Source organism: Salmo trutta, chromosome 13, assembly GCF_901001165.1.
Source record: "Salmo trutta chromosome 13, fSalTru1.1, whole genome shotgun sequence".
Lineage (NCBI taxonomy): Eukaryota > Metazoa > Chordata > Actinopteri > Salmoniformes > Salmonidae > Salmo > Salmo trutta.
The window spans coordinates 48,620,675-48,909,032 of NC_042969.1; the positions used below are offsets into that span (position 1 = coordinate 48,620,675).

General features: G+C 43.5%; 9 protein-coding genes across 19 annotated transcripts in view; 2 read left to right on the forward strand and 7 right to left on the reverse strand.

Moving 5' to 3' along the window:
* Positions 1-24,071: 24,071 nt before the first annotated feature.
* LOC115205894 (E3 ubiquitin-protein ligase CBL) lies at positions 24,072-55,942 on the forward strand. 2 transcript variants are annotated; one of them, XM_029772315.1, is made up of 16 exons: positions 24,072-24,935; positions 32,945-33,192; positions 42,166-42,312; positions 42,875-43,031; positions 46,454-46,575; positions 47,907-48,044; positions 49,281-49,368; positions 49,718-49,849; positions 50,008-50,229; positions 50,906-51,037; positions 51,371-51,748; positions 52,092-52,186; positions 52,384-52,554; positions 52,800-52,906; positions 53,228-53,437; positions 53,956-55,942. In XM_029772315.1, the coding sequence occupies exons 1-16, from the start codon at positions 24,792-24,794 to the stop codon at positions 54,264-54,266; spliced, it is 2,802 nt and encodes a 933-aa protein (XP_029628175.1). In that variant the 5' UTR covers positions 24,072-24,791; the 3' UTR covers positions 54,267-55,942. The 2 variants fall into 2 exon arrangements, with proteins under 2 accessions (XP_029628175.1, XP_029628176.1); XM_029772316.1 differs by having other exon boundaries at positions 24,792-24,935; positions 51,371-51,733; positions 53,956-54,266.
* Positions 55,943-64,646: 8,704 nt separating this feature from the next.
* Positions 64,647-147,432, reverse strand: LOC115205895 (cell surface glycoprotein MUC18). Of its 4 annotated transcripts, none has more exons than XM_029772318.1 (17): positions 147,215-147,431; positions 79,183-79,307; positions 78,592-78,823; positions 78,412-78,482; positions 78,081-78,168; positions 77,375-77,554; positions 76,902-77,029; positions 76,574-76,709; positions 76,076-76,191; positions 70,693-70,834; positions 70,419-70,549; positions 69,866-70,007; positions 69,507-69,542; positions 68,292-68,336; positions 67,134-67,260; positions 66,572-66,669; positions 64,647-66,352 (listed from the first exon to the last, which is right to left on the reverse strand). In XM_029772318.1, the coding sequence occupies exons 1-17, from the start codon at positions 147,276-147,278 to the stop codon at positions 66,318-66,320; spliced, it is 1,896 nt and encodes a 631-aa protein (XP_029628178.1). In that variant the 5' UTR covers positions 147,279-147,431; the 3' UTR covers positions 64,647-66,317. The 4 variants fall into 4 exon arrangements, with proteins under 4 accessions (XP_029628178.1, XP_029628177.1, XP_029628180.1 ...); XM_029772317.1 differs by having other exon boundaries at positions 79,183-79,310; positions 147,215-147,430; XM_029772320.1 differs by having other exon boundaries at positions 64,647-66,347; positions 79,183-79,310; positions 147,215-147,429.
* A 15,371-nt stretch (positions 147,433-162,803) lies between these two features.
* Positions 162,804-166,643, forward strand: LOC115205896 (E3 ubiquitin-protein ligase RNF26). The gene has a single exon (XM_029772322.1). The coding sequence runs from the start codon at positions 163,360-163,362 to the stop codon at positions 164,713-164,715; it is 1,356 nt and encodes a 451-aa protein (XP_029628182.1). The 5' UTR covers positions 162,804-163,359; the 3' UTR covers positions 164,716-166,643.
* A 15,867-nt stretch (positions 166,644-182,510) lies between these two features.
* Positions 182,511-188,117, reverse strand: LOC115205897 (complement C1q tumor necrosis factor-related protein 5). Of its 2 annotated transcripts, none has more exons than XM_029772324.1 (3): positions 187,801-188,117; positions 183,846-184,090; positions 182,511-183,710 (listed from the first exon to the last, which is right to left on the reverse strand). In XM_029772324.1, exons 2-3 carry the CDS (start codon positions 184,078-184,080, stop codon positions 183,175-183,177), a joined length of 771 nt encoding a protein of 256 aa, XP_029628184.1. In that variant the 5' UTR covers positions 184,081-184,090; positions 187,801-188,117; the 3' UTR covers positions 182,511-183,174. The 2 variants fall into 2 exon arrangements, with proteins under 2 accessions (XP_029628184.1, XP_029628183.1); XM_029772323.1 differs by having other exon boundaries at positions 183,846-184,087; positions 187,801-188,116.
* A 7,986-nt stretch (positions 188,118-196,103) lies between these two features.
* Positions 196,104-239,324, reverse strand: LOC115205898 (histone-lysine N-methyltransferase 2A-like). Its single transcript, XM_029772325.1, is given in 35 exon segments — positions 196,104-200,769; positions 201,107-201,236; positions 202,728-202,811; positions 203,029-203,133; positions 203,698-203,872; positions 204,050-204,124; positions 204,340-204,560; positions 204,651-204,719; positions 204,851-209,384; positions 209,487-209,654; positions 209,860-210,020; positions 210,103-210,181; positions 210,609-210,726; positions 211,037-211,195; positions 213,032-213,169; positions 213,297-213,397; positions 213,609-213,820; positions 215,836-215,909; positions 216,819-216,929; positions 217,287-217,457; positions 217,764-217,948; positions 218,297-218,410; positions 218,652-218,772; positions 219,016-219,111; positions 219,315-219,461; positions 220,120-220,359; positions 220,523-220,602; positions 220,812-221,345; positions 221,438-221,502; positions 221,604-221,838; positions 222,093-222,270; positions 223,004-224,600; positions 224,602-226,348; positions 226,714-226,786; positions 239,053-239,324. Coding segments are annotated over 35 exon segments (12,819 nt in total). The 5' UTR covers positions 239,299-239,324; the 3' UTR covers positions 196,104-200,493.
* Positions 239,325-243,449: 4,125 nt separating this feature from the next.
* On the reverse strand, positions 243,450-270,185 carry LOC115205899 (ubiquitin conjugation factor E4 A). Its single transcript, XM_029772326.1, has 20 exons — positions 270,081-270,185; positions 268,198-268,369; positions 267,696-267,866; positions 266,748-266,860; positions 266,264-266,416; positions 265,453-265,612; positions 263,197-263,399; positions 262,809-263,000; positions 249,871-250,204; positions 249,661-249,787; positions 249,095-249,402; positions 248,376-248,508; positions 247,935-248,125; positions 247,634-247,734; positions 247,379-247,492; positions 246,623-246,797; positions 245,651-245,831; positions 245,185-245,332; positions 244,934-245,091; positions 243,450-244,681 (listed from the first exon to the last, which is right to left on the reverse strand). Exons 2-20 carry the CDS (start codon positions 268,325-268,327, stop codon positions 244,546-244,548), a joined length of 3,228 nt encoding a protein of 1,075 aa, XP_029628186.1. The 5' UTR covers positions 268,328-268,369; positions 270,081-270,185; the 3' UTR covers positions 243,450-244,545.
* A 6,443-nt stretch (positions 270,186-276,628) lies between these two features.
* Positions 276,629-278,672, reverse strand: LOC115205910 (Na(+)/H(+) exchange regulatory cofactor NHE-RF3-like). The gene is made up of 4 exons (XM_029772348.1): positions 277,813-278,672; positions 277,449-277,667; positions 276,940-277,164; positions 276,629-276,830 (listed from the first exon to the last, which is right to left on the reverse strand). The coding sequence occupies exons 1-4, from the start codon at positions 277,957-277,959 to the stop codon at positions 276,798-276,800; spliced, it is 624 nt and encodes a 207-aa protein (XP_029628208.1). The 5' UTR covers positions 277,960-278,672; the 3' UTR covers positions 276,629-276,797.
* Positions 278,673-279,552: 880 nt separating this feature from the next.
* LOC115205913 (Na(+)/H(+) exchange regulatory cofactor NHE-RF3-like) lies at positions 279,553-286,483 on the reverse strand. The gene is made up of 5 exons (XM_029772351.1): positions 286,436-286,483; positions 280,861-280,888; positions 280,629-280,690; positions 280,244-280,455; positions 279,553-279,835 (listed from the first exon to the last, which is right to left on the reverse strand). The coding sequence occupies exons 1-5, from the start codon at positions 286,449-286,451 to the stop codon at positions 279,653-279,655; spliced, it is 501 nt and encodes a 166-aa protein (XP_029628211.1). The 5' UTR covers positions 286,452-286,483; the 3' UTR covers positions 279,553-279,652.
* A 484-nt stretch (positions 286,484-286,967) lies between these two features.
* The window catches only part of nlrx1 (NLR family member X1), a 13,165-nt gene continuing 11,774 nt past the window's right edge, over positions 286,968-288,358 (reverse strand). For all 6 annotated transcript variants that reach the window (XM_029772330.1, XM_029772332.1, XM_029772327.1 and 3 more), the window contains exon 10: positions 286,968-288,221. In XM_029772330.1, coding sequence (XP_029628190.1) covers positions 287,861-288,221 — 361 coding nt within the window. In that variant the 3' untranslated portion in view covers positions 286,968-287,860. The remainder of the gene's footprint in view (positions 288,222-288,358) is intronic.

Genomic DNA, 288,358 nt, shown 5'->3' on the forward strand with positions numbered 1-288,358 from the left:
AAAATATTTGAAATTGTTGCATGTTACGTATATATTTTTTGTTCAGTATCCATTAATTAAATGAACGATTAAAAATAATAGAGCCTGCATATTACTTATAAGTGCATGCATTTACTTAACAATTCTCAGTATAACATCTGACCACATACCTATACTGCAGTCAATTTAACATAATGAACCTTTGGTTTTCAGATGTAAGAACAAATGTTAAACCTCCCCACCTTAGGTTCATTGACATTTTTTGGTTGTAGTTCCTTTCACCTTTCTAAATCCATCTGAACCACCCGTCCAGTGGGATCAAGATTATACTGATTTCCAGCATCAAAATAATCCTTGTCACTACCTTTGAGTTTTGAAAAACGCAACTACAACCTTTAATCTTGATAAGGTCAGATTAGATCACAGTTTTTTTTTTTAAATACCCAATTCTAAGATTTAAAAATGTTTTGAAAAATCATGAAACTAAACTAAATAAAATTAAACTATACTATGAAAGAAAGATAAATTCTACAAATAGTGATAGTAAAAAGCTTTGGGGCACCTTAAATGAAATGTTGCGGAAAAAGCCAACACGGCTCCTTCATTCATTGAATCAGATGGCTCATTCATCACAAAGCCCACTGATATTGCCAACTACTTTAATTACTTTTTCATTGGCAAGATAAGCAAACTTAGGGATGACATGCCAGCAACAAACGCTGACACTACACATCCAAGTATCGGAGCAAATAATGGAAGACAAGAATTGTACTTTTGAATTCCGTTAAGTCAGTGTGGAAAAGGTGAAAAAAATATTGTTGTCTATCAACAATGACAAGCCACCAGGGTCTGACAATCGGGATGGAAAATTACTGAGGATAATAGTAGACGATATTGCCACATCTTCAATTTAAGCGTACTAGAAATTGTGTGCCCTCAGGCCTGGAGGGAAGCTAGTCATTCCACTACCCAAGAATAGTAAAGACCCCTTTACTCGCTCAAATAGCCGACCAATCACGCTGTTACCAACCCTTAGTAAACTTCTGGAAAAAATGGTGTTTGACCAGATACAATGCTATTTCACAGTAAAGAAATTGACAACAGATTTTCAGCACGCTTATAGGGAAGGACACTCAACAAGCACAGCACTTACACAAATGACTGATGATTGGCTGAGAGAAATTTATGATAAAATTATTGTGGGGGCTGTCTTGTTAGACTTCAGTGCAGCTTTAGACATTATCGATCATAGTCCGCTGCTGGAAAAACATATGTGTTATGGCTTTACACCCCCTGCTATAATGTGGATAAAGAGTTACTTGCCTAACAGAACACAGAGGGTGTTCTCTAATGGAAGCCTCTCAAACATACAGGAGAGAGAGAGAGACACAGCTGCATGTGAGCTCTCACATTTTTCGACATGCTTTTTACAAAAGGATAGTTAGATAAAGTTAGATAACCTTGGATTTTTCGGCACGGACATATGCAGGATGCTACCCTCTTCAGCATGGCCTTCGCTCCAGATCAAAACTCCAAACCTACAACCTAATTTTGGCCATACGGAGGGTGCTCTAGCAAACAAACAGCAGAGACCTGTGAACACCATCCAACCTGGAACTGAGTGAGTAGTGTTTGGTCTGATGCTATTTAGAAAGCCAAGAAGAAAAAGAAAAATGGGAAAAAAGTACATTACAATGATATATACTGCTCAAAAAAATAAAGGGAACACTTAAACAACACAATGTAACTCCAAGTCAATCACACTTCTGTGAAATCAAACTGTCCACTTAGGAAGCAACACTGATTGACAATAAATTTCACATGCTGTTGTGCAAATGGAATAGACAACAGGTGGAAATTATAGGCAATTAGCAAGACACCCCCAATAAAGGAGTGGTTCTGCAGGTGGTGACCACAGACCACTTCTCAGTTCCTATGCTTCCTGGCTGATGTTTTGGTCACTTTTGAATGCTGGCGGTGCTTTCACTCTAGTGGTAGCATGAGACGGAGTCTACAACCCACACAAGTGGCTCAGGTAGTGCAGCTCATCCAGGATGGCACATCAATGCGAGCTGTGGCAAGAAGGTTTGCTGTGTCTGTCAGCGTAGTGTCCAGAGCATGGAGGCGCTACCAGGAGACAGGCCAGTACATCAGGAGACGTGGAGGAAGCCGTAGGAGGGCAACAACCCAGCAGCAGGACCGCTACCTCCGCCTTTGTACAAGGAGGAGCAGGAGGAGCACTGCCAGAGCCCTGCAAAATGACCTCCAGCAAGCCACAAATGCCAGAAACGGTCAGAAACAGACTCCATGAGGGTGGTATGAGGGCCCGACATCCCTAGTGGGGGGTGTGCTTACAGCCCAACACCGTGCAGGACGTTTGGCATTTGCCAGAGAACACCAAGATTGGCAAATTCGCCACTGGCGCCCGGTGCTCTTCACAGATGAAAGCAGGTTCATACTGAGCACATGTGACAGACGTGACAGAGTCTGGAGACGCCGTGGAGAACGTTCTGCTGCCTGCAACATCCTCCAGCATGACCGGTTTGGCGGTGGGTCAGTCATGGTGTGGGGTGGCATTTCTTTGGGGGGCCGCACAGCCCTCCATGTGCTCGCCAGAGGTAGCCTGACTGCCATTAGGTACCGAGATGAGATCCTCAGACCCCTTGTGAGACCATATGCTGGTGCGGTTGGCCCTGGGTTCCTCCTAATGCAAGACAATGCTAGACCTCATGTGGCTGGAGTGTGTCAGCAGTTCCTGCAAGAGGAAGGCATTGATGCTATGGACTGGCCCGCCCATTCCCCAGACGTGAATCCAATTGAGCACATCTGGGACATCATGTCTCGCTCCATCCACCAACGCCACGTTGCACCACAGACTGTCCAGGAGTTGGCGGATGCTTTAGTCCAAGTCTGGGAAGAGATCCCTCAGGAGACCATCCGCCACCTCATCAGGAGCATGCCCAGGCGTTGTAGGGAGGTCATACAGGCACGTGGAGGCCACACACACTACTGAGCCTCATTTTGACTTGTTTTAAGGACATTACATCAAAGTTGGATCAGCCTGTAGAGTGGTTTTCCACTTTAATTATGAGTGTGACTCCAAATCCAGACCTCCATGGGGTGATAAATTGGATTTCCATTGATTCTTTTTGTGTGATTTTGTTGTCAGCACATTCAACTATGTAAAGAAAAAAGTGTTTAATAAGATTATTTCATTCATTCAGATCTAGGATGTGTTATTTTAGTGTTCCCTTAATTTTTTTGAGCAGTGTATTTTACTTTATGGGGACTGAATGCTGAGTTAAGGCTGCCAGGCTTGCTATAACAGACCAGGTACAACTTCAATTAGCACTGAGGTGTGAAGTGAGAGGTGTCAAGGCCTTTGGCCCCAACAAGTAGCAGGAGTCTTTGAAGCCCCCTTTGAAGCCTCTTCCTGCTGTTCAAAGACCATCCTCTGGCATTTTCTACAAGAAATCTGCATCCAGAATTTTTTTTATTTTTTATTTCACCTTTATTTAACCAGGTAGGCTAGTTGAGAACAAGTTCTCATTTGCAACTGCGACCTGGCCAAGATAAAGCATAGCAATTCGACACATACAACAACACAGAGTTACACATGGAATAAACAAAACATACAGTCAATAATACAGTAGAGCAAAAGAAAACAAAAAGTCTATATATAGTGAGTACAAATGAGGTAAGTTAAGGCAATAAATAGGCCATGGTGGCGAAATAATTACAATATAGCAATTAAACACTGGAATGGTAGATGTGCAGAACATGAATGTGCAAGTAGAGATACTGGTTTGCAAAGGACCAAGATAAATAAATAAATACAGTATGGGGATGAGGTAGGTAGATAGATGGGCTGTTTACAGATGGGCTATGTACAGGTGCAGTGATCTGTGAGCTGCTCTGACAGCTGGTGCTTAAAGCTAGTGAGGGAGATATGAGTCTCCAGCTTCAGAGATTTTTGCAGTTGGTTCCAATCATTGGCAGCAGAGAACTGGAAGGCAAGACAACCAAAGGAGGAATTGGCTTTGGGGGTGACCAGTGAGATATACCTGCTGGAGCGCGTGCTACGAGTGGGTGCTGCTATGGTGACCAGTGAGCTGAGATAAGGCGGGGCTTTAACTAGCAGAGACTTGTTGTCACGTCCTGACCAGCAGAGGGCGTAATTGTATTCGTTTTGGTCAGGACGTGGCAGAGTATTGTGTTATGTGTTAGTTAATTGGGGTTGGACTCCCAATTGAAGGCAGGTGTGTTGGGTTGCCTTTGATTGGGAGTTCTATATAGTAGTGTGTGTTTTTCCTTGGGGTTGTGGGTAATTGTTCTTGTTTAGTGTGTTTGCACCTGACAGGACTGTTGGCTGTCGGTTTTCTCAGTTTGTTTTGTATAGTGTTCTCTTTTGCTTTATTAAATATGACGAACACTAACTCCGCTGCATTTTGGTCCATTCCTGAAGACAGCCCTTACAGAATTACCCACCACCAAGGGACCAAGCAGCAGAGGAGGAAGGAGCAGCAACAGGAGTACAGCGTTATGGACTCGTGGACATGGGAGGATACCCTGAATGGCAAGGGATCCTACACATGGGCGGAGATCCTGGCTGGAAGGGATCGCCTCCAATGGGAACAGGTGGAGGCACTCAGAAGAGCGGAGGCAGGAGGACAGAAGAACCAACGGCAGCGGTATGAGGGAACACGGCTGGGTAGGAAGCCCGAGAGGCACCCCCAAGACATTTTTTGGGGGGGCACATGGGTAGTTTGGCTAGGCCAAGGAAGAGCCGTAAGCCAGCTACCCGTGATTACATGGAGGAGCGTATGAGGTGGAGGGCGCCATGTTTCGCTGAGGTGCGCCCTATCTCGTCGATACGCACGCACAGCCCAGTCCGCCCTGTACCAGCGCCCCGCAGGTGCCAGGGCGAAGTGAGCATCGAGCCTGAAGGGGTGATGCCAACCCTGCGCTCAAGACCGCCAGTGCGCCTCTACGGTCCGGTGTTTCCCGCTATACGCACTAGCACTGAGGTGCTTGTCTCCAGGCTGGCACGTCCAGTACCAGCCCCACGCATCAGGCGTCTAGTGCGTCAGCCCAGCCTCGCCAGTCAGGAGCCGCCAGAGCTGCCCGCCAGTCAAGAGTCACCAGAGCTGCCCGCTAGTCAAGAGTCGCCAGAGCTGCCCGCCAGTCAGGAGTCGCCAGAGCTGCCCGCCAGTCAGGAGTCGCCAGAGCGGCCCGCCAGTCAGGAGTCACCAGAGCAGCCCGCCAGTCAGGAGTCGCCAGAGCCGCCCGCCAGTCAGGAGTCGCCAGAGCCGCCCGCCAGTCAGGAGTCGCCAGAGCCGCCCGCCAGTCAGGAGCTGCCAGAGCGGCCCGTCTGCCCGGATCAGCCAGAGTGGCCCGCCTGCCCGGATCTGCCAGGGTGCCCCGTCTGTCCTCCGGCCCAGCCCGAGTGGCCCGCCTGTCCTCCGGCCCAGCCCGAGTGGCCCGCCTGTCCTCCGGCCCAGCCCGAGTGGCCCGCCTGTCCTCCGGCCCAGCCCGAGTGGCCCGCCTGTCCTCCGGCCCAGCCCGAGGGGCCGCCTGTCCTCCGGCCCAGCCCGAGGGGCCCGCCTGTCCTCCGGCCCAGCCCGAGTGGCCCGCCTGTCCTCCGGCCCAGCCCGAGTGGCCCGCCTGTCCTCCGGCCCAGCCAGAGTGGTCCGTCTGCCAGGGTCAGCCCGAGTGGCCCGTCTGCCCGGCGCAGCTATCGGCGCCACCGAAGTGGGCGACACCGAAGGTGGAGCAAGGTTCACATCCCGCACCTGAGCCACCTCCAGGATAGGTGGGTTGGGGAGGGAGGGTGTAGCACAGTGCCGTCGTTGACGGCAGCCACCCTCCATTCCCTCCCTTATTGTTTAGGCGGTATTGTTTATTGGTTTTGTTGGGATATTGGGGATTTTTTGTGTTTTCTTTTTTAAGGTGCATTCCGGGGTCTGCACTTGAGGGGGGGTACTGTCATGTCCTGATCAGCAGAGGGCGTAATTGTATTAGTTTTGGTCAGGATGTGGCAGAGTATTGTGTTATGTGTTAGTTAATTGGGGTTGGAATCCCAATTGAAGGCAGGTGTGTTGAGTTGCCTTTGATTGGGAGTCCTATATAGTAGTGTGTGTTTTTCCTTGGGGTTGTGGGTAATTGTTCTTGTTTAGTGTGTTTGCACCTGACAGGACTGTTGGCTGTCGGTTTTCTCAGTTTGTTTTGTATAGTGTTCTCTTTTGCTTTATTAAATATGACGAACACTAACTCCGCTGCATTTTGGTCCATTCCTGAAGACAGCCCTTACACTTGTAGATAACGTGTAGCCAGTGGGTTTGGCGACGATTATGAAGCGAGGGTCAACCAACGAGAGCGTACAGGTTGCAATGGTGGGTAGTGTATGGGGCTTTGGTGACAAAACGGATGGCACTGTGATAGACTGCATCCAGTTTGTTGAGTAGAGTGTTGGAGGCTATTTTATAGATGACATCACCGAAGTCGAGGATTGACTTGGCAGCATGAGTGAAGGATGCTTTGTTGCGGCAGCATGAGTGAAGGATGCTTTGTTGCGATATAGGAAGCCGATTATAGACTTAATTTTGGATTGGAGATGCTTAATGTGAGTCTGGAAGGAGAGTTTACAGTCTAACCAGACACCCAGGTATTTGTAGTTGTTCACGTATTCTAAGTCAGAGCCGTCCAGAGTAGTGATGCTGGACGGGCGAGCAGGTGCGGGCAGTGATCGATTGAATAGCATGCATTTAGTTTTACTTGCGTTTAAGAGCAGTTGGAGGCCACGGAAGGAGAGTTGTATGGCATTGAAGCTCGTCTGGAGGTTAGTTAACACAGTGTCCAAAGAGGGGCCAGAAGTATACAGAATGGTGTTGTCTGCGTAGAGGTCGATCAGAGAATCACCAGCAGCGAGAGCAACATCATTGATGTATTCAGAGAAGAGAGTCAGCCCGAGAATTGAACCCTGTGGCACACCCATAGAGACTGCCAGAGGTCCGGACAACAGGCCCTCCGATTTGACACACTGAACTCTATGAGAGAAGTAGTTGGTAAACCAGGCGAGGCAATCATTTGAGGAACCAAGGCTGTCCAGTCTGCCAATAAGAATGTGGTGATTGACAGAGTTGAAAGCCTTGGCCAGGTCGATGAATACGGCTGCACAGTAATGTCTCTTATCGATGGTGGTTATGATGTCGTTTAGAACCTTGAGCGTGGCTGAGGTGCACCCATGACCAGCTCTGAAACCAGATTGCATAGCGGAGAAGGTACGGTGGGATTCGGAATGATCGGTAATCTGTTTGCTAACTTGGCTTTCGAAGACCTTAGAAAGACAGGGTAGGATAGCTTTCTGGATTTGGGTGAAGGAGAAATGGTGGGGGCTTTGGCGGGGTGCTGTGGAGGGTGCCGGGCAGTTGACTGGGGTATGCTTAAGGAAATAAAAGCTTCTCCCAAGTGGGTGTGACACCTACTCCCGTTGCCTGCTGCACTGCTGCTTGGATTCCACCTGGCGATCTTTTCACCGTCTGCCCTGGCCTGTCTCCCCCTGTCTGGTACAGGTACCCCCACCACACTCCCCCCTCTCTCCCGAGCTTTCGCCAGCCTCCAGCACACACACACACTGTTGGGGCGAGTGACTCTGAATTTACAATTGCTTGCCCCAAGTCATTATATATTTAATTATTTTCTTGTGCATTTTGCTATTTTGCTATTTGCCTCATGACTCCTGCATGCTTTGTTGACTACAAACTTTCTTTACCCAACCGTGGGACAGACTATGCTCCCACACTCGGGACTCTGACTCTCTATTGGTTACATAGACTTTTGGCCTCCCATCCTATTCTAACCTTGTTCTGAACACCTTCTAAACAAAGGTCATGTGGTTTGGTAAGAAGAATGCCCCTCTCCCCACGGGTGTGATTACTACCTCTGAGGGTTTAGAGCTTGAGGTAGTCACCTCATACAAGTACTTGGGAGTATGGGTAGATGGTTCTCTCAGCACATATCAAAGCTGCAGGCTAAAGTTAAATTTAGACTTGGTTTCCTCTATAGTAATCGCTCCTCTTTCACCCCAGCTGCCAAACGAATCCTGATTCAGATGACCATTCTACCCATGCTAGATTACGGGGACATAATTTATAGATTGGCAGGTAAGGGTGCTATCGAGCGGCTAGGTGTTCTTTACCATTCGGCCATCCGATTTGCCACCAATGCTCCTTAAAGGACACATCACTGCACTCTATACTCCTCTGTAAACTGGCCATTCTGTATACCCGTCGCAAGATCTACTGGTTGATGCTTATTTATAAAACCCTCTTAGGCCTCACTCCCCCCTTTCTGAGATATCTACTGCAGCCCTCATCCTCCACATACAACACCCGTTCTGCCAGTCACATTCTGTGAAAGGTCCCCAAAGCACACACATCCTTGGGTCGCTCCTCTTTCAGTTCGATGTAGCTAGTGACTAGAGTGAGCTGCAACTGGACAGTTTTATCTCAATCTCTTCATTCAAAGACTCAATCATGGACACTCTTACTAACAGTTGTGGCTGCTTTGCGTGATGTATTGTTGTCTCTACCTTCTTTCCCTTTGTGCTGTTGTCTGTGCCCAATAAACCATGTTTTTTGCTGCTCCCATGTTGTGTTACTACCATGTTGTTGTCATGTTGTGTTGCTACCATATTGTGTTGTCATGTGTCGCTGCCTTGCTATGTTGTATTCTTAGGTCTCGCTTTATGTAGTGTTTTGTTGTCTCTCTTGTCGTGATTAATCACAGCTCCTGTCCCTGCAGGAGGCCGTCATTGTCAATAAGAATTTGTTCTTAAGTGACTTTCCTAGTTAAATGAAAAATGAAAAAAAACATAATCCAGGTAGAATCAGGAACTCCCCAGGGTAGCTGTTTATGCCCCTTGCTTTTTCAATTTTTACTAACGACATGCCACTGACTTTGAGTAAAGCCAGAGTCTCTATGTATGCTGATGGCTCAACACTATACACGTCAGCTACTATAGCGACTGAAATGACTGCAACACTTAACCAAGAGTTGCAGTTAGTTTCAGAGTGAGTGGCAAGGAATAAGTTTGCCCTAAATATTTCTAAAACTAAAAGCATTGTATTTGGGTCAAAACATTCACTAAACCCTAAACTTCAACTAAATCTTGTAAAAAATAATGTGGAAATTGAGCAAGTTGAGATGACTAAACTTCTTGGAGTAACCCTGGATTTTAAACTGTCATGGTCAAAACATATTGATAGAATAGTAGCTAAGATGGGGAGAAGTATGTCCATAATAAAGTGCTGTGCTGCCTTCTTAACAACACTATCAATGAGGCAGGTCCTACAGCCCCTAGTTTTGTCGCACCTTGACTACTGTTCAGTCGTGTGGTCAAGTGCCACAAAAAAGGACTTAGGAAAATTACAATTGGCTCAGAACAGGGCAGCACGGCTGGCTCTTGGATGTACACAGAGAGCTAATATTAATAATATGCATGTCAATCTCTCCTCACTCAAAGTGGAGGAGAGATTGACTTCATCCTGACTTGTATTTATGCGAGGTATTGACATGTTGACTTTTTTATTTATTTATTTTACCGTTATTTTACCAGGTAAGTTGACTGAGAACACATTCTCATTTACAGCAACGACCTGGGGAATAGGTTCAGGGGATAGGAGGGGGATGAATGAGCCAATTTGTCTGTTTAAACTATTGGCACACAGCTCGGACACCCATGCATACCCCACAAGACACACCACAAGTCCAAAACACACTATGGGAGGCGCACAGTACTACATAGAGCCATGACTACATGGAACTCTATTCCACATCAAGTAACTGATGAAAGCAGTACAATAAGATTTAAAAAACAGAAAAAAAACACCTTATGGATCAGCGGGGACTGTGAAGCAACACAAACATAGGCACAGACACATGCATACACACACACACACACACACACACACACACACACACACACACACACGATAACAAACGCACTATACACACACATACACCACATGGATTTTGTAATGTAGATATGTGGTAGTGGTGGAGTAGGGGCCTGAGGGCACACAATGTGTTGTGAAATATGTGAATGTATTGTAATGTTTTAAAAATTCTATAAAGTGCCTTAATTTTGCTGGACCCCAGGAAGTGTAGCTGCTGCCTTGGCAGCAGCTAATGGGGAGCCATAATAAATACAAATACTTATGTCTCCCAGTCAGATACAGTTGAAGTCGGAAGTTTACATACACCTTAGCCAAATACATTTCAACTCAGTTTTTCACAGTTCCTGACATTTATTCCTAGTATAACTTCCCTGTCTTAGGTCAGTTAGGATCACCACTTTATTTTAAGAATGTAAAATGTCAGAATAATAGTAGAGAGAATGATTTATTTCAGCTTCTATTTCTTTCATCACATTCCCAGTGGGTTAGAAGTTTACATACACTCAATTGGTATTTGGTAGCATTGCCTTTAAATTGTTTAACTTGGGTCAAACATTTCTGGTAGCCTTCACCCAATAAGTTGGGTGAATTTTGGCCCACTCCTATTGACAGAGCTGGTGTAACTGAGTCAGGTTTGTAGGCCTCCTTGCTCGCACACGTTTTCTCAGTTCTGCCCACAAATTGTCTATAGGATTGAGGTCAGGGCTTTGTGATGGCCACTCCAATACCTTGACTTTGTTGTCCTTAAGCCATTTTGCCATAACTTTGGAAGTATGCTTGGGGTCATTGTCCATTTAGAAGACCCATTTGCGACCAAGCTTTAACTTCCTGACTGATATCTTGAGATGTTGCTTCAATATATCCACATCATTTTCTTCACCTCATGATGCCATCTATTTTGTGAAGTGCACTAGTCCCTCCTGCAGCAAAGCACCCCCACAACATGATGCTGCCACCCCCGTGCTTCACGGTTGGGATGGTGTTCTTCGGCTTTCAAGCGTCTCCCTTTTTCCTCCAAACATAACGATGGTCATTATGGCCAAACAGTTTTATTTTTGTTTCATCAGACCAAAGGTGTCACGATTCCTACCGACGGTGGCGCCCCCTCCTGCTCGGGTGGCGCTCGGCGGTCGTCGTCACCGGCCTATTAGTTACCACCGATTCCCTTTTTGTTTTTCCCTTTTTTTTATGTTTTCTCACCTGCCCTGAGTTAGTCATTAGGAGGGCTATTTAGTTCAGCTGGCCCGCTTCCTATTGTGCGGGATTGTCTTTCTGTGTGTCGACTGCAGTTTGTGCGACTGTGCTTGTTAGTTGTATTTTTCCCTGTTGTTGGGAGCCCTTTATTTTGTACGTTGTGGTTTGATTAAAATTACCACACCGTGTTCGCTGCTTCCTGCGCTTCTTTCCGCCACACCACAGACAAGCCGTTACAGAATCCCGCAACACAAAGAGCATGGAATCAGCGGGAGCAGCGGGCACTTCACTACCCTCGATGGAGGAACGTGTCCTACAAAATACATCGGTCCTGCATCGCATCGGATCCGCCATGGACCAGGTGATGGAGAGGATGGACCGATGGGAGAGGAGTGGTATCCTCTCTCCACCTATACCCCCCCCGATACAACCATCTCCTCCTCCTACGACGTCTGGCTCTGGCGCGCTTCGCCTGGCACTCCCGAGGGAGTACGATGGGACGGCGGCTGGGTGCAAGGGGTTTCTTCTCCAGTTAGAGTTGTACCTGGCCACCGTCAGGCCTGCTCCTACAGGAGAGGAGAGCGTGAGTGCCCTCGTTTCCTGCCTGACGGGCCGAGCTCTGGAGTGGGCTAATGCGGTCTGGAACGCTCCGGACTCGGCGAGGGACCACTACCCAGAGTTCACCCGCCGCTTTCGGGCTGTTTTCGACCACCCCCCGAAGGTAGAGCGGCGGGTGAACGGCTGTTCCACCTCAGGCAGGAGACGAGGAGCGCTCAAGACTTCGCGCTGGAGTTTAGGACCTTGGCTGCTGGAGCGGGGTGGAATGACAGGGCCCTCATAGACCACTACAGGTGTAGTCTCCGGGCGGACGTCCGCAGGGAGCTGGCCTGTAGGGACACCAATCTATCCCTGGACGAACTTATTGATATGTCCATATGGTTGGACAATATGCTGGCTGCCCGCGGCGTTCGGAGAGGGTCCTGCCCGTTCCACCCCCGGGCACCCCCGCCCCTACCCCTATGGAGGTAGGGGGGGCCGTGTCAAGGGGCACCGGAGGAGGTGGCTTCTCCTGCACCAGCTGTGGTCGGAGAGGACACACGGTCGACCGGTGCTGGAGGAGCCAGTCTGGGAGTCGAGAAGGCAGGCAGAACACTTCTCGGTCACCTCAGGTGAGTCAGCACCAGACTCGCCCAGAACCCCCTGTTGGTCATGTGTTTTTGCCTGTTTCATTTTCTAACTTTTTTCCCTCTTCCCAGCATAGGGCGCTAGTCGATTCAGGCGCAGCTGGGAACTTTATGGACCGTGGACTTGCCATTAAGCTGGGCATTCCACGGGTGCCGATAGATTCCCCCTTCCCCGTGCACTCCTTAGATAGCCGACCATTAGGGTCAGGGCTAGTCAGGGAGTCTACGGTGCCGCTGGACATGGTAACGCTGGGGAGTCATAAGGAAAGCATTAACTTTTTCCTTATTGATTCACCTGCATTTCCGGTGGTGCTGGGGGTCCCCTGGCTGGCTGGTCACAATCCCCTCATTTCATGGAAACAGGGGGTTCTCCAGGGGTGGTCGGAGGAGTGTTCAGGGAGGTGTCTAGGAGTTTCCATAGGTGCCACGTCGGTGGAGAGTCCAGACCAGGTGTCCACCGTGCGCATTCCCCCTGAATACGCCGATTTGGCGATCGCTTTTTGTAAAAAGAGAGCGACTAAATTACCACCTCATCGACAAGGGGATTGTGCGATAGATCTCCAGGTTAACGCTGCGCTTCCCAGGAGTCACGTGTACCCCTTGTCACAAGAGGAGACGGTGGCTATGGAGACATACGTCACGGAATCCTTGGGACAGGGGTACATTCGGCCCTCCATCTCACCCGCTTCCTCGAGTTTCTTTTTTGTGAAGAAAAAGGAGGGAGGTCTGCGTCCGTGCATTGATTATAGAGGTCTAAACGCGATCACGGTGGGGTTTAGTTACCCACTACCTCTTATCGCTATGGCGGTGGAATCATTTCACGGAGCACAGCTAGCTCTTCACAAAATTGGATCTCAGGAGCGCGTATAACCTGGTGCGTATCAAGAAGGGAGATGAGTGGAAAACCGCCTTTAGTACCACATCAGGCCATTATGAGTACCTCGTCATGCCGTATGGGTTGAAAAATGCTCCAGCCGTCTTTCAATCCTTTGTTGACGAGATTCTCAGGGACCTGCACGGGCAGGGCGTGATTGTTTATATCGATGACATTCCTTTTTTGTTTTTCCCTTTTTTTAATGTTTTCTCACCTGCCCTGAGTTAGTCATTAGGAGGGCTATTTAGTTCAGCTGGCCCGCTTCCTATTGTGCGGGATTGTCTTTCTGTGTGTCGACTGCAGTTTGTGCGACTGTGCTTGTTAGTTGTATTTTTCCCTGTTGTTGGGAGCACTTTATTTTGTACGTTGTGGTTTGATTAAAATTACCACACCGTGTTCGCTGCTTCCTGCGCTTCTTTCCGCCACACCACAGACAAGCCGTTACAAAAGGACATTTCTACAAAAAGTACAATCTTTGTCCCCATGTGCAGTTGCAAACCATAGACTGGCTTTTTTATGGCGGTTTTGGAGCAGTGGATTCTTCCTTGCTGAGTGGCCTTTCCGGTTATGTCGATATAGGACTCGTTTTACTGTGTATATAGATACTTTTGTACCTGTTTCCTCCAGCATCTTCACAAGGTCCTTTGCTGTTGTTCTGGGATTGATTTGCACTTTTCGCACCAAAGTACCTTAATCTCTAGGAGACAAAACGCGTCTCCTTCCTGTGCGGTATGACGGCTGCGTGGTCCCATGGTGTTTATACTTGCGTACTATTGTTTGTACAGATGAACATGGTACCTTCAGGCATTTGGAAATTGCTCCCAAGGATGAACCAGACTTGTGGAGGTCTACAATTTTTTTTCTGAGGTCTTGGCTGATTTCTTTTGATTGTCCCATGATGTCAAGCAAAGAGGCATTGAGTTTGAAGGTAGGCCTTGAAATACATCTACAGGTACACCTCCAATTGACTCAAATTATGTCAATTAGCCTAACAGAAGCTTCTAAAGCATGACATAATTTACTGGAATTTTCCAAGCTGTTTAAAGGCACAGTCAACTTAATGTATGTAAACTTCTGACCCACTTGAATTGTGATACAGTGAATTATAAGTGAAATAATCTGTCTGTAAACAGTTGTTGGAAAAATTACTAGTGTCATGCACAAAGTAGATGTCCTAACCGACTTGCCAAAACTCTAGTTTGTTAACAAGACTTCAACTGTATACAGAAATTAATGAAGTTGCTGGAGCTTCATCCAGGAATGAACTGGATGTTCAAAAGGGCTGCTCACTTAGTTCTTTATAATGAGAGGCATCATCACATGACAACACTGTGAGACAAGGCATAAACGCTTTGTGCGCTTTGTGCACAGGGGCATTGTCAAGCTGAAACAGGAAAGCACCGTCCCCGAAATGTTGCCACAAAGTTGGAAACACAGTATCTTCTAGTAAGTCATTGTATGCTGTAGCGTTAAGATTCCCCTTCACTGGAACTAAGGGGCCTAGCCCGAAACCATGAAAAACAGCACCAGACCATTATTCCTCCTCACCAAACTTTATATTTGTCACTATGCATTGGGGCATGTAGCGATCTCCTGGCATCCGCCAAACCCAGATTTGTCCGTCGGAGGGAGGGGGGGGTACAGTATATATCCCAGAGACCCTCCAGCCCATTGTTATAGTCCTGGATGGCCGATGCCGCTCGCTCCATAGTAAATAAGTCCATGAAGTCCCTTAACCAAAGGTCCATGCTGAAACAGTGAGGTTTGACTTGTTGTTTGTTTGACATAGGAAGGCAAATGCAATGATACTTTTTGTGGTTCTACTTCTATGACTTCAAAGTCTGTGACAGTGGGCCTCCCTTCCGAGAACATTAACAAAACTGCCCCACCATTAATTTGCATATATCATTTATAGTACATTATGTTAAGTTCACTCCATGGGCAGAGACATACCTTTGGTTGAATAACTGGGTGAAGCTTGGTGATCATTTTCCAGAGAAGAGGTATGGCACACACTCAACAATGCAAATTAGTTAGTTTGTGTCATTGAATAATGTCACCTATCTCAATCATGGTGCCTTGGGCACATTTAAAAATGTATACAGTACAGTCAAAGGTTTGGACAAACCTACTCATTCAAGGATTGTCTTTATTTTTGCTATTTTTCACATTGTAGAATTATAAAGAAGACATCAAACCCATGAAATAACACATATGGAATCATGTAGTAACCAAAAAAGTGTTAAACAAAGTAGCCAACTTTTGCCTTCATGACAGCTTTGCACACTATTGGCATTCTCTCTACCAGCATGTTGAGGCAATCACTTGGAATGCATTTCAATTAACAGATGGGCCTTCTTAGTGGAAATTCTTTCCTTCTTAATGTGTTTAAGCCAATCAGTTGTGTTGTGACAAGCTAGGGTTGGTATACAGAAGATAGCCCTATTTGGTGAAAGACCAAGTCCATATTATGGCAAGAACAGCTCAAATAAGAAAAGAGAAACGACAGTCCATCATTACTTTCACACATGAAGGTCAGTCAATCCGGAAAATGTCAAGAACTTTGACATTTCTTCAAGTGCAGTTGCAAAAACCATCAAGCACTATGATGAAAGTGGCTCTCATGAGGACAGCCACAGGAAAGGAAGACCCTGAGTTACCTCTGCTGCAGAGGATAAGTTCATTAGAATAACTGCACCTCAGATTGCAGCCCAAATAAATGCTTCACAGAGTTCAAGTAACAGACACATCTCAACATCAACTGTTCAGAGGAGACTGCATGAATCAGGCCTTAATGGTCGAATTGCTCCAAAGAAACTACTACTAAAGGACTCCAATAATAAGAAGAGACTTGATTGGGCCAAGAAACACGAGCAACAGACATTAGACTGGTGGAAATGTGTCATTTGGTCTGATGAGTCAAAATTTGAGATTTTTGGTTCCAACCACCGTGTCTTTGTGAGATGCAGAGTAGGTGAACAGATGATCTCCACATGTGTGGTTCCCACCGTGAAGCATGGAGGAGGAGGTGTGATGGTGTGGGGGTGCTTTACTGGTGGCACTGTCAGTGATTTATTTAGAATTCAAGGCACAATTAACCAGCATGGCTACCACAGCATTCTGCAGCAATACGCCATCCCAACTGGTTTGTGCTTAGTGGGACTATCATTTGTTTTTCAACAGGACAATGACCCAAAACACACCTCCAGGTTGTGTAAGGGCTATTTGACCAAGAAGGAGAGTGATGGAGTGCTACATCAGATGACCTGGCCTCCACAATAACCCAACCTCAACCCAATTGAGATGGTTTGGGATGAGTTGGACCACAGAGTGAAGGAAAAGCAGCCAACAAGTGCTCAGCATATGTGGGAACTCGTTCAAGACTGTTGGAAAAGCATTCCAGGTGAAGCTGGTTGAGAGAATGCTAAGAGCGTGCAAAGCTGTCATTTTTTATTTTATTTAACTTGGCAAGCCAGTCTAGAACAAATTCTTATTTACAAAGATGACCTACCCCGGCCAAACCCTAACCCGGATGACACTGGGCAAATTGTGCGCCACCCTATAGGACTCCCCATCACGGCCGGTTATGATACGGCCTGGAATCAAACCAGGGTCTGTAGTGACGCCTCTAGCAGTGCCTTAGACCGCTGCGCAACCCGGGAGTCATCAAGACAAAGGGTGGCTACTTCGAAGAATCTAAAATATATTTTGTTTTGTTTAACATTCTTTTGGTTACTACATGATTCCATATGTGTTATTTCATAGTTTTGATGTCTTCACTATTATTATACAATGTAGAAAATAGTAAAAATAAAGAAAAACCCTTGAATGAGTCGGTGTGTCCAAACTTTTGTCTGGTACTGTATATACATATGTTTTGCATATAGAAGGCGTTTTCAAGGTCTGGGACAGTGGGCCTCCCTTCAGAGAACATGGAAGTATATTTATCATCCTGTTAGCAATGGAGAAAAAAAATCCTATTGAGTATTGTTTACTCATTAACTTGCAAGATGATGAATCTCTTTAACATGCTAAATGAAAAGTTTACTTTTTGAATCAAATCTCTATTTGTGATGTAAATGGTGTCATGACTGTCCTGATCAGGTCAGGGTACAGGAGACCACCACCCTACAGATTATCTCCCAAACCCCCAACAGAGGAGGAGAGATCTAGGGGTCTGAAGATGTGGGGGTTTTATGACACCTCATGCCCATAATACAGAGAAATTCCTTTGTCCTAACAATGGAGAACTGGCCTCAGAACCTTAAACATGCAATAAAGGGACTTTGGAACAATGGTTTCCGTCAGCCACAATGGTGGTTATGACGAAAAGTGGAATATTAAAATGTATGTAACTTTTGTATTTGTTTTTAAAGGTTAAGAGATGACGTTATTATGAAAACATTGTACCTTTAAGAGTTTTCCCAGTATATGCCTGATGTTTATACATTGTACGCTGTTTGGAAAATATCCAAATCAAACAGAATGTTTTGATAAAGATGAAATGTGAAGTTAGTGTCTAAAATCGGATTTTTAGCCAAATCTAAGCCTTGCCCCCTTTACTTGGTCCGCCCAGAGAATCGCCCTAAAGGCTGTTACACCCACTTCTGACCCGAGGGTATAAGACAGGAGAGTGAAGAATTAACATGGAAGACTATTGACCCCAAGCTGCAGCTAAGGTCTAACAAAGTCGACGAACCGTGGTAAAGCCCGGGTCCGTGCAGATTCCCGGATTATACGACTTTCAGATTATGAGACTGTAGAGGAAATTGATTAATTTAGCGACTGTTGTAATCGATATTCTGATATCCTTTGAGTTAATTTGGGAAATAGAAACTCAATCAAAACAATGTTCCCATGGTGCCCCAGGTTAATGAGTTAATAATTGCTTGATTCATTGCTTAATTCATTTAATCACGTAATTATAAACCGTTAATCATTCGATGAGCAACAGTCGTCACATTAACTAATACATACGTCACGACAATGGCATGTTATAGAATTGCCCTGACACTTTTTTTGCGATTTCAATTGGTTTTGAGAAACTTAGCCCATCAGCAATATACTTCCTCATTGCTTGTTCTGCAGTATGGGGCCACGGATATACATGAACAAAGGCTCAAAAAACGGCAAAGCTCTCAATATAGTGAAGCAAGTCTTTAGTATTAGTATTTATTGGGAATTCTATTAGCGGACAAAAATGTTGACAGCTGAGGCATACAGGTTGCAAAATAGCTGGAAAGAGATTTTCGATGTACTGATTCCATCATGGTACATGGTGTATGAACTTATACATAAAACAACGCTTGATTCAACAGTTTTTTTCAATTAAAATTATTATACAAAATTCTTGCCACCAACAGAATGTTATATACAGTATATACTGTATATCAGGACTACAACAAGCTCAGCTCTGCAGAGTTTGCTGCAAAGAGACAGAATCATAAAATCATTTATTTTGGTATTGCCCTCAGATTGTTTCTTGTCACAGATTCAGGAATGTCTGAAAGAATCACAATTATTTAAATAAACCTTACAAATAGCAATGTTGGGCAATTTGGAAAGCCATAGTCAATCAATCAACAATATAATAATACTCTTAAGAAAAATATGCATCTTTAACTTAATATCTGTGGATACTATGCGATTAAACAGGTTCAAAATTCATATAAGACTTCACAGCAATCAGATAGGTGGTATGGGTTGAGAGTAGCTGAGGGGTGGGATTAAAAAGATATTGATCGGTAATAGTTATTACTGACAACACTATATACTGGATAATCTATACCAGAGATGTCTGAGTACTATCTATCCAACATGTAAATAAAATTACGATATCTTTGTTATGTGTAAATTATGTGTAAAAAGTACCATGTATGAAAAATGTGTATAAAATGTATGTGTAACAAAAAATGTGCTAAACTAAAATGTAAAACAAAGTTACCTTTGTTTTACAAGGGGGGGGTGGGCCAATAAAAAAAATAAAGGATTCCCATTAGCAGCTGCCAAGGCAGCCGGTACTCTTCACAACAAAACAATAGTCTACATCAAGTATTCCCAAACTGGAGTACGGGTACCCCCAATGGGTACTCGCAATGCTGTCGGGGGTACGCCAAATAAAAATGTGATTCAGCAAGGCTCTTGCTGCCAAGGGAATGCCTGACAACTTGAAAGATGTTTTGGACACTACAGTGAAAATGGTTAACTTTGTTAAAGCAAGGCCCCTGAACTCTCGTGTATTTTCTGCACTATGCAACGATATGGGCAGCGACCATGTAACGCTTGTACAACATACAGAAGTGTGCTGGTTATCAAGGAGCAAAGTATTGACACATTTTTTTTAATTGAGAGACTAGCTTAAAGTTTTCTATACTGACCATCATTTTCACTTGTCTGACCGCTTGCATGATGACGAGTTTCTCACACGACTGGCCTATCTGGGGGATGTTTTTTCTCGCCTGAATGTTCTGAATCTAGGATTACAGGGACTCTCCGCAACTATATTCAATGTGCGGGACAAAATTAAGGCTAAATATGTGTATGTCTATGTGACCAATAAAAGTTGATTTGATAATGTTTGGGTCTGTGCAGAGTGTGTGAGTGTGTGCACAGCCAACTCGCTCATTAGGCAGGATTGGGTGGCCGCCTATGGCGGCAGATTGACAAGGGTGGCATTTTCTGAGCTAAACTGACCAAGACGCAGCTCCAACAACAACACATAAAACCTCACATAATTCTGCCCAAAAACAATGACAATTTCTCTCAACCAGTGGCATACATTTCCCTACAAAGGGAAACCCAGCCACGAGCTACCCAGTGATGCGAGCCTACAGTGGCTTGCGAAAGTATTCACCCCCTTGGCATTTTTCCTATTTTGTTGCCTTACAACCTGGAAAAAATTTGCTTTTTGGGGGTGTTGTATCATTTGATTTACACAACATGCCTACCACTTTGAAGATGCTAAATATTTTTTTTGTGAAACAAACAACAAATAAGACAAAAAAACAGAAAACTTGAGCATGCATAACTATTCACCCCCCCCCATACCAAAGTCAATACTTTGTAGAGCCACCTTTTTTGCAGCAATTACAGCTGCAAGTCTCTTGGGGTATGTCTCTATAAGCTTGGTACATCTAGCCACTGGGATTTTTGCCCATTCTTCAAGGCAAAACTGCTCCAGCTCCTTCAAGTTGGATGGGTTCCGCTGGTGTACAGCAATATTTAAGTCATACAACAGATTCTCAATTAGATTGAGGTCTGGGCTTTGACTAGGCCATTCCAAGACATTTAAATGTTTCCCCTTAAACCACTCGAGTGTTGCTTTAGCAGTATGCTTCGGGGCATTGTCGTGCTGGAAGGTGAACCTCCGTTACAGTCTTAAATCTCTGGAAGACTGAAACAGGTTTCCCTCAAGAATTTCCCTGTCTTTAGCGCCATCCATCATTCGTTCAATTCTGACCAGTTTCCCAGTCCCTGCCGATGAAAAACATCCCCACAGCATGGTGCTGCCATCCCCATGCTTCACTGTGGGGATGGTGTTCTCGAGGTGATGAGAGGTGTTGGGTTTCACCAGACATAGTGTTTACCTTGATGGCGAACACCAGACATGTTTGCTTATTTTCTTTTGCAAGGCACTGTACTAGACGGCCTAAATTCCTTTTATGCCCGCTTCGAGGCAAGCAACACTGAAGCATGCATGAGAGCACCAGCTGTTCCGGATGACTGTGTGATCACGCTCTCTTCACTGAGATTTTCAACCTCTCCCTGACCGAGTCTATAATACCTACAGTGCATGTTTCAAGCAAACCAGCATAGACCCTGTCCCCAAGAGAGTGAAGGTAACCTGCATAAATGACTACCGCCCCGTAGCACTCACGTCGGTAGCCATGAAGTGCTTTGAAAGGCTGGTCATGGCTCACATCAACACCATCATCCCGGAAACCCTAGACACACTCACGTAAGGCGTTACAAAGGGTAGTGCATACAGCCCAGTACATCACTGTGGTCAAGCTTCCTGCCATCCAGGACCTATATACTAGGAGATGTCAGAGGAATGCCCAAAAAATTGTCAAAGACTCCAGTCACCCAAGTCATAGACTGTTCTCAATGCTCCCGCACGGCAAGCTGTACCGGAGTGCTAAGTCTAGGTCCAAAATACTCCTTAACAGTTTCTACCCCCAAGCCATAAGACTGCTGAACAATTAATCAAATGGCACGTGACAAATAGAACTGTATTTGATATGGGCTTTTTAAGTGAGAGCTGATGCCTCCCCGTGATAAACAGTGCCCACTTTGTCAAAGGCAGGGGCGCAAAATATTTGGCTTGTCCATTCCCAGCGCTCCTTTCCAGGGTGCTGTTGGAGAGACCCATCGCTGCGGACTCCACCAAGATTCTGTCCAAAAAAGTATTTAACAAAAATCATGTAGCAGATATGGGATATGGTAGAAAGAGTATGTGGCCTTTTCTGTAGTCTACAGGCTGGAGATAAAATGTATGACAATGTCATGAGACAGACATCATGCAGGTTTGGCGCCCAATCAAATAAGAAATTGCCTGTCATGTTGGACAAGCAGGCTACTCACAACTGTTGTCCAGGAATTTCACCCCATTGTGGTGTCAAGTTTGTATCCATCAATTTTTGACAAGCTGATCAGAGTTAAAAAGAAAATACTCCTGCATTTCCTGCTGTATAAACACATTGCAAACAGGCTCATGGTAACTCCTGATAAAGTTGGGTATATCCAGAGTTTAAATAGCCAAATTGATTAGTCATAGGAATCAGGACTAATAAAGCCAATGCAATGGCCTGTTTTACAAATGGGCCTACCACATGGATGGGCATTCATAAAATTCACTTGGACTGACATGCTAGGCTACATCCCAGTAAGCACAATCTGACTTCTTTTTTTGTTGATTTACAAATGGTAGGCTTACCACATAGATGGGCTTAAAAAAATTTTAAATTTTAGGCAACACTGTAGGCTACACCTCAGTAAGCACGAACCGATGCCAATGCCTTTTGGACATCTTTTTTTTGGTGCAGTCCGGACCGGCCTTGATTTCCACATTCACAGACATTGGTTTTTGGTTCGGTCTGGACAAAATCTGAACCAATTATAGACATCCATGTTTGGTTCAGATTTGGTGCGGTCTGGACAAGAATTGGTCCAAACATATACTTCTATTAATTACATCTTTTCAACTTTGATTCAGAACCAAAAATTTGCCTGATTTAAAAATCAGGAAAATACATATTTTCAACATTTGGAAAAAAAGTATTTTCAACTTTCATTCAGAACCGAAAATTAAACTGATTTCAAAGTCTGGAAAAAAAATATTTTTCAACATCCGGAAAAGAGTCGTTTTCAAGTCCTGGAAAATATTGTAAATGTACGGAAAATATGTCTTTTCACCTTTCATTCAGAACCTGAATTTAACCTAACTTCAACGTCTGGAAAATACGTATTTTACACATCTTTTCAACGTCATATTGCTTACTGGGACTATTGTAGTTTTGGGGGCAGCATTTTTTACTCTCGCCTAGGGCGGCAGAAAAGCAAGACCGGACCTGAGTGTGTGTGTGTGCGTGTGTGTCTTCACAGTCAGTGTTGTGCTGTGAGGTGTTGTTTTATCTGTTTTTTTAAATCAGATTTTACTCCTAGCTTGAGTTACCTGATGTGAAAGAGAGTTCCATGTGGTTATGGCTCTATGGAGTACTGTGCATTTCCCAGCCTCTGTTCTGGACTTAGGGACAGCGAAGAGACCCCTGGTTGAATGTCTTGTGGGGTATGTATGTGTGTCTGAGCTGCTTGTCAGCTGTTTGAACAGACAGTTATCATTAGCGTTAGCATTTTTATTATTAGCATTTTCGAATATGAGAGTAAATAGAGACAAATATATTAATAAAAGTCACCTTGCCGAGAGACATTTACATGGTTATCAGAATGTCACACCAGGGTAAGCCTACACAATACACTGCCCTTATTTTAAGTGTTTCTAAAATCCCCCATGGCAAAAATGAATGGTGGAAAAATTATTGAAACCATTTCCCTAGGATTTATGGGTATTATGTCACCTCCACTGTGGGCCTCTATAGGCAAAATATGTGCATTGATTGAAACAAAACACAGATAGCCCTATGCTAGTTTCTTAACACCATCTGCTCTAAACCTTGCTCACTGTACATAATTCTAAACAACACTGTAGGCTACTTTGAAACAACACTGTACATAACTCAAGAAGATCTAAATGCATATTCCCATATGGGAATAAAATCTGATATCAAATGCTTTGCATGCAAATACTGTATGAACGTTTCACCGGTAAAACTTGAAGAATTATCATTCCCGATTGACGGTGAGAAATGTGAAGGGACGGTTACGACAAAAATGTGTGCATAATGTAGAGGACACACATGCACGGGTGATATCTATTATTAGCTCTGGGGAAGAGGCTTCCAGGGGGGTGGGATGGGCGGTTACCTTCGGCGGAACTGAAGCCTCTGCCTGTATATAACACCTGAATTATCATCTGAGAGAGCTGAGGAAACGACAACGGTACAAACAGAACCTTACGCGTGTTAGTGCCAATTGCACACTTATCATGGAGTACCCATCTATGTAGGCTGCAACATTAAGTATAATGTTCATGCCACAGGAGCTGGCACAGGTGAATGGCGCCTCAGTTGTTGTTAGGAATTTACCACAAAAAAAACGTGCTAAAATAATGTGTCTGAATTTACACAGCCAAATGAAAATAATTTCCGACCATAATTGATGATGCTCTTGAACATGCAGTCCACTGTTAAAACAGACGCGCGTGCCTGTATTTTCATCTCGAGGTTGCGCATGAAGAGGGCGTAGTTGGAGGAGGTGTTGGGGGGCAACATTTGTGCAAGGCGGGGGACGAGGGCAGGGAGAGGTTCTGCAAACGGAAGGGGATGAACAGGAAGAGCAAGGGCTGCGCACACAGAGGGGGAAACTGCTGGCAGTGTTGGTTTTCTAAATGTATTAATTCACCCCGTCTCCGTTCCTATTGTGTTAATGATTTTCGTTATCTATGTAAATGTCCTTTTAAGTTCGTTTATTGGCGCCACGGTCAGTTTTTCCTCTACAGTAAGCGTATTATCAAGCTAGCGACTCTTGACTGTCTCCAGGCTGCAACTTCCCGTCACTGAGAAGAACGAAGACGGAAAGAGCGAGCAGCTGAAAAGGAAACAGGGTCTGTCAATAAGAATACAGCTAAATCTACACGGATATCAGACGGATAGACAAGTCGATAGCATTGTCTTCTTTTAGTCGACTAGACGGATCTGCGTTCTTCTCATTGGCTTGCTTACCAACCTTTGTTGTTTTCCTTGTTGAGCACCCAGCTGCGGCTTGCCCCACTGTCGCCGAGGCTCGAGCCAACCACTGGTGGGGGGTTTAATGGGAGCCTTGTTTCGATAGAACTCCCTTCTCCCCCCCCCCGACGGACCCTCGCTCGAATCCAATTCGGGCGCTGTCTTCCCCGGGGGGTGCCCAGTTTTTGCTTAGTCTGACTGGGGAAGGAGGGCGGTCCCCCAGCCTTGACTGTCGCTCTGGCCGACCTCAGTGGACCCTAATATGGCAGGAAATCTGAAGAAAGGCGGAGGACTGATCGGAATGATGAAGGACGCGTTTCAGCCCCATCACCACCTCCATTCCAATCACCAGCCAGGGGCCGTGGACAAAAAGACAGTAGAGAAATGCTGGAAACTAATGGACAAGGTGGGTGACTAGCAGTCATAACTACCCGGCTGATGATCTGTGGCTCAGGAAGCTAGCATAGATAGCTAATTAGCTAGCTCGCTAACTAGACAGCTACAGTACTAGCTAGCTAGTTAGCTAGGGGTAGCTACACCGACTGGAAGAGAACGTGGTAAATTAGCTAGTTAATGATATGTAATGTATTGTATTCATCTGCAGAAGATGTAGGTAGTTGAAGTTAGTTAGAACTACCTATATGGTTGTAGCTAGTTAGCTTGATGCTGGTGGTGGCTGGATTGCTAACTATGTTAGCCAGCTACCTAGGCAGCTAGCTAGCCAATTAACGTTAGTTAGCAACATTGACCAAGAAAGTCTCGACTGCATGGTGGTGGTGACTCAATCATCATACCAGAGTAGGGTCTTGAAAATAGCAGCTAGCTAAGTGAGCAAAGTTAGGCTTGGGCTTTGACCATAGCCACCGAGCTATATTTTACTGTTCACAACAGAAGATCCATTCCATTGACAAAGGTGTGCAATAAGGTTGTAAAATGTTATTCATCATTTGGGATTTAGCTAGCTGGCTAAATGTAATTTTAATGATCAGTGATTGTATGATCAGATGTTAAACACAATCATTTTCAAACAATGTGACAACAATCTAACTGCTGGTATCCAACACTTACTCTAGCAGTGACTCATGAATTCCAGAGTATTGTGCAGCATGGAAATTAATACGTGTCATCATAAAGAATTAGCTACATTTTACTTCACAAGAGGCACAATTCACAACAGCATTTCTTTGAAAATGTAGCTGGCTGACCCCAAGTTTCCTGTGCGATTCACACACAATTATCACAGTGATTCAGAGGACAAGACAGCCTTTTTTGTGTTTGTTTCTCAAGGAGTAGTCTACACATATGTCACTCTTTTCTCTTATCTGTAAGAACCCAAGCCCCTGAAGATTGTCATAATGACACATGTTGGCCAGTTTGCATTGCTTTCCACCAGACAAGCACATCTGCATTGACTCCGTTAAATAAAGGTTAAAAATGATGTATGGAGAAGAGGTCACTTCACACAAACAGGAAAAACTGAAGTGACACTGCAATGTCAGTTCTCCTTTTCTGTTTCAGAAAGTGACCTTGGCTTCCCAATCAATGGCACACACAAAGTCTAGTCTGTCTGAGGCGTAGTTGGTGTGTGTGTGTGTGTGTGTGTGTGTGTGTGTGTGTGTGTGTGTGTGTGTCTCCACAATACCTTTTGAAATAGAAGACTTTGTCCACGATGGAGGGTTGTTGAAAGGAAAACCACTGTAGAACCTGCGATTATGTGATCTATGGCATGCTGATTTTAGCAGAATGTTACCCAGTATCGATGTTTCTGTCAAATAGTGTGAGTGCTTGAAGGCAGGATACAACTTTACAAATTACACTTGTAGACTTTGTTTGCTACTGCTGCAGCTGGTATCCTATCAAGTATTGTTCATAGCATTTGTACAGTATGGTTGTCCTTCCCCTCTTTCAAAACGGTTTAATAATCATTACTGACCCTTCTGCATCAGGTTTAACCATTTAATACATGTTTTTCTTCATACGGTTAGGCTAACCTGTGCATGGGGCATATCTGCTCATTCAAATATCATGAGGACAACCCAAACAACAGTGCATGTTTTGTAATAGAACTGCCTAAGTTAAGCAGTAAAAGTGTATGAATAGAATTGGCGTATAGGGTTATTACAGGCTTACTGCTTTTCCCGTGTTGTTGATTGGGTCCCTAGTCAATGTTTTAGTGGTTTTATCGTAACAGGAACCTGCAGTCATGGGTTACGTCCCGAATTGCACCCTATTCCATATATATTGCACTACTTTTGACCGGGGCCCGTAGGGGGACGCACCTATGATCTAGAGCACAGTGGTATGGAGGGGGGTTGGTTCTGTCCCAGTCTCCGATCCTGAGGTTAGCGAGAGAGCGGAGGAGGGGAATGCAGAACAGAGAGGCAATCTTTTGGTTCAGTCCAGGCCACCACGACTGTGTGTGTGTGTGTGTGTGTGTGTGTGTGTGTGTGTGTGTGTGTGTGTGTGCACATTTAGCCAACTGATAACTCTAGGACTTCCCTTCCTTGGCTACAGGCTTATCTGCTCTCTGACAGGACTCATGCACTTGGGTTGGGAGCACATCTGGGTTTATTGTGACCCCCCTTTGACTGACCTGTCAGCCCCCCCCCCCCCAAATCTCAGTTGGCTACACTGAACACATGTAGATGGCATGTAGTACTACGCGCCTCCCATAGTCTGTTCTGTTGTGAGGACACCGTGTGGTATTTCACCCACTAGATATGGGAGTTTTATGAAAATCAGATTTTTGTTTTCTAATTCTTTGTAGGTCTGTGTAATCTGAGGGGAAATGTGTGTCTAATATGGTCATTCATTTGGCAGGAGGTTAGGAAGTGCAGCTCAGTTTCCACCTCATTTTGTGGGCAGTGTGCACATAGCCTGTCTTCTCTTGAGAGCCAGGTCTGCCTACGGCGGCCTCTCAATAGCACGGCTATGCTCACTGAGTCTGTACATAGTCAAAGCTTTCCTTCGTTTTGGGTCAGTCACAGTGGTTAGGTATTCTGCCACTGTGTACTCTCTGTTTAGGTCCAAATAGCGTTCTAGTTTGCTCTGTTTTTTGTTAATTCTTTCCAATGTGTCAAGTAATTCTCTTTTTTGTTTTCTCATGATTTGGTTGGGTCTATTTGAGTTGCTGTCCTGGGACTCTCTGGGGTCTGTTTGTGTTTGAACAGAGCCCCAGGACCAACTTGCCTAGGGGACTCTTCTCCTGGTTAATCTCTCTCTAGGTGATGGCTTTGTTATTGAATCACTTCTTTTTAGGTGGTTGTAGAATTTAATGGCTCTTTTCTGGATTTTGATTAGCGGGTATCGGCCTAATTCTGCTCTGCATGCATTATTTGGTGTTTTACATTGTACACAGAGGATATTTTTTGCAGAGTCTCAATTTGGTATTGGTGAGAGGACCCCAGACATCACAACCATAGTTCTATAACTGAGTCAAGAATTTTGACAGATCGGTGGTTTGTTGAATTTTATGTTCCTTTTGATGGCGTACTGAGATTTAATGTCAGGGCCCAGGCATCTGTCTCTCTGTGTCTCTCTGTTTCTGTCTGTCTCTCTGTGTGTTTGTCTCTCTCTCAATTTTAATTTGAGGGGGTTTATTGGCATGGGAAACATGTTTGCCAAAGCAAGTCTCTGTTTCTTTCGCTTTCTGTCTCTATTTTGCTCTGTTTCTCTCTCTTGCTCTGTATCTCTCACCCCCTCCTGCTCTCTCTCCTCCTCACTCTCGCTCCTCTTCTCTCTGTGTGTTTTCTTTGAGCCCCATGTTATTCCGCTGATATGATCAGCCTGGAGCTCACTAAGCAGATGCAACCAGCCCTGCTCTGTGACTAGGTGGGTTCATTTGAAGGTTGGCCAATTCAGCATCAAATTGTGAATTTGGGTGGTTTTTATGATGACTGAGTTCAATAGACGTAATAGGTTCAAGTACAGAATTGAGACGATAATCACGTTCTCCATTTTATTACATGACAGTTTGCTCCTGTATCTCTTTATAATGCACTAGGAGAGTGACCTATCTGAGTGCAAGTTGAACATGAATGTAGCCAGTAAGTCTAAGGTCGACAATAGATAACTCTGTTTTAGATGGGGCTTTTATACTGGACACAAAGAAGAAGCTGACAAAGTAGATGATTGATTATTTTCGGGAAAATAGGCCCTCTTCCCTGTTTCACTTTGGTCAAGTTACTCATTCATCACAGAATGCTGTGGCACGCATGTTTATTGTGTTCATTGATTATGTGTTTATGTTTGTGACTCAGCTAGGGCTGTGGAGGCCACGACATTTCGTCAGACGGTGATTGTTAAGCAAATAACGGTCGGTCTCACGGTAATTGACCGTTAATTAACGTAAACACATTTAGCATCTCCTTGCTTCTACCACAGCCTACAAGTCATTTAAAAAAAGTCTAATAAATCCATGTAATATAGCCTACACTGTCACAATAAATCCATTATTTATTTTAAACAGGTCTAAAGAACCATGATATAAAGAAAATGTAGTCTATTTCAGAAGAACAGGATAGCATACTCTGAGTTGTCCTTATGTTAGGTCCTGATCTGGCTATGCCAAATGGCTGTGTGCTACACTAGTTCATTTAGCAGACAAGATTTGCTTACAATTCCATGCCATTATTTTCTAGTATGAAGAATACAATTGAACAAAGCTGAATAAAATATAAATATTTTCTCAACGATTTGAGGGAGTGCGCACATGCAGCTGTTCTGTGTTGAGCGGTTAACAAAGAAATAGGTATTCCTATATGCTTAATTTAGAGTTGTTAATGTAACTTTAGTTGTTCTACAAACATTGGGCTATATGTTTTGATGTTTAATACATTGTAAGGCTGCATGATGAGACTCTAATGATGATTTGAAAACAGTTGCTTGAAAGGCATGAGCTCTGCTTAGTTTTTTTCCACAGGCTGTACACACTTCATCAGTCTCTCATTCACAATTTGACAAGCACTTGATAATGCCTCGAATTTCACGGCGGCATCCCCTTTGTGGCCGTAGTGCACCCCCAAAAAATCCATGCCTTCTACGGCCCGGAGTGCTGCGTCGTGCCCTTCTCCCTGAGTGTGCTGCGCTATCCAAAGCGTCTCTCACTCACACACCTCTCCGTCACGTGATCGGGGTCTTTCTCACAGGCTATAAGTGAAGGCCGACACATCGGGGACGCAATTGCGCACGTCCTTATCCAATTCCGAGGTGCATATTTAAGATATTAGAAGAACTGTCCACATTTACTTTTCGTCAGCCAACAAGATGAGTAGGCCTAACGAACAGCAAAAGCACTAGCCTATGTCAATCTACTATCCCCCATACTACAAAAGTCGACCTATTCTGTGCGAGGAATTAAATATTCCAAACATAGTCCGGGACAGTTGTGGGATACGATGGATCGCAAATTAATACAACCACTAGCGTCAAACTTTGTTATGCATTGTGGCTGACGCAACAACGTTTAGCTTAAAATGTTGATAAACTATTAGACTATTTCCTTCACATTATAAGCGCAGCAATGCACACATGGTAGTAGGCTATAAGCGCAAATGTTCCGTTAGCGGGGAAACACCATTATCAAAAGTGACCGCAATTATGCATGCATTGCTTTTATTATAATTTATAAAGGTGAATTTTTATGGTGAAAAAGGAGCTTCCCCAAACTTGAAACTCACTCGCTGCTTATATATGCAGTTTAGGCTCTACACCCCAGATTAATGTTCTTAATTTTAAGAAGTTATTTGCCCTCTTTAGTTGTGATGCAAACCTTAGTAAGACATATAGGCCTATGGGCTAGTCTACATGAGGTGTGCGACTATGATTCGAAAAAAGTCAACAACAAAAAAGGCATTGTTTCTTGCCTTAAGCTGGGCATCATTCACAAGTGATAATATATAATTCACAAGTGATGGGCTAATATTGTCACCCATCAGACTATTCTTAATTTAATCGTAACTACATAAACAAAATAATATATGTGACATTTTGTTTTGATTTAAAATGGACCATTATCATACACCTGCATCGAAACAGAATGCGGGGAAAAAATGCATATCAAATCAAACTTTTATTTGTCACATTCGCCAAATACAAGTAAATACATTACCGTGAAATGCTTTCTTAAAACCAACAGTGCAGTTCAAGAAGAGTTAAGAAAGTATTTACCAAATAAACTAAAGTAAAAATAAATGAATAATAATAAAAAGTAACATAACAATACAGGCTATATACAAGGTGTGCTGGTCAGTGTGCGGGGGTACAAGTTAAGGTAATTTGTACATGTAGGTAGGGGTGAAGTAACTATGCATAGAAAATACATGGTGAGTAGCAGCAGTGTACAAAACAAATGGAGTGGGGGGGGGTGTCCAATTAAAATAGTCCGGTGGCCATTTGATTAATTGTTCAGCAGTCTTATGGCATGGGGGTAGAAGCTGTTAAGGAGCCTTTTGGTCCTAGACTTGGCGCTCTGGTACTGCTTGCCGTGCGATAGCAGAGAAAACAGTCTATGACTTGGGTGACTGGAATCTCTGACAATTTAATGGGCTTTCCTCTGACACCGCTTATTATATAGGTCCTGGATGGCAGGAAGCTTGGCCCCAGTGATGTACTGGGCCGTACGCACTACCCTGTGTAGCGCCTTACGGTTAGATGCCGAGCAGTTGCCATACCAGGCGGTGATGCAACCGGTCAGGATGCTCTCGATGGTGCAGCTGTAGAACTTTTTGAGGATCTGGGGACCCATGCCAAATCTTTTGTCTCCTGAAGGGGAAAAGGTGTTGTCGTTCCCTCTTCACGACTGTCTTGGTGTGTTTGGACCATGATAGTTCGTTGGTGACGTGGAGACCAAGGAACTTGAAACTCTTGACCCGCTCCATTACAGCTCCGTCGATGTTAATGGGGGCCTGTAGTCCAGGATCAGCTCCTTTGTCTTGCTCACATTGAGGGAGAGGTTGTCATCTATACACTTAAATAGCGAATGGAGGACGCTTTTCACCATGGTTTATTTTCATGCCAGCCAGGTAGGCTATAATCCTGTTGTAAATAAGCAATGTGCTTAATATTAGGAAAGTTGAGAAATAAATATAGTAGGTCTATCCTATAGAAAGCTGATGGGCGCCTCCACTTTTTATTAGCAGCCAACACTCTTTTTCCTGCAGTTGCATAGCCTATAGAAATATTGCGGCCTTCCCTGTGGCTCAGTTGATAGAGCATGGTGTTTGCAACGCCAGCATGGTGTGTGTGCAGCGCCAGGGTTGTGGGTTCGATTCCCACGGGGGGCCAGTACAAAAAAAATAAATGCATGAAATGTATGTATTCACTACTGTAAGTCGCTCTGGATAAGAGCGTCTGCTAAATGATTAAAATGTAATGTAAATGTAAATTGCGGTAATACGGTTACGGTCACCGCAGCAGCCCTAGTCTCAGCTGCATGTCATGCTTTGCTATATTATTTCCCACCAGATGTGTTTGTAGCTTGAGGGGATTGACATTGAGGAAGTGCAAACCAACGCACAGGCAAGATGCCACAGTCTGACAAATAATTGTAAAAACATCAAAAGCATCATCTCATGTACAATCCGTGACATGATGATTCATAAGAAAACAAAGCCCTTCCCTTTGTGTATTGGAGAGGGACAGACGTGTGTGTGTGTGTGTCGTCTATTACCAGACCAACAGGAAGCTTTAATCCTGAGATGACTATTTCATTCTCTTCACTGTTTTGAAGGCCTTAAAATAGACTCACTTAGTGACTCTCAGGGTTTGCTATCTCAGCACTGCTCTCTCACTCGCTCTCCCAGGCACTTTCACTCGCTCTGCCACTTCTCCTCCGAGAGGATTTTCTCACTCTCTCACTTCCCTGTAGTCCCTAGTCCTTACTGGACTTGATGCTCTGGCGACACTCTGGTGCACAAGTGATTACTTGTCAGAGAGAGTTTGAGTATTTTACGTTTAGGCGAAAAGTGGTATGATAAATATAATCCACGTCATCACACTATCATACCGATGTATTTGTCAAATGGTGTTCAGCGGTAGTTTCGTTTAGTGATATCGATTGTCCCCTTTTCACTGACCGTGTTATGTTTTGTGCAGGAGTGCTGCTTGTGTATGTAGGCTAAACACTCAAGTGTGCACAGAAGTTAATTTGTTCAGTTAATGTTTGGGTACTTGTCAGGGTTGTGGTCAGTTCACTTCCTGAATTGAAAAGATCTTCATAGAATACAATGTGCAACTTTTCAATTCAAGAAATAGCATTTTTATTCACTTCCTGAATTGTATTAAAAAGGAATGGATCCCAACCCTGGTATGTATTAGCATACTACTAAGTCTCTTCCAGCACGGTTGCTGGCTTCTCATTTGTTTCAGTAAGCTGATTCATCTCCCCTATGTGTCCTATCCTCTCCCTCCATCCAGGTGGTGCGACTGTGCCAGAACCCCAAGCTGGCACTGAAGAACAGCCCACCTTACATCCTGGACCTGCTGCCAGACACCTACCAGCACCTCCGCACCATCCTGTCCCGCTACGAGGGCAAGATGGAGACGCTAGGCGACAACGAGTATTTCCGCGTCTTCATGGAGAACCTGACCAAGAAGACCAAGCAGACCATCAGCCTGTTCAAGGAGGGCAAGGAGCGCATGTATGAGGAGAACTCGCAGCCCAGGTGAGAGGATGACGTTTTTGGAGATTGAGGTGGAAATCGAACTCGTTGTTGATGAAATGTAGGTACTTTTCCTAAAATACTTCTTGGTCTCACAATTTGCCATTTCCTGATATTTTTGGTTCCGAGACATCAAGATAAGTGCCTTTTTGTTTTTGTACAACGAGTGCGAGAATTGGGCCGTCTCATCCTCCTCCTGAAATGTTCCTGTGAGGTTGCACTCTGACCTGTGTTAGATGACGCTCAGTTCATTCACTACCAGAATATTAACCCTTTCGTTAGCCCAGAGCTAAGCCGAGCTTTACGGTGCTGGCCTTGGTTACACATCCACCATAAGTCCAGGAACTGTGATTTGAAGGAACATGTCGAAAAGCAACTATCTGAGCCAGTACGGTTTGGGACGGCACAATAGTGTGAAAAGGCTCTGAATTTGTTTGTTTGTTTTTGTGTGCTGAACCCCTCCCTGTCATAGCAGGCAGGTGTAGGGTTAGATCTCATCGGTGGGTACGTTTCTGCACCTTCTTAAAGTGGAGCAATTTAGGCTTCTACTGAGTAACAGCCAAAGAGAAGGGTGCTGTGGTTGGTACAAGTGAACATTTGTGGTCAGGATGACGCTGATCTATTTGCCTGTGTTCTGTCTGTCTCTGTGTTCACAGGCTTTGCCGTTAGTATCCCACAGACTTGAGGGTTATAAGGAGCTAAAGAAATTGCAAAAATACAAAATGTAGTCTTAACACCTTTTTTAGTTTTTGAATAACATCAACAACAAAAAATCACTCCATATACAGTACAAACCTACACATACGATCAACTTACAGACAAACAATGACTACATCTTATCTGAACAGACCTGCATGTTCACACACCCATCCCTAGTGCCTGCAATTTTGTTTGCCACTTGGCCTTAAATTGTATCAATTTAACAAACACTGCTAATCAAAATGTAGTCTAGCATCTTTTTACATGACCAATATCATATTTTCCCTTTTATGATTTGTAGCTCAGGGGCCAAATTATTCAAGCATCTCAGAGAAGGGAATTGTATGCAGTGCCTTTAGCAAAGTTGAACAAGCATGTTCATTTTGATGACATTTTATAAATCCTGTCAGAAATGCAGGATTTGGTATATCTGGTTGGGGAAATAGCCTGTAAAAATGGTCTATTCTACTTTGCCAACGGCACCCCATATAATTCCTAATCCGATGCTTGATAACTATGGCCCCAGGTTATACAGTTAAAAATGACAATGAAGCTTGATTTGCACATTTCTAACTTATTGCTGGACACACTCCAAGCCTCTCCCAGCTCAACAGATTACACGCAGTGGGAGCATGAATCTGATGGCTTGAGTTAAGTATCAAGTATCAATGGCAGGATGTGGCCAAATATTTTCTCCGTTAACTGACACAAGTTGGACCCCTGAGCTCATCTCCAATCTACTCAAAACACAACCCTTTTTTAAAACTTTTATGAAAACGGTGGTTACGTTCCTCCTTTTAATGCAATGAATCAGAGTAGCGATGACTCTCTGCCTGTAGTTTTGCATGGCTTCTGTTTTTTTGGACAATGAGTCTCCTTGTGCTGAAACTACGGGAGAGGAGGAGGCTCAGCTCACATTCCTCTTGTCTTCCCCCTAATTGAATTAGCATTAAGTAATGGGCCCATTTGAACAGTCTTAACCACTCCTTTGTGAAATACATTTTCATCATCACTTTATTACAGAGCGAGTGGGTTCTAGAGCCGGAGCTGGTAGTAACCGATGAAGCTCCCCCCCACATACAGGGACCAGAGACAAAGAGCGCTATTGTGCCTAGAGAAGGGCTTCAGTGAGTAAGCTCTAGCCCAGTAGCGTGGTTAGTGTGTTAGACAGCCGCAAACGGCCTTAGCTGTGTGACACTCCTCCCATACCAGGGCTCTTAGCACGGTGTGCCTTACCTGCTGACTAAACCGGGCACGCGCATGTTGATTTTTGGTCCACCCACACCAGACGCGATCAGGACACAGAGGTTGAAATATCAAAACGAACTCTGAATCAACTATATTCATTTGGGGACCGGTCGAAACACATGAAACAATCATGGCCATTTAGCTAGCTAGCTTGCTGTTGCTAGCTAATTTGTCCTGGGATATAAACAGTGGGTTTTTATTTTTACCTGAAATACGTAAGGTCCTCTACTTTGACAATTAATCCACAGATAAAAGGGTAAACTGTTGTTTCTAGTAATGTCTCTTCCTTAAGGCTTCTTCTTTGGGCTTTTTATGGCAGTTGGCAACCAACTTTTTAAGGTGCATTACCACCACCAACTGGACTGGAGTGTGGACCTCGTCTTTCAATCACCCACGTGGGTATATGCTCCTAAAAACCAATGAGGAGATGGGAGAGGCGGGGCTTGCAGGGATGTAGGTGGACACACAGAAATTTAGGAGCACAATGAAAAATGTTTGACGTATTAAAGCTAGTGCTCCTAAATTAACATTCCAGGTCGCACAGCTAAATATTTAGGAGCATATGCAAGTAAAATGGTCGCACTGTAGAGCCCTACGTACCACTCTCTTTCCTCCTGGATAGGATGGAGATGGTTAGAACAGTTTGATACAGTGTTAGCTTCAGCCTCGACTTAAATAGTTTCCTGTAGCGACAAAATGTTAGCTATTCCCTTTCCTCTGGTTGTTGATAAAGATTGAGCACCATTTAGTGAAAAATGACGGATGCTAGCTATGAATGATATGATGATCACATGGTCGTCCCACATGGTTGTTTCTTCTCAGACCGTTGCAGTACACAGAGCGACACTGGGTGGATGTGGTGCTGAGATGCCCTGCAGACTTCTCCACAATATTACCGCCGCAAAATTTGCTCTTCTATTTATGATGATTTTTTGGCGTCCGGCCCTCCATATTTAGATTTGAGCAGTACAAATATTTTTTGCTCATCTTGCACACAGACATACTGACACACAGCCCTCGTAGTTTGTCATATTTGCATTCAGCGTTCTGACTATTGCTGGTTGATTACCACAACCACGGTAGACTGAAAGCCTTTTGTTAATTTGAGTTGTGCTTTTTGTGCGGCGGTGGCCTGACATGGGAGTCTAGCTGCGACGCTGCTGTGTGTGAGGGGGTGAAGTGTTGGCTGTGAGCTGCTAGAAGGGAACTAATGATTAACAGTGACACTGTCACGCACTGTGCGCACCACACAGTTTCTTCCCGGTAGACTGCGAGCTTCCTTTTCCTCTTTCTCACAGGCCACCTAGTGCCATTTCTACCCTGCTCAGAGAGAGGGGGGGGTGCGCGCAACAGGGAGAAGGAGCACAGCAAACGCTAGCCTGTTTATAACCGCAAAGTCCACACTGAGTATGGAGTTGATCAATGTGTGCAGAAATAGGCCCTTCCAACCTCCCCTATATCCGGATATTGTTCAGACCTCCCTGAGCTTTGCCGTTTGATCTTGCTTCCTTGGCTAAGCCCCTGACCAGCACTCCATCCTGACTGCTGGTAGTTAATATATCCTGGGGGGAGAGGAGGGCTGGTTCCCAAATGGAACTCTATTCCCAATATAGTGCACTACTTTTAACCAGGTCCTATGTAGGGAATGGGGTGTCATTTGGGCAACAGGAGAATCGTCCTGGGGCGGAAGGGGTAATCCATCTGCAGTCCGAAGCGTGAGACAAGGCTGTTCTTTAACTCCAAACCCCGTTTTCACGGGGCAGGAAACCAGAACAGGAGTGTGACTTTCCTTTTTAGCGTGGCTGCTCTCTCCTCCTCTCACCCCACCACATGCCCATGATCCTGGCCCTGTTGGATTTATGTTTTCAGATCAACATTAAAAGGAAGGACTCCATCTACATTCATGCAGCCCCTTTACAGCCTCCTGCTGCCTGTTGCAGCCTCCGCTGGCTACAGCCGAGGGTATTGCAGATGGTGGGACCCCAGTGATGTTGGGAGAAGGATCTGCATGATTGGCCATGGGCCTCCTACTTCATCTTCCTCACTACTGCAGACACTCACTGTCTCTGTGCTCTCCTTTCTCTCTGCAGACAGAGGAAGCCTCCCATATCTTCTTGCACCTGGCAGACTCAAGCTAGTCTGCACGTCCCTGATAGTGGCTCACACAACCCCTTTTGTTGTGTCCATCGCTTCTAATGCCACCTTACTATGACATATTCAGTCTCTTCTCTAAATAAGCAGACAAAACTATTGCAAATGGTTTTATTTGATAGCTTTGCGAATGTTGACAAAACAGTTGTCGTATGTAGCTGCTATGAAAAGGGGCTCCTCTGCCTCCTGTCTGTGCTGCCGGAACTCTGTGGTATCATGCCAAGTTCATGTCCCTGCCTGCATTAGTACCACAACATCCCTCTGTTTGCAGAGGGCATGTGCCAGTTGCTAAATTTGTCCCTCAAAGCCCTGACCCAAGATAAAGTATGACTTTCCCATTTTCTATGCCAGCCTGCTGGTAAAACAATAGTTCCTCACTCAGGAGCAGGCTATTGGCTTTGACTATCTCTCCCATCTTATCTGCTGGCAAAGGTCTGTGCAAACGGATCAATTCCAGCAATAGGGAAATGCACTGCCGGATAACTATCATTCCAAAGGATGTGTACATTTTTAGGGCACATGCAGAGAATGTGAGAGAGCCTACGTTTTGCATACTGTAGCATCACTCTGGGTCTGCTTATTTCTCCTTTATTTAACTAGGCAAGTCAGTTAAGAACAAATTCTTATTTACAATGACGGCCTAGGAACAGTGGGTTAACTGCCTTGTTCACGGGCAGAACAGCAGATTTTTACCGTGTTAGCTCAGGGATTTGATCTTGTAACCTTTCGGTTACTGGCCCAACTCTCTAACCAGTAGGTTAACTGCCGCCCCTGTGTTTTAGGCTGCTGAATTTGACATTCTTTGCCACTTCATGTACCAGCAGTTACTAATATATAACTCCAATACTGTTATGTCTGAGGATTTTGGGCTATTTCTTGATGAGTTCTGTCAGATCAGACAGACAATTTGTGGTTGGTCGTGATGTGAGAAATGGAAAACTTTTCTTAATGTTTAAACAGCATCTAAATTATTATTATTTATTTTTTAACATTTGTCCATAAGAACAATAAGAAAAAATCCTAGTATTCCATGTGAATTTACAATACAGCTGCCAGCAATGGTTTTGGTCTCGGTCCCTTTCAGATGGTTAAGCATTGCACCTGTAGTCTGCTACCCTTACTGTACCTCAATTCCACCTCGCGAAGTTCGCATATCCTTTATATTTAACTTCTCAACGTATTGCCATACAGGTAGGGCTGACCCAGTTTAGTCGACTGGTTTATTGTTTGGTCGATAGGCTGACGGTCGGCCGAGATTTTTTCTTTTGTCGAGCAGTCTAAAATGTATTCATGTTGCGTTGCGCCCGAAATGGCACTCTATTCCCTATTTAGTGCACTGCTTTTGACCAGAGCCCTATGGGCCCTGGTCAAAAGAAGTGTGCTATGCAGTGAACAGGGTGCCATTTTGGACACACATTTTTTTATTGCACATTAGGCCATTAGGGACCATGCCAGTTGTCTGCTCTGAGTCTGACTTAATTTGGCTTTGTGAAATGCCCTCGACTGACGGGCCTTTTACCCATCATGCAGGCCAAACTGTTAGCGCCGCTGTGAATGGAAATGCACTTAACGCTTCCTGGGCTCCGTTTCAGCTTGAGTTACACTGGCCTGCACATCACCCCTAGCCCGATCTCTCGCTCTCTCTCTCTCTCACACACACACACGCACGCACGTATGCACACACTGAGGCAACACTGCATCGTTTATTTATGGCATACTGCTGCCAGTTTCAAAATAATATAGACCGTATAGTTCTCCTATTGGGTTATGAGGAACATTAGGCTTTAAACAGTTCCTTATTTGACCTGGGGACACAGCAAATAGGCGATGTAAGGCTATTTAGACAGGAAATGGTAAGATTACGCATCGGTTGCTTTCGCTAACACTGTTAGCACTTTTCCAGTGGAACTTTTTCAGGGGTCAGGGGTCAGGCGGCGACTCGTGTCTTTCAGTCTTTATCAGGGTGGATGATATTATTAAACAGTTAATAAAAAAAGTGAGCCTCTATGTTTTGCGTTGGTGCATCAGGATGTGTCAGTCAAAGTATGTCTCTGTGTGTGCGTGTGTGCACTCAAGCGCACTTGTTTGTGTGCGTAAGTCTGCTGTCACTGCTGTTTCCTGACAGAGATCCGGTGAGCAGCCAGTTCCGGAGAGTTAAATGTATAATGTGATGACTGTGATGAAAGGGGAACCCAGTGTGGTTGTGATGTTTTTCTCTGTAGAAGTGTCTATGACTATTGTGTTGCTGCTGCACGGTGGGTGCTGAGGGTCCTAGTTCACAGACAGCCCGACTGCTACATTGTATTGCATTGAGAGTGTGGCCTACCACCAGGCTTACAACATGTCAATCCCCCTCTCCCCGATTTGTCAGGTAGGCCTAATGTGTAGTGCCACCAGCCACTGTGATTTAGTCCCCCAGACCGTCCGTTCGCCAGTAATTGGCTTCAAGTGGACCGCCGCTTTAAATTTCTCGCCTTCTATCGCAGAAAACAGGAAATGGGAAGGGAGCAGCCAGCTGCTGGTCAAAGGTCAGGCCCTTATAGGAGGAGGGCGTCACCACGAGCGCCGTATCCAGGGATAGCTTGGCCCATTGCCACGGAAACAGCGGAGATCTATGCTCTGTTGTCGCGGTGGATTGAGGGGGCATATGTGTCTGCGGGTAAACTACTGTAGCTCATGCAGAATAAGAAAATGTATCTGTCCCAAACCGCACCCTATTCCCTATATAGTGCACTACTTTTGGCCAGAGCCCCATTGGCGCTGGTCAAAAGTAGTGCAATATATAGGGAATAGGGTACCATTTGGGACGCAGAAAAAGAAATGCCTCGCCGGGGTTAGCAAAACACCCAGCCGCCCACGCACTGAGGTTGCATTTACTCAAACATTATCTCTCTTTCTCTCCTTTTCTGTCTCTCCTCTCCTTTTCTGTCTCTCCTCTCCTTTTCTGTCTCTCCTCTCCTTTTTCTCTTTCTCTCCCTTTTCTCTTTCTCTCCTCCCTTTTCTCTTCTCTTCGCTCTGGCTAACGATGTCCTTGGGTTTTTCAGACGAAAAGGAATGTCCTTAAATAATGAATGGGGTTGTGTGTTTTTTATTTTTTTATTTTTTTTAAGTTGTTGGCGTAGTCTTTTGGACTTTCTAACTAACTTTCGTTCGGTGCTATTGTTGTATCTGTGAACACTGGTTTTGAGTTAAAGCAGATGACGCATACAGACAGAGGAGTAGAGGACTAGTCTATATGCGCTTGTGGGGATCTGAGAGGATATGATAAGCCTAAACAATGTGTTAATAGCGCCACCTTGCCCTCTGATAGGATAGGAATAGGGAAGCAGTGTGTCGTCTCCACTGTCCACTAGGCTAGTCTCTGTATCAAACAACATACAGGAGATGCGTTTTAAAGGTTAGGGCTCCCTGCCTCTCTTGGCCTAGCCTTGTAGCATTGGAGCCATGCCCAGCCGCGCACAGAAATACAGAGCAAGCGTTGTAGCACCAAGTTCTACCCTAGTCAGAGATACGAGGACACACGTACAACAGACACACTGGCAGGCGCACTGTAAACTCATAAGCTACATCACTCTCGGGATTGGCATTTTAACTCATTGTTTTGTAGAATGTGACCCTTAATGGTGACTAGACACATGCACACTAGTCTCTCTCACACACAAGGCATACCCTATGCCAGTGACGGGACACAGTTGTGCTTCACCGAGGGCACTTTGCCACCTACAGAGCAATGCCCTCACACTAGCCTTGTCAAGAACCAGGCTTTCTTAAAACTGGAAGCCAGGGGAAGTTCATGGCAGAAAAATTGTAAAATGAGGTGGACACTCGGTGTGCTTGGGCGGAACTCCAATTGTGCAAACTAGCATACGGAGCAACTCTGCAAAATGTGTCCTTCCTGGTCTGAAAACGGTGATGAACATAACACAGAGCACCAACAGCATGTGGAGGGAGGGGTCTTGAAATGTGGCAACCAATCATAAATCTTCCCGCTGGGAGCCAGCAGACCATTCAGATAATTTTAGCAAGACTTCGAAGGGAGGCGTGACAGTGGCGTGATTTTAGCGGTATGGCATCGCAAGACTACCCTCACACAAACTGTTTGTGTGTGTGAAGGTGAATCCAATGTACGATTTCTGTTTGCCATCACTGCCCACTCGGTTAGCTAGGGTCAGTAATGTCAACCTCACCAACAGGACGGCCCCTTCTCGAAATGTGGGCACTCATAATTGGCATAATTTTCCAGTGGAAAATAAATTGTTGTGATTTAAATTAAGCCCATTGGTTGAATTTGAAATTTAAACTGGAAAGTGTGAAGGAGGGATTAGAGAATTGAATTGGAAGACGGACTTAGTTTTGCATGGGTTGTGACGAGGGGGACGGCGCAGGGCAGATGGGCTTCTTCTGCTGCAGAAGGCCTCGCCTCACTCAAAGGCTTAGCTGGAAAGCCATTCACAAAGAAAAAGAGGCTACATTTCTTTTTCTTCTCATTTTGGCAGTTGAGTGTCAAAAAATGCCCCCACAGGCGCGCGCACACGCTCACACAATTTGGCAGGGTGTCTGTATCCTCACTCTGTCTTTTTCGAGCTCATCATAAGGCTCTGTCCTCTCCTCTATCCCCGTACACTCCCTTCCCCATCCTTCATCTGTGCTGGCATTGGAGAGAGGGTGAGACGCTGCCGCCACAGTCTCGCGCTCTCTTGTGCATGTCAATTTTCCCAGCCCCCACCCCCCCCAAGAGCCTCGCACAATCCCTCACTGTGCTATCACGTGCTTTCTTAAGTTTGTCTTGGCCCATAAGACTACTTTCAGGGTGAGGAAACATCCAACGTCAAGTTGGATAATACTCTCTCTCTCTCTCTCTCTGTTCCTCTTCTGTAGACGGAACCTGACTAAGTTGTCGCTGATCTTCAGTCACATGCTGGCTGAGCTCAAAGCCATCTTCCCCAACGGCCTGTTCCAGGGGGATAACTTCAGAATCACCAAGGCTGACGCCGCCGAGTTCTGGAGAAGATCATTTGGGGACAAGTGAGTCCACCTCTGCTCTCTACAAAAGTTGACATTTACAGCTCGCTAGCCAGTCATAGTGAAAGTATTTAACATTTAAGTGGTAAGATTGGATATATTTATGCACCACATGATGGAAACTGGAGGTAAGAAATTGCTTTGATGTTTCAAGCTACGTGAGGTAGCCTAGGTAAACAGATAGAAAGTAGTTAATAAGTCTCTTTTTTTTTTTTTTTTCTAAACCAAACTCTTTTTGTCAGTCACCATAAACACTCAGAACCAGGAAAAGCAGCTGGCCAAATTTAGCCCACAAGATTTCATATGGCCTGACCAAAAATGTCTTCAGAAACAATTACAAAATCGGCCCGTGGCTTAATGTCGCAGCTGACCCCTGCTCTAAACACTATTGTTTTACTCTAGCGAATAACATGTTTGGAACGTCCATATTCAGGGTAGAATCAGAAGTGGGATCGGACACCGTAAGTGCAACAACGGGGAAGGTTTAATACAATGCAGCGACGTTGCTTGTTCAACTCAATGGGTATAGTATAGTAAACATGTTGTCCCGATGATGTGTTTTAAGGACGATAGTGCCTTGGAAGGTGTTCCGGCAGGCACTGCACGAGTTCCACCCCATCAGCTCCGGCTTGGAAGCCATGGCCCTCAAGTCCACCATCGACCTTGCCTGCAACGACTACATCTCCGTCTTCGAGTTTGACATCTTCACCAGGCTCTTCCAGGTTGGGCCTATACTCACATGCACGTGCAAACACACACATACAGTACATGTGCATGGACACACAAAAACACAAGCACAAGTGCATGGATCTACACACTCGCATGCCTAGATGCGCACACACACACTCAAACACTCACACACAGCCCCCCTTGTACTACACTCCACTGCGCCAATGTACACAATTTCTCTTGAGAGAGGAGTTGAGAAAATAGTCTGACAATGTATTTGTGTTGTTTATATCAAATTTTATTGGTCACAGACACATGGTTAGCCGATGTTAATGCGAGTGTAGCGAAATGCTTGTGCTTCTAGTTCCGACAGTGCAGAAATCTTGTTAGATATTACTGTAGCTCCCATGGAATAGTCCTCCATAGTTCCACCACACACCGTTGTACCATCACTAACTCCTATCTACGGTTTAAAAGCTGAGGGTAATGGACCAAACAATGGCCATTACTGTCGCCAATAGTCTCTTACCATAGCCGCACTTTGTAACTACACATGAGTTTGGCAAAGCAATACTTGAGGCCATGTGTGTTTCTCTGCTATGAGGTATCGGGTGGCTGTTGCCTGCATCCCTGCCTGCTGAGAGAGAGGGCCAGTGTTTTGAGTTGAGTGGCTGCGTTGCATGTCTCCAGGCTGAATAGAGGCCTCTTGCTGGCCCTTGTTGGCATAATGCAGGCTCCAACTCTTAAAGAACCCACTTTACAGCAGTGGATCTCAGCTGGTTTTGCTTCAGGACCCAAATTGAACCAGGTTGTCTTAGTTGCGATCCAATATTCACATCGTGATTTAATTTATTTTTGTCAAAATGCGGTCTGGGAAACTGTTTAATTCTATATTGACAGTAAATGTGCTAATTATATGGCAAGGGAACAACAGTCCCACCTTTTTTTATTGTCAATAATTCAATTTTGCCCATATTCTGGTTTGAGACTCCAAAATCAACCAAATCTGCTAAATAAATAACTCTATATTGAAAATACTATGATTGAAGTAGTTCAGAGGTTAAATAAAAAAAAAAAATATATATATATATATAGGGTCATTATTTCTACACATTTTTAATACCTGGTTTTAGTCATTTAAATTCAGACTGCTGTATAATAAAAAATCAATAAAAGTGAAACCACTCACGACCCATTCAAAACCTTGGACCTACCAGTTGAGAATCGCTGCTTTACAGGGAGGCGGGACTGGATGAAATAGTTAAGTGGCCACCGTACAGAGAACAAAGAGAGCTTACTGGGACATTCTTTCACTGCTAGTCAGCTGTGAGGAACAAACTGTACTAAAACATACCCATCCTGTCACAAAGGACCTTGGGATCTGACTAGTCCTTAGGAAATATGACTGCGTTATTGACATCTTTGCAATTTTGATCCACTAGTGACACATTGCTAATCTAGTTGCATTGGAACAAGTTCTAGTGGCTGTTTCCCGGACAGAGATTAAGCCTAGTCTTGGACTAATGTACTTTCACTGGAGATTAATTTGTGTCCAGGAAACCCCCTGCTGCTCTTCTTCACACACGTCATGTTTAGTGCTGCTGTACCTGTGTGCAGTGGCCGAAATGCTAAAAGACCAACAACCAATGTCCCCCATAAGTAATTGTCCCAATTGGACAGGTGCAAGTAGTTGCCCCTTGTTTCAATCCATTTTCTTCCGTTTGGGGCCTAATGAATATGACGCACGCCACTTACATGCCAATTTCAATACCTAAAAGCGAAGGCTCAAATAAATGTTCCCCTTTTTAGTAATCTGTTTCTTTTGTTTCTAAGGGACGACTAGTATTTGTTTCCTGAGGGGAAGTGTTCTTCCATCTTTTTTTAAAAACATTTTATTTTGTATTTTCTTTAGGCCCTAGCTAGTTCCCTGGCTTGTGTGATAGTGAGTGGATTGGATACTGTGTAACCTAGGTGGCTGGCTGTCTGCGAGTCGTGCTGAACAGCTGAATACATGCTCTTTATTTGGGTTTTGGACGCGCCCTCGAAATAGCCGCGGCGTGTTTGCCGAGAGCGCTCGTGTTCTTTTGAAGCCCCCTGCACATCAAGGTCATGCTTCTCATCAGCATGTGAATGAACCTGTATGATAGAGCCATAGTGGATAAACTGCAGTAGGGCAGAATTGGATGGAAGCATTATTTCCAGTTGGTAACACAAGACGTAGGGTGGTCTGGTTAAAAGTAGTGCACTATATGGAATGGGGTGCCATTTTGTGACGTATCCATTTGCTAGTTGCTAGCTTCCTTTGCCTGTAGTAGTAAATGTATAATTATGACTGCTGTCTGCCTGGTATTTCTTATCTATGACTATGGTTCCTGTGCAATCTGACGGTTAGGTGTAGTGCATTAGCAGGTTTGCTAGCGGCTCTCATTGGTGATGCTGCATGCATGACAGTCAGCAGGTAAAGAGAAACGCATTTTACAATAGGTGTGGGGTAGCTTTCTTTCTGTTCGTATTGTGGCCTGAAGTAAAAGCTGACTGATGTAGCCTAGCCGACTCAAGGGCCGCGTTCTAGGGTTGTGTACATTGGGCGTAGGCTAAGAAAAGTGTCTCAATTTAAATACTTTCACATTTTACAGTTAAAAATGACATCTGAGAATGCGTCTTTTAGAAGAGGATGTGACAGGATGGCATTTTTTTGCGGTCTGTTGGGTCACCATACATGCATAACCCATTGGTTAACTGTATTGTACAAGGTTTCCACTTCATTTTGCCACCCAACCATCAGCACGAGTTCACTTCACGCTTTCTTTGACAGTTTTTGACGTGTCAAGAGGCCTCACAAACTCACTGGTGTGGATCCCACATCGTACCGCTACGTATGCTAGTCTAATTGCTAAGTCAATTTGAAATGAGCTTCCATTTTATTTAATGAGAACTTTTTTTTTTACCTTTATTTAACTAGGCAAGTCAGTTAAAAACAAATTCTTATTTTCAATGACAGCCTAGGAACAGTGGGTTAACTGCCTTGTTCAGGGGCAGAACGGCAGATTTTGTACCTTGTCAGCTCAGGGATTTGATCATTCAACCTTTCGGTTACTAGTCCAACGCTCTAACCACTAGGCTATGCTGCCGCCCCAAATTAGCTTCCATTTGCTAGCAGTAGAACTTGCATGAACACTGGCCTAACTCTATTTCCTCTTTTTCTGTTGTCACCAAGCATACATTTTAAGACCAGACGCTGAAAATAGTTCCTGATGGTGTGTCAGGGTACTCTGAACACTCTAATTTGAGTCAAACAGGCGCAGGGGGTTTGACTCTTAGTACAGTACCTTCGTAGCTTCTCACTATTGTTAACACATTACCATACAACTGTGTCGTACCACTGTGTCGTACCACTGTGTCGTACCACTGTGTCGTACCACTCTGAGACGACGTGACTCACCCTCTGCTCTGTGCTGCGTGGGTGTATATACAGCCTTGGTCGTCTCTGCTGAGGAACTGGAACAGCCTAGCGGTGACTCACCCGGGCTACATGGCCTTCCTCACCTACGATGAGGTCAAGGCCCGGCTGCAGAAGTTCATCCACAAGCCTGGCAGGTCAGTGAGAGAGTCTACATACACACACAACAGACACACCGTCTGCACACTGACGCGTGTGTGCGCACACACCTCAGCCAGATACACTTTCTCCTCTATTGTCAAAGCACAAACACAATGAGAGAGGATGATGATGTTTTATTATAAACTGGGTGGTTCAAGCCCTGAATGCAGGTTTGACTGACAGCTGTGGTATATCAGACCGTACACCACGGGTATGACAAAACATTTATTTCTACTCTAATTATGTTGGTGACCAGTTTATAATAGCAGTAAAGGCGCCTCGGGGGGGGTTGTGGTATATTGCCAATATACCACAGCTAAGGGCTCCGCGTTTCGTTGTGCATAAGAACAGCCCGTAGCCGTGGTATATTGGCCATTTACCACATCCCCTCGTGCCTTATTGCTTAATTATACAGTTTCATTCAAGTTACTATCTCATTATAACCATGACTTTACATATTCACCTTTATTTTTCTCCCTACAACATATGTGAGGGTCACTGACTTGAGTCTTGCCCGTGCTGTCACGTCCTCTCACACTTCAAAAACAGCTACTTAGACTACTGTTAAAGCACACTGCTTTCTTACAGTCTGCCTGTCATGAGCTTACACACACACACACACTAACAAACTCGACCTAACACACACTGGCGAGCACCGCCAGCTTGGCTGTCGAATGCACACTTGCACAATGACACCAGAAGGCGCCAGTCCACCCTCGCCCCTAGTCTCACGTGCCCCCCCTGTGGCACATGGAACAGCATGGTACCTAGCATCAATAGGTCTATTGTAGAGACTGGGCGGATGTCAATACTCGCTCCAACAGAGGGCAAGTGTGTGACACAACGCGGCAAGTATTGAGCCTTCGTTCACCTCTTATTCCTAGATGACAAAATTGGTGACTCCTTTAAAATGATTTGAATGAATAAGCGTTAGCTATTTGTGGATAGAGTATTCATACTAATAACGCTTGAGGATTCTGTAACGTGTAAACATTTCCAAGCGTTGTGAGCGTGTACTACATTGTAAGCCGTGCCTGTGCGTGCGTATGCTGTACACGCTTCTAAATTGTATTGATTATAGTGTGCACACTCACACTTACACTATAAGCAATACAATTTAGAAGCATGTACAGTATATTGTTTACAAAAGTTTAATGCCTGCAATTGCTTTATAAAAGACTTGTTCATGGAAATATATCCTTTAGTATTGAACTCAGGACAGAGAAGCTCACCTGGAGTTTGCTTAGGGTGGGGATGAGCTGGAATTGGGCATTTTTTGGGGGGTGTTTTCCCTATTTTCATTAGTCCGTGTGTGTGTGTTCCACAGCTACATCTTCAGGCTGAGCTGCACGCGGCTGGGCCAGTGGGCCATCGGCTACGTCACTGCAGATGGGAACATCCTGCAGACCATCCCCCACAACAAGCCCCTCTTCCAAGCCCTCATTGACGGCTTCCGGGAAGGATTGTGAGTTCACCAACCTCTCTCTCTCCCTTTCTCTGTGTGTCTGCCTTTCTGTCTCGGTCTCTCTAACTGTATCTGTCTCTCGCCTGTCCGTTTCTCTCTCGTCTGTCTATTTCTCGCTCTCTCTCCAGTCTCAACTCAAGAACTGATCTTTCTATAAAGAATGTGGATCATTTTACTTCTCAAAGTCCTTGTGCCACTGAACTCAAACCAACATGTCTCATGTTGCATCGGCCACGACTCCATGTGTCCCCTTCTGTTTTCATAAGCAGCAGGAGAGTTTGATTTGCAATGTGCAGTCAGTGGTTTGGGCGGATAGTGGCTATAATGGCGTCTCCTACAGCATTGGTTCCAAACTCTGGTCCTCGAGTGCCCCCAACAGTACACCTTTCTGTTGTGGCCCCGAACAAGCACCCCTGATTCTACTTGTCAACTAATAATCAACTCCTTGACAAGTTGAATGAGGTGTGTTTGTCCGGGGGTTTAAACAAAAATGTGTACTGTTGGCGGTACTCGAAGACCAGAGTTGGGAGCCACTGTCCTAGAGTATGCCCAGTGTTCAAACTTCTGTTTTTTATTATAAACGCTGTGGTAAGAATCTTCCAGCCTGTAATCAAATGCTGAATTAGTCTGTGAAAGGTTGTAGGCGACATGTGATTTGCTTTGCAAAGAGCCTCACACGTGTTCTATAAAGCCACTCTGTAAAGTATCGCTTAGGCCTCAAGGTTACCCGAAAGACGTAGTCAGAAACATACAGCTGCGACTCAAATTACACCTTATTCCCCATATGGTGCCGTGTTTTTAAACCCTTGTGGCAGCCCTGTGTGGCTTTAGTCAATAGTAGTGTAATTTATATCGGGAATAGGGTGTCATTTGAGACAACCTATAGTACCAGTCTAAAGTTTGGACACACCTACCTCTGAGGGAATGCCAAGAGGTTTGCCTGTTATCAAGGCAAAGTGTGGCTACTTTGAAGAATCTAAAATGTTTGTTTAACCCTTTTTTTTTTTTTGGTTGCTACATTATTCCATACGTGTTATTTCATAGTTTTGATGTCGTCACTATTATTCTACAATGTAGAAAAATGGTACTATTTAAACTGGTACTATTTAAATTATTCTACAATGTAGAAAATGGTAAAAATGAAGAAAAACCCTTGAATGAGTAGGTGTCCAAACTTTTGACTGGTACTGTATGCGTGTTGGTTTACCCTTGTGAGTGACCATCTCCTCTGCCCAGCTACCTGTTCCCTGACGGGCGCGCACAGAACCCAGACCTCACAGGACTGTGTGAGCCCTCGCCACAAGACCATATCAAAGTCACACAGGTGGGTCTCTCTCTCGCTCTCTCTTGTATTCATAACCTTACATACTGCACTTCCTGAATCTCTGGTCCTGCTCTGTAGAGAAAACGTTTTGAAACTGAGTGAAAAATGGTACTATTTAAACTTGTCCAGTAGGAATTTGTAATGTATTTTCTGTTTTTAAATGTTTTTGCTATGGTGTGCCCTACTGAACATGACCCTGGCTCCTTTTTAGTTGCAATATAAGAACCAAACAAAACTAAGGGTGCTTTTAATCTGCTCTATTTGTGTTTACTATACATGTTATCCTATGCTCTGGAAGGTCTGCTGAAATCCCATGGCTGACTATGTATCTCTGTGTGTATGTCCTCAGGAGCAATATGAGCTGTACTGTGAGATGGGCTCCACCTTCCAGCTGTGTAAGATCTGTGCGGAGAACGACAAGGACGTGAAGATCGAGCCCTGCGGTCACCTCATGTGTACCTCCTGTCTCACCGCCTGGCAGGTAATGTACCCCTAGTCTCTTTCACACTGCTGGGTAAGGGGGGTGTAGGGCGGGTTGGTGGGTGTGTGGGTCAGTGGGTGCATGCATGTGCATTCTCATATAGACATGAATGTTCCTAATCCCTCTCTTTCCCTCTCAATTATTTTCTTCTCCTTCAGGAGTCGGAGGGTCAGGGCTGCCCGTTCTGCCGGTGTGAGATCAAGGGCACGGAGCCCATCGTGGTTGACCCCTTTGACCCCAAGGACCCCATAGGGGGCTCCTACGGGAGCTGCAGGGGTATTTTCGGGGCGGAGGGTGCCCCGTCGCCCAGCTACGACGATGACGACGACGACCGGCTGGAAGACCCCCACCTCATGATGAGCAAGCTGGCCTGTTCCAAGGTGAGCGTGGTCTAGCTGGGGCCTAAATCTGATATGGAGCCCTCTTCCTCCTTACTGTAGCTCCTGGGTGAAGTTTCCCCTAGGTACAGGTCTAGGATCAGCTTCCCCTCCCCCAATCTTAACATTTTAATGGGGAAAATGCAAAAACTGACCCAAGATAAGTGTCTAGGGACAACTTTACATTACTCTTCCTCTCCCTGGGCCACGTTCAGCAAGGCACAACATAGTGGAACGTTCGGATAGAAAGTAATTATTTGTGACAGAATTTTTCTCAAAGTTTACCTACTGGCATATAGCCTACTGTAATCCTTGTGGACTATAGATCTGCACCCCTGCTCTAAACTGAACTCTTCTGAGGAACTCTCTTTCTCGCACCTTCAGAGTGTAAGATCACATCGCTTTCATCTTTGACTTCTAAGGTTCCGGGTTAGCTTTGCTTCTTCCAGGTATTTGATGTGCAGGGCCTTTATTTTTCTCCTCTTGTGAGACAGCATCTTTCAGCTGTCTCTTTGTAACACGTCAGAACTCAGCCAGTGGAGGAAGCTTGAATAGACGAATACTTTGAGAGTGAGATTAGCTTTGATGTGATGGGAATTGTTTTCTTTGGTATTGAAGAGTAAGTGTGCAGTGACAAGTTTCCAGAACTCTCTCCCTGAGCTGTAGTGTGACGTTGCAGGTGGAGCGGCCCCCTTCGCCCATGTCCCTGGCGCCCCAGTCCTCCCTGCCCCCCGTGCCCCCCCGCCTTGACCTCCTGCAGCACCGACCGCCCAACCCCCCAGGAGCATCCAGCCCAGGGACCACATCCAAGGCAAGCTCTCTGCGCATTCATAGTCGAACAAATGGGAATGTCGCAAGTTGAAATGTGTGTGAGAGACTGGCCTATTTAGCCACTGTTGGACCGCAGTGGAGGTTGAATAGAAATTAAAATAAGTAGTAATCATTTATATTTTGTATAGCACAGACCAAAATCCTCAAAAACATTTGTTAAAAAAAAAAAGTGTTTTTGGCATGACAGCTGTTAATTAATGTGCTTCTGTGATAAGTTGACAAATGCTCCTATGAAGTAGGCTACTGCTTCCTATGAAAACAGATGAAATTGATTTGTCCTCATGGTCTGTAATTGTGCTCTCCTTTCCTGTAGGCGTCCTCCCACCACAAGGACAAGCCTCTCCCCCTTCCCCCAGCCCTGAGGAACCTGCCGCCCCCTCCTCCACCAGACAGACCTCTCTCTGCCGGGCCTGACGGGTGGCTCGGCAGACGGCCACTACCCTGCACCCCCCTGGGGGAGCCCAAGCTTCCCCCGGCCCCGCCCAACCGCAACCTGGCTGACTGGAACCCCAGGCCGGTGCCCAAGGCCCCCGGACAGCCACCCGGTGTGGGAGACAGGAGGGGGGTCCGGGAGCTCTCCAACAGACACTCCCTCCCCCTGGCCCTACCGTCAGCCCTAGACGGATGCACAGACGGACAGCGGAACAACAGCTCGCTCAGTTTGGACCATCAGCTGGTGAAGGGAGCCCAGGTCTAATACTAGCTTCTGTTAAATGTGGTTTCACAGACATGGATTTCATCTATACCAAGAGTGTGTACAGTTGCATGTGACTGTGTGAGGATAATTTTTTTACATTTACATTTTAGTCATTTAGCAGACGCTCTTATCCAGAGTGACTTACAGTAGTGAATGCATACATTTCACACATTTCATTAAAAAAAATTCTCCGTACTGGTCCCCCGTGGGAATCGAACCCACAACCCTGGCGTTGCAAGCACCATGCTCTACCAACTGAGCCACACGGGACCGTGAGATCACAAATTAGTATTTACAGAAATAGGACTTTAGCGGTGTCTTCTCTGTTCCTCCCCAGAGTTTTGGAGGCACGGCGTCTGGCAGTCACGAGTATGACAACCCCAAAGTGAAGCCTTCAGTCTCGGCCAATGCCATCTATGCTCTGGCAACAAGGTGCAGTACGCACACACCTCTCCCTGCTGTGTGAATCTTTTATATGATGTATAAGGCCAGGAGTTTTTCCTGGCTGAGTGACTTTACCTGAGTTATAGGTATAGCCTATACTCAGAACCTAGAGTTTTCCCTGATCAGGTCCCAAAATCCCAATCTGTTTATATTACGTGTAACCCTCTCACTCCCTGCGTTGTCAGACCCCATCCAGATCTGAAGCCTGTGGCTGGGGAGGAGACCTACGAGAGTGACGAGGAGTCCGACTACATGATCCCCACCTCTCGGCCCGTCCTGGCCCCCATGGCAGCCCCCCTTGTGGTGACAGAGATCCCAGCCCCCAAACCCCCCCAGCCCAGCTCTCTTAACTCATGGTAAGCACCCTCTGCCATTAAGACCCACTCATTGAGAAACGCTTAATTGAAAAGTTTCACTGTAATTTCGTTGATAACATTGATGATATTGTAGGTGTACTGTGTACATCAGTAATGTATTTTCTTATTCTGACAATTGATTGCACGTCAATAGAGAAAAACACAAGTAAAACAATATATAGAATAAAATCTGGCCATATGATGACATGTCCTCTTAGCCTCCTTCCCCTTCCTGTGTTTGATAGGCCCATGCTGAAGGACCTGGATGAAGGACCTCAAATGTATGAAGCCATGTATAATGTCCAGGCCCAGGCCCTCACAGCCTCCCTGCTTCACCTGGCCAGAGACTCGGGTACTGCCCTATCACAACACTATGGCTGTGTGCCAAATAGCACCCTATTCACTGCATAGTGAATTATTTTTGACTAGTACTTTATGGCCACTCGGTTCTAAACACCATCTGCTTCTGCTTATTATAAACACACATGTAGTATACCCCATCTTTGCTAGTTCAGCACTCCAGCTCTTTTCTCATTTTACCCCACCGTTCTAGCCCCCTCTATTCTATTCTATCCCACACTATTCTATGAAATTCCATTCTATTTGAGGAGATTAAAATGCCATTGTTTCATTTCACCCTTCTGACCTGACTGTGAATCCCTCCCTTCTCCAGATTGCTCTGAGGTGCCCCCCCTGGCCAGTACCAATGGCCCTATCTGGGAGATCACCTGCCCGGTCCGGGAGCTTCCCGAGGAGGTAGAGGAGGAGAACGGCTATGACATCCCCAAACCAGCGTTGCCCATGGCCCGACGCACCCTCTCCGAGCTGGGGGCCGCTGCCTTCAGCCGCCTCGTCATGGACAGCGAGCCCGGAGTGTCTGCCTGTAAGGCCCCCAACAACAGCCAGTGATATAGTTCATTTTTATGGTCAGAGTTTCAAAAGGGGGTAGTTAGAGCTGCATGTGGCTTCAGAGCCATGTGTTTCAGACCCTTATAGTTAATTTGTAGGGCGAGGAGTTTTTTCTGACCTCATCTGACCAGGGAACACGGGGCCCTAGGTAGTTTATTTGATAGGGACTATGTACAACAAACGGTGCACCAGATTTGAGCTAAATAAATAGCCAATTCTCATCTGCAATTGTAAGATATAGGCTGTTGCTAGAGCCCAGAGTTTTCCCATCCCAGTCATGGGTTGAGGAAAAACTCCTGGCCCAGTGCATCTCGAATGGTTGACCACCCCTGGGTATTTAACAAGGCTGTCCCTCGTGTATTCCAATATTTAAGTCTTCAAGACTTACGATTGCGAATCGAGATTTGGGCAGGAGTACTGAATTGTAGTGTGGATGCTGCTTGTTGTTCTGTGGTTTGTGATGCTGTTCTATTCTCCTCCCTGTTCTTGTAGCCTTCTCAGAGTCCAGCGACGCCCCAGAGCGGCCGCCCAAGCCCCTCCCCCGCCGCTTCAACTCAGTGTGCCGGCGCAGCCCTATACCTCCTGTATTAGGCACTGGAGGAGGCGGAGGAGGGTCGGGAGAAGGAGGCGGAGGAGTAGCCAACCCCCAGATCACCAGCGAGATTGAGCATCTCATGAGCCAAGGCTACACCTACCAGGACATCCAGAAAGCCCTGATGATTGCACAGAACAATATGGAGATGGCCAAGAATATCCTGCGCGAGTTTGTCTCCATTCCCTCCACAGCGCACATTCTTACATAGTACCTCCTCTGCTCCAGCCCTGCCCAGCTCAGCCCAAAGCCCATCGCCTGCAGTACTAGCGCTTCAGTGCTAACTGGAGCCCCTGCAGTCTCCTGTCCGGAGCCCTCTCAAAGCTAGCTCAATGCTAACTGTGTGTGACTCCGAGCTCTGCACTCCATGTGATTTCTCAAGAGTGTCTAGATGCCTTTTGTAATGTGCTGCAGGGCCACTCTCCATATCCCATGTGGTGATGCTGATGGCTCATCCTGCAACCGAAGCTTCGGCGGTCTTTCTCAGTCGTTTTCGCGTCCTCCCGAGGCCTCTACCGAAATGTAATCGACACCTCGCAAAAAAGAAACATGTACGTGTGTCTATATAAGAATTTAATATATAACAAAATACATATTAAATGTGTATAATGTATACATATATATTTCCAATGAGTTCCGCTTCGAAGGTCTTTTTTTTTTCATGTCGTTCATGTTAAGGATAGATTGCAGAGGACAAAGATGGTGGTTCTTTGAAACCGCTCTGAGGGAGAGAGCACCCTTCTATAGTCCACAGCCCTCACTTTGAGGAGAAAGACAGACTTGGTTTAGCATGTAGAAGCAGGCGTTTCCTAAACATTTGGCAACATGTCCAATGTGGCCTTTAATGTTATTGCTTCGGTACTTTCTGGGGAAATTAATGTTTGTGTGTTGCCTCAAAGTAGCATAATGTTAGTGTTAGAGGTCTGGACTGTCATCTCCAGCTAAGGTTGTAGCCCAGTGTGTGTTTGTGTGTGTGCTTTCAAGTGATCTACAGCTAAACCCACAGGGGATGTGGGGTTAAACCCACAGGGGATGTGTCTTTGTCTGGGGTGTGTGTTAGGTGTGTCTGGCCATTGACTTGGCTAGTAGGGTAGGGACGCGTGATGGCTGACCGACTTCACGATTGACAATTTGACTTAACCCCGGTGTTATTAGCTATATGCATCATTTTCTACTGTGGGTAGCATTATTTCCTACATCTAATCACCTCATCAGGGATTTTGATGACCAAACTGGGACTGGGAAGCCTGTGTTTAGTTTTTTTCAGTAAGACGGTTTTTAGAGGCAGTCCTGGCTCTGCTGTTAAGCCACACAAATGTGTGATGCTAACTTCGGATGACTTGGATGTCTATGTTAGTGCAGTGGAGGAGGGGGTTCTCACTCCCACTCCCAATCTGTCAGATCTAATCAATCGAAGCCATCTGGGAGGTCCCGATTGGCCCATGTCCCAATCCCTCTTCTATTCCTGTGCAAAATGAATGTGGGTTAATCGTTCTTCCTTAAATGTAGTGCTCTTTCTAAACATACTTCTCTCTACCAATCGTCTGAATGGGAGGGGCAAAGTGTACTGAAATCTAATGGTGGGCAAAAAAGTATTGACGGATTCTATTAGAGGCCCAGTACCGGGCCAAGATTTGATGATGCATTGAACACAGCTCAGACATGAGGAGAGCTTTGTCCGAGACGTACACCGAAGCTGTTCAGCGTTGTGAGAAAAAAAAAAAGTCATCGATTTACTTTAATAATATATTATTATTATGATCATTATTGTTATTAATTCAGAAGTGCTTTACTGCTGCTACTATTGTTATTGCTATACTATTAAGCCTTAAATGTACATTTGTGAATATTGTTGTTTAACCTCCTCTTTTTTTTTTAAAGTGACAGTATCTAATTTGTGTTCTTTATTTGGTGATGTAGCATACTTGAAAATGCAAGCAGCTTGGGTTGTGCAATTCAAGCTGAATTCAGTTGTTTTCTTATCTTTAGTGTTGGACTGGATAGCCTTCAGGGGAATTATGGTGACATCATAAATCGCACTGTCAGCATATTGACCTAAGTGGTAGCACCGGCAAAACAAACGATGTGATTGACGGAAAGGAACAGTGCCATAACTCAGTCAGATGTTTGTATTGTAAATGCCTCCACCTTAAAGGGGAGTACATCTAATCTAGATGGAATTGGGTGTTGTGCAAGCTTTGTTATTAAGGATCGTCTTAATTGCACAGCTGCAAAAAGCCCAGTAGCTTAGTGAACAAGGACATGTTGAGTCGCACACCCAAAATGTTGACGAGTCCCCCCCAAAAGGGAAAGAAAGTTGCACATTCTATATAACTCTTATTTATTTTTGTAAACCTTTCTGGTCACACATTGACAGGGTTATAAAGAGTGTTTTTACTTTTATTTTTCCTATAGAGATATTACAACCATTGTTTGTGGGTCAACGAAACAGCAGGGTTTGTGGACCAGTTGGGAATGTGGAAATTTTGTTCTCTGTTTTCACAAGAGAGGTTTCCCAGGTTTCCCCAAAATCCCGGTTGGAGAATTGCTAAGTTTTAGGATTCCCCTCCCTGTTATTACCTCCTGATTCCAGGAAAACCTGGGAATTGTGGGAACATTTCTGGAATTTTGCAATCTGATCTGTAACTCAGGAATACCATATGTACATTAACCAGACAAGTGATTTTTCACATGGACTGTTCCGACTAGTCTTGACTCAATGAGTTGACAACACATTGTTAAACTAACGAATGCACTCATTTAATACAGTAGGTGCACCATGTTCCTGTATGACTGCATGATAGGTCTTCATTCACTGAGTGTTTTCCGATTCAGTGGTTATAAGGGCCTTCAGAGTTTGAACGGAATCCACAAACTTCTATTTTTAGGGAGGCCATACTGATGAATATGCGAATGTCCACACGTATTGAATTGACAAAAGTAGCCTATAACTAATTGTCATCATAACTTGCACATCATCTTGTGCAGACTTCTCTTACATTGTTGGTTAAAATGTAAAAATTGCACTGGCTCAAATTCCCATATTTCTATCTCCAAGACAGGTACTATTGAGGTACATTGACTTCACCCCTAAAGGTGGAGAAGCTCTGTTAATGGGATTGCCGCAATGGGCTGTAGAATTATCGTATAGGCTAGCTTCTCAACTGTATCTCAGTCTCCAGACTGGAAGAGGCTTATGGTGTCATTTGTTTATTTTTCTTCTGTTCCTAGTTGCCTTGAGCGAAACGTTAACGTAACTTTTGAGTGCACCGTGTTAAATAGGGATTGTGAGGTTCACCTCCCGAGTGGCACAGCAGTCTAAGTCACTGCATTGCAGTGTTGCGGCATCACTACAGCCTCTGGTTTGATCCCAGGCTGTGTCATTACCGAGTCCCATAGGGTGGTGCACAATTGGCCCAGCTCCATCCGGGTTAGGGAAGGGGTTTGGCCGGTGAGGCTTTACTTGGCTCATCGCGCTCTAGTGACTCCTTGAGGTGGGCTGTGCGCCTGCAGGCTGGCGATGATCGTCAGTTGAACTGCGTTTCCTCCGACACATTGGTGCAGCTGGCTTCTGAGTTAAGCGAGTGGGTGTTAAGAAGCGTGGTTTGGGGCGTCATGTTTCGGAGGACGCATTACTCGACTTTCGCCTGTCCCGAGCCCGTTGAGGAGTTGCAGCGATGAGACAAGATCTTAATCACAAAATTGGGGAGAAAAAGAGGGGTAAAATTACAAAAATAAATAAAGGGATTGTGAGGTTTCAGAACGGAATCGCTTTTCCTTTAAGATTGATTACTGAACTGATTCTTGTCTATGTATGAACATGTACAGAGCATTCGGAAAGTATTCAAACCCCTTGACTTTTCCACTTTTTATTTACAGCCTTATTCTAAAATGGTTTAAATAGTTTTTTCCCCCCTCATCAATCTATACGCAATACCCCATAATGACAAAGTAAAACCTGGTTTTTATACATTTTTGCAAATGTATAAAAAATAAAAAACATTACATTTACATAGGTATTCAGAACCTTTACTCAGTACTTTGTTGAAGCACCTTTGGTAGCGATTACAGCCTTGTGTCTTTGGTATGAAGCTACAAGCTTGGCAAACCTGTATTTGGGGAGTTTCTCACATTTTTCTCTGCAGACCTTCTCAAGCTCTGTCAGGTTGGATGGGGAGCGTCGCTGCACAGCTATTTTCAGGTCTCTCCAGAGATGTTCTATCGGGTTCTTGTCTGGGCTCTGGCTGGGCAACGCAAGAACATTCAGAGACTTGTCCCGAAGCCACTCCTGTGTTGTCTTGGCTGTGTACTTAGGGTCGTTGTCTGGTTGGAAGGTGAACCTTGGCCCCAGTCCGAGGTCCTGAGCGCTCTGGATTCGGTTTTCATCAAGGATCTCTCTCTGTACTTTCCTCCGTTTTTCTTTTCCTCAATTCTGACTAGTCTCCCGGTCCCTTCCGCTGAAAAACATTCCCACAGCATGATGCTGCCACCACCATACTTCACCGTAGGGATGGCGCCATGTTTCTTCCGTACGTGACGCTTGACATTCAGGCCAAAGAGTTCAATCTTGGTTTCATCAGACCAGAAAATCTTATTTCTAATGGTCTGAGAGTCCTTTAGATGTTTTTTGCAAACTCCAAGCCGGGTGTCATGTGCCTTTTTGCTCAGGAGTGGCTTCCGTCTGGCCACGCTACCATAAATTCCTGCTTTTTGGAGTGCTGCAGAGATGGTTGTCCTTCTGGATGGTTCTCCCATCTCCACAGAGGAACTCTAGAGCTCTGTCAGAGTGACCATCAGATTCTTGGTCACCTCCCTGACCAAGGCCCTTCTCCCCCGGTTGCTCAGTTTGGCCGGGTGGCCAACTCTAGGAAGAGTCTTGGTGGTTCCAAACTTCTTTCATTTAAGAATGATGGAGGCCACTGTGTTCTTCGGGATCTTCAATGCTGCAGACATTTTTTGGAACCCTTCCCCAGATCTGTGCCTTAACACAATCCTGTCTCGGAGCTCTACGGACAATTCATTTGACCTCATGGCTTGGTTTTTGCTCTGACATGCACTGTCAACTGTGGGACCTTTTATATAGATGTGTGTGCCTTTCCAAATCATGTCCAATCAATTTTATTTACCGCAGGTGGAGTCCAATCAAGTTGTAGAAACTTCTCAAGGATGATCAATGGAACAGGATGCACCTGAGCTCAGTTTCGAGTCTCATAGCAAAGGGTCTGAATACTTATGTAAATAAGGTGTTTCTGTTTTTTATTTTTAATACATTAGCAAACATTTCTAAAAACCTGTTTTTGCTGTGTCATTATGGTGTGTTGAGTGAGGAATTTAATTTATTAATTTTAAAATAAGGCTGAAATGTAACAAAATGTGGGAAAAGTCAAGGGGTCTGAACACTTTCCGTATGTGCCTTCAGAAAGTATTTATACCCTTAGACTTATTCCACATTTTGTTGTTACAGCCTGAATACAAAATGGATTACATAAACATTTCTAACCCATCTACACACACTACCACAAAATGACAAATTGAAAACATGTTTACAAATTTATTAAAAGTGAAATGCAGAAATCTCATTTACATAAGTTCACACCCCTGAGTCAATTTATGTTAAAATCACCTTTGGCAGCGATTACAGCTGTGAGTCTTTCTGGGTAAGCGTTGCACTCCTGGATTGTACAATATTTGCACATTCTTTAAAAAAAATATTCTTCAAGCTCTATCAAATTGGTTGTTGATCATTGCTAGACAACCATTTTCCACTCTTTGCCATAGATTTTCAAGGAGATTTAAGTCAAAACTAACTCAGCCACTTGTGAACATTCACTGTCTTCTTGGTAAGCAACTTCAGTGTAGGTTTGGCATTGTCCTGCTGAAAGGTGAATTCATCTCATATTGTCCGGTGGAAAGCAGACCGAACCAGGTTTTCCTGTTTTGCCTGTAGTTAGCTCCATTCCGTTTTTATTTATTTTTTTATCCTGGAAAGCTCCCCAGTCCTTAACGATTACAAGCATACCCATAACATGATCCAGCCACCACTATGCTGAAAATATTGGGATTGGTTTGCTCCAAATATAACCCTTTGTATTCAGGATAAAAAGTGAATTTCTTTGCCACATATTTTGCGGTATTACAACAAGATGCATGTTTTGAAATATTTTTATTCTACACAGGCGTCCTTCTTTTCATTCTGTCAATTGGGTTAATATTGTGGAGTAACAACAATGTTGTTGAATCATCCTCAGTTTTCTCCCATCACAACCGTTAAACTCTGGAACTGTTTTAAAGTCACCATTGGTCTCATGTTGAAATCCCTGAGCAATTTCCTTCCTCTCCAGAAACTGAGTTAGGAGGACGCCTGTATCTTTGTAATGACTGGGTGTGTTCATACACCATCCAAAGTGTAATTAATAACTTCACCAAGCTCAAACGGATATTTAATGTCTGCTTTTTATATACCAATAGGTGCCCTTCTTTGCGAGGCATTGGATAACTTTCCTGGTCTTGTTGTTCAGTCTGTTTGAAACTCACTGCTCAACTGAGGGACCTTACAGATAATTGTATGTGTGGGGTACAGAGATGAGGTAGTTATCCAGAAATCATGTTAAACACTATTATTGCACACAGAATCAGTCCATGCAACTTATGTGACTTGCTAAGCACATTTTTACTTCTTTATGCTTGCTGTAACAAAGGGGTTGAATACTTATTTACTCAAGACATTTTCAGCTTCTCATTTTTAATACATTTGTAAACATTTTGAAAAATATTTTCCACTTTGAGGTTATGGGGTATTATGTGTAGGTCCGTGACATAACATCTAAATTGTATCCATTTTAACTTCAAGCTGTAGCACAACAACAAAATGTGGAAAAAGTCAAGGGGTGTGAATACTTTCTGAAAGCACTGTAAGTGTATATTGACCGTTTTTCTACATACTATACCAATTTGTGCTACGATACTGTCACTTTTTAAAAATGAAGTGTATAGTTACTGATTTAAAATATGTGAAAATTGCTATGTTTTATTTCATTTTGCATTCCTGTACATGTCAGATTTTATATTCCCCCCCCCCCCAAAGGTTTTTGTTTACTTTTGTGAATAATTTTGTGCGCAGTGCCATATGTTTAGAAGTGTCAGTAATGTTCTCCTGATGGCTAGAATAAGGCATTGTCTGACGAGAGAACATGGTTTCAGCCCGTTGGTCTAACAATCTAAGATAGTCCAGTATTGGTTCTTACCTATACGCCTTCTCTGCCTATTGGACGACGTCACCACATCAAAACTCCTTTCCACAATTGGAATTGTTCAATTTTTTTTTACCAGAAGAGGGAGCTGTCTGTCCTCGATGCCGTTTTTCTCTTCAACAGTCAAGGCGTTTATTGAACTTTTTGATGGTTTTTAATGCTCATCACTTTGGAAGTATGCACAGTGCTATACTGTTTATTAAAATAGTAGGTAAAGACGTCATGTCTCAGTTTAACGGTACTTATCCATAGCTGAACACAGTCCTTGAGCAATCTCTCTACTCTGGTTCACACTGTTGCAGAAAAATGCATTTTCTTCAGCTATACAGTTTTATACATAACATGTTATTGGCTGCTGATTGTGCCCCAGGCTTGCTGTTGGCTTGGGCTTTTGGAGGAAATTTGGCCAATCCCAAATCAAACCCTAGCCCCCTATGCACCTTTAGGAGTAATATGGTAATTGCTCCCTCTTGCCTTCTGATAGGAAAAGAGGCATTTTCTGCATATTGTAGTTACCGAATTGCCGATGTGCGTAGGGGCTATGGGTCGGTTTGGGATTGGGCAAGTGTCCACCACTCTCTCGCTGCCTTACTGCTTCAGCTTTTCTCACTACCAAGGTCTAAACTGCCAACAGTGCCCCGACGTCCGCTTTGGTTTAAAACATCTGTCTGTCCATGCATGTGGATGGTCCGATTTGTGGACCTTTTCAGAGTCCATTGTTTTTTTATTATGCATTTTCCATTCTAAACGTATTTATTAATTTACTGCTGTACTCCTCCCCCAAAACTTCACGAAATCATGTTTTTATTTTCTGGAATTTGAAGCATTTTTCTTTTCTTAAAAAAAAATTAAATATGCATTGCTATGCTGCATTTATTCTGTCCATAATCATTTATCTTTATCATAATCTTTATTTCCACTGTATCCATTATCATAGACATCCCTCAATTTGATGCAATCATGTCTTGTCACTTGAATCACAAAGAAAGGACAAAGATAACCTCAGTTGGGCAAATGCCCTAATTCTCCACCCTTCTCCCGAGTCCCGAAGCATGCAGTCATGGATTTAACAATATTGGAAACTATCTCAAATGCTTACCCTTAATGCTTTTAAATCCATGAAGTGTGCACTGTGCAAATGCACACTTTGGGAGAAGGGTGGAAATCGGAACGAAACCTTGGACTTCAGGTTGTACGGTGAACTTGAACATGTTTTAATTGTCCACGTTGGTGTGCGCTTTCCCTCCATTTCATCTTCCAGTGATAAGCGGACAATCTGCCAGTCAACCTCCAACAGTCATCCCTGCGTGAACACACCTTGGTAAGAATCGTTAGCACCGTTGTAGTGTTCTTAAGAAAGGTCTAAGATCCGTTCTGCATATTGGCCCGGTACAACCAATTCTTGTTCCCCTCATCTTGGTATCGATTAAAAAAAGAATACAATTCCCAAATCCATCACTTATCTGAATATGTTTTAGTACTCTTGGGAAGAAATGTGGGAAACATGGGAGATGACCAGCTACTGTAGTACAGCATACATTCCTGACTTCACAAGCCGAAAGTGATCTTCTCTTTTAGCTATGTTTATATTTGGAGTATATACAGTATTCTTTCTATCAATCGCTTGCTAGTCCTGTTAAAAAAAAAAACGGAAAGTTGCAGGTTGTCAAGATGATGTACAATCTTTTCAGGCTTGAAGAGAGACACGTTTTTCATTGAAACATGCATTTTTATTTGACATTTACTTAAAAAAAAAGATTTTACAAACAAAAGGTATCTGTTCACCTGTCCTGAAGTTAATCGGTCTTTGCAAGTCATAGACCATTACAAATCATTTAAAAAAATAATCAAAATGAACACTGATAGTTCTGGTCAAAAACATCAACAACAACCAAAAAATTGTGAAAAGGGGAGATATTGAAGCCCGTAATTAGACAGATCAGAACTTACATTTTACTGTCATACTTTTCTCCTCAGATTGTACCGTAACACATTTGATTGGGAGAACCATGAGTAAACTGGTGGCCCTAATGATTTGATGCAGACTTAAGCAAGCCAGCTTTTAACCTGTAGTGTCTTTAGTTATTAATAAGAGTAACTCCTGGGTTGTGTTTTAACATGGCCATGAGCGAGCTCTGGAATCTTACCTGTTGTGATTTAAGAAAGCTCAAACTGAGTGTTGTTATCGAGCCATTCTCTGGTGTAGAAATGTTAGTCGTCTGACCAACTGATAAAACTAATTCTTGCAATTTTGTTTGTAGAATGAAAACTACTAGGTATCAACATGCATATAAGCAGAGCATTTCAGAGGGGTTTTGTGTAAAACACTATGAGTTTAACATTTAGTCCCTGTTCAGATGAAAGTCATGTAGTTTATATTGGAGAGAAAAACAAGAAACCCATGCACTACTCTTGCTAGTATCACTGCTCTTTACGTATCTGCCTCAAGGCCTTCGTCAGGTTTTTAGTATTTTTATTTTTTACTCTGACGAAGGCCTTGAGGCCAATATGTGAAGCTTAGTAAAGAGCGGTGATGCTAGCAAGAGCAGTATGCGGATTTCTTATTTTTTCTCATGTTATTCAACTGTTACCATGCACCTGCAACAAAGTTGGCGCAGATGTTCGAGTGCCTGTTTGAATTTTAAATTGGGGTAAGTTGAGCCATTTTATACGTTTAGCATCACTCAAGGAAAATATAGTGTTCTTTTCTAACAAAGTTATCTACATGTATGTCAGAATGTTGTGTATCCCCTGGAAATAATAATAATGTAAATATTAGTTTTGAAAACAGCTTGTCCAAAGAAAGTGGTCTCTCGGCACAACATACGTATGGGGTAAGTTAAGCCGCCTACAAATGTATGTACTGAATGAAATATTACTACTACTCTTAAAACCATGTCTGACTTTATTTCCCAAACACAATTCAACACGATCACAATTGTTTTTTCTTTTCAATAATTTGAAGCATCTTTTAACACCACTTAATTTTTTTTAAACTTAACATAGGTCAGTTCCTGTTAACCCATATCCCAGTGATAAGGTCTTGCATTACGGCTTGGAAGAAACACTTACATTGGCTCAACTTACCCCAAGGCAAACATTTTGACCATATTAGCCCTCATGCTAGGTTTAGGACCTCATATTGAAGCTTATAGAGACCCCAACTGGTGTGTGTGTGTGTGTTATATATATATATATATATACACACACACACACACACACACACACACACACACACACACACACACACACACAATCTTAAAATGATCTACTGTGGTTTAGATACAAGCATCATGAACCCGCTAACACAAATGCATTTGACTTGGTGAAAATACTTTTTCTTTTTTTTTTGAGCTAACTTGCTTACCACTTTTTACATGTGGTTTCTTCCTTCACAGACTCCCTGAAATGATGACTTCTTCCCATTTTGGTCAAATGATTTGTTTTATGTATGGTTTCCTATAAACAAGGGTGGCTAAACGTACCCCTTTGGCTCAATTTACCCCACTCTCCCCTAGGTCAAAGAGCCATTTTACCTTCACTTTCATCAAAAACTAGCTAACATTTCACTCGCATTACACACGCAAACACTCTTTCACCCAACTTAAAACCAGAGATTCGCAGACAAAACATGACAAAAATGATCATAACAAACTAAATAAAATCAGTGCACTGGATATTTTCACAAAGAATGATAAAACAAGTGTGAAAGATTAAGTTATTCTTCTTGCTGTGACTTGTAGAATGAGGCTGAATGTACAAGGCAGACAGATGTTTACGAACTGGAAACATATCAGCATGATTCTAATCTCTTATTTACAAACAGTACAAGAACTAGACAGCAGTTTAGGGAAGGAAAAAGTAACCAATAACACTTTGGCTTCATCGGAGCTCTGCTATTGGCTCTTGTAGTACAAAAGAACCCAATCCTGGATATTTCACTACATATCGTTTCTTCCATGAATAAATCACTGTTTTGACCTGATTTGGATAGGCCTTCACCTATCCAAGTCACGTCAGCTCAGCGATCACTCCAATGAAGGATATATTCAAACCGGGCCCATCTCTCATAAGATAAGAGGAGGATACAAGGCTTTACATGTTCATTCACAAAGCCAAAAACAAGTCTAAGGTTAGTTTCAGGGGGTAAGTAAAAATGAAAAAGACTAAACTAAAATGGAATTCGCTAAATGATATGTGATGTCACAACCAATACTGAAGTCCACTTTGAGAACATAGCTCTAAAGGTTGGTTGTTGGTTTACATGGGTAGATGAAGCAGGCTATATACATGTAGACATGGTAGGTAAGCCTGTCATTAGGCACCCATGGTGGCCCCATGGTTTCAGTGTACAGACTTTAGCAAAGTAGGAAGTGAAGGCAGCCAATCACGCGCAGAACAACAACAGGTGGACCTCTAGAGTAAAGCTAGCTCTGGTCCAGGGCGTTAGCTCACGTTCCTCCACTATGCTGCAGAGGAATGCGCCATAACGCCCTAGACCAAAAAAGAAGCACCAAACCCAAAACTAGCCATGTCTTTTTAAAAGGTTTTTCTCTAGTTATTTTAAATAAAGAAATATATACAGGATATAATATATATATATATATATATACACTTCATAAAGAGCAGTTCCAGGCTGATCTTCAGTGATTGGTTGCCTGAGTTGGCATTTGGATTAAGATATATCTACCATCCTTATTTTGTGCTCTAACTGGGTCTTATGGGTGCATAGAAGAAGCCCATTCATGAAAATTGCTAGGCTGAGCCTAGATCTGCATGTTCTATGTTATGCAAATGATAAATGTGACTGAACATAACGTAGCTACCTCCTTTGTTAGCCACTGCCATGCTAAAGAACTAAAAATCTGGGATCAGGTTAGAGAACTGCAGCACATATCAGATGAGTTGTCCAGGGAGTTGTAGGCTACAAGGCATCAAAGGATCCATCCCACCCTGAGAGAGTGAACTGGACTGGGAGCAGCTGCAGGAGTCGCCCCTTCACACAGCCACACTCACTTCTGCACGTCCATGTACTTATCACCCTTTACTCCAGAGGACGGACACACAGAAGTGAAACAATGTGTAAATGTGAAGGTTGTATCATAGGACAGCGGGTAAGGATCATTCAACATCTTCAATGCAACATTGCATTGTATTAACCACTAAAGTTCAGATACTAAAAGGTACAATTTTAACTAGCATTTGGATGAGGGGTTGTACAATTTATAAGGAAGGTAAAAAAAAAATAGCCAGTGTCCATAGTTACCTGTGGGCTTCTTGTCTCCGTTGACACCTAAAAGCACGGCCTCCTCCGTGTTGTCGTTATTAATCTCCACCATTATGCTGTCCTTATTCGGTTTGGTACTAGAGAGAGAGAGCTCAGAGTCACCAGCATGACCAATGTAATACCCTTTTCACACTACTAAGCCAAGACAACCCGAGCTGGCCTGTTTATGCCTCCAACATAGTTGCGATACTAAAAAGGACAAGAAACTCTCTGAGCCAGCACAGTATGGTTCGGGTCAGCACAATAGTGTGAAACGGGTATCTGATAGAAACGATAATGATACATCAGGTAAAATCATGAAAAAAAAAACTATGACAAGGAGCTATTTTAGAGGTATCCTCTGAGCTTAAATAGTTGGATATGCCTATGTGATAAGGGGTCATGATTCCAAAATATGGTTGCAAAATTACAAAAAACCTTCCCTAAAAATGCACAGCTCTTCTAGCAATTCTGGTTGGAGGATTCCTGGAAAACCTGGGAATTTTGAGAATACTTCTGGAGTTTCGCAAACCTAAAATAAAATTGTGGAAAACACACTTACAGATCCTGCTTGCCCGAACGCCCACATGGGATCTTGCCCTTCTTGTACAGGAAGTACAACACACTGCCAAGGATAGCCAGCAGGAGAATACAGATGATGATGACAGCGATGATCACACCGCTGCCCTCTGGTGGGCCAAAGAAGAAGAGGCAGAACCACAGGTCATTTCCTGTCCGGTAATTGCTTCGTGACAACATCGTCCTCTTAAGGAGTTTCAGATTTTGTGTGTGTGTGTGTGTGTGCACGCACATGTGCGTGTCCATGTCATTCAGGAATGCTGCTTGTATCATTCAGAGACAACAGCATGCACAGGTGGTGGTAGTGATGAACAGGCGTGCAGTCTCTGAACAGGTTGTTCATCATGGAAGAAGTTATTTTATTGAGGACTAAAGATCAGTCAGAAGAAACACTTTCCAGAGTTGTGCTGCTTGGTTTCTCTGTCAGAGAATACCAACCAGAACTACAGTAGGAGGCAGCAGGACAAAGGGACAGAGAAAGAGTGAGGGAAGGTAAAGAGGTGGATGGGTGCACTTGGGGATGGACCTCCCCTGGAGGAAGGATGCAGATTTAGATGGATGGATCCATTTCCATCAAGGTACAGAATGGGTGATACCACTCCATTCTCTCAGGAGGGGGTTTGTACTCAAAATGCTCCAGATGCAAATGGTACTTTTCAGCCTGGTTTAACAAAAACATTTTGGGGGTTATGTTTCTGGTGATTCATGAAGCATCATTCAGAGAACATATTAAAATGATAACATTGTAAAATGATAACAAAGTATGAATATAAAAAAATATTTAATTCCAGATTTCATCTAATTATATTTTTCCACTTGATCATTTATAAGTATCTCTCCACATAGATAAAGTTGTGTAATACTGTACTTTTTTAGACAGTATTACAAATTCACAAACAGAGATATCCTATTTAATTATAAATTATTCTATGTCACAAGTGTTGCCTCCTGAGTAGAGAGTACAAAGCCCTCCCCTGCATAGAGAATGAGGGTGCTGTGGAGAGAGTGTGGAGGGTGATGGTGGTGGCTGGGGGTTCAGTCTAGGCAGTGTGAGCTGGGTGGAGCGAGGTGTGGGCAGGGCAGCCTTCTAAGCGTGCTAGGTGGGTGGCAGCATCAAGACCCAGGACCAGAAGTCACAAACCTTTCTTGACTCTCTTCGGAGGAGTTGCTGGGGTTACTGTTGTTACTGGACAAACCACACGGACACAGTTATCACGATAATACAGCAGCTCTATGGCAACCTAACACTGTTAACAACCGCCTTGTCTACTTAGCATGGCCCTAATCACGTATCGCCTTGTTACAAACACAGATAGGCAGGAGACAGGAACCAGGAACGGCTCTGCAGTCTGCACCCTCCAAAAAATGCCCTAATGATTTCCAGGAGCGGCAGCGCTGGCTATTTAATCATATTTTGTCATCAATAAAACAACAACAAACAGGATTTTCCCTCAGAGGGACGGAGGCAATGATTTCCTGGTGTGACGTGAGCGGTCCACTGAGGTAATGGGAGTCAGAAGACTATGTTGAGTGCACTTTAACCATCAACACACAGCTACAGTTTCAGCCTTGCTCCTGATCTGTGTGCAAACAAGACAGATCTTTATGCAATAGGGCGATATGCAACCATTTAGTGAACATAGTCCGAAATAGGATGACCGTGTAGTAAGAGTTCTATGGCCGGTTTCCTGGACCCAAATTGAGCCTAATACTGGACGAAAAAGCGTGCTCAATGACAGCCCAGAATCTCCATTGAAATTGCTTTTTAGTCCAGGTCAGGACTAGTCAATCTATCTGTGTCCGGAAAGCCGGCCCATAAAGATTTAATTTAATCTAACATCTAATTATGACAGTTATCAAAGAACACATCAGGATGTGTTCGTATTATATGACTGATCAACACATGGAAAATAAGCAGCTCTCGCCCACCAGTTAGTCAATAAAAGGTTTCTCAACCATGACCGTCCTCATCAGTATAAACTTTAATACACCCATAGAGACCTTTCTGAATTCTGATTTTGGTCATTGCTAAAAGCACCCGTCAAATTTTTCCTTTTCTTTCCTTTTTTTCCCTGCCTGACTCACACAGAAACAGCTAAACTAGACCTTCAACCGCTCAACAGCAAAATTGTGAAAAAAAGGTGCGCGCATGACTGATGAATGAAGTTCCTTGTTGCAATACCATGGTCGTTTTTATTGCAGTCACGCTGCACAGGTGATCAGATCTCCCAACGCTTGCCAAATTCTAAACATCCCATTGATATGATATAGCGATCTTCTGGAATGTGCAGCATGACCACAATAAAGACGACGCGATGACAGTGAGTGTTATATACTAAAAGAGTGGTACGCTTACCTGTAGTACTGGGATCTGACCAGGTCGTTTGGACAACTGAAAACAGGCAAAGGGAGAGTGACACTCTCCTGTTAGCACACTGACAGTTAAAGGAAAACTAGGAAAGGGCGATACCTAGTCAGTTGTACAACTGAATGCATTCAACTGAAATATGGCTTCAACATTAAACCCAACCCCTCTAGCAGCTTTACTAAAGATGATTTGAAGCTCAGGTTCAAGTTTTCTGTCATGTTTCCATTAATTAAATAATTCGGTTGTTAGTATATTCTGCCTGTTAATTTTCTCTTAACAGTCAAACCGGACATGTTGACATAAAATATACAAGACATGACAAATAAGACAGTGGACAGACAACTTACTGGCTTTGATGCTGAAGGGGAAGGAGTCTGTGCCATGGACGTTGGAGGCGTTACAGTTGGCTGTGATGTCAGAGGTCACCTTGATGCTCACCACACTGAGAACCCCGTCCTCTGTCTGTCTGTGGGACACCTCCTTCAGGATCTAGCACACACAGTGAAATAAAGCACAGATTAGACCAGAAACCAAAACATTGTCAATGTCACAAATGGCATCCTATTACCGATAAAGTGCACTACTTCACACCACTACAGAGCCCTATGGGCCCGGGTCAAAAGTAGTGCTCTGCAATGGGAAAAGGTGGCCATTTGGGAGAAACAAGTGCAGATATATCGGTTCAGAAAGGAATGTTGAACATGAGTTGCTTTGTCTATTATTGTTGTTACAGGAAATGACCCAGGTATCCGGGATCGGAACAGATCTGTGTGTAAATAGATCAAAAGAAGAAAAAAAAACACACCATTGTCCCTCTTTCCTTCCCAGCCAGCCTAAACATTGTCTGTATGAGCTGACTCAGAGAAGCCTGTCTGACTGTCTGTCGGTTGGTCTGCTTACCTGTGATTTGTCAGAGGAGCTCCAGGTGATAACAGGGGTTGGGTATCCTCTAGCATGGCAGCTCAGGTTTAGGAACTTCTCTGTGACCTCCTCCAGGACTGTGTCTGCTGACTCCTTGATCTCTGGGGGTCCTGCATGGAAGAGGGGGACGGAGGGTTAGTTGTGTGTGTGTGTGTGTGTGTGTGTGTGTGTGTGTGTGTGTGTGTGTGTGTGTGTGTGTGTGTGTGTGTGTGTGTGTGTGTGTGTGCGCGTGCTTGCAGGCGGGCGGGCTCACCCTGTACGTGAACATGTAAAGAGCCACTGGTCTCCAGTCGTTCCAGTGAAGGAACATTCACCACACACACGTACGTCCCCGCCATGTCAAACACAGCGTCCTTCAGGGTCAGTGTGTGGCCCTCTGCAACTTTTTCTCCTTTCTACACACACACACACACACACACACACACACACACACACACACACACACACACACACACACACACACACGTCTATGAGGGAAACAATATAAATCAAGCAGCCACACCTCTTAACCTCTCTGGCGCATGTGGGACGAACTCGTCCCACCTACGTAACAGCCACTGAAATCCAGTGGCGCGATTTTTGAATCGTTAGAAATACTATTACTTCAATTTCTCAAACATATGACTATTTTACAGCTATTTAAAGACAAGAATCTCGTTAATCTAACCCCACTGTCCGATTTCAAAAAGGCTTTAGAACGAAAGCAAAACATTAGATTATGTCAGCAGAGTGCCCAGCCAGAAATAATCAGACACCCATTTTTCAAGCTAGCATATCATGTCACATAAACCCAAACCACAGCTAAATGCAGCACTAACCTTTTATGATCTTCATCAGATGACACACCTAGGACATTGTGTTATACAATACATGCATGTCTGTTCAATCAAGTTCATATTTATATCAAAAAACAGCTTTTTACATTAGCATGTGACGTTCAGAAAAAGCATAACCCCGCAAACTTCCGGGGAATTTACTAACAGTTTGCTAAATTACTCACGATAAACGTTCACAAAAAGCATAACAATTATTTTAAGAATTATAGATACATTACTCCTCTATGCACTCGATATGTCCGATTTTAAAATAGCTTTTCGGATGAAGCACATTTTGCAATAATCTAAGTACATTGCCCGGCATCACAGGGCTAGCTATTTAGATACCCACCCAGGTCAGCCTCCACCAAAATCACATTTCCTATAAGAAAAATGTTCTTACCTTGCTTCTTCTTCGTCAGAATACACTGCCAGGACTTCTACTTCAATAACAAATGTTGGTTTGGTCCCAAATAATCCATCGTTATATCCAAACAGCGACGTTTTGTTCGTGAGTTCTAGACACTATCAGAATGCTTCATCACGGTCTCGAGCATGGCGCATTGGCGTGACAAAAATGTCTAAATATTCCATTACCGTACTTCGAAGCATGTCAACCGCTGTTTAAAACCAATTTTATGCCATTTATCTCGTAGATAAGTGATAATATTCCGACCGGGAATATGCATTGAGCCTAAACAGCCGAATTAAATTTCTCCTCAGGAGCGAATCGTGCACGCGCCTCATTCAAAGGTCCTCTGAGCCGCCACTTGCCAAAGCCGATAATGTGTTTCAGCCTGAGGCTCCCTCGTCAACCTTCAGTTATTTCCCGGGTTCTGAGAGCCTATCGGAGCCCTGGGAATTGTCACGTTACAGCTAAGATCCTTACTTTTCAATAAACAGATGCAAGACGCACGACTCCTTGTCAGACAGGGTACTTCCTGCTTGAAACCTTGTCAGGTTTTTGCCTGCCATAGGAGTTCTGTTATACTCACAGACACCATTCAAACAGTTTTAGAAAATTCTGAGTGTTTTCTATCCAAACCTGAACAATAATATGCATATTCTAGCTTCTGAGTTGGTGTAGGAGGCAGTTAAAAATGGGCACATATTTTTTCAAAAATTCTCATACTGCCCCCTATCCCAAACAGGCTCTTAAAGAACATTTCTGAGATTCGAAAGACATAGTCGAGACAGATAGGGGACTGTGGGAGCTGTTTTGTTAGACATTATCGATCATAGTCTGCTGCTGAAAAAAACATGTGTTATGGATTTACATCCTCTGACTTATTGTGGATCGAGAGTTACTTATCTAACAGAACACAGCGGGAGTTATTTAATGGAAGCCTCTCTAACTTAAACCAGGTAGAGTTTGGCATATGTCAAGGTAGCTGTCTTGGCCTCTTACCTTTAATTTTTTTTACTAATGTCCTACCACTGGTATTGAGTAAAGCTTGTGTGTCTATGTATGCTAATGACTTAACATTATACACTACAGCTACCACAGTACCGTAATTTCCAGACTATTAAGCGCATCTGAATATAAGCCGCACCCACTGAATTTAAAAAAATAATTATTTTGAACATAAATAAGCCGCACATGTCTATAAGCCGCAGGTGACTACCGGTACATTGAAACAAATTAACTTTACACAGGCTTTAACGAAACACGGCTTGTAACAAAAATAAATAGGCTTTAACGAAACACGGCTTGTAACAAAAAGAAATAGGCTTTAACGAAACACGACTTGTAACAAAAAATAAAAAATTAGCAGTAAGCTTTAGTTGTCTTTTTGCACTGAGTCAATTCCTCACGCTGCTGTTTCCAACGTCTTATCATCGACTCATTAAGACCAAGCTCCCGTGCAGCAGCTCTATTTCCTTTTCCAACAGCCAGATCAATCGCCTTCAACTTGAAAGCTGCATCATATGCATTTCTCCGTGTCTTTGCCATGATGAGGGTGACAAAATGACTACCGTAATCAGAATGATGGGAAGTTTGAGAGCGCTCGATTTAATCTAAACAGTAAGCTAAAAACTTGTTTGACCTTAACCCGTTCGGCAATTTCATTGGTCTAACGAAAGCTTCATGCCGCCAAAAAACTGAGCACGTCACAGAATGTGTTTTAAAAAAAATTAAAAAATTGAAAGCGGGAAAAATCCATATATTAGCCGCGTCATTGTTTAAGCCGCGAGGTTCAAAGCCTGGGAAAAAAGTTGCGGCTTTTAGTCCGGAATTTACGGTAAGTAAAATCACTGCAACACTGAACAAAGAGCTGAAGTCAGTTCTAAAATAGGTGGCAAGTAATAGGCTAGTCCTAAATATATCAAAAACTAAAAGAATTGTATTTGCGACCAAACACTAGCTAAACTCTTAACCTAATCTAAATTGTGTAATGAATAATGTGGTAATTGAGCAAGTTGAGGAAACTAAACTGCTTGGTGTAACCCTAGATTGTAAACTGGGAGGTTCAAAACATATTGATGCAACGGTAGCTAGATGGGGAGAGGTCTGTCCATGATAAAGCGCTGCTCTGCTCTTATATGGTCAAGTGCCACAAAGAAAAACAGGCAAATGAACCGCATCACTACTTGTCTTTGTGAAAGATATTGCCATGTTGAAGGCAGCCAATAAACAACTCAGACATCCATACATACCCCACAAGACATGCCACCAGGGGTCTCTTCACAGTCCCTAAGTCCAGAACAGACTCTGAGAAACGCGCACCACTACAGTACATATTAGAGGTCGACCGATTAATCGGAATGGCCGATTAATTAGGGCCGATTTCAAGTTTTCATAACAATAGGTAATCGGTATTTTTGGCCATCGATTTGCCGTTTTTTTGGGGGGGTTTTTACATCTTTAATTAACTCGGCAAGTCAGATTAAGAACACATTCTTATTTTCAATGATGGCCTAGGAACGGGGGTTAACTGCCTTGTTCAGGGGGGATTTGTTTTTGCAACCTTCCGGTTACTAGTCCAACGCTCTAACCACCTGCCTTACATTGCACTCCACGAGGAGCCTGCATGGCAGGCTGACTACCTGTAATGCGAGGGAAGCAAGAAGCCAAGGTAAGTTGCTAGCTAGCATTAAATTTATCTTATAAAAAACGATCAATCTTAACATAATCACTAGTTAACTACACATGGTTGATGATATTACTAGTTTATCTAACTTGTCCTGCGTTGCATATAATCGATGCGGTGCCTGTTAATTTCTCATCGAATCACAGCCTACTTCGACAAACGGGTGATGATTTAACAAGCGCATTTGCAAAAAAAGCACTGTCGTTGCACCAATGTACCTAACCATAAACATCAATGCCTTTCTTTAAAATCAATACACAAGTATATATTTTTAAACCTGCATATTTAGTTAATATTGCCTGCTAACATGAATTTGTGTCACTTCTCTAGCGTTCCGTGCAAGCAGTCAGGATATATACAGCAGTTTGGGCCACCTGGCTCATTGTGGACTGTGAAGTCCATTTATTCCTAACAAATGCCGTAATTAATTTGCCAGAGTTGTACATAATTATGACATAACATTGAAGGTTGTGCAATGTAACAGGAATATTTAGACTTAGGGATGCCACCCGTTAGATAAAATACGGAACGGTTCCATATTTCACTGAAATAATAAACGTTTCGTTTTTGAAATGATAGTTTCCGGATTCGACCATATTAATGACCAAAGGCTCGTATTTCTGTGTGTTATGTTATAATTAAGTCTATGATTTGATATTTGATAGAGCAGTCTGACTGAGCGATGGTAGGCAGCAGCAGGCTCGTAAGCATTCATTCAAACAGCACCTTCGTGTGTTTTGCCATCAGCTCTTCACAATTATTCAAGCATTGCGCTGTTTATGACTTCAAGCCTATCAACTCCCAAGATTAGGCTGGTGTAACCGATGTGAAATGGCTAGCTAGTTAGCGGGTGCGCGCTAATCGTGTTTCAAACGTCACTCGCTCTGAGACTTGGAGTAGTTGTTCCCCTTGGGTAACGCTGCTTCGAGGGTGGCTGTTGTCAATGCATCCCTGGTTCGAGCCCAGGTAGGAGCGAGGAGAGGGACGGAAGCTATACTGTTACACTGGCAATACTAAAGTGCCTATAAGAACATCCAATAGTCAAAGGTATATGAAATACAAATCGTATAGAGAGAAATAGTCCTATAATTCCTATAATAACTACAACCTAAAACTTCTTACCTGGGAATATTGAAGACTCATGTTAAAAGGAACCACCAGCTTTCATATGTTCTCATGTTCTGAGCAAGGAACTTAAACGTTAGCTTTTTTTACATGGCACATATTGCACTTTTACTTTCTCCAACACTTTGTTTTTGCATTATTTAAACCAAATTGAACAATGTTTCATTATTTATTTGAGGCTAAATAGTAGTATTTATGTATTATATTAAGTTAAAATAAGTGTTCATTCAGTATTGTTGTAATTGTCATTATTACAAATCATTTATTTTTTTAATTGGCCGATTAATCGGTATCGCCGTTTTTGATCCTCCAATAATCGCTATCGGTATCGGCATTGAAAAAAATCATAATCGGGCGACCTCTAGTACATATTGCCACGACCACACGGAACTCTCTTCCACACCAAGTACCTCAAGCGAGCAGTAAAATCAAACTTAAAAAAATGATAAAACAACACCTCATGGCAGAACACAGAAAGTGAAGAGATACACGCAAACACGCATGCACGCACACACACACACACATGCACACTCTAAAACACACATTCTACACACACACACATTGTAATGTTGAGGTATTGGCTCAGTGGCCTACTGTATTTTACCTTGAACCATTCAGTGTGTGTGGGCAGGGAGGACAGGGCATTGCAGGTGGCCATCAGCTCCTCTCCCTGGGCCATGACATGGGTGTCTTTGGGAATCAACACAGCCAGGTCCAGATCTATGGACACACAACATGCATTGTTAAGAACACTGCTACACTACTCTACATACAGTAGGCTAATGTTAGTAACCAGATCGAAGGGGCAATGGTATACATTGTCCCCATTCAGTTTCACATTCGCGAGCCCACAAAACCTTCTCACGACCCCCCAGGGGTTTTTGGGACCACCAGTTTGAGAACCACTGCACTACATTACACTACATTTCACAAGTACTGCAATGACTAAGCCAGGAGTTTTTCCGGAGCCAGGGAATAACTCTAGGCCCTAGTCATAGACCATAACGAGGGTCCTAAGTTTATCCTGGACATGTCACAACTTTTGGGGCTACTAATAATGACTAATGTCCCAGAAATTGTACCAGAGGAACGTTTCACTCACAGTCGACGAAGAGCTCTGTGTGCCCTACGGTTTCTTCATACGTGTCCAGGTCCAGTGCTGTACACGTGATATTGCCGTTGCTTAGACGCGTCACGTCTTTCAGGACCAATACATTCAGCTCCGATTTCAGCTCTTGCTACAGAGAAGGAGTGACATTTATAACACACATCAACAGTGTTGTGTATGAACACAGAAATTCATGCATGCGTACACACACACACACACACACACACACACACACAATCACTAACACATGCATATAGTTCTGTTTATGGTTGGAGACACATAATTGTTTTATTTTTACATGGAGTAGGCATGGGTTTCTTACCATATTGTGCAAGAATGTAAAGGGTGGTTGAGGATTCCCGTTGGCACGGCAATGAACCTCAACTGTGTCCCCTTCTTTGACACGCCCCTTTGGTGACTCCACCCACACATCAAGAGAAGTGGTTGGATCTGAAGAGATTTTTATTTTATTTAACCTTTATTTATCCAGGTAAGTCAGCAAGATGTAAGACCTAATTCTTGTTAACAAAGATGACCTGGAAAGTGGTGATATCAAGTTCGGTACAAAACAAGAGAGACTTCACAACTTGACAGAAACACGTGGCGACAGCACAAACAGTCAGAAAAGAAAAACGTTCCACTGTAGCATAGTTGCTTGCATTTATGATTCATACTTCTCGTTGAGACTGAACACCATTTGAGATGGCAATGTACTTGTGTAAGTCTGCATGTGTATAGTTTTCTACTGTCTCCATATGAGGGGGGACACATTAAGAGGGTGCACAGTAGACTCACAGTGGACAGTGATGTTGATCTTGTTGGTCTCAGTCATCTTGGTTCCACCAGGGACAAGGTAGCTGACTTCGCAGTAGAAGAACGAATCCTTGTCTTCCTTGACCACATTCAGGTGAAGGTCACTCTGGACAGTGTACAGACCACTGGACTCCTTAGTGACCAGGGTCACCACACTGACCTCTGTGAGACATGCAGCACATTTGGAAAACAGACAAACTGAGTTACTGTAGATGTGTAGATGTTATTGTATGCCCAATGGCCAGGTTGAATACATGGGGTGGTTTACTATCACTTCCTTTTATTTTCTATTTTTAAATACAGTTTTTTTATTCATATTTTCAGCTCAAATCCACAGCCACATCTCATATTCAGGCACAAGAAACAGACATCTATTTTTCCAACAGGCATGATCTGTGTCATAGTAATCACGGATCTTTGTTCTTTAAGTTCACTGTCAAATTCTTGACAGAAGTCAATCTGATTTTTGTATTTGATAACAGAAAAAAATATGTTTGTTCCTTGTGAGATCCGATGCATGTTTACAACATTCTAAATGTGTTTATCATTGTCCCGTTGCCAAAGCAGGAAGAGCATGAAGCAAATGTGGAATTGCTAGCTGTTATTATCAACTCTGTTTCACCTAGCGTAGATACTAATGTCAGAGGGTGTCTATGGACTCTGTGGTCAAAGCCTCGGTAGTACTCACCGCCTGGTGTGTTCTGCATTGGGCTCTGGTCACGGTACCAAGTGATGTTGGGCCTGGGGTAGCCATTCTTAGCCTCACAGCTCCCTATCTATGGTGAATGATGACATTACACGGTCAGTGTGTAAACCCCTTTCTCCTCAATTTTGGGGATAAAAAGCTCAATTTTAAATATTTTATACAATAAAACCATCATAATTTTCATTTCTCTAAATGGTTAGTGTTACAAGTCCTCAAACGTTACAAGCCCTTCTCTTAACCACATGCTATACCCTGAAGTCCTCACTGACCGTAGCTATCGCTAACAATGTGTTGTTTGTTTGTTTGTTTTTACCTTCGATGGGTTCTTATTGCTGACAGAGATCCCAGAGTGCACCCCCTCAATGTTTGGACGATCAGGTGACGCTAGAGAGGGACAATGGATGACATCACATAGGGAGCGATAGCTAGAATAGTCCAGGACTAGGCTAAATCTGGGTCCAGGAAACTGGCCATAGGTGCATCACACTCTTACCGAACACCTTGAGCATGGTGCGTCCCTCCATGTTACCCGCTGACAGGCCGTTGACTTGGCAGATGAACTCTAGCTCATCCTCCAGCGCCACGTCCCTGATGGTCAGCACCACCTCGCTGCTCTTCCCCATCCCGTTCACACTGATCTTGTCTGTGAACTGCCCGTCCCGGTCGACTGCCTGTATGTTTCCGTCTCCATAGTAGATCCTCGAGCGGACATTGGTCTTCGTGATCTACGATCGAAGGTTGAATTTAATTGTCAATTGGAAAACAGGGCAGAGACAGAGGGACGGATCTTTGAGATCCATGGGCGTAAAGTAAATCTTTGTGCCCATGTAAATCTCCCATTTACATCAATGTTAGCTGATGCATAAATGTACAGTTGGATCTCAAGTTAGGAGTCAGCCCAGAGAGATAAGAGAGCATGTGTTCATTTGTGAAACAGGGATCTGAGATGGAAGGGATGTGTTAGCCTGGTTGTCAGATCTGTTGGTCCTTTAGCCAACTGCTAACAGAGTTAGATTTGGCAACCAGGCTAACGTGTGTGAGCACGTCTGTCCATGTGCATGCATTTGTGTGTGGGACTACTCACCATGTACCACTGGATAATGACGTCATCGTGGCTGTCTGAGACCGTGAACATGCAGGTGATCTGAGCCGTGTCCCCAAGGAACACCTCCACTCTGTCCTCCATGTTCACCTCCACCTTGGCCCAGGCTGCTGTAGAGACAGAGTTTGAGATCAATTACATTGCAGGCAGACTGTGCAGAATCAGTCACGTTTAAAGCCACTTTGCACAATGACGTGAAAGTTTGTAGCTTTGATCATACTTTAGTAATCATTTCTGTGCCAACATTAAAGATGGAATCCACAGTAGGGGGAAACTGTGCCGATGGGCACCCCGCCACTGTCTTCTAGCACACGTGCAATGATGTCAGACGGGAAAAAACAGTGTTAGTTGTTTGCAGTAACTTCTTTGTTTTTGTAATATCACAACTTTAAAGCATGCATGCACACACACACACAAACATACACACACACACATCTGCCTGGCCTGACGTGGTGTGAGCTGAAAAGAAGCAACAAAAAGCTCATAATGGTCAAAGAAAAAATAGGCTATGACAGGAATTCTGGGAGCCCACCCATGTCCATATTAATGTGCTGCATTCCAGTGTGTCACTGTTCAGGAGGGAAGAAAGACTCAATTTACAGACAGCATAGTGAGCCAGTGTTCGGCTCTCTCACAGAGGAATGAGTGTTTTTTCCCTCCAAGCGTCTCACAGAGTGAGGCATCGTATGAGGACACACAGGCCAGAAGGGCCATTATGCACTTTACACACAATATGAAAGCAAACTCCTTCCTATAGCGTAATCTAGTACACTTCACTTCCGGTTGAACGCAAAAGGAGGGAGAGCTCTGTTTTGTTGTTTTGGAAAGTTTTGAAAGTTTATTAGAAAGTTTCTTCGTAAGAAAGGAAATGCCAACAACGAACAGTGAGCCATCGTGCTCATGCATAAAAATAACTAATAATGAAAGAAAAGCATTGCCAGTTTGAATTTAGAATTGTTCTTCTCTGTTTTATAAGAAACATTAATGTTGAAAATTCCAAATTGTTTGCATAGTTAACTTACATACACAGCTCTGACACACACACTTACCCCACCAGACATGCCATCAGGGGTCTTTTCACAGTCGCCAAATCCAGAACAAATTCAAAAAAGTGTACAGTATTATATAGAGCCATTATTGCATGGAACTCCCATCTCACACTGCTCAAATGAACAGCAAACCTGGTTTTATAAAACAGATATAGCAACACCTCACGGCACAACGCCTCTCCCCTAGTTGACCTAGATAGTTTGTGTGTATGTATTGATATGTAGGCTACGTGTGCCTTTTTTAAATTGATGTAGTTCTGTCCTTGAGCTATTATTGTCTGTTAATGTTCTGTATTAAGTTTCATATTTTGTGTGGCCCCCAGGAAGAGTACATGTTGCTTTCACAACAGCTAATGGGGATCCTAATAAAATAACACAGAATACAAAAAAATCAAGATTGGTAATGACCCGTTGCTCTGCCTTTAGACTTTTCTGCCAAGATATAGCGTTAATTAGTCACTTAATTAGTCATGCTGTGAGTTAAGAGAAAGAAATGTGGCAAGCCAATCATGTGTGATTTTTTTGATGTGGACAGAGTGTGTGGGTGTGTATGTGTGTGTGAGGGGGGGGGGCCTTATTGGATGCATGGTCTACGTACATGCACTGTATGTATGTGTACATATCTTCATTTTCACTTTAATAGGTGAGAGTTCACATTGAGGGCATATTAACACACACTGAGCACTTTTGATCTCAACACCACAGTGACAGCCAGGTTATTATCTCTCCGTCCTGTCCCACACACACACACACACACACACACACACACACACACACACACACACACACTTCTCTGGACCCACCAGAGGCTAATGGAGGAAGAAGGATGTAGTCTTAATACAGTGATCCAATTAGGTATCCCCACAAAAATATTTCCTGTGCATTAGCAACGGAACAACAGGCCAATGCTGACTCACTCTGAAGGGGTCATGTTTACAGTCATCATGCTCCAATTCTAAAGCTATCCTCTCTACATACAGTACCAGTCAAAGGTTTGGACACACCAACTCATTCCAGGGTTTTTCTTTATTTTTACTATTTTCAACATTGTAGAATAATAGTGAAGACATCAAAACTATGAAATAACACATGAAATCATGTATTAACAAAAAAAAAGTGTTAAACAAATCAAAATATATTTTATATTGGAGATTCTTCAAAGTATTTAAAAAATAAAACTAAATATGAACATTATATTTCAATTTTCTAGATGTAACGTTAGCTAGCTAGCACAGAAAACAATTGCTGAGGACATCGTCAAAGAATCAATCCTACTATTGACATTTTTCAGTTTTCCTTTTTTATTGATTTTTTTTTATTGAATGTCCGAAACATACAATATACACTGCTCAAGAAAATAAAGGGAACACTTAAACAACACATCCTAGATCTGAATGAAAGAAATAATCTTATTAAATACTTTTTTCTTTACATAGTTGAATGTGCTGACAACAAAATCACACAAAAAGAATCAATGGAAATCCAATTTATCAACCCATGGAGGTCTGGATTTGGAGTCACACTCAAAATTAAAGTGGAAAACCACACTACAGGCTGATCCAACTTTGATGTAATGTCCTTAAAACAAGTCAAAATGAGGCTCAGTAGTGTGTGTGGCCTCCACGTGCCTGTATGACCTCCCTACAACGCCTGGGCATGCTCCTGATGAGGTGGCGGATGGTCTCCTGAGGGATCCCCTCCCAGACCTGGACTAAAGCATCTGCCAACTCCTGGACAGTCTGTGGTGCAACATGGCATTGGTGGAAGGAGCGAGACATGATGTCCCAGATGTGCTCAATTGGATTCAGGTCTGGGGAACGGGCGGGCCAGTCCATAGCATCAATGCCTTCCTCTTGCAGGAACTGCTGACACACTCCAGCCACATGAGGTCTAGCATTGTCTTGCATTAGGAGGAACCCAGGGCCAACCGCACCAGCATATGGTCTCACCCTTGTGAGGTCTGAGGATCTCATCTCGGTACCTAATGGCAGTCAGGCTACCTCTGGCGAGCACATGGAGGGCTGTGTGGCCCCCCAAAGAAATGCCACCCCACACCATGACTGACCCACCGGCAAACCGGTCATGCTGGAGGATGTTGCAGGCAGCAGAACGTTCTCCACGGCGTCTCCAGACTCTGTCACGTCTGTCATGTGCTCAGTGTGAACCTGCTTTCATCTGTAAAGAGCACAGGGCGCCAGTGGTGAATTTGCCAATCTTGGTGTTCTCTGGCAAATGCCAAACGTCCTGCACGGTGTTGGGCTGTAAGCACAACCCCCACCTGTGGACGTCGGGCCCTCATACCACCCTCATGGAGTCTGTTTTTGACCGTTTGAGCAGACACATGCACATTTGTGGCCTGCTGGAGGTCATTTTGCAGGGCTCTGGCAGTGCTCCTCCTGCTCCACCTTGCACAAAGGCGGAGGTAGCGGTCCTGCTGCTGGGTTGTTGCCCTCCTACGGCCTCCTCCACATCTCCTGATGTACTGGCCTGTCTCCTGGTAGCGCCTCCATGCTCTGGACACTACGCTGACAGACACAGCAAACCTTCTTGCCACAGCTCGCATTGATGTGCCATCCTGGATGAGCTGCACTACCTGAGCCACTTGTGTGGGTTGTAGACTCCGTCTCATGCTACCACTAGAGTGAAAGCACCGCCAGCATTCAAAAGTGACCAAAATATCAGCCAGGAAGCATAGGAACTGAGAAGTGGTCTGTGGTCCTCACCTGCTGAACCACTCCTTTATTGGGGGTGTCTTGCTAATTGCCTATAATTTCCACCTGTTGTCTATTCCATTTGCACAACAGCATGTGGAATTTATTGTCAATCAGTGTTGCTTCCTAAGTGGAAAGTTTGATTTCACAGAAGTGTGATTGACTTGGAGTTACATTGTGTTGTTTAAGTGTTCCCTTTATTTTTTTGAGCAGTGTACATTTACATTTACATTTTACATTTTAGTCATTTAGCAGACGCTCTTATCCAGAGCGACTTACAGTAGTGAATGCATACATTTCAATTCATTTCATACATTTTTTTCCCCCCGTACATACTTGCAGTGAAGCCGCTCAACAACTACATCATACCAGTCATCCAACAGACTCCTAGTCAGAGCGACACACAGAAGCATCCAGGGTCAATGCCCTGCTCAAGGGCACATTGACAGATCTCCCACCAGGCCAAAAAACGTGAACCCGAACCCTCCAAGATCTCCCCACAGTTCCCCAATAGCTGTCCCTCAACCATTCGACACCCCTCCCACAGCCCCCCCAAGAAGAAACATTTAAAATACAATTAATTCCATTCCCCACCCCCAAGAACCCCCCCATGCACCAATAAGAAAAAAGAAAAAGACAGAAGAAGAAAACAGCAAACAACAATGCAAAATAATACAACATTTAAATAATAATACATTTAAAACAAAGGACATCAAGGAAAACTAAAGTCATAACAGCAATGCCAACTATATGTTTGTGTGCATGTCTGGCACTATTACATGTATGTGTGTGTTCTTGTATGTGTTTATTTGAATGAGAGTGTGTGTATATGCATGTGTACAAACACCTGCACGGCATCAGCCTCAGCCTCAGGCAAACAGGCATTAGTTGTTAAAACACTGCCCCTTCAGTGTCATTCAAATGTACTTTTATTATGTTTTATTTTTTTTAACTTTTATCTTTGACCATCGTTCTATCTCCCGCACAGCAACTCCACTCCCACTTGTCTCCAATTCCACATCCCAACCCTCAGCTTCCCTCAGCCCATCCCATCTATCTCTGCTGGCCACCCACTTCGGGGTTTCTACGCAACACATATCTTTCAACTATACTGTGATGTTTAACGTACAATTTCAATCTATCTAATCGAATAGAATCCGCAGATTGCGAGTTGAAGATAAATACTTTTACTAAGAGTATTAGTATATTAGTAACTGACTGACCCGGTCTCTCCAGATCTCCTAATACTATTTCTAAGGTCAATTTTAGATCAATGCAATTTTAGATCAATGCATTTTCAACCATTCCTGAACCTAAAACGAGAAACAGGCTACCAGAGGGCAATACCAAAATAAATGGTCAATTGATTCTGTATCCTCACAACAAAATCTGCAGAGCTTTGATGATTTTATGCCCCAAATATTCAACATTTTGTTGGTGGCAAGAATTCTATATAATAATTTTAGCTGAAATGCACGAAGTCTTGAATCTTGCGTTGTTTAAAATATCAACTCATACACCCTGTACCATGGAATCGGTACATCAAAAATCTCTTCCCAACTATTTTGCTATCTGTACGGCACAGTTGTCAACATCCTGGTCCTCAAATGAAACTGGTATACGTTCCTATTTGTGCTATTTATATTCCTCTGCCAGTTTTGATCCTTTAAATTGGGCAGACAGACCAGTTCCCTACCTCCTCCCGCTGCCACCTGCCTCCTCCATTTTTGGGGTAACGCTGTATTCAATTGATTGTACTCTTGGATTGAGCAGATCTTCCTGTACAATTCTGATAACTCCATGAAGAACATAACTCTACCATTCCAATTTACAATATCATTTAAGAACAAAATACCCTTTTCAAACATCTTTCCCACAAATACAGGTATTTTATCAACCAGCACATTTGAGTTCAGCCATAATATTTGTTCTATCTTTTCAAGAGGATGAAATTGAAATTGTAGCCAGCTCTTCAATGCTTGTTTGAAAAAGAGAGATACTTTTTTAAAAGTATCATTTTCAATTAATCGAAAATGAGACATGGCAATCTGCACAAAGGCAAAAATAATTTGTAAACACTGGATGAGCTTTACTTAGTAATCTACTTGAGAACCATTTAGGTTTCAAGTAAAACTTTTGAATAAGTGAAGCTTTTAGAGAGAGGTTTAGTGCTTTTGTATGTAATAATCTCAACCCACCCAATTCAAATACGGGCCTCTGGCAGTCTCTATGGGGGTGGCACCTGGTTCAATTCTTGGGCCGACTCTTTTCTCTGTATACATCAATGATGTCGCTCTTGCTGTTGGTGAGTCTCTGATCCACCTCTACGCAGACGACACCATTCTGTATACTTCTGGCCCTTCTTTGGACACTGTGTTAACTACCCTCCAGACGAGCTTCAATGCCATACAACTCTCCTTCCGTGGCCTCCAACTGCTCTCCCTGTAGCTCAGTTGGTAGAGCATGGTGTTTGCAATGCATGGTGTTTGCAACGCCAGTGTTGTGGGTTCGATTCCCACGGGGGGCCAGCACAGGAAAACAAATGTATGCATTCACTACTGTAAGTCGCTCTGGATAAGAGTGTCTGCTAAATGACTAAAATGTAAATGTAAAAATGTTAAATACAAGTAAAACTAAATGCATGCTCTTCAACCGATCGCTGCCTGCACCTGCCCGCCTGTCCAGCATCACTACTCTGGTCGATTCTTACTTAGAATATGTGGACAACTACAAATACCTAGGTGTCTGGTTAGACTGTAAACTCTCCTTCCAGACTCACATCAAACATCTCCAATCCAAAGTTAAATCTATAATTGGCTTCCTATTTTGCAACAAAGCATCTTTCACTCATGCTGCCAAACATACCCTCGTAAAACTGACCATCCTACCAATCCTCGACTTCGGCGATGTCATTTACAAAATAGCCTGGCTCCAGGTCATCTACAAGACCCTGCTAGGTAAAGTTCCCCCTTATCTCAGCTCGCTGGTCACCATAGTCGCACCCACCTGTCGCACGCGCTCCAGCAGGTATATCTCTCTGGTCACCCCCAAAGCCAATTCCTCCTTCGGCCGCCTCTCCTTCCAGTTCCCTGCTGCCAATGACTGGAACGAACTACAAAAATCTCTAAAACTGGAAACACTTATCTCCCTCACTAGCTTTAAGCACCAGCTGTCAGAGCAGCTCACAGATTACTGCACCTGTACATAGCCCATCTATAATTTAGCCCATACAACGACCTCTTCCCCTACTATATTTACTTATTTATTTATTTTGCTCCTGTAACTGTGTAGGTTCCGTCCCTCTCTTCGCCCCAACCTGGGTTCGAACCAGGGACCCTTGCACACATCAACAACTGACACCCCACGAAGCATCGTTACCCATCGCGCCACAAAAGCCACGGCCCTTGCAACGCAAGTGGAAACCCTACTTCAAGTCTCAGAGCGAGTGACGTCACTGATTGAAACGCTATTAGCGCGCACCACCGCTAACTAACTAGCCATTTCACATCGGTTACACTCACCCCCCTTTTGACCTCCTCCTTTTCCGCAGCAACCAATGATCCGGGTCAACAGCATCAATGTAACAGTGTAGGTTCCGTCCCTCTCTTCGCCCCAACCTGGGCTCGAACCAGGGACCCTTGCACACATCAACAACTGACACCCACAAAGCATCGTTACCCATCGCGCCACAAAAGCCACGGCCCTTGCAATGCAAGGGGAAACCCTACTTCAAGTCTCAGAGCGAGTGACGTCACTGATTGAAACGCTATTAGCGCGCACCACCGCTAACTAACTAGCCATTTCACATCGGTTACACTCCTTTGCACCCCATTATTTCTATTTCTACTTTGCACCTTCTTCCACTGCAAATCTACCATTCCAGCGTTTTACTTGCTATATTGTATTTACTTCGCCACCATGGCATTTTTTGCCTTTACCTCCCTTATCTCACCTCATTTGCTCACTTTGTATATAGACTTATTTTTCTACTATATTATTGACTGTATGTTTGTTTTACTCCATGTGTAACTCTGTGTTGTTGCATGTGTCAAACTGCTTGCTTTATCTTGGCCAGGTCGCAATTGTAAATGAGAACATGTTCTCAACTTGCCTACCTGGTTAAATAAAGGTGAAATAAATAATTAAATTAAATATAGATAGGCACGTTATATTTTGTCTGGTTTAGCATCCCAGATAAAGCTAAATCTTTTTTGCTCATATGATTTGAAAAACAAATCATCCGGAGTAGACAGTGCCATAAGTAAGTGAGTAAACTGAGATATGTATGACAAAAGGTGTTAATCAGGGCAATTTTTCCACAAATAGACAGGTATTTACCTCTCCATGGTTGCAGGATCTTGTCTATTTTACAAGTTTTATATTGAAATTCAATGTGGAGAGCTTATTTATATATTTTGTGATATGAATACCAAGTATGTCTACTTCACCATCAGCCCATTTTATAGGTACACTGCAGAGTAATAAAAGTTGTATTTTTTAAAGATCCAATACTTAATATTGTACACTAGGTTTTAGCCCAGATAGTACAGAAAGGTTCTTCAATGAGACATTGCAGGGATATAGCTTGTGGACTTAATATAAAACTTGAGTCATCGGCATACTGATAAGAGAATTATCTATTAAAGGTAAATGAATCAATAGACCATGATGAATTATTAGTCACACAGAATGGTTAATGAATAATCAATGTAATGATCAATGTAGGGATAGATAAGTTTGATTAGTTCTGGAAAGTTCAGGAACCATGTGATAGGGAAAGGAATGTGTATATGCAATTACGAGGGACACCAGGAGACACATGTTCCTGGGAGTGAAAGCTTCAAAGCATTTCTTATCTTGAGGGAAAGAAACAGGCGAGCTCGGGAGAGTGATAAAGAGGGTGAGAAGGTTGTGGGGGAGACAGGTCACCAACAGTTTGTGTGTAAATGCATGTGCGTAAGAAAGCAAGAACTATATAATGACTGTTTTGTTATCCTGACCTCAGAACGTTCTCTGAATAAAAGCTACAGATACCTTTTGCAGAAAGCTGAGTCCTTGCCTAATTATTTTAACCCATTGTCTTACAAACCTTGGGCATTAGTCAAGGCGTATTGATTCTTGATTATTATCATCAAAGATATAAAATTCCTTTAACACATACATGGACACCTTTGTTTTTAAACCTTGGATTTCTAATCCTCTAATGTTGTTATTGGATCTTATTTTAATAGCTAGCATTTCGATGGACATAACGAATAGATATGGTGACAGTGGACACCCTTGTTTAACTCCTCTTGACAATTCAAAACTCTCTTAGAAGTAGCCGTTATTTACTATTTTACACCTGGGGTTGCTATACATTATTTTTTACCCATTTTTAAGAGAATTACCAAAATTGAAAAAAGCCTGGCATTTATAAATAAAATCCAGTCTTACTTTATCAAATGCCTTTTCAAAATCCGCTATAAATACCAGGTCTGGCTTCTTAGATGTTTCATGATGTTCTATTATTTCTAGTAGTTGTCATATATTATCTCCAATGTATCGTCCATGTGAAAAACCTGTCTGATCAGGATGAACAATACCTGATAAAAAAAACATTTAATTCTGAGTGCTATGCATTTCACTATTATTTTTGCATCACAACATTGAAGTGTAAGGGGCCTCCAGATTTTTAGATAGACTGGGTCTTTATATTTGCCACCTGGGTCTTGTTTTAATAATAGAGAAATCATACCTTCCTGCTGAGTACCTGACAGACTACCATTTCTATAGGAGTAGTTAAAACAATCTAACAATGGAGCTTTTAGTATATCAAAAAAAGGCTTGATATACCTCTACCGGTATGCCATCAAGCCCTGGGATTTTTCCAGACTGAAAGGATTTAATAGCCTCCAAAAGTTATTCCTCTGTAATTTGGCCTTCGCACTGACCTTTCTGTACATTTGTTAATTATCCATTTTTTATATTATTTGGAAATAATTCCTTACCGTAATCTTCATTCAGTGGGAGAGGATGAAACGGAAAAGAGAACATCTGCCTAAAATAATTTGCTTCCTCTTTTAAAATATAATTCGGAGGTATCCCAAACAATAAGGGGATTTGCTGAACCTATATTATACTGGAAAAACTCAGTTATAAATGATTTTGTCTTAGTTAAAAATAAGTTGTCCTCCAGTAAACTTTGATTAAATTTCCAATATCCCCGTCCACGTAGAAAAATGATAAGAGCTATGTGAATGCCAATTAGATGATGATCCGATCGCATTCTGTCTCCTATTAAAACGTTTTAACCTGTGACGCAAGAGAGGAGACAAGAAAGTAGTCAAGACGACTAGCTTGATTAAGTCTCCTCCATGTAAGAGAGAAAGAGACAAGAAAGTAATCAAGACGACTAGCTTGATTAAGTCTCCTCCATGTAAAGAGAAGAAAGTAGTCAAGACTTTCTAGGTCGGGGTTTTTTAGTCTCCAAATATCCACTATTTCTAATGTGTCCATAATATTTGTGATTTCCTTAAGGGCACGGTGATGATAGTTTGTAGAGTGATTACCTTTATGGTCCATTGAGGTACATAACACTGTGTTATAGTCTCCTACCATAATGATTTGATCATTTTGTTGCCTGTAAGTTCAATAAATTGGTATAAATGTTTCCGAAGAAGTATGGATCATCCGGATTTGGACCATATAGGTTAATGAGCCAAATCTCTTTTTCGTCTACTTTCATATTCAAAAGGATCCACCTTCCTTGCGAATCATTCCTGACTATTTGCACATTCAGATCGAAATTTATGTTAATTAATATCATCATACCTTTTGAGTTCCTTTGTTCATCACAGAAAATTATTTCACCACCCCATTCCTATTTCCACGCAACTTCATCTAAGGATGTAGAGTGAGTTTCCTGTAAACAGTATACGTTATATTCCTTTTCTTTTAGCCATTAAAATACTTTTTTATAATCTGCTAAATCGTTACAATTATAACTGGCTATACTTATTTCACCCCTTATCATAACTAGATACTATTCTCAGTCTAAATTGACCATAATTAGTGCTTGTAAATTTACTGCCATCAGGGGTATTATGATGGTCAAAATAGAGCTTTCAAATTGCTGATATTTAGAATTCAAGAAATAGGTTCTAGCAATATTTGTTTTATTCCCTTGTCTGTTTGCCTGTGAGCCAATGCCACAGATGTTAGAACATTGAGACAAGATATTATGTGTGTAGTAAATCTGAGCTCCAAACTCCCCCTCAGGCCTGCTACCTCCTCACACAACTTTTCCAGTGTTGCATGGATTCCAGCCACAGCACTAGCCTCTACTTCAACGGTAAGTAAATCGTCCATGTCTGTAGATGAATCTGTTTTTCTTTTTTTGTTGTGTTGAAGTTATTTTGTGAGGTAGTCGGATCTTTCCGTGATGTAGTATGTTGTTCCTCCATAGCGTAATGCTGTTGGTACTCGTCGATTTCCCTCAGGATCTCCAGGTTGGCTCTTTACTGTAACCAGTTGTTTTACGAAAAGATAACAATGAGTCGTCCCCACGACGACGACAGGTGTCTGTAGTACAGCCAGCTAGCACTCAATCCTTAACTACAAAACTTTTGTTCTGATTAAAATTGATATCATGATTTTTTTTTTATATAAACAACAAACCGAGTGTAGACAGTACAATGTTCTGTTGTGCGCTCTGATGACTTATCCACCCTTTGCCTTGATGACAGCTTTGCACACTCTTGGCATTCTCTCAATCAGCTTCATGAGGTAGTCACCTGGAATGCATTTCAATTAACAGGTGTGCCTTGTTAAAAGTTAATTTGTGGAATTTCTTTCCTTCTTAATGCATTTGAGCCAATCAGTTGTTTTGTGACAAGCTAGGGGTGGTATACCAAAGATATCACTATTTGGTGAAAGACCAAGTCCATATTATGGCAAGAACAGCTCAAATAAGAAAAGAGAAACGACCGTCCATCATTACTTTAACACATAAAAATCAGTCAATCCGGAAAATGTCAAGAACTTTGAAAGTTTCTTCAAGTGCAGTCGCAAAAAAACATCAAGAGCTGTGATGAAACTAGGTCTCTAGTGAGGACCGCCACAGGAATGGAAGACCCAGAGTTACCTCTGCTGCAGAGGATAAGTTCATTAGAGTTAACTGCACCTCAGATTCAAGTAATGGACACATCTCAACGTCAACTGTTCAGAGGAGACTGCGTGAATTATGCCTTCATGGTTGAATTGCTGCAAAGAAACCACTACTAAAGGACACCAATAAGAAGAGACTTGCTTGGGCCAAGAAACACGAGCAATAGACATTAGACCGGTGGAAATCTGTTCTTTGGTCTGATGAGTCCAAATTTGAGATTTTTGGTTCCAACCGCCGTGTCTTTGTGAGACGCAGAATAGGTGAACGGATGATCTCTGCATGTGTGGTTCCCAACATGAAGCATGGAGGAGGAGGTGTGAGGGTGTGGGGGTGCTTTGCTGGTGGTACTGTTGGCAATTTATTTAGAATTCAAGATATGCCATCCCATCTGGTTTGCCATTTGTGGGATTATCATGTGTTTTTCAACCTGACAATCACCCAACATACTTCCAGGTTGTGTAAGGGTTATTTGACCAAGAAGGAGAGTGATGGAGTGCTGCATCAGATGACCTGGCCTCCACAATCACCCGACCTCAACCCAATTGAGATGGTTTGGGATGAGTTGGACCGAAGAGTGAAGGAAAAGCAGCCAACAAGTGCTCAGCAACTCCTTCAAGACTGTTGGAAAAGCATTCCTCATGAAGCTAGTTGAAAGAATGCCAAGAGCGTGCAAAGCTGTCATCAAGGAAAAGGGTGGCTACTTTGAAGAATCTAAAATATTAAATATATTTTGATTTCTTTAACACTTTGTGTGTGTGTGTGTGTGTGTGTGTATGTGTGTGCATGTGTGCGTGCGTGCGTACGTGTGTCCAGTGCTTGACTTGGACTGAAATAGGTGCTGGTACTCAGTGTTGGTGCCGGTACTGTTTATATTAAGGTGCAGGAGCTAATATTCTATAAGAGGAACAAGAACTCAAGCAGTAGAACATTTTAAGTGCCGGTACTCAGCTCCGGTGAGCTCCTGCCCAAGACAAGCACTGTGTGTGTCTATGTGCATGCATTTGTGTGTGCGTAAACAGGAGGAGGGTGGGGGATTGACATTGGTCTCTGTACTGAGATTTATAACAAGTTACTGATGTTCGGGAGGCCAGAATGTGAGAGGAGCCGTGCCCCTTGTCCCACATTGTGCACATGTGATGTGAGTACCTTCATGTGCAGAAGAGATACTTTAAAACCTTATGTTGCCCTTATAAAGGCTTTATGAATGCAGCCTACTGTAAGATGTTACCAAGACCTTTCTCCCATGGTTTTAGGCATTATCTTACCTAACATGGTAGATAATAATCACATGGTATAGCATTATCTTGCAAATAAACAAAATGCTTGATATCAGGTGTTGAAAACATACTTTCATCATTGTGACATAACGCTTTGAAGGTTTTTAGAATGTGATTACCTAGTAGATTAGACTGGACACATGAAGAATGTCTTAAAAAATGTTTCATGAATGTTTTTGAAGAAAAAAACGTGGTTTCAAACACAGCATTGTTAGCTGCAGTCAGACTTTGGCTCGAGACAGTTGCCAGCATACCTAAGAATCAACCACCTTGAACATCATAATTGAGTCTAATTAGCACAAACGAGTCTGAGACATGTCTGGAACGGGCTGACAACAACTCTGATTATGTCTAGCTGTTGACATGCTCTCTGACAGAAGACGAGATATTTAAAGGAGTTTCCTTATAGTTCACTAACAAGGAAGTCACTGTTGATAGTTCAAGTGAGGACCGAAGGTGTCCCCACCTTGCACAAAAGCATGGAAGTGTTCCAGCTGTCCATGCTCAATCATGTGAGATCCGTGGGCTTGCCAACAAAGCATGGCGTAATTACACCAGACAACACAAACAAGCATTTTCAGGTTAATTCTTCGTTATTGTTTCTCCTTTCAAAGAAGTAAAAGGGAGAGCTCTGTTTTTCAGACCATATTATATCAAACATTTTGTATACCTGCACACCAGACTTTGATGTCTTTGTAGACATAACTCCTGCCTGAAAACACCTAGTGCTGAGCAATTAACCAGAAATGTAGGTTATTTTTCGGTTTTTAAACAACTAATTGAGGACATATGTTAAATTATTTAAATCCCAATTGGTTCGTTTTTTCTGCGCACATCGCACAGTTCTCTAGAGATAAATCAGATCCAACCTGAATTGTGCGATATAGTAGGGAGTTGTAGTTTCCAACAGGCCAATATTCTACATAGTTTAGCGCATAAAACGTGGTATTTAACTACAATGACCATAATCCATTGCGCATCACTTGTCCGGTCTGTGTTTATTTTACACCTGCTACGGAAGAGAGAAGAGTGCGCAATCGTGAGGTGATATAGAGAGCAGCTGTTGCTTCATGAGGTACTGTAACTCTACCTGAAAATACATGATCAAGGTCTGGGTTTCCCAAACTGGGTTCTGCCCCCCCCCCCACCCCCGGGTGCATGTTTTGGTTTTTGCCCTAGTACTACACAGCTGATTTAAATAATCAAAGCTTGATGATGAGTTGGTTATTTGAATCAGCTGTGTAGTGCTACGGGAAAAAACGAATCGTGCCCAGGACAGAGTTTGCAGAGTTTATAATTGGTATTCAGTAGTCATAAAAGTATACCTTATTTACTTTGAAGAACTACAAAATAGTGATTTTGTCAGACAGCATAAGCAGCAGCTCTATAGAGATGAGATGATGACTTTGAAGTCATCAAATAAAACAAATATACACAACAACATATTTTATTAAAGTAAAGTAATGTGAATAAATGAGGGTTAATAAGTGATAAGCAGTAATCTGACTGTTTCAAGGGCAGCTTTTTTCCATCTACTTAACATTGCAAAAATCAGAAACTTTCTGTCCACAAATGATGCAGAAAAATTAATCCATGCTTTTGTTACTTCTAGGTTGGACTACTGCAATGCTCTACTTTCCGGCTACCCGGATAAAGCACGAAATAAACTTCAGTTAGTGCTAAATACGGCTGCTAGAATCCTGACTAGAACCAAAAAATGTTATCATATTACTCCAGTGTTAGCCTCCCTACACTGGCTTCCTGTTAAGGCAAGGGCTGATTTCAAGGTTTTACTGCTAACCTACAAAGCATTACATGGGCTTGCTCCTACCTATCTTTCCGATTTGGTCCTGCCGTACATACCTACACGTACGCTACGGTCACAAGACGCAGGCCTCCTAATTGTCCCTAGAATTTCTAAGCAAACAGCTGGAGGCAGGGCTTTCTCCTATACAGCTCCATTTTTATGGAATGGTCTGCCTACCCATGTGAGAGACGCAGACTCGGTCTCAACCTTTACTGAAGACTTATCTCTTCAGTGGGGGGCTATGATTGAGTGTAGTCTGGCCCAGGAGTGTGAAGGTTAACGGAAAGGCTCTGGAGCAACAAACCGCCCTTGCTATCTCTGCATGGCCGGTTCCCCTCTTTCCACAGCGATTCTCTGCCTCTAACCCTATTACAGGGGCTGAGTCATTGGCTTATTGGTGTTCTTCCATGCTGTCCCTAGGAGGGGTGCGTCACTTGAGTGGGTTGAGTCACTGACGTGGTCTTCCTGTCTGGGTTGGCGCCCCCCCTTGGGTTGTGCTGTGGCGGAGATCTTTGTGGGCTATACTCAGCCTTGTCTCAGGATGGTAAGTTGGTGGTTGAAGATATCCCTCTAGTGGTGTGGGGGCTGTGCTTTGGCAAAGTGGGTGGGGTTATATCCTTCCTGTTTGGCCCTGTCCGGGGGTATCGTCGGATGGGGCCACAGTGTCTCCTGACCCCTCCTGTCTCAGCCTCCAGTATTTATGCTGCAGTAGTTTGTGTCGGGGGGCTAGGGTCAGTCTGTTACATCTGGAGTATTTCTCTTGTCTTATCCGGTGTCCTGTGTGAATTTAAATATGCTCTCTCTAATTCTCTTTCTCTCTTTCTCTCTCTCTCTCGGAGGACCTGAGCCCTAGGACCATGCCTCAGGACTACCTGGCATGATGACTCCTTGCTGTCCCCAGTCCACCTGGCCGTGCTGCTGCTCCAGTTTCAACTGTTCTGCCTGCGGCTATGGAACCCTGACCTGTTCACCGGACGTGCTACCTGTCCCAGACCTGCTGTTTTCAACTCTCTCGAGACAACAGGAGCGGTAGAGATACTCTCAATGATCGGCTATGAAAAGCCAACTGACATTTACTCTTGAGGTGCTGACTTGTTACACCCTCGACAACTGTGATTATTATTATTTGACCATGCTGGTCATTTATGAACATTTGAACATCTTGGCCATGTTCTGTTATAATCTCCACCCGGCACAGCCAATAGAGGACTGGCCACCCCTCATAGCCTGGTTCCTCTCTAGCTTTCTTCCTAGGTTTTGGCCTTTCTAGGGAGTTTATCCTAGCCACCGTGCTTCTACACCTGCATTGCTTGCTGTTTGGGGTTTTAGGCTGGGTTTCTGTACAGCACTTTGAGATATCAGCTGATGTAAGAAGGGCTATATAAATACATTTGATTTGATTTAATGGGCAGTCACTACCATCATGGGACTTTGATTAATTGTTTTATTCTGTGTTGTTACAGCATTCAACCCACATAATGCATTGTGCATTTAATGTAAAAACCAACCTCAAAAATCTCTCTCTCTCTGTCTGTCTCTCGCCCAGCTGAACCCAATCAGCCCACCAGCTGCTACGCAAACACGTGCACAAGCAACCACACAAACACGCACGCTCGTGCACACTCACTGACCTTGTCCGAATACATACTTAAACTGCATACTCATTTCGCCATTTGATCTAGTAGAATTTTTCGACAGCGGCTGACAATCAGATTAATTGCACAATCACGCATTAGATGATGCATTCTGAGTACTATTTTAGAGATTTCACATACTATAAAGCTTTCCTCTTTTTCCGCCTAACCTGCAGCCCAGAAAAACAGAAGCCTCCAGACAGGTAGATGAGATACGGCACTGGCTTTTGAAAGCCTGGAATGTGTTTTGACTCAAAGCGATGGATGGAGGGACACTTGGCACACTGTGCCCTGCGTGCCTCCCTCCCTCTGTCTGTCGGTCTAGCTAGCCTGGCTTTAGGCCAAGCCAGCAGCTGCTGGAGAGAAGAGAAGCAGGTGTGGGGCACTCACACACACACACACACACACACACACACACACCACTTCTTATCTTTTCATATACTTTATCTCCCCACCTCATCCGCTTCAACCACTGGACCTCGACAGGATATCTGGGTTTCAACCACATTAGCCGACGACCTGCATTGTTAATTACATACTATCAGAGTCTCAGCAGTCATCTTTGGGATTCAATTAATGTTGCTACTGATGATTTTAAAGAAATCATTAAGGAGTCTGTCCATGTGCTTTCCTAACTGAGAGACCTGAGATCAAAGCACTGTCTGGTTCTTTGACATCTCCACCCCTCTGGGTGACGGTGAATGGAGCGCTCCTGACAAGACTGCTCATCCCTGTCGTCTGGCTTGGGGGGCTATGGAGGAGCACAAATCCCTGTGAGGGGGAGGGTGGGGCAGTGGATTCACATCTGTGCTCAGACCCCCCAGACCCCCAACCAACAACCACCCTCCACCCCTAAATGAAGCATGTCCTCACCAGTCAACCCTGAAACAAAGTTTGTTTACATAACGTACATAATGTTCATATATAATGCCTACAATGTATTTAATCTACTCTTGATCTCACAGTCAGGCGAGTGTGTCTCTGAATAGTTTGTAGCTGTAAAGTCTGACACGCTAGATTAATCTGTTCTAAACAAGATTAGGGCCAAATCTAAATATTCTTTATAATATTTCGATATCAGCTATGGATTCTTCCCACTAAAAATAAATCATTTTTTTTATTTATAGTGGGCTCTACCGTGGTTTTCTGTAAGCTAAAATGATTAGCTAGGATGAACAGTACAGTTCAGTACAGTACAGTTTCTACCCAGGAGGGTAGAAAGCACCTATTCAATGCGTACTTATCATTTTCCCCATGCATGTTTGTTATAGAATCTGCTCACTGCACGATATATGTTTCCATACATACTTATAAACACCACTCATTGTTCATAATGACAGTTCAATGACATCTCTGTCACCTCTAAGAATAACAACCCTCCTCCTCACAGCTGCCCATGTCCCTCAATGTTGATGATGTGGTTGTTACTGATAAGAAGCACATGGCTGAGGTCTTTAATCACCACTTCATTAAGTCAGGATTCCTATTTGACTCAGCCATGCCTTCTTGGCCGTCCAACATCTCCTACCCCTTCTAATGCAACTAGCCCCGATGATACTCCCTTTTTTTCCCCCTGCCCCGCTACAAAGTTTCTCACTGCAGGCGGTCAATGAGTCCGAGGTGCTAAAGGAGCTCCTTTAACTCGACACCAAAACAACATCTGGGTCAGCTGGTTTAGACCCTTTCTTCTTTAAGGCTGCAGCCCCTATCATCGCCAAGCCTATCTCTGACCTTTTTAACCTGTCTCTCCTCTCTGGGGGAGGTTCCCATTGATTGGAAGGCAGCCACGATTCGTCCTTTATTTAAAGGGGGAGATCAAGCTGATCCTAACTGTTATTAGGCCTATGTCTATTTTTCCCTGTTTATCAAAAGTGTTGGAAAACCTTTATAATAAGTCAATAATCAACTGACTGGCTTTTTTGATGTCTATAGTATTCTCTCTGGTATGCAATCTGGTTTCCGCTCAGGTTATGGATGTGTCACTGCAACCTTAAAGGTCCTCAATGATGTCACCATTGCCCTTGACTCTAAGCAATGTTGTGCTCTTTTTTTATTGACTTGGCCAAAGCTTTTGATACGGTAGACCATTCCATTCTTGTGGGCCGGCTAAGGAGTATTGGTGTCTCTGAGGGGTCTTTGGCCTGGTTTGCTAACTACCTCTCTCAAAAAGTGCAGGGTATAAAGTCAGAACATCTGCTGTCTCAGCCATTGCCTGTCACCAAGGGAGTACCCCAAGGCTCGAATCTAGGCCCCATGCTCTTCTCAATTTACATCAACAACATACCTCAGGCAGTAGGAAGCTCTCTCATCCATTGATACGCAGATGATACAGTCTTATACTCAGCTGGCCCCTCCCCGGATTTTGTGTTAAACGCTCTACAACAAAGCTTTCTTAGTGTCCAACATGCTTTCTCTGCCCTTAACCTTGTTTTGAACACTTCCAAAACAAAGGTAATGTGGTTTGGTAAGAAGAATGCTCCTTTCCCCACAGGTGTGATTACTACCTCTGAGGGTTTAGAGCTTGAGGTAGTCACCTCATACAAGTACTTGGGAGTATGGCTAGACGGTACACTGTCCCTCTCTCAGCACATATCAAAGCTGCAGGCTAAAGTTAAAACTAGATTTGGTTTCCTCTATCGTAATCGCTCCTCTTTCACCTCAGCTGCCAAACTAACAGTGATTCAGATGACCAGCCTACCAATGCTAGATTACGGAGACGTAATTTATAGATCAGCAGGTAAGGGTGCTCTCGAGCAGGCTAAATGTTCTTTAAAATTCGGACATCCGATTTGCCACCAATGCTCCTTATAGGACACATCACTGCACTATATACTCCTCTGCAAACTGGTCATCTCGGTATACCTGTCGCAAGACCCACTGGTTGATGCTTATTTATAAAACCCTCTTAGGCCTCACTCCCCCATATCTGAGATATCTACTGCAGCCCTCATCCTCCACATACAACACCCGCTCTGCCAGTCACATTCTGTTAAAGGTCCCCAAAACACACACATCCCTGAGTCGTTCGTCTTTTCAGTTCACTGCAGCTAGCGACTGGAACGAGCTGCAACCAACACTCAAATTGGACAGTTTTATCTCAATCTCTTCATTCAAAGACTCAATCATGGACACTCTTACTGACAGCCGATGTATTGTTGTCTCTACCTTCCTGCCCTTTGTGCTGTTGTCTGTGCCCAATAATGTTTTGTGCTGCTGCCATGTTGTGTGGCTACCATGTTGTGTTGTCATGTGTTGCTGCCTTGCTATGTTGTTGTCTTAGGTATCTCTTTATGTAGTGCTGTCTCTCTCGTCGTGATGTGTGTTTTTTGTCCTATATTTTTATTTTATATATTTTATTTTTAATCCCAGCCCCCGTACCCGCAAGAGGCCTTTTGCCTTTTGGTAGGCCGTCATTGTAAATAAGAATTTGTTCTTAACTGACTTACCTGGTTAAATAAAGGTTACAAATAAATAAAAAATTAAATATAATATAATGTGTGTTTGCTTACACGATACGGTAGACACTGTACAATGCGTTGGCACTGGACTTGGAATTGAGAGTTGGCATAGTGCTGCTGTAGCCTCAATTCTGACAATTCTGGGTAATCTTTCAAAAGGGTAAAAATTTGGCAAGCAGTGGAGTAACCTACTGAGAGGGTAACAAAGTTCAAGACCATGTCAACCCAAGACAGAACTGCCTTCTTGTACCACTAGTTCCCCCTGTTGCCTTACTAGAGGCCTTAAAACCCTTAAGAGAGGAATCTCTCTCTGAGGCATTCCCAAAGATGTAAATATGAGGGCCTTGTCAAGAGCTCATCAATCAAATGAGTTCTGCTGCTTTACCCTCTGTCTGTTCTAATAGGCACCAAAGAAAGAGTTCCCCTTTTATCATCAGATCCATCAAATGCCCTTTTATCTGTCAAAAACACTACTCCTCAGAGGTTACGCTACACAGGCATACAATTTGCAGTCAAGCACGTCTGCACACACAGAACATGTTAAAAGGCTTATCATCAAATATGCTTTGTGACTAGACCTTCAAAGAGAATTGCAACGTGATCACAGGTGTACGTGCTTCAGAGCGAATGAGAAGAAGCCCACTATGAAGCATCGGACACTAGGACACCAGGACTAGGCCGTCCCCTAATTATTGCCTGGCTCATTAACTTTCAATATCCTCTTTTGGGAGTCTGTTTTATTAAGAGCAGAGTCTAGTTGCCCCCTAGACACTGATGTTAAATCAATTTTGGATTTTTCCCACTAATGGGTAAATGTAGGATTGGGGAGGGGAAGCTGATCCTTGATCTGTACCTAGTGTAAACTTCTCCCCAGAGCATTTTATTTACAACTTCCTGCTAGGTTTTGAATAGCAACAGCAGGGTGACAACACTTCTTATCAGAAGAGCAACTGAAAAACATGTCTCACAACTAGCTATAGACTAGTGTTTTTCAAACTCGGTCCTAGGCCCCCCTGGGTGCACGTTTTGGTTTTTGCCCTAACCCTACACAGCTGATTCAAATAACCAACTCATCAAGCTTGGATTATTTGAATTACTAGGAGAAGTGGCTAGGGTGAGAAATGGAACCGAGCCTGTGTCCCATACCAACACAGTGACTGCCTACGCCACTCCCTTGGACCGCCATGTAGTCTATGATTTTGTTTTGGTTCTCATTTTCCTAGTTGACACACAGTACCTTTTCATCAAGGTCTATGTATTGTAATTCAAATAACCAACTCATCAAGCTTGGATTATTTGAATCAGCTGTGTAGTGCTAGGGCAAAAAAACAAACATACACCCAGGGGGGACCCCAGGACAGAGTTTGGGAAACCCTGCTATAGATAACCAAGAACTTAAAAACACAAATACTGTATATCATTAGCACTGTTGTGAAGAATAACAACCCAAATTTCACCAGTGGGACGACTGGGTTCCCTTCAATACATATGCAGTACCGTATAACATGCTACTTTTAATGTCAAAAACTGAAATACCATGTTGAACAATTATTGTAATGGCAGTAGTTCTGTAAATGTCTGTACTTTGCATTAAATTCCAACAAGTTAGAACAAATGTGTTAAATGATGTGTTCAACAATAATGTGGGCCCTGCCTGAATAAGGCATGGCTAATAGGCAAAGCCCTTGGCCTTGGACCATGAGTAAACCAATACACAGTGGCTACAGAATACATTTCGACAAGAAACTCTAAAAAATCCAAACAAAACAGGGAGACACAGTAACATTGGGCCATTTCTGAAATATCTTGAGACCTAATTACAATGTGTACGGGTCCCAAATACTGGCATCATTTAAAGACGTGGTGCTAGCTACAGTAGTGGCGTAACGTTGGGACAATGCTAGCATTATGGCTGAGCTCCAACTCATCAGATCTGCTGTGGCTCCTGCTGAGTTAGCTGTTAGCCTTTCTAATGCTAGCTGGCTAATTCCAACTTCACTGTGCTGAGTTAGCTACAGTAGCTAGCTAGTTCTGGAAGAGGCTGTGATTCAGGTGAAACTTTACATGCTGAGAGATAGTACTGACATGGGCAGCTGCAATAGGCACATTCCCATGCCAAAAGCAAACGGCGGCTGCCTGGTCACCATGACCCAAATCCTTTCCCCTGGGCCGTCGTCTAATGCCTCCTCTGGGGGCCAGTCAACATACCATTACAGTCCAATGATTTATAAGTTAGAGGAGTAGGAGGATGAGCAGAAAGTAAACATAAGATGGAGAAATGGGACCACACACACACAACAGAACATTTTTTCTCAGTGAATCTGATCCCTTCTTACTCTTTCAGCAGCACACCTGTTCCTAAAATCCCCTCAGGGTGGATTTTTTACCTCAACCCTCCTCTTTTATTGGTCCATCTGGATGTTGTCTAGAATTACATGTTCCATGGGGAGAAAGGTTGTGAAACAGGGAGGTACTACCTGAACCTGTCCAATAAGGTTATAGTTACTAAGGTGTACCCTACTGAACACGACCCAGTCTAGAACATTCTCTGGCTCCCACTGTGAAGAGACGGAAGACTACTACTGCAGATTCATCAGAATCACTGGCCTAATCACTCTTTAAATATTTGTTCTTTCTTTGGCATTGCCTCAAAAGATGAACACCAAAGAGAGTTCGCTGTGTTCTCCTCCTTTGATGACTTGGAAACCTATTGCTCTCCTCCACGCACACACTCCAACACTCAGTTTGCATACCCTATGCATAAAAGTTTGAGCTATACATGACTTCTGACATTTATGTGGGATGATATAAGTGAAATCATAAAAAATGGACGCCATCTCACAGCTGCATTTTAACTGCAAACTCAGTGGGTTCCCGCCTTATGCCTTGTCACATTGTGGCACAAATTTCCCCTTCCATCCTCCTTCCCACATTTCGAAAATGTGGCCTCCAAAAGGATTTGTGTACTCAAGAAAAGGCAAAAATAACACAGAAGTATGGGAAAGGCCAGTAGGGACAATATTATTTTCGTGCCGCCTTCATTGTGACGACAGAGCAAATCCCATGACATGCCTTCTGAAGTATGAAATGTATGCTGGAACTCTCTCTCTCTCTCTCTCAGTGGCAGATCTAAAGATAGCCACCTCTGGAAGCAATTGGCCCATGCAGGCCGAGCCAACATGATGAAGTATTCGAGAGCGGCTCTCTCCTTTTTTGGTGTACCTTGAAAGTGGCGTGACTCAATGCCAGGTAGTACACAGTACTATACAAGGGGTTGAGTGTGCCAGAGAAGCAACCGTTCACCCTGTGGGACACAGAAGGCCACCATGAGTAATATTTTAAAGCAGGGTTCCCCAAGAGGTGGTCCGAATTTTTATTTCTTCCTAAAAAAATGTACAATAAAATACATGTTAACAGTGACACACCTCTAGAAACCAGGCCTGAGAGGAAAACTGGATGAGCCCCAGCCAAGTTCTTCTCAATAAGCCTGTCTGTGTAATGTCTGCCAGTCGGTGCCCTTGGCTGGTCTGGGCAGAGGCTCAATGGAGCTCTGGAACACCCTGCCTGCGTCCCAAGGCACCCTATGGGCCCCTGTCAAATGTAGTGCACTATATAGGGAAAAGGGTTGCCATTTGGGACACAACCCATAACAATGGAAGAAGAGAAGAAACTTCAAATGATTTACATGCAGGCTGACAAGAGAACGCAGTAGCTTTTCCAATGTGCTTCAGGTTATCTGTAGCAATTCTGAACTAACAAAACAATTTCTTGTCATTGTCAATTTCACAGTTTGAAGGTACTCTAAATCTAAAAGTCTAAGGGGGGGACTAAGTTAACATATATCATTATTTTAAGATGCTCATACCATGGATCATTTAGCTATTTAACTGTGAATTTTAGGACTCCTTTAGGTATAACATTTGATTTTATTTTTTTTAAATTTTTTTTATATAGATTATTGAGCCTTACTAGTATAGCCCGTAGAAACGCATTGAATAACACATTCATAAATGACCCAAAAAAATAAAAAATAAGAAGGAATAAGACTTTGAAGTGTCTGTCCTATATCTAAGAGATATAAAAAAGCTCAGGAAAGATTGTAGTTTTTTTACACATATTTAACCCCTTACCTCCACACTTCTATTCGTTTTTGTATGGGTTACATTTAGACGAGTCCCTTGACACTTGTGGGGGACGTAGAGCAATACATGCTTTAAAGCATAAAATGTTCAAACCTTATAAGTTTATTGACAAACCCATGCATCACTCTAAGTAACAGTTTAAGCTAGAGATATCAGGCTGCATCTCAATCCACCGCATCCGCCTATATCTCTATCTTAAACTGACAGATTTTGTTGGGGATTTTTTTATTATTGTTACTTAGAGTGATGCATGGGTTTGTCAATTTTATGCTTTAAAGCATCTTAGATTAGCTAAATGTTGTCCCATCCTCCAAATTGTGTATATATTTTTTTATTTAACAACAAATTCTTATTTACAATGACGGCCTACCCCGGCCAAACCCGGACGATGATGGGCCAATTGTGCACCACCCTATGGGACTCCCAATCACAGCCGGATGTGATGCAGCCTGAATCTCCAAAGCATACAGTAGCAATAATGAAGAGCTACTGCAAAGATAGTTTTAATCTAAGGTACTGTCCACTGTGTATTTATTTAATGTGCTTCTTTATGAAAGATGCTAAGATTTAAATTACCTCACCCAATAATACAGCTCTATAAGGAGGCCCCATACAACATATAATCGTGATATGATGTTGTAAATTTGCACACTGTCCGAACAGTTACAGTAGGCTAATAGCAACTGTACAGTAAGGCCAGAGAGAAGAACACTGTCTGGAATGTAAACAGACGCTGACACTACCAGAGTGCTCTAATGTATGTTCCATGAAACAGCAAAAACACACACACACACACGCGCACATGCACTTGCACACACGCACACAAACACAAACACTCAGGTGGAGCCATCCAGGGAGTCAGTAATGCGGTCTGCACTAAAAGGCTCCTAATGTGCCTTAGATCAGCAGGGAGACGTTTGGTGTTTCAGAAAACAACATCCATTATTAAGCAGTGGTGTGTACTGATGGCATTGGACGACACACTGCTTCTGTCAGGGGCTGAGCGATCTCCCCTGCTCCCCCATTTCAACCAATCAAATGAGCTCCCAAGGGTCACTCCAGTACTCTCCAAATACCTATTCAGGCCTTCAGCTAAAAGCAGGGCTCTTTGAGGCTCTGCAAGAGGGACTCCGGTGTTCCCTCACTTTTGATCCGAGATCCGAAATGCAAATGTGCGTGGCTGAGGCCATAGACAATATTCAATGTGTGTCATGTTCACCAGCAACTACAGAAATGGAACTTCTCTTCTTCTCTGGCTAGTCTGGCTCATCTATAACGGCATTCAATCACATCTGCTGTATCAAATATACAGAACAAAAATATAAACGCAACAGTTAAGTGTTGGTCCCATGTTTCATGGACTGAAATAAAAGATCCCCAAAATGTTCCATATGCACAAAAAGCTTATTTCTCTCAAATGTTGTGCAGACATGTGTCTACATCCCTATTAATAAGCATTTCCCTATATCAAGAAGCTGATTAAACAGCATGATCATTACACAGGTGCACCTTGTGCTGGGGACAATAAAAGGCCGCTCTTAAATATGCAGTTTTGTCAGTGATTGAGCGCGCAATTGGCATGCTGACTGAAGGAACGGCCACCAGTGCTGTTGCCAAAAAAAATGATGTTCCTTTCTCTACCATAAGCCGCATCCAACGTCGTTTTAGATCATTTGGCAGTATGTCCAACCGGCCTCATGTAACCATGCCTGCCCAGGACCTACATAGCCGTCTTCTTCACTTGCGGGATCGTCTGAGATCAGCCTCCTGGACAGCTGATGAAACTGAGGAGTATTTCTGTCTGTAATAAAGCCCTTTTGTGGGGACAAACTCATTTTGATTGGCTGGGTCTGGCTCCCCAGTGGGTGGGCCTGGCTTCTAAGTGGGGCCTATGCCCTCCCAGGCCCGCCCATGGCTGCACCCCTGCCAGGTAATGTGAAATCTATAGACTAGGGCCTAATGAATTTATTTCAATTGACTGATTCTCTTATATGAACTGTAACTCAGTAAAATCATTGAAATTGTCGCATGTTGCGTTTATATTTTTGTTTAGTATAGTTATAGGCTAATAAGACACTAGGGTTTCTATGGATGAGAGATAAGTGGATGACGCCTTGGGTGGTAAAGAGCTATTTAGTAGGATTCCAACCACGATTCAACACTGGGGCTGAATTGAGAACTGTGGCAGGAATCTAGGGCTGGTCTGAGGGGTCGGAGGCCCTATGCCCCTGAATCTGGTGGGGGCACAGCTGAGAAGAGAGAAGAGAAGCAGGCAGGCAGGGGGAGAAATATATGAGGAATGTTCAGCATCTCAGTCCATCATGGCTGCCTCTGTCATAAGGTGGCCATTATGGAAAGGCCCAACCACACGCGCACACACACATGAATGCACACGCACATAAACACACACACACCCTCTCAGAAGACTCACAGTACTGAACCCAGTTCCCTGTCCACTGTCCAGAAGTGTCTATCTATTTCACTTGACAGTGAGACAGGAGTGAGCACTCCACAGTGATTGGCCACGGTGTCTATAGGAGTCAAGGCGAGAACATAAGGAGTGGTAGTACCAGGAAGGGCCTCTTCTTCCTTATCCTCCTCCTCCTCTACTGCTCGATAGTGACTGGCTGGTGTTGAGTGTTTTCTCTCAGGTCATTAAACCTCACCATAGGAACAGAGTGCAGTGTGTGACCCCAGAGCAAAAGTCAAGGGGTTGAGAACCACAATCACATAGGTTTAGCTTGAGCGTGAGAGATAGCTTTAGAAATGACCAATGCACCCTGCAGTCATGACATGAAATACCACAGTTAAGTAAGAGTCATGTAAGCTTTCTGTAGTTCACAGTAAGTTCATGAAATACTTTGTATTGCTGATCTACAATATTTTCCACACAGAATATTTAACAGATTCTCCACACAATGATGAAAATCCACACAAATAGTATATATTAGCTTCTTCCTGGAAAATACAATTTTCGCTGGAACATTCTAAACTCACATGGTCTAAAAATACTTTCTGCCTTCACATTGAGATGCTGTAGTTTGTTTCACCTTGCAAATCAGAAGCACATGCCTTTTTTCTGCTTCAATACATCAGCTGTGCTCATGTCCACATAACTGCTGTGCTGTGCTGTGCTGTGCTGTGCTGTGCTGTGCTGTGCTGTGCTGTGCTGTGCTGTGCTGTGCTGTGCTGTGCTGTGCTGTGCTGTGCTGTGCTGTGTGAGTGATGGCCTGTGTGTCAGACAAGGAGAGCTTCAGAAGCTACTTTTCTAATGCATTCCACCATCTGAGAATCTGGTCGTCACAAGAGTCTCCCACAAGCCTCTCCAGCTGATAGATTTGGAAATTGGAAGACATTTGACATATGCTGCTATTCAAGTAATTCAATTAGAGTATGTTTAATGTTTTTGTGCAGTATAAAGTACATTTAGTGAAGAAAAGGAATCTCTATCCCTGGTTTCACCTTGCATTAGCATGGTGTTTTCGTGTTCCGAGATGATCTAATCAAATCAAATTTTTATTGGTCACATACACATGGTTAGCAGATGCTAATGCGAGTGTAGCGAAATGCTTGTGCTTCTTGTTCTGACCGTGCAGTAATATCTAACAAGTAATTAACAATTTCACAACAACTACCTTGTACACATAAGTGTAAAGGAATGAATAAGAATATGTACATATAAATATATGGATGAGCGATGGCCGTGAGGCATAGGCAGTAGATGGTATAGAATACAGAATATACATATGAGATGAGTAATGTAGGGTATGTAAACATATAAAGTGGAATTGTTTAAAGTGACTAGTGATACATTTATTACATCCAATATTTAATTATTAAAGTGGCTAGAGATTTGAGTTAGTATGTTGGCAGCAGCCACTCAATGTTAGTGATGGCTGTTTAACAGTCTGATGGCCTTGAGATAGAAGCTGTTTTTCAGTCTCTCGGTCCCAGCTTTGATGCACCTGTACTAGAGGTCGACCGATTAATCGGAATGGCCGATTAATTGGGGCCGATTTCAAGTTTTCATAACAATCAGAAATCGGTATTTTTGGACACCGATTTGGCCGATTTGTAAAAATATATATTTTTTTAGACCTTTATTTAACTAGGAAAGTCAGTTAAGAACACATTCTTATTTTCAATGACGGCCTAGGAACGGTGGGTTAACTGCTTTGTTCAGGGGCAGAACGACAGATTTTTACCTTGTCAGCTCAGGGATTCAATCTTGCAACCTTACATTAACTAGTCCAACGCTCTAACCACCTGCTTTACATTGCACTCCACGAGGAGGCTGCCTGTTACGCGAATGCAGTAAGAAGCCAAGGTAAGTTGCTAGCTAGCATTAAACTTATCTTATAAAAAACAATCAATCAATCATAGTCACTAGTTAACTACTTATGGTTGATGATATTACTAGTTTATCTAGCCTGTCCTGCGTTGCATATAATCACTTAGGTACACGTTGCTCCAACCATTAACATCAATGCCTTTCTTAAAATCAGTACAGAAGTATATATTTTTAAACCTGCATATTTAGTTAATATTGCCTGCTAACATGAATTTCTTTTAACTAGGGAAAATGTGTTCACTTCTCTTGCAAACAAAAGACTATTTCTTCCTAACAAAGACAGCCGACTTCGCCAAACGGGGGATGATTTAACAAAAGCGCATTTGCGAAAAAAGCACAATCGTTGCACGACTGTACCTAACCATAAACATCAATGCCTTTCTTAAAATCAATACACAGAAGTATATATTTTTAAACCTGCATATTTAGCTAAAAGAAATCCAGGTTAGCAGGCAATATTAACCAGGTGAAATTGTGTCATTTTGCGTTCATTGCACGCAGTCAGGGTATATGCAACATTTTGGGCCGCCTGGCTCGTTGCGAACTAATTTGCCAGAATTTTACGTAATTATGACATAACATTGAAGGTTGTGCAATGTAACAGGAATAACGTTTTGTTTTCGAGATTATAGTTTCCGGATTCGACCATATTAATGACCTAAGGCTCGTATTTCTGTGTGTTATTATGTTACAATTAAGTCATTGATTTGATAGAGCAGTCTGACTGAGCAATGGTAGGCAGCAGAAGGCTCGTAAGCATTCATTCAAACAGCACTTCGCAATGCATTGCGCTGTTTATGACTTCAAGCCTGTCAACTCCCAAGATTAGGCTGGTGTAACCGATGTGAAATGGCTAGCGAGCTAGCCGGGTGCGCGCTAATAGCGTTTCAAATGTCACTCGCTCTGAGACTTGGAGTAGTTGTTCCCCTTGCTCTACATGGGTAACGCTGCTTCGAGGGTGGCTGTTGTTGATGTGTTCCTGGTTTTAGCCCAGGTAGGAGCGAGGAGAGGGATGGAAGCTATACTGTTACACTGGCAATACTAAAGTGCCTATAAGAACATCCAATAGTCAAAGGTATATGAAATACAAATCGTATAGAGAAATAGTCCTATAATTCCTATAATAACTACAACCTAAAACTTCTTACCTGGGAATATTGAAGACTCATGTTAAAAGGAACCACCAGCTTTCATATGTTCTCATTTTCTGAGCAAGGAACTTAAACGTTAGCTTTCTTACATGGCACATATTGCACTTTTACTTTCTTCAACACTTTGTTTTTGCATTATTTAAACCAAATTGAACATGTTTCATTATTAATTTGAGGCTAAATTGATTTTATTGATGTATTATATTAAGTTAAAATAAGTGTTCATTCAGTATTGTTGTAATTGTCATTATTACAAATAAATAAATAAATAAATTGTCCGATTAATCGGTATCGGCTTTTTTATGGTCCCCCAATAATCGCTATCGGCGTTGAAAAATCGTAAATCGGTCGACCTCTAACCTGTACTGACCTCGCCTTCTGGATGATAGCGTGGTGAACAGGTAGTGGCTTGGGTGATTCTTGTCCTTGATGATCTTTTTGGCCTTCCTGTGACATTGGGTGGTGTCGATGTCCTGGACGGCAGGTAGTTTTCCCCCGGTGATGCGTTGTGCAGACCTCACTACCCTCTGGAGAGCCTTATGGTTGTGGGCGGAGCAGTTGCCGTACTAGGCGGTGATACAGCCCGACAGGATGCTCTCAATTGTGCATCTGTAAAAGTTTGTGTGTTTTCAGTGACAAGCCAAATTTTTTCAGCCTCCTGAGGTTGAAGAGGCGCTGTTGCGCCTTCTTCACCACACTGTCTGTGTGGGTGGACCATTTCAGTTTGTCCGTGATGTGTACGCCGAGGAACTTAAAACTTTCCACCTTCTCCACTACTGTCCTGTCGATGTGGATAGGGCGGTGCTCCCTCTGCTGTTTCCTGAAGTCCACGATCATCTCCTTTGTTTTGTTGACGTTGAGTGTGAGGTTATTTTCCTGACATCACACTCCGAGGGCCCTCACCTCCTCCCTGTATGGCGTCTCATCATTGTTGGTAATCAAGCCTACCACTGTACAGGAGAGGGCTGAGAACGCACCCTTGTGGGGCCCCAGTGTTGAGGATCAGCGGGGTGGAGATGTTGTTTCCTACCCTCACCACCTGGGGGCGGCCCGTCAGAAAGTCCAGGACCCAGTTGCACAGGGCAGGGTCGAGACCCAGGGTCTTGAGCTTAATGACGGGTTTGGAGGGTACTATGGTGTTAAATGCTGAGCTGTAATCGATGAACAGCATTCTTACATAGGTATTCCTCTTGTCCAGATGGGTTAGGGCAGTGTGCAGTGTGATTGCGATTGGCGGTAAGCAAATTGGAGTGGGTCTAGTCCACGTGATCGAAGCAATCATGAAGCGTGGAATCAAATTGGTCGGACCAGCCTTGAACAGACCTGAACACGGGCGTTTCCTGTTTTAGTTTCTGTCTATAGGCTGGGAGTCCCGTGTGGCTCAGTTGGTAGAGCATGGTGTTTGCAACACCAGGGTTGTGGGTTTGTTTCCCACGGGGACCAGTATGGAGAAAAAAATGTATGAAATGTATGCATTCACCACTGTAAGTCGCTCTGGATAAGAGTGTCTGCTAAATTACATTTAAGTCATTTAGCAGACGCTCTTATCCAGAGCGACTTACAAATTGGTGCATTCACCTTATGATATCCAGTGGAACAACCACTTTACAATAGTGCATCTAAATCTTTTAGGGGGGGGTTTCAGGTGTCTCCGGAAGGTGGTGATTGACTCCGCCAGGACAGCGGAGTCAATCACCACCTTCCGGAGACACCTGAAACCCCACCTCTTTAAGGAATACCTAGGATAGGATAAAGTAATCCTTCTAACCCCCCCCCCCTAAAAGATTTAGATGCACTATTGTAAAGTGGTTGTTCCACTAAATGACTAAAATGTAAATGTAGAAACAAATGGAGTTGTGGTCAGATTTGCTGAAAGGAGGGCGAGGGAGGGCTTTGTATTCGTCGCGGAAGTTAGAGTATCAATGATGCAGAATACTGCCAGCCCGGGTTGCACATTCGATATGCTGAAAAAAAATGTTTTGCCTTGTTTTCAGATTAGCTTTTTTAAAATCCCGAGCTACAATAAATGCAGCCTCAGGATGCGTGGGTTCCAGTTTACATAGAGTCCAATTAAGTTTTTTCAGGGTTGTTGAGGTGTCTGCTTGGGGGGGATATATACGGCTATGATTATAATCGAAGAGAATTCTCTTGGTAGATAATGCGGTCGGCATTTGATTGTAAGGAATTCTAAGTCAGGTGAACAAAATAACTTGAGTTCCTGTATGTTGTTATGATCACACCACAACTCGTTAATCATAAAGCATACACCCCTGCCCTTCTTCTTACCAGAGAAATGCTTGTTTCTGTCGGCGCGATGCGTGAAGAAACCGGGTGGTTGTATCGACTCTGATAATGTAACCCGAGTGAGCCATGTTTCTGTGAAACAGAGAATGTTACAATCTCTGATGTCTCTCTGGAAGGCAACCCTTGCTCATATTTTGTCTACCTTGTTGTCAAGAGACTGGACATTGGCGAGTAGTATACTCGGGAGCGATATGCCCGTCTACGGAGCCTGACCAGAAGACTGCTCTGACCCTTCTACGGCGCCGTTGTTTTGGGTCGCTTACTGGGATCCGATTCATTGTCATGGGTGGTGGTCCAAACAGAGGATCCGCTTCGGGAAAGTCGTATTCCTGGTCGTAATGTTGGTATGATGACGTTGCTCTTATATCCAATAGTTCTTCCCGGCTGTATGTAATAAGACTTAAGATTTCCTGGGGTAACAATATAAGAAATAATACATAAAAAAAAAAAAATACGGCATAGTTTCCTAAGAATGCAAAGCGAGGCGACCATCGCTGTCGGCGCCATGTTGTACAAACCTGTACAAATGTTCTATCTGATCAAGGTTTTTAAATGTTTACACAGGGTCATCAGAATGTGGGCACAGACCAGGACACAGGACGCATGTAAGCGGGAAGTAGAAACGGGCTTTTGACGTTGTGAAGTTGTTTCATAATAATCCTAGGCTACCAGCTTCAGCACAGACTGAGAATCAGTCATATCCCAGCCAACAATTCTAGGGAGAGAGAATGTTTTTATAATGTTAATGTTCCCCTAATGTTTGTGTCCAGTTTTTCTGAGGGTTAGGAGAATATTCTGTCAACGTCCCACCAAACATAAACAGAACATGGTTAACATACCAGATATTAAAGTTTAATGGGAAAGTGGCAGTAACATTTTTGTGTATGACTTGTCAGGACGTCACCCCCCAAAAATTGTTCCATTACACATTTTTACTGTTGCTAAGCCCATCAAGGCCTTGATTGGTGAACCACTGATCAATTCCCAGCTACTTTTGTCTGTTGGCAAGGTTAGGAATACTCACACACACTGATTTTAACATACAGTGTTTTCAACTTACATATTTGACACACTTTGACTACATGGTGCATGTTCATCTATACAGTAATTATTATTCAGTATGTCCTCACCTGGGATTTAAACTCACAGCCTCTTGGTTCACAGCATTCAGATCTTACTGGTAGGCCACTATGTCTGTGTCAGGTATCAGTTCATTTGACTATCATTGATTTAATTGACGTATTTACATTCTGTATAGTTGTCTAATGTTGGTGGGGCATATTTACCTGTTTTCACGATACTCCTGAATCACTATGATCATTAAGCGTTTTTTGTGAGTGTACTTTTAACAGAGCTCAGTTTCACTTTGAAGTGCATTCACCCTGTTGCTTACACCTAAGTTGTTTCAAATCTACACATGTGTGTAGAGAGGAGGGGTTAGGGTTTTTTATTGACAGGGCCTAACGATACTGGCACATAACCTAAAGATATCCGTTATTGGGACAGTAGTTAGGGTTTTCGTCATTGGTGCTAGTTTGAGACCCACTTGGGGAGTCCCCCTACCCTCGCATTCTTAGCAATATACAGTACCAGTCAAAAGTTTGGACAAACCTACTCATTCAAGGGTTTTTCTTTATTTTTTACTATTTTCTACATTGTAGAAGACATCAAAACCATGAGGTTGGTTGAGAGAATGCAAAGAGTGTGTAAAGCTGTCATCAAGGCAAAGGGTGGCTACTTTGAAGAATCTAAAATTGTAAATATATTTTGATTTGTTTAACACTTTTTTGGTTACTACATGATTCCATATGTGTTATTTCATAGTTTTGATGTCTTCACTATTATTTCACAGTGTCGAAAATGTTTAAATAAAGAAAAACCCTTGAATGAGTAGGTGTGTCCAAACGTTTGACTGGTGCTGTATGTTAATGTCATTATTTCGCAAAAGTTACAACACATCTATCTGATCTAATTTAAATGTGTTTCTCATTGAAAGATGGAAATCGGTAGAATTCTAAATAGCAGAGCATCTCAAAGAGAACTATCGTCTTTTTAAAATCTACACCATATATAACATAGAACAAACATAGAACAAACATAAGGAATCACATCAGCTCTCGTCATTGCATTTCTATCTGTAAGATTTCAAATTTGTTGGCAAAACATGGCCCAGACGGTAGTGTTGCTTCTGATAGAAACATACCCAGAACATTGTTGCCATATTCTCAAAAATGTGCATATTTACAGTAGCATGTCTGTACTTTCTCACATTTGACATTTAAGCAATGATGATGCCAGTTATACCAAAAACAATATACAGCACAGAGTTCCATCTCCAAATTTTAAAGGGATACTTCGGGATTTTGGCAATGAAGCCCTTTATCTACTTCCACAGATACATTTATATGCCGCTGCGTGCAGTTTGAAGGATGTTGCTAACTAGCGTTAGCACAATTGCTAACTAGCGTTAATGCAATGACTGGAAGTCTATGATGACTGCTAGCATGATAGTAGATACCAAAGACTTCTAGTAATTGCGCAAATGCGAGTTAGTCATTGGCTCACAAAACTACCTTCATACAGAATGCAAAGACATAAAAATGCTATCCTTGAGTTCATCTGACTCTAGGGAAGTAGATAAAGGGCTTCACTGGCAAAAACCCAAAGTATCGCTTTAATGTGGTAAAATAGACAGATTGCGAAATAATCACTTGGAACCAGTGTTGGGGGTAATAAATATTGTAATATTATTGTAAATATTGTAATATTATTACAATTACTTTTTCAAGTAACACATATATTACTTTCAGAAGCATATCTTTACTGGCATGTTGTATATAGAAAGATGGCAGCTGTGTTGTTACCCCTCTTAACCTTTTCCTTGTGTAAATGCTCCCAATATTTTTGAATTAATGGCACCGACGAGAAAGAGAACAACATTTTAGTCAAATGCAAACTCTGCAAAGGCAGCGTTGATATCTTCGTCCAGAAACACCACATCAAACCTAAAAAAGCATCTGGAGGTCATACACAAAGGCACAAAGTTCACGAAATGCATGAAAAAGAGGAAATCTATACACATTACGATAATAAACAAACATGCATAAATAATATTTCCAAGTGTTCTGATGAATTTTCCATATAAACAATTGAAATGTCTGATAAATGGAATTCAAAACGGCAATAATGAAATGAATGTGAGAGTAGGGGGGTTCCATTAGTGGGTCTTAAACCCCGGGCACCAGTACCAATGACAAACGCCCTACCACTGTCCCAATAAGGGATATATTCTAGGTCTGGTGCTTATGGGCCAGTATTATTAGGCCCTGTCCTGAAGAAACCATAAATCCTCCTCCCTAGGCACGTGTAGATCTGAAACAACTTGATAGGTGAATGCACTTTGAACTAAATCTCAGCTCTGTTAAAAATATATATTTTCAGGATTATCATTAAAACAAGTTAATATGCCCCCCAAACATTAGGCAACTATACAGAAAGCCATTCAATTGCTGAAATTAGTCAATAAAATCAATGATGAGAATAGTCAGATGAAGTAATACCTGACACGGACATGGTGGGGTAGCAGGACGATCAGAATACAGTGAACCAACAGGTTGTGAATTCAAATCCCAGGTGAGGACATGTTAAATAATAATTACTGTATAAATAAACATGCCGAATGTAGTCATGTATGTTGAATATGTAAGTTGGAAACACAATGTTAAAAGCACTGTGTGTGTGAGTATCCCTTGCCAACAGACAAAGAGCTATAAATGGCTCGGTGGCTCAAGACGTGACGTGTAATACATTTTACTTTGGACACAAATGTTCTTGCAACATTCCAATGGAAAAAGTGTCTAGAACATTATATCCTGTGTTCTGAGAACATGGCAACCATCTTCAATGCATGTTTGGTGGGACGTTGATTGAATATTCTCCTAACCCACAGCAAACTGAACACATGAATGTTCTTGCAACGTTCCCATGAAATGTGTCTACAACATGAACATCTTATATTCTGAGAACATGGCAACCATGTTCTGGGTATGTTCTATTTGACATGAACAGATTGGTTTCTTGGAAACATTCCTTGCACATCACAGGAACATTTCTTTGAAAACGTTAGTTAATGACCTAAAGAGAACGTTGGTTGTTAGCTGGGATGATCCTGCTGTGTTTGTGTTTGCAATGCCCTCAGTTGATACTAATGTGACTTATCCTATCAGTGGGCAGACTATATTTTCTACACCACTTTGTAAGATGATTCCTGAAGTCCTAGACTGAAACAAACACATATTTAGAGTATAAAAGGACAATTGCGGTCTAAAAATAAACGCAATCTCACTAATTTAGCCCATTGTCTACTCTATGTAAGAGCATTATTCAATTTGATCTGGCGTTAGGTGCTAAATGATTAGACAAAGACAGTGTAGGAGGACCATTTTACCAAACACAAAGCCTTTAAGTGCTCAGATTCCTGAAAATCGAGTAAATAGCTCTGGGCTTTAGATGTGGCTTCCACACAACACAATTCATGTGACAGTGGACACTGGACAGTGAAGCAGGCAGAACAGAACAGGCCTCTTTCATTCATGGCACAAGCAGGCTGTTAGTACTACCTTAGGTATGTTAGCACTTGATATAAAGGCTTACGGTGATCGAAACGATATGTACTGTATCTCTATCCATGATCAAAAAGGTGAACAAACTAGTTCATAAGTTTGGACGGTTGCATGGAATGTTTACACATTTTATTTCGCAGTCAATAAGATCAAAGTGTGTGTGCATGCGTGCCTTTCTCCCTGCCTGTGTGTGTGTGTTGTCAGCTGAGGGGGTGAAAAGTTGAAACCAATGTCCCTCCATTGGTTCACACAGACTCACACAGAACAGCTTTCATCCATGACTCTCTCCAATCCTTTATCGTGACACTACTGTAATGAGTGGAGCTATATTATCTAATAACCTAATACAGTGAGAGGTCCTTAGCCACAAAAATATGCCAATTGCTGTAACACATGACCGCAACTGCTCCAGAGGGGCAATGAGGAAAATAAAGCTAGCAGGATTTAATTTCGCTCTCAGCGTTCGTCTCCCCACATTTTCTTCCTAAAACAGGCAGAGACTGCAAGAATTGGCACGTATAACATCTTAATAAATGAGAAATATGGAGAAAACAACAATACTCTTTCACGACCAGATGATGAGTCAAATATTAAAGCAACTGTTTACATGCCAACTGGGCTTAGTCCCGACAAATTTGTTTGGTTATTGTATCCAAAACATTAAATAATGTCCTTCTATGGTATCATGCCTTGTCCTCTGAGAAAACGCCAGACAGCAAAACAAACTGAGAGTCATTACTAATTGTTTGGTGTGAAATAGAATCATAGACTGATACAGATAGACAGTATGATGAAGGTGCAATCATAACAGACTAGTGTGTAATATTTTTTATTATACACTGGGTGGTTTGAGCCCTGAATGCTGATTGGCTGACAGTCGTGGTATATCACACCGTATACCACGGGTATGACAATAAATGTATTTTTACTGCTCTAATTACATTGGTAACCAGTTTATAATAGCAATAAGGCACCTCTGGGGTTTGTGGTATATTGCCAATATACCACGGCTAAGGGCTGTATCCAGGCGTTGCGTTGTACGTAAGAACAGCCCTCAGCCGCCGTATATTGGCCATATACCACACCCCCTCGGGCCTTATTGATTATTTTATAAACCGGGTAGTCCTGGATGCCCGAGGGGGTGTGGAATATGGCCAATGACGCAACCCGGAGCGCCTGCATACAGCCCTTAGCCGTGGTACACAACATAACCAAAAGTATGTGAACACCTGCTCATTGAACATCTCATTCCAAAATCATGGGCATTAATAAGGAGTTGGTCCCGCCTTTGCTGCTATAACAGCCTCCACTCTTCTGGGAAGGCTTTCCACTAAATGTTGGAACATTGCTGCCGGGACTTGCTTCCATTCAGCCACAAGAGCATTAGTAGCGTCGGGCACTGATGTTGGGCGATTAGACCTGGCTCGCAGTCGGCGTTCCAATTCATACCAAAGGTTTTCCATGGGGTTGAGGTCAGTGCTCTTTGCAGGCCAGTCAAGTTCTTCCACACCGATCTCGACAAACCATTTCTGTATGGACCTTGCTTTGTGCACAGTGGCATTGTCATGCTGACAAAGAAAATGGCTTTCCCCAAACTGCTGCCACAAAGTTGGAAGCACATAATCGTTTGGAATGTCATTGTATGCTGTAGCATTAAGATTTCCCTTCACTGGAACTAAGGGGCCTAGCCTGAACCATGAAAAACAGTCCCAGACCATTATTCCTCCTCCACCAAACTTTACATTTGATTCAAGCAGGTAGCGTTCTCCTGGCATTCGCCAAACCCAGATTAGTCCGTCGGACTGCCAGATGGTGAAGCGTGATTCATCACTCCAGAGAACGCGGCGAGCTTTACACCACTCCAGCCTGGCAGAATGGTAATTTCCCTCATTAACCTCTACGGGCCACGGGGGCAGTATTGAGAATTTTGAAAAAAATATGTGCCCATTTTTAACTGCCTCCTACACCAACTCAGAAGCTAGGATATGCATATTATTAACACATTCGGATAGAAAACACTCTGAATTTTCTAAAACAGTTTGAATGGTGTCTGTAAGTATAACAAAACTCATATTGCAGGCAAAAACCTGTGAAAAATAGATTTTAAAAAAAGAGAATTTTGTGACTGTACTATTTAGTGTCATTGTTTTAAAGATACCACAGTGAGAAAGGATTCAGTTCGCAACTCCTACTGCTTCCACTAGATGTCAACGATCTTTAGAAAGTTGTTGGAAGCATCTGTGATGAATACAGACCGAATTAGAAAGCTTACAAGTTGACACGTCATCACTTCATTTTTTGCGCCTGCGCATGAATCTGAGAAGAGTGTCTTTGTCATAATCGTTTATTCTAGACACTTGATAGGTTGTGTGAAAATATTACTGATGTTTACTGATGTTTCACGTTAAAAATGGACCAAAAGATTAATGCTAAACAACGTTTGACATGTTTGAACAAACATAAATAGATTATTTACTAGGTTTCTTTTAGCTTTTCGGCGTGACTTTACACTGCCCACCTCATTTTGTGGGAGCCTACTGAACGCTAACTATTTGGACATAAATTCTGAACTTTGTCAAAAGAAACCACATTTGTTCTGGACCTGGGATCGCTGGCAGCGCCTTCTGATGGAGATAATCAAAGGTAAGGGGATATTTAGAATGTTATTATCGATATTAGATGATGCTAATGCTAACGGTTTAGCTTAGCTTAGCTTATAGCTTAGCTTATGTTGTTAGCATAGTACCCAGTTTATAGCAAAATGTGATTTCCCAGTAAAGTTATTTTGAGATCTGGCCATTCGGTAGCAATTACGAGATGATAATATATTATTCTTTGAATGACAATATTATAATTTACCAATGTTTTCGAATAGTAATTCCGTGATTTGTAATGCTGGATTCACTGGGAGCATTCGAGCCGAAAAAAATTCTGAATTTCACCGCGACTGTAAATGCTGTTTTTGGATATAAATATGAACTTGATGGAACTAAAAATGCATGTATTGTCTAACATAATGTCCTATGAGTGTCATCTGATGCAGATTGTCAAAGGTAAGTGCATAATTCTAGCTAGTTTTCTGTCTGTTGATGCCCTTCTTTGAATTGGCTAAACATTACACGCAGCTATTGTCAATGTACTCTCCTCACATAACCTAACTTTATGCATTCTCCGTAAAGCCTCTGAAAATCGGACAGCGTGGTTAGATTTAGGAGATATATCTTTCAAATGGAGGAAAATAGTTGATTATTTGATTATTTGAAATGATTACTCTTGCAGTTTTGAATTCCCCGCCATGGTCACATGACAATGAATCCCAATACCGGGATAAGATCCTGGCCTCAATTAAAATGCAAATCAATTTATAACATTTTTGACATGCGTTTTTCTGGATTTTTTTGTTGTTATTCTGTCTCTCACTGTTCAAATAAACCTACCATTAAAATTATAGACTGATCATTTCTTTGTCAGTGGGCAAACGTACAAAATCAGCAGGGGATCAAATAATTTTTTTCCCTCACTGTACTATAAACTGGTTACCAACATAATTAGAGCAGTAAAAATAAATGTCAGCATTCTGAATGCTGATTGGCTGAAAGCCATGGTAAATCAGACCATATACCACAGGTATGACTTAATGGCGCCGGGGGGGATGGCTGCCGTTTTACGGGCTCCGAACCAACTGTGCTATTTTTTAATTTTTTTCCGCATTGTTTGTAACTTATTTTTTTACTTATTTTGTACATAATGCTGCTGCTACCATCTCTTATGACCAAAAATAACTTCTGGACATCAGTACAGCGATTACTCACCTCGAACTGGACAAAGATTCTTTCTTTAACAAGTCCGACGCAAAGTATTATACAGCTTTGTCGGGAACGGGCCCAAATCCCCATCATTTGCGTGAAGAAAAGACGGAGAAATAGGGGGCGGAGGTAGGGCTAAGAATTCGTAGGTGAGTGAGTAAATCTCCACTACCATCCGTTCTATTGGCCAACGAGCAATCATTGGAAAACAAAATGGATGATATACGAGAAAGACTATCCTACCAATGGGACATTAAAAACTGTAATATCTTATGTTTCACTGAGTCGTGACTGAACGACGACACAGATAATATAGCTGGCATGGATTTTCCATGCATCAGCAGGACAGAGAAGCTACGTCTGGTAAGACGAGGGGCGGGGGGGTGTGTCTATTTGCCAATAACAGCTGGTGTGCGATGTCTAACATTAAAGAAGTCTCGAGGTATTGCTCGCCTGAGGTAGAGTGCCTTATGATAAGCTGTAGTGTCACGCCCTGATCTGTTTAACCTGTCCTTGATTGTCTTCACCCGCTCCAGGTGTTGCTTATTTACCCCAGTGTATTTATCCCTGTGTTTCCTGTCTCTCTGTGCCAGTTCGTCTTCTATGTTTTCAAGTCAACCAGCGTTTTTTCCCGTTCTCCTGCTTTTTGCATTCTCCTTTTTCTAGTCCTCCCGGGTTTTGACCCTTGCCTGTTTCTGGACTTTGTACACGCCTGCCTGACCATTCTGCCTGCCTTGAGCACGAGCCTGTCTGCCACTCTGTACCTCCTGGACTCTGATCTGGTTTTGACCTTTTTGCCTGTCCACGACCATTCTCTTGCCTACCCCTTTGGATTAATAAACATTGTAAGACTCCAACCATCTGCCTCCTGTGTCTGCATTTGGGTCTCACATTGTACCATGATATGTAGACCACACTATCTACCAAGAGAGTTCTCATCTATATTATTCATCGCTATTATTCATAGCTCTATTTACTACCACAAACCGATGCTGGCACAAACACCACACTCAACCAGCTGTATAAGGCCATAAGCAAACAAGAAAATGCTCATTCAGAAGTGGCGCTCCTAGTGGCTGGGGACTTTAATGCAGGCAAACTTAAATCCATTTTTACCTCATTTCTACCAGCATTTCACGTGCAAACAGAGGAAAAAAACTCGAGACACACAGAGACGCATACAACGCTCTCCCTCACCATCCATTTGGCAAATCTGACCATAATTCTATCCTCCTGATTCCTGCTTACAAGCAAAAACTAAAGCAGGAGGTGCCAGTGACTCACTCAATACGGAAGTGGTCAGATGACGCGGATGCTACACTACAGGACTGTTTTGCTAACACAGACTGGAATATGTTGCGGGATTCATCCAATGCCATTGAGGAGTATACCACCTCAGTCACTGGCTTCATCAATAAGTGCATCGACGATGTCATCCCCACTGTGACTGTACATACATATCCCAACCAGAAGCCATAGATTACAGGCTACATCGAGCTAAAGGCTAGAGCTGCCGCTTTCAAGGAGCAGGAAACTAATCCAGACGCTTATAAGAAATCCCGCTACACCCTCAGACGAACCAACAAACAGGTAAAGCGTCAATACAGGAATAATATTGAATCCTACCACACTGGCTCTGACGCTCGTCGGATGTGGCAGGGCTTGAAAACTATTACGGACTACAAAGGGAAACCCAGCTGCCAGCTGCCCAGTGACGCGAGCCTACCAGATCAGCTAAATGTCTTTTATGCTTGCTTCGAGGCAAGCAACAGCATGTATGAGAGCACCAGAAGTTCCGGACGATTGTGTGAGCAAGACCTTTAAACAGGTCAACATTCACAAAGCCGCGGGGCCAGATGGATTACCAGAACGTGCACTCAATGCATGCGCGGACCAACTAGCAAGTGTCTTCACTGACATTTTCAACCTCTCCCTGACCGAGTCTGTAATACCTACATGTTCCAAGCAGACCACCATAGTCCCTGTGCCCAAGGAAGTGAAGGTAACCTGCCTAAATGATTACCGGCCCTTAGCACTCACGTCGGTAACCATGAAGTGCTTTGAAAGGCTGGTCATGGCTCACATCAACAGCATCATCCCGGATACCCTAGACACCACTCCTATTCGCATACCGCCCCATAGATCCACAGATGACGCAATCTAACTAACTACTATGGTCCAAACACACCAAGACAGTCATGAAGAGGGCACGACAACACCCTTTCCCCCTCTGGAGACTGAAAAGATTTGTCATGTGTCACCAGATACTCAAAAAATTATACAGCTGCACCATCGAGATTATCCTGACCTGTTGCATCACTGCCAGGTATGGCAACTGCTCGGCATCTGACCGTAAGGTGCTACAGAGGGTAGTGCGTACGGCCCAGTATATCCCTGGGGCCAAGCTTCCTGCCATCCAGGACCAATATATTAGGTGGTCAGAGGAAAGCCCAAAAAAATTGTCAAAGACTCCAGTCACCCAAGTCATAGACTGTTCTCTCTGCTACCGCAAGGCAAGCGGTACCAGAGCGCCAAGTTCAGGACCAAAAGGCTCCTTAACAGCTTCTACCCCTAAGCCATAAGACTTTGTTGTGTCTGTGACTATCATTAAATGTGAAGACTTATTTTACCAAATCAATTCTCTATGTGTAATTTAATTTCTCGATTAAACTAATCATGTAATTTTAATTAACTAGGAAGTCAGGGCACCATGGGAAAATTTTGTTTATAGAGTGTCAATTTTCCAAATATAACTCTTCAGATATTTTCATATCTTACTAACCAACTAAATAATCACACAGAATTATTGAACAAACAAACAGTAGATATTTGGGTTACTACATGATACAAAGAAAAAGTCCTTGCGGATGAAGCCGAATGACGGCTTGGTAGACAAAGGAAAGGGGTGGGGACTGAGAATGAGCGGGAAAGACTAAATGCATTCACTACACACAGTTGATAATACTATTCATTGAAATGCTAATCCTTTGCACATGAATGGCCACTCATTCGAGAATAATTGCAATGTATATATTTACGCCCATATGTCGTTGTTGTCTTCTCTGTTGGAATCGCCTGTCCATCTGCTGGAGAGTCAGTTCATCAGTGTCTCTGGTTAACTTCCCCAGATTTCACAATGTCCTTTGTGGTTGTAGCTTTCTCCGCGGCTCTGTTGTAATGGATAAATCAGGCCTACAGATGGTCGTTGCATAGAATAGATGCTTCTGCGGTCGTCGGTATTCTCGTACTAGACGTAAGTAATTTCCAGCTGCAGACTAGTAATTATATGTCTAGGATTTGCTCTTATTCTGTAGTGATCGATAGTCTCAGAGTTTAACCATTTCCAGCCGTTTGGCCAAAACTACACGCTGTATGGTCTAATGGTCTATAGAATTGTAGCCATTCCAACGCGAGGACTCCGTCCCGGCGGTCTCTGACTTAATGTACATTTTGTAAGAAGTGGGTTTTATACTCTGTGGAAGAAGGAGTGGTTCTATGATGCCTAATGTGATGTCTGGGCTCACGGGGGGTGTGGCCACTGACTAGTTAAACTTTACATGAAAATCCATACTCTCATTTAGAAGGTTAACATCACATTACATCTTTTCACAAATAGTTATGTTTAATCACGTTTCACAATATTTAGATGTAAACCTGACATCTGGGAAATGTACACTTTAAGAGCTACAGTTATGTGTGTTTCCTATCCTTAATGAGATCACCAAATGAAACACATGGACCACTCCCACATTCTCAACAATAGAAATATTGTTTAATTATTCAAACTTTTGATGTCCAAGGGTCTCCCTGTGTTCCACAGTTTACGTTTCAATCTCGAACACCACAGAGTATAGGGGCAGCGTATTTTATGACCGACCATAAAACAGCCGACTTCCCGCTCACAGGAGAGTTATGACAACAACTTGTTTTTACACTGCTGCTAATTGCTGTTTATAATCTATGCAAAGTCACTTTACCCCTACCTACATGTACAAATGACCTTGACTAACCTGTACCCCCGCACATTGAATCGGTACCGGTACCCCTTGTATATAGCCTTGTTATTATTATTTATTGTGTTACTAAATATAATGTTTTACTTTAGTTTATTTGGTACATATTTTCTTAATTCTTTCTTGAACTGCATTGCTGGTTAAGGGCTTTTAAGTAAGCATTTCACAGTAAGGTCTACACTAATTGTTTTCGGCGCATGTGACAAATTTGATTTGATGACAAGACATTTATTTTTAATGCTCTAATTACAATGGTAACCAGTTTATAATAGCAATAAGGCACCTCCGAGGTTTGTGGTATAGCGCATTCTGAAAATATTCAGACTCCTTTACTTTTTCCACATTTTGTTGCGTTACAGCCTTATTCTAAAATGGATTAAATTGTTATCTTTCCTCATCAATCTACACACAATACTCCATAATGACAAAACAAATGTTTGCAAATGTATTAAAAAAAATGAAATCACATTTACAGAAGTATTCAGACCCTTTACTCAGTACTTTGTTGAAGCACCTTTGGCAGCGATTACAGCCTCAAGTCTTCTTGGGTATGACGCTACAAGCTTGGCACACTTGTATTTGGGGAGTTTTTCCCATTCGTCTCTACAGATCCTCTCAAGCTGTCAGGTTAGATGTGGAGCATCGCTGGCCAGCTATTTTTGGATCTCTCCAGAGACGTTCGATCAGGTTCAAGTCCGGGCTCTGGCTAGGTCACTTAAGGACATTCAGAGACTTATCCCGAAGTGACTCCTGCATTGTATTGGCTGTGTGCTTAGGGTCATTGTTCTGTTGGAAGGTGAACTTACGACCCTGTTGGAGGTCCTGAGCGCTCTGGGACAGGTTTTCATCAAGGATCTCTCTGTACTTTGCTCCGTTCAAGTTCCCTGAATCCTGACAAGTCTCCCAGTCCCTGCCTCTGAAAAACATTGCCACAGCATGATGCTGCCACCACCATGCTTCACAGTAGGGATAGTATTGACCAGGTGATGAGCGGTGCCTTGTTTTCTCCAGACGTGATGCTTGGCATTCAGGCCAAAGACTTCAATCTTGGTTTCCTCAGACCAGAGAATCTTGTTTCTCATGGTCTGAGAGTCCTTTAGGTGCCTTTTGGCAAACTCCAAGGGGGCTGTTCCATCTGGCCACTGTGATAGAAAAATTACATATTTACCTGGTTTATTTGATATTAATGGTTAATATTTAACTAATAGTAAGACATTTCTGTCCAGTTAGTGTCTGTGTTTTCATGGGCTCCACTCTAGTTCCCTGCAGCTAATCTGGTCGTATGGCCGCTGGAGATAGCTTGAGCTGACAAATGAGTTAAAGACTGTGTTACATAGACAGGAAAGGGTTTACTAGAGATATCTTAGGAGTAGAACAATCCCTCATTGTCTCAAAATCATCCTTGCATCTGGGAAACTAAGCCAGGGTGGGGTTAAGACAACAACCCACATGCAGATAACAACAGGATGAACCCAGAGTGGCTTATGATATTCCTCGGTCTGCATGAGGGGGGTTGAACCAACCATGACTGAGCATTGTTAGTGTCAGCTATATATAGTACTCTGCATTTGTGTAAAGGTTAGGTTACTCGGTCCAACATTCAAGGGTGGGGGGTCGACCAGCCTCATTATTGCAATAATTAATCGATATTAAATAAGATGATTGTTTGAAGAAATGACCAAGTCTCTCTCAGTACTGAATTTTCACAACACCACTCGACCATAAAGGCCTGTTTGGTGGAGTGCTGCAGAGATGGTTGTCCTTCTGGCAGGTTCTCCCATCTCCACAGAGGAACTCTGGAGCTCTGTCAGAGTGACCATCGGGTTCTTGGTCACTTCCATGACCAAGGCCCTTGTGCCCCGATTGCTCAGTTTGGCTGGGCAGCCAGGTCTAGGAAGAGTCTTGTTGGTTCCAAAATTCTTCAATTTCTGAATGATGGAGGCCACTGTGTTCTTCGGGACCTTCAATGTTGCAGACATTTTTTGGTACCCTTCCCCAGATCTGTGCCTCGACACAATCCTGTCTCGGAGCTTTACGGACAATTCCTTCCACCACATGGCTTGGTTTTTGCTCTGACATGCACTGTCAACTGTGGGACCTTATATAGACAGGTATGTGCCTTTCCAAATCATGTCCAATCAATTGAATTTACTACAGGTGGACTCTAATCAATGGAAACAGGATGAACTTAAACTCAATTTCAAGTCTCATAGCAAAGGGTATGAATACCTATGTAAATAAGGTATTTTTCTATTCTAAAAAAATTATACATTTGCAAAAATTTGGAAAAACCTGTTTTCACTTAGTCATTATGGGGTATTTGATTGATGAGGAAAACATTTATTTAATCAATTTTAGAATAAGGCTGTAACGTAACAAAATGTGGAAAAAGGGAAGGGTTCTGAATCCAGGCACTCCACTTTGCTTCGTGGATAAGAACACAGCCCTTAGTCGTGGTATATTATACCCCCCCATTAAAAATTAAGACATCTTCACTTTCATTAGTTTTGAAGAGTGCCTTAGATTTTTGGAAATCATGAATGACTGATATAGACATGTAAACTTTGCACAACTAGTGTTATAAGGGCCACGCATCGGGGTTCAGTTATAATGTGTTATAAGAAGTGGGTTCAGTTATAATGTGCTGGAATTGAGCGCATTACTCCATAGCTGACCCATGTACAGATGTAGGATCGTAATTTGAGACAGTTCGCTACAGCAGGAAAATAATCCTGCAGCAAGAGGAACTGTGAATTATTATGTGGATTATAATTAATGGACATTTTTTGTAGGGATTGATAAATTTTTTGTTTGGGCAAATCAAGTCTGCCATTTTAAATGGAAATTACAAACTGTAAAAGCCATTTTAAACATTGAATATATATGCTATAATTGTGGGAATTTACTGTGTCCCATGAGTCCGATGTATCATTTGCATTAGTAAACATGTGGCAAGGTAAACGGTAGGGGGTTGATGACAGTCAGTAGCAGCAGGAGTCAGGGTACACTTCCTCTGGGAGCGCTATGTTCAGTAGGTGTAAGGAGAGACGCTGGGAGACGAGAAGCAAGTACAGGGAGTGAACATTTAATAAACAACGGACATGAAACAGAACATGGACAGCGTCTGGACAGGGGAAACAAAACAACAATATGCTGACAAGGGGATCAAACTGAAGAACAGACAGATATAGGAGGGGCAATCAACAAAGTAATGGAGTCCAGGTGAGTCCAAAAACGCGCTGGTGCGCGTAACGTTGGTGACAGGTGTGCGTAATGATGGGCAGCCTGGTGCCCTCGAGCACCAAGGAGGGGGAGCGAGAGCAGGCGTGATAGAAGAAAACACTCAAAACTATGTGAAAGAAACAGTTGTTTTTGTCTTCCGCTGCAAAGTGTTTTGCTACAGTATGCCCACAGGAACACGACCCAGGGCTCTATGAACAGGAGGCATATTCACATCAGACTTTTATTTAGATTCCAAACATCTCAATATATTTAAGGTGGAGACAATAAAAACCGTCAACCTAAAAGAGTAATGAAATTGAGACCTACTGTTATTGCAGTGCTTCCGTTTTGTGAAGTGTAGTGTGTGTAAATCCTTTGACAGTCAGTAAAATAAGGCACCAATCTAGGAGTCGTTTTTGGTAGAGATGTCTTCCAACTCCAGGGTGGAAATCAGGCCTTAGCCCTATAAACTGTTATTACCTCCTGATGTTTGTCTGGATAGCCTAGCTGGCAGCTTCCTCATGTGGGGTAGGTGATTACCACTGCTGGCTGGCCGCACTGGGTTGTTGAATACTGATTACCATTGAGTTTCAACTCAAAGCTGTCTTTCCCTTGTTACTCTCAGACTGAAAAACCCCCAGATATGGGCACTAGGTTTTCACAAGGCCCATAAAAGTGTAAAAAATGTGGGCGTAGTCGAAGGTTTACTAGAGGACAACACCAACAATCCAAAACCAACTTTGTGAGCATACCCAATGTAAGCTACTGCCACAACTGTAGAGCTAAGTTTAACTGATATGAAAGAAATTGAACCGAAATTCAGTTCTCAGATTTGTATTCCAGACCTTGATCAAACTCATGTTTATGAATGACCAACTTCAGTTCACTAATTATGTTTTGTGCAAGAGCAGAGCAGCAATTTAAGTGACCGCTGATGTTTTCGGCCAGAAATAGAGCTCTCTATTTGTCAAAGAAAAAACAAAATTACTTTTCCTCAGTGGACAAAGCATCAGTTTATGGCTGACCAGCAATGGCCTACAGAGTTTGACTTGGTTTGGTTTGTTGCTTTAACCCAGACCCAAGACTGGTTTAGCAAGCACGCAAGCTATTCAAGGGAGTAAAATGACTCTACTGCAATAAAAAAAATGTCTGCTCTCAAAACAGAAACACCTAGATACTTCAGACACCAAAAGGAACAATATTTCCTAGGAACTTGGTTTCTTCTCATGAGCTCAGGGGAAGAGAGAGAGAGATTAGGAAGCCTCATATTAAAGTGCTGATGACACAGCAGTAAGTCACTAAGTGTTTTTTTGTTGTGTATTCTGTGTGAAAAGCTACTAATAACCAATCAAAGGATGTGTAACCTAATAGATGTCCCCTCTCTTACAAAGCAGGCTAGCTATTGCTTATTCCTGCAGTTAAAATGTCCAAGACGACATAACGCACATTGATCGAAACAATGAATCAAATGTCTCTGTAATCTCTTGTTCTGGGAGTTTGATGACGGGGGCTTCACATGACTGTGGTTGTGATGGTGAGATCACGTAACGTGTGTGGGCAGTGCAGCAATTCTCGCAGTAATATATTTAGCATTTTCCGCTAAATTGTTAGGCTAGATCAGAGGAGGCTGTTGGGAGGAGCTATAGGAGGATGGGTTCATTGTAATGGCTGGAATGGAATGAATGGAACGGTATTAAACATACCAAACATATGGAAATGACATGTTTGACTCCGTTCCATTCATTCCATTCCAGCCATAACAATGAGCCCGTCATCATATAGCTACTCCCACCAGTCTCCTCCTGGCTAGATAAATGACAGGTAGTTCAAGGCATCTAGTTACATCAGTCAAGCATTATGTCAATGACACCAGTCTGACACTTATTCAGCTCCAATGACAGAACCCTTCATCTGTATCGAAGCAAATGACAAGAGATCATGAGCTAGAAGGAGGAGTTAGAGTGGGTGGCCAATATAGGGGGATTCCAGAGGCTGGAGGACTTTAGAGGAATCAGGTAGCAGCAGTACTTGAGAAGTGACCCCAGGGGGATGCGGACAGACAGGATACTCGATTATGAAGACCTCAACCTGAACCTCAGTCTGGGTTCTCTCAGACAGTTTAAGTGCCAGGTGTATGCAGCCAGTGGTGTAAAGTACTTAAGTAAAAATACTTTAAAGTACTACTGTCACGTCCTGAGTGGTCAGGGCGTGACAGGTGGGTGTTTTGGTTTTCTGTTTCTTATGGGATTTTCTAGATTTCTATTTCTATGTTTTGGCCAGGTATGGTTTCCAATCAGTGGCAGCTGTCTATCGTTGTCTCTGATTGGAAGCCATACTTAGGCAGCCTGTTTTTCATGTGTGGGTAGTTGCTTTCCGTTTAGTCAAGTGTACCTTACGGAACTGTTGTCGGTCGTTTGTTGTTTTGTTGAAGTGTTTTTCATTAAAGAAAAGAATGAGCACTGTACACGCTGCGCCTTGGTCTCCTTTAGACGACCCTCATTACAGAACTACCCACCATGATTGGATCAAGCGGCGTGCCCGGGCTGAAATGGACACCTGGTCACATAGTGAGTGGACGGAGAGGAGAAATTAGACCTGGGGCCAGGTAATCGAGAGATACCGTAGCCTACCTGGGAAGAACGAGAGGCAGCCCCAAAAAAACATTTTTTTGGGGGGGGCACACGGGTAGTTTGGCTGGGCCAGGGGTGAGGCCTGAGTCACCTCCCCGTGCTTTGTGTGGTGAGCATGTGCCTGCCTCTCGCATTCTCTCTCCAGTGCGCCTCCATAGCACAGTATGTCCTGTGCCTGCTCCTTGCGCTCTCCCTCCAGTGCGCCTCCATCATCCAGTATGTCCTGTGCCTGTTCGTCGCACTCTCCCTCCAGTGCGCATCCATAACCCAGTACGGCCGGTGCCTGCTTTGAACACTCGGTCCTCAGTGCGTCTCCCCAGTCCGGTGAGACCGGTTCCTGCTCCACGTACAAAGCCTCCAGTGATAACCGATGGTCCGACGCCTGTAGAGATGATCCATGGCACTAAGCCTCTAGTGATGATCCATGGCCCGGAGCCTGTAGGGATATTCCATGGCACAAAGCCTGAAGAGGTAATCCATGGCCCAGAACCTGAATAAATAATCCTTGGCAAAAAGCCTGGAGGGATTATAAATGGTCTGGAGCCTGTAGGGATAAACCATGGCATGAAGCCTGTAGAGATAATCCATGGTAAGAAGCCTCCAGTGATGATCCTTGGTGCGGAACCTGTAGAGATAATCCATGGTATGGAGCCAGCAGCAACGGTCATTAGTCCGGAACCTATTATGACGCCTCCCAGTCCGGAGCCTCCGGCGACGCTTTTCCGTCCGGAGCTTCCGGCGACGCTCTTCAGTCCGGAGCCTCCGGCGACGCTCTTCAGTCCGGAGCCTCCGGCGACGCTCTTCAGTCCAGAGCCTCCGGCGACGCTCTTCAGTCCGGAGCCTCCATTGGCGGCCTGCAGCCCGGAGCCTTCAGCGGCGGCCTGCAGCCCGGATCCTCCAGCGGTGGCCTGTAGGTCAGAACCTCCAGCTGTGGTCTACAGCACAGAGTTTCCGGTAATGATCTACAGTCCAATTTCTCCGATAATGATCCACAGGCCAGTGTTACAGAAGCGGAGGGAGCTGCGGGCGGAACGGGGGTTATGCCCTGAGCCGGAGCCACCTCCGTTGCTGGAGGATCAGAGGGAGAGGAAGGTTCTGGGTGTAGCACATGAGCCGCCATAGACTTTTGTCACCCTCCCTGCCCTCTCTTTGTGTTTGGGGTTGATTTTGTTGGGTTTTGTTTGGGTGCAGTCGGAGTCTGCACCTTTGGAGGGGGGTACTGTCATGTCCTGACCCTTGTAAGAGGTCATTTTCCATAGTAGAGTGGTCAGGGCATGACAGGTGGGTGTTTTGGGTGGTTTTGGTTTTCTGTTTCTTATAGGGTTTTCTAGATTTCTATTTCTATGTTTTGGCCAGGTATGGTTTCCAATCAGAGGCAGCTGTCTATCGTTGTCTCTGATTGGAAGCCATACTTAGGCAGCCTGTTTTTCATGTGTGGGTGTGGGTAGTTGTTTTCCGTTTAGTCAAGTGTACCTTACGGAACTGTTGTTGGTCGTTTGTTGTTTTGTTGAAGTGTTTTTCATTACAGAAAAGAATGAGCACTATACACGCTGCGCCTTGGTCTCCTTTAGACGACCCTCATTACAACTACTTAAGTCGTTTTTGGGATATCTGTACTTTACTTTACTATTTATATGTTTGACAACTTCTACTTTACTACATTCCTGAAGAAAATGATGTACCTTTTACTCCTTTTACTGACATCCAAAAGTACTTGTTACATTTTTAATGCTTAGCAGGACAGAAAATGGTCCAATTCATGCACTTATCAAGAGATCTTTTGACACTTAAGTATATTTTAGCAACTACGTTGACTTTTGATACTAAATTATATTTAAAACCAAATACTTTTAGACTTTTACTCAATTAGTATTTTAATGAGTGACTTTCACTTTTGCTTGAGGCAATTTCGATGAAGTTGTCTTTACTTTTACTCAAGTATGAAAATCAAGTACTTTTTACACCACTGTTTGCAGTTGTGTGTGCATCTGTCTACGGAGATCAGTTCAAAAGGGAATCAAAAGAGCTAAGGTATAGGGTACAGTTGGCAAGATAGTGGTGGCATTTCTGGTAACATCTGAAGCGATTTCAAACACACTAAACAATAGGATCAATGGATTGTTCGACAGCCCCAGTGGAGAACAGTTATTAATGCAACATGTGGCAGGTTTCTTACATCAAGCCGATCTGTAAATGCATAATTTAATGCAGCATTGAACCAATCAAAACCAAATCTGATCCTGGAAAGAATACAAAAAAAGACTAAAGAATTGTCTTTATCATAAAAAACATTTGTATGGCTGTTCTAAAAAACAGTTGATGACAGAGATTTAATTAAATGAGCTGATTGCTTAATTGATCGAGCAGTGGTTGTGTACAACCAATTAGCTTAAGCAAGATAGCCAGTGGAAACAACGTGTCAACAATTCCCTGATGTCAACAGTGGAGGGGCCTGGGAGGGAGCCTGCACCAACAAACAACTCAATGGACTGCTCCTTTAATTTTCCCATTCTGATCCAGCATACAGTGTATTGATTGTGGTAATGCCTGTCTGTGGGGACGATTCATACCCTCTGATCTGTACTTCACAGAGGACATTCCACTTCCTGGCTTCTGTCCATTGTTGTCTCTACTCATGCCATCTCTAGTATTGAAAGTCGTTCACAACAGCCTTTAACCATTAGGCCTTTTCATCCTGATAACACAGCAAACAGAATGTCCTGGTAGCCACTGCTATACTCTCTAACCTGTTCCACAATTCAGATGGTGTCCTCCACAACTTCAAATCACATTTTATTGGTCACATACATATGGTTAGTAGATGTTATTGCGAGTGTAGCGAAACGCTTGTGCTTCTAGTTCCGGCAGTGCAGTAATATCTAACAGTAATCTAACAATTCCACAACAACTACCTAATTAATACACACAAATCTAAGTAAAGGGATGGAATAAGAATATGTACATATAAATATATGGATGAGCGATGACCGAGCGGCATAGGCTAGTTGCAATAGATGGTATAAAATACAGTATATACATATGTGATGAGTAATGCAAGATATGTAAACATTATTAAAGTGACTAGTGATACATTTATTAAAGGTACCAATGATTTCAAGTCTGTATTTAGGCATGTATGTGTTAGTGATGGCTGTTTAACAGTCTGATGGCCTTTAGATAGAAGCTGTTTTTCAGTCTCTCGGTCCCAGCTTTGATGCACCTGTACTGACCTCGCCTTCTGGATGGTAGTGGGGTGAACAGGAAGTGGCTTGGGTGGTTGTTGTCCTTGATTATCTTTTTGGCCTTCCTGTGACATTGGGAGCTGTAGGTGTTCTGGACGGCAGGTAGTTTGCCCCCGGTGATGCGTTGTGCAGACCGCAACACCCTCTGGAGAGCCTTGCAGTTGTGGGCGGTGCAGTTGCTGTACCAGGCGGTGATACAGCCCGACAGGATGGTCTCAATTGTGCATCTGTGTAAAGACCGACGCCGGAGACGAGAAGCAGGTACGGGGAGTTGACATTTAATTAGGAACAGACAAAGAGCAAGACAGAAACAGCGTCAACACACGGATACACAATGACAAACGACAATCAATGCAGCAACAGAGATGGGGAACTGAAAAATATAGGGGAGGTAATAAACAGTTGATTGAGTTCAGGTGAGTCTAATAATACGCTGATGCACGTGACGGGGGGAAGGCGGGTGTACATAATGATGGTGGCAGGAGTCCGCAATGCTGGGGAGCCTGGCCCCTCGAGCGCCATGGGGGAAGAGCGGGAGCAGGCGTGACAATCTGTCAAAGTTTGTGAGGGTTTTAGGTGGCAAGCCAAATTTCTTCAGCCTCTTGAGGTTGAAGAGGCGCTGTTGTGCCTTCTTCACCACACTGTCTGTGTGGGTGGACCATTTCAGTTTGTCCGTGATGTGTACGCCGAGGAACTTAAAACTTTCCACCTTCTCCACTGCTGTCCCGTCGATGAGGATAGGGGGGTGCTCCATCTGCTGTTTCCTGAAGTCCACGATCATCTGCTTTGTTTTGTTGGCATTGAGTGAGAGGTTGTTTTCCTGACACCACACTCTGAGTGCCCTCACCTCCTCCCTGTAGGAGGTCTCGTTGTTGTTGGTAATCAAGCCCACTACTATTGTGTTGTCTGCAAACTTGATGATTGAGTTGGAGGCGTGCATGGCCACACAGTCATGGGTGAACAGGGAGTACAGGAGGGGGCTGAGCATACACCTTTGTGGGGCCCCATTGTTGAGGATCAGCGAAGTGGAGATGTTGTTTCCTACCTTCACCACCTGGGGGCGGCCCATCAGGAAGTCCAGGACCCAATTGCACAGGGCGGGGTTGAGACCCAAGGCCTCAAGCTTAATGATGACCTTGGAGGGTACTATGGTGTTGAATGCTGAGCTGTAGTCAATGAACAGCATTCTTACGTAGGTATTCCTCTTGTCCAGATGGGATAGGGCAGTGTGCAGTGTGATGGCGATTGCATCGTCTGTGGACCTATTGGGGCTGTATGCAAATTGAAGTGGGTCTAGGGTGGCTGGTAAGGTGGTGATATGATCCTTGACTAGTCTCTCAAAGCTCTTCATGATGACAGAAGTGAGTTCTACGGGACGATAGTCATTTAGTTCAGTTACCTTTTCCTTCTTGGGTACAGGAACAATGGTGGCCATCTTGAAGAATGTTGGGACAGCAGACTGGGATAGGGAGAGATTGAATATGTCCATAAACACACCAGCTAGCTGGTCTGCGCATGCTCTGAGGACGCGGCTAGGGATGCCGTCTGGGCTGGCAGCCCTCCCTAGGCTTAACACGTTTAAATGTCTTACTCACGTTCGCTACGGAGAAGGAGAGGGAGGGCCTTGGTAGCGGGCCGCATATGTGGCGCTGTATTATCCTCAAAGCGAGCAAAGAAGGTGTTTAGTTTGTCTGGAAGCAAGACGCCGGTGTCCGTGACGTGGCTGGTTTTCTTTTTCTAGTCCGTGATTGCCTGTAAGACCCTGCCACAAATGTCTTGTGTCTGAGCCGTTGAATTGCGACTCCCATTTGTCCCTATACTGACATTTCACTTGTTTGATTGCCTTCCGGAGGGAATAACTACACTGTTTGTATTCGGCCATATGCCCAGTCGTATTGCCATGGATAAATGCGGTGGTTCACGCTTTCAGTTTTGCCCGAATGCTGCCATCTATACATGGTTTCTGGTTAGGGTAGGTTTTAATAGTCACAGTGGGGACAACATCTCCAATGCACTTCCTTTTAACCTCTCTGGCGCATGTGGGACGAATTCGTCCCACCTACGTAACAGCCACTTCAATCCAGTGGCGCGATTTTTGAATCGTTTGAAATACTATTACTTCAATTTCTCAAACATATGACTATTTTACAGCTATTTAAAGACAAGAATCTCGTTAATCTAACCACACTGTCCGATTTCAAAAAGGCTTTACAACGAAAGCAGAACATTAGATTATGTCAGGAGAGTGCCCAGCCAGAAATAATCAGACACCCATTTTTCAAGCTAGCATATCATGTCACATAAACCCAAACCACAGCTAAATGCAGCACTAACCTTTTATGATCTTCATCAGATGACACACCTAGGACATTATGTTATACAACACATGCATGTCTGTTCAATCAAGTTCATATTTATATCAAAAACCAGCTTTTTACATTAGCATGTGACGTTCAGAAAAAGCATACCCCCCGCAAACTTCCGGGGAATTTACTAACAGTTTGCTAAATTACTCACGATAAACGTTCACAAAAAGCATAACAATTATTTTAAGAATTATAGATACAGAACTCCTCTATGCACTCGATATGTCCGATTTTAAAATAGCTTTTCGGATTAAGCACATTTTGCAATATTCTAAGTACATAGCCCGGCATCACGGGCTAGCTATTTAGACACCCACCCAGTTCAGCCTTCACCAAAATCACATTTCCTATTAGAAAAATGTTCTTACCTTTCCTGTTCTTCGTCAGAATACACTGCCAGGACTTCTACTTCAATAACAAATGTTGGTTTGGTCCCAAATAATCCATCGTTATATCCAAACAGCGACGTTTTGTTCGTGAGTTCTAGACACTATCAGAATGCTTCATCACGGTCTCGAGCATGGCGCATTGGCGTGACAAAAATGTCTAAATATTCCATTACCGTACTTCGAAGCATGTCAACCGCTGTTTAAAACCAATTTTTATGCCATTTATCTCGTAGAAAAGCGATAATATTCCGACCGGGAATCTGCAATGAGCCTAAACAGCCGAATGAAATTTCTCCACGGGGGCGAATCGTGCACGCGCCTCATTCAATGGTCCTCTGATCGGCCACCTACCAAAGGCGATAATCTGTTTCAGCCAGAGGCCGCCTCGTCATCCTTCAGGTTTTTCCCGGGTTCTGAGAGCCTATTGGAGCCCTAGGAATTGTCACGTTACAGCTAAGATCCTTACTTTTCAATAAACAGATGCAAGACGCACGACTCCTTGTCAGACAGGCCACTTCCTGCATGAAACCTTGTCAGGTTTTTGCCTGCCATAGGAGTTCTGTTATACTCACAGACACCATTCAAACAGTTTTAGAAACTTTAGGGTGTTTTCTATCCAAACCTGAACAATAATATGCATATTCTAGCTTCTGAGTTGGTGTAGGAGGCAGTTAAAAATGGGCACATATTTTTTCCAAAATTCTCAATACTGCCCCCTAGCCCAAACAGGTTAAACTCACTCACCGAATCAGCGTATAAATCGATATTATTCTCTGAGGTTGCCCGGAACATTTCCCAGTCCGCGTTATCAAAACAATCTTGAAGCATGGATTTCCGATTGGTCAGACCAGCTTTGAATTGTTCTCGTCATGGGTACATCCTGTTTGAGTTTCTGCCTATAAGGACAGGAGGAGCAAACTGGAGACATGGTTAGATTTGCCAAAGGGAGGGCGGGTAGGGCCTTGTATGCATCGCGGAAGTTAGAGTAGCAGTGATCCAGTGTATTACCCGCACAGGTGCTACAATAAATATGCTGATAGAATTTAGGTAGCCTTGTTCACAAATTTGTTCAAATTCCCAGCTACAATAAATGAGGCCTCAGGATATATGGTTTCCAGTTTGCATAGAGTCCTGTGAAGTTCCGTGAGGGCCGTCATGGTATCGGCATGAGGAGGAATATACACGGCTGTGACAATAACCGACAGGAATTCTCGTGGGAGATAATATGGTTGGCAATTCATTGTGAGGAATTCTAGATCAGGTGAACAAAATGACTTGAGTTCCTGTATGTTGTTACGATTACACCATGAGTCGTTAATCATGAAGCATGCACCCCCGCCCTTCTTCTTCCCAGAGAGATGTTTATTTCTGTCAGCGTGACGCATAAGGAGGCTGTGCCGACTCCGACATCATATTCCGAGAGATCCATTTTTCCATGAAACAGAGTATGTTACAAACCCTGATGTCTCTCTGGAAAGCAACCCTTGCCCTAATTTTGTCTACCTTGTTATCTAGAGACTGGACATTGGCAAGTAATATACTCGGAAGTGGTGGGTGGTGTGCACGCCTCCAAAGTCTGACCAGGAGGTCTACCTCTTCTGCGGCGAAGTTGTTTTGGGTCGGACTCTGGGATCAGATCAAATGCCCTGGGTGGTGGTGTGAACAAAGGAACCACTTCGGGATAGTCGTATTCCTGGTCGTAATGTTGGTAAGTTGACGTTGCTCTGATATCAAATAGTTCTTCCCGGCTGTATGTAATAACAATTAAGATTTTCTGGGCTAACAATGTAAGAAATAATACATAAAAAACAAAATACTGCATAGTTTCCTAAGGACTAGAAGTGAGACGACCCTCTCTTTCGGTGCAATCTTGCCATCTCGCCATCTTGGTTTGGAAGATTGATTCTATTTAAAATTCTATTTATAATCACTAAACTTGGCTTGTGGAACTTTCCTGAATCCTTACACCAGTATGGCTGCAGACTACTGAGAGAGGGTACTTCAAGAAGCCTGGCTTTGTTCAATAGCTTTGACAGGCTGCTCAACGTAAAGAAAATGTGCTCCTTTCTAGCTAGCCAGATATAGCAGAAATACAGTTGCAGGACAGATCCTTTGGGGTACAATTAAACTAACATTACACTAGCAGATCCTTAACTGACTCTGGTTGTTGTTTTAACCTAATCCAATCATAAGGGCAATTTGGAAAAGCCCCCAAGTTTCCTTAACGACCCATAACTTCCCTAAAACCATACCCTGACCACTGCCTCTAGCCGTTTAGAGGTGAGGACAACATGTTTTTACAACATCGTGACTATCGATCAATCGGGTACTTTCCCAGTTAGTATTGATGTGTTTTCAGACTTCAGAGCACCATACCAGTAACCAAGCAACAACATCACAACTCAGCCTCATTGTCCTCTTTTTGAGTCAGATTACAAGTAGGATGCAAGACAGTGCAAGATGCTAAATGCTGAAAAATAAATCACATGAAGTGTCCTACATCCATGTTTCTGTTCCTGTCCCTTCTTGCTAATTCTTTGAAATTATTAATTTTAGTAAGTGTGCTGATGTAGGTTACAAGTTTATGCTTTGCAAGATGTAGACAGTTCATGAGGAATGTGTGTTTATTTTAGATATTGCTTTAAAAACTATTTCACAGTACCGTATGTTTGCCAATATGATTTAAATGTTTATCATTGCTTGGGGTCTGATATTAACCCTCTCTTTAGGCATACATCGGAAGGGCTCATCCTTTGAATTTTTTGCTTTTCCTGTTGATTTCGCACAGAGATCTGGACACTGTCACACAGGTCTAAAACCGATGAATGGCCACTGTGTGAAGAATGACCATTGTGTGAATTTACATTACGCAAGTGTTTCTGATGGATGTTGCACAGTAACAACGAACAATATCAAAAAGCGCAGGTGGCCTGTTTCTTGACTTTGTCACAAGGACATTGTGTTGGTTGGTTATGGCTTGCTTTCAAATGTAAAATTATAAAGCATTTGTATAGGGTTAGACCTACATAACATAAACATGATATGACACATTTCTAAGGTGTTGCACATTATGTAATATGATCTGTTGCATTTGTTATGTCACACATTTGATTAATGATGTATATGTTGTCATTACACACAAAAGTTAACGATAAATATGTGGAATATTGAGATTTAAAAAATATATATATCTATGACTAAATGTTAATTATTGCACCTAGGTACATACCGTACACGCTCCCCAACCACCATATCTGATAGGTCATTAAAGACATCAGGCATGTGTCTGTGGTGAGGCTTCACTCACAATGATTCCAAGCAGAGTGAGAAAAAATATATGAATTATGCAGGATCACGTCCCAGGTTACTACTTTGAATTCCTGGATACATTTGACTGTAGGGGGGTTCTACCTAAACAATTCATTGTTACATAAACAGGACGAGGATGGAGAATGCATTCCACTGGCTGTAACTGCTTGCTCTTATCAGAAGGCTAAGGTGAACAAGGCTTTCTAATGTAAGAACTCTGTCACAGAGAAAATTTAAATGGGGCTTGGAAGTGAAACAGCGGCATTCCACGCTCTATCCCCTCTGCCAGAGGCCTGAATTTAGGGACTTCCGTTTCAAGCACAGCTCTCCGCTGATTCGCTACCCAGATCTGCCCTTCTTTATGTAAAAGTTGTGAGGTTGGGCACAAGGACTTTTATTGTGTACATTGACAGGCAGCCTCCTCGCAACAGCAGTTGTCTGGAATGGGGCACCCAGGCCCTCACCAGATTTTCTCAGCCATGGTGAAAAAGATGGCCATTTAATGGGAGATGTCTTTGTGATGAGCATGCCCTTTGACCCTGTAATTGTCTGGTGTTACAGGAAGTACATTCTATCATTATCAAAAGGTCGTTATAGGAATCCCTGACGCTACCATCCCTCATTTGATGTCTCAGAAATAGAATGTTTTTACTATCGTGAAAAGCTTATTTGAGACAGAAAAGAGCCCTCAATACATTTCCCAGAATACAGAAGGTTTATTTAGGTATAAGCAGCTTCATTTATGTATTTAGATAAATTATTAAAGTAATGTTGCTACTTTGAGGGTAAATATGAAAGTATTCACTGGGGTCTTGTGGCCAACAACAAGCTAGCATGCTGGCATTCTGTGTCCAGTATGACGCTTGGCCTGGATAGCAAGGAGATAAGGGTGATAACTTTTGATCACTCTGGCATAGTAATCAATTGAGGCTGATATGAATTCCAACACAGCAAGACCAGACTAGACACGTTCTTTTCAGACTGAACGCATCTGACGTTTCATGCAGCTGTCAGATGTGGATGATGCCCATCGAAGAATAGACCAGACAGACAGCATATGGACATTTGAAATCATCTGTGTTTAACCTTTTACTGCAGGGTCACACAGTTTCGTTATATTTCAGTCTTCTGTGATATGTATAAAGTGTTATATTGGGATGCAAACTCAAAATGGAATACATTTCAACTCTATATCTGACATGGTACAGGTGTCTTCTTTTTTTGTAAGCCCATAACCATGTGTTTGAGGTAGTTGCTAGTCTAAAAAAATCTACTTTGAAACAAAAATACATCACAGAAGACTGAAATATAACAAAACTGTTTGACATAGAAACACCAGATTTTCTGCAGGTTTAAAAAAAATTATGTTTATTAATTATGAAATTACAAAAAATATGAATAACATTCCACCCATAAGCCCATTAGGTAATTTGACTGCAGGGAAGGGGAACATGTTTGAACTGACAACGTGAATTGAGTGCTGTTAATCCAAATCCATAGTAAGAAATCAAGAACAGGACCAACAGTAAAGACTGAGGACGTAGCCTATAAATTCATATGACGTAACCTGCTATCTACCCCTGCTATCTGTATTTTTAACATGATAGCTATGGCATTCCGACAGTAGTCCAAAACTAGCATCACCTTCCTGAGAGACAAGGGGTGTGGGATAAAAGGGGAGGTGGGAAGAGGATGTAAAGGGGTAAGAGGGAAGGGAAGTCAGACATGCAAAGGAAGGGTTATAGGGGAAAGAGGGAAGCCATGACCGTCTGTCTAAACAAACAAAAACAGACAAACGGTATGAAAAAATTGCTTTGAAATGACCGATCTATAAATAAGGATATTATATGCACCACCAGGCCACCGCACCCTTCCACTGATCGTGTTGTTGAAATACGTGTTTTACTAGCCTGAGTTATGATACTCCACACCACCATTCATTTTTCACATCGTGAATAAAAAACAAATTGACATTAATTGTGTGTTTGGTGTAAGCTTACCTTTTTGATCACCGTGTGGTTCTCTCTCGGACAAGTTGGGAGTTCCCTGCCAAGAGGGGTGACATGGAGGCCCGGCTGGCTTTGCTAGCCTAGCTAGCATGGAGCCTCAAGTGGAGGATGCTAACAAAAGTTTTCAATGCTGCAGGAGCTGTGTTTAATTTCCTTTATAACGGGACAATGTGGACCAACAAGACTTCCAATGTAGCAGCTGTTTGCTTGCAGAGGACTACAGGAGCAAAGTGCCTACTCTTTGCAAACAGGTAGCGAACCTAAGCAAGCTACTGGGGAATCCACGCCCGCCTGCTTTTTCTTTCTCCTCCACCCTAGTAGTCGGACGCCACTCTGGCCTGATAGAAGTGTCGCCGCCGTGTCGGCTCTCCACAGCCAACTGGCCGGTACTCTGCAGGGATCCCTCCCAGAAGGGGTCTCCCCCTTCCTTGGAGAATGGAGTTGGTGGGATGATCCTGGTGGATGTTCCTGTTCTCAATCCTACCAACCAGACATGGAGATATGTCACTCGCAGTGTAAACTGAAAACATTGTCCTCTTGCAACGGGGATCTCCTTGGAGATGTTATGCCCGGACCGGACGCAGACCAGAAACAGCTTCGCTGCCCTGGATCCAGAGGCTCTGGCACCTTCTTCCATGGCGGCTTCTGATTCGAGATTGGATCCGGAGGAACCTGCACCTTCGTCCTCTGTTCTGTCTCCCTCTCCGGTACCTCGGGTTCAGATCCTCAGAGCTCCCACCCTCATCAGACTGTGAGGCTGTCTGAGACTCCGGCCCATTCATGATCCACAATGGATACTACAGCTGGCTCGGGTCCATCGGGCCCCACTGCCCTTTGGTCCTCGAGGGTTTTGCAAAACCACTTGAGGTGAAAGAAAGGCCGGACCTCCTCAACCATTGCACCAGCTGTCATCATCGAAAGTTCTATGATAGGAAACATCATGGTTCCCGGGGGAAAAACTCTGTGCTATCCTGGAGTACTGGACATTACAAGGCTGCTTCTGCTTCAAACTACATTAGGGGGGCTAGCTCAGAACTTCTGAAAATAGATTGTAAAGACCTGATTCTAGCACTGAAAGATTCCAAAAAACAAACAATTATTTTAGGTCCGGTACCATCTTTGGGCCGCGGGTGTTAAAGAATTCAGCAGGCTACTGTTGAAATCACTTTTGAAGATAACTTTGACACCTTCTGGAAACAGAAGATGATCTAAAGGAATGATGGATTCCATCCAAATCATCTTGGCTCCTGGACTCGGTCCATGCATTTCAAGGCTGCGTTGAGACAATGACTTATCAATGACCCAAGCCCAGCTCAGATAATCCCTACCATTCTGTCGCTGAGTTGTCATAATTCTGCAGCAAATGTACATTATCCCAGGGGCATTGGCAGACATAATGTAAGTAACCTAATTTATGTCCCTCTAACTGCCCTGAAAGCCTCTGTTGATCCAACAGCTATTGTATGCAGTAATCATGTGCCAATGACCAGGGTTCATGTGCCTTAGTAGGAAGTCCACTGTGTGCAGCTCACCTTACACTATTAGCTAAAACATAAATAACATGAGCATGTCTACTTCTGCTAAGCTTCCAATTAAAGCAATAAAACAATCAAGCATCCCAGAAAAGTGCTAAAAAAAAGAAACAAGGATCATGAAATCAATAACTTGCTAATAACAGATGGCATTCATATTCTGAAACTCACTTAGATAATACATTTGATGATACAGTGGTAGCAATACATGGTTATAACATTTACAGAAAATACAGAAATGCCAATGGTGGGGGTGTTGCTGTTTATATTCAGAACCACATTCCTGTAAAGCTTAGAGAGGATCTCATGTTAAATACTGTTGAAGTAATATGGCTACAGGTTCATCTGCTTCACTTAAAGCCCATTCTTGTGGGAAGCTGCTATAAACAACCAAGTGCTAACAGTCAGTATCTGGATAATACAGTTGTGTATGTAAACTCGTTTTTCAACCACTCCACACATTTCTTGTTAACAAACTATAGTTTTGGCAAGTCGGTTAGGACATCAGATTATTTCACTTATAATTCACTGTATCACTATTCCAGGGGGTCAAAAGTATACATAAACTAAGTTGACTGTGCCCTTAAACAGCTTGGAAAATATCATAAAATGATGTCATGGCTTTAGAAGCTTCTGATAGGCTAATTTACATCATTTGAGTCAATTGGAGGTGTACCTGTGGATGTATTTCAAACTCAGTGCCTCTTTGCTTGACATCATGGGAGAATCTTTAAAGACTTTAAAAACCTTAAATAAAATTTTGGGCAAAAAGGTAAACTCGGCTCCATCATTCATTGAATCAGATGGCTCATTCATTACAAAACCCACTGATATTGGCAATTACTTGAATTATTTTTTTACTGGTAAGATTAGCTAATTTAGGCATGACATGCCAGCAACAATTGCTGACACTACACACTAACTAACTGATCAAATTATGAAAGACAAGCATTGTAATTTTGAATTCCGTTAAGTCAGTGTGGAAGAGGTGAAAACAATATTGTTTTCTATCAACAATGACAAGCCACCGGGGTCTGACAACTTGGATGGAAGATTACTGAAGATAATAGCGAACGATATTGCCACTCCTATTTGCAATATTATCTTTAATCTATGCCTACTAGAAAGTGTGTGGAGGGAAGCAAAAGTCTTCCCTGGAGGGAAGCAAAAGTCATTCCGCTACCCAAGAATAGTAAAGCCCCGTTCACTGGCTCAAATAGCCGACCAATCAGCCTGTAACCAACCCTTAGTAAACTTTTGGAAAAAATTGTGTTTGAGCAGATATAATGCTATTTTACTGTAAACAAATTGACAACAGACTTTAGCACGCATATAGAGAAGGACATTCAACAAACACGCCACTTACACAAATGACTGATTATTGTCTGAGAGAAATTGATGATAAAAAGACTGTGGGAGCTGTTTTGTAAGACTTCAATGCGCCTTTTGACATTATTGATCATAGTCTGCCGCTGAAAAAACATACGTGTTATGGCTTTACACTCCCTGCTATATTGTGGATAAAGAGTTAACTGTCTAACAAAACACATAGGGTGTTCTTTAATGGAATCCTCTCCAACATAATCCAGGTAGAATCAGGAATTCCCTAGGGCAGCTGTCTTGGCCCCTTACTTTTTCAATCTTTACTAATGACTTGCCACTGTCTTTGAGTGAAGTATGTCTATGTATGCAGACGACTCATCACTATACACGTCATCTACTACAGCGAGTGAAATCACTGCAACCCTTAACAAAGAGCTGCAGTTAGTTTCAGAATGGGCGGCAAGGAATAAGTTAGTCATAAATCTTAAAACTAAAAGCATTGTATTTGGGACAAATCATTCACTAAACCCTAAACCTTAGATAAATCTCATTCATAAATCTTGTTATGAATAATGTGGAAATTGAGCAAGTTGAATTGACTATCTGTATTGTGTCCCGCCACCCACCACCCGCCAACCTCTCTTTACGCTACTGCTACTCTCTGTTCATCATATATGCATAGTCACTTTAACCATATCTACATGTACATACTACTTCAATCAGCCTGACTAACCGGTGTCTGTATGTAGCCTCGCTACTTTTATAGACTTGCTACTGCATATAGCCTCGCTACTGTTTTTCACTGTTGTTTGTATTTCTTTACTTACCTATTGTTCACCTAATACCTTTTTTGCACTATTGGTTAGAGCCTGTAAGTATGCATTTCACTGGAGGGTCTACACCTGTTGTATTCGGCGCACCTGACAAATAAACTTTGATTTTATTTGACTAAACTGCATGGAGTAACCCTGGATTGTAAACTGTCATGGTCAAAACATGTTGATACAACAGTAGCTAAGATGGGGAGAAGTCTGTCCATAATAAAGCACTGCTCTGCCTTCTTAACAACACTATCAACAAGGCAGGTCCAACAGGCCATAGTTTTGTCGCACCTGGACTACTGTTCAGTCATATGGTTACGTGCCACAAAGAGGGACCTCGTAAAATTACAATTGGCTCAGAACAGGGCAGCACAGCTGGGCCGTAAAGGTACACAGAGAGCTAACATTAATAATATGCATGTAAATCTCTCATGGCTTAAAGAGGAGGAGAGATTGACTTCATCACTACTTGTTTTTGTAAGAAGTGTTGACATGCTGAAGGTACCGAAATGTCTGTTCAAACTACTAGCACACAGCTTGGACACCCATGCATACCTCACAAGACATGCTACCAGAGGTCACTTCACAATCCCCAAGTCAAGAACAGACTATGGGAGGCACATAGCACTACATATAGCCATGACTACATGGAACTCTATTCCACATTACGTAACTGATGCAAGCAGTAGAATCCGATTTAAAAAACAGATAAAAATACACCTTATGGAACAGAGGAGACTGTGAAGAGAAACACACACAGGAACAGACACATGCATTCGCACACATGCTAGCATGCGCACTCTACACACGTACATTGTGTAATATTGTTGTAAGTTGGTGTTATACATTTTGTATTGTAGATATGTTGTGGTGTAATAATGTTATATGATGTGCTGTTTTATTTGTGATGTAAGAGCCTTAATGTGTTTGGACCCCAGGAAGACTAGCTAATGGGGATCCCTAATAAATACAAATACAATGTGTCTTGTTTCCATCCATAAGCAAACATTTTGCCTTAATTTCCCCTCACCTTTTCGCCTAGGAATCGTTCTGGTTTGATTTATGTGTAGATTTGGTAAGTGCAGGCATACTGCACCCATCACACAGTGATGATATTTGACTCAGGTCTCGTGGTCTGGTGATAACACAGATATGCTATTCACTACTGTGACTGACAAAGATTAACCCTGGTAGGAAGACATGACCTGACAGTAAGTAGCTAGGCTGCTGATTTTCCATATTCCACCAAATGACCCAAAAACATTTGTAACAACCAGTATATCTGCGAAGCACCTAACAAAAACATAGCTAGACCTTAGAGTAGGCTCCCTAAAATTATAAATAATTTAAATCTTTCATTATGGTCAATTATAAACTGGGTGGTACAAGCCCTGAATGCAGATTAGCCGACAGCCATGGTATATCAGACCGTATACCACGGATATAAAAAAAACATTTATTTTTACTGCTCTAATTACATTGGCAAACAGTTCATAATAGCAATAAGGCACCTCAGGGGTTTGTGGTATATGGCCAATATTCCACGGCCAAGGGCTGTATCCAGGCACTCCGCGTTGCATCTTGCCTAAGAACCACCCTTAGCCGTAGTATATTGGCCATATACCACACCCCCGGTGCCTTATTGCTTAAATATATAATCGCATCAGTGCAATGCTTTTCACAATTGCAGTTATCTGAATAAATAGTCTAATATAGTTTTGATCTAAAAGAAGTAAGCTATAGAACTGATTAGAAAAGTGGTCTCTTTGAGACCATTTTCATATTTTTCATTGCCAGTTACAGATTGCATTCCACAAGCGTCACACATTCTTAAAATTACAGTCTCTGGGTATTCAGTCAAAACAAAATAATTAATCATATACAGTAATAGTGAGGGCATGCATACAGCATGAAAAAATAGCTTACCTTTTTGTTAATATACATAGGCTAAATGACACAATCTAATAACCATATTTCAAGACAGAAATTGCTGTATAGGGGTGACTAACTCAATCCACTTATTCTGTTCACTTACTACTAGTATTTATATGATGACAAATAAATAACTATTTTAAACGCATTGGACACGCACACGTGTTCTGATGTAATTTGCAAAGACTTCCAATTACTTGAATTAATTCGTTATTGTAACTAGTCCACATACATTGGGGCGGTAAGTAGCCTAGTGGTTAGAGCATTGGGCCAGTAATAGAGAAGTTGCTGGATCGAATCCCTGACCTGACAAGGTAAAAATATGTTCCCTGATAGGCCGTCATTGTAAATAAGAATTTGTTTTTAACTGACTTGCCTAGTTAAATAAAGGTTAAAAAAACTTTGAATTCCATACAGTATAATTTAACTATAACTGACAGTAGAAAATAGATATGCTTTTTACATCCCATGCAGCTATATTAATAATTTGTGATAATAAGATATAATTTGCTTTTCAACTTACATAAACGATTGACCAGAAAAATGTCAGAACAAGGTAGCAACATCACATGTTTGAAGTTTGCTGGGTCTACGCAGCCTTATTCAGAGCGGGGCAGCGTAGCGCTCCATCAAGTAGCCAGCCTTCAGTAGCCAAGCAACCCCGCAAAGTTTCCAATGTACAGTACAGTCACAAAACGATACACCGCTGAAAAACGCATCCTATGCAGAGTTTTCAAGAAGTTAGATCTGCATTAGGTCACATACCTTTCCAGGTCACGGAAAGCAGGAAAAGTCCCACGAACGTGGAAGCGTTCATTCGTAAAGCCATGTTGTTTCTTCTGCCCAGTGTCGTCCTGAGAGTGAGTTTGAAGACTGGCCGATCCTGGCAAATTGCAAGACAGACGCTGGGTGCTAGAGAGGCAAGAGATGTAGGGCAGATAGGGTTGACAGCGACTGTGCTGTTGGTAGGAGGAACTTATAGGGGAGGGAGCTCAATACAGTAAGTAGCCTAATCTTTATGAACAGATAGCCTAAATGATAACATGGTTTGGTACAAGGGTTCCTTAATTGTCTAGAATGGAATAGGATATAATAGAAAAAATAGCAGCGAGAAGCAATAAACGTGGTTCAGAGGATGACAGAAAGGACACAAGATCTGTTGGATAACAAAGCAAGCACTCATCATGTAGGAACTATCTTATTTTATGTGCAACCAGTGAAAACATTACCATTTGTATCCACAAGGATGATCCAAGAGAAGTTTAGTCTAGTGCTGTAGGTTGGTTATCTTTGAATGCAGGTAATCATTCTTAAAGTCATTACTTAATGTATTGAGTTTCAGTGTTGGGGAAGCTACTCTGAAAATGTAGTTTACTAAGTTACCAATTACTTCACACTGGAATAAGTTAAGCTACACTAAGGCTACCCTTAAGAAAAATATAGTTTACTTAACTAAAGTTAGTTTGAAAAAGTAGTTACACTACATCCAAACTACTTCATAAATGATCATATCTAAATCTGAAATGTCATAGACTACAAATTGCAAGACCAGATCACTCTGAAGTAAGAGTCTGGTGGTGAAGCCATGTTAGGTTGCAGTGACTTCATATTCACATAGCTTCTAAGAACATATACACACAGAAAAAAAGGGTAGTAGGAGAATCCTTTTTGGTTCCAGGTAGAACCCTTCTAGGTTCTAGATAGCACTTTTTAAAAAGAGTGTATGTATGGTTTACATATGGGTAACATTTACAAAATGTCATGGCCCCATGTCCACCTGTTCAATTCTTGAAGCCCTTTGTGATATAGTGCCATCTAGTGGTGTAGAATGACTGTATTCGAATGCAGCAACTAATCATTCTCAAATTCATCAGAGGCTAATTTATTGAGTCTATATACCAAATCTGGAGTCAATCTGACCTATGGTTCATGAGAAGAAGATTTTCTAAAGTATTTTTTAGCATATGTGCTAACGTGGACCAATAGGTACAGTGCGACCATATTGAATGCAACAACAATGTTTTCTCAAAACCATTAAAGACTGATGTAATGAGTTTAAATACAAAATCTGGAGTGGATCTGAAGTATACCATCCCCACCGTCAAACATGGAGTTGGAAACATTATGCTTTGGGGGTGTTTTTCTGCTAAGGGGACAGGACAACTTCACCGCATCAAAGGGACGATGGATGGGGCCATGTACCGTCAAATCTTGGGTGAGAACCTCCTTCCCTCAGCCAGGGCATTGAAAATGGATCGTGGATGGGTATTCCAGCATGACAATGACCCAAAACACACGGCCAAGGCAACAAAGGAGTGGCTCAAGAAGAAGCACATTAAGGTCCTGGAGTGGCCTAGCCAGTCTCCAGACCTTAATCCCATATAAAATCTGTGGAGGGAGCTGAAGGTTCGAGTTGCCAAACGTCAGCCTCGAAACCTTAATGACTTGGAGAAGATCTGCAAAATCCCTCCTGACATGTGTGCAAACCTGGTGGCCAACTACAAGAAACGTCTGACCTCTGTGATTGCCAACAAGGGTTTTGCCACCAAGTACTAAGTCATGTTTTGCAGAGGGGTCAAATACTTATTTCCCTCATTAAAATGCAAATCATTTTATAACATTTTTGACATGCGTTTTTCTGGATTTTTTTGTTGTTATTAGGTCTCTCACTGTTCAAATAAACCTACCATTAAAATTATAGACTGATCATTTCTTTGTCAGTGGGCAAACCTACAAAATCAGTAGGGGATCAAATACTTTTTTCCCTCACTGTATCTCTAGCTTAAACCTACAGATTTTGATTGGGGTTTTATGTAACACGACTCTGGGGGGTTAAGAGATGTAATTTTGTTTTATTTGGACTTATGGTTCATGAGAAATATGTTTTTCAAAGGTTTACCAACATTTCCAAGATGGAGGAAAATCTATCCTGATGGACCTTTGTTCAGCATGGGGAAAGACACCTACATATAAAGTTTCAAGTCTCTAGGTCAAACGGGGCAACGGATATAAGGATTTCAGTGAGACTGCTTATAACAGTGCCCGCTATGGGCCAATCGTTACCATTATTTTTTAACAAGTTACTCATGGCCTCAATTTCTGTATGCCAAATTAGAAAAAAGTTACCAATCTATGGAGCTGTACATTGAATAGTAGCCATTGTAGGGTAAGCATAGCCACATGGACATGGTATGTGCTTTATGAAAAGCATTACATAAATCTCAGAGAAGACAATCACCAATGGAGTTATTTATTTCATCTGCATATTTCAGCTTGGCCAGCAGCTGTTGGGTCGTGGGGCCCTAGGGGCCTACAGGGGCCCCTGCAGTCATGGCTGTCCTATCAGATCTCAGATCCGTGATGAATACTTCCTTGGTGACCACAATACTGACCAGAGAGCACAGACTTATATAACAGATAAATGGTGGGAAAAACCATTGTGAAAGATATGATCGGACTGGGGGTGCCTTAAAATGTAATTATGCTGAAATTATACATCAGCCTGTTCTCTTGCCGGATTCGTGACGCAGACATGGCATGGAATGACATTTCAGTTAGTTCCAGAGCATTCCTGAGCACTCCATTGCTTGACTAAGAGCTCTTCCAATTGATAAATCAAGGCCTATTAGAAAACTTAGATTGCTCTGCTGATTCCTCTGCCCCTAAACTGTGTTTTATCTGTGATTTTTGAAACCCAAGCCTCAGTACATTTGCAGCATTGACGAAGAACTTGAGAACTCAAGAAGAAGAAACTACTACTCTTTGCTGAAAGCAAACATCCGGTACATGTAGACAGAAGTCTTTTTTAGGGAGTCCAGAAACAGGCTAACCTTTGGCAGTGATTACAGCTGTGATTCTTTCTGTGTAAGTCTCTAAGAACTTTGCAAACCTGGATTGTACAATATTTGCACATAATACTTTTTTAATTCTTGAAGCTCTGTGAAGTTGGTTGTTGATCATTGCAAGACAGCCATTTTCAAGTCTTGCCATAGATTTTAAAGACGATTTAAGACAAAACTGTAACCACTCAAGAACATTCAATGTTGTCTTGGTAAGCAAACTCCAGCGTATATTTGGCCTTGTGTTTTAGGTTATTGTCCTGCTGAGGTGAATTTGAATTTGTCTCCCAGTGTCTGTTTGAAAGCAGACTGAACCAGGTTTTCCTCTAGTATTTTGCCTGTGCTTTGCTCTATTCTGTTTCCTTTTATCCTAAAAAACTCCCTAGTCCTTGCCGATGAAAAGCATACCCATAACATGATGCAGACACCACCATGTTTGAAAATATGAAGACTGGTACTCAGTGTTGTTTTGTGTTGGATTTGCCCCAAGCATAACACTTTGTATTCAGGATTTTTTAATTACAGTTTTTCTTTTTTTGCCTTATTGCAAACAGGATGCATGTTTTGGAATATTTGTATTCTGTACAGGCTTCCTTCTTTTCACTGTCATTTAGATTAGTATTGTGGAGTAACTACAATGTTGTTGATCCATCCTCATGTCTCTTATCACAGCCATTAAACTCTGTAACTGTTTAAAGTCACCATTGGCCTCATGGTGAAATCCCTGAATGGTTTCTTTTCTCTCAGGTAACTGAGTTAGGAAGGACGCCTGTTTCTTTGTAGTGACTGGGTGTATTGATACACCATCCAAAGTGTAATTAATAACTTCACCATGCTCAAAGGGATATTCAGTGTCTCCTTTTTTTATTTGTACCCATCTACCAATAGGTGCCGTTCTTTGTAAGGCATTGGAAAACCTCCCTGGTCTCTGTGGTTGAATCTGTGTTTGAAAATCACTGATCGACTGAGGGACCTTACAGATAAATGTATGTGTGGGGTACAGAGATGAGGTAGTCATTCAAAAATCATGTTAAACACTATAATTGCACACAGAGTGAGTCCATGCAACTTACAATGTGACTTGTTAAGCACATTTTTACTCCAAAACTTATTTAGGCATGCCATAACAAAGGGGTTGAATACTTATTGACTCAAGACATTTCAGCTTTTAATTTTGGATTAATAGACTTTAAAATGAATTTGTTAATTTGACTTTAAAAAAATATATAGATATTTAACCTTTATTTAACTACGCAAGTCAGTTAAGAACAAATTCTTATTTACATTATGGGGTATTGTGTATAGGCCAGTGACACAAAATCTACATTTAATCAATTTTAAATTCAGGCTGTAACAAAACAAAATGTGGAAAAAGTCAAGGGGTGTGAATACTTTCTGATGGTAGTCTATGTGTGGTCAAGACAAAATATTAGTGGGCAAGACAAAGTATTTAAGCGCTTTAAACAGGGTAGGTGCCAGGCGCACTGGTTTGAGTGTGTCAAGAACGGCAACGCTGCTGGGGTTTTCACGCTCAACAGTTTCCGGTGTGTATCAAGAATGGTCCACCAGCCAAAGGACATCCAGCCAACTTAACACAACTGTGGGAAGCATTGGAGTCAACATGGGCCAGCATCCCTGTGGAACGCTTTCGACACCTTGTAGAGTCTATTTCCCTCTGAGGGCAAAAGGGTGTGCAACTATTAGGAATGTCTTCCTAATGTTTGTATACTCAGTGTATAGGAATTATATATTATAATGAGTTAGATAATGAGTACATTACGATTAAATTGGCATATGATATTATGATATCATAGGTATTATGATGAACTATTACAATTCAAATATTTCATCATTAGTTTGGATATGTTTATTGCTTTATTTCAAGCCTGTGTTTGTTAAGATATGTATTTTATTTATTTATGTTGTGGTGACCTAATGGAGGCTATGGGAGGGGCCTCTGTGGAGTTATCTGCACTTTGCCAATCCCACCCCTGATCAGACTACTGTGAACTTAAAAGCCTTTGTGGTGAGGTACATGCAAGGGGCATCAATAATGATACCATGATTAAAGATGGAAGAGATGTTTGTGCTTCCTTCGAGACAAAAGCTTTTAGTCTTTCATCATTGCTTCCCGTTACAGTGCATTGGGAAAGTATTCAGTATTTTTTTTAAATCTTTTTCTACATTTTGTTTTACGTTACAGCCTTATTCTACAATTTATTAAAGACATTTTTTTCCCTCATCAATCTACACACAATACCCCATAATGACAAAGCAAAAACAGGTTTTTAGAATTTTTTGCAAATGTATTAAAAATAAAAAACTTAAATATTACATTTACATAACTATTCAGACCCTTTACTTAGTACATTGTTGAAGCACCTTTGGCAGCGATTACAGCCTCAAGTCTTCTTGGGTGTGACGCTACAAGCTTGGCACACCTGTATTTGGCGAGTTTCTCCCATTCTTCTCTGCATATCCTCTCAACCTCTGTCAGGTTGGATGGGGAGCGTCGATGCACAGCTATTTTCAGGTCTCTCTAGAGATGTTTGATCGGGTTCAAGTCAGGGCTCTGGCTGGGACACTCAAGGGCATTCAGAGACTTGTCCCAAAGCCACTCCTGCATTGTCTTGGCTGGGTCATTGTCCTGTTGGAAGGTGAACCTTTGCCTCAGTCTGAGGTCCTGAGCACTCTGGAGCAGGTTTTCATCAAGGATCTCTCTGTACTTTTCTCTGTTCATCTTTCCCTCGATTGTGACTAGTCTCCCAGTCCCTGCTGCTGAAAAACCTCCCCACAGCATAATGTTGCCACCACCATGCTTAGGCCTGATTGCTGGAGTGCTGCAGAAATGGTTGTCCTTCTGGAAGGTTCTCCCATCTCCACAGAGGAACCCTGGAGCTCTGTCAGAGTGACCATCAGGTTGTTGGTCACAACCCTGACCAAGGCCCTTGTCCCCCGATTGCTCAGTTTGGCCAGACGGCCAGCTCTAGGAAAAGTCTTGGTGGTTCCATTTAAGAATGATGGAGGCCACTGTGTTCTTGGGGACCTTCAATGCTGCAGAAATATTTTGGTACCCTTCCCCAGATCTGTGCCTCGACACAATCCTGTCTCGCCGCTCTACGTACAGTTCCTTCGACCTCATGGCTTGGTTTTTTCTCTGTCATGCACTGTCACCTGGGGGACCTTATATAGACAGGTGTGTGCCTTTCCAAATCATGTCCAATCAATTGAATTTACCACAGGTGGATTCCAATCAAGTTGTTGAATCATCTCAAGGATGATCAATGGAAACAGGATGCACATGAGCTCAATTTTGAGTCTCATAGCAAAGGGTCTGAATGCTTATGTAAATAAGGTATTTCTGTTTTTTATTTGTAATAAATTTGCTAAAAATTTTTTTTAAAGAAATGGGTTTATCATTCTGGCATATTGTGTATAGATTGATGATGACATTTTTTTATCTAATCAATTTTAGAATACAACTGTAAACGTAACAAAATGTGTAAAAAGCCAAGGGGTCTGAATACTTTCTGAATGCGCTGTTTCTGCTGTGTAGTGCTGTGCAGTCCTGTGCAGGGCCGGTGTGTTGCCATCTGGGGGCTCAAACTTTCTAAACCTGTAATGAAGGTCATTCAACAAACCGGACATCTCCTTTTATGCTCAGTAGACTTCATTGCGCTCTGTTTTTCTTTCCCCCCGATTTCAGAAGATGATCTATTTGTGGCGACATTGCTCTGTTTTGATGGAAAAAATAATATCAACACAGATAAAGGACCACAACTACCTCCTTCTTCTCCTCTTCCTCCTCCTCCTCCACCCTCAATCTACAGCTAATCCATTTTGTCTGGTTCAGTAAACACTCCAATCTACAACACTCCCTTCCGGAGTACTCCTAGGGAGGGATACAGGTCTGTCTATGAGCAATGCTAATCACACACAATGTACATAAATATGTTTGAAATTATTTGAAAAGGCTTCAAGGCAACATATTTCTTCATGTTTCAGGTGAAACTTTGATTTAGATTCTCTAGATTATCTTGGTTCAGTTTTTGTGTGTGAAAATGTATACTTTACTATAGGAATACTAGTGCTGTAACCTTTGGTAAGACAGAGGCCAACCGTGTGGTGGCTGGTATGTGGATGAACTTCAGAAGTCAAACAGGGAAATTATGACACCTCTGGATGAAAGGCGGACGTAAACAAAGAGGTTGTTGACGCTTCCACTTCCTGTATGACCTAGCAGGGGCCCCTGTTTCCAAAACCATCTCATTGTTCAACCTAACCATTCAAGGCCAGTGAAATATAACACCGATTAATTCATTCAGTTTAGGCAAATTAACAATTGTAATGTCAACAGAATGTATCATTTTCTATTTTTCTGTTATGAAGATAATGACCAAGGTGAAGGAAATACTTTTTGTATCCACAATGTAATGTATTGCAACAACAGCCATGAATACAGGAAATGGGGGATGTGAATTTTTTTTTAATATTTTGTAAAACTGAGCTTGTATATTGTTAAACTGATTCCAAGGAGTTGGTACATCCCCAGAGGGTCACTTATTATGAATAGGGTCACTTATTCTGCTACTACAGAGTGAAGCAGCAGTGGACGATGCCTTGCCTCGTTGGCATGCACATGATAGAATACAATGTGCAGTATTCTTGTGAAACTAAGGTTTAGATCTAAATACAGTATAGCCGTATGGTCAATGGACATTCTGGTAGTAGTGAGGTGAGAGGACAACATAAGACACAGCAGTCAGTAATTTGATTAGCTTGGGAATTCATTCCTACAATTCTTTCAGCCCAGCACAGACTACTCTAGCAGTGGTATGCAGGCTATAGCAGGTTAGGTTCCAGCACAGACTACTCTAGCAGTGGTATGCAGGCTATAGCAGGTTAGGTTCCAGCACAGACTACTCTAGCAGTGGTATGCAGGCTATAGCAGGTTAGGTTCCAGCACAGACTACTCTAGCAGTGGTATGCAGGCTATAGCAGGTTAGGTTCCAGCACAGACTACTCTAGCAGTGGTATGCAGGCTATAGCAGGTTAGGTTCCAGCACAGACTACTCTAGCAGTGGTATGCAGGCTATAGCAGGTTAGGTACCAGCACAGACTACTCTAGCAGTGGTATGCAGGCTATAGCAGGTTAGGTTCCAGCACAGACTACTCTAGCAGTGGTATGCAGGCTATAGCAGGTTAGGTTCCAGCACAGACTACTCTAGCAGTGGTATGCAGGCTATAGCAGGTTAGGTTTCAGCACAGACTACTCTAGCAGTGGTATGCAGGCTATAGCAGGTTAGGTTCCAGCACAGACTACTCTAGCAGTGGTATGCAGGCTATAGCAGGTTAGGTACCAGCACAGACTACTCTAGCAGTGGTATGCAGGCTATAGCAGGTTAGGTTCCAGCACAGACTACTCTAGCAGTGGTATGCAGGCTATAGCAGGTTAGGTACCAGCACAGACTACTCTAGCAGTGGTATGCAGGCTATAGCAGGTTAGGTTCCAGCACAGACTACTCTAGCAGTGGTATGCAGGCTATAGCAGGTTAGGTTCCAGCACAGACTACTCTAGCAGTGGTATGCAGGCTATAGCAGGTTAGGTTCCAGCACAGACTACTCTAGCAGTGGTATGCAGGCTATAGCAGGTTAGGTTCCAGCACAGACTACTCTAGCAGTGGTATGCAGGCTATAGCAGGTTAGGTTCCAGCACAGACTACTCTAGCAGTGGTATGCAGGCTATAGCAGGTTAGGTTCCACAATCAGCGGATGGATGGACAGTTCTCATCATATCATTGTGTCACATGAGGAAGGATGGAGTTTATAGTTGATGTGTAGAGGAGAGGAAATTGAAAGACAATCCAGTCTTTTCCGCCAATCACTCATGTTTTACTACTAGGTCATGTTACATATGTTTACTGTATATTAGACCATTCCTGAAATACCTGGAAGACAAGAAGCTTATATTGAAACAATATGTCATAGCATAGTCATTTTTTCATTTGGGGCGGCGGGTAGCCTATTGGTTTGAGCGTTGGGCCAGTTAAGGTTGCTAGATCAAAGGTTGCTAGATCAAATCCCTGAGCTGACAAGGTAATAATCTGTCCTTCTGCCCTTGAACAAGGCAGTTAACCCACTGTTCCTAGGCTGTCATTGTAAATAACAATTTGTTCTTAACTGACTTGCTGAGTTAAATAAAAATAAAAATCCAGTCATTTACTATATCACAGCAACGTTAGTCTTAACAGCATTCGTCACGACTTCGAAGTTGTGGGTTTTGGAACAATAGAAGTCTTACTGACACTGTGTTGTGATAGGTTGTGTCAGCTCTATTCTTCCGAGGTTATTGATAGTAAGTGGGTTTATATTTCAATCGTAGCTGTCATCAGCTCTTCCCTTGAACATGAATGATGTAAATATGCAAATGATACAAGTCAAATATTTAGTAGATTTGCTTTGTATTTGTGATGTACATTATAAACAGAGAAGCTGCCGATGTAAACTTTTTTTTACAAAGTCATATCAGGATTCATCTTAAGAATGTGCGCTCTTTACCTGTAATGATATACAATCCTAGGCAGAGGGTTTGGGAAGATTGCGAGCATTTAGTTTGGGAAATAAAATAGACTGGGCCTGAGTAAGGAAAAGACAACACAAATAAAGTGCCTCGATGTCTCTCCTCCGTGCAGTTCCCAGGGACTGCAAAGACCCTAGAAGACCCAAGAGAGTAAGCTTTTAATTTGGCTGACATATAGGGACAGAAAGTCAGGACATTCTGGAATTTTGTGAAGGGACACAGAAAAACCTGCATAGGGTGTTCCAAACAAAGGTCCTGCTTTTATTCAGGCAAAACTGACATCTCTGCTTGTGAAATCAGGATCTTCACAACTTCAGATCTGCATATCTTATTTATTTGAGCATTTTAGGTGATGTTTTGGAAGTGTTTTATTGATGGTTGTCTTTGTGTCCCTTTACATTAAACGTTATACCCATGAGAATCTTAATCTACGTCTGTTGGGAATAAACACACTTACATTTTGTCCATGAATCCGGTTGCCCTGGCATTTCCCCTTCAACGTATTCTCTAGGCTAGCACCCTTAGCACATACTCCTAGTGTGCCCTGGTCCCTGCACGAGTGTAATTGATGATTGGACACTGTTCCTGTTTGTTATGGCGCTCACTCTCTGTGGTGGAAAGAGATAGCAGAGATATGTTCTAAGGAGAGCCTAGAGGAAGGAAAGAGGAAAATAAGTCATTCTTTCCAGGCCAGACCCAAGAGCAAGTTGTTTTGGGGTTGTCTGTTCGAATGAGAGAGGGCCATTGTCTAATGTGCACAAGGGTGGGAGCACGGAGTGTGCACAGGGGGCAAAGGGGCTTGGGGGGGGAGTGGGAGAGATATTTGGAGTCCCGTTTCTGCTAAACTCCATCACAATAACATGAACTGTGACAAAGGGACACTTTGATAAGAGACGCAAGCTTTTGCAAATCCCTGTCTCCATGGTGATTACTGGTAATTAGAGGCTATTAATCATTACACATCCCACAGACAGTGTTTCAGGGCATGTCCAATCCTACCCCACAACATGAAGAGTGAGTGCGTGATTTAGGCTGTTCTTTATCCAAAGTCCACCCAGTTATAACTGAGTTCTAACTCAGTTTATCACATCTGTGATGTCTATTTTTGGAATGTCAAAGGGGTATTTACAAGAAAATGTGCAAATCTCTGAACTCATTCCTAAAATGTTTTTTAAATGAATCATAACATTGAGCATGGCTTTCTAACATTAGAAATGAAATTGAGTTAACAAGTGACGACCATGTCGACCAAGTAAAGCCATCCCCATGGTCCTGGGAAGGGAAACTTTCACAGCCCAAGAATGTACTCCTGGGGAATTTCCACATTCAACAGTAGTTTTATTTTTTCTGATATTTCTCAGTGCCTCACTTCCTGTGTTAAAAGGATGACCCTCTTTTTTTCAGCCCACACCGCAATCAGGTCTGCCGATCATGTAGAAGGATGTAAGGGAGGGTCAGCCAGTCACATTCTCTATACAGCATGGAAATAACATGGTGGGCGGGAAAATCATTTGTAGAAAATGAGACCTTAGCGGGTCCCCTCTCCTTGTAGGAAGTGCAACAAGGTGTTTTCTTATTTTACCATGGGACCCATCCTGGTTGCTTCTGTTGTTCTCCAATCTGGGATCCATTTCAATATTGTTTGTTTATTTTACCTAGGGCCTCTAACGAGACCGTTTCCATTTTGGTCCTAGAGCATGAGGTTGTAAATTGTGGGATTGTCGTCACTGAGAAATGTTTAATGTGACGAAAAAATGCTCCTGTCAGTCATCGGCTGCTTGTCTTTATATGGTGAATATAGGGACACGCAGCTCCATACTACTGATAAACCTCTGACTGGGTTTTGTAAGAGTATGGAAAATAAAACATAGAGCGAATGCCCCTTTGGAGCTGAAGTAAGTAGCCCTGTGCCTTGGGGTTGTCACACTTATCCATAGTGGAATCAATCCCCAGATGTGAGCTTGCTGGAGGAGTGTACCTACTGTGTAAAGTCTAAGCAATAATTTAAGAGATTAATTTGTAAGTCTACTGAGGCCTCCATAAAATTTCGGACTCCTAAGGCCCAATTGAGATTTTTTGTTCACCTCATTGATGGGAAGTTTATTGCTTAGTTATTTGTGGATCAAAGGCATGCAAAAGTGCTTGACATTTAGGCCTAATCGTCATCTGAGATAATTTGGTGTTCGCCTTGCAATCTCGGCAACCCAGAACAAATCTAGCCACATACCTATAGGCTGGGGCGCAATTTTCATAGGGGATGAATTTGCATTTTGAACCCCCCTGTTGTATCATTGAAATGTGATACAAAACTGGGGCAACGGTGTGCTTTAGGACCATGCGGATGCCTCCGAGTGGTCGGGTAGGCTGTTTGGAGTGTTTATCCGACTTAATTTTTTTAAACAAAAAATACTAATGTTATGTCCCCCCGCACTTCTAAAACCAAAGTTGTGCCCCTGCCTATAGGCGAACGTGCACACCCGTGAAATTATGATTAGTCCCAAAAAATCGGTCACTCAAAAAACAGCACACCGGTAGAATTGTTGAATGTAGTTTCATCAAAGATCTTTTCCAACTATATTGACTTCAATTCAGGGAATTCATTTTGATTAGATCCCGAGGGGTTCGTGCTGATTGTACGGAGATTGTGACAGCCGGTCAAATGGAGTCCCTAGAGAAAGAAAGAACAAGGTGGCTGTCAGGAGTAGTGCAGTATTATCATAAGGAGACGTATACTTGGAAAACGGAGGAGGAATGGAGGGAAAAAGAGAGGCAGAGGAGGTCTCAGAGAGAGAGGGAGGAAATGGCTGAAAAATGGGACGTGGTTTGTTAAAGAAGAATGGTAGAAAGTGTAAGCAAAGTGAGATGAAGACAGGAGGAGAAATGGAAGTGAATGATGTCGAAGTATAGGAGGTGGTAGGAGTGGTGAAGTTTTCGGAGCCCGAGGCTTGCACCGAGGGTCAGGATAAAGATGAGTCTGTGACAGTAGGAGTGAGGTTTATGGAAAAAGTGGACCCTTGCCTTTTGGCTGATCCATTTGTGGTTTCAGGGTGGGTGAAAACAGAATTGGGTACTGTGGAATTGGCGAGAGTAACCAGAAGGGGTTTTGCAATAATTGTTTGTGTTTCTGTTGGGCAGAGGGAGAAGGCGCTCGGCGTTAAACGAATGGGGGCAAGAAATGTGAATTGTTTCGTTCTCAAGAAAAGGGTGCCATTGAAAGGAGTGATTACTGGGATAGCCGTAAATGTAAAAATTGACCAACTGAAGGGGAAGATTCCTAGTGTTTGTGATGCTTGGTGCAACACAGACAGGGTGGTGAAACAGAAGAGTCATTGTCTGTTCTTTTACATTATAGTAGACACTCGTATCCAGAGCAACTTACGGAGGGTGAATGCATACATTTCATGCATTTTTTTTTTCTTTTTTGTACTGGCCCCCTGTGGGAATCGAACCCACAACCCTGGTTTTGCACACACCATGCTGGCGTTGCAAACACCATGCTCTAACAACTGAGCCACAGGGAAGACCAACATGAGTTTTGATGTTGAGTCTTTGCCCAACAAAGTGATGTTAGGATATATAAGTTACACTGTACAAGAGTTTGTGCCAAATACATTACGTTGTTACAGGTGTCAAGCTTATGGGCATGTGGCAGCAGTGTGTAGGAGGGAGGTTCCTAGGTGTGAGAAGTGTGCAGAAGGGCATGAGACAAAGGAATGTGTAGCATTGGGGAAAGTAGTGGTATGTGTTAATTGTAGGGTTGCCCATGGGACTGGGGATCAGAAATGTGTCGTGCGAGAGAGGGAGGTTGAGGTTTCCAGGGTTAGAGTAGTGCAGAAATTGTCATATGCTGAGGCAGTGAAGAAAGTAGAGGAAGATGGGTCAAGGGGGAGGGATCTTGAGAGGAGTGGTGTGAGCAGTAGATCTGTACCAGTACAGAGGGATAGGCCAACAAGTGATATATGTTTCAGTAAGAATGGATTTTTAGCGTTTATAGCAATGGTTATCAACTGTACTGCAGGGATGGAATGTAAGTCGCAGAAAATGGAGGTTGTGGTGGCAGCTACAGAGAGGTATTTGGGTGTGCGAGACTTGTCCCATCCTCTCAGGCTGTTGGCATGAGATAGGACTAAATATACACTGCTCAAAAAAATAAAGGGAACACTTAAACAACACAATGTAACTCCAAGTCAATCACACTTCTGTGAAATCAAACTGTCCACTTAGGAAGCAACACTGATTGACAATCAATTTCACATGCTGTTGTGCAAATGGAATAGACAACAGGTGGAAATTATAGGCAATTAGCAAGACACCCCCAGTAAAGGAGTGGTTCTGCAGGTGGTGACCACAGACCACTTCTCAGTTCCTATGCTTCCTGGCTAATGTTTTGGTCACTTTTGAATGCTGGCGGTGCTTTCACTTTAGTGGTAGATGAGACGGAGTCTACAACCCACACAAGTGGCTCAGGTAGTGCAGCTCATCCAGGATGGCACATCAATGCGAGCTGTGGCAAGAAGGTTTGCTGTGTCTGTCAGCGTAGTGTCCAGAGCATGGAGGCGCTACCAGGAGACAAGCCAGTACATCAGGAGACGTGGAGGAGGCCGTAGGAGGGCAACAACCCAGCAGCAGGACCGCTACCTCCGCCTTTGTGCAAGGAGGAGCAGGAGGAGCACTGCCAGAGCCCTGCAAAATTACCTCCAGCAGGCCACAAATGTGCATGTGTCTGCTCAAACGGTCAGAAACAGACTCCATGAGGGTGGTATGAGGGCCCGACATCCACAGGTGGGGGTTGTGCTTACAGCCCAACACCGTGCAGGACGTTTGGCATTTGCCAGAGAACACCAAGATTGGCAAATTCGCCACTGTCGCCCTGTGCTCTTCACAGATGAAAGCAGGTTCACACTGAGCACATGTGAAAGACGTGACAGAGTCTGGAGACGCCGTGGAGAACGTTCTGCTGCCTGCAACATCCTCCAGCATGACCGGTTTGGCGGTGGGTCAGTCATGGAGTGGGGTGGCATTTCTTTGGGGGGCCGCACAGCCCTCCATGTGCTCGCCAGAGGTAGTCTGGCTGCCATTAGGTACCGAGATGAGATCCTCAGACCCCTTGTGAGACCATATGCTGGTGCGGTTGGCCCTGGGTTCCTCCTAATGCAAGACAATGCTAGACCTCATGTGGCTGGAGTGTGTCAGCAGTTACTGCAAGAGGAAGGCATTGATGCTATGGACTGGCCCGCCCATTCCCCAGACCTGAATCCAATTGAGCACATCTGGGACATCATGTCTCGCTCCATCCACCAACGCCACGTTGCACCACAGACTGTCCAGTAGTTGGCGGATGCTTTAGTCCAGGTCTGGGAGGAGATCCCTCAGGAGACCATCCGCCACCTCATCAGGAGCATGCCCAGGTGTTGTAGGGAGGTCATACAGCCACGTGGAGGCCACACACACTACTGAGCCTCATTTTGACTTGTTTTAAGGACATTACATCAAAGTTGGATCAGCCTGTAGTGTGGTATTCCACTTTAATTTTGAGTGTGACTCCAAATCCAGACCTCCATGGGTTGATAAATTGGATTTCCATTGATTCTTTTTGTGTGATTTTGTTGTCAGCACATTCAACTATGTAAAGAAAAAAGTATTTAATAAGATTATTTCATTCATTCAGATCTAGGATGTGTTATTTTAGTGTTCCCTTTATTTTTTTGAGCAGTGCATTGACATAGTGGAGTAGGGTGGTGTTATTTAAACATTTTGTGTCAGTGTAGTGTTAGATGGTAAGGTATTTGTTCATTTTTAAAAAAATCAAGCAAAGTATAAGGGAGTTGTACTCCAATGTAGTAAGTGGCGGTAATGCAACATATATTGGATGCCAACTGCCGTTGAACCTCATAGAAGAAGAAGAAGAGGAGAAGATCATGTGACCAAACTGAAACCATTATGGCGGCCACCGTGTAGGAAACAGCCTGTGTCTGTTTTGTGACTTTTCGTCGTCAACTTCCTCGATCTTGCATTGGATTATGGTGGATTTTGCGCAAGGATATACATTATTGAGGACTGGGCATGAGGAGATGGAACATTTTGTGAGCGCAAGACGGGAATTTATTTAGGAAGAACAGTTTGTTAGTTAGTCGGCTAACCGAAGAGCTAGCTAGTTACAAGAGCCAGCTCAAGTTTGAAAGTAAACATCCGCTGATTACAGTGTATGCATATGTTCGCCCTTTAGCCAAAACAAACGCGGTTACACCGCTGGTTAGTTCAAATTGCAACTGGAATGTGCCCGACCAACGTGTTTGGCAGGTAGTTATGTTAGCTAGTAGAGCTAGCTTTGTTATGCTAGCTAGCTAAACTGGCTAATTGAACCGAAAGAGAAGTGAACACATCCGAGGACGAGGTAGCTAACGTTATCTAGCTAGCTATGTAACCTTTGCTGGCCAGACAAAAAAGTTAATTGATCAAGACAGTGAACCAACTCGAGTAAGAACTGTATCATGGGTCTGGTGAACCTTGTCTTTTGCACTATTGGGAAATGTTTCGATTTCATATTCTTCCTCCTGGATCTAAATTTCTTAATAGTCCATTCAGTGATACGGCTCCTGGCGGCATGTATCAACTTTGTGAATAAGCTACCCATGCTACTGACTAACTCAATGGTGAAGTGCTGGAACTTCACTGTGTTCTGCATGGTTGCCATGATGGACAGCGTATCACTTCTGGCCCAGGGCACAGTTAACATGTTAGGGCGCTGGCTGCAGCTCTTGGGAGGTATTTTGGAGAGTTTCAAAATGGTGGGCTACTTGTCCTCACATGTTCTCTTGCATGTCAGGGATCTGTTCCACCGTGGGCTGCTGTGTGGTCACTGCTTGCTGCAGCAGGTGTGGGAGGGCTGTGGCATTGCAGTCAGCCTGGTGCTCTACCTGGTCAACACGGTGGTCAACCTGCTGCTCATCGGGACACAGAATGTCTACTCTGTTGTAGTCAGCATGTGGGAGGCGGTCTCCTGCCCTCTGCAGAAGGCTGTGGAGCTCACCCTCACACTCTTCACCTTCCTTTACAGCTGCCTGGTCGGCACCTCAGTCGTTCTCTGGACTCCCGTCAGGCTAGCCCTGGAGTTCCTAGGCTTGCTCGGACACATTTTCGTCAGCGTCTTCCTCCTGAACATTTATGGCCTCATTCTCACGGCTGCCATTGTTGTCACCGCCACAATCTACATGAACCCTGAGCTGACCCATCTTGGAGCCCGCCACGCCGTCGGTTACTTCAACTCTTTCCCCACCCTGCAGGTCCTACAGAGGGCGCTCCATCGCCTCTACATGCTGGGCAGGGGCGTGTGGCAGAGGCTTCAGCGGCAGACCAGCCGCCTATACCAAACAATAACACCAGTCTACAGGAACATCAGAGTGAGGGGTGAGGGCCACACCAGGCAACCTGAACCCAATGACAGAGAGCAGAGGGCTCTTCCGGACGGTAGGGCAGGAGACACTGCACCACGCGCTGAACGTGCTGCTCGGCCTCGCCAGCTAATGGATGACCTGTGGGACCTAGCATTCCCCAGCTCCAGCAGCACATACAGGCCTTTACAGAAACAGAAACTCTCCTCAGAGGAGGGGGGCACCAGCTCCAAAGGTCCCCCAAATGACAGCCTACTGACTCTGCTCCAGGAGCAGGAAGAGAGGAAGAAGTGCATAATCTGTCAGGACAGTACTAAGACAGTGGTGCTGCTGCCTTGCCGCCACCTGTGTTTGTGTCGGGACTGTACCAACATATTGCTGCGCCAGCCCATCTACCAGCAGAACTGTCCGCTCTGCCGCCATATGATCCTTAATACCATGGATGTGTATCTCTGAGGGACCTAACGACGGAGGGGCGTGTGGCTCAGAGCGCTGCATTGTTAACATGTTGAATCTCAGGTTTAGAATGTGCAGAGACTATAGGCTACGTCTACACCAGCAGTACATTGCAGCTCAGGCACACTGCTATCCAAGTCCAGTCCAGTCCACTGTGCTTAAATTGCTTGTCGCCCATGGCTGATGTCTTAAATGATGCCTGTGTTTTGTTCAGACAACCATGGCAGTGCTTGCCTACATTTTCTTTTTTTATACTTGCTTGTTCATATTACTGAACACTTCATGGTCATTCCAAACTGTATGTGGCGTGTGAACTTAAAGGAATGTTTGCTGTGTATCAGTTAACTTCCTTTATTCAGCATAGGTTCAGTTTGAAATACAGGAGTCAATACAGTATGAAATGTTATCGTAAAAACACATTTTGTAGCCTATGCTTAGATTTAAATGGTGACAACCTCTCAAATGCAATTTGTCAATAGCCAATATTGTTCCAAGCAGTTCATATTCAGAGACCTGTAAAAAGTGTGAAATTGTGGGATAGGGGGTTAATTTCATAAGCTATGGTTGTCAAAAAATATGTCAGAGAAATTATTTCCCAGATCCATTTGTCTTGTCATATTACAAATGTTTGTTTTGTTCTAATGATTATTCCATCATTTGGATCACTGTAATGTAGCCAGTTCTTTCCACTATGCTGACATATGAACACTACCTAGTTTATGCTTCACACAAGGTATATTCCTTCTTTATAGTTATTGTAATGTTTTTATCTTGTGATCAAACATTGACATGCTGTTCAAAATGACCACCATTAGTCAGTAATGGCTTCATAATTCCTCGTTTCCATTTTGTCTTTTTGCTCAAAATAAGTATTGATCAAAGCTCTGTGAAATGCAATGTTACCCAAACTGCAATGGCTATTGAATTAGTTTGCAAGTGTTGGAGAAAGGCCCGTTAAGTGACAATAAAAGGCATATTTGAAATGCCTTTTTTTGGACCAAGGTTTCATAAATACATCTTGGATAGGCTCTGCCTGTAAGATATTTTTGGATCAAACACGATGGAGTGACTTCAATATTGTGACAGACGGCCTAGAACGTGAACCACAGTGTCACTGATGTCCTTCTGTGATTGTTTTAGTCTCATTGACATTGTGTAGCCTACAATCATTTCCTGATGTCTTTGTTCCAATCAGAATTCTTAACATTTTTGTTATTTCAACAGGTTCTGTAATCACTCATTCAGTAATTTTGCCCTTTATCCCTTTTATCTAGTACCAAACCAACAATTTTCAAGCGGCCTACCATTTTCTTAACACCCCCATTTATATTTTTCTAGTAATTATGAAACCAACAATTGTCTATGATGTGGGAGAGAAAAAAGTTGGGCCCATGAATTGTCTATAATGTGACATTATATTGATACAAATCTATGAAAAAAGATTGCCTATATATTTTAGTCCAGAGTAAATCCTAGGTTATATTCTGAGTTGACCTCTTTTCCTGTCAGGTTTCCCCAAAGGCCTTTATTCATTGCGTGACATTCCTATCTACAGATACAGTGGACTCTTATCACAGATCACACACGTTGCCATTCACACGGATTATTTTATCTAGGAAGACTGACCTGTGTATCCAGGGGACATTGCAATAAGCCATGAATGGGGCAGCAGGTAGCCTAGCACTTAAGAGTGTTGGGGCAGTAACTGAAAGGTCGCTGGTTCGAATCCCGAGCTGACTAGGTGAAAAATCTGTCTGTGCCTTTGAGCAAGGCACTTAACCCTTATTGCTCCTGTAAGTCTGAATAAGAGCCTGCTAAATGACAAGTGTAAACATGTATTTTGTTTTATAAAGGTTTATGAATGTGGCCAGACTAATGAGAATGACAAATGACTGAGACAATAAACAAACATATCTTTTGGTACTGTTTTTCTGTTGTGAAAAAAACATTTATTTGATGTATTTTCACTATTTACTTTGCATTCCAGTTCAGAGCAGTCAATAGACTGTGTTTTTGTTACAGACTGGGTTTACCAGCTTGTGTGAGCAAACCTAGGCCCTGATACAATCCATCAGAAAGAGAACAGCACCACAGCCAGTTCTGTTTCACAGGATGTTTTGCTCATCATGCTAGATCATATCAGCACTAGATGCTTCAGCATCTATGAGATAATCAAGGCTATTATTTCCTTGTTGATAAACCAATGTTCAATGTATAATTGATTCCGGTCCTCTTGACCAATGAATCCCCAAATTTGTGTTTCGCATTACACGCGCTAGACATTGGTAATGTGTTGTGTCAAATTCCATGATGATAGGGCAATGTTTCCAACATACATTTTGAGTTAAAACCCATATTTCCTACCATTGCTATGCCACCATTGTCAAGATTTCTATATTGATCCACCACTCTGAAGTTCACTAAACTTGTACATTTTTGTGAAAGCCAAGTTGGATGGAGATGTTGAAGATTCCATATACAGTGCATTCGGAAATTATTCAGACTCCTGGTCTTTTTTCACATTTTGTTACAGCCTTATTCTAAAATTGATGAGGAAAATGTTTTATTTAATCAATCTACACACATTACCCCATAATGACAAAGCGAAAACAGGTTTTTAGACAGTTTTGCAAATGTATATATGAAAAAATGTAATACCTTATTTAGATAAGTATTCATTCTCTATACTATTTGGTATTTTATTAGGATCGGCATTAGCTGTTGCAAAAGCAGCAGCTACTCTTCCTGGGGTCCAGAAATGAGACTTGAAATTGAGCTCAGGTGCATCCTGTTTCCATTGATCATCCTTGAGATGTTTCTACAACTTGATTGGAGTCCACCTGTGGTAAATTCAATTGGACATGATTTGGAAATGCACACACCTGTCTATATAATGTCCCACAGTTGACAGTACATGTCAGAGCAAAAACCAAGCCATGAGGTCGAAGGAATTTTCCGTAGCGCTCCGAGACAGGATTGTGTTAAGGCACAGATTGGGGGAAGGGTACCAAGAAATGTCTGCAGCACTGAAGGTCCCGAAGAACACAGTGGCCTCCATCATTCTTAAATGAAAGAAGTTTGTTACCTCCAAGACTCTTCCTAGAGCTGGCCGCCCGGCAAAACTGAGCAATCGGGGGAGAAGGGCCTTGGTCAGGGAGATGACCAAGAACCAGATGGTCACTCTGACAGAGCTCCTCTGTGGAGATGGTTGTCCTTCTGGAAGGTTTTCCCATCTCTGCAGCACTTCATCAATTAGGGCTTTATGGTAGTGGCCAGACGGAAGCCACTCCTAATTTAACGGCACATGACAGCTTGCTTGGAGTTTGAGAAACAAGATTATGTGGTCTGATAAAACCAAGATTGAAATCTTTGAACTGAATGCCAAGTGTCACGTCTGGAGGAAACCTGGCACCATCCCTACGGTGAAGCATGGTGGTGGCAACATTATGCTGTGGGGATATTTTTCAGCGGCAGGGACTGGGAGACTAATCAGGATTGAGGGAAAGATAAACAGAGCAAAGTACAGAGAGATCCTTGATGAAAACCTGCTCCAGAGTGCTCAGGACCTCAGACTGGGGCGAAGGTTCACCTTCCAGCAGGACAATGACCCTAAGCACACAGCCAAGACAACGCAGGAGTGGCTTTGGGACAAGTCTCTGAATGTCCTTGAGTGGCCCAGCCAGAGCACGGACTTTAACCCAATCGAACATCTCTGGAGAGACCTGAAAATAGCTGTGCAGCGACGCTCCCCATCCAACCTGACAGAGCTTGAGAGGATCTGTAGAGAAGAATGGGAGAAACTCCCCAAAAACAGGTGTGACAAACTTGTTGCGTCACCCAAAAAGCCTTGAGGCTGTAATTGCTGCCAAAGGTGCTTCAACAAAGTACTGAGTAAAGGGTCTGAACACTTATGTATATGTAATATTTACTTCTTTTTAGATAAGAAACCTGTTTTTGCATTGTCATTATGGGGTATTGTTTGTAGATTGAAAATTATTGAATCCATTTTAGAATAAGGCTGTAACGTAACAAAATGTGGAAAAAGTGAAGGGGTCTGAAAACTTTCTGAATGCAGTATAAATGTAGCCATTATGCCCTGGTGATAGTATCTCTGAATGTGAGAAAGTAACCTTCCCCTTCCCTAGACTTTCCCATCTGTGAGGAGAGGGAAACATTGAAGAGCAGCAGCTGGGGGGTGATAGGTGTAGGAGGGGGTCAGGAAAGGGGGCTCTGCTGGACATTGTGAACCACTTCCTCCAGGAACTAGTTGTTTTGTGGTTTATGACTTCACAGACTTACTTCCCAAAGTTCCTTCTAAATACACTATATATATAAAAGTATATAAACAATGTAAAATGTGCAGTTTTGTCACACAACACAATGCCACAGATGTTTCAAGTTTTGAGGGAGTGTGCAATTGGCATGCTGACTGCAGGAATGTCCACCAGAGCTGTTGCCAGAGAATTGAGTGTTCGTTTCTCTACCATAAGCTGCCTCCAACATTATTTTAGAGAATTTGGCAGTACTTCCAATCGGCCTCACACCCACAGCCCACGACCTCCACATCCAACTTCTTCCCCTGGGGGATCGTCTGAGACCAGCCATCCCGACAGCTGATGAAACTGTGAGTTTGCACAATGGAATAATTTCTGCACAAGCTTTCAGAAACCGTATCAGGGAAGCTCATCTGCATGCTCGTCATCCTCACCAGGGTCTTGACCTGATTGAAGTTCGGCGTCGTAAACGACTTCAGTTGGCAAAAGCTAACCTTCGATGGCTACTGGCACGCTGTACAAGTGGGCTCTTCATGGATGATTTCCGGTTTTAACTGCACGGGGCAGATGGCAGACAGTGTGTATGGCGTTGTGTGGGCAAGCGGTTTGCTGAACGTTGTGAACAGACTGCCCCATGGTGGCGGTGGGGTTATGGTATGGGCAAGCTACAGACAATGAATACAACTGCATTTTATTGATGGCGATTTGAATGCACAGAGATACCGTGACTAGATCCTGATGCCCATTGTCGTGCCATTCATCCGCCGCCATCACCTCATGTTTCAGTATGATAATGCACGGCTCCATGTCGCAAGGATCTGTACACAATTCCTGGAAGCTGAAATTGTCACAGTTCTTCCATGGCCTGCATACTCACCAGATGTGTCACCCAGTGAGCCTGTTTTGGATGCTCTGGATTGATGTGTACGATATCGTGTTCCAGTTCCCACCAAAATCCAGCAACTTCGTAACAGCCAATGAAGAGGAGTGGGACAACATTCCACAGGCCACAATTAACAGCCTGATCAACTCTATTCGAAAGAGATATGTCATGCTGCATGAGGCAAATGGTGGTCACACCAGATACTGACTGGTTTTCTGATCCACGCCCCTACCTATTTGCATTACATGTTTCATTTTCACAGAGCACAATGTTGTAAGGGCTCCTATGTCAAATCAAATCAAACTTTATTTGTCACATGTGCCGAATACAACAGGTGTAGACCTTACCATGAAATACGTACTTACAAACTCTTAACCAACAATGCAGTTCAAGAGAGAGTTTAAAAAATAATAAAAAATAACACAATAAAATAATAACGAGGCTATATACAGGGTACCGGTACCAGGTCAATGTGCGGGGGTACAAGTTAGTTGAGGTAATTTGTACATGTAGGTAGGGGTAAAGTGACTATGCATAGATAATAAACAGCAAGTTAGCAACAGTGTAAAAACAAATGGGCGGGTCAATGTAAATAGTCCGGGTGGCCATTTGATTAATTGTTCAGCAGTCTTATGGCTTGGGGATAGAAGCTGTTAAGGAGCCTTTTGGTCCCAGACTTGGCGCTCCGGTACCGCTTGCCGTGCAGTAGCAGAGAGAACAGTCTATGACTTGGGTGACTGGAGTCTTTGACAATTTTTTGGGCTTTCCTCTGACACCGCCTAGTAATAATGCCTGATTTAGGGGCTAGCTTGCATGTGGGGGAAACAACTGGGTAATTAAGGGACAACAAGTAGTCTCACAATGGTTCAAGTAGGATGACACTTAACTAGCATTGGCTTGACATGTAGAGTGGCCTTTGTTGTGTCAACAGTATTGGAATGTGTGATCCAACTCTACTCCTGACAATTCTATTGCAGCTGACCAAACAATGCATAGGATACTGGTGTAATTCAACATTTCACCAGTAAACCATATGGGAAACGTTTGAGGGACCTTGATAATGTCAATAGAATCCAAAAGCTTTGGTCAATCTGACCAGCCCCACTGGGAAAACTGGTTGAATCAATTTTATTTCCACGTCATTCCAACCAAAAACTCTATGCGAAGACATTGAATCAACACGGAAAACAGTTTTTTTTTCATGTTTGTTGACAACTCAACCAAATGTTAATCAAAACTAGACGTTAAACTGACGTCTGTGCGCGAGCATGATCTACTTCCGACAATAACAAAGGAAAACAGTGCAATCCCAGTATAGTTTTCTGACTGTTTCCATTGCATCTTCCACTATAGCGTACAGTTTGATGACATGATCCTCATTATGACATCTGACCTATATAAACCGCAGTCAACACAAATGGCCGCTGTGGAGAGACACCGGAGATAACGTTGGATCCATTTCTTTACGATCACGAGTGACACCAGCTTGGATAAGTGTTTTGATTATGGAATCAGCAAGTTACTTTGAAGTGTACTGTGTTGCATTGAGCATTGACAGCCACAGACAAGAGGCTTTTTCCACTGCCCCGAGGTTCATCTTGGGGTTGTTCCCGTTCCTTATACCCCTGACGATGGGTGAAGTGAACACCCCTAGGAATCCCATCCAATACCACATTAAGCATTATCTCTCTCAAGTCTCCATTCAATGTTTATATCGTTGTATGTAGAGAAGAGCATATTTTCTCTGAACTAGATTAGCCCTACATGGCAGTTTAGTGTTTTTGCATGATATACAGTATACACCTTCTCTAATACAATACAAAGCTATTTCCTGTAATATTGTTTTTCTGTTTAGATGCTAAGAATTTCAGAGTTGGGTATTTATTAATACTATACCATGACTTTGAGAGAGGATCTGGGTCTCCTGTTCCTTGGGGCTTGAGAGGCCGAGGTAAGAAACTTAGTCTAATCAAGCTCTTGTATGTCAGCAAACACATTTTCCTGGCATGGATTTAGGTCCACTCAACCAGAGGGCAAGGGAAACACCAATAAATACACAGCCATTCTGAGTGATCACCTTCAACCTACACTGTATTGTGAATCATTTATATCCTGATGAGAGTGGTTTCCTCCAGGATGACAATGGCCCCCATTCACAGGGCACGAGTGGTCACTGAATGGTTCGATGAGCATGAAGAGGATGTAAACCATATGCCAGGGTCGTCAGACCCCAACCCAGTTCAACACTTAATAGGAGATTCTGGAGCGGTGCCTGAGACAGGGTTTTCCACCACCATCAACAAAACACCAAATGATGGAATTTCTTGTGGAAGAATGGTGTCGCATCCCTCCAATAGAGTTCCAGACACGTGTAGAATGTATGCCAAGGCACATTGAAGCTGTTCTGGCGGCTCGTGGAGGCCCAACGCCCTATTAAGACACTCTGTGTTGGTGTTTCCTTTATTTTGGCAGTTACCTGTACATACAGTATTGTCTGCTCTCCAGAGCACTCTTACTGTGTTGATGTGAAGCTCTCTGTTGTTGGAGGTCTATTGGCAGGTCTCTGAGCAGCAGAAAAAGGCATGCAAGTGGATTATTTGATGGAACATCAGTCCTCACAGACAACTCTGAAGCAATATACTGATAGATGCTTTAGAAGCAAGCCACATAATAATACAAACCTTATCCTGTTCCAGTTGGAATTCTGAAACTACACTGAACAAAAATATAAACGCAACATGTAACAATTTCAAAGATTTTACTAAGTTACAGTTCATACAAGGAAATCACTCAATTGAAATAAATTCATTAAGCCCTAATCTATGGATTTCACTTGACTGGGAATACAGACATGCATCTGTTGGTCAAAGATAGCTTTAAAAAAAAGTTAGGTGCGGGATCAGAAAACCAGTCAGTATCTGCTGTGACCACCATTTGCCTCATGCAGCACGACACATCGCCTTCACATAGAGTTGATCAGGCGGTTAATTGTGGCCTGTGGAATGTTGTCCCACTCCTCTTCAATGGCTGTGCAAAGTGGCTGGATATTGGCGGGAACTGGAATGAGCAGTCGTACACGTCGATCCAGAGCATCCCGAACATGCTCAATGTGTGACCTGTCTGGTGAGTATGCAGGCCATGAAATAACTGGGACATTTTCAGCTTCCAGGAATTGTGTACAGATCCTTGCGACATTATCATGCTGAAACATGAGGTGATGGCGGCGGATGAAAGGCACGACATGGGCCTCAGGATCTAGTCAGGGTATCTCTGCATTCAAATTACCATTGATAAAATACAATTGTGTTCGTTGTTCGTAGCTTTTACCTGCCCATACCATAACCCCACTGCCACCATGGGGCACTCTGTTCACAATGTTGACATCAGCAAACCGCTCGCCCACACAACACCAACTCTCTAGGCCCTCTACTCTTACCAATGACCTGCCACTGACATTACACAAAGCATGTGTGTCCATGTATGCTGATGATTCAACCAGCAAAAAAATAAACGTCCTCTCACTGTCAACTGCGTTTATTTTCAGCAAACTTAACATGTGTAAATATTTGTATGAACATAAGATTCAACAACTGAGACATAAACTGGACAAGTTCCACAGACATGTGACTAACAGAAATGGAATAATGTGTTCCTGAACAAAGGGGAGTCAAAATCAAAAGTGACCGTCAGTATCTGGTGTGGCCACCAGCTGCATTAAGTACTGTAGTGCATTTCCTCCTCATGGACTGCACCAGATTTGCCAGTACTTGCTATGTGATGTTACCCCACTCTTCCACAAAGGCACCTGCAAGTTCCCGGACATTTCTGGGGGGAATGGCCCTAGCCCTCACCCTCCGATCCAACAGGTTCCAGACGTGCTCATTGGGATTGAGATCCGGGCTCTTCGCTGGCCATGGCAGAACACTGACATTCCTGTCTTGCAGGAAATCACGCACAGAACAAGCAGTATGGCTGGTGGCATTGTCATGCTGGAGGGTCATGTCAGAATGAGCCTGCAGGAAGGGTACCACATGAGGGAGGAGGATGTCTTTCCTGTAATGCACAGCGTTGAGATTGCCTGCAATGACAACAAGCTCAGTCCGATGATGCTGTGACACACCACCCCAGACCATGACAGACCCTCCACCTCCAAATTGATCCCGCCCCAGGCCTCGGTGTAACGCTCATTCCTTCAACGATAAAAGTGAATCCGACCATCACCCCTGGTGAGACAAAACCGCGACTCGTCATTGAAGAGCACCTTTTGCAAGTCCTGTCTGGTCCAGCGACGGTGGGTTTGTGCCCATTGGCGACGTTGTTACCAGTGATGTCTGGTGAGGACCTGCCTTACAAGAGGCCTACAAGCCCTCAGTCCAGCCTCTCTCAGCCTATTGCGGACAGTCTGAGCACTGATGGAGGGATTGTGCGTTCCTGGTGTAACTCAGGCAGTTGGTGCCATCCTGTACCTGTCCCGCAGCTGTGATGTTCAGATGGACCGATCCTGTGCAGGTGTTGTTACACGTGGTCTGCCACTGCGAGGATGATCAGCTGTCCGTCCTGTCTCCCTGAAGCGCTGTCTTAGAAGTCTCACAGTACAGGCATTGCAATTTATTGCCCTGGCCACATCTGCAGCCCTCATGCCTCCTTGCAGCATGCCTAAGGCACATTCACGCAGATGAGCAGGGACTCTGGGCATCTTTCCTTTGGTGTTTTTCAGAGTCAGTAGAAAGGCCTCTTTAGTGTCCTAAGTTTTCATAACTGTGACCTTAATTGCCTACCGTCTGTAAGCTGTTAGTGTCTTAACGACCGTTCCACAGGTGCATGTTCATTAATTGTTTATGGTTCATTGAACAAGCATGGGAAACAGTGTTTAACCTGTCTGGGCTAGGGGGCAGTATTGAGAATTTTGGAAAAATATGTTCCCATTTTTAACTGCCTCCTACACCAACTCAGAAGCTAGAATATGCATATTATTGTTCAGGTTTGGATAGAAAACACTCTGAATTTTCTAAAACTGTTTGAATGGTGTCTGTGAGTATAACAGAACTCCTATGGCAGGCAAAAACCTGACAAGGTTTCAAGCAGGAAGTACCCTGTCTGACAAGGAGTCGTGCGTCTTGCATCTTTTTATTGAAAAGTAAGGATCTTAGCTGTAACGTGACAATTCCCAGGGCTCCAATAGGCTCTCAGAGCCCGCGAAATAACTGAAGGTTTACGAGGGAGCCTCAGGTTGAAACATATTATCGCCTTTTGTAAGTGGATGCTCCGAGGACCTTTGAATGATGCGCGTGCATGAGTCGCTTCTGAGGAGAAATTTTATTCGGCTGTTTAGGCTCAATGCATACTCCCGGTCGGAATATTATCACTTCTCTACGACATAAATGGCATAAAAATTGGTTTTAAACAGCGGTTGACATGCTTCGAAGTACGGTAATGGAATATTTAGACATTTTTGACACGCCAATGCGCCATGCGCGAAACCGGGAAGAAGCATTCTAGAACTCACGAACAAAACGTCGCTGTTTGGATATAACGATGGATTATTTGGGACCAAACCAACATTTGTTATTGAAGTAGAAGTCCTGGCAGTGTATTCTGATGAAGAACAAGCAAGGTAAGAACATTTTTCTTATAGGAAATGTGATTTTGGTGGATGCTGACCTGGGTGGGTATCTAAATAGCTAGCCCTGTAATGCCGGGCTATGTACTTAGATTATTGCAAAATGTGCTTCATCCGAAAAGCTATTTTAAAATCGGACATATCGAGTGCATAGAGGAGTAATGTATCTATAATTCTTAAAATAATTGTTATGCTTTTTGTGAACGTTTATCGTGAGTAATTTAGCAAACTGTTAGTAAATTCAACGGAAGTTTGCCGGGGGTTATGCGTTTTCTGAACGTCACATGCTAATGCAAAAAGCTGTTTTTTGATATAAATATGAACTTGATTGAACAGACATGCATGTATTGTATAACACAATGTCCTAGGTGTGTCATCTGATGAAGATCATCAAAGGTTAGTGCTGCATTTAGCTGTGGTTTGGGTTTATGTGACATGATATGCTAGCTTGAAAAATGGCTGTCTGATTTTTTCTGGCTGGGCACTCTGCTGACATAATCTAATGTTTTGCTTTCGTTGTAAAGCCTTTTTGAAATCGGACAGTGGGGTTAGATTAACGAGATTCTTGTCTTTAAATAGCTGTAAAATAGTCATATGTTTGAGAAATTGAAGTAATAGTATTTCTAACGATTCAAAAATCGCGCCACTGGAATATCAGTAGCTGTTACGTAGGTGGGACGAAATCGTCCCACATACCCCAGACAGGTTAAACCCTTTACAATGAAGAGCGGTGTTATTTGGAATTTAACAAATTATCTTTGAAAGACATGGTCCTGAAAAAGGGCCGTTTTGTTTTTTGCTGAGTTTACGAGTCAGCAATAACAACTAGTGAAGTCACTGAAACCCTTAACAAAGAGTTGGTACAGTTGAAACTGGGATTCATCCGTGAAGAGCACACTTCTCCAGCGTGGCAATCAAAGGTGAGCATTTGCCCAATACATTTGGTTACAAAGCCGAACTGCAGTTAAGTCAAGACCCTGGTGAGGACGATGAGCATGCAGATGAGCATCTGACAGTTTTTGCAGAAATTCTTTGGTTGTAGAAACACACAGTTTCATCAGCTGGCGTGTTTACATGTGGTCTGTTCAATTCATTAAATTCTCTGGCAACAGCTCTGGTGGACATTCCTGCAGTCAGCATGCAAATTGCAGGCTCCCTCAACTTGAGACATCTGAGGCATTGTGTTGTGTGACAAAACTGCACATTTTAGAGTGGCCTTTTATTGTCCTCAGCACAAGGTGCACCTATGTAATGATCATGCTGTTTAATTAGCTTCTTGATATGCCATACTTGTCAGGTGGATGGCTTATCTTGGAAAAGGAGAAATGCTCACTAACAGGGATGTAAACAAATTTGTGTAAAAACAATTGATACATTTGTGTGTATGGAACATTTCTGGGATCTTTTATTTCAGCTCATGAAAAATACATGTTACATTTCTAATTTTGTTCACTATACTGTATTTTTGTTCACTATACTGTATATCAAGACCCTTAAGGCTCTGGACAATTTGGATGTTTGTTTGTGGGACCCACACCTACAATCTCACATGACTATATGGTACATGTAACCTGGTCAAGATGGAAATCTCTCTTCTTGTTTGACACTATCGTATGACTCGCGAGCAGTTGTCATACCCTGGATATTAACACTGAACTAACTGTACACACACACATCACACACCTTCCCTCTGTCTTTCTGTGAGGGGCTCCACTACTGTTCAAAGTGGTTAAAGATAACAGCAATAATGTACACCTCCACATCACAACCAAACATGCATTGTGTTCTCCAACATGCCTACTCAAATGGAAAGTTGACCCTAGAAGGGAAGAAGGAAGAGGGACGAGGGGAAGTTACCTTTGACTCTATCCAGACATCAACCTCGGTCATGGTTGGTGAGTACTGACAGCTGCTTTCAAATATCTACAGTACCTGCACACGAGGACGGATTGTTAGACTAGTGCAACCACACCGAACGTTGTGTTTGTGATCTAAAATACATTACTGATAAACTACCTTATAATCTTTAGAGATTCATTATTTCCAGTTCTGATGATTGTTCCTCATCTATCAGGGATGGACCTTTACTCAGCCACAGCAGTCAACTTCCTGGGCACTGAGCAGGTGTTCCAACTTCACTCTTCCCCGGCTATCAGGACTGAATACGGACAGTCCTGGCTTAAGAGTAAGCTCTACCGCCTCAGTGAACTCAGTTTCGACTACAAAATACTATGATAATGTGTCCAAACATGAGAAAGAAAAAGAGAGCCGCACACTCTAAGAGCTCAGATGCAAAAATGTAATAACGTTTTGACAGCCAAGCTGTCTTCATGTGTGTCCAAACATGTCTTAGGCTGTGATTCAATCCAATCATGCGTTCATCATCCTTGATATATATATATATATATATATATATATATATGATTTTCTATTTAGCCAACATATGCAGCATTTACCGTGAATGGGATTTTCACGAGCACGGGAACATTACCTTTAAAAGGCACATTGTCGACAATACCCGATCGGATTGAATCCTGCCCTTATTGTTAAGCTAAACAGACACCTGAAGATGGACATTCAACAGAGAGATATTGCAGTTTTGAATTGACCTGTTTTCCTTATTCATATGCCTTAAATAACAAAACGCTAGTAGCATTATTTCTGTGGTTTTCAATCTCATTGAGGAAACAGGACTGTGTCTTATTTCAGAACCCTCCTTCGTACACTTGGACGTTGTCCCCGAGAGCATTAACAATCTTAATGGGAGGGACAATGGAGTCTATGTTCTTTAGTGAAGAGGCCATGTAGTTTGTCCTGCCAAACCAGTTCTACTATTTCTTAAATAGTACATACCAGTAGAAGTGCTATACTGTCAATTCTGTAAAAATAATTATCAAAGATGAACACATTACGAGAGATTCTGTGGAGTAATCAAATATGTTTTGATGATTGTAGGACCACATCGGACCAGTGTTCAGTGTCGCTGGCCAAGTCTTTCAGGTTAGGTATTTGACTCCAGTGACGATCCCTAGAAGGCACCATCACGTCACCAAAGGAAACATACACATTCTACTGTTCCTTGACAGAGGCATATGCATAGATGTCAGCAAAGGCATATCTGAGAACAGGATTTGTCAGTCAGAATGGCAAACAAATCGTAGTTAGCGTCAATGGGATGGTGCTATTTGGCGATGACATACAATGTCCAGGGTTCAATGACAGACTTAAGTGGTAGAGAACATATAAGGGGTGTGCACACTTTTTTATGGTCTAAACATATCAGAGAGAAAATAGAAATAGTTCCCTACTCATTCCCATTTCTGAGTGCAGCACCAATGGACATGACCTGTCCTAAGAGGTCATCTTATTCACACGGGAGACAGGCGTTCACACTTGGCCCAGGGCCTAGCTCTAAAAGTGTGAGTGTAGGCCTCTCTCTGCTTCAGTTTATCTTACCGTTATGCAGTACACACATTCCATAGTTCCTGAGCCAATGGGAACAATTGAAAAAGCTCTCTCAATGCCCACACCTACACAGTAGGGCCATGGACTGCTCCAAACTCCAGTAGCATCCTTCACTTTGTGATGGATTAAAAGTAGAACCAGAATCAAGGAGAGGACACATTGGATGAACATTTAATGAGAGGAGAGTTTATGGGCTGGAGCTGGGCCGGATGAGGGAAATGGAAGTGGACCATAAGTTGATATCTTTGTTATTAATTTAAACATTTAGCTACTGTTGTTATAACCAGCAGGGAACTTTAACCCCTAAAAATACTATTTATGCAGCTGTTATCTTACATATTCTACCAAGATAAATTGGCTTACAAATTACATGTGAATTCTTATATTTGAGGCACTTGGTAACAGATGTTCCCTCCAGCGACCAAGGAATGGGCAAAAATCAGTTTGAATGAGGCACTGGTGTGCTGTAGTGATACACCTCTGCCATCTTGTGGATAAAGTGGCTCTCCTTCTCACCATATATTTATTTTCTCACCATATTAGCAATGCCCAAGTTACTCTTACCACTCTCTATCATTAACCCCAGGCAGGCAATAGATTCAGCTTCATAAAGTTTAAGACACAAGATCTGAATGTGTTGTGATACAGTATCTTTGTATTTTAAATGTTCTTAAGAAAGGGAGGAAACTCAGGCAAAGAGTTTCAGTCTGTTCCTTTGCTCATCTTGTTCTCTGACTACCCTCCTCTAGACACTCACCCATGCTTGCTATGTCAATGAATGACATCATTGTCTCCTTCATTGCTGTTTGGCAGTCTTTCCGTCAGAGAGAGAGGGGGAGAGATTTACAGGGCCTGGAAAAGAGGGATGTGAATAGTGAGGGGAAGATTGATTAACTCTCCATCCCCTCATCTCTTCAGGGCAAAAACCATTAAAGTGTATTTTGGGAACATCATTTTGTCCAAGAGTTTGAGGCGAAGGGGAGAATGTGAGTTCCTTGTCCCAGAGTGAGAATATTTAACAGTCAGAGAAGCATTCCACTGGTTTTGGCAGTGCAAGGTAAACTGTCTGTCTGTAGCTAAAAGTCTGTCAATGTACTTTGAAGTTTAGATCCCCAATGGTGAAACAGCCACCTCCATTTACAATATAACAACAACAAAGAAGTTACTGAAATCAAAGCACACTATTTTTCCCCCTCGGACATCATTGCACACACACAATAGAAGAGCACCCTTTTTTTTCAGCATTCTGCGCAACATCTCCTTACCTCGAAAACAGTGCTGGTGGGGCGGCTGTGGCACTAGTTTCACCTACTGCGAGTTCTGCAATAAGAGAGGAGCCCATGTTTGGTGATGTCATTAGACTGAAGTAAACAAGGGCCCCAGTGGAAAATAATCCACGCTGATACTCTTTTCACTTTTTGGGGGTCTTCTTGGATAGTAAAAAATAAATCTTAGAAAGAGAAACGAATACAGCACCATTACACTGGCAGGCAAGTTGTCAGCTTGTCATTAAATAATTCATCTAGCTATATCTAACGTGGAACCAGGCATATTGTCCTTGTTGAGCACATAGTAACTGATGTCAACAGCTGTACATTTCAATGAAACATGGTGAAGCCCCAAAATTGCCCTCGCTAGAAGCCTGTGTTTCAGACATAAGGAAGTGGATGGCTGCAAATTTTCTACTTTTAAACTCGGACAAAACAGAGATGCTTGTCCTAGGTCCCAAGAAACAAAGAGATCTTCTGTTGAATCTGACAATTAATCTGGATGGTTGTACAGTCGTCTCAAATAAAACTGTGAAGGACCTCGGCGTTACTCTGGACCCTGATCTCTCTTTTGAAGAACATATCAAGACTGCTTCAAGGACAGCTTTTTTCCATCTACGTAACATTGCAAAAATCAGAAACTTTCTGTCCAAAAATGACGCAGAAAAATTAATCCATGCTTTTGTTACTTCTAGGCTCGACTACTGCAATGCTCTACTTTCCGGCTACCCGGATAAAGCACTAAACAAACTTCAGTTAGTGCTAAATACGGCTGCTAGAATCCTGACTAGAACCAAAAAATTTGATCATATTACTCCAGTGCTAGCTTCCCTACACTGGCTTCCTGTTAAGGCAAGGGCTGATTTCAAGGTTTTACTGCTAACCTACAAAGCATTACATGGGCTTGCTCCTACCTATCTTTCCGATTTGGTCCTGCCGTACATACCTACACGTACGCTACGGTCACAAGACGCAGGCCTCCTAATTGTCCCTAGAATTTCTAAGCAAACGGCTGGAGGTAGGGCTTTCTCCTATAGAGCTCCATTTTTATGGAATGGTCTGCCTACCCATGTGAGAGACGCAGACTCAGTCTCAACCTTTAAGTCTTTACTGAAGACTTATCTCTTCAGTAAGTCCTATGATTAAGTATAGTCTGGCCCAGGAGTGTGAAGGTGAACGGAAAGGCTGGAGCAACGAACCGCCCTTGCTGTCTCTGCCTTGTCGGTTCCCCTCTTCCCACTGGGATTCTCTGCCTCTAACCCTTTTACAGGGGCTGAGTCACTGACTTACTGGTGTTCTTCCATGCCGTCCATGGGAGGGGTGCGTCACTTGAGTAGGTTGAGCCACTGACGTGGTCTTCCTGTCTGGGTTGGCGCCCCCCCCTTGGGTTGTGCCGTGGCGGACATCTTTGTGGGCTATACTCGGCCTTGTCTTCGGACGGTAAGTTGGTGGTTGTAGATATCCCTCTAGTGGTGTGGGGGCTGTGCTTTGGCAAAGTGGGTGGGGTTATATCCTGCCTGTTTGGCCCTGTCCGGGGGTATCATCGGATGGGGCCACAGTGTCTTCTGATCCCTCCTGTCTCAGCCTCCAGTATTTATGCTGCAGTAGTTTATGTGTCGGGGGGCTAGGGTCAGTCTGTTACATCTGGAGTATTCTCTTGTCTTATCCGGTGTCCTGTGTGAATGTAAATATGCTCTCTCTAATTCTCTCTTTCTTTCTTTCTTTCTTTCTCTCGGAGGACCTGAGCCCTAGGACTACCTGGCATGATGACTCCTTGCTGTCCCCAGTCCACCTGGCCATGCTGCTGCTCCAGTTTCAACTGTTCTGCCTGCGGCTACGGAACCCTGACCTGTTCACCGGACGTGCTTGTTGCACCCTCGACAATTACTATGATTATTATTATTTGACCATGCTGGTCATTTACGAACATTTTAACATCTTGACCATGTTCTGTTATAATATCCACCCGGCACAGCCAGAAGAGGACTGGCCACCCCTCATAGCCTGGTTCCTCTCTAGGTTTCTTCCTAGGTTTTTGGCCTTTCTCAGGAGTTTTTCCTAGGGAGTTTTTCCCAGCCACCGTGCTTCTTTCACATGCATTGCTTGCTGTTTGGGGTTTTAGGCTGGGTTTCTGTACAGCACTTTGAGATTTCAGCTGATGTACGAAGGGCTATATAAATAAATTTGATTTGATTTGATTTGTCATCTCAGGTGTTGGTCCTTGTTTTGTTGTGTTGTCATAAATGTACTTACCTGGTCAGAGTATTAGGTTTTAAAGCCAGTCATGAAAGTTAACATTTTTATTGGTGACATAAGTGAAGGTAGCACAGACATAAGTTAAAAGATTGTGAAAAGTATTTTAGGGCTTCAGTTTTTGAATTCTTTACAATTCATTCTTTTGCACAAAGTACTGGCTAAGTTTCATGACATCAGTCAGTGATGTCACAGTTGGAAGCCCTAAATTGCTCACACACATGTATGATGCCTTATTGAATCCTCTATACACCTCCACCACAACAGGACATATAACCTTCTTATGTTCACAATTCCTGCCAACTGCAGGAGCCAACATGTCTCATTTAAAGCCCATATGCCATCCTTGTTTGTAAAGGCAAAAAAACAATGATACATGTAGGGCCACCGTCAGAAAGTCTGTTAAAACGATTCACCATTGCACAGCAGCAGTCAAATGGCTAACCTGAAGCACAGCTGAAAGCACTACAGTTCACCTGATTCATCATCACAACTCATCAGTATGGTATGTGCCATAGCCTACTGCTATTTCTGTAACCTTGCTTAATGTGTTTATGCAAAGACCAGAGTTTTCTAATAACCTTCTAGAGAGGCCATGAATCATGTAGAATGCCAGTAAATTAGTTTAACATTTTCAAATATTTTCTGGGGGAGGACAATCCCCAGCCACAACACCAGATTTGGTCCCCGCAATGTCTATACCACTTCGCCCTTGGCGAAGACAGCAGAGTTTTTCCAGTCCGAGTACACCAGGAAGCCAGTGAAAGTGCTGTCAGTCTTAGAGCTGGAGTAGAAACCACTGTACTCTCCCAACGCCATCTGCACCCACACCTGGTCGCCCGGGATGAGGTGCAGCAGCGAGCCCCCGGACAAAGACGCTGGCTTGGGCCAGTTCCCATAGAACTGGAAATAGGACGCCATTGTGTGGCCGTTCTTCATCAGGTCAAACTGCAGGCTGGCCCGGTAGACGGTGGCGTGGACCGCAAAGTAGTAGACGCCGGGCACTTTGCAGGTGAAGCGTCCTGTTTCCGCGTTGAAGTCACCCTGCTCGTTTAGTGTTACCTTGTCAAAGCGCACAGCGTCTTCTGCTGCCACGGGCATGGTGCGGCCCTCGGACAACTTGGCGCTGAAGGCTGATTTGGGAGCGATGGCACACTCCCCCGACTGCCCCCTGTCTCCTTTATCTCCAGGGTTCCCCTGATCTCCAGTGAGGCCCCTAAAGCCTGACTCGCCTTTAGGGAGAATAGGGTAAAAACACAATACTGTTACTACTGTTCATTCAATAACACTTGAACCAATTGAACCAGGGGAAGACTCATGGGTCTACATAGTCCAAAGTATGTTGTAGAAAGTATGGTGCACTGTACCTGTCTCTCCCCTGTCTCCCTTCTCTCCCTTCTCCCCAGGGACAGAATCACGCCCGTCCCTCCCATCTCTTCCTGGTTGGCCAGCACTGCCGTGCACTCCAGGAGTACCTGGGATACCTGGGTGTCCCGTACACAAACTGGGCGGGATCTTGTTGTCGTCTAATTGGCTGGAGAAGTTTACCAGTAGAACAGGGAGGAGGAGGAGGAGGAGGGGCCACAGCTGGAGTGATGTCATTTCAATGCTACTATGTAGAGGGAAACATTTTCTGTCAACATGAAGGAATGAAAAATATATTTTCTACTTGATATTCTATTCTCTAGAACTGACATCTCCAGGGGATCCTCATAGCGTTTCATCTGTGAGTTTATAAATAGCTATGGTGCTCATTGATTTGTTCTGCAGATGTTATGAGATGCACAACAGTGCAAGGGTTATATAATCACAAGGAAACCTAATTACACAAACTCTTGAACCCATAAATGCTATGTGCTGAAATCAATGGAAATATCCTTCAAAGAACTATGACATGAAATGGTAGCAGAAAAATGACCTGTAATGTAGTGTAACGGCTGTCATATATTAGAGATTGAATCAGCTTTTCTTATTGACATATGACTTGTGTAGTGTGAATACAGACATTCCACTCCTTTCCCATTGGTCACATGTGTAGACAAAGGTCTTGGACTCACTCAACTGGACACAGCTAAGAGGAGGGGTCAGATGACCAGGGGAAAACATGCAACTGGAGAGAGGGAGTGACGGAACTGGAATAACCATCTAAAATGAACATAAGACGCCTCATACCACGGACACAAAGCTTTGAGAGTATAGGCCCCTGGTACAGTTGATGAGAGCAGTACCTACAGTGCATTCGGAAAGTATTCAGACCCCTTGACTTTTCCACATTTTGTTACATTCCACTCTTATTTTAAAATTGATTAAATGTTTTTTTTTTATATCAGTCTACACACAATACCCCATAATGACAAAGCAAAAACAGGTTTTTAGAAATCTGGGCAACATTATTAAAAATAAACTTAAATATCACATTAACATTAGTATTCAGACCCTTTACTCAGTACTTTGTTGAGGCACCTTTGGCAGCGATTACAGCCTCGAGTCTTCTTGTATGACGCTACAACCTTGGCACATCTGTATTTGGGGAGTTTCTCCCATTCTTCTCTGCAGATCCATTGTCAGGTTGGATGGGGAGTGTCGCTGCACAGCTATTCTCAGGTCTCTCCAGAGATCGGGTTCAAGTCAGGCCTCTGGCTGGGCCACTCAAGGACATTCAAAGACTTGTCTCGAAGCCACTCTTGCATTGTTTTGGCTGTGTGCTTAGGGTCATTGTGTGCTTAGAGTGAACCTTCACCCCAGTCTGAGCTCATGAGCTCTCTGGAGCATGTTTTCATCAAGGATCTCTCTGTACTTTCCTCTGGTCACCTTTTCCTCGATCCTGACTAGTCTCTCAGTCCCTGCCACTGAAAAACATCCCCACAGCATGATTCTTCCACCATGCTTCGCCGTAGGGATGGTGCCAGGTTTCCTCCAGATGTGACGCTTGGCATTCAGGCCAAAGAGTTCAATCTTGGTTTCATCAGACCAGACAATCTTGTTTCTCATGGTCTGAGAGTCTTTAGATGCCTTTTGGTAAACTCCAAGCGGGCTATCGTGCCATTTAATGAGCAGCTTCTGTCTGGCCACTCTACCATAAAGGCCTGATTGGTGGAGTGCTGCAGAGATGGTTGTCCTTCTGGCAGGTTCTCCCATCTCCACAGAGGAACTCTGCAGCTCTGTCAGAGTGACCATCAGGTTCTTGGTCACCTCCCTGACCAAGGCCTTTTTCCCTTGATTGCTCATCGATTGCTCTTGATTGCCCGGGCGGCTAGCTCTAGGAAGTCTTGGTGGTTCCAAACTTCTTCCATTTAAGAATGATGGAGGCCACTGTGTTCTTGGGGACCTTCAATGAAGTAGACATTTTTTGGTACCCTTCCCCAGATCTGTCCCTCGACACAATGCTATCTCGGAGCTATACGGACAATTCCTTCAACTTCATGGCTTGGTTTTTGCTCTGACTTGTACTGTCAACTGTGGGACCTTATATAGACAGGTGTGTGCCTTTCCAAATCATGTCCAATCAATTGAATTTACCGCAATTGCTCAATTTCAAGTCTCATTGCAAAACGTCTAAATACTTATGTGAATAAGGTTTTTCGGTTTTATTATTAGCAAATAATTCAAACATTTGTTTCGCTTTGTCATTATGGGGTATTGTGTGTAGATTGAGGATTTATTTTTATTTCATTCATTTTAGAAAAAGGCTGTAACGGAACAAAATGTTGAAAAAAGGGAAGGGGTCTGAATTTTTTCCGAATGCACTGCATGGCCGACAGGCATTATACTTTTAAAAGGCTATAAGGGCAATCAGATTATGACCGTACCCTATATAGGTCCCGTGTGGTTCAGTTGGTAGTTGGTAGAGCATGGTGCTTGCAACGCCAGGGTTGTGGGTTTGATTCCCACGGGGGACCAGTATGGAAAAACATTATGAAAATGTATGCACTCAATACTGCTCTGGATGAGAGTGTCTGCTAAATGACTGAAATGTGATAATGTTAAATATCTGTTGGCATCAGTAGCCTAGACTTCTTTTCCCAGTTTTTAAAACAGCCATTTCACATTAAATGTTAACGAGAGCAGCAGTGCCAGAACGGAAGCAATCATTATTTACACTGTTCAAAACAAAAACTCAGTGTTAATCCCTGCTTTCCTTTGGCGTGAGTTCAGGATCGTGTCTGTGTCTGTCTGTGTCGTCTGTGTGTGTGTGAGCCTGAGGGTTTTGAAGTGAGGGACAGAGTGTCTCCGCCCCCTCCTTTAGCAGTGCTGGGAAAGAGAGGAGCCAGATGTGAGCAACTGACAGCATGTCTACAGACTAACACTGTTGGCTACCATGGGACTGGATCACAGGACGGGTCTCACAAGGCCTGAAAAAACAGACACTGGGAACGGCAGTGTCTCCAGAGGACTTCACAATCAATTTTCTGATAGCAAGAGTGAACCATGGGCAGAGAACTGTGCAACTTGATCACACAAAATAATGCTCACGTTGAAAATGTAAAATTACTACCACAGAATATGCCCATAGTCAAATGTCCGTTTTAGACATCTAATAAAACTATCTTCGGGTAAGGACTTCCAGCCTGTAGTGTGCTCACTACAAGCAAGTATTACTTTAAGGCCAGAAAATATGAAATCCTGTCTTCCAGGTTATTTTCAGCTCAGTGCAGCCGTGGTGAGTCAGTGGTATATTTCAGCCACAGCTGCTGTATTCTTTATGACAGCATTTAAAGACCTGTTCCGAGCAAAGAGGTCTGGCCTGTGGAGAAACTAGCCGAAAGATGTGTCAGCATTCTGAGGAAGAACAGACAGACAGGATAAACACTGGAATCTGAGAAGCTGCAGACCACTGTATCCCTATTCCCTATATTGACCACAAACTCCCTTTTTTGTGTGTGGGAATACAATATGCAAAATACAGTAATACCTCAGTATGTATTGTTGCAACTTTCTGAGCAATTAATCATCCAATAACAGAGGGGGTGTTGGCAGTATCACAAAGAATCACAGTATAGCACGTTTCTGATGAGGATAGCAGCAGTTTTATGACTGGTTAGAAAAATGTATACTATTTGAATAGGATACTATTTGTTACTTCAATAAAACATGTATATTCCAATTACACAGGAATTCATCAATGCATTTGCAAAACAAAATGAGTTGCCTGTGAAACATACATTCCTCCATTCCTTTACTGTTTGCGTGGCAGCAAAAGATTGTCAATGGAAAATAGATCCTTTTCCTTATTGTAGATAATGTTGAACCACACCTACTCACAGCAGACAGTGAATATATAAAATTATTTTCAATCTGGAATTATGTGAAAATAAAGTTTACCAGTTAACGTCCAAAAGTCCTCAGGAGCTGCAGTCTTTGCCTTGTGCTGAAGTGAAAACAGTCAAAGTTATATTTTCTGCTTTAGCCAAAGAGGCTGGGAAAAAAAGGAGAACTCTGTCTTGAAAGGAAACGGTAATAAAAGCAAATTAGAAAGGGAGGGTGGGAGAGAGAGAGGGAGGGAGGGAGACGGAGAGGAAAAGACAGTTCGAGTAGGAGGGAAATATTTGAAGTCTCGCCAGCGCAAATAATAAAGGGGAAAATAAGTCTTCAATAAAAAGATCAGGATCAAACAAGAGTGAGGGAGAGGTTGAGAAATCAGGAAAGCGAGTGAGTGGGAAAAAGTAGGTGCAGTGAGGATAACAAAAGGTTGGCAGATTACATCAGATTTTAAGATTCGACACTGGAGGAATTTCTTTCCCCAACATAAACAGTGGGAGAGATCAGACTGTTGTGGTCACTGGTCAGGGACATGTAACCACGGCACACTGAGGCAAAGTCCTGGAAAACTCGAGCAATACTGTGAACTGCTGTTACAGCCTACGCTTCATATTGTGAACATCTCAAAAAGCAGTAAGGCCTTAGAATCGGAGGATGCTTTATTATTAGCCTTAACGCGGAGATATTTGATAGGTTTCATGAGAGTAAAGACACAGGGAGATACTTGAAATTATGTTATCTTAGAGCGAAGCAATGTTCTTCCCTCCGATTTTCTTCAGAAATTTAAACAAGAGACTTTGGCTGGAATCCTCTCCTTGTGTCAGTTTTGAGCTGATTGAGGAATGTGAAATAGTCAGAAAACATCCCACATCTCACTTAACCATTTGCAGCCACTCTTAAAGAGGATGTGACTTATTTTACTGAACTATCACTCACTTTGATCGCTGTCTATCCATGCAAACCAGCATGTATGTGTCCCTAAAGTCTGCTACAGCATTTACAAAGACACCACCTTGAGTTAGTAGTACGTCACTGATGACACCGCTACAGGTCCAGACTACATTGATGGGACTGCTGAGGCTTGGTCACATTTAGGGTGGAACCTCCATGTTTCTACACATGGTTTGGTTTGGTCTTTACACTACTTCACTGTTTTTATGGGACAAGGGGTTGGCAATTGCTCTTTAAAATCCCAGACCTAGACTTTTCCTTTTCACTCGAGGCAATTGAACTGTTTCACAGAGGACTTCACAAGCCTTGCGTTGAGGCCAGTAGCCACAACTGCACTGAGGTACTATTAGACAATCAGTCCATTTTTCCCCCCTGCTCATTCGGACACAAAAGTCTGTAAAAACACTAGAAAATCAGATCAAGTGATTTTTATTTTGGGAATCTGTTCCAAAGTATTCTCAAGCATAATAGAACGATGTACAGTATGTGATCGTGTACAAATGTAAGCAAGGTTTGAAATGATTATGTTTTCGCCAAATATTTTATCTGTTCGGGCTTCTTACGGTCAATGTTCAGTCTACAAATTATTTGTAATTCTCTTCAGGCCCCCTGACCATCTGCTCAAGAAGAAATCTTCCCGTGCTGAATATACAGTAGCTGATGATCCCTGCCCTCGATTATCCTTTCATTTCTACAGCAAAAGTAATTATTAAAATAACCATGACAGACTGAACCTGTGTCCCCAGCCTTTGAGTCCCTAAGTGAGTGGCATGAATGACTCACAAATGTCACAGAACTATAACATTTCAAATTCTGCACTGAATATATTGTGCAGTTTGTCAATAGTGTAGCTTTTTATGCTGTCATTATTTCACAAGACCACCTGGGTAGAATACATGTCAAATGAAGGTATAACATTTGTTGATGTACCATTGATCAAGGCACTAGATGCACTAGGTAAGAATGTCTGCTAACCGACAAAAAAAAAAAAGGCTTTTGAAAGCTAGCTGCAATTATGCCATACAACTTCCCCTCTGTTGAATTAGAGATAAAATCAGACTTTGTCATGTTCATTTTAACTGGCTAGACCAGACTAGTCTGGACTAGACTGAATAGATATGACATTTATAGGAGAACAAAAAGTGCTTTACCAGTACCTAACCCAACCGACACCATACACAGAATGAGTCAGCACCAGCGGAGTGTTTGTATTTAGTGCTCCAAGACACAACAACAGGTGTCATCTGGATATATTCCTGACAGCAGCCCTCTGAGCACATCACATTTCACTAGATATTCTTCTCCCAGAACTGGGATTCCTCAGATCAGCTAACCAGATAGCCCACACCCCCCTGATACTAGCGTGCCACTACCTTCAAAGCTTAATTCACATACTCATTCCTCAGATGGCGCGAGAGAGCCAGAGGAAAGAAATGGAGATATACAGTTGAGTGTGGATGCAGAGATGAAGGAAGACACTGAAGGTTCTCTATGGACTGTTGGAGATGATCCAGAAGGAGTGAGAGAAGATTGAAATAAAGATGTTAGAAAAGGGATTGGAGAGCACAAAAGACTAAATGAAGGAGGAGGTTGAGAGGAAGGAGGAGGAGGCAATGCTGAGAGATGTAGTGGAGATGGACAAAGAGAGGGTGAGGAAGGAGGACAATGAAGTGGAGAAGAAGGAGGCTGGACGGACAGAAAGAGAAAGTGGAAATATTGAGAAAGTTGGAAAGCTGTAGTTGGAAGAGGAGAAAGAGAAGTTGGGAGAACAGGAATAAGATCGTGGAAAGGTTGAAAGTGGACGAGAGAGGAGAAATGTACAAGAACAGGATAAATAATTCAAAAGAAACAAAAGAGATGGACAGAATGAAAGCAGATGTGGAAGAGAAGGCAAAGTAGGAGCTGAAGAAAGTTGAGTTTGACACAGAAGTTTGAGAAAAGGAATGAGGGGGAGTGTGTGAAGTTGGATGTGGAGGACAAGATGGAAGTAAAGAGGGTGATGACAAGAAAGAGGTGGAGCTTGTGAAGGTGGAGACAGGAGAAGTGGAAGACCAAGATGAAGAGAGTGAGAGAATTGATTGAAGTTGGGGAAGAGAAGCTAAATGAGAAACAAAGCGAGGGGGATGTGGACAGACTTGTGGAAGGAGTGATGGAGAAGATGTGATGAGAAGATGAGAGAGGTGGAGAAAGTTAAGCTGGAGAATGAGGTCCAGAGAGAAGGGGGAAATGAAGGAGAAGAAAGAGTAGGAGGTGAAGCGGATAAAGGTGGAGTTGGAAGACAGAGATGAAGAGTCAGATAGTGGATTGAGAGAATGGAGGAGACAACAGAGAGAAAGGAAATCTAGAGAAAAGGGGAGGGGTGAATGAGAAGATTAAGGAGACAGAGAGAGTGAGAGAATAGAAAAGGAAGAGAAGGACAGGGAGAGAGAGGGAGTGGAGAAGAGGGTCAAAAATGAAATGGAGCAGGTGAGAAATTATGGAAGGAGGAGATAAGGAAAGAACACAAGGAGGCATTGATAGAGCTGGAAAGAAAAAAACTGGAGAATGTAAGACAGAATCTGGACAATGTGAGAGTGTGTGGAGAGGGCAAGAGATGTTCAAAGACAGAGCAGAGAGAGAGTGTGAGACTATGTGATGAAGATTAGCGAGTTGCAGGATGAGGAAGGAATTGGTCTGCAGACTTATCAAGAAAAATAAACAGACCAGATGGAAAATACAGGTACAGATACTTCACATAACCAGATAGTTCACTCAAATGACCTTCTGTAAGTATTCTGGTTTGTATAACCCACATAGTCAGAGCCAGAGCAATAGGAATAGAATAATAACACTATACAGACCCCTTGACTTTTTATGTTATGTTACGTTACAGCCTTATTCTAAAATTTAATAAATTGTTTTTTCTCCTCAATCTACACACACACAATACCTCATAATAATACAAAAAACTGAAATAATACATTTACATAAGTATTCAGACCCTTCACTCAGTAATTTGCTGAAGCAACTTTGGCAGCCTCGAGTCTTCTTGGGTATGACGCTACAAGCTTGGCACACCTGTATTTGAGGAGTCCCCCCCCCCCATTCTTCTCTGCAGATCCTCTCAAGCTCTGTCAGGTTGGATGGGGAGCGTCGCTGCACAGCTATTTTCAGGTCCCTCCAGAGATGTTCAATCGGGTTCAAGTGCAGGCTCTGGCTGGGCCACTCAAGAACATTCAGAGACTTGTCACAAAGCCACTCCTGTGTTGTCTTGGCTGTGTGCTTAGGGTTGTTGTCCTGTTGGAAGGTGAACCTTGGCCCCAGTCTGAGGTCCTGAGCGCTCTGGAGCAGGTTTTCATCAAGGATCTCTGTACTTTGCTCTGTTCATCTTTCCCGCAATCGTGACTAGTCTCCCAGTTCCTGCCGCTGAAAAACATCCCCACAGCATGATGCTGCCACCACCATGCGATGGTGCCAGGTTTCCTCTAGACGTTACGCATGGCATTCAGGCCAAAGAGTTCCATCTTGGTTTCATCAGACCATAGAATCTTGTTTCTCATGGTCTGAGAGTCCTTTAGGTGCCTTTTGGCAAACTCCAAGCGGGCCATCATGTGCCTTTTACTGAGGAGTAGCTTCCATCTGGACACTCTACCATAAAGGCCTGATTGGTGGAGTGCTGCAGAGATGGTTGTCTGCATCTCAACAGAGGAACTCTGGAGCTCTGTCAGGTGACCATCGGGTTCTTAGTCATCTCCCTGACCAAGGCCCTTCTCCCCTGATTGCTCAGTTTTGCTGGGTGGCCAGCTCTAGGAAGAGCCTTGGTGGTTCCAAACTTCTTCCATTTAAGAATGATGGAGGCCACTGTTTCTTGGGGACCTTCAACGCTGCAGACATTTTTTTTTGTACCCTTCACCAGATCTGTGCCTTGACACAATCCTTTCTCTGAGCTCCACGGACAATTCCTTCGACATCATGGCTTGGTTTTTGCTCTGACATGCACTGTCAACAGTGGGACCTTATATAGACAGGTGTGTGCATTTCCAAATCATGTCCAATCAACTGGATTGACCACAGGTGGACTCCAATCAAGCTGTAGAAACATCAAGGATGAAGAATGGAAACAGGATGCACCTGAGCTCAATTTCAAGTCTCATTGCAAAGGGTCTGAATACATATGTAAATAAGGTATTTCTGTTTTTCAAAAATGTCTAAAAACCTGTATTTGCTTTGTCATTACGGGGTATTTTGGGTAGATTTATATATTTAATCAATTTTAGAAGGCTGTAATGTAAAAAATGTTTGGAAAAAGGGGTCTGAAAACTTTGAATGCACTGCATGCCCCTACACCAAATATTCTTATGAATAAATATACTGAACAAAATAATCAACGCAACATGTAAAGTGTTGGTCCCATGTTTCATGAGCTGAAATAAAAGATCCCAGAAATGTTCCAAATGCAGTGAGCATTATTCCTTTTCAGAAAAAATATCTATCCACCTGGCAGGTGTGGCATATCAAGAAGCTGATTAAACAGCATGATCATTACACAGGTGCAGCTTGTGCTGGGGACAATAAAAGGCCACTAAAATGTGTAGTTGTGTCACAACACAATGCCACAGATGTTTCAAGTTGAGGGAGCGTGCAATTGGCATGCTGACTGCAGGAATGTCCACCAGAGCAGTTGCCAAATAATTTGTTAATTTCTTTACCATAAGCTGCCTTCCAACGTTGCTTTAGAGGATTTGGCAGTACGTCCAACCAGCCACAGACCACGTGTAAAAACGGCAGCCCAGGACCTCCACATCTGGCTTCTTCATCTTCCCCAGATGTCTGAGACCAGCCACCTGGACAGCTGATGAAACTGTGGGTTTGCACAACCGAAGAATTTCTGCACTAACTGTCAGAAACCATCTCAGGGAAGCTTATATGCATGCTTGTCATCCTGACCAGGGTCTTGACCTGACTGTAGTTTGGCTTCGTAACCGACTTCAGTGGGCAAATGCTCACCTTCAATGGTCACTTGCACGCTGGAGAAGTGTGATCTTCACAGATGAATCCCTGTTTCAACTGAACTGTGCAGATAGCAGACAGTTTGCTGATGTCAATGTTGTGAACAGAGTGCCCCATGGTGGCAGTGGGGTAGTGGTATCAGCAGGCATAAGCTACAGACAACACACACACAATTACTTTTTAATCAATGGCATTTTAATGCACAGAAATACTGTGACGAGATCATGAAGCACGTTGTGCCATTCATCTTCTGCCATCACATTTCAGCATGATAGTGCATGAGTGCATGTCCCCATGATCTGTACACAATTCCTGGAAGCTGAAAATGTCCCATTGGCCTGTGTACTCACCCGACAGTTCCCGCCAATTTCCAGCAACTTCGCACAGGTATTGAAGAGGACAACATTCCACAATCAACAGCCTGATCAACTCTATGCAAAAGAAAGTGTCAAGCTGCTTGAGGCAAATGGTGGTCACACAAGAAACTGACTGGTTTTCTGATCCAGGCCCCTACCTTAAGGTATCTGTGACCAACAGATGCATATCTGTATTCCCAGTCATGTGAAATCTGTAGATAAGGGCCTAATGAATTTATTTCAATTGACCGATTTCCTTATATGAACTGTAACATCTTTGATATTCTTGCATGTTGCGTTTATATTTTTGTTCAGTGTATAAAATAATTGTCTTGAATTGGTGTCTACACTGCCTGAACCAGATCAGGCTATTACACAACCTGCTTTCTCAATTGACCAAATATGGTTATATCCTTGTACACATTTGTTCAGTATCGTTATAAACCAATCTAATATAAAAATACATTTAAAAAAACAGAGCGTTATGTTCAGATCTCTGTTGCAACAGTAATGTATTTAGAGCGCTAGATCTACGTTCAAAGCATTCCAGAACAGGTTCCCGGAGCGGGTGTCATCGTTACCACAACATTGAACATGTTCAGTATGCTCGTTTTATCAATACTATGACCACACTGATACCTTATACAAATGTTAGCGGTTTCAACTTTAAAAAAAGGTGAGCTACCCAGCTGCCATAGAATTGTAAGTTGAAGGAACTTGCATTACAATGAGTTGACAACTTAATTTTGGCTTTCTTATACTTTGGCGTTAAAAAAAAAAGAAAGTCAATTGAGGAAATTAAGTTCTAAAAACTAGATAAAAAGTGCTAAGTTATCAAGTTGACGTCGGTGTGATACACTTATAAACATAGAAATGGAGAATTGAACAAGGAGTGACACAGATCTGGGCCCGGTTTGACAAAAGCATCGTAAGGCTAAGTTCATCATTAGAACCTTCCTAAGAGCATTGTTAAATCTCTGAGCTGTTTCCCAAAACCATCCTTACTAAAGTTGCTCTTGAAAACGCTTGTTATTTAACGACTGCCTCAGACAGCTAAGTGGGTCATTAGATGTTTTTTTCCCCCCCTATCATGTCACTTTATACACAGATCTCCACTACATAGAATCAATGACCCATTATCTGCCTCTGACCACCAATAACTTCAGAACGAAGTTACCTAGAAATAAAGTTGCCAATGTCTTTGCAAATTATTAAGCGAAAGTTGAAAAGATGCTTCAAATGAAAACCGAGATGACGGCATTAAAAAGTATACAAAACATTTTGAACAGCTGCTCTTTCCTTGACAGACTGACCAGGTGAAAACTGTCATCCCTTTGAGGTCACTTGTAAAATCCATTTCAGTGTAGATGAAGGGGAAGAGACAGATTAAAGGATTTTTAAACTTGAGACATGGGCAAGACAAAAATATTTAAGCCTTTGAACAGGGTATGGTAGGTGGCAGACGCACCGGTTTGTGTCAAGAACTGCAACGCTGCTGGGTTTTTCCACACTCAAGTTTCCCCATGTGTCATTAACAGTCTATCACCCAAAGGCCATCCAGCCAACATGACAACTGTGGGAACCATTGGAGGCTTTTCTGAGGGAAAAGGGGGTGGTGCAATATTAGGAAGATATTTTAATCAAACTTCATGTCCAGTCAATTGTTTTATTTTGTAGGCTACGCTGTCTAAATATTTTTCATGTTGTGTAACGGGCGCAATAAGGTGCCAAATCAATGCAATTTAGTGCATCATTATAGAGCAAGTATTAGAATAAGCCGCCTCAAGGTGATCTCTCTAGAAGCGGATCCGTCAGTGTTGTAGAATAATCATAATGTTAAAGGTTAAGATTTGAATGGAGAAATCTGATCAGAGAGCAGCGCAGTCTTTCTTTCACACCCTGAGTATTGACACATGCGCCAACCAACGCACTTACGGAAGACTCTTCCTGCGTGGTGTTTTGGGAAACGCACGTTACATCTTCGGCTGTTGTAGGAACAATGCATCTTTATAAAAAATAAAACAAATCTAGGCTGACAGAACAAGTAAAAGAAAAGGAGAGAGCCTGAAGAAAGAGTAAACGAGACATGTTTATTATTTAAACTATCACTTAAATAAAAAAAGTGCATAGAAAATAAACATGATTAGAAACTTTTCTTTTTACAGTTATGTACAATTTTGTTTCCTAATTATACATTCAACCTTAAGTAGTTTGTGGTTTACTCATGTGGTTCAACTTTCCTTCATTTCTGTGACACATGAGAGAAAACTGATGTACAACTAACAGGGAAAAATATCATTATTCTCATGGAGTTCAGGAGGAAGTGTTAATAAGACAAAGGTATATTCAAGGCATAGGAAGAGAGCCATTTAACCATTTCTAAGTCCTACCGCCAACTCCTCATCTCAGGCTGATAAGTTCTATACACAAGGAACAATTATAAAATTACAAATACAGTTGAGTATTTTACCCCCCCCAACTTCTTTCAAGCAGGTTCCAGCAACTACCTTGACCTGTAAATAAATTCATGGACGTTCCAATACACAAAATAAATAAATAAAACTTATTTTCATCATCACCTTCTATAAAATAGCACATAAGTACAACCAAAGCTCCCGAAGAGGGGTGGTGAGGGAGACATGGAAGAGGGTAAAATAACATTTTGGTGGGATTTGTTTTTTCCTGATCTCCACAAACTCAATCATACCACAATCAAGTAGGTAGTCTAAAATCCCTGTTAAAAATGTACAAAGAATAAAAACATTCACTACAACAATCAAAAACACAAAATAAAATGGCTGACCTCAAGAAGTTCGGAACCACTTTATACATCATTACATAAATACTGTTTATTTTTCGAGAAGAAAAAAAAAAAGAAAACTGCAAAGCTCCCGCCAAAAGGAACATACACAGGCACAGGAAACCTGGTACTGGATTTCAATATACAAAAATGTACGTTAGTTATTCTAAACTGATACTGTAACACAAAACCATTAGAGTACATTGAACACTGCTATTAACCATTATAAACCTGCTGTTTGCTACTGTAACTAAGTTTGTCTGTCCATTCTGTATATTGTATAGATACTGAAGTACGTTACTATTTCGATATAGATATATCTATCATAATTACAAGTGAAGGACAAGGGCCACTGGTGTGGCATGGTATTATGAAGTCCAAGAAACAACAGAGTCTTCCATTTAAAAACACTTGACTAATGGGTTGTTCTAAAAACCCATGACACTTCACTGCTTTGGATCTGGAGAGGAGTCAAAGCCTTTGGGATTAGTAAAAGGATTACCAAAGCCATCTTTGAAGTCTGTTAGTTTATTCAGTGTGACCTTTCGATGTTCATTTAGAATGCTGCCCCTCAATCATTTTCCCTCTGAAATGAAACAACTGTCCTGTGAGGTCATCTTTCAGTCCGGTCTTTGTGGGGTTTTTTTTAACTAAAAAAACTAAAATAGTTTCAGAAATCACCACAATTCAGTTTTTGTATATACATTCATTAAAGACACAGCAGCAGAATTCAGCATGACCCTGTGCCTCACCCTAAGGCTAGCCAGGATAGGAGGACAGCGAGAGCTGAACCAAAACTGTATCCCTGAATTAGCTGGCAAAACCCAGGCTGCAAGGAGGTGGAGGAGAGTGTTCACTGTTGGCCTCCAGAGTGGTCCCTGCACTCTGAACGTCCCTAATACACATGGGGGAAGGTCGAGCAGAAGTGCACTTTGCTGGGGGCCACAATTCCTAAGGGAGCTTAAACAGTATCTGTGCTTGTGGTTTTTAAACATAGGAACCCATTAGGTTTACAAGGAGTAGAACGTTGTTTCCCCATGTTAAGTCAGTGCCTCTGTCACAGATGAAGTGCAATGTTTTGGCTAAGTTATTGTTTCACTTCAGAGCCTGGGCAGGGTAAGGGTTGGAGAGATTCTGTGACGGCCTTACAAGATAAAGTCAGAGTAAGAGGAAAAATGGATTGCAAAACCAAAAATATAACAAATAAAGTCACTGGCCTGAAGTGGCTCACTATAGGACAACTGGAGCCAGAGTTGCACAAAGCAGCAATTTGGTGAGCTTTGTTTGAGGTATGCAAGGAAATACATGCCTGTCATCAACGTAGCCACTTTTTGTACACTGATATCCCACCAAAACTGGGACTATTACTGTCCATTTACGAGTCAGAGTTCTCTAAACGAAGCATGATCAGTTACAACAAAGGAAAAGCGAGAGATCAAGCGAGCGGACAAACTCCTACATAGGTTGCAATGTGGTCAATGGTAATGCTTAGCCTCCTCTAACCTTTCCTAACTTAAAATCAGCTTCTACCGAGCTTCTAAAAAAGCTTCCCATGTGTAGCCGGTCTCATGTAAATGCCATAAAACAAATGCTGTACTTTGAGGGAGTCGAGCAGAAACATGATGAAACATTGACAGTATTAATATGAAGGCAACACTGACAGAACGAAACCATGGAGGTACAATCCATGGGGAACCTTGGTGCACTGATGTGGCTATAGGCGTTAACTGTGTTTTATGTCCTTACAGTTAGCAGATTTTGGAGCGTGTTTGATCCCGAAAGGGAGACGTTGAAATTTGTAGAGAAATGTATTTTTTTTTAAAGCTGAAAGTGAACGAATTACACACAGTGAGCAGCCACAAATCTGAATGGACTGGCTGGAGCCTCCGCGTAGTGTGGAATTAAGGCTGGAAAAAGGAGGAGTTCAGACAGCTATTATAATAGACCAGCACTCAAATGGACTCCCTCAAGTGCATATAATAATGCCATGCTGCTAACAGGCAGTCATTAGAAATGTCCTTGATTAACAGATTGGCAAATAGAGCTACTGGTGGACTGAGCTCAGCAGGGAGCGACAGCTTCAGTCTTTGGAATCCAAAAAGAAACATTCAGGCTACAAATAAAATGAAAACGCCAACGGAAAAAAAACAGCTTGGAGAAAGGCAGCTCAATAAAAATATAGAGCACAAGCGTTAGTGTTTGTAAACCTCTATTTCCTACAAAAATGGCAATAAAATAAATACGATTTCTTAAAAATATAAATACAATTTCATAACATTAAGTGCTATTCACTAGTGAGTGCTTTTTAGTCGTTTGTATAGAAAAATATACATATTATTTACATTCTCAAAGCAAGCGTGACATTTTTCTGCCCATAAAAAAAAAAAAAAGGGACAGAAGAGACAAGACTTCAAACGACTCGGTTTGACACAAATAAAAAGACAAATCCTTTGCAACAGTAATTCGTGAAATAGGCCATAATAAGAATAACTTCGATCTTAAAATGGGATTAAAGGGAAATCAGATTTTTGGGGGGGGAAATGACATTTGGTTCTCATTGCTGTAATTCCGGACTCTGTTCTAACCTAATTTCAAAAGACAATGTGTGCATACCTGCGATACAAATCGATGGCTCTGCCTTTATCATTTTCCTATACAAAACCAACAAATACATTTACTAAAGCAAAAAAAACGAAATAAAAGTTCACCCCTCAGCTGTCAGTCCACCAGAATCTCAGCGTAGCTTGCTAGTCACGGTCATGACTTTATCCAATGACCACCGACCGACTTCGACAACGTCTCTACAAGTACACTCGAAGTTATCATTAATTATCAATAACAATAACACTTGAAAAGAAATCATCTACAGGCTTCTTTCTATCGCTTTGACTACAGCTCCCTCTAGTGTTTCTCTTCCTAACACATCTTGCGACTTGTTGCTCTGGACAGGCATAGGAACTATTTACAGTGGCTGAATACACAGCGTAGCAGCCCCAAGCAATTCTTTATGATATCGCGAGATACTCCGAAGGCTGCACAGGATGCACATTCCGACAGGCAGATGTGTATAAACAGATGAGGCCAAGAGAAAAGCGTCGTCTGATCAGTTCTAATACGTCCTCGTTCTTTTTCTAAAATGCAGAGAAAATTCCCTTCCACAAATTGCACTTTGGTGTTTAAAATGGAACTTACAAGGAGGAAATTATTATTGTGTTTAACATAATCAATGGATTCTATGCTCACACAGAATTGAGATATAATCTAGAAAAATAAATGTGAGGTGATGTTAAAATTCAGAATGAAAAGGGCAATTTGTGTATCATTCAGAGACAGAAAACATTAAAACATTGCTAATCTTACAGTCACCATTTCCTTTGACTTCCCAGAGTCTGAAACCATCCGATCCAAAAGTAAAACAACCAAAGAGGCACAACAATAAGTTGTTCCCTTTCAAAAATGTCCCTCCCCAAAACAGAGACCTGCTCTCGTATCAAACTTAACCCGGTCCGTAGCTCACCTTTCTTCCCAAGCCTTACAGCAACAAGGGAGCGCAGTACTGGAAGCATCATTCTGCACTCTAAGACCTGGCAGTGCATGGATGGCTTTGTGCTAGTCGAGGGGACGGCTAACACCACTCCAATCACACATCAGAGTGGGGGGCTAGTTGAGGAACTTCCGGCACCTCTTGGTTCCGCAGTTGCATGGAAGCTTATTGCCCGGCTCCTCAATGGGAAACTTGTAGTCGTAGGTGAGCTCCTCGCCGCGGTAGATTTTGCGTGTTGCGAAGATGACGATGTGCTTCTGCCCATCCACGTTGATGACACGTGAGTAGCAATTGGGCTCGCACGAGTGGTTGATGAAGCGGGCGGCGTTGCCGTGCACGGTGGCATCCACCACTTCATAGTCGTCGATGCGGAACATGTAACAGCCAACACCCTGTAGAGGAAGGGACAGGAAGAGAAGAGGGTGAGAAGCTATTGGCTGAGGATTGCAGTCAACAAAACCCATTATCAAATGACTGAAGATCCTGACTGGTTAATAGGGTGGTGTTGACACATGAAAACCACGTTCAGCAGGGCCCAGCATTCAGATACAAATACCTTACGTAGAACAAACATGACTGACAAGTAGAATGAGGACTCACGCAAGATCTATTCATGACATTTCTATCTGCAACATTCCACAACATTTGCCTATTGAACGTGGCCCTGTACAGACTCAAAACGAATGAGCAGAGGACTGTGTTCCATTGAGGCCAGGCCACTCTCCTCACCTTGCCGTCGTAGTACTTCTCCCGTTTGTCAGTGAGGACAGAGCGGATGACGTTGCCCGAGTACTCGATCACCATCTCCCCCACGTCGATGCTCCTCTTGCAGAACAGACCTCGGCCGTGTATGGCTGACCTGTGAGGGGAGGACACAGGGGCTCAGTGACCACTGGTTCACCAAAGGGTTTCACCTTTTAACCCCACTCTCTGGAACAAGCTATAGCAAAGCTACAGTAGTAGTTCATTTTCTTGTTAACTTCTTATGGATGAGGGGCAGTATTGAGTAGCTTGGATGAATAAGATTCCCAGAGTAAACTGCCTGCTACTCAGGCCCAGAAGCTAAGATATGCATATTATTAGTAGATTTGGATAGAAAACTCTGAAGTTTCTAAAACTGTTTGAATGATGTCTGTGAGTATAACAGAACTCATGGCAGGCAAAAACCTGAGAAAAAAATCCAACCAGGAAGTGGGAAATCTGGGGTTTGTAGTTTTTCAAGTCCTGGCCTATCCAATATACAGTGTCTGTGGGGTCATATTGCACTTCCTAAGGCTTCCACTAGATGTCAACAGACTTTAGAACCTTGTTTGAGGCGTCTACTGTGAAGTGGGGGAGAATAAGAGCTGATTGAGTGAGAGGTCTGCCAGCAGGGCATGAGCTTCAGACATGCGTGCGCCCGTGAGAGGTAGCTGAGTTCCATTGCATTTCTAAAGACAAAGGAATTCTCTGGGTTGAAACCTTATTGCAGATTTATGATAAAAACATCCTAAAGACTGATTCTATACATTGTTTGACATGTTTCTACGAACTGTAATGGAAATTTTGAGTTTGTCTGGCCTGCACGTCGTGAATTTGGATTTGTGAACTGAAGGAGCGAACAAAAAGGAGGTATTTGGACATAAAGGATGGACTTTAACGAACAAAAACATTTATTGTGGAACTGGGATTCCCGGGAGTGCATTCTGATGAAGATCAAAGGTAAGTGAATATTTATAATGCCATTTCTGACTTCTGTTGACTCCAACATGGCGGATATATGTATGGCTTGTTTTTGTGTCTGAGCGCCGTACTCAGATTATTGCATGGTGTGCTTTGTCGGTAAAGCTTTTTTGAAATCTGACACAGCGGTTGCATAAGTTTATCCAAAGTTCCATGCATAACACTTGTATTTTCATCAACATTTATGAGTATTTCTGTAAATTGATGTGGCTCTCTACAAAATCACCGGATGTTTTGGAAGCAAAACATTACTGAACGTAACACGCCAATGTAAACAAAGGTAAGGCATACATTATATCGCCATTTCTGACTTTCGTGTCGCAACTCCCTGGTTGAAAATGATTTGTTACGCATGTGTGTGCTGGACGCTGTCCTCAGATAATCGCATGGTTTGCTTTGGCCGTAAAGCCTTTTTGAAATCTGACACGGCGGCTGGATTAACAACAAGTTAAGCTTTATTTTGATGTATTGCACTTGTGATTTCATGAAAGTTAAATATTTATAGTCATTTAATTTGAATTTCACGGTCTGCAATTTCACCGGATGCTGGCCAGATGGGACGCTAGCGTCCCAATGATCCGCAAGAAGTTAAATATCTTAAACGTTACGTAGCCAGCGTTTTCCTAACCTGTAGACCCCCACCGCCTCCTTGGATGTTCTCTTCAGGTGTCGGAACCTCATGGGCATGGGGAGGTCCATGCTGGTGGCCCGGCTGAAAAACAACAGTAGCACAGTGTGTTAAAGTTCCAATGAAGGAAGGATTGTCTGCTACCACCAAGAAGCTCCGACAGGTGGATACAGGGATGTTGATCAGAAAACCAAGAACACTACAAGTCCACTGTAATGATGAGATGGAGGATAGAGAGATAGTCCTCCTGATTTTCAGAAGTAAAAATAAAGGAATTGTGTAACAGGGCGGCGTGACTCACCGCGCAGACTTGAGCTGCACCTCCTCATCCTCCTCGTGGGGGTTGTACTCGGGAGGCTGGCGGTGCTTGGAGGCCAGGAAGTTGAACATGTCAAACACAGACCTCCTGTGGCGAGGCAAACAGATGCAGCAGACACACAGGTCAGATGACACAGGCAAATACAACTCAATGATGCAGACTCTCTAAACCCTAGGAAGGACCTCACCCAAATAGTGACTTGAGATTTGGTAACGGGTATACACAGTTACCAGCTCCAAAACATCAGTTAAGAGAGCCAGCGTAGAAATGGCTCACAACATTTTCATTGCTGAAGTAGAATGCATAGATCACGTATAGACCTGGATTTCTTCAACAACAAAAGGAAAGCTAAGAGGCAGGGGCCCAGATCAAAAACAGTAGAAATGCATCCTTCCTGAAGTAATTACTAATTAGACATGATTCATCAGGTGGATGTAATGTCTCCGCCACATGGTCTTCACCTGTCCAGTCATGACTCTGATTACATTAAGGAAGGATACACATGGAGGCTGGTCCAGGCAGGAGAAGGGACCTCTTGTTATAATAAAGAATAACTGTATATTTGTCTGGATACCAATCCAACCTTACACTTTAAGTATTGGAAGAGGGCTGTGTGTGACTTTGCTATCCATCTTTTGGGAGTGTCTGTACCTGTGGTTGAGCTCAGCGCGGGCCGAGCCATGGGGGTTGATCGGGGGCTCGTCGGCCTCCTCGGGCTTGTGGAAGCGAAAGCGGTAGTTGCGACATTGCCTGGAACCATACAGCTGCTCCAGCAGGAACACCACAGCATCGTGGAGGACCCCCAGCATCCGCAGGCCGTTCACTCCTGAGAAGAAAAAAGAAAGAAAAAGAGATAAGATCGAGAGAAAGAAAGAGAACACAAAAGGAAGGAGTGGAGGATTAAAGGAGAAAAAAAGAAAAGTCAGTGATGAGTCACCATTTCATTCCTCAAAAGTTATTGAACCTGCATAAACAAAATAAAATCTGATAAAAGGCACTTTACCTTCAAAGGAGAGCTCTTTGAGTCTGGCGTTGGAGCGGGCCTCCTGGACTTTATCTGTCAGGGACTTCCAGGCCTCTGTGGGACAGAGGGAGAAGACAATACATGTCAGCTTAGTGTCTCATCTCTGTGTTAGTATTAAAGTACAGTTTACTTAATCTGTATGAGGATTTTGAAATAAGAGATTTTCACTGTTACATATTCACTTCAATAACTTTAGCGCCATTGTCTGCCATCGAGTGTCATAACCACGCTACATGGAAACAGAACAAGAAGATCAGGACTGCGTATACCTTCGATACTCTCGCAGCGGATCTGGAAGCCGTCGTCACTGCAGATCTCAAAGATGAGTCCCTTCTTGGGCTTGCTGTCCATAGAAGAGTCCCTGCAGCTACCCTCCTGGTCAGGGGTGGCCACCAGTAGAGAACCAGCAGTGGTCTTGCTTTTCTCCTCAGGGAACTCACTGGTTTTACTGGTTAGAGCAGGAGGTTCACCAGACTTGGCAAAATAAACACTGCAAATAAAATACATTTTGAAATGAATCTCATTATCCATTGACATTAATAGTATTGAATGGAAGGGGTGACAAGCTTGCATTACTCACTTTTTGCTGGTGCCCCTCTCTCTGGGCTTGCCTGTGTCCATAAGCTCGGGAGAGACTGGCTCTCTAGACCTGCAGTGGTAGAGGGAATTCAAATATGGATAAGCAGCAGGTGGCAACTGGTATGATAATGCATACTTTGTGAACAAAAGTACAGTCCTCGTTAATTATTTCATGAGTTATCGGTTATGTGAGAATCTTACCCAGGAGCGGAGGTGGGCCGGTCTCCCTGCATCTCCCGAGGAGGCTCTGCCAGCCAACCCCTGTGTTTTTTCCCACTGGCCTTGTCTGGACTCTGCCTTGTCCGCTTGGCTTTCTGCTTGCCTTTCCCAGAGCATGTGGATGCCGTTACTGCAGCGCTACACTTCAGCTCTTGTTTCTGCTCTGAGGAGGACCTGGATTTAGGCATGGTGTGTGAGCTTTGAGAGCTGGAACTCTGGGAGAGCACTCCGACCAGGTGTCCCTTGATGGAATCCTGTTGGACCGGGCTGGGGGCCGAAGCCACAGGTTGTCCACTGGCATTTGGCGGGTGCTGCTGCCGCTGCAAAGCGCCGCTCTCCGGGTCCACCTGCTGGCTGACAGACATGCTGATGGTCTGATGGGAGGGAAGCATGCAGATGCTGCTGGCAATGGAGGTCTGGACGGGGCTGCACAGCTGGGACATCAGAGGAGCTCCAGACTGGAGCAGCATCTGCTGCTCCGGAAGGCCCAGGTTGTGTGGGCTGGCTTTGAAGAGAAGGCTGCTGATGGGTCCTGTGATTTCGGTGGAGCTGAGAGAGACAGAGCCTGGTGTGATGAGGCCTCCGGGCCCGCTGGGCTGAGCCATGGACACCATGTTCAGCACTGCTGACTGGTTGGGGTTGAACCCTGAGACGGTGCAGGGCAGCAGGTGGGTGGAGGAGGCGTGGCCCAGGATGCCAGGCTGCCCACTGGGAAGAGGCATCCTCTGCTGGATGGGCTCAAAGTACATGACTCCCGATTTGTGTCTCTTGATAATGTTGGGGACTTTGCGGTGAGAAGTGGTGGCGGCCGTGGTCAGGGTGCTCAGCTCGGACCGGGCCATCTGTGCCGAGGACAGGTTGATCAGAGTCATGTTAGGTCTCACCTCAGACGGGCCCAGGATGGGCTGGCTCCTGGAGCGGGCCAGTTTTTTGGTCTTCCGCGGCTGGAGACGGGAGATGGGTCGCTTCTTGCCGTGTCCAGATGCGAGCACAGCCGAGGACGTGGAGATGGAGGCACTGGACACAATGGTCACGTTGGGGGCCAGGTCATGCCTCCGTCCGGCCTCAGTCACCAGAATCTGGGGCTCGTGGGAGGGCACCCCGATCAGGAGGCCGGAGGTGGTGCTGGGAATGCCAGGCTGGAAGCCCGTCTGGGTGGTGCCGGTGAAAGTATGGATCTGAGGGTGATGGGGCATGGTGCCCAACACTTTACCCCCACCAGTGGTGAGCCCTGTGGTTAGAGTCATGGTATCCATCACTCCTGTTGCGCTGACCGATGGGGTGATCTGGATTTTCTGAGTGACACCATTGGGGAGAGTCTGTAGGACGTAGAGGGGCTGCAGATGCTGGTTGACCACTATGAGTTTTTCAGGGCCTGGTTTTAAATGAGAGGTGGTCTGGACAGCCGTGCTGGCCACATGGGAGGGTCCGGGGCTGACTGAAGATAGAGCAGGGATGTACTTCTGTCCCTGGAGAGGCAAGGTGGGCGAGCTGGGTAGGAGTGGGGTCCCAGAACTCCTGGTCAGATCCTGGTTACCTGCTTCTACAACTTCGCCCAGTGAGGGACTGGTGATGTGCTCGAACTGCTCCGGGGTCATATGACCTTCTCTTACCTGAGATTCTCGGCTACCTCCACTTCCTTCCTGCTGGCTCTCAGGGGACACGCCGGCCCCTCTCTGCTGCTTGTCCATGCCCCCTTTCTCTGCGATTGTCTCGTCCGAGGCTGCCAGGGACAGCATGGTGCACTCTGAGCCCTCTGAGATGAGGCCACCGTGGTTCTGGTTGTTGACCGTGGGGCTGCGAGTGGTAAGGACAGAGAGGTCAGAGGGTAGCTCCAGGGGTAGACCATACGACTCTTCCACCGAGATGGATGTGCTTGCCCCGCTCTCCACGGGCTCAGCGCTGGCCAGCGGCTGGGGGAAGTCCTCAAAGAGGATGTCTTTGCGGCGGTTGACGCCCACCCCATAACCCCCGTCCAGGGAGAGGAGCTCGGAGGAGGCGGCCTCAGGCTGCTGCCCCAGGGCCTGCATGGAGGGCGTGTTGAGGACAAACTCCATGATGTCCGAGGGCAGGATGTTGCCGCAGTCGTCGCTGTTGTTGTTGTCCGAGTCCGACTTAAGCAGGTCAGTGTTAAGTGAGAGCTGGGCCTCCAGGGGGTCCTGTCCCTGGGAAGACTTCACCCCGCCCAGAGGGAGGGAGTTGTCCTTCTGGCTCTTCCTCCCTTCTCGGATGTTGTTGCTGCTGCTGCTGCTGCTACCACCGCTGCTACCACCCCCTCCACTGCTGTTGTCTGCCTCCTTCCCAGAGTCGTGCTCCAGCTTCTCCGCGTGCCTCTCTCTGCCCTTCCTCTTACCCGTGGTCTTGTGGGAAGAAGTCGCCGCTGTGGCCGTGGTGGTGGTGTTTGTGCTTGCGCTGGTGTCGCTCTCTGAGCTGTCATCAACACCGTCCAGCTGGCCGATCTGCTGGTGGCCCAGGAGGCTCCGGGCGGGAACTCCCTCATCCACAGCAGCAACGACCCTCTCCTCCTCCGCCTCTTCCTTCTGGAAGCACTGCAGCTGCAAGCCCCCCCCCAGGCACTGGCCCATCCCCTCGATTGAGGGCATCACAGGGCCGGGGTTGATGATGGTGCGGGTGAAGTTGTAATAGTACGGATCCTTGTTGGAACACTGGTTGAATCCCCCTTCCTCTTCTTCTCCGCTGTCCCCTGAGGAGGAGGTACTCCTATCGTCCGCCCCGTCCACCTGGCCTTCGGCCGAGCGCCTGCTGCCTCCGGCCTTCTTCTTCCCGTCCCCGCTGCTGCTGTAGAAGGGGATATCCTGCTCTCCATAGGAGCGCACTCCGTAGAAAGGCGTCAGGCCGAAGAACATGTTGGAGCGGGCTCTGGCGCTGCGCCTCGGATAACGCCGCTTGGTTGAACCCGAGCAGTCGCTGTCATCTTCATGATGTTTATCCCTGTCACCGCCTTCCTCCTCCAGCAGGGCATGGTCATCCCTGTCGCTGGTCCCCTCATTCTCGGTGCAGTGAGCCAGGAGGCGCTTCTCCTCGCAGTCCTCAGGGTGCAGTGCCGGGCCGTTCGACTCGGAGCGCTCTGAGCGTGCTGACGGTGAGAAGAGCGTGGAGCAGGAAGACTTACGGTGGGGGGGTCCCTCCTGGCCTGCGGGACAGATGGAAGCCGTGATGCAGGAGTCAGAGGAAGAACTCACTGTGTTGGTCCCGTTAGGGTCGGTCTTTAGCGGCGTCAGGGACGCCTTGACTATAGCCCGCTTCTTGTCTCTAGCAGCGGCGATGTCGTTGGCTGTTATTCTTGCTTGAACCTGCGAAGCCCTGATGCTTCTCTCTGAGGCTAACCTGGGCTGCTTTATGGCCTCTAGGCTGCAGCTGTTCTTCTCAGGGCTCAAAAATCTCTCCCTGCTCTTTGCAGATCGCGCTCTTCCTTGATTCTCCAGCTTTTCCACCTCCTGCTTGCCAATGGCTTTGGTGATGTTGCCGAGGGTCACAGCCTTGCTGTTGCTGTTCTGAGAAGTTGAGGTTGGAGCGTTAGTGGTTCCACCAGTCTCTTTAGCATTGTTGGGGTTCTTGTTGCTGTTCTGAGGAGTCTTCTCCTGCTCTTTCGATGCCTCTCTGCTGTCAATGTTTTGGACTTTGGAGTGCTTGTCTTTGGTGGTGGGGGCCGCGTGGCAGGAGGGGACAGCCGGCGTGGCTTGGGAGCTCCGTTTGACGGCGTCCTCCTCGGCCATGGCCTCTGAAGACCACAGGGGATTCATGGAGGCGGCAGGGGCTTTTCCCAACAAATAATCATGGGATTTCTTCCCGCCGCTTTTGTGGAACAAAGGCTGGGGAGACCCCAATTTTCCAGCATCTTTAGAAGCTGGTGCCAAGGTAACACCTCCTTCCTTGGCCAGGTTACTACTACCACCACCTTTGTCCTTGGACAGGGTCGTGGTGATGCGGTGGCGGGAGAGGAGCGTGACGCCAGCCGACAAGTCTGGGTCCTTCCCATCCTGCTTCCCCTTCCCTGCTTGGGAGTTGCTGCTGCTCGCCCTTTGGTGCCCTGTCAAGACACCTGTACCTGGTGGTGGGGAGGCCTGGCTCGCTCCTGTCATCTCTGGGGTCATTGGGGAAAGTTTGGGGTTCTCACCCACAGCCTGCTTGCCAGGCTCGCTTTCTTTCCCACCGTCTGTCTTCATCTCAGAAATGCTGTGGTGGTGTCTGCTGTGTTGACCTCCAGGGCTGAGTGAACTAGTGTCGCGGCCCTGCGTTCGGACGCCACTGGCAGGTGGCTTCCCCTTCTCCCTCAGACCCAGGTCTCTGGAGGAGGAGAGGGGAAGGGGTGGGGCGGAAGAGAAGAGCCGAGCCAATTGGTTCATAGCGGCCTGTGAAGAGGAGACTACCTTCTGTCTGGGCTGGGGGGAGAGGGAGGAGGTGCTGTGGCGACGGGAGCCGATGCTCCTCAGGCCGGAACTCAGAAGGGGGTCCCCCACCGTCACAATCTCATGGGCAGACTGGGAGGTACCGTCTGCAAAACAACATGGACACAAACATTTTTACCATACTACATGTCTCCACGTGTGAATGGTAGATGACAGTTTGAGGCAAATGGGTTAAAGAGTGAAGATACCTGGAGATGGAAGTGGTCTGGAGCCAGGGGAGCGCTGGCATGGGGGGTAGCTGGGGTGCCTGTTCCGTTTGTAAACTTTAGGAGGATTGGGGCTGGAGGGCAGCAGGGACAGGCGGTCGGAGGGGTTCAGGGAGTCAAACGGCTCGGGCACTGGAGACAGGACTTTTTCTGTCAATGAAAAGTTGAATGCAACCAATTCTTCAGAATACTGCATTGTTGAGGAAGAGCTTGCAAGTAAGCATTTACTATTTATACCTGCTGTACCCGTGACAAATAACCGTAATCAATGCGATTACATGCCGGCTACATACTAGACCAAATGCAGTGCAGGGTAAATTTGAATAATTAATAATGCAGTGATTCTGGCTCACACCTGAGATGGGAGTTAAAGGGCTGTGGGAGATGGTGCGGTTTTCCTCTGGAAGAGCACTCTTTAGGTCAGGCTCCACCACAGTGGGACGACACACCAGGATCCTGCAAGTGTAGACACAGCGCTTCCGGGCATCTAGAGTGCTCCAGTACACCCTGGAACACCTGTGGTGACAGAAACAAACCAATGAATCAGTCATGTTGCATTGACTCCTTCACATAAGACGTGCGCACTGTGTGTACTTACTGGTAGCCGACAGGGAAGAGTTTGCGCTCGCAATCCGAGAGCTCAGTCAGTATTCCAAGGCAATCGATTGTCATGGAGCCTGTGATGGAAGAAAGGAAGAGTTAAAACCCTTAATCCGAGGAGGGTATTCAGAAACATGTTTGTTGGGCCAGCTAGTGTCTCAAAAAAACTCCACGGAGATCCCTGGCCGTTTCACTACTTTGGGAAAGCCCTGAACTAGCACACCTGATTCACCTAATTCAAGGGTTTGATGATCAGTTGACCATTTGAATCCGGTGTGCTGCCTATATGACCAGATAACGGCTTGCGGGGGGGGGGGGGGGGCGCCGACACAGAATAAGCAGAGCCATATATATAATGCGCATCACTAATGGCACCCTATATAGTACACTACTTTTGAGGGCCCTGGTCAAAAGTCATGCCCTAAATAGGAAATAGGGTGCGTTTGGGACTCGACCATAGAGATCTCTATATATGGCTGTGAGGGGTAATATGAACATACACACCTATCATCATGTGGATGTTCTCCGGCTGAAGGCCGGTGAGGAACTTCCGCCGCAAGCTTATCCCCTCCAGGTCTACCAGGATCCTCCGTGTGACCTCGAAGCCAGACTCGGACACCACCTGGGCAAGGAAGTCATGCATTTCAAACAAAGTACCTACAAGTGCACCCTTCTCCTCACTGTCACCTCAGTTTGACACAAGCAGGAATATGGTTTCTATAGATAACGGCTGGGCTAAACACATGCATGTTGTTTTACCAGTAAACCAGAGCGTAAAAAACAAAAACACATTGACATAATAAAAATTAATAGGGAGTTTCTGTAAAATTGTCATCTTATGTTCTAGATGTGTGTGTGTGTGTGTGATGCTGCAGGTGGGTAAGGGAGGTGGGCTGGAGAAGATAAGGAAGGAGTTCTCCTTTGCATCTCACCTCTCCTTTGATGAGGTCCCGGTGGCGCTGGCAGTAGACCTTCTTGTCCTCCAGGAAGACACAGTGGCGCTGCCGGGCACACATGAAGTGGTAGTTTCTGGTGCAGGAGGTCAGGCAGCAGCCCACTGTGGCGCCGGGACGCTGGCAGTTCTCGCAGCGCTGCCGAGAGGAAAACAAACGTCACAGGACACTGCCATTAGAAGACAGATCAACAACAGCGACAAGGTCATTTTAGTAATAGTATATTTATTATCACTGTCTATTTTTAGCAAGAGGGCATGCACAATAAAATTTTATGCATTAGGATCCCCATTAGCGACAGCTAGTCTTACTGGGGTCCGACATAACGAAGACAGACAAAATACTTTACAACTTACATACATTTAAAATCATTAACATGTAGTGTGCGCGACCATCTATCAGTTCCACATACAAGTCAATACATACAGACAACAAGTAGGTCACATGGGGAGAGGCGTTGTGCCGTGAAACCAGGTTTGCTGTTCACTTGCACTATATAAGATGGTACGTTTCCTTGAATTTGTTCTGGACCTGGGGACTGTGAAAAGACCCCTGGTGGCATGTCTAGTGGGGTAAGTGTGTGTGCGCGCGTCAGTGCTGTGAGTAAGTTGACTACGCAATTTCTCTTATAAAAAAAACACAAGTAAAGCAGTCAGTCTTTCCTTAACTCTTAGCCAAGAAACTGGCATGCATAGAAGACATCATGATTAAGTGCAAATTTACAAGTACAATAGCAACATATTTTCACGGGAAACATACATGACCAAAAGTATGTAGGCACCCGTTCGTGGAACATCTCATTCCAAAATCATGGGCATTAATATAGAGTTGGTCCCCTCTTTGGAGCTTTAACAGCCCCCACACTTCTGAGAAGGCTTTCCAATAGATGTTGGAACACTGCTGAGGGCACTTGCTTCCATTCAGCCACAAGAGCATTAGTGACGTCGGGCGACTAGACCTGGCTTGTAGTCGGCGTTCCAATTCATCCCAAAAGTATTTGATGGGGTTTAGGTCAGGGCTTTGTGCAGGCCAGTCAAGTTCTTCCACAACACTCAACAAACCATATCTGTATAGACCTTGTTTTGTGCACAGGGGCATTGTCATGCTTTAACAGTAAAGGGCTTTCCCCAAACTGTTGCCACAAAGTTGGAAGCACAGAATAATTCTACAATGTCATTGCATGCTGTAGCGTTAAGATTTCCCTTCACTGGAACTAAAGGGCCTAGCCCAAACCATGAAAAACAGGCCCAGACCCTTATTCCCCCTTCTCCAAACTTTACAGTTGGCACTATACATTCAGGCAGGTAGCGTTCTCCTGACATCTGTCAAACCCAGATATGTTCCCGAGAACGCGTTTCTACTGCTCCAGAGTCCAATGGCGGCGAGCTTCACACCACTCCAGCTGACTCTTGGCATTGCGCATGGTGATCTTAGGCTTTAGGCTTGTGTGAGGCTGCTCGGCCATGGAAACCCCTTTCATGACGCTCCCGACAAAGTTATTGTGCTGACGTTGCTTCCAGAGGCAGTTTGGAACTCAGTAGTGAGTGTTGCAACTGTCAGGATTTTTACACGCTATCCGCTTTAGCGGTCCCGTTTTGTGAGCTTGTTATGGCCTACCACTTCACAGCTGAGCCGTTGTTGCTCCTAGACATTATCACTTTACAATAACATCACTTACAGTTGACCGGAGCAGCTCTAGCAGGGCTGAAATTTGACGAATTGACTTGCTGGAAAGGTGGCATCCTACCACAGTGCCACGTTGAAAGTCACTGAGCACTTCAGTAAGGCCATTCTACTGCCAATGTTTGTCTATGGAGATTGCAATGGCTGCGTGCTCGATTTTATACACCTGTCAGCAATGGGTGCGGCTAAAATAGCCGAATCCACTAATTTGAATGCGTTTCCACACACTATATATGCAAAAGTAAGAATATACATCTAGTAAGAATATGTATTTAGGATCATAAGTCTTACCAACTGTTTCCCTCGGATCACGGCCATGTGGACGTTTTTCAGAGAGCCATCATCATCCTCAAACACCTCGGCTGACCACAGGGCACAGTTCACATGGGTCCACTCGTTCTGCCCGATGTACAGCAGCCTGCCGCCCTCCTGAAACCAGACACACAGCAGACGCAACAAGAACTTAGAAAACACGAAGATATATTTCAGTAACAGGGAATACGATCAAGAGCTGTACCACAACTAATTGCGACTGTTTAGCACAACGTTTACTTACGTTGATGTTATCATCTCCGTACTTGAGACACAGCACACACTGGCGGTTGTCGCTGACGCCAGGCGGTGGGAGCAGCTCAGGACTGTCTTCACGACTCAGGTCTGAGAGAGAAATACAAGAATGTCACGAACACATCAGCGTCATTTCCTGCAACTGAAATGGTATCAGAAAGTGTATCAACTGCATACTTAGTGTAGGTATGTATCCCAAATGGCACCATATTCCCTATATAGTATATAGGGAATAGTGCACTACTATGGTCCCGAGGCGTTGCCCTAGGTGTTGCCCTTTAGTTGTGTTGAGCAGACTCACCGTGGAGCATAGGGAGTGGTGGAGGAAGTAGAGGTCTGGGCGGAGGGGGAGAGGTGGGGGAGTCTGGCTCTACGTGGGTCTTGGAGCAAGGAGCCGGGATGATCTTCTTCCTGAGGGGCTGCTCGGCACGGGCGATCTCCTCGCGCTCCTGCCACTGGGCATAGTTGTGGTCCAGGGAGGGGGGCAGCACGGCATTGGGGAGGAGGCCACTGCTGCAAGACAAGTATACTCAGACCTTGTTTGAATTCATCCTTCCTGCCGTCCACCCTTGGTGTTAACATTGGATTGGTGAAAGCAGGTTTTCTACTGCATTGATTTCACCAATTATGTCCATTTAGATCAGTGAACACAGTACTTCACAGTAAGAATATTTTAACAGGGTCTAACACAGATTGATTGCAATAATTGCACAGGTCACACACACACAACCTGTTATACCCCAAGTAACTCTACCCCAAAGCAGTGAATTCAATAAATATTCAAGAGCATAAACGATGCAAAATGTAAACCCATTTCCAAACCACACCGTTTACCATCTTCTGAACGACTGACTAATTGGGTTAACAACTTTAATGAGCCAAAACACAAAAAAGTCCAGTAGGCACATAACGGAGCCCATCAGATATTTATGAAGTAGGTTCCATTTATTAACTAACTATGGACTCTAATTGAACAATTATTTGTTAACAACTGTCCAATTTATGCTCCCCATATATAAAAACCACGAGACTGCCAGAAAGGTCTGAACGCAAGATGGTGATTTTGATGACTCCCATGGTGAGCCTACTGTACCATGTAAGCTGGTGCACACAAGTTGTACTTCATGTTTTAGTGTGGAAAACATCTGAGGATTTTTCTACAATATCCACAACATATTGACATAATTACAAGCAAAGAATAAAATCACATTTTATCAATTACATGTGGAAAAACGTATTTGAGTCAGGCCAGCAGCAGATGAAACAGAAAGTGAATTTTCACATGGCCAAAGCATTGCATTTCGGTTTAGCCCACCATCCACACACGGAAACAGTTTCGTCCCCAACTACTGGGCTCAATACAGAAACAATGACCTCCACTGCGACCAAAACTATTAGTTTCCCATAGGCTTGTACTATCTATATTATGACATCACCAGCAGTTAGCTACCAACAGCTGGCAGATGTGTTAATTGGTTATTTTAGTGTTAAATCAGTGATATTTAGATGGAAGACATGAGCTAAATGCGGTAGCTTTACAGCTAGCATAGATGTTGTAAACTAGCTCTTTCGCTTACCCGGTGAAACCTTGAATAATGCTCTGTCTCTGCTGGCTGTAACACTTTATAAACCACGTTGGTAGCGACGTTGGCGTGGCCATAGAGGCATACCCACATTTGCATAACAAGTGTTGCTACACCCTGCTACCACACAAAGCTTGGCCATCTTGAATACAAATGCAATTGCTAGCTAGCCCCATATTAGTAGGCAACACCTTTATATACTCGTGGGTAAAAAAAAAGGGTAAGCATGGATTTTTATTTCCTCACTGTGTAACGCTGACCGTGGTACGTTGTGGGAATATTTCTGAAATTGAAGATGATTTGGAGAAAAAAAAAAAGAAAAAAAACCTCAACTTTTAGAACAATATTAGAGCATTATAAAAAAAGGATTTAAGAGTTTTCCCATTTGGGAATGTTTTCTTGGGATGTTCCAAGTTACTATATGCGTTTCTGGCATTGAGAAATAGCCGCTACTTGAGCTTTAAATATTTAAATTAACAAATGGCGGTTGAACAGAGGGACTAAAATGGCGCGGCGAAAACCGTTGGGCGACCGCAGAGGAGTGTTCAAAGCTCATATATCAAAAAGGGACATGTGGTGGCCCCTTTCTCACAATGGAAAATGGGAGCATGCACAATGCATGAGCTAAGGAAAGATGATTCCCAGGCACTGGGGAGCAAGAGAAGAGCAGAACATACAGATGGACTGGGCTCCTCAGGTCAGTCAGTGTCATTTGTTTGCACAGATGCTCCCGTGCCATGTATCAGAGAGTAAGTTGAAAAGGTAAGTTCACTTAAGTGGGATTAAAACCTTATGGTATGGGCAAATAAGAAGCCATCTCGATTCATCAAATCTACTGTTACACATCGAGTTAGTCATTTCAGTATGAATCAATGCGACAGGCAGCATGTGTACCGATCTATTTGTCTTGTGTAATCTCATTGATATGTTGCTGTTCACACTCACTTGGTGGAGAATTTGTGCGTTTCCCAGAATCTGGACTCCTTGACTTTGAACCAAGGGAACACGCGCTCCATTTGCTGCAACAGAGACAGGGGGAAAATAGATGTTAAAGGCCCAGTGCAGTGAAAAACCAGATTATCCTGTGTTTTATATACATTTCCACACTATGACGTTGGAATAATACTGTGAAAGTTAAGCTAATGTCCTTTTAGTGTAAGAGCTATTTGAAAAGACCACCTTCAAATGTAAGCCTGTTTTGGTGGGATGGAGTTTTGGCCTTCCATGGTGACATCACCATGCAGTAAATTAGTTAATAGACCAATAAGAAAGAGTTCCAAACCTCTCTGCCAATAACAGCTCATTTTCAGTTTCCCCTTCCCCACTCAGACAGTCATAGCAACATTTATGCTTGAGAAATTGCTCTTTGCTAATAACCTATTGTTGACCATTTTAATAGAAAACATAGTAAGGTACTTTATTGTTACACAGAAATTTGATATTGCGATAAAAACAGCTGCATTGGTCCTTTAAAAGGTTCAGTCTGAGACCTGGGCATTTGTTCAATAGTTCAAGAATGAATATAACTTATAAATATGTCAAGAGCTTAGCACCACTGTCTTACCATAACCCAAAAATCACTCAAATGGCAACAAAAGAAAACAATGTATAGCTTCAAAAAAAATATGTTTATAACCATCATGCAAATCGTGTGTAATGTCAGTGCATCCACAGCAGTGTCTATTAAATGGAGAATGGTAACATCTCACCTGCCGTTGGGCTGAAACTGACTGAGGACTCTGGCTTTAACAGCTATAGCTGCATCCCAAATTGCATCTTGCACAGAGCCTTCTGGCTCCTGGTCAAAAGTATTACCCTACCATTTGGGAAGCAGCCTGTGTCTACCAGCGGAGTCAATCAGGGTGAATACTACTACTACTGAAGCTGAGCAAGTTCTCCGTAGGCTAATTCCTGTAGGCTCTCCTCACCCGGATAAAGAAGGACTTGACCATGCTATTGGCTTTCCTGTTCTCCGGCTGCCCGCCGTCTGAGTTGATGGCCGTCTGGATGATCTTCACTATGTCATCACTGAACTCAAGCTGAAAGAAAGGAGAGAAAACACCGCACTGAGTGAGTGACACACTGCCTTCAATCTCATACCTTAACCTCTCCCTCTGAGAGTGAACTGCGTTTGAACTCTGAGCAAAGAGAGTTCCCCAGAGCTGAGCATTCATGCCCCTACTCGGGTGTCTGTGGATGATGTGGCTGTGTATTCATACACACACAGCTAGTGTTATCACGCAATGCTGGGCGGATGCTGATAGGATGAAAGAATTGAAATGGACTGCGACTACACAGTTTGAAACTATCAAAGCTTTCGCAGTGGGAAGTTGATTGACTGTTTCGAAGGTGAAAGGTTGTGAGATTACACGAGTGGGACGTGATTTTAGACTCACCACAGACTTGTAGCGCCCCGTGTCCAACTTCTTCTCCACCGACTCCAGGTCGAGGGGGGAGTCATTGGGGGGCGCGACCTCGGTCAGGACCGGGGGGTCTGGCCCCTCGGGGGAGCGTCGGGTGGGTAAACTCTCCGTCTCAGGGTTCAACTCAGGCGGCTTCATCACAGCCTAACGAGAGATGGAGATCGGGGGGTTACATCTGTTCATTTGCTCTCCTTACACTTCACAGACATACAAACAAAACGGGTATAATATGTAGGGCCAGGTGTTTTTCATGTGACAAAACAGCACAAACTCTAGGCCCTAGTTATAGCTGACATTCCAGGGCCAAGAGTTTTCCCTGACCCTGTCACATGAGCAGGAAAAACTTGGCCAACAGCCAGAGCTTTAAGTCTTTCCCAACTTGGTCAGGAAGAACCCCTGGCCCTAAACATGCAACACAATATCCCCTTCTCACAGATATCCCCTCGTCACCTGTCTGTAGCGGAGCAGGTGTGTGGAGGTGCGGGAGTTGAGCAGCGCGGTGAGGACCTGGCGCACCAAGCCCTGTAGCTCCTTCTCCAAGGCCGTCCTCCACTCGGCCGGCAGACGCTTCGTACAGTTGGTGCAGGTGTAGGCCACGCTCTCTGGCAGCTTGGACAGCAACTCGTACATCTCGTCTAGTAGTGGGAGACAAGGGAGTAGAGAGGGAGGTTGACTTTTTACACTCATTTATCGGTTGGTTATCGGTCGATTCTCCATATCAAAGTGTTGACAACAGGTCCATGCAAAGTAAATGACTATGGAAAGACATTTTACAAGTGTTTTTGGGTATATCAACAGAAGTTGAAATTGAAAAACACATTTAAATATATTACCCCTAAGTTGTGAACATACAGCAGCCAAAAGAATGGTGCCGAGTTCAAATCTGTATCGCTTCATAACAGGAGAGGTGTTGAGAAACAGACTGACTGAAAGTTGGCATTGTTTCCAGTGAGTAGAGTTGTGAAACAAGAGCGCCCGCTAACCTGTGAGGTTCTCACACTTGGAGTGGACCCAGTGGTCGCACCTCCCACACTGCATCATCTTGCTGTCGTAGTCATCGTCATCATAGCACTTATCGCAAAGGGGGCAGAAGTTACCTAGAAAACACAACTCACAAAGCTACTACACACACACACACACACACACACTCTCTCCCCAAAACCTAAGTCTTTTCATAGTACTGAGGAGACAGATGCCAAGGTCTTGTTCATTACGGACCAAACAAAAAACTGACTGAAACCAGAAGGGGCTACCCGGACTTTGCCAACAAGAAACATGTGTGCTCTTAACTTTTATTTATATATAAAATGTTCATTTATAGTCCTGCTTGTGACTTACCTTTAGCAAAGAGTTTGGCACAGTCATGACATAGGGAAAAGTCATGTGACCACTGGGCGTCCCAGGCCTTCCCAGGTTTTGTGGCCCCACAACTCTTACAGCGAACACACTTGGTGCAGATCTGGACACAACAAGGGCACAGAGGAGCGCCAATTCATGACAAATGAATTAATGGTTAAACAAAAGGCAGTAGATATACAATAAACGTTACGTCTCCAGGGGGCAGTTACACTGTCTAAACCTTACCCTAAACTTAACTAATTTTGATCCCGACGCCTAGCCTTAACCTTTGGGTCGACTGGCCCCCTCCCCCCAAAAAAATACATTTTACTGCTTGGATGAGGAAGGATGGCGTGATGCATACCCAGACCCGTTTCTTCTTGGTGGGTCTGGTGGGATGGTTGGGTCCCAGGCACTCAGGGTGATAGCTGTTTCGGCACTTCTCACACTCCAGAAGTTGCTGCTTGGGGAAGAAGAGGTGGAGAGAAGCACGTTAGCAACCTAATTACCCTGGTCTAAAACGTAAATCTTTCTCTACCTCTTGGTGGAAGACATTGAATAGAGCCAGACATAACAGGGATAGTGATAAACCAAATAAGTATTCTCAAACCCCTAATAGCCTTTGTTACTCAGACTCAAATCGTTCGAAAGGGAGAGCCTTACTTTCGTCTTCTGGTGCTGGAGGCCACAGGTGTGGCAGAAGCGACAGCTGCGGCAACACCAGTTCTCCCACTGCTCCTCCAAAGGGCGCTCAGTCTCCCCCAAGCAGAAGAGATGGAAGGGCTCGCAGCACACCTGGCAGAAGACAAACTGGAGGAGAGGAGATGAGGGAGGAGAGTCAATGCAGCACAGTCAGTATGGTTAATAAAATGGGTACTGAAGTGTGATATGTGGTTATAAAAAGTTATTAGACATACCGCCAGTATGATTTTAAATACACTCACGGGGCTGCGTGCTACACCACGGGTTCTAACTATAAATTAACTATCTAAGACGTGCCAAATAAATTATACCCAGCTCAGTGCTCTAGCTATGCATTTAGTTTGCTAACTTGCTAGTTAAGTGGCTGGATCAAGCTTCTTCGTTACAGCGGAGACAATCTATCCCCTCCTGGATTAAGGTCCATGTTGCCTAAATTGCTTTGGTAATACCATATACCCCAGTATGAAAATCGGTATACCGTCCAACCCTAGTCGTAGCCTTTGATATGTCATATGTTGAATGCTTGAAGTGGACCCGCTGGTGCTGTCCGGTACAACCCTATGATAGACTAGCGGCATGTCCAGGGGGGTGTTCCATCATGTTGTTAGACGAGTTGCTCACTTTATGAAATTCTTATTTTGAAATACAAAGAAGTGCTCCTTTTCCCTCATTTTGAGAGCAAGGCCAGCCTGTTCTCACCTTTGTTGTTATGTGTGAGTGAGAGGTTGTGCACAGGAATAGAGAGAAAGAGGCTCTCGTGACTCACCTCGACGTTGCCACTGCTGGCACAGAGGAAGCAGACGACCCGTGGAGTGATTGGCACGGAGGTGAGGAGGCTGAGGCCGCCCGTGGCCCACACGTTTTCCACATCATGGTCCTTCTTAAAATCTACTCTGATTCTGTGCACTCCGTCGCTGGGCACTTTCTGCTTGGCGGTGCCCCCAGTCGAGGGAGTGCTCAGCAAGTTTAAAGTACTGGTCTCAGGTTTGGTGGCCAACGGCTTCTGCTGCTAGGGAGAGGGAGGTAGATGAGAGAGGGGTCAGGGATGAAGGCCAAGGGAGCATGCAATGGGACTTATGGAATATAAATTGTATATAATTTTATTGTCCATCCAAAGATAGACATTTGCCTTTGGCATCGCCTTACAAAAAGGGAACTGCAGAACATACCTTCTCTTTTGGTTTGGTGGGTTTAGGTTGTGGCGGGACAGAGCGAGGAGTCGGTTTCTTCATTTGCTTCCCATCGGGTGCTGAGGGGACACAGGTTATAAGAGTACCAACAATAGCTATTATGCTATTTAGAGCAAATCAGTGCTTTTCAGAGAAATGCAATTATATTATTTCATAGTGTTAACAGCAGGATATACTAGTGTGCAAGGGAAAATACAAAGGAAAACAGCTATTTTCTAGCCATTTCACAAAAGGGTAATTCTAACCATTACAATATGGCTCCTCCTACCTGTGTCGGTGATGGGTGTGGCCAAGCACTGCTGCTGGGGCTTCCTCTTGGCTTCTGTGGGTGGAGACTTGGGAGCCCCTTCTCCCTCCTTTTTTGCAGGCCCCTGGGTGGGCTGGGGCCTCTGCTGTGCGGGCTGGGGTGTTGGTGGGGAGGGGGAGCTCTGGAGCGAGGAGGACGACGAGGAAGGGGAGGAGGGAGGGGTGGGCTGCTGTGGCTTGCGTTCCTTCCTACTCGCAGCACCCGTGGGTGCAGTTGCAGCATGTTTCTGGTCTTGCCCAAGGGCGGTGACGCAGCTGGGGGTCTGGTCGTTTGGGGGGGTAGGATTCTCGGCTGGGGGGGACTGCAACAGTGGCAGCGGCTGTTTTTGCTTCTCCTCACCTGGCTTCGGGGGAGGGGTTTCACTCTTTTTGTGAGGGGGCTCCTCCTTCAAAGGGGGCGGGGCTGGTTTGAGACTAGGCTCAGCGCTTGTTGGGTCCTTGACGGGGTGTAGCGCCTCCTTTTTCTCTGACAGTTTGTTCTTCTTGTCTTTTTTGCCTAAAAATACAAATGATGCAATCCCGTCAATTACACTGAGAACTGAAGACATTGTGGTTTTATGGAAAAAGGCTTTATTAAAAGACACTGACCTTTCCCTTGCTTCGGGAGAAAAATCTTGGAAGGCATCCACTGCAAGTTCTGACACTTTCGGACCCTGTGACGTACACGCATACAGTCAGTCACATATTTAAACATTGTGGCGTTAAATGAGTGTGACTGCGAAATCGCTCAACATAATGGGATTGTCATACTTACTTGCAACACTGCTTCTTGATATTGCGGCCCCCGAACTTGGGCTTGTCCAGGCAGTTGGTGCAGACTCCGCAGTCCTCAGGGACCTGGCAGCCGGGACACTGCCCGCAGCGCCGCGACCGCCGCCCCTTCCTGGGCACCGCCCCTCCCTCCTGGATAGTCTTGGTGTGCCTCATCACAGGCTTGATGGGAGGGGACTGGGGCTCCGCCTCTTCCGAGCCCGCCACTGAAGATTTGTCTACGGGGGGGGGGGGGGGGGGGGGGGGGGGGCATTTGCAGCACAATATGGTGACTACTCAAAAGGTCCCAATTGGAAATCACTCTTGTAACGACATGCCAGGCCAGGAACATATGAAACAGAATAAGGTATGGCCCTTACCCTCAAACGCTATGACTTCGTTGATGTGTTCGGGGAGCATTTGAGTATGCGAGTGGGTCATACTTCATTACAAATATTCAAAAGGGGACGTGCCCGTTTAACACGGATCTCACCATCATTCCCCATGGAAGACAGGATCTTCTCTCTCTCCTCCCACGGCAAGGCACTGAGGGTGGGCATGTCGTCGGGGAACACGGCCCGGTTGCGGCCCAGGGCCACAGCGGCGCGCCGACACACGTGCTTGATGCGCGGCCCTCGCACCGACGTCTCCGAAGAGTCGCTCTCTTGGCTCTGGCAGAGCAAAGCCAACGATATCAATACAGTATAACTTAACTTGATCGAGATGAGGTGCCCAAATTCTGGGACTGTGTATTTCAAGTAAAAAAAATTTAAGACATCTTTATTAACTCTTATAAATCAGTCTCTCAAGGGGCAACTCTAATAGGGACGTATCATGGGAAAAGAAACAAAATATGAAGCAGACTTAGTTGAAGCAAAACACACAGCCTTCTGTTATCACCCAGTGACATTTGTTAATTTTCCAAGCTATAGCACATCATACAATATTTTACATACAGCAGGTTATTAAAAGGACAGTCTGCTTCAAATGTATTTTTGTGTGGTGGGAAAAAAAATAAATAAATCAGGTATCACCATACTGGTATCGTGACAGCTCTAATCTGTAAACCATCTTTCTCTAGGCCCTCTTCCCTCGACAGATACACATCTTTGTTTTCTGAAGGAGAGTACTTTAACAGAATTTGTGCACGGCTGTCTGCATAATGTACAAGGTGGCTTGGCAGAATTCCCCTTGTATAACCCCCTTTCAGGGAGATTCCAGCTATCAAGTTTCAGTCTGTGTTCAAAACACTCGCAATGCTATTTATGGCAGCAAAGATTCTCAGAATCATGTCAAATGATTTTATCGTGGTTATGTTGAGACAGCGATGAGACAAAACAAACCAACAGAAATAGCTTAGTCAGTGAAGGGGAGAGGAGCAGGGGGAGAAAGAGGGGAACTAACCTGAACTTTAGGATGGTCTGGAGACTTCAGCGACTTGCTCTTCTCGATCTTGAACAACTGCGCTTTGGCCTTCTTCAGCAGGCCCGCCACCCGCTTGTCGGCCACAGGCAGCTTCTCGACGTGCGCCAGCATGGAACCCAGTGACGGGGCAGCCAGGGGCTTCTTGCTGCCGGTCTGCCCCAGGGGAAGGCCTGTCTGCTGGGCAGGGGCACTTGTTTTCTCCTTCTCCCCAGGCTCAGCCTCTGGCCCCCTCTCCAAGGGCCGGGTCTTTTTGGAGAGGCGGCCCTTGGTCAAAATAAGGGGAATAGAGGAGTGAACTGCAGCCCTGTCTACAGGTGCTGTCTCTGTACCCGAGTCTACGGACACAGACTTCTTCCTCCCAGGTGTCTTTTTAGGAGCGATGGAAGTCAGAGACTCCTCCCCGTCCCTCCCCTCCACGGCAAGCAGGCTGGAGGTCGTATTAGGAGAGGCGTCTTGAGTGGACGCCTTCCCTCTCCTCTCCCAATCTTTTCTACCTTCCCTTTTGTTCTCCTTCTCAGTCTCCCTTTCCATCTCCTTGACAGGAGCCGAGTCCCGGGAAGCAGAGGTGCTCCTCTCTCTCCCCCCTTTCCCGGCACCGCGGCCCGTCTCCTGGGGGCTTGAAGTGAAGAGGGGGAAGAGTTGGGAAGAGGCGGAGTTGCCGCCCGTACCGCCACCAAGGCTCCCGGCTGCTCTGTGTCCATCGGAGGAGGAAGGCCCGTGTGAGGAGAGGCCCAGGGGGCCCGGTGAGAAGGTACTGAAAGGGGCAGGTGTTAAGGCACTAGTGGGCAGAGAGCTGGAGGAGCTACAGGTGCTGCTGGCACCAGTGGAGACAGAGCCTGTCAGCAGACACAGTTCAGAGGGGGCCTTTCCTGGCGGGGCCCCTGGCTGACTGCTCCGCGTGGTCATGGAGTGTGAGGGAGACCGGGGCTGACCACGCAGGGGTCCCAGGGTCTTCCTCCTCCTGCGTCTCACCGACCGGCCCGACTTGGGGGAGGACTGGAGGGGGGACAGCGATCCCGGGCTGCTCCCCGATGACGACTGCAGGGTGACCGACTCAAAGATGCGCGAGTGCGCCTCGCTGGGAGTAAAGCGTGGGGCACGCAGCAGCGGGCTGCGCTTTTGGAGCGGTGACTCGAAGCAGGACGAGGGGTGCTGCTGGTGGTGGTGGTGGTGCAGTGGGGAGAACAGGCGGGTGCCCGCCCCGGACCCACCGCCACTGCCTGGCGCAGGGTAACCCGCTGGAGCAACTCCCCCGGCACCATGGGGCATTAGACCTACGTCTTGGGCCGTGAGAGGGGGAGGGCGGAAATTGTCGAAGATGGGCTTGCGGATAAGGCCCTCCTTGGCGTACTTAGCGGAGGAGAAGTACTGCTGCTCGGTGCGAGACCGTGATGTCCAGCGGAAGGTGGGCTCTCTCAAGATGGATCTTCGCTTGTCCTGCAGGCTGGAGAGCACCAATGACGGGCCTTGGAGAAACGGGTGGGGCAGGATCCAAGGGGAGTGGGGGTGATGCTCCGCCGTAATGGAGCCTGACTGGGCCTGCTGGGGGGGGCTAAGGAGAGGGGGAGGTGGGGGGGGACGAGGACGCGGCAGAGGCAGCCTGTTGAGAGTTGGACATCAACACTCCTGTGGCTGGACTGATGATGGCCTTCTTCCCTCCGGTGGCCAGGCTGCCTCTTCCCCTTGCCCCAAGGCTGCCCCTGCCCACACCCTGGCCTCTGCGGCCCCGCCGGCCCCTCTCGATCAGCACCCGCTGCTCCGGCTCGGGCTCCGACAGCGGCCTGGAGGTGTGCAGCAAGTCCCCCTCCCTCTCTCCCTGGGAGGACGGGGAGTGGTCTCGCTCAGACAGGGCCTGAGTGCCTTCCGAAGCCTGGGAGTCGCACGACGAGTCGTCCAGGCTGGGGCTGCTGGAGCGGGACGACTCGCCCGACGAGAGCTGGGAGGAGTGCTGGGACATGGCGCTGGAGCCACACGAGGCGGCGCTGCTACTGAAGCGCCCGTTGCTGGTGCTGTTGTTGCAGCGGTTGTTGAGCAGACTGGCCGCCACGGCCGTAGCACTGCTGGCTGCGATGGCGGCGGGGGGAGGGAGGGTGTCGATCGGAGCTGCGGTCACGGCTGTAGCAGCGGCGGTAGTAACTGCAGCTGTAGACGCCCGCATGGGGGAGGAGGCCGAGGCGGGCTGGGGGGCAGCGACAGGGGGCGGGACAGCATCAAACCGTGCCATTTTCATGTGGGGATGAGGGGCCCCGAAGCTGCCCTCGTCCTCGATGAAGCGCTTTGGGGTTTTGATGATGCGCAGTGAGACTGTGCTCACCACGGGCATGATGAACTGCCTGATGTTCTTCAGCTGCGTTCTCCTCCTCTTCCGGATGCCTGCCTCCATGCCTGCTCCCCCCTGGCTTCCTATGGCCACCGCCTCCTCTAACAGTTTCTTTTTCTGCGCACCTTTCTTGGCGCGCTGCAGCAGCTGCTTGGCGATTGCAGCGTCAGTGCGTTTGGAGGGGGGAACGATCCGCACGGGCTTGACGTGGCGAGGGCTGGTTCTCAGGTTCAGCGGCCTGCCCAGCTTGGAAGGAGAGGATGCGGCGAGCGGGCTGGAGGGCGGGGAGGAGCTGTGGATGTCAGGGCTGTCGTCCTCCTCAGCAACGTGGGACGCCCTAAGCTTAGACTGCTGTTGAGGAGTGTGGGGGTCTCTATATCTTTCCCGGCGGACCCTGAAGGCCTTTTGTTTGGTTTCATCTGAACCAGAGGCCTGGGCAGCAGCGGCGGCAGCCTCGGCTTTGAGGCGCTCGGCAGAGGGAGGCCGTCCTCGTCTGCGCCGAGGCACGCCAGGCACCGGCACACATTTCCTGGCGATGGCCTTGAGCCGCGACTTGAGCGGGCTCAGTTTGACCTCGCGCAGCCGCTTCAGTTTGGTCACCTTGGACACGCGGCTCACTTTGGGAGGCTTGGCCTCTGTGTCGTGCTGCACGGAGCCCAGGGGCGTTCTCTTTGTGGCCTTCCTCTCCTTCCCGTCCTCGGCCCTGTCCTTGCGATGTGCAGCTGTGGAGCCGTGCTCCTGCCCCACCTGCCTGCTGTCATTGTTGTTGGCTGCATGGCTGCGGGCCTCCCAACTCCTCTGTGTGACAGAGGCTGGAGGACGGCCTCTCCTCTTCTCTCCGGAGCCAGGCGGCCTCCCGGGCAGCCGCTTGGCCTTCTCCGCAAGCGGTTCCTGGCCCTCAGGTTTCCCCAAGGCAGGCGAAGGGGAAGGGCCGGCGCCCCCTTTCTGTGTAGTCAGGGCCCGTGGGGGTCGGCCTCTGGGCTTCTTCTCCTGCGTGGGAGTAACTGGTATAAAACAGAGAAACAGAATGGGTTTCAAATAAGTGGGGCTGAACTACAAAACACTACTTCTAATATTTGAGAGAGAACAAGATACTGATTGTGATTGTGTGCGTGTACACACAAAACTATGTGAACACCTTCCACTAGATGTTGGAACATTGCTGCAGGGACTTGCTTCCATTCAGCCACAAGAGCATTAGTGAGGCCGGGCACGAATGTTGGGCGATTAGGCCTAGCTCGCATTCGGCGTTCCAATTAATCCCAAAGGTGTTCGATGAGGTTGAGGTCATGGCTCTTTGGAATGAGATGGACGAGCAGGTGTCCCCATACTTCTGGTCATATAGTGTACATAAATAAAATCATCTCACCTGCCAACGTCCTTGACGGACTCTGTTTTCGTCGGTGTTCACTGACTGTACCAAACCCTCCAAATGCTCCTTCCTATGGAGGGAAAATACAAGAAACACATGAAATATGGCCAAAATGTTTTCTGAAATACTTCAACCGAATAAAAGAATGAATGTATTTTTTTTTTTTTTACAGGTCAAAGTGATGAGTGAATAACAGATTCAGAATTCAAAGGCTCCATCCAAACCACAATGTTCAGGCCTAGCTCTACACTTCAGTCATCCCATACTGAAACTACTCAAAACAAGGACAGAGTTCAGTCCCCTTGACAATAACGGTAGTCCAATCTCACTTTCGCCTGGCTGCTGACTCATTCCAGTTGGGTTCCAGTCATTTCGTTTCCCTATGCTTTCCAGATTTGGTGCCTAAAGCAGCTGGAGAAGGCTCAGTCAGACCGCTAGACATTCTCAATTTGAAACTGTCCAACTCAGAGCTGAGTAACAGACGGTGCCGCCAAAACCACAAGTCAGTCAAGCCTTTTCCTGTTTTAGGTGAACGCTAAGCTGGTTAGTCACACCTCGGGTGAGAAAAACAAGCGCAGGGTCGGAAACTTTCCGGTAAATGTCTGGAATTTTTCCATGTGAAGCTAAGCCCAGGAATTTGGGGAATTTTTCTTAAATTCATCAAGAGTTAAGCTTACAGTGAACCTTTTTTGTGGGATACACAAGGCAATTCTAAGTCTTGTGGCATATTTTTGGTTAAACTATCCCCAATTCAATGGAATTGCAACCCTCTGCATTCTTCCATCACATGTACAGCTGATTCTCAAGATCTTGCACACTAATGAGATGCTATTGAGCCCACATTACTACACTGTCTGAGCCAAGGACTACATGCTTTCTGGTAAGTTTTGATTACAATAGTGGGTGGGGTGAATATATTTTATATGACATACATGATTTCTTGTTAACTAGTAAATGGTAGCCTACAGCAAAGTGTGTTTAAATCATTTCTAAATTATTAACAATTTCTGCTAGTTAGTTTTTGCTACCATGTGGGTTTTAGCTTGCTTGAGCCTGCTAACTGGGGAGTGTTAATGTACCCGTTTCCATACATGTTTCATTTTAAAACATTTCTCTTACAAAGGAGTTGTTTAATCTAACTGCTTAACGATTTATCTGTACATGGAATTGTATTTTTATTTATTTACAAAAAATATATAATCTTTACAGGAAAATGCCACGGGCACTGTCGGATGTGTGGAGACATTTCACTGCAGTTAATGTAGAAGGAAAAGCTGTGTACATTTGCAAATACTGTGACGAATCACATGTGAAGAATTCAAAAGATGCATAATCTGGCCAAGTGCATAAAGTTACCTCAGCACTCACAACAAGCAACCTCTGACAAAAGTCCCTCTTCTTCTATTCGAGGTGAAAATGATGGTCCTCATGGAATCAGTAGTGTTTTTGACTCAATAGAGGAATGTAGACAGAGGAATGCTAATGAATGTCTTGCTCGAGCTGTATGCAACTGGTTCACCTCTGATGCTCACAGGCAGTCTGTATTGGAAGAGATTCTGAATGTTCTTCGCCCAGCATACACCCCTCCAACCAGACATGCTTTATCTACTCATTTGCTGGATGCAGAGTTCAAGTGAAGGTCAAAGTTGTCTGGCGAGTAATTTGTGTGGTTTGTCACCAAACTCAAAATATTTTAGCTTGGCATAGAGAAAAGATTTAGCAATTTTAGCTGAGAGAATCTGATAAATTACCTCTTTTAAAATTTAAATTATGTTTCTCCACAGATGGATGGCTAGCATTTTCCCTATCCAGTAAGTGAATTTATCCTTCCAATTTCTCTGGTTTTGCCTACTCCTGGCAGCCTGAAAGGAGATACAGCCTCTCAAATAAGCCTTTAGTGTTTCCCACAATAATGCTAGGGAAGTCTCTGTTGTCGTTGGTATCGAGGAAATTTTTTATTTGGTCTTAAAGATGTTCACAGAATGTTGGTTCTGTGTGGAGCTGAGGATTCAACCTCCAGACCCTCTCGTTTGGTACGATGTCACCCAATCTCAGGGAGAAGGTGAGTGGACTGTGGTGAGATTATAATACCTCACATTACAGGTATAGGGGAGTAATTTCGCGTCAACCAAAAAGTAGTCAATTCGAGTGTAAACATATGTAAAAGGAGTATTCCCAACACATAGGGTTAGAGATCCTCCATATATCAAATAAGTTAGAATTTCTTATGTAGGTATTCAAGAATTCGCTTGAATAGAAGGTAGGGGTACCCCGGGTAGAGGATCTATCCAAATATTGGTCTAGCACACAGTTAAGGTCCCCTCCAATGACCAAATTAGTATGGGAGATATCTGGAATCAGGGCAAGGACTCTTTTGAAAAAAAGAGGGGTTATCAATGTTGGGGCCCATAGATATTTAGTAGATTTACAGAAGTAGAGTGGATCTCTCCTATTACGATCACATAACGACCCTCTTTATCCGCAATAGTGGTTTTATGTAGAAAGGGAATTCCTTTCTGTACCAGAATCGCTGTGCCTCTCGTTTTGCCGGAGAAGTTAGTGATACACTTGCCCCACCCACCTACATTTAAGTCTGCTATGAGAATTGTTTTTCAGATGGGTTTCTTACAAAAATATCAGACGAGAGTGCTTTCAAGTGAGCTAGGACCTTGCCTCGTTTAATTGGTTTGTTTAAACCCTTGATATTCCAGGAAGTAAATGTAAGCCCCACCCTCCTCTCGTTTGTAGTTCCTATGGTGGCCTGCATAACATGTAACTCAATAAAAAAGGTAAGAAAGTGCAGCAAACCGTCACGATCAGCATATGTAGCACCTACACCCGAGCAGTATCCAACTGACCCCTCCCCCCCGGCAAGCACCTTTACTCTCCACCTTGTCCCCCAACACCCTGCCCCCCCCCCCCCGCCACAACAGGCATACACAAATAGGAGTGAGAAAATATAATAATAATAATAATAATAATAATAAGTCTAGCCGATGCCAAAAATGCACGGTGCGACCTCGAACAAGAGGTAAAACAAAAATAAAATCCCAACTATATGTTCACCTCCCACTATCCTAGAACTTCTAACATATGAACTGAGGAGGCTCCCGCAAATAAAGTGTTCAATTAGCATCTAATAAACCTAAACAGAATAAGTTGCAACTTAAACATATTGCACACTTAAGTGTCATTTACATATTGTGGGTTAGGAGATCAGAACAAGGACTTTGCTAAATTAAAACATACCCCCCCAATCAAAAATAATATCTACATACAAGTATAAAGGTCTATGTTTCTGTCTCCATATGATATGGTAAATATATCCAATGCAAAAAACATCTACATTTAAATGGCATTAATATTAATTGCATACATTTCCATTAATTCCCATATATTATCGTTAGTGATTAAGGACGTGCAACTATAGTTTTCCCTTCACAGAAAATACATTAGTGGAAAACATTCGGCAGAAAATAGCTTCATTTTCATCAGGGGTGGCAGGTAGCCTAGTGGTTTGAGTCAGTAACCGTTAAGGTTGCAAGATCGAATCCCAGAGCTGACAAGGTAAAAATCTGTCGTTTTGCCACTGAACAAGGCAGTTAACCCAACCCTAGGCCATCATTGTAAATAAGAATTTGTTCTTAACTGACTTGCCTAGTTAAATAAAAAGGTAAAAATACATTTTAAAAAAGAGAACAGAAGTGCAGGGCAATTTGGCTTTCAGCCACATAAGTAAATGAGCTTACAATGAAAAAGCAAGGAATTTTTTTGCAAAAACGATGAATGGCCAGGATACTTCTAATGTTACCAAATTTTATTTGTCACATGCGCCGAATACAACATGCGCCGAATAGACATTACAGTCAAATGCTTACTTAAAAGCCCGTTTAACCAACAATAAATACAGTTAAGGAAAAATAAGAGTTGAGAAAATGTTTCTGGTGCTGAGCAGAAGTTACAATAAGAAGCATTAAAGATCTGTTTCCAAAACACAGCAAGATATTTCTTATCCATTCTCTTATTTTTTTCCCTCTGAGTGAAAAACTCATAATTCTGCATTAACAGGACCCGTCAATTAAGGGCTTTTTAGTAGCCTATACCTCAAAAGGAAAATTGCCTATAAGCCTAACTAGATAAATGTTTCATGTAGCATACAGTGAGGGGAAAAAAGTATTTGATCCCCTGCTGATTTTGTACATTTGCCCACTGACAAAGAAATGATCAGTCTAATTTTAATGGTAGGTTTATTTGAACAGTGAGAGACAGAATAACAAAAATCCAGAAAAACGCATGTCAAAAATGTTATAAATTGATTTGCATTTTAATGAGGGAAATAAGTATTTCACCCCCTCTCAATCAGAAAGATTTCTGTCTCCCAGATGTATTTTATACAGGTAACGAGCTGAGATTAGGAGCACACTCTTAAAAGGAGTGCTCCTAATCTCAGTTTGTTACCTGTATAAAAGACACCTGTCCACAGAAGCAATCAATCAGATTCCAAACTCTCCACCATGGCCAAGACCAAAGAGCTCTCCAATGATGTCAGGGACAAGATTGTAGACCTACACAAGGCTGGAATGGGCTACAAGACCATCGCCAAGCAGCTTGGTGAGAAGGTGACAACAGTTGGTGTGATTATTTGCAAATGGAAGAAACACAAAAGAACTGTCTATCTCCCTGGGGCTCCATGCAAGATCTCACCTCGTGGAGTTGCAATGATCATGAGAACGGTGAGGAATCAGCCCAGAACTACACGGGAGGATCTTGTCAATGATCTCAAGGCAGCTGGGACCATAGTCACCAAGAAAACAATTGGTAACACACTACGCCGAGAAGGACTGAAATCCTGCAGCGCCTGCAAGGTCCCCCTACTCAAGAAAGCACATACATGCCTGTCTGAGGTTTGCCAATGAACATCTGAATGATTCATAGGACAACTGGGTGAAAGTGTTGTGGTCAGATGAGACCAAAATAGAGCTCTTTGGCATCAACTCAACTCGCCGTGTTTGGCGGATGAGGAATGCTGCCTATGACCCCAAGTACACCATCCCCACCGTCAAACATGGAGGTGGAAACATTATGCTTTGGGGGTGTTTTTCTGCTAAGGGGACAGGACAACTTCACTGCATCAAAGGGACGATGGACGGGGCCATGTACCGTCAAATCTTGGGTGAGAACCTCCATCCCACAGCCAGGGCATTGAAAATGGGTTGTGGATGGGTATTCCAGCATGACAATGACCCAAAACGCATGGCCAAGGCAACAAAGGAGTGGCTCAAGAAGAAGCACATTAAGGTCCTGGAGTGGCCTACCTAGCCAGTCTCCAGACCTTAATCCCATAGAAAATATGTGGAGGGAGCTGAAGGTTCGAGTTGCCAAACGTCAGCCTCGAAACCTTAATGTCTTGGAGAAGATCTGCAAAGAGGAGTAGGACAAAATCCCTCCTGAGATGTGTGCAAACATGGTGGCCAACTACAAGAAACGTCTGACCTCTGTGATTGCCAACAAGGGTTTTGCCACCAAGTACTAAGTCATGTTTTTCCAGAGGGGTCAAATACTTAATTCCCTCATTAAAATGCAAATCAATTTATAACATTTTTGACATGCGTTTTTCTGGATTTTTTTGTTATTCTGTCTCTCACTGTTCAAATAAACCTACCATTAAAATTATAGACTGATCATTTTTGTCAGTGGGCAAACGTACAAAATCAGCAGGGGATCAAATACTTTTTCCCCCCTCACTGTATGATGGTCCCAGACAGTCATAAGGCGACACCGATGCATTTAATGATGTCTATGGCACCGTTGAGCATGATATTTGTTTTTCTTCACTTCCAGGAAGTCCTATCAGGGCACACAGGTATCCTTAGCAGTAGCAGTTGCTAGGCTGCCTGACATCAGCTGTGATGTCACCCACTTAATCTTTGAGAGGGCCTGATGGGACACATCTACTGACATAACACACACACACACACACACTTAGCAAGGTACTTATTTTACTTTCCTCTAAAATGTTTCACTCTCTCCTAATGTTGAGGTAAGGCACAGTGAACGAGGTCATCTCTAGCTATAGGAGTTACCTGAAGGCAATAATTCCAAAGCTACCCAGACAGCATGTTAAACATGACTCAGTGAGGTCAGCAACATCCAATGGAGCTCTCAGTTGACTAGGCCTAGGCTGCACCTCAAACGGAACCATATTGCCTGTTTATTACACTACTTTTGACCAGGGCCCATAGGCCACTAGATAGGGAGCCATATGGTGCCCTCGTCTACAAGTGTACATGATGGACCTAATCAGTGCAGTCTCTACAGTGGGGTGTGGGATGTGTTATATGAGGATATAAAAACGAGTCACTCACAGCACCAGGAAGTGTGTCCTTGGATTGATTCAATTAAAGATCTGCTCAATTGGAATTGGACAGAAATGGAATATTATTCTCTCTCCAGGACCCTCCATTTGTAATTACATCTGGGCCACAGGATGAGTGTGTAACAGTAATTATAGATAAAGCAGATAAAACAGGAGGCAGACAGACTCAATGTCCTCCAACACCAAGGTGGGACCCCGCTCTCATACATGCATGTCAGAAAACACATAGGCCTCAGATGCCCACCTTTGCATGCCACCGTAGCGAGGCCTTAACCCAACTAGCCACAGTCCATAAAGCATCCCCAGCCAACCAACCCCGCAGGGCTGGTGAGATGATTCATATCTCAGAGTTCCTCTGGAAGTCTTTAGTGTCACTTCTCGTGGCGGAGGGGTGGGGGTGTGTCATTTCATAATCTTTATTTATAGCAGAATACGGGGCTGCAGTTTAAGTCCCTTCGGCCCCGTTTGTAGAGCAGCTGCTGTCTAGGAGTCCACACTACAGTCTTAACTCCAACCTGAATAGCACTGCCAACTTGTTAACGCCCCATATACTATTAATATTGTGATCAGACAACATTCAGTCAGCGGCAATTTCAGTTGGCATATAGCCTAGATTTCTGGTGATGACGACAAGTGTCGATAATTTGCAATATAGTAACAGCCTCTAAGTCGCTCTGGATAAGAGCGTCTGCTAAATGACTTAAATGTAAATGTCTAATTTTGTTAATCATGTTGCCCTCTGATACCCGAATCTTTCAATCTAGCCATTTCTTACTTCAACTCTGACACTGATAGACTCTGTGCTACAGTTCATACAGGCAGCATTTCTCAGGCAAGTTGCTATAGGTGTTGGTTGGAGAGTGCTAAGGGGGCGGAACGTGACAAACGCGAGTAGCTCGATGACGTCACACACACACACACGCTCCTCCTCGTGAACCACACCGCAAGATGTAAACAGAGCCAAAACAGGAGAGGGAAGCAGGATGGGCAGAAAAGCAGGGTGTGTGTAGGGGGAGCAGCATCTTCACCACCTGGTACAGCAACTGAGCATGTGCATGTTTCCAGGGGGACTGAGAGCATGAAAAGGGGATGAACACGCTCACACATAAGCAATCAAAATCCCAATCTAAACAAGCCTCCCACTCCCCTATGCAGCCAGCCACGCGCTAGAGACGCACAAACTCGCTCCATGCCCACAGGCAGGCCGGGGAGAGCAGTGTGCTGCAAAACCAAAAGGGCCTATGGGCATGCTTGCAGGAAAGGGAGCCACCTGCTTCGACTAGGACAGGGGTGGCAGGTAGCCTAGCGGTTAAGAACATTGGGCCAGTAACCAAAAGGTAGCTGGTTCAACTCCCCAAGCCGACTAGGTGAAAGATCTGTCTATGTGCTCTTGAGCAAGGCCCTAATTGCTCCTATAAGTCGCTCTGGATAAGAGCATGTACTAAATTAATAAAATGTAAAGTGTAGTAAACAAAGCAAGCAAGCCAGGGGATGAAAGGTAGCATGTATAACCTAGTCGGAAGGCTCTTGTTGGAAGAGGGTGACAAGAAAACCTTGTGTAGTGTACTCAGACTCTCCATACTTTCCTACCCCCTGCTTCCGTTCATTTTCCATCCACAACATGCACATTTTAACCTACACTTCCACATCATGCATTGCCAAGTTTTTCCTCAGATTAGTTAAGACAGAGCAACAGGTCCGATTCATATCGGAGATGTTCATGTTTCGGTCTGCTAGTTGGGCTTGTCCCCTGCAAGCGTAGAACCATCAGACCGGATGTAAAAGTGGTTTGAGGTATTCTGTTATGCATCACTAGGGCGTGGGTGTATATTGGCGAGGTGAGAAGCCCAATGACTGTTGTATAAAATCGGATGATAACCTGAAAAAAAATTAAACACCAGTGAGTGATGTTCAGCTAAAGGTTTATTAAAATGTATTCGTCTACTTTTAACAATTACTATAATTGTAAAGACCAGGCAAAGAAGAGAAGTCCCTGTAGTAGCTCCCTTTAAAAAGCAAGGCAAGTAAGAGTCCCAGGAGGCTGCTCTGCTCTTCAGGGCTGCTGATCCGCACACACCCTGTAACCTCCACATCAAGTAAAACAACTGATCATTAACCCTCAGCCCTGGGATATAGAGAACCTCAAGTCCCCCTTTAATGACAAGCACTGTTAAGTTAGTTTTAACTTTGATGCTTTCCTCATATACCTCAATTCCATGCGGTATAATCTTATGAGACATCTGCCTTAGAGACTGTCGTTGTACATCACTGCACTAACCTGGGACTGTGACGTTTAAACCCCAAGTCAGTGGAGAGAGACGTCAGAAAAAATATTATGTATGCCGAGAAAACGTGCAAAGAAAGTTTCGAAATTATGAATGTGGTCAGGGAATAAGATCACGATCACAGAGAGAACTCAATCTGTTTATTTAACAACTGAGATTGATGCAATGAATGTCAGGCAGGATAAAAATGTCATGATATTTTGTACTTCGCAACTGTATTATTTTATGTGGGCTATAAGACTAAATCCAACCAAAAACCAATAAATTAAAAATGGCCTTGAGTTGGGTATGGACAAATTGGCCTACTGATCATATTCTCATGATAGTAATTTGGAGCAGCCAAATTAATGGCTAGAGGCTTCACTATGATTTTCTATGGATACTCCACCCCTCCTTTGAATTTCAATTGGGGAGGAGATCGTACTGTATATGCCCTTCCGGTGACACATTCCTACCAAAGAGCCCCTGGGGAATTCCTCTCAGATGGCTCTGGCCAATGACTGCAATGGTTGGTCTCGGAAGAATTCGAAGAACTCAAGAAAGAAGAGGAATTCTGAATGTCCCACAAAAAGCTTGATATTAGTCTCTCTCGGGTGCCAAAACACTAGGTAAAAAAACATTGGTTCACATTTGCCCACACACACCAAACACCTACAAGGAGATGGATCGATGGCTCATGTTCCCAACACCTGACTCCCACGGGGCAGGGAGAGGCAGCTCCAACCGGCACCCTAATAAAAACAAAGCTGAGGACACGCCTCCTGCGAGGTGCAATAAGGGACATAAAGTCTGGGGGACCAGCCCCGAACAGACACACAATTGACGGCTTTCTCACAGCTCTGAAAGCAGAGGCAAAAACCCTTTGGTCGCCTGCTAGAGCAGAATAAAGCCGTGGATGGGAGGGCCTGTGACTAATTCTCCTCTCAGCATAGTCCCTGGGGGAGGAAGCTTCGCTCTTCCCCTTTGATATCCGTGCCTGTGCTCTTTCAGCCATCTGCACTTCATGAAAGCTGGAATAAACGCAGACAAAGCTCTGCCACATAAATAGGGCAAACACCTGCTGGACCCCTTCCGCCAAACACAAAATTTAGCAAAAACCAGTGGGGCAAAGCGTTCCGTTTGATAACATCTATTCAGCTGCACTTGTGTGAGGAATTGACATCGGTCTTAATCTGAGCCAAGAGAGAGACGGGTTAAATTCTAAGACAAAACGAAAGTGAGTCTGAATTTTTTTTTGGTGGGGGGGGGGGGGGGGAAACAAATGTCCCCAAAAAGACAACTATGACAGATGGGCGCTTAAATAAACAACCATCATTTGGCTGGATCAATAAAATAAATTATTTTTTTAACACTAAATTCAATAGCCTACAAATGCTTCCATTTGAACAACAATGGTCTACAAGCCCTCTTTTGAGGGATCCCAAAAGGCTTGGCTAATATATTCCAAAGTGGCAGCTGTCAGAAGAAAAGTTGAGCTCAGACAGCCCCTGTGTGGCTGAAGTGGATATGGGTCTGCCTGGAAGGAGGGGCTCATTGTCCGGCTGCTCTGTGAGCTCAGCAGGCTGCAATGAGCCAGAACAATCCTGCCCAGGCGCAACATCCACTCAATGAAATCACAACGCTGTGTCTACAACTTCCATGAGCGGCAAGTTCCGCTGGGATTTTGGCCCTGTCCCACCGCATCCCAGATAGTGTGTTTCCCCCCTCTTTGTGTGTCTTGGGATAGAAGGCGGGGGACATGTTGATCCCCTTTCCTAAAAAGTGTTAGCCCAGGCAGGGGGACTCATTTCCATAGCACTGGCCAACATCAAAGTAGATTATATTAACCTTTCGGGTAATCTACTATTGATGGTACGAGGTATACACACACACACACACACACACACACACACACACACACAGGGCAGAATCGGTGTTTCCAGTTTCACAATAGGTCTTATTATAAATGGCTCATTGAAATCACACACATGAGTAAAGGACTGGGGAACACTCAGAATATGATCTAAACATCAAACCTGAACAACACCAATAAGTACTCTAACATAACAGTACATCTTACAACGTTGATAAAGTGGCGAGTGAACCTCCATGTCCGATCTACAACACTAGGGTCTACTTCCACTACACGGAACGCGTGCTCGTCATGAAAAAAGAAAGATGGTAGTTCGCTAAACCGAACACACCCCCACATCACAAGGTCCGTCAAAAGGCTCCTTATTGTAGCTTGCGAGCTCACAGTCAGTACGAGAACGATGAAATGTGGAGTAACACGCATCAAACATACATGATACTGGCGAATCCTTCTCAGGCCACCACAAAACTGTAGTTCGCTTGCTCGTCATCATATGTCCACAATTCCGACATTATTTTGGTACTACGCACTGTGTGTAGAAGGGGGAAAAACATGTCCACCTCCCATTTTCCTATGTATCAGCGATAGCTAGTTACGCGTAGTAAGTGCGTAGCATGGTAGAGGTTCATGAGCTAAACACTTAGCCAAATGTGCGAGTTCTACTACAAGCTAAATCCATCACCTAGTAAACTAAACACACCATTAGTCAAACCCAAATCGCTAATAACGTCATTTCCAACTAGCGTCTACCTAGCAACTTTAGATGCGTGGATCAAGGCAGAAAGATGAATAAAAGCTAGCTAGCTGATCATTTAGGCAAGGTTAGCCAACATTAGCATTATGCACTGACACCTCGCAGCAAGCTAGTGACAACGGTAGCTTCTTGAACTCTTCAATATCGGCGTTTAATGCTAAGCTAACTAATGCTTTTAAAAATGTGGTTGTAACGTTAGTACGCTAGGGCAATTCAAACGAGTTGAGTATAAATAACATTTGCTAGCCAGATGCCTTAGCAAGTATCAAACACATGAAGTTCAGGTTCCTTGTCCTCCCCAAGTTGACATGTTTTGTTTTCAAACAGGAGCCTCGCTCGCTAACCGGGAGGTCCCATGCTACTGTAAATCAATGCAACACTAACATCACAGACAGCTAAAAAACGGAAATAAACGTTAGTTAAATAACGATTAAGTTAGAAAGCTGTTAAGCTAGTTATACTGTAGCAAACTGGCTCGTAAGACCTCATTCTGAAATCTGAAGAGTTGATTGTGATATATGATGCTCTATCCCTACAAGTCACCACCCCACAATTAAGCCAACGAACGATGGCTTAGCTTTATATCCCATCCTTCCATTTTAGCCTCTGTGGCAATATTGGACAACCAGGGACTCAATTTATTCACTTTGGCCAAATTGTGGCTAGAAAGTGAGCAGGCTACTTTTAACTCTTTGCAACATCAGCACCGTTGGTGCTACTCAGCTAACTAACGTTACTAATCCTACACGGGCATCCTTGTTGTGACTTGTGTGGTTCATCACTGTAAATTGGGTAGTAACAGCAGCACATGGATTGAAGCATGTTGATAGGCTTGATACCAAGTGAGGGGATGAAGGCCAAACAAAAAGTTAGCTTATTGGCGTTGACAAGTTAGGTCACACTCCTAACACCGAATACAGAGGCAGCATCATCCAATTCCTTGGTACTAACGTTACTGTTTAACATTGCTAGTGAGTGTGGGCACTTAATGTTACCTTCCTCCTTGAAGCTATTTAACGTTAACAAGTTAGCGAACAACCAACCACAATCAAGTTGGTTTTTCGCTTACCTCCCCGCTGCTTGAACCACTCGACTCCCCCAAAACATCCCGAAATGTCTGCAGGTTGCAACCGATAGCAGATGAGACCTGTAACGCTGCATCAAAGCCGGGCCCGAGCCCAGCCGTGTTCGGGTGGGTCCCAGTGCCACTTCGGAGGGAGGCCGTGACCCGGATTCGGCCCGCTCTCCTCCCGGTGCCTAAGTTGCTGCTCCCTCCGGGCCGAGCGGGGAACCGCCACCGACAGCTGTGCGCCATTTTACACTATGCCTGTCTGCCCTAAGATCAGAGAACTCAGTGGGCGTGGCCCTGAACCAGCATTTCGCATTACCCCCAGCCACTCACCAACGTGAAAAACATCCGTAACCATGTTGCGGGGTGGGCATAAAGTGGCCCCGAATACGCATTTCTTCAATGTTCCTAGTCAATCAGTTTATAGCCAAAGCTTAACTAAACAGGTTCCAGGGCCGTGCCGGAAAAACACATAACAGTTCTAAACTACTGACGCTTGATCCATCTCAACAATCGGATTAAATTATTGAATACTTATTGACTCAAAACATTTCGGCGCATTAATTTGTAAAAAAAAATATATATATGCCACTTTGACATTATGGGGTATTGTGTGTAGGTCAGTGCCACAAAACAAATTAATGTAATTAATTTTAAATTCAGGCTGTAACACAACAAAATATGGAAAAATTCAAGGCGTCTGAATACTTTCTGAAGGCAGTGTACCGCGTGCCATAGCAAAGAGAACAGTCGATGTCAAATATTCAGTAGGGATTTCATCATAACCAATACAATGAACAATCAATCCAGTCAATGTATTTGTTCATAATAGAAAAGTCCACAATATCTTCGAAAGAGGTGCCATACCTACCATACCTGGCAAATAACTAGAAACAAAGGGGCAATTGCAACGAACAACAAATTATATGGTTTATGTTTAAGATCATATCCAACAAATCAACGAGGGTTCAATTAATCTCGCCCGGGCGCCCGTGTAGGCTGTTTTGAACCGGCTAAAAGTTTATTGCGTTCGATTTGGAACCGGCCTGCCTCTCGGGCGTGAGTCAGGTGCCCCTGGCATACTTGTTCCTAAAACATGGTTGCTCTTGAGCAATAAACATTCACGTGTGCATGGTCTGGGCATACAGTGGCAAGAAAAAGTATGTGAACCCTTTGGAAATACATGGATTTCTGCACAAGTTGGTCATACATTTTGAAATGATCTTCATCTAGGTCACAACAATAGACAAACAGTCTGCTTAAACTAATAACACTCAAACAATTATAAGTTTTCATGTCTTTATTGAACACACAGTGTAAACATTCACAGTTTAGGGTGGAAAAAGTGTGAACCCTTGGACTTAATAACTGGTTGACCCTCCTTTGGCAGCAATAACGTCAACCAAATGTTTTCCGTAGTTGCGGATCAGACCTGCACAATGGTCAGGAGGAAATTTGGGACATTTCTATTTACAAAGCTGTTTCAGTTCAGCAATATTCTTGGGATGTCTGGTGTGAACTGTTCTCTTGGTCATGCCACAGCATCTCAATCAGGTTTAGGTTGGGACTCTGACTGGGCAACTCCAGAAGGCTTATTTTCTTCTGTTGAAGACATTCTGTTGTTGATATACTTCTGTGTTTTGGGTCATTGTCCTGTTGCATCACCCAACTTCTGTTGAACTTCAATTGGCAGACAGATAGCCTAACATTCTCTGGCAAATTGTCTTGATAAACTTGGGAATGCTGTGCTCTTGCAAACATTTTTGCAGGACAGCCACTCCTAGGGAGAGTAGCAACAGTGCTGAACTTTCTCCAGTTATAGACAATTTGTCTTACCGTGGACTGATGAACATCAACGCTTTTAGAGATACTTTTGTAACCCTTTCCAGCTTTATGCAAGTCAACAATTCTAAATCTTAGGTCTTCTGAGATCCCTTTTGTTTGAGGCATGGTTCACAATGCTTCTTGTGAATAGCAAGCTCAAATTTTGTGAGTGTTTTTTTATAGGGCAAGGCAGCTCTAACCAACCTCTTCTCATTGATTGGACTCCAGGTTAGCTGACTCCTGACTCCAATTAGCTTTTGGAGAAGTCATTAGCCTAGGGGTTCACATACTTTTTCCAACCTACACTGTGAATTTTTAAATTATGTATTCAATATCGACAAGAAAAATACAATAATTTGTGTGTTATTAGTTGAAGCACACTATGTTTGTCTTTTGTTGTGACTTAGATGATCAGATCAAATTTGATGACCAATTTATGCAGAAATCCCAGTAATTCCAAAAGGTTCACATACTTTTTCTTGCCACTGTATGTGCATATAAATCAGTGAAGGACATTCATATTGTAACACAATTTGGTACACATGATGCTAACGCTGTCAAGACTCAACATTCATATGGACCTCACAGTGGCGATATAATGGGCACATGTTTATATCTCTTGATTTGTTTGATTCAGAGAGCTGACAATTGGCACACATGCTCAGAGATATGTCTAGCTAACCCACGCGATATCTCAGACACCACTGGCCCCATTTTGACAAAACTTGGGTGAATGAAGGGTTTTGGCATAGAGATCCGTCATCTACAAAATTACACTGATTGGCCCAATGGGTGCACTGCATCATTCGTGGGGGATGACATGTTAACTGTTGCCTTGTAAAGGTTGATATGATCTTACACCACTTAAAATTGAAATCAACCCTGTTCAGTGTTGATTTCCCATAGGGCCTCAGAAAATGGTTAAAACCAAGGTAATATTGATCTTTGTAAAATTACATAAGACTCATGATAAACTGAGTAATTTGGTTAGTCAAGTACACGCTTCAACACACACTTTTTTTATTGGTCGACATTTGTTTTCTATTCCAATTTGTGTACAGATACTGTCGAACAATAAAAAAGTGTGTGTAGAAGCGTATACTAGAACAACCAAATCACTAAATGGCTGTCCTTAGCTACTCTGAACAAAAATATAAACGCAACATGTAACAATTTCAAAGATTTGACTACGTTACAGTTCATAAAAGAAAATCACTCAATTTAATCAAATTCATTAGGCCCTAATCTATGGATTTTACATGACTGGGAATACAGATATGCATCTGTTGGTCACAGATACCTTACAAAAAAGGTAGAGGCGTGGATCAGAAAACCAGTCAGTATCTAGTGTGACCACCATTTGCTTCATGCAGCGTGACATATCTCATTCGCATAAGAGTTGATCAGGCTGTCGGTTGTGGCCTGTGGAATGTTGTTCCACTTCTCTTCAATGGCTGTGCGATGTTGCTGTATGATGTTGCTGTATATTGTCAGGAACTGGAACACTCTGTCGTACATGTCAATCCAGAGCATTCCAAACATGCTCAATGGGTAACATTTCTGGTGAGTATGCAGGTCAGGGAAGAACTGGGACATTTTCAGCTTCCAGGAACTGTGTACACATCTTTGCGACATGGGGCTGTGCATTATCATGCTAAAACATGTTGATAATGGCAGATGAATAGCACAGCAATGTGCCTTCAAATTGCCATTGATAAAATGCAATTGTGTTTATTGTCCTTAGCTTATGCCTACCCATACCATAACCCCACTGCCACCATCAAGCACTCTGTTCACAACATTGACATAAGCAAACCGCTCGTCTACACACTGCCATACAAGCTGTCTGCCATCTGCCCGATACAGTTGAAACCGGGATTTATCTCTGAAGAGCACACTTCTCCAGTGTGCCAGTGAAGTCGGTTACGACTCCAAACTGCAGTCAGGTCAAGACCCTGGTGAGGATGACAAGCACCCAGATGAGTTTCCCTGAGATGGTTTCTGACAGTTTGTGCAGAAATTCTTCAGTTGTGCAAACCCAGTTTCATCAGCTGTCTGGGTGGCTGGTCTCAGATGATTCCCTAGGTGAAGAACCCGGATGTGGAGGTCCTGGGCTGGCGTGGTAACACATGATCTGTGGTTGTGTGACCGGTTGGACGTACTTCCAAATTTTCTAAAACGACGTTGGAGGCGGCTTATAGTAGAGAAATGAACATTCAAAGGAGAAATGCTCACGAACAGGGATGTTAATAAATTTGTGCACAACATTTGAGAGAAATACTCTTTTTGTGCATATGGACAATTTCTGGGATCTTCAATTTTAGCTCATGGAACATGGGACCAACACTTTACATGTTGCATTTCTATTTTTGTTAAGTGTAATTGGATAGTGTTAATTAGGAAGTACTTTCTTGTTCAGTGCCTAATACCATTCAATTATCATTATGTTATGCTAACTTTAGTATGTGAGTATAAGGAATAAATGAGTGACTGTTTGCATAAAAACATATACCAATTAATAACCCTACTTGGTTATTGCCAGTTATTATGTACTGGAAAAAGTAATGCAAACATTTGTTGAAAGCTTGATACTGTAACACATCAAAGCTTTTTATTTATTAGTCATACTGTACATTCAAAATACATTTTGACATTTAAAATATTGCATTATAATTTCACCCCGGTAATCATCAAGTTGTTAGATATGCCATATACAAATGCATGCTATCAAATGGGTATTCTTTCCCAAGTTCTACTCATTTCTTTAGCAAATCACAATTTACTTTAATTAAGTCTCAAATTCCAAACAAGAGCAACTCACACAAGTTTGTAAATAACCAAAGCAAGTGACACCCTGACTCCTCCACGGTCTATACCATATCTTGTTTAGGATATAAGACATATCCATTGACGGCGCATTTAATATCATAAATGGAACAAAGACACAAAATAATAACTTGAAAAATGTCTGGTCTCATTCGATGAAATTAAAGCAAGACTGGTGGTTTTAGGCACCGATTCTTTCAATGAAGATTGGTTTAACCACATTTTATTATATGGGTATTATATGCTTGCATAACACATATTATTTCAATGGTAAATGCTAAATAACATCAGATAATCTTGTTTAGATTCATAGATGGATGGTGCATATAGACTATGGTTACTATAGAGACAAGGGGAAATTAATAAGACATCATCTTGTTCTGAACTACAAGTTTTCAGTATACTTTGCCTACTTTTAAAATATAAAACATTTGGCAGAGCTGATGATCATTTAGGAATTGCTAAACGACTATTTTCCAGTTAGACCAATGGTTCTGACCAGACTGCAACCACTGATAGTAAACAGAATATATTCTCTGAAGCAGGGGGCAGAATTCCAAACCACCATAGGGCATATCAATGTAGCAGTGCAACTCAGTTTTCAATTGTACCACTACCTGCTCTCCTGACAGTTTTTGAGACCTGGGATCTTCCATTGACTGGTGAGGGTTTTTAAGTGACATGTGCGCTGCATGAGAGGGAGATAACAGTCTCTCATGTGGTTTGAAGTCCGAAGCTTGAAGGCAAGCACACATGGATGAGTCAAAGTGGAGCATACTACTGTCAGTAAGGAGGTGAGGGAAGGTATGGTACAGTCATAGTTTGTTTGAGAAGATCCCAGGGCTAGCCACTAGGGCCCATCTGCAGTCGCTCCTGCTTATGCTGGGCCAGCCACTGTAAGATCTGTTGCTTCAGCTCCTCGTTGGGCCGGATCTGGTCCATTGTGAGTGGGCTGCGGTTGAATGGGTCTGTCTGATCGCTGTAGGGAGATGAAAATTGATACTCGATATCGTACAAAAAAAACTTGATCTCGGGCCATATGTTTCAAGCACCTCAGAGTAAGACTGCTGATTTGCATTTTAGATCACAATGAATAAGACTACCACAAGCCCGGAGAAATTATTGTGGGTTTCGGTCTCCTTGCTGACAAAATAAAGGTTAGATTGATGCATACAGCCCCTGGAATAAACCAGCAGCACGTAGACATACGACTCCTAAGGGATTCACTCACCTGAGTAAGTGCCGTGCTATAGTCGAGCGATCGACCGTGACATTGGAAGAGGGGAGCAGCACAGGGTCGAGCATCAGCGTGGACATAATGGGGTCCAGGAACTCGTCCGGGGCGTCCGCGTATGTTTCCTCATCCTGCAGCTGTCGGTCTGCATGAGACTAAGACAGGAAGTAGTTATTCGTTTAGGGTTATGCTATGGAGAGGGCATAGTGGTACAGTATAAGATGATTTTATACTACTACAGATCTAACCTTTATTTTGTCAGCAAGGAGACCGAAACCCACAATAATTTCTCCGGGCTTGTTGATCTTCTTCAGGACTCGGACAGTCTGAGAGAAGAGTGTGGGAGAGTAGGAGCGCCCGTCTTTTGGGACAGTGGCACAGAAATTCTCTTCATCACTGCCGAAGAGAAAACAGACATTGTTAGAATCACTAAAAACCAAATAGCCACTTTATATGCCACACATGGATTCAAATGGTACTTAAAGTGTACAAACTAATTTAGCTTTGCTTGACTGTGCTTGCCTGGCACAATAGAACCAATGGAACCATGCAAAACTTGCAAACCCCACCCACCTGGCACGCCAGGCAGACGCTCAAAATATTTGAAGGATTTCAAATACTATTTGAATACAGGTCTGAAGTACAGATTGAAAAAACAAGCGAATTTCAACCCAAATTACTTGAGCCTTGAAATATTGCAGTTTTGAAACGTACCCCAGGTTAAGGTAGATGTTGCAGATATCGGAGACCAGTTGTTGGGGCTTGAAGTCAAACTCGCTGAAGTCTTTCACCTTCAGGGCGCCCATCTTGGGTCCAACCAGGTGCTGCAGGAAGTGGTTGAGCATGGAGATGATCCTCTCGGCCATGAAAGGGTGAACAAAAATACTCTTGATCTCTGGGATATCATGGAGGGAGAAGCGAGTTTGAGTTTCAATATATTCATATACACTGAGTGTACAAAACATTAGAAACAGCTGCTCTTTCCATGACAGACTAACCAGGTGAATCGAGGTGGAAGCTATAATCCCACTTGTTAAATTCACTTCAAATCAGTGTAGATGAAGGGGAGGAGACAGGTTAAAGAAAGATCTTTAAACCTTGAGACATGGATTGTGTGTGTGCCATTCAAAGGGTGAATGGGCAAGACAAAATATTTAAGTGCCTTTGAACGGGGTATGGTAGTAGGTGCCAGGCGCACCAGTTTGAGTGTGTCAAGAACTGCAACGCAGCTGGGTTGTTCATGCTCAACAGTTTCCCATGTGTATCAAGAATGTTCCACCACCCAAAGGACATCCAGCCAACTTGACAACTGCGAGAAGCATTGGAGTCAACATGGGCCAGCATTCCTGTGGAACGCTTTCGACACCTTGTAGAGTCCATGCCCGTTGAATTGAAGCTGTTCTGAGGACAAAAGGGGATGCAACTCAATATGAGAAAGGTGTTCCTAATGTCTGTGTTGTACAACTGACGATACAATGTCATCAAATATAAATTATTGCCATTCACCTTTAACAGGGCAATCTCTTAATTCTGCTTATGGTTTCACTAACAATGAATTGGACAACAATATCAACAACAACAACAAAAATACACAAACACCCATAGTTTGTGTAGCTCTAGGTAGAGACGTATGTCCAAGATGTTATACAATCATTGCTATCCATTCATCCTCCTTCTCCAACTAACCTGATGTGAGGAAAGCCAGTGTGCCGATGGTCTCGTTGGACATGATGTTATGGAAACGTGCCAGCTGTCCCAACATCTGCAGACTGGACTCCTTCTCCCTGAGGGCATCAGGAGCCAGGCCCTCCCACTCGCCATGGTCCTTCTCCAGCTGTAGTAGCTTGATCTTGCTCAGGTACTACCACCGACAAGGACCAGGCCAGAGAGAAGCAGTGACAAAATCTGACACAGTTGAAATTTAGGATCTTCTTGTAAACTAGAGGATATCAACTAGATTCAATCGCGGGCCAATTTCTTCTTGAGCGGATGGCAAATTGTAGATGGCAAATTGACTGCAAGAAGCCAAAACATATATAATATTTGACTAAAACATAAGCATTTCAAAAATTTGCTTACAAGTATCTCTCTTTATTATGCATGGGAATACTTTGGAACAGATTTCCAAAATGAAAACCAATTGGAGCTGATTTGCTGGTGTTTTTACAGTCTTTTATTTGCCTCCGCCCCCCACAAAAAAAGATGGATCAGTAGAGGCTGGTGAGGTGAGGACGACTTATAGTAAATGGTCGGAATGGAACGAAATGAATGGTATCAAACGCATAGAAATGTGTTTAATACCGTTTGTTGACTCCATTCCAGCCATTAAAATAAAACCATCCTCCAATTTAAAGTGGCGCCAGCCACCACTGAGATGGACATAAGTCAATACCAGGAATGTCCTTTTCATAAAACAAGAGCTAAACGCTGACAGTTTCTCACCTGTATAGCTTCGTCGAGTAGGAAGATGGCGTCGTTCATCAGGAGATTCAGATACCGCAGGAAGAGTGGAGGATTCATGGCTTCGAGGTTCTCGGATGCATAAACAGCAAGACTCTGAAGTAAACAACATTCCACATAAGCATTTTGGTACGTAATGGTGCAGAACTGAAGAGCAATACCGTGTGTCTTCAATAAGGACGACTCCACATGTGGTACCATCTAAATAACTAAGGAAAAAAAGGGAAATGAGCTTGCCTTAATGCTCTCTCTGTAGCTCTCCTTCCCCCACATGTACTTGAGGATGGGATACATAGGTCTCCTGTAGTTGAACTTCTGTTCAAACTGGTGAGGATCACCTGAGGAGAAAAGTCAATAACATAAAAGTGACATCATGCATGCACTTGAGCTTCATCACAAAGGTTTAGATTCTAGCACACACAAACGCATGTGTGCAAGACACAAACACACACATATGCCGCGCACACACACACACACACACACACACACACACACACACACACACACACACACACACACACACACACACTAAACCCACCAGTGAACTCAATGTCCACGAACACAGCGATGAGTGCCTCGGCCAGGTGAGGGGCATGGCGGTAGGAGCAGAAGACCCTTTGGCGCTGGAACATGACCGGCTGGGCCGAGCCGGCCGACGCCGGTTCCATGTGGGGCATCACCGCCTCCAGCACCTCTGCCAGCTTTGCCCGCAAATGAGGGTTTTTCATCCTGGGTACATGGGTAAAGAGTAACACAATAGGAACATAGATGAGTCCAAATGGTAGACACATAAACCCCTTAGGAATATCACATCCAGAAGAGTGACTAACAGCCAATGGGGATCCACAATTGAGATAAACAGACCTCAAGGCATTGTGTGTACCAGGACACATGGATATTATGCACAGGTGTAAACATGTGACCTGGTACTGTGTATGTGTGCGTGGATGAACTCAAGGCATCTCCCTCTCTTCCCTACCTCTCCACGTTTCCCATGAACACAGTGATGAAGTTGAGGACCTGCTCCAAGCTCTCGGCAGAAGATTCCAGGACCTCGTCAGCAAAGCGGCGGAGGAAGACAAAGAAATCTCCCAAGTTCTCTGCAAAGAACTCTGCAGAAGTACAAGAATCCTTGTGATAACCAACCCCTCCTACTAGTCATCCTATTAATACACTCTCTACCAGAGGAGGCTGGTGGGAGGGGCTATAGGAGGACGGGCTCGTTTTAAATGGCTGGAATGGAATTAATGGAAACACCTGCCATTCAATGTATTATCAATGTATTATCTGAGCGGCACTGGTGCTCCACAGGTCATGTTTATAAGTGAGTGTTCAAAACAATTATCAAGATTAGGAAAACATTTGCGCACAATAGAGTCCCTGCAGTGGCACACTGGTTGAAAACCACTGATTTAGCATCTATTGTACGCACTGACTGCAAGCCAGCATAAGAGCATCTGTCAAATTACTGAAAATATGATGTCAACATTGAAAAGACTGCCAAAAGTTGAGTTCTTGATGGCCTTTGCTCCTCATGGGGCGATTGGTCTAAGTAAGTAAGGTTGACGGAAAGTTTTACCTGCAATGACTGTGATACTTGGTTGTCTTTCCTACCTTAGTTAAATGCCTTGACTGTAAGTCGCTCAGCTAAATAAAAATCAAAAAAGTAAAATGACAGAGGGAGGGAGGGGTAGCTACCTGGCATGTGACAGAGCAGGCTGTTGTGTAGTGGCGGCAGGGGGAAGGAGAGCTGGGCGTGCTCGGGCCCCTGGTTGCTGAGGCCCAGTTGAACCAGCAGTGTGGCACTGGACGCCTGCAGGTTGAGGCAGCACTGCAGCATGCCCGGCTGGGTGGCTGCTGCCTTGGTCGACAGATAGACCGTCATGAGGCGCTCGAACTGCTCGCGGAGCTGCTCGGCCGCCGGGCCACCCGTGAGCTGGGCCTCCCGCCACGTACCCTGCAGCCGGTGGAGCGACTGGTTCATCTTCACCATCTGCTCGTGGAGTCTAGGGAGAGGCAAGGAGAAGACACAATACAACTTTAATAACCATATGTTACAGCGAACAACGGAAATTTGTCAAGGTTCAGTTCACAACATTAGATACAGTACACATGGCTCAGCTGTTATGAAGGGTTACACTTTGAGAATGGACCTGACATGATTCCCTATTCTACTTGAAAGACAATCATGTCTATCCTATAATTTGCATTATATCTGAATGTTCTGTAACGTTGCACCCTTCTCAACAGGGCCAGTTAGTTACCTGTGGAAGCCTAGGTGCAGAGTCATCTGGGTGAGGATGAGGTTCTCAGTGAGGAGGCTGTATGACTGGGCGTACTCCACCGACTGCTGGGGGGGAAGGGGGACGAGACACGTCTCTTTGTCCAGACCTAATAAAATAGAGAATTTATTATGTAAAAAGGATACCCAATGACCCAGACATACATGCACGTATATACACGTGCACACACACCTCTGGCATGCACGTTGCGGTTGCGCCGCTCCTCCTCGCTTAGCTCCTTGAGGGCGCAGTAGGTGGGGTTGAAGGTGAGCAGCTTGGGCGAGCGCGGCCGGCAGAAGGGCTGGCACAGCTTGAGCAGCGCGGCGCCCAGGTTGAGGAAGAAGGCGTCTGAGGCGTACATCTGGAAGAAGATCTCGGGCATCTGGTTGGCCCAGATCTTGGCGCGCCCGGCATTGGCCTGCAGGCAGCCGCCCAGCCAGGAGAGCAGCAGATGGCGCGTCTCACCTGACTGCTGCAGCAGGTTCTTCAGGAGCTGGTACAGCTTGTCATGGAACTGGTCCATGAACTGGGAGGAAAGGAGAGCAGGATAGGATATGTCAACTAGATGGGAGCAGAGTATGTGAGCGAAGTTGAGTGGTCGGAAATCCCACTCATTACTCATGGAGCGGTGCGCAAGCTCATTAAAATCACAATTTAACCAACACCCATCTAATTTCGTGACTATCTGGATCTACCATTTGGTTTTAAAGTATTGAAACCAAACCATATGATTTGAATGACAAGTATTTTAGAAGCGCTCACTATTTCATAAACCTGTCATATTAAACAGCATATAAAACTCTAAATAGATCAGGATCCAGACAGGGAGCTTAAGAAGGAACGAAAATGAATTATTTCGGCTATATTATTTCAATTATTTCAAGGCTATAGCCTACAAAGAAATATATTGTGAAGCATTTGCGAGTACGACACCATAGGCTGGTAGGGACATGAAGCTCTCAACATTTAAAATGTGTTGTATTAAATCATTATAGTCTATAAATTGTGCATATCGGCTCTGCCTTACTTCGAATTAAATACAAATTAGATGAAAAATGCCTTATTATGCTCAGTGTAATTAATTAACAAACATGAGTTTGGCTAGGCTTCAGGCTCATGGGATGGTGCCTGGAGAGCAGACCAGCAGTAGAGAATATCCTTTCCACACTTGCAGAGCCACTGGGGATGCTAAACACCCTTTTGGCCACTCTTGCCAGGCTGGGCAGAGATGCAGTTGTTTTTTTCTCCCTTCTATTAGGTAGGCCTAAAGGTTTTTAGGCAAAATAACCCAATCAAAATGGAAAGCTCCATGAAAGTGGGAATATGCCAGGCCTATTGAGCCAAAATAAATTATGGATATAGATAATAGAACAAAAATGAACTAAACTTTTAAGAGATCGAATTGGCGTCACGAACTGTATGATTGATTCTGCCTGCGGAGCTTTCCAGTGGGGGTCTGCGAGGAAAACCGGTGGAGCATAGGTCGGCGCACATTTGGCCCAGAGTCATCCTCGTTAGTAGAGGGTTTAGCCGGGGGGGGCATTACTTGGCTCATCGCACTCTAGTGACTTGTGGCGGGCGCCTGCAGGCTGACTTCAGGTCCCAAGTTGAATGGTGTTTCCTCCGGCACATTGGTGCAGCTGGATTCTGAGTTAAACGGGCGGGTGTTAAGATGCGCGGTTTGGCTGGTCATGATTCGGAGGAAGCATGACTCAACCTTCGCCTCTCCCGAGCCCGTTGGGGAGTTGCAGCAATGAGACAAGATCGTAACTGTATCGCAATTGGATATCACAAAAATTGGGAAGAAAAAGGGGGCAACATTCTTTTTTGCAAAAAAACTAAAATGAAGGAGGAGGATACCACTAGTCCTAAGTCAAGTAATAGCATGTAGTGAATGTGGATGTGAAAGTTGTGTGAGTGTGGAGTTACTGTTTATGCGGCAAGACTATAGAGTCTATAGAGACCATAGCATTTCTGATTATATAAACTATTGATACTACAGATGCTGAGGGACTATAGATGCTGTAGGGACTATGATGCTATAGGGACCATAGATACTATGGATGCTATAGGGACTGTGATGCTATAGGGACTATAGATATTTAAGAGACTATGGGGACTGCAGAGACTATAGAGGAACCGTGGCAATGATACATATGACAGAAGACTAGAGCGAGGGCAAGTAACGGTACCATGCCCCGCTGACAGCTGTCTGTAGGCATTAATAAGAAAAGTATCTACGTGGTCTGCATCCACTGATAATAGCACAAGGTGCTATACTATATATGTATAGTGAAGATACATATGGTGCACAGGAAGTAACGAGAATAATTGAAGATGCACATGGAGTTATAAGGGAGATTACCGAGTGTGTTTGGGAATAGTACTAAGTGAATGTGGATGTGAAAGTTGTGCGATGTGAGAAATTACATATTACGCTGATTGAAATTTGGATAATAAATTGATTGAAATTACTACTATTAAGATTGAAATTTGGATAATTAGCTGATTGAGTCTGGGATTACTAATAATAGCACGAGTGTTATTAAGCACGGGGTGTTGTTTTATATGTGTAGATACATATGGTGCATAGGATGCACATGGAGTGGTGTTGATGTGAATACCTAACTATAGTTAAATAAGGAAAAGAATGAATACCCCAACCAGTTCTGTGTGAGCTGAGTTTTTAGATCCATAACGTTATCTAGGGGTTCTGTCCACCACCGGCCCATCGATCTACAGGTAGTGAGCACTGAAAGGAAAAGCCATTGAAAAAATTGAGAGGATAACAGCCCCCGGACACTGATTTCCTCGATATGAAAGAGATGTGTACCTCTCGGGATGCTGCGCTGTGATTGTTGCTGTGGACACGAATAACTAAAGATTTATAACTTTATATAAGGATTCTGTATGGAAATATGAAAGAGTACTATTCCAACTTGCTGTCAAATAGTACACTAAATTGAATAGTTAAACCTCTATGTATAGAACACTGGTGTAGAAGAGGAATTTGTGATGTAACACAAATGGATAATGGGTTACTAGAGATAAAGTAACATAATATTGAGTATAATGGGTTACTAGAGATCTGATGAACAGGAAATAATTATACTAATATACAACTTGCACACCCACACGTAGATGTACTTAAGTGGTGTAAAAAGTATTCTGACAAATGTTCAGAGTGGTCTCTTTATGGATAATTAGATAAAGATAAGGTTAAGGCATTGTATGACTATCTAAAGGGTCTGGGAAATAGAGTCTCAGACAAAGATTGGCGTTTATCCCTAACCATTACAACTATAAATAGAACCAATGAATGTTGAACAACTAAACTTAAGGCTACAATTTACTCCCGATGGACTTTAAGTTGATATCCCAAATGATGATGTTCAAAACCAATTTGTGAGTAGGCAAAATGGAAACTGCATCTGCTTCCCTGTCTATGGTGCCAGACTTATTATGGACAGGGCATGCCATCTACAGGGGACTGATACACAGTGCCAGACCAGTTAATACACATTGATCCCTCCAAAGTATTACATACAGTTGAAGTCGGAAGTTTACATACACTTAGGTTGGATTCATTAAAACTCGTTTTTCAACCACTCCACAAATTTCTTGTTAACAAACTAGAGTTTTGGCAAGTCGGTTAGGACATCTACTTTGTGCATGACAAGTCATTTTTCCAACAATTGTTTACAGACAGATGATTTCACGTATATAACTCACTGTATCACAATTCCAGTGGGTCAGAAGTTTACATACACTAAGTTGACTGTGCCTTTAAACAGCTTGGAAAATTCCAGAAAATGACGTCATGGCTTTAGAAGCTTCTGATGGGATAATTGACATAATTTGAGTCAATTGGAGGTGTACCGTGGATGTATTTCAACACCTACCTTCAAACTCAGTATCTCTTTGCTTGACATCATGGGGAAATTAAAAGAAATCAGCCAAGTCCTCAGAAAAACAATTGTAGACCTCCACAAGTCTGGTTCATCCTTGGGAGCAATTTCCAAATAACTAAAGGAACCACGTTCATCTGTACAAACAATAGTACGTAAGTATAAACACCATGGGACCACGCAGCCGTCATACCCCTCAGGAAGGAGACGCATTCTGTCTCCTAGAGATGAACGTACTTTGATGCGAAAAGTGCAAATCAATCCCAGAACAACAACAAAAGACCTTGTGAAGATGCTGGAGGAAACAGGTACAAAAGTATCTATATCCACAGTAAAATGAGTCCTATATCGACATAACCTGAAAGGCCGCTCAGCAAGGAAGAAGCCACTGCTCCAAAACCGCCATAAAAAAGCCAGACTACGGTTTGCAACTGCACATGGGGACAAGATCGTACTTTTTGGAGAAATGTCCTCTGGTCTGATGAAACAAAAGTAGAACTGTTTGGACATAATGACCATCGTTATGTTTGGAGGAAAAAGGGGGAGGCTTGCAAGCAGAAGAACACCATCCCAACCGTGAAGCACAGGGGTGGCAGCATCATGTTGTGGGGGTGCTTTACTGCAGGAGGGAGTGATGCACTTCACAAAATAGATGGCACATGAGGATGGAAAATGATGTGGATATATTGAAGCAACATCTCAAGACATCAGTCAGGAAGTTAAAGCTTGGTCGCAAATGGGTCTTCCAAATGGACAATAACCCCAAGCATACTTCCAAAGTTGTGGCAAAATGGCTTAAGGACAACAAAGTCAAGGTATTGGAGTGGCCATCACAAAGCCCTGACCTCAATCCTATAGAACATTTGTGTGCAGAACTGAAAAAGCGTGTGCGAGCAAGGAGGCTTACAAACCTGACTCAGTTACACCAGCTCTGTCAGGAGGAATGGGCCAAAATTCACCCAACTTATTGTGGGAAGCTTGTGGAAGGCTATCCGAAACGTTTGACCCACGTTAAATCATTTAAAGGCAATGCTACCAAATACTAATTGAGTGACCTAAGACAGAGAATTCTTACTTGGATTAAATGTCAGGAATTGTGAAAAACTGAGTTTAAATGTTTTTGCTAAGGTGTATGTAAACTTCCGACTTCAACTGTATGAATCTTAAAATAAGACATTTAATAAGTATGAAGTAGAAAGTGAATATCCAACAGAGATTGGTAATAAAAATAGAGTAACATCATTAGGGTAGACAAATTAAAACAATGCCTTCCAATATGGAGAAAGATATCATGTTTGTTTTGTTTTGATTAAAACCTTGCAATAGGGGGAAAAGCAGAACTTTGTTTGAGAGTGATCCATGTGTATTAGTAGTAATAGATTGAGAAGGTCTTCCAATTGGGAAGAAGGAAGTCCTATTTGAAGGAAATAGATATGGAGACTGCTGAAAGTAACAAAGTGAATGGTAATTGGCTTTTAGATAGCACTCTAATAATGCAATATCTTAGTAATTTGAAGTAAATGTTTCCATACAAGGTCACATGACAAACAGAGGGATTGAGCATTGGGACTGATATTAAATTAGAGGCCACTATCTGGTGTTTGGGTTAGAGATAAGCATCCTGTGGAACAATAGATAGCCGCCAGTACACAGCCTGTTACACTCAAACAGGCTGTAAGAGACACAGTGTGGACATTTGGGACAGAGGTATGAATAATTGAATAAGACACACTTTTGACAATTTCTAAATTCTATAGTTTGGGTAGCACCAGTGATTTAAGTAAGAAGGTAATGTCATCTAAAACAAATATCTGTTTCCATTACGTGGAACTGTGTCCAGAATGAAGTAAATCCAGGTAAATGTTTTTAGTACTGAATATTGAGCTGATAAGCCAACACCAACTTTTTGAAGGTCCTAGCAGATTTGTTAAACAACAGGTTTCATCTTTTGACTAGTTTATGTCCCAGGGACAGTTTGTACAGAACTGTATGTCAATGCAACAGGTTAAAATAACATTGATTACAAGAGAGGGGTTCTGGGATTGCTTACTTTAGAAGGTACCTATTCAGCTTGATGGTAAGGCCCGGCCATTTTGTTTGTTTTTACCACACATACGCCAGCCCCCACACACAACCCACCTGTTAATGAATATTTGTTAGCGATTAACACTCGTTTGATTTATTGTGTGGGGTAATTTAATTTCTGTTTTTCTGGATTTTTCACAGGTTAGAAATTATGCAACTTAACCTGTTTGGGCTAGGGGGCAGTATTGAGAATTTTGGAAAAAATATGTGCCCATTTTTAACTGCCTCCTACACCAACTCAGAAGCTAGAATATGCATATTATTGTTCAGGTTTGGATAGAAAACACCCTAAAGTTTCTAAAACTGTTTGAATGGTGTCTGTGAGTATAACAGAACTCCTATGGCAGGCAAAAACCTGACAAGGTTTCATGCAGGAAGTACCCTGTCTGACAAGGAGTCGTGCGTCTTGCATCTGTTTATTGAAAAGTAAGGATCTTAGCTGTAACGTGACAATTCCCAGGGCTCCGATAGGCTCTCAGAACCCGGGAAATACCTGAAGGTTGACGAGGCAGCCTCAGGCTGAAACACATTATCGCCTTTGGTAAGTGGCGGATCAGAGGACCTTTGAATGAGGCGCGTGCACGATTCGCCCCCGGGGTAGAAATTTAATTCGGCTGTTTAGGCTCAATGTATATTCCCGGTCGGAATATTATCGCTTTTCTACGAGATAAATGGCATAAAAATTGGTTTTAAACAGCGGTTGACATGCTTCGAAGTACGGTAATGGAATATTTAGACATTTTTTGTCACGCCAATGCGCCATGCGCGAGACCGTGATGTAAAGTGGTTGTTCTACTGGATATTATAGGTGAATGCACCAATTTGTAAGTCGCTCTGGATAAGAGCGTCTGCTAAATGACTTAAATGTAAATGTAAATGTAGCATTCTGATAGTGTCTAGAACTCACGAACAAAACGTCGCTGTTTGGATATAACGATGGATTATTTGGGACCAAACCAACATTTGTTATTGAAGTAGAAGTCCTGGCAGTGTATTCTGACGAAGAACAAGCAAGGTAAGAACATTTTTCTTATAGGAAATGTGATTTTGGTGGAGGCTGACCTGGGTGGGTGTCTAAATAGCTAGCCCTGTGATGCCGGGCTATGTACTTAGATTATTGCAAAATGTGCTTCATCCGAAAAGCTATTTTAAAATCGGACATATCGAGTGCATAGAGGAGTAATGTATCTATAATTCTTAAAATAATTGTTATGCTTTTTGTGAACGTTTATCGTGAGTAATTTAGCAAACTGTTAGTAAATTCCCCGGAAGTTTGCGGGGGTTATGCTTTTTCTGAACGTCACATGCTAATGTAAAAAGCTGTTTTTTGATATAAATATGAACTTGATTGAACAGACATGCATGTATTGTATAACACAATGTCCTAGGTGTGTCATCTGATGAAGATCATAAAAGGTTAGTGCTGCATTTAGCTGTGGTTTGGGTTTATGTGACATGATATGCTAGCTTGAAAAATGGGTGTCTGATTATTTCTGGCTGGGCACTCTGCTGACATAATCTAATGTTTTGCTTTCGTTGTAAAGCCTTTTTGAAATCGGACAGTGTGGTTAGATTAACGAGATTCTTGTCTTTAAATAGCTGTAAAATAGTCATATGTTTGAGAAATTGAAGTAATAGTATTTCTAACGATTCAAAAATCGCGCCACTGGATTTCAGTGGCTGTTACGTAGGTGGGACGAGTTCGTCCCACATGCGCCAGAGAGGTTAAAGGGTACACAAATGAACATTTCTGAAGTTTGTAATGTCAGAGTTTTGGTCGCAAACATATAAATGATCTTGATAAGAAATGCACTGAAAACCCCAATGTAAACCTGATACACAAAATGTTTGAAATATCTTTAAATTATGTCTGATTTACAGGGAAACAAACACTCACTTAATAGGGCTGACTGACCTCTGATCTGACTTTCTGGTGAGGCCTGATCACCCTTACTAGAAAGACTTGAGACATTGGGTGAGATTTAAATAGGCTATGTAAACACTAGATAATTAGGAAGAAGGGTATAATTTATTAACAGTCCTATGTGTGATTCGGAACGAGAGAGAGAGAGAGAGAGAGAGAGAGAGAGAGAGAGAGAGAGAGAGAGAGAGAGAGAGATGCCCCTGAATGTGGGACACCTGTCTCTAGTCTATTTTACCATTACCTTATGGGATACAATTAAGTTAAGATGGAGTCATCAAGGGTGATAATTCAAATTTTATTTGTTATTTTTATTTAACAGGCAGTGTTGTTGTTTTTTGTGATGCATGAATCACGGTGAGTCATGTGTTTCAAAGGGGGAATTACCAGTCCCCCGGGGCCCTTGGTAAATATGCAAATTGATTTTGTTCACATGTCTGCCAATAAAACGAAAAAAAATATGTTGGTAATGGTGACAGTTACGTCAAATGGATTGAAGTTTTCCCCACCTCTAGTTTTATATGAAGAAATGTATTGCTGTTCTGTTGTTTTCTTTGTTTTTGTCTTGCTTCAATAACAAATCTCACCAGATTGGGTCTGCTGGATGGGTGGGATTTCTCCCTAAGGATTAGCCCTCTGACTCCCTGACCCTGTAACTCTGCGGTGAGATCGCCAAGATGATAGGGGTGAATAAGCCAATTTGGAGAAAAAAAATGGTTCCAACTGTGCGTTGGTATTCTCTTTGACATTTGTCTTAGAAATCAGTGAATAATTTGTCATTTCTTATACAGTAAATCATTTGTACGGATTTCCTGAATCAGAAATGCCCTAAACTAAACTGTTGTTCTGGTCTGTCTTCTCTCGAGGTTATGGCGAAGGTGACCACAGTTGGTATCTAGATACATGGAAGGGATAACCTCACCACCTCTAACCGGCTGAAGTAATGGTGACAATGGTATTCAGTATGGTGCTTTACCACTTCTACCATGAAACCTGAGTCCGAGCCAGCAACCTGTACACAGCATCAAGTCCAAGCTATCAACTGCCTTTTCTCTTAGGAGTGCGACATGAGTCCACGTGGAGTGAGCATGGAGAGAGATCCCGTCCAAACTTCTCTCATGCTGCTGGTGTACTGGTAGGAAAATGGACAAGACAGCATGGGCTGTAAAGGACAGTGGTGCCTCAGATAAGAGACATGTTCAAAGTGGGTGGCCCTTGATAATGTGCCAATGGGAGGATGAACTGAAACACTATCTGAAGAAGAACGCCAGAAGGGTAAGTGCTGGGAGGCTGGGAGGGAGGGGGTGGACAACCGTGCCCGTAATTAATTTAGGCTCATCCAAAATGGTTTATTTGGGGTATCAGACTGACTGTGGAGGTCTGCACACTGCGAAATGTATAGTACTTTATACTAGAAATGCATTGAGATACATATCTGTAATTAACATGCCACTCGCAACAAAAGCTCCAGCTGAAATGTCATTGCCAGAATCAATAAATTAAATTGTGTAATGAAGCATTTGTGTAACTGTATGAAGCAAAGGTCTTAAGTTAAAACATTTTACAAGTATAACCCAGAATGACTGTATAACCCAGGATGAAGGGTTTGAAATGATGAAGTGTCTGGTTTTATGTGTTGATTTCCCTTACTTTAATAGAAATATGATATAGAAGCTAAAATCTAATGCTTACCTTAAAATGGAATGACTATCACACAAGTGATAAGAGGATGGAATGTGATGGAAATGTTTATGTTTGTGCTTTTCTAATAACCAATTTCTGTGTTCATGCAAGTGACTGATTGAACAAATCTTCACTATCAGTATCTGCAATTTGGCAGTATGCCCAGAACCTTGTTTTGAGAAATGGATATCTCAGTTTCAAGGTCTCAGCTTAGAGAGAAGAAGCCTGTCGAGGTATTGGTCGGTCACATGAACGACACAATCATTAATGATGAATAAGCTAAATCATGAAAATATAACCCCTGGTAGAGCGCCTGATCGACATGTGTAATTGGTGCATTGAGTTGGTTGGAACCTCTCCACTCACATACTCTGGACGGGAGGTGATCCCTTAACAACGCTGTAACCTACACTTGTTGTTCTACTGGTGTGTTTATTAGATCTCGTGGTGAACTCTCCAGACAAAGCCCCATGTTATGTTGTCAGTGGATCATTTCAGCATGCCATTTCTTGTTCAATTCAGATTTTTGTTTAAATACCCCTGAATACTATGATACCCTGTTTTTGTCTGAAACTTATCAAAATGGTGTTTTAAACAGGGGTGCTCAAACTTTTGGGCTTGGTGGGCCAAAATATAATCTGAGTAGTGGGCCGCGGGCCGAACAAATGGACATTATTTAGAAATATAAAAAAGGTTAAAAAAATCATTTTTGGGGGGTCTTTAAACATTATCTTCGTAGTAAGCAATCATAAAATCACACTTAAAAATTACTGTGAGGGAAAAATGATGTATTCACCTTATTTGTTGGCTAAGTAACAATTATTTACTTAACGAACAGTAAGATACTTCTGTCTTGCAAATACTGTGTTTTATGGTCTCCACTCTAGCACCCTGCAGCTAGTCTGGGTGTTGAGGACATGGGTTCTACTAGAGATAGCTTGAAGCTGACAATTGACTTGTGTTGTAGTAAGCAATCATAAAATCACACTTAAAAAATTACTCAAATTGTAGCCATATAACTTGACACCTAACAATACATTCTGATTACCAGTATTAAAAATGCATAAAAAAATATTGAAGCATGGTGGCACAGAAACTGCAACCAAGTGTATATGTTCATAAGGCTAATAACTTGAATATGTTTCAAATGACTTAAACCTGTTAGGGACAGACGTTCCGCTAGCGGAATGCCTCACCAATATCCAATGGTACAGCGTGGCGCGAAATACAAATACCTTAAAAATGCTATAACTTCAATTTCTCAAACATATGACTATTTTATACCATTTTTATACCACAAGACTCTCGTTAATCTAACCACATTGTCCGATTTCAAAAAGGCTTTACAGCGAAAGCAAAACATTAGATTATGTCAGGAGAGTACCCTGCCAAAAATAAATCACACAGCCATTTTCAAAGCAAGCATATGTGTCACAAAAACCAAAACCACAGCTAAATGCAGCACTAACCTTTGATGATCTTCATCAGATGACACTCCTAGGACATTATGTTATACAATACATGCATGTTTTGTTCAATCAAGTTCCTATTTATATCAAAAACCAGCTTTTTACATTAGCATGTGATGTTCAGAACTAGCATACCCACCGCAAACTTCCAGTGAATTTACTAAATTACTCACGATAAACGTTTACAAAAAACAAATTATTTTAAGAATTATAGATACAGAACTCCTTTATGCAATCGCGGTGTCAGATTTTAAAATAGCTTTTCGGCGAAAGCACATTTTGCAATATTCTGAGTAGATAGCTCGGCCATCACAGGCTAGCTAATTTGACACTCACCAAACTCAGATTTACTATAAGAAAAATTGGATTACCTTTGCTGTTCTTCGTCAGAATGCACTCCCAGGACTTCTACTTCAACAACAAATGTTGTTTTGGTTCTAAATAATCCATAGTTATATCCAAATAGCTCCGTTTTGTTCGTGCGTTCATGTCAGTATCCGAAGGGGCGCATTTCGTGACAAAAAAAATCAAAATATTCCATTACCGTACTTCGAAGCATGTCAAATGCTGTTTAAAATCTATTTTTATGCTATTTTTCTCATAAAATAGCGATAATATTCCAACCGGGCGACGTTATATTCATTCATAGACTGAAAGAAAAACATGGAGTTGTCTCATGCATGCGCACTCCACTGTCATTGTTCCCTGCCTGACCACTCACAAAAACTCCTGCTTTTTTTCGCCCAGAGACTACAGAGACGTCATTCCGCTTTCTGGCGCCTTCTGAGAGCCAATGGAAGCCTTAGAAAATGTCACGTTACAGCAGAGATGCTGTATTTTTGATAGAGATGCCCTAGAAGGACAACAAATTGTCAGACAGGGCACTTCCTGTATGGAATCTTCTCAGGTTTTGGCCTGCCATATGAGTTCTGTTATACTCACAGACACCATTCAAACAGTTTTAGAAACTTTAGAGTGTTTTCTATCCAAATCTACTAATTATATGCATATTCTATTTAGTTTCTGGGCAGGAGTAGTAACCAGATTAAATCGGGTACGTTTTTTTATCCGGCCGTGAAAATACTGCCCCCTATCCCAAACAGGTTAAAGATGCACTACGCAGAAATCGCTCCGCCATTTACTGATTGCTAAATTGAGCTAATAGTTTGCCTAATATCAGTTTATGTGACAAAACAAGCAAGTATAGTGTTGCGAATCATTGCACCATCTAAACTGCTATGAAATACATGTTGCATAATCCAAAATATTGTATTTTCAGCTGGTGCATAAAACCGAAATTAAAAGACGCAAAAATGAAATTTAAGACCGGGAAGCATAGAAATAGTGCACATAGAACAGATATACCGCTTCTTAGACTTGCTTTCAATGAGAATGACAGATCTATAACTTAATTTGTGTTAATTTGGTTGGATAGCCAAAAAAAGTTACATATTGTAGATTTAAATATGGGAAAGGTGTTGGAAAGTTCTGGTAAACTTCAGGGAAGCTCATCAGGCAGAATCGCCTCTAGCCTTTCGGGGCGAAACAAAATATTTTAGTGCTCGCGCTCTTGGCAGTGGATAATTGTTTATGCATTGTTAAAGTAAAACTTTCAGCAATTCTCCACATTTTGGCATGGGGTGTAGAAAACATTTTGCAGTTTTAAAAGTAATTTCATGCAATTCTACTCATTTTGCCATGGGGTGGAGAGAAAATATTGCAGTTTCAAAGGTAATATCCTCAAATTCTACACATTTTGCTATGAGGTGATTTTGTATTTATTTTTTCAGTTTAAAGCTAATTTCCTGCAATTCTACACATTTTGCCAGGACTTATGTCATGTTCACATGATATCTGAGTGAGAGTGACTCAAACATAAGCTTAGACTAAGCTAGTGTCTGACCCTAAGAATCTGTTTGACTCTTGGCAGTAAGCTGGATGTAGGCCTAAGTGGGGTTTTGGAGACACAGAAGATGATAAGGTTAGGGGTCCATCCCAAATAGTACCCTATTCTCTATATAGGGCAATACTTTTGACCAAAGCCTCTATTTCTAGAGCCCTTACCTGGTGTATGTTGGATTCCTGGACCTTCATTTCCTGTGGACTGGAGCGTGATGGGTTGAGGAAGAAGCCGTGACCCTCCACCACCCCCGGGGTCTTCAGCAGGCAAGAGATACTCAACACAGTGCCAAGGAGGGTCTTCTGATACTGAAGCCCATTTTTGGGATCTTTGGGTTGGATGTGCTCCACCAATACCTGGAGTAAGGGAATTTGAAGTATATTATATTAGCAAACAGTAAACTACTTTTGAGATCAAGGTTGTCTATCGTAGACATACGAATGCAGTTGTTAAAATAATAATAATCTTGTTATTAATAGAACAGCATAGAATATAATCAGGGTAGTAGAAAACAGTCCAGAGGAGTGATGACAATGCATTACGGCCCCTGACCATAGCGATATCTTTTTGGCGGCTGAAGTAGAGGAGCAAGTCCAGGTAGGAGAAGAGCAGCAGCTGGCAGAGATCCAAGTCTTTCACACGGCCTTGGAAGATATCGAGCACAGGCCCGATCACCTCGCTGAAGGTGCGCACCTCCTGGTCAGCCAACAGGCCAGCGATCACCTCCTCCACGAACTCCACTACCTCCTCCAGCTCTGCAACGCACAACAGAAACCACACTTAATGTCTGGGTTTTTCTTGGCTCAAAAAGGGGCTTAGGTATAGAAAAGTAAAAACCCTGTATAATAGGCCTGTATAATGCAGAGAATATACTGTACTTTAAAGAACAATACACGTACAGGGTTTTTCCTGGCTCAAAAAAGGGCTTAGGTATACAGTACCAGTCAAATGTTTGGACACACCTACACATTCTATGGTTTTTCTTTATTTTTACTATTTTCTACATTGTAGAATAATAGTGAAGACATCGAAACTATGAAATAACACATGTAGTAACCAAAAGAAATGTTAAACAAATCAAAATCTATTTTCAATTTGAGATTCTTCAAAGTAGCCACCCTTTGCCTAGATGACAGCTTTGCACACTCTTGGCATTCTCTCAACCAGCTTCACCTGGAATGCTTTTCCAACAGTCTTGAAGGAGTTCCCACATATGCTGAGCACTTGTTGGCTGCTTTTCCTTCACTCTGCGGTCCAACTCATCCCAAACCATAACAATTGGGTTGAGGTCAGTTGATTGTGAAGGCCAGGTCATCTGACGTAGCACTCCATCACTCTCCATCTTGGTCAAATAGCCCTTACAAAGCCTGGAGGTGTGTTGGGCCATTGTCCTGTTGAAAAACAAATTATATTCCCACTAAGCACAAACCAGACGGGATGGCTTATCGCTGCAGAATGCTATGGTAGCCATGCTGGTTAAGTGTGCCTTGAAAAAAAACAAAAAACAATCATAGACAGTGTCACCAGAAAAGCACCCCCACACCATCACACCTCCTCATCCATGCTTCACGGTGGGAAATACACATGTGGAGATCATCCGTTCACCTATTCTGTGTCTCACAAAGACAAGGCCGTTGGAACCAAAAATCTCAAATTTGGACTCATCAGACCAAAGGACAGATTTCCACCAGTTTAATGTCCATTGCTCGTGTTTCTTGGCCCAAGCAAGTCTCTTATTATTATTAGTGTCCTTTAGTAGTGGTTTTGTTGCAGCAATTCGACCATGAACGCCTGATTCACACAGTCTCCTCTAAACAGTTGATGTTGAGATGTGTCTGTTACTTGAACTCTGTTAAGCATTTATTTGGGCTGCAATTTCTGAGGCTGGTAACTAATGAACTTATCCTCTACAACAGAGGTAACTCTGGGTCTTCCGTTCCTGTGGTGGTCCTCATGAGAGCCAGTTTCATCATGGCGCTTGAGGGTATTTGCAACTGCACTTGAAGAAACGTTGAAAGTTCTTGAAATGTTCCGTATTGACTGACCTTCATGTCTTAAAGTAATGATGCACTGTCGTTTGTTTTTGCTTGTTTGAGCTGTTCTTGCCATAATATGGACTTGGTCTTTTACCAAATAGGGCCATCTTCTATATACCACCCCTACCTTGTCACAACACAACAGATTGGCTCGAACGCATTAAGAAGGAATGAAATCCCACAAATCAACTTTTAACAAGGAACACCTGTTAATTGAAATGCATTCCAGGTGACTACCTCATGAAGCTGGCTAGTTTGAAGAATCTAAAATCTAAAATATATTTTGACGTGTTTAATACTTTTTTGGTTTCTACATGATTCCATGTGTTATTTCATAGTTTTGATGTCTTCACTACTATTCTACAATGTAGAAAAAAGTAAAAAATAAAGAAAATCCCTGGAATGAGTAGGTGTCTGAACTTTTGACTGGTACTGTATATTAGAAAAAATAATTTAACAGTTCAGTAAAGTATATTCTCTGAATTGTACAGGCCTCTTTCCCACCATTTTCTGGACACAAACCACACACAACAACACATAGCAAAGTGAGGATATTGTACTCTCATAACTGCAGATCACAAGTTCAAAGCAGTAAAAACCAGTTATTTCATCAGCGGGGGAAAACTAGCCTGAGTTACAGCACATCCTGTCTTGGGAGGCCTCAACAGTCGATACCTGAGCAGCAGACAACACCACTTTCTTTGGCTACTGAGATAGAACAGAAGAGGGATCCTCAGACAGTCGGGCTGCTTTAATAATTGAATGGACTCACGGGCTCCGCCAACTCCCTCCAGCAGCAAATCCAGTAGCTGCTCATACACGTTCTGGCTGATGTAGATCTCGGGGGTGAGCAGGACTGTGCGCGTGTTGGACACCGTCAGGTTCTTACAGCGCACCGCATACGACAGCAGCTTCTCCGGTACTTTGGTGACCTGGGGGTGTGTAATGTCAGGAGGGAGCAGGGAGGTTAGGAATGTATCACATCATTGTCAGCGATGGGGCACAAACTAAACATGCTTTATTTTGCCTATATGCAGACTGAAATGATCTCGAAATAAACAGCAGACTTATCCTTAGACAGGTCATTCATTATGTTCAGTCAGACGATTAACCTTTTCACACTATTGTGGCGACCCAAACCGAACTGTGCAGGCTCTGATATTTTCATTTTACTTTGTCCTATACACCATGGTTTAGACACTGAGTGTAGAAAACATTAAGGGCACTTACTACCATATCCCGTTCAAAGGCACTTAAACCTTTTGTCTTGCACATTCACCCTCTGAATGCCACATATACACAATCCATTTCTCAATTGAATCAAGGCTTAAAAATCATTCTTTAACCTGTTTTCTCTGCTTCATCTACACTGATTGAAGTGGATTTAACAAGTGACGTCAATAAGGGATCATACCTTTCACCTGGATTCCCCTGGCAAGTCTGTCATGGAAAGAGCAGGTGTTCCTAATGTTTTGTACACTGTGTATGCCTGTTACAGCGCACTTTTCCTGACTGAATTCTGGCTGGCAATTCGTGGAGGAAGAAATTAGGAATGAGAGTGAGTGCTGTGTATGTGACCCCACCTCTTCCTTGGCTCTCTGGTAGCATGCGTAGAGGAACGGTATGGCGCACTTGTCCCCAGCGTCTCGGTCAGCAGAGAGATTCACAGCATTACACGAGGTCATGTAGATGAGGTGGTTCCCTGGCTCCAGCATCAGTAATCTGTTGAAGAGTGCCTAATGTAGGATAAATAAAAAGTCAAACTTAGCCAACATTCTGTGCTATGAACATTATGTACTTACTTACTGATCTCTGCTCCCTGTGGATCATAACGTTGCTATGAACATTGTACGCCATGTATTTTTCACTATACCATCTTCTTAGAGTAGACGATGCACTGTATATATAATAGGCCTAGTCCCCTGAAAATACAAGCCAGCGAGGAAATCGTCATGAGAAGAGGACACAGTACTGTATACCGTATGCGAATCTCATGGCATAGAGGTCAACTGAGCTGACCAGCGAACAGTTCGCTACCACCATTCCCAATGTCCAATCCTATTGTACCTGCTCGATGTTGTCCATATCCAGCCAGTCTTGCCCGTCCATCTCTGCGGCCATTTCCTCCAGGAACACACAGCGTGGAGGAATCCCATTGCCTCCTCTCAGACTGGGGTCACCTGAGGTCAAACAACAGTCATGTTGAACAGCAGACTCCAAACACTCAGACCATTTTACTTTTCACTTACAGCAGAAACGGTCATTCATGACTCATTCCAGTATCCAGGTTATGAGTACTGAGTTGGGGTGAGTCATTTATTGTTTACTTGACGGCCCTGAAATGGAATACTAAGAGACCAGCGGTCCAGCAGCACCAAAGAGCACGAGCCGATTAGATTTAGACTAGAAATTGACAGAAAGGGGCTCCATCATCGGGCACTTTCATGCCAGTCAGTGAGGGATTATGAGCAGAGGAGGACAGTAATCTGGGACCTGTAGACTCCCTTGATGACACAGCCTCTGAGTCAGTCAGTTGGCTGATGCTCTCCATCTAATCTAGTACAGCCACAGAGTGATGTCAGGAAGAAAAGACTGCCAGGAAGGATGATTGTACTGAATTCCCTTACAAAGGAGTTTAAGAAAGCTGTAATCACACATTAACCATGTTTCAAATCAAGCACCTCAGATCAATCAACAGAAAACACAGGGGAATAAAAGAGACAGTCAGAATCGGGATGTTGATGGGTGATGAATCGAGCCGTTGCTTGTGTATGGGCACATAAATGGTTGCCTGGGAAACAGACTGATTTGCTTTACTTCATATCACTACGCTACATCAGATAAACCCTGCCAGGAAACAGTAAGGGTTGTTAACATGACAACAAGATTCAGTAAACTAGAAGAAGGGACAAGTGGCATCACGCTGCTACTCCAATGAGGGGAAAAAAGTGCCCTAAACAATGTAGAAATAGTGTAAAAATCCTAATACGCTCCAATCTAACTTCCCGCACTTACTGTTGTCCAAGGTGATGAGGAAGATCCTCTGGATCATGTGGTTGATGTTGAGCTGTTCGCACAGTTCCTGCCGCGACAGGAAGGAGCGGCTGATTTCGGCCACCGAGTCGTCATTGTCCTCGATGCTGTCCGAGTTCTCCGACTCTGACTGACTCCCCTCAGAGTCCTCCGCTGCAACACATGACATAAGGCAGCAGATATATGAAACCGTATGAGGTCATTGTCGAGCGTCAAGCCAGTGAGCGAGCCGCATCATATCAGTAATGTTGAAGTTAGACACAGACCAAAATGAGTAACACAGTGGAACTATTAGAGCTGGAGTGGCCAACCTTGGGGAGCTATAAGGTTTGCAGGCCTTTATTCCAGCCCAGCACTAACACGCCACCGATTCAGCTAATCAAGGTCATGTCATGCAGCCGATTAGTCAGGTCATGTGTGTTAGAGCTTTGCTGGAGCAAAAGGCTGCACGCTTTGTAACTCCTCCTTAGGAGGGTTAACTCACAGGGTGGTTCGCCATGGTGCGAAGGTGGTTTCTGGCCCGATGCAAACTGCTTGGCGTCGGCGAGGGAGCTGAAAAGGGCAGCGAAGGGGTTGCGGGAAATGTTGTGGTTGTTGTTGCCCTGGTCAGTCATCTCACTGGAGCATAGACTCCATCAACAGGTGCTGGCACCAGCCTGGACAGAAAGTTACACTGTGGTAGCGCACTGGACTAGGTGAGTTCAAACAAATCTACAGAAGTTGTTTCAAGTGTTAAATGTGTGTCCGTCTGTGAGGGCAATCAAGGGACGCAGGGGAACCCAGATTCTAAAATCCAGAACCTATTTTTCTAACTATCCACTCCTTATATGCTACTCTGTGGCAAGGAGTGGAACAATAACTCAAACAGACCAGTACCCCTAGGCTAAACCAATAAAGTATGAATTTTCATTCAGACCTGAGGAATAACAAGAACCCAATGTTTTAATTTATTTACTAACACTTTCTATTGAAAACTGTGAACCACAGACTGACTGATTAGCTTATTGATAGGGCTCTACAGTGCTACCATTTTGGAGGCATATGATCTTAAATATTTTGCTGTGCTACCTGGAATTTTAATTTGGTAGAAACAATAGAAAAATAAACTAGAAAAAATAATTCACCCAGGTAATAATTGTTGTAATGATTTCTTCTCTGTCCCGTTACCCACAGCCTTAGTAGTATGCAAACATGTTGAGGCACAGGACGAAAGGAAAAGCTACAGATGAGCTTCAAGAGTAGCTAGGAATCATACAGGCCCAATGTAGGCTATATCCCAACCTTTTAAAAAAAACTTCTGGTTCTCCTATTTTGTATTTAGTGGCAATTGGTATAATTAAAGGTGCAATCTGCATATACTACATCAATTTTGTTTTACTTATAAACGTATTATATAAACCCATTGATTCTTGAAAAGTATAACACAAATTACCCATGAGCCCCATTAGAAGCCAAAATAGAAGCTTGTTTTTCCATTGTTTGTAAACAAGGTACATGTGAACAAACAACTTCAAAACATAGTTAAAACAATAATTTGTATATCATGGGTGGTAAGTCATTGCATCCATAGTTCTGTCTATAAATATGAGTGTGGTTACATTTCTCCAGCAGCATCTCTCAAACTTTGACGGAAACAGTGACGGGGAATCTTCTTTATTGTTTCTACCTCAAATGTTTCTTTGTGCTCCTATACTGTTCGAATTAGGCTCACGTGTGCACCTTGTAAAACATTTCACAGTAGAGTCCTGAATGAATGGGGATGTTTACGGTTTGACTGAAATAAGGCAGCATATACAGAATGTCAACAGATGGACGTCTTCCATCTTAAACTTTCCTTTCGCATAATGTAACATTATCATCTTGCGAAGGTTCTGTCAACTTAAAGTGGCGGTACACTAACATTGACACATGTCAAACGTGCTAGTTAGTAACATAGCTAGTTAGACTGCTAACTAGCTAGTTATAGCCTGGTTAGCTAATTAACGAGTTGTCAGGTGATGGTGACTTGATGAAGCTTTATCACAACAAACGAAGAAAGGTGTTCCGTGATGTGTTATTTGAAGGAAGGGCACATAGCTAGCTACTGTTACGTATCTTTCAACACCTAGAATCAATTACAGAAACGATTAAATAAGCAAGCTGATGATGTAGCTAGCCGTCAGTGAATCACCGGTTCCGCTCAAGTAGCTAGCTAGCAGTCGCTTGCGTCGTATTTAGCTGGCTATCTTGCTAGCCAACGTTAGGCTAGCAGCTGGACTGCATTACATTAGCCAGGTAAATTAAGACCACTGTACTTTTTCAGTTAAGGGGCAAAACCTGACTTTTTTGACAAATGTCAAACAAAAAAATATCGGAGTATTGTCATACCTGAAACAACAGCAGATACGTGTATTTCAATTAGCTAGAAATGCTTTATTTCCTCTACTGTGATTCTGGCACAGCTCTGAAGCAGGCAGGATAACTAAGTACTTCCGGGTCACGTATTTTTTTTTATCTTTCAGAATGAAAGTCCCACCCTGTATACTTTGTAAATAAATAATTAATGCGAAAATGATGAATACAATTATCGATATATTTTATACTAGTATCATACAAATAATATTTAACAAGTTTTATATAAGATATTATGTAATTTATTGGTTTATTTGTAAAAAATGAAAAATAAAAAAAGGTCAAGCTTAAGTGTTTTTTGTGTGTGCAGGGCCTTTTTTTCTTACCTTCATTTAGCTAGGCAAGTCAGTTAAGAACAAACTCTTATTTTCAATGACGGCCTAGGAACAGCGGGTTAACTGCCTTGTTCAGGGGCATAACGACAGATTTCTACCTTGTCAGCTCGGGGATTCGAACTTGCCACCTTTTGGTTACTAGTCCAACGCTGGTGAGGCTACCCTGCCGCCCTAGCGTACCTCCTTGTCGGTCCAAAGCAAATATTGAAATATTTATCATTTATTTGACCTAGATGCGCACCGACAGAAAGAACAATCAAATCATATTATTTATTGGACGCATATACATTTTATTGGTCGCGAAACAGCGCCCCTTTGTACCAGTATGTGTAGACCAGGTATCTGATTCTGTCTGGACCAAGAGAGTATTGACATGTCATACTATTTCTGGCCAGACAGCATCAGATACATGGACTACGTATAGTAAGATTTGAGAGGGGCGCTGTTTTGGACAGGAGGAGAAATGGAAGTGAATGAGGGTGAGGTATCGGAGGTGGTAGGTGCGGTGAAGTTATCAGAGACCGAGGTATATACCGAGGGTCAGGAAAAAGAAGAGTGTGTGACAGTAGGAGTGAAATTTATGGAAAAAGTGGACTCTTGCCTTTTTTGGCTGATCCATTTGTGGTTTCACGGTGGGTGAAAAAATAGTTGGGTCATGTGGAATCTGTGAGGGTAACCAGAAGGGGTCTAGTAATAATTGTTTGGGTTTCTGTTGGGCAGAGGGAGAAGGCGCTCGGTATTAAACGAATGGGGGAAAGAAAAGTGAATTGTTTCACTCTCAAGAAAAGGGCACCAATGAAAGGAGTGATAACTGGGGTAGCAGTGAATATAAAAGTTAACCAGCTGAGGGGAAAGATTCCCGGTGTAGTATTTGGGAAAGTAGTGGAATGTGTTCATTGTAAGGGTGCCCATGGAGCTGGGGATCAGAAATGTCCCGTGTGAGAGAGGCAGGTTGAGGTTTCCAGGGTTAGAGTAGAGCAGAGGTTGTCATATGCTGAGGCAGTGAAGAAAGTAGAGGAAGATGGGTTAAGGGGGAGGAGTTGTAGAGACATACCAGTACAGAGGGATAAGCCAAAAAGTGTTATAAGTTTCAGTAAGATTGGATTTATAGCAATGGCTATCAACTGTACTGCAGGGATGGATCAGAAGTCTCATAAAATGGAGGTTGTGGTGGCAGCTGTAGAGAGGTATTTGGGTGTGTGAGACTTGACATCAGAAGAGTTACAGGGTGTGTTAAAAAAAATAATTAAGTGGTGATGTCCCATCCTTTCAGTATGATGGCATGAGGTAGGAATAAATACATTTAATTCGTGGAGTAGGGTGGTGTTAATTTTATATCATTTTGAAATTAGTGAGTGTAGTGTTAGATGGTAGGGTATTTATTTAGTAAATTTTTATTTTTCAATCAAAGAATAGGGAGTTATACTCCAGTCTAGTAGGTGGCGGTAATGCAACAAATTGGATGTCAACCACCGTTAAACATCTTAATAAGAAGAAGAAGAAAAAGAAGAAGGGCGCTGTTTCGCCCATCAGATGCTTTCTATGGTAAGAAAGTTTTAGCAACGAGGAAGAGGCGATGTGAGAGAGCTCAGTCTCACCAAAATCTGTCCAGAATAGCCCAATGCATTTGTATGGGCATAATATACAGACCTAAACTTGTCGCCTGCCTTCCCACCTTTGGGACAACAACAACTATTGTTAGGATGGAGACATGAGCATCTTGTCATTACATATCTCTGGTTTCAGCCTCTTGCGAATTGGAAAGGAAAGTTAGTGGATGCACTGTGCTCTGTTAAGGATGCTGTCTTCCCCTAAAGTAAATTGATGTTTTGCCAAAATTATATAATTACTCCTGTCTAAATAAAAACATTCAAAGTACTTCACCAGAAAGCATGATTTAGTCACAGAGGATCAGTAGCTTGTTTTAAAAAGAATTGTGTAGGCCTATGCCTATTTGGGCAGCGTGCATAGCAATATGTCTGGCTGACTGGGTTGCAGCTGTCAGTGAAAAGCATCTAAAATATGTGTGAAGATAATGTGTCTTGAGTATAATTTGAAATGTTGCAATAAGAAGACGGGGAGGGGTGTGTGGCGAAGATATAGCGCGTCTCCGGAAGAAACATGTCAAGCGGACGGCAGAGATGGAAACCCGGATGATGTTGGGATGAGGGGGGTCAGGAACCACCATGAGTTGACATAGTGGGCGACGTCCTGCGCCAAGGTGGGCCACCAGTATTTAGCAGATAGGGATTGGATGGTGCGGGTGATACCTGGGTGTCCAGCGGCGAGGGATGTGTGTGCCCAGGTCAACAGCCGATCTCTCACCCCCGTAAGGACATAGATGCGCTCTGGAGGGCAGGAGCGGGTTCCCTCTCAAGAGCCTGGCAGATGTCCACATCTACGTCCCAAAACACGAGGCCAACGATAAGGGAGGACACTCACAGGACCCTCTACCGACATGGAACCACAGGGTGTGGAAAAGCAGGTTCTCCGGCATCCTGGTCCCCAGGCGGTGATTCTCATCTTTGACCAGGAGATGGTAGGGTTATGAAGTTGGAGGCACGATAGGCCGAGGAGGACTGTGTATGGGTGCGGTGATGATAACGAAGGGAAGGCTGGTGCTTATGTCCCACAGTGAGGGTAAGTGGTGCTGTGATGGGCGCAATTGTGCCGGATCCCAATGGTCGCATATCCAGGGCTTGGACAGGAAAAGGAGAGGACAGTGGGTATGAAGTTAAGTTGAGGCGAGGGCCTGGTCGAAAATGTTCCCTGCGGCACTGGAGTCCACTAGAACCGTAGAGAAAACACTTGAGGGACAGCCAGCGAAATGGGAACCAAAAAGAGTTTGGCAGAAAACGATGATAATGGAATACTTCTTCCTACCCTGGGAGACGGAAGGTCACAGGGAAACCCCTCTGCTCTAGTGGAACCCGGGTTGGGACGCACCGGACACCATTGAAGCTGGTGCCCCTCCCGGCTGCAATAGGGACAGCTGTCTACGGCTAGGCCGCTCTGCCGCCGAGATGTGTGTGGCCCCTAACTCCATGGGTTCAGGCTCTGCCTCAGAACAGCCAAATGAGGGAGGTGAGTGGCGAGGTGGACACCGACGCTCCCGAAGAAGGTTATCCAGACAGATGGCCATCGCGATGAGAGCATCCAAAGATATATTGTCATCCCAACGCCGTCTGGACCTCCTCACGCAGTCCACTGTGGAATAGAGTGCGGAGCACCAGCTTATTCCATCCACTGGAGGAGGAAGTCACGGCATTCCGATGGAGTGCCATCATACTTCTCCAGAAGGGACAGTCGGGCATCGCTGACCTGGGCGGATGGCTGGGTGACTGGCTCACTGTGACGACCCGTGGTAGGAGACCCTCCATCAGAGGTACGGAGAACCTCGCTGGTGGTGTGAAGAACCTCCTTCATGGTCGTACCCAGTAGAGCCAGCTGGTCGTGGTGTTGGTGGAGTAGATGACCCTGTTCCTCGACCGTCTGGAAGATGGTATAATCGTCTGCTGCTTCCATAATTTCTGAGGCAGTATTCTGTAATGTATACACAGATTCAGGAAGCGGGTGCAGAAGGTTTAATAATAATAATAAAGACGAAAATACAAAACAGGAGACGCTTAGTGAATGTAATTGAAACCAATACTGCCTGATGACTGAAGCTACAGAGGGCTATATGAAGGGAGCGTAATCAGTGTGGTGATGAAGTCCAGGTGTGCTTAACGATGAGGGGCAGGTGTGTCCCAACGTCGAGAGCCGGAGGGAGCAGGAGTGACAATAACATACATTTTAGAACTTGAACGCGCATGCGCGGGCACACATAGGAGGTCCTGTGAAAAAACATGCCTGCCTATGGTGGAAATCAAAGGCCCGTCAACTGTTTCGTTCTAGCGCCGGCCCTGTGCGTGTGTGTATTCCTATCAGTTATTGCACGATACAAAATTACCTGCACATTGTGTCACAGTAAAAGAGTGGCGCATTCTACTCAGGAGCACTTCTAGTTTCCAAATCCACAGAATTTACACCCAGAGGAGCATTGCTGCTCATTTGGCGGCCCTTATAGAGTGGCCCATCAGCATAAATCCAATAATTGTTTTGTACTTAAAGACTCATCTTCTTATGGGTGTTTCCCAGCAGTTTGTGATTTGTTAGTATTTTGTATCAGGGGTGAGTTCTTGTCGCCTCCCGAGTGGCGCAGTGGTCTAAGGCAGTGCTAGCTGTGCCACTAGAGATTCTGGGTTAGAGTCCAGGCCCTGTCGCCGCCGGCCACGACCGGGAGACCCATGGGGTGGCACACAATTGGCCCAGCGTCGGGTTAAGGGAGGGTTTGGCCGGCAGGGATGTCCTTGTCCCATGGCGCACTAGCGACTCCTGTGGCGGGCCGGGCGCAGTGCACGCTGACACGGTTGCCAGGTGTACGGCATTTCCCCCGACACATTGATGCGGCTGGCTTACGGGTTAAGTGGGCATTGTGTCAAGAAGCAGTGCTGCTTCGTTGGGTTGTGTTTCAGAGGACCACGGCTCTTGACCTTTGCCTCTCCCGAGTCCGTACGGGAGTTGCAGCGATGAGTCTAGACTGTAACTACCAATTGGATACCACGAAATTGGGGAGAAAAAAAGGGGTAAAAAATAAACACACAAAAAAAAGTGAGTTCTTGTTCAAGCTGCGTTCTACCACACCTGATTCTACTAATTATCTAGTAGAAACATGTATGCTAGAACTGGGCTCGAACAAAGGCTTGCACACCCTGTGGGTCCTTAAGAGCAGGTTGGACCAGCCCTGATTTAATAAGTACTAGTTCATAAGTCTGATTATTGTAGGTTTGGCTTTAAATGGTTTTTTATATACATTTCAGTGTAACTAGTTGAGTTATTGTTAATGATATATGTATTTCCAGAAGCTTGCCCGATTGTTTTAAACACGATCAGGGATCTCAGTTCCTTTTTCAGTTTCTCCAACATTGGCTTAAATTAGTTTCTGTGTTGTTTTTTTCTTCCCTCTGGAAAATAGGTATTTCAAAGTAGCGTCAAATAAAAACGAGCATTGACATTATTTCTGTTTCCATGTGTCATTACTTTGTCTTTACTACATTACAACTTACCTTCATTTATGTTCATCAGCAACTCACTTAAGGAGCATGGCCAGCTCTATGCATTGAATAGCAGTTTTATGCAACTTTTCCACAGACTAAGGGCCACTATAATAGCAGAAGTTGTATACAGTGCAATATGTACAGTATGTTCAATGTAACACTGAACGCTACAAAAAAAGGCACATTACCATCATTATTCAGGATTTTAAACGGTCACTAGATGGTGTAGTTGTTCAAAGGGAAATGTTTTCATGAATATGTTTCTCTTAATCATGTTAATTTTGTTATATACGCTATATGACCAAAAGTATATGGACACCTGCTTGTCAAACATCTCATTCCAAAATCATGGGCATTAATATGGAGTTGGTCCCCCCTTTGCTGCTATAAAAGCCTCTACTCTTTTGGGAAGGCTTTTCACTAGATGTAACATTGCTGGGCAGAAATGTTACGAATTGACTTCTTGGAAAGGTGGCATCCTATGACAGTGCCACATTGAAAGTCACTGAACTCTTCAGTATGGGCCATTCTACTGCCAATGTTTGTCTATGGAGATTGCATGGTGGTGTGCTCGATTGTGTACACCTGTCAGCACCGGATTTGGCTGAAATAGCCAAATCCACTCATTTGAAGTGGTGTCCTCATACTTTTGGTCATGTAGTGTACTGTACATTGAGCTAGTTTTATGCAATTGTATGGCTGTATGTCAAGTACTTAATGATAGATCTTTAAACTTTGTACACCTCCTTGAATCATCACATTTAGTTTATCTTGATTTCACCTTAGAATAAACCTAAACTTCATTATCCCTTTCTCACACACAAGTGATATCAATAATTTAAACGGTGTGCAATCTACGATGCAAATCCTATTTCGCAAGAAGCAGGTCCTTAGCATAACTCTATCGGCATAGTCCTCAAATAGAAGACGATGTGTAGAGAAGGGATTAAATCTTCTGACATGTTTCAGATGGAAGCAGACTTACCATGGCTATGCCCCAAATGGCACCCTTTTCCCTACGTAGTGCAATACGTAGGGAAGATATAGACATCTATTTCAGCCCTTCTCTTTCAGGTTGCATTCAGAAGTAGAGGGAACAGCTTCATTTATTTAATCTTGCATTGTTTTGCAGTATTATCATTGGCACATGAATGAATGATTGCAGCTATGTTGTTGATAATGCTGTGCGAGTGCCAGGTCCTCCTCTGTTAGGTGAGATGTTGTCTTCATCATGACTTTGGTCCCTTCTCAGCATTCCATCACAAGAAAGCATCAGTCGTTTTCTCTAAAACCTGCAACGCATTTGATTATTAAGTATTATTGATCTGTAGTTTCTGTATTAATAATTGTATCTGTCTTTGTGTGTGTGTGTGTGCATGAGTACATGTGAGTGTTCCTCACCTGAGTTCTGCGGAGTATGACCCCAGGAGTGATTGGAAGCCCACTCTGTTTGAGTCTTTCATACTCTGACCTCTCCACAACCAGTAATTTCAAAGACGTCGCGCTCTTCTTTATCAGCGTCACAACGTCCTCAAGGTACTCATTCTCCACATTCTGGCCATTCACCTCCACAACTACATCCCCTTTCCTCAGTCCAGCCCTATGTCCTGAACCCTTTACCACCACCTGCAGGACAAAAGAAAACTGCAGTCATAACCGTGCCACTCATTTCTCATAGGAAACATCTTAACACCTGCCCTCGGTCATTATAACAATGCTTGTGGAAAACACAGCAGATCAATATCGGGAACTTTTGATTGATGAAAGCTGTTACTCATTACTACAACTTTGATTGGGAATTTTTCAAATTGCCTATTTATGTCAGGAAACATAATGATAGAGATTACAACAAATAAATGAGAGAGAGATAGATGACCAGGGTGTTATGTTGTTGATGTTCGAAGGAATACCTGCCCTATGAAGGTTCCTGGCTCATGTTGAACACAACCCAGATTAAACCCAAAGCCTGATTCTTCTCTCTCGAGGACACAGAGTCTTGGACAGGGAAGTGAGCCATGCTTGTTTTTACTCAGCCCATCCTGAATCTCAGTGCAAGGGGACTGTGTCTTCCTCATCCCCTCTCCTTTTGGCAGACTGTCCTCATGGAATAGCAGGGGAGATAGACCCAACTGCAGTAGGAAACAGAATAGACAGTGTTTTTGACCGGGAAGGTATTTTTAGTTGACACAATTCCTAAACAATCAATATTCTAACACCAGAACTCGCTTAACTCCTATTCTCCTGACTGCACATGGCCTCCGTCCGCTTACACACCTGCGTGTAGAAGTCTCTTCCGTGTATGGGTATGGTGGTGAGGCTAACCCGCTTGCCACTCTTCCTCACTTTCCTGACAATATTCTCATGCTCCATGGACTCTGAAGGATGCCCATTGACTGCCAGCAGCAAGTCTCCATCCTGCATACCAGACTCTTGCTAACGGGCTTTTAATGAATTGCACCGTAAAAGAAAAGTACACCCACGAAAACACAACTGGGTGTGATCCAACAAACACAAAGATCCGATAACACGTACCACTGCATAAACAACAGTCGACAACAGAAAGTAAGCCCCCACACAGAACAGGTGGGGAAACGGGCTTAAATACTCAACTAAACACTAATCATACACAGGTGCAAACAATCAAGACAAAACCAACAGAAAAGGGAAAAAGGGATCGGTGGCAGCTAGTAGGCCGGTGACGACGACCGCCGAGCGCCACCCGAACAGGGAGAGGAATCACCCTCGGCAGGAGTCGTGACAGAATAATTAGAATGATAAACTTCAGTCCAATAAGGTTTGGTCGAGACAAGTAGAAATGTGTGTGTGTGTGTGTGTGGTTTGGTCGAGACAAGTAGAAATGTGTGTCTGTGTCTTAAGAAAGCACAGAGAACAATTAAACTATTCATGACCTGACCTGGTTAGAACTCTGAGAAACTTATGGCAGGAAAGGGAGTCCCGTCAAGATCCCTCTAATCTCGGGGGATGGAACTGCCAGTTTTGTAGTGATAAACGAGTGGTGAGAACTATGGGAAAGATGCACACAAACAGTAGGTGGGATGTATGTATGTGCGTGTAGTAAGTAGGGAGGGAGTGAGTTATAAAATGGCATGTCTTTGTATTATGGACTTTAGAACGTTCTCGTGAATAAACTTTACGGACCTTTTGCATAAGCTGAGTCTTTGCCTAATTATTATTAAACCCAGGGTCTTACAAACCTCGGGGATTAGTCAAAGCTTAAATAATTGTTAATTATAATCATTCGGATGGAAAATTCTTATGACAGTTCTACATGGAACCCAAAAGGATTCTACCTGGAACCAAAAAGTGTTCTATGGGGATAGCCGAAGATCCCTTTTGGAACCCTGTTTTCTAAAATGGAAGTCAAGATGCTCTTAATGGTGCATCTGAGGGCCCATGCCAAATCTTTTCAGCCTCATAATCATACTATGCAGGCCTAAACATTTATATTAACTCTGCAAAAGATTTTGATATTGAAAAGATGAGAAAGATGCCAGCGTTTGATTGAGTGGCAAACATCACCATCTCTCGACCGTCTCTCGACTAACCCTAACCCTATATCAACATAGGGTTCAATTCTATAGTCCACCGTTTCTCAAATTTGACTCCACCCTTATCGGCCTCACCATCTCCCCGTCTCTCCTTCCTACTGTCTAGCAAATTATCTGCCAAAAATGATTACGGAATGAATAACTCGTTGCTACCTTTAATGGGGATGATGCTGATCCCCAGACCTAAGACAGAGTCTCTGGTTGTCACGCCCTGACCAGGGGAACTCGGGGATATTGGGTCAGGGTGTGTCATGTTAGGTATTTTTCCTTGGTTTGTGTTTTGTTTACGTTTTAGCCTTGTGTAGGCTCTAGGTGGGAAATTCTAGGTTGGGTTCTGTCGATTCCCAATCAGAGACAGCTGTCGCTAATTGTCTCTGATTGGGATCACATTTAAGTGCTGTTTTCCCCACGCTGTTTGTGGGGTGTTGTCTCTTTGATTTTGAGCAGCTAACGTATCGGTACTTTCTTTGTTTTGTACGTGTTTATTTCGGTGTAAAAGAATAAACATGTGTTCGCTCCCAGCTGCGTTTTGGTCCGCTTCCTCGTTACCTGACGCCGAACGTTACACTGGTGATGTGACACAACCTGGGCCGGGAACACATCTCCCCTCGGTAAGCCCTGGTCAGAGCCTGGAGGTCCAGTCCCTGGGCCAGCGCCTCCTTATACTCCTCCCCCTTCAGAACCAGCAGGAACAGCTGCAGCCCACACGCCTGGATCCTCTGCACCACCTGTCAATCAGAGCAGAACATGCTGCAGCTAAGAAACAAAGACTCTGTTTAGACCAAGTAGGTGAGCCTTGTCCGAGCCAGAACAGCCCATAGGGCAGGAGCCTGTTTATGTAGCGTGGGGCAGCTTGGTGAGCATGTACACCCCCTGGACAGAACGCTAGTCTTTCACATTGAAGCCACATATTGTACATTTTGAACAATGTGGCTCATTTTCAAATGAAAGCGAGGCAGAGGACACCGTTGGAGACCTTGTAAGAGAAGAGGTTCTCTCAGGTCTCTTAAAGTCTGGTTCTGCCCCACGTGATGAATTAGACCCACATTACATACAGAACTCAAATCTGTGTGCCAAAGCTTTAACAAACGTGTGCACAATGATTCCACTTTCATAACGGGACGTCTGGTTCTCACCCTGGGGAACTCCATGTCGTCGACAAAGTCTTCATTGACCTCCAGCACACGGTCCCCGTCCTTGAGCCCACTGAGCTCTGCAGGACTCCACGGATCCACCTGGTGGACAACATAGCCCCGGCAGCTCCTCTCCATACGCAGATGGAAGCCAAAACTCTGGCACTCCTTGCACTTTATCTGGCACAGGTGGGGTACCAGACTCGAGTCTGGCTCTGGAGGGCAAGACAAAACACTGCCATTGACATAGGATGGGCATTGTGCGTGGACACCTAAAGAAGTCTGGCTTATCTTGATTATATGATTGATGAACTAATGTTAATCAAACCATCTTCCATGCATTGGAAAATGATGGATCATTTTGGATCTGTTCGTTCTCAAACCTTACCAGGGTCCTCCGAGATGACTAAAGCTGGATTGTCAATCCCCTCTTTCGGATTGAAGGTGAATCTTCGAGTGAGGTAAATGAAAAAGTCCAAGTTGAAACATGAAGTGGCATTAAGGATGCACAAAATGTGTAATAATGACAAATTCGCTAATGTCCTATTTTGTATTATGCACATTGTCTTTAGTCCAATTTGTAGCCATCAAAACACAAAAACTATGATCACTCCTCTTACCGTGGCAATTCCATTGCATCCTCAAGACCTAGAATGACAGAAAAAGATAATGACAAAAATCACTCAAGTTTATTTTCTCTGCGGTAATGATTCCAGGAATTACCTGTATGTCCTTGATCCAAACATCCAGGTTACTCATCTCCAACTGAGATACAGTGCCTTCAGAAAGCACTCACACCCCTTGACTTTTTCCACATTTTGTTGTGTTACAGCCTAAATTTAAAATGGATTAAATAAATAAAAAATATCACTGGCCTACTTACATTACCCCATACAGTCGTGGCCAAATGTTTTGAGAATGACAAAAATATACATTTTCACAAAGTCTGCTGCCTCAGTTTGTATGATGGCAATTTGCATATACTCCAGAATGTTATGAAGAGTGATCAGATGAATTGCAATTAATTGCAAAGTCCCTTTTTGCCATGCAAATGAACTGAATCCCCCAAAAAGATTTCCACTGCATTTCAGCCCTGCCACAAAAGGACCAGCTGACATCATGTCAGTGATTCTCTCCTTAACACAGGTGTGAGTGTTGACGAGGACAAGGCTGGAGATCACTCTATCATGCTGATTGAGTTCAAATAACAGACTGGAAGCTTCAAAAGGGGGGTGGTGCTTGGAATCATTGTTCTTCCCCTGTCAATCATGATTACCTGCAAGGAAACACATGCTGTAATCATTGCTTTGCACAAAAAGGGCTTCACAGGCAAGGATATTGCTGCCAGTAAGATTGCACCTAAATCAACCATTTATCGGATCATCAAGAACTTCAAGGAGAGCGGTTCAATTGTTGTGAAGAAGGCTTCAGGGCGCCCAAGAAAGTCCAGCAAGCGCCAGGACCGTCTACTAAAGTTGATTCAGCTGTGGGATCAGGGCACCACCAGTACAGAGCTTGCTCAGGAATGGCAGCAGACAGGTGTGAGTGCATCTGCACGCACAGTGAGGCGAAGACTTTTGGAGGATGGCCTGGTGTCAAGAAGGGCAGCAAAGAAGCCCCTTCTCTCCAGGAAAAACATCAGGGACAGACTGATATTCTGCAAAAGGTACCGGGATTGGACTGCTGAGCACTGGGGTAAAGTCATTTTCTCTGATGAATCCCCTTTCCGGTTGTTTGGGGCATCCGTAAAAAAGCTTGTCCGGAGAAGACAAAGTGAGCGCTACCATCAGTCCTGTGTCATGTCAACAGTAAAGCATCCTGAGACCATTCATGTGTGGGGTTGCTTCTCAGCTAAGGGAGTGGGCTCTCTCACAATTTTGCCTAAGAACACAGCCATGAATAAAGAATGGTACCAACACATCCTCCGAGAGCAACTTCTCCCAACTATCCAGGAACAGTTTGGTGACAAACAATGGCTTTTCCAGCATGATGGAGCACCTTGCCATAAGGCAAAAGTGATAACTAAGTGGTTTGGGGGACAAAACATCAATATTTTGGGTCCATGGCCAGGACACTCCCCAGACCTTAATCCCACTGAGAACTTGTGGTAAATCCTCAAGAGGCGGGTGGACAAACAAAACCGCACAAATTCTGACAAACTCCAAGCATTGATTATTTTATTTATTTATTTTACCTTTATTTAACCAGGTAGGCAAGTTGAGAACAAGTTCTCATTTACAATTGCGACCTGGCCAAGATAAAGGAAAGCAGTTCGACACATACAACAACACAGAGTTACACATGGAGTAAAACAAACATACAGTCAATAATACAGTAGAAAAATAAGTCTATATACAATGTGAGCAAATGAGGTGAGATAAGGGAGGTAAAGGCAAAAAAGGCCATGGTGGAAAAGTAAATACAATATAGCAAGTAAAACACTGGAATGGTAGATTTGTTGTGGAAGAAAGTGCAAAGTAGAAATAGAAATAATGGGGTGCAAAGGAGCAAAATAAATGAATAAATACAGTAGGGGAAGAGGTAGTTGTTTGGGCTAAATTATAGATGGGCTATGTACAGGTGCAGTGATCTGTGAATTATGCAAGAATGGGCTGCCATCAGTCAGGATGTGGCCCAGAAGTTAATTGACAGCATGCCATGGCGGATTACAGAGGTCTTGAAAAAGAAGGGTCAGCACTGCAAATATTGACTCTTTGTATCAACTTCATGTAATTGTCAATAAAAGCCTTTGACACTTATGAAATGCTTGTAATTATACGTCAGTATTCCATAGTAACATCTGACAAAAATATCGAAAGACACTGAAGCAGCAAACGTTGTGGAAATTAATATTTGTGTCATTCTCAAAACTTTTGGCCACGACTGTAATGTCAAAGTGGAATTATGTTTTTTTTTTTTTTACATTTTTACAAATTAACAAAAGGTGAAAAGCTGAAATGTCTTAACCTCTCTTGGGTAGGGGGCGGTATTTTGACGTCCGGATGAAAAGCGTGCCCGTAGTAAACTGCCTGCTACTCAGGCCCAGAAGCTAAGATTTGCATAATATTAGTAGATTTGGATAGAAAACACTCTGAAGTTTCTAAAACTGTTTGAATGATGTCTGTGAGTTTTATCTAATATACAGTGTCTGTGGGGTCATTTTGCACTTCCTAAGGCTTCCACTAGATGTCAACAGTCTTTAGAACGTTGTTTCATGCTTCTACTGTTAAAGGGGAGAGAATAAGAGCTCTTGGAATCAGATGACTGAGTAAATGACATGAGCTCAATCACGCACGCTCCCGTGAGAGTTAGGTGTGTTCCTTTTCATTTCTGAAGACAAAGGAATCGTCCGGTTGGAATATTATGGAAGATTTATGATAAAAACATCCTAAAGATTGATTCTATACATCGTTTTACATGTTTCTACGAACTGTAATAGAACTTTTTTGACTTTTCGTCTGATCTTACTGCGCGAGCACAGTGCATTTGGATTACTCGACTGAACGCGCGAACAAAAAGGAGATATTTGGACATAAATATGGACTTTATCGAAACAAAACAAACATTTATTGTGGAACTGGGATTCCTGGGAGTGCATTCCGATGAAGATCATCAAAGGTCAGTGAATATTTATAACGCTATTTGTGAATTCTGTTAACTCCAAAATGGCGGGTATCTGTATGGCTTGTTTTGATGTCTGAGCGCTGTACTCAGATTATTGCAAAGTTTGCTTTCGCCGTAAAGCTTTTTTGAAATCTGACACAGCGGTTGCATTAAGGACAAGTTTATCTATAATTCTGTGCATAACACTTGTATCTTTTATCAAAGTTTATGATAAGTATTTCTGTAAATTGATGTGCTCATTCACCGGAAGTTTTGGAGGCAAAACTTTTCTGAACATTACACGCCAATGTAAAATGGTTTTTTTTTTATATAAATATGAACTTTATCAAGCAAAACATACATGTATTGTGTAACATGACGCCCTATGAGTGCCATCTGATGAAGATCATCAAAGGTTAGTGATTCATTTTAGCTGTATTTCTGGTTTTTGTGACGCCTCTCCTTGCTTGGAAAATGGCTGTGTGGTTTTTCTTGTCTAGGTGCTGTCCTTACATAATCTAATGCTATGCTTTCACCATAAAGCCTTTTTGAAATCGGACACTGTGGTTGGATTAATGAGAAGATTATCTTTAAAATGGTGTATGATACTTGTATGTGTTAGAAATTTGAATCATGAGATTTTTGTTGTTTTGAATTTGGCGCTCTGCTATTTCACTGGCTGTTGGCGAGGTGGGACGCTACCATCCCACATACCCCAGAGAGGTTTTTAAGTCAATAAGTATTCACCCCTTTGATATGGCAAACCTAAATAGGTTTCGGAGTGAATAGTTGCTTAACAAGTCAAAGAATATGTTGCATGGACTCACTCTGGTTGCAATAATAGTGTTCAACATGATTTTTGAATGACTACCTCATCTCTGTACCCCACACATGCAATTATTTGTAAGGTCAGAAAGTTTCAGATTTTTGCAATGTTACATAGATGGAAAAAAGCTATCCTTGAAATAGTCTTGATATGTTCGTCAAAAGAGAGATCAGGGTCCAGAGTAACGCCGAGGTCCTTCAGTGTTATTTGTTATGACTGTACAACCATCAAGCAAAATCCTAGAGGAAAACCTGGTTAAACCAGCTTTCCACCAGACACTAGGAGATCTATTTACCTTTCAGCCGGACAATAACCTAAAATACAAGGCCAAATCTACACTGGAGTTGCTTACCAAGAAGACGGTGAATGTTTTGAGTGGCTGGGTTAGGTGTTGACTTAAATCTACTTGAAAATCTATGGCAAGACCTGAAAATGGTTGTCTAGCAATGATCAACAACCAATTTGACAGAGCTTTAAGAATTTTGAAAATAATCATATGCAAATGTTGCACAATCCAGGTGTGGAAAGCTCTTCTAGACTTACCCAGAAAGACTCACAGCTGTAATTACAAAGTATTGACTTTGGGTGTAAATTTTGGGTGTAAATTAGATATTTCTCTATTTTATTTTTAAAAATTGTGAAAATAATTAAAAAAACATGTCGTTATCAGCTATTGTGTGTAGATGGGTGAGAAGAAAAAAAATATTGAATCTATTAAGAATTCAGGCTGTAACACAACAAAATGTGGAAAAAGCCACGGGGTATGAATGCTTTCTGAAGGCACTGTATTTTCCCTCGGCCCTGTCCAGATGCATGAGCATCACTGGGCACAGTCACAGGTGATCATTAGCTCAAAGATTTCATGTGAGGACTAGTGTCCCAATATAGCATTTGATAGGCACAGTCAAGTCCATTCATTACTTATTACTGTAATGTCATTCAGCATGCCAGCCCTTATACAAGCATTTCTCATTTGTATGCAGAATTTATCCCTTCCCTTCCTGCTGCACACACCATACACACACACTGACAACACATACCTACATTCAATTTCTTGGCAAGGAGAGGTTTGTGCAGTCTGTCAGGTTGTTAGTGGTGATATTTGCAGTGTCATGTTCTCAGCTATCTGCTGACTGTCATTATTCTAGCTGTGGAGGGACCGGACAGCTTTTATCACAGGGCCTTTTATTAAAGGAATGCTGCCTTTTTTCCGTTCTCTATTTTCGGTAGACCTAGCATGGACTGCCCATGTTGTATGTTGACTATCAACATGCTTATTTTGGATACAGCAGTCAATGTAGGCTAGCACATTCATGCATGCTGATGGGGTTAGTGGTTCAGAATTAATTATTCATCCCCCCCCCCAAACAAATCGCTGAAACGTATAATCCAGTCATTTTAATTTTAAAATCAAACTTGTTACTTCGTAAAAGGTAGAGACATTCATTTCCAGCACTTTCACATAACACAGAAGGCTACCTTTTAATCACCAATGATTAAACACACTTTAGAACACACTCACACTGACTCAAAGAGAGAATGCATGTCAGAATATACCTATAGGCTATTGTAATGAAAAATGCTATTTGAATATACAAATCTCTTGTACTCATTCGATTTCTGAAGCAAGACCAGCCTAGTGAAGCGGAGAAGCACGTCTGTGTCTTAATGGAGACTGGTCTTGAGAAAAGGCTTTGTGCCAAAACGTATATACATTATATTCTCTTGTCCGTGTTGTGACTAGACTTAGAAAAACAGACTCTTACCCGTGGTGTACTTCATGGCTTCCGTCTGGACGTCTTCCTGGCTGCCTGAGGTTGTGTGGAGGTGCAAAGTACACAGCACATTGGGATTCCTCTGTTTTGTCAGCATTCGAGATGGTAACTCCTTCTTCCTCCACCATAACACTAGGCCTCCTAGGCTTAATGTTTAGCTAACCTGTGATCAGACCTGGTAACCCATCACAGCACTAAACACTCCCCAGGTTTCTTAGATAAGTGTTATCATACAATGGTTTACAAGCTTGAACAACTCTGAGTCGATACCAACAAGTTGAATGTATTGACTATACTGCCAATGTAAGGCCATTGGGGCCATGAGTGCTACACTGCAGGTGAAATAATGGTGGATTATGGGCACAATGAGACTAAAACAGCAATGAGCCTATCTGGAAATACTATAAGGATCTAGGTTAGGGGTATGGTTTAAATGTGTTGGTGTGACGACCTCGAGTACATCACTGTCCATTCTAAACCTGATGTAATGAATTTCAAAATAGACTTATGACATTGACCGTAATGACATTGATTTTGATTTTTTAATTTAAATTAATTTAATCAAAGCGCACATACAGATTCACATTGCTCCTCTATCCTGTGCTAGAGCAAAACAGTCTAAAAGTCTATCATTTCCAGTACAAGCACTGAGTACCATATTCAATTCCATCACACAAAATAGTATCCAATACAAATGAATGAAGGACAACCTTCAAGTACATCAATAGGTAAACTGCTATGAATATATATATATTGTTTTGATTAAGCAAATTGTTTGATGCAGCACAGCACACAGCATGCTATTAAAAAAATCAAAATGTTTTTAAGTCCCATGAGGACATTGAAGCCATTGCTTGGAGCATTTCATCTAGTAAAGGTAATAGAAAAGTGTTGCAACCAATGGCTTTCGCAGTACATGCAACACTAGATGTATTTTCAAGTATCAATCCATGTTGACTTTAACAATTGATTGCTCCTATTATAAACAGAAAAACACTTAATAATAAACATAAATGGAACGCATTTCCTTTTAAACCTACCTGAATAGATTTATTAAACATGAACAGACATCCCCAAGCTAAAAAACAGGGAGAAAATACAAGATACTACACATTTTGCACACCGGTACATAAGGAGGCCCAAAACAAACATGGCTATGTGCATAATTCTGCAACACATTCCTACGTAGTCTTGAAAAGGACACTTTCAGTTTCATACCATTTAATATATTTTATTCAATTCATTTTGCATAGATTTGGCTGTCCCACTTCTCACTTGCTACATTTCTTCAAGGCGATGGATACGTGGGCTTATGCTATGGTTGAAAGACTGGAAGACTGGAACATACAGTACATCATGGCTCATGATAAAAAAAAATATTTATAAATATTTATAAACACAGACATTGCTTGAACATTACTTGGTACTCCCACCGGTCTTCGTCGGGATGTCCTTCTGAAGCATCTGCAGCGTCTGCCTAACGCCCTTCTCCACCCTGCGGAAGTGCATCTTTTTCCAGAAGCTTGGTGCCTGCTTCCTACCCCACTCCAGGTCTCGGAGGAAGATCTGCAGCTGTTCCCTGACGCGTTCGCTCTCCCAGGACGAGGCGTTCTTACTGATGACGCTCAGAATGGGGTGCCAGTCCTCTGAGATGTCCGAGCCCTCGGTGACCGAGGCCAGCACCTTCACGCGCCGCCCCGTGCCGCCCTGCTCCGGCGGGACTCCTCGCACGTACAAGGACTGCTTCCCCACATTGCTGAGAGGATTCAGGTACAAGCTGTGGAACACAATGGAATAGATTTATACACATAACCTACATATAGACACATTCTAACGCCACTTCATACAAAGACGATGCATAATAAGTGCACGATGAAAAGAAAATAGCCTAAATAAAAGTATTAAAGAAACCAT

Excerpts from the sequence above, each read along its gene's own strand:
- LOC115205894 (XM_029772315.1), top strand. The coding sequence starts at position 24,792 with ATGGCAGGAAATCTGAAGAAAGGCGGAGGACTGATCGGAATGATGAAG. Across the intron at positions 33,193-42,165 it reads GAGGAGAACTCGCAGCCCAG|ACGGAACCTGACTAAGTTGT; the intron begins GTGAGAGGATGA and ends CCTCTTCTGTAG. Across the intron at positions 48,045-49,280 it reads GACGGCTTCCGGGAAGGATT|CTACCTGTTCCCTGACGGGC; the intron begins GTGAGTTCACCA and ends TCCTCTGCCCAG.
- LOC115205895 (XM_029772317.1), bottom strand. The coding sequence starts at position 147,278 with ATGGCTTTACGAATGAACGCTTCCACGTTCGTGGGACTTTTCCTGCTT. Across the intron at positions 78,483-78,591 it reads CACCATGCTCAAGGTGTTCG|CGTCACCTGATCGTCCAAAC; the intron begins GTAAGAGTGTGA and ends GTCCCTCTCTAG. Across the intron at positions 69,543-69,865 it reads CCCCTTCAGCATCAAAGCCA|TTGTCCAAACGACCTGGTCA; the intron begins GTAAGTTGTCTG and ends GCCTGTTTTCAG.
- LOC115205896 (XM_029772322.1), top strand. The coding sequence starts at position 163,360 with ATGGGTCTGGTGAACCTTGTCTTTTGCACTATTGGGAAATGTTTCGAT.
- LOC115205897 (XM_029772324.1), bottom strand. The coding sequence starts at position 184,080 with ATGACATCACTCCAGCTGTGGCCCCTCCTCCTCCTCCTCCTCCCTGTT. Across the intron at positions 183,711-183,845 it reads GGGAGACAGGGGAGAGACAG|GCGAGTCAGGCTTTAGGGGC; the intron begins GTACAGTGCACC and ends TTCTCCCTAAAG.
- LOC115205899 (XM_029772326.1), bottom strand. The coding sequence starts at position 268,327 with ATGACTGACCAGGGCAACAACAACCACAACATTTCCCGCAACCCCTTC. Across the intron at positions 263,001-263,196 it reads GCCAAAAAGATATCGCTATG|GTATTGGTGGAGCACATCCA; the intron begins GTCAGGGGCCGT and ends CCCTTACTCCAG. Across the intron at positions 245,832-246,622 it reads ACTGGCTTTCCTCACATCAG|AGATCAAGAGTATTTTTGTT; the intron begins GTTAGTTGGAGA and ends ATGATATCCCAG.
- LOC115205910 (XM_029772348.1), bottom strand. The coding sequence starts at position 277,959 with ATGCAGGATGGAGACTTGCTGCTGGCAGTCAATGGGCATCCTTCAGAG. Across the intron at positions 277,165-277,448 it reads CAGGAACCTTCATAGGGCAG|GTGGTGGTAAAGGGTTCAGG; the intron begins GTATTCCTTCGA and ends TTTGTCCTGCAG. Across the intron at positions 276,831-276,939 it reads TCATACTCCGCAGAACTCAG|GTTTTAGAGAAAACGACTGA; the intron begins GTGAGGAACACT and ends AATGCGTTGCAG.
- LOC115205913 (XM_029772351.1), bottom strand. Across the intron at positions 280,691-280,860 it reads GATGCAATGGAATTGCCACG|ATTCACCTTCAATCCGAAAG; the intron begins GTAAGAGGAGTG and ends CCTCACTCGAAG. Across the intron at positions 279,836-280,243 it reads ACGACATGGAGTTCCCCAGG|GTGGTGCAGAGGATCCAGGC; the intron begins GTGAGAACCAGA and ends TCTGATTGACAG.